The following is a 287,367-nucleotide window of genomic DNA, read 5'->3' on the forward strand; positions in this document are numbered from 1 at the left end:
TAGGTGAGGCGGGACATAAAGAACATGTTTACATCTGGAGACCATAAATAAAACAGTTGAAATCGTTCATTTGTAATGAAATGCAATACATTCGAGACCTTGGCAAAGGCTATTAAAACGTGGGTGGCTGGATGATGTTTAGAAAATAGATGCAATATTGAGTCAAGACCCCAAGATTGTAAATCTGATTTAGAAATTCATATTCGTAAATTTTCTCAAATAAAGCAGCCATGCTGATACATACCACAATCCATAATTTATGTTTTCTTGAAATATTAGGTGATGAGTAAAATAAGTAATAAAACTAAAACATTAAAATACACTAAAGTGTTAAAAACTATTTGAATTTTTTTTTTTTTAAGTCTAGGATTGTTTGTTTTATCACAAGGGAAGGACATCAAAGTACATTTTGAAAAATATTTTGTTCCTGACTTAACACTTATTCTGGAGACCTTAAAGTTGTTCTGAATATGTATTCAGTGGTTAAAAAAAATATGTAAAAGGTAATAAAGCTGTGTGCTTTCGCTTCTTGTGTAGTTGTGGAATGGATCCCCACTCGCATACGGACTGTAACAGGTACAGCTACGGGCTACTGTTACACCACTGGGCAGCTGATTCTGGCAGGGGTTGCTTACGGTATTCGGGATTGGCGATGGATCACTCTGGCTGTCTCTCTACCTTTCTATGTTTTTTTCCTTTACTCTTGGTAAGTGGTAAATGTCCATATATTGCTCCTTAATGTGACATTTTAAGATATCAGAAATAACACTTGTGGTGTAGGAACATCTTTACACCTTTACTCCAAAAAAAACCCTCTCAAAAACCTCTCGAGGTTTTACATTATTAATTTTTTTCCCCCACTTTGTTTTATACCTGTATGTCTATTATTTCTTACACAGGTGGTTCTTGGAATCTGCAAGATGGCTAGTTCTTACCAATAAGCCCGAGAAGGCAGTAAAAAACCTCAAATATGTAGCTCGGATTAATGGCCGGCGGGCTGAGGGTGACAAAATTAACTTGGAGGTAATAGGAGACAAAGCAGCCATGCTAGGCGAACATTTCTTTGTTTAAATATTTCTGATTGGTACTTTGGTAATTATTATGGAGATTCTCACCTGTGTTTTTATTTAGGTATGATCTTTGTCAAAAATGTAAGTCGACGCAGACATAACAGAGACATTTTGAGATTAATTAATTAAAAACAGTGAGACGGCAACAGCAAGATTTGAACACAATCATCTATTCACAAGGAAAATACTTTACAAAGAAAATGTTACTAAAAAGTGCATTCTTATCATTGTATAATATATATATATATATATATATATATATATATATATATATATATATATATATATATATATATATATATATATATATATATATATACAGTTTAAATAATAGTTGAAATATAGAACACTTAGCCCCTAGCGTACTTTCCTTAAGTGCTACCATGTACAGTGTACTTTATACGTGTATTAGCATATTAAAAGTACACAATATAATTAAATATTATTATAGTATCAAAAATATACTCTACAAATATACATTTAGTATAGTATAGTATAGTATAGTATAGTATAGTATAGTAATAAATACATGGTCTACAGTATATGTGACTTGACACTTACTTATATAGTATATACTTGAATATACATATTTTATTAACTTGGCAGATCTGAAAACAGTCTATGACTTTGTTGAGACCTTTGCTACATGTCTACAGGAGACATATAAGAAATTACTAGGGGTCTTTTTGTTTCAGCAGAATAATCAGAGACAGCAGACCAAAGTAGGCTGCTGTAACCTTTCTTTTTCATTCTCACTAAGCGATAGAGAAGTGATTTTATTTAAGATTTTTTCTAAATCTTTGCTTTATATTAATGTAGATGCTACAGGAATCCATGAAGAAGGAGATGTCTTGCTCAAAGGTCAATCACAGTGCTGTGGATCTTGTGCGGACACGCACCATGAGAATCATTACTGTGTGTCTCAGTGCAGTGTGGTCAGTCGCTGGATGTTATTTAGATACCATTACCATTATAGATATGCAATTTGTAAAAATTAGAACATAAATAATAATTCTTGCTTACATTTCATGTCATGTTCCTCTAGGTTCTCGACAAGCTTTTCCTACTATGGCCTGTCGATGGATTTACAGAAATTTGGCGTGGACATATATTTGATTCAGGTGATCTTTGGTGCAGTAGACATTCCAGCTAAAATAATCGTCACAGTATCAATGAGTTTTATTGGACGTAGGCTGTCCCAGTGCGCATCACTTATACTGGCTGGTACTACCATTCTCGTTAATCTGCTTGTACCTTATGGTAAGCATATACCATTGTCAGTTTAATGTTATTGCTATTCTGGGATGTATAAAAGTGCTATGGCTTAAAAAGGGATGTTGCACTTTGGGCTATAATGCTTTTCTCTGCTCTTCTTGTACCTGTACAGAGCTGCAGACATTGCGTACCTCCTTGGCAGTATTGGGGAAAGGTTGTCTAGCTGCTGCCTTCAACTGCTGTTACCTCTACTCAGGAGAACTTTATCCCACAGTAATCCGGTAATCCCACAGTTCATTCTAAGCATCTTTCTTTTACACAAAAACCACTTCTTATATACAGTAGGGTATCAAAAAGAAGTTGGAAGTGGGCAGTGTGGAGTGCAGTGATCAACAACATTCAATAAGAATAAAAAATAATAATAATAATAATGATAATAGTATTAATAATAATACATATATTTTTACATATACTTTTCTACTATACTTTATCTTACTAATGTAAATCAATTTATCATCTGGTGGCAGAACAATACATAAAATCATGCAGATACAATTTAAGAACTGAGTTTCATGTTTACATCAAAAATGTGATCTGAGAGAATGAACCATGGCTTGATTTGTGCCAGATGGTCGTGTTTTAGGTATTTTACAAGCCGCAGAAGCAGAATGTATTAATTTTATACTTTACAACTTCAGTGAGCATAATTTATTTAACAGAAGAAATGGGAGACATCAAAAGTACCTGGCCAGACGAGTGGCTTAACTTGAATAACTACTAGTTACAGCCATGTCAAGCAGAAAATCAATACAGAAGGCACAATACACCAAGCCTTGAAGCAGATATACTACAACAATGGAAGGCCACACTGGGTTCCAGTTCTTTTATCTAAGTACAGGAGTCGCCAAATGTCTTTCCAACTTCCAACGTTTTCCCGGAATGTAACCTGATGTGGTCTTTTGTTGTTATAGCCCATCTGCCTTAATATATAATGTGTTCTAAGAATCTGCCAGTTGGTTATTTCAATCACCATGGCCATTCTGTCGCTTAAAGCACTCTTCCTATTTCTCTATGATCTCTGTCATCAACATGACATTATTGCCCATGGAACTTACACTCAATGGACCTTCTGGTGGTTTTCCACGCCATTCTGCATTAACTGTGCAGACTGTTGTGTGTAAAAATTCCAGGAAATTAGCAGTCAATCTTGCATGAACAACCATGCCCTGCCAAAGTCATATTTTCCTAATTAAAAAACACAAGTTTTCTACAATTTGAATTTGGTCATCATAGCTTCTCATATTAAAAAAAATATTTTCCACAGGCAGAACGGCATGGGATGGGTGACCATGACAGCTCGTTTTGGGGCAATGGTGGCTCCTTTGATCCTTCTACTTTCTGATGCATATGCCTGGCTGCCTGGTTTAATTTATGGAACAGCTCCTATCGTGAGTGGAGTTTTTGCATACTTCCTTCCGGAGACGCTAAATACATCACTTCCTGATACTATACAAGATGCTGAGGATAGGTAAGTCTGGGGAGCCTGGTTTGTCTTTAAAATTAGATTTTTACAGTTTGATTTTAAATTTGATTTCACTTTAATGGAAAAATGGTGGAATTTAAGTTTTTTAATTATAAAGTTTCTTTTTTTATCATTACTTATTGCTGACAGAATGTAGTACCAGCTGATAGAAAGAAAAAGTTGTTTTATTACTCCAAAAAAATAAAATGATATTTCAAAATATATAAATATACCCAAAAATAAAGAGTATAACACATTATATCAAATGTATACTTAATTTTTAATTATAGACAATATAATATTTATTTTTTAGCCTGTCTATTAGGTTAACCAAAAAAAGAATTTCAGGTAAAAAGAAAATTTCCTCTTCTTTTTTCATAACTACAGAGGTTTCAAGTGGAGAAAGCCTAAAAACTCCACCAAGAGCGAGGAAGTAACCCTGAATGACCAGAGCAGTATACCACTAAAGGAGTGTGCAGCAGAATACACCAAAGTGAACATATAGACTGGGTTTACAGAGTAGAAAGTTACTTTTTTAATGAAGGTTGTTTTTGTAAGTAGAATGTAACCCAGGTGAAATATTTTTTTTTAGTTTATTCACAGTAAATGTATTGCAATCCATTGAATCCTCTAATGTCAAGGAATTGATTAAAATAGATTACTTTGAGTGCAAGTGCTTTATATATGGAACTATTCTTGTTTGTGGATGTACAATACAGGAAATACCACACTTTATAGATTAAACAATATTAGTCTTTATACTGGAGTTCGGAATCTGACTTGTCACACAGTGTTCATTCATTTTTAATAATATCATTGACTACAGGTTTATATTCATGCACACATTTAATGCTTGTTTCAGAGGTAATATATTTGTTAGAGCATTTACATTTACAATCTATTGTAAATGACAATAAAAGAAATCTCATATAAATAAACTCACACTCATTTAAAATTTTAAAACTCATTTTTAAACTCATTTGACAATATTTATGGAAGGAGTCTCCAATGTGAGAGCACTTTAATAAACCGGATGTTTTCCAAAAGTGTCAAGTGTAAGTACTCTTAATTTGCTTAGTTTACTATCCAGTAAGTCAGTCAGTGCTTTGTAACAATCAGGGAGAAAACAGTGGCAAATACTTTGTAGCTTCTCTGCAATGTGACAAGAGAATAACTCCTTTCACAGATGTTCTGCAACATTGACCATAATAATAAATGCATTAAATTACACTAAATTCCTAATAAAGACATGTAAACACCAAACTATGACATTCATGTGAACCTTCCACAAATTGTTGCTACAAAACTATACAATTGTACAGGATGTTTTTGTGTGCTAAATCCTGTTGTTATGCCAGGCTCCAGGTATTTCCAGCTAGTGTGGTAGATGCTAGTAGATGCCTACAGATGGCAGGGTGAAGCTAGCTGACTAGCTCACATGTGAGGCAAAAAAGGGGTTGAAAATGATATAAATGTAGTAAGTATATTAGGAATCAGCCACAAACACAGGCCAAAAGGTTGTATTTTATGTATATTTCTGCAGTATGGAAATTACTTTAAAACATTTACAAGAATATTTTGTCTTCATGCTCTATGTTGAGTTTGGATTCACGAATAATAAGCATACATTTGTGTAAAGTATCAATATTTGTTCATGCCCATTTTAATTGGAGTATTAATTTAAGGTACATTTAAAACAGATAAGAATGTACGATTACGTTGCGATTAATTGTGAGTTAACACTCGACTTGACAGCCCTAATATTAATATGATGTGGGTTAGGGTTAGGTAATAAGTAATGGCTACTTTTTACTTAAGTACATGTCAGAGCTAAAACTTCTATACCTTAACTTGAGTAAAAAGTGTAGTCAGTACTTCAACTTTTACACGAGTATTTTAAAACATGAGTATCTGTACTACTACTTAAATAAAGGATGTGTATTTTTGCCACCGCTGGTGTTCAGATTCAAAACACTGATGCTTGCCTATAAGGCCAAAAATGGACGAGCACCCTTATACCTCAGAGATCTTATAACATCTCACACTGTACCACCTTCTCTCAGGGTAAGAGGTAAGTATACTTTAAGGCTCTTCTCTGTTCTGGCACTGAGGTGGTGGAATGAACTTCACCTAGATGTCCAAACAGCGGAGTCTCTGTCTATCTCCCAGTGATGGGTGAAGACCTACCTTTTCCTTGAACACTTAAAATAACATCTCAACAGAGTTGTAGGCGGATTTATCTTAAGTTTGTAATCTAGCGTAACAGTGTACTTTATTCATTGACGGAGACTCAATGCATTTTTGTACGTTGCTCTGGACAAGGATGTCTGCTAAATGCCGCAAATGTGAATGTGACAAAATGTGATCACATGGGCCAGAAGATATGAGAGGTGAAGCTACTCTGCTATTGTTCATCATTATTTGTCCTTAGCTGCATTGTCATATATCCAATATTGGAACCATAGTCAAAGTTTGTGTATGTAGATGTGTTGGGGGAATCTGATTACTGAAAATGTAACATCTAGTTTTATTTCTGACCTAAGGAACGTAGTGAGTAAAAAAAACAAAAACAAACTAAAAAAAGAATAATTTTGATGAATCAGATTCAAATATCCAAGTCACTAAAATGATTCGCTCTTCCGCCACTAGTGTCTGTGACCTGGTCATACATCCCCCATAAACCCGTGCGCTCGAGGAAAACTCCCAGAAGCCATTGCTCCTTTCACTTCCTCCAAATCTCCTCGGCTGAAGCTTTAGCATTAGCACTCGACCTGCACCATGTCCGCTCTGCTCAAAGGACTCGCTCGAATCCGCTCGGCCCCGGTTCTGCGGGGAACAGCCATCACCCAGCGGGCTAACATTTCAGCCAAACCCGCAAAGGACGTACACGGACCGGCTGTAAGTCTTCTGTAGGGTGGTGTTGTACCAGGCTCCGGGCCTTCATCCTAGCGCGGTAGATGCTAGCTTAACCTTCAGATGGCAGGGTGAAGCTAGCTGACTAGCTCGCATGTGAGGCGAAAAAAGGGGTCGAACATATGTAAAAGTATTCATTATATTAGGAATTTGTCACATCTACAGGCCAGAATATTGTATTTGATATATATTTCCGTGGTATGGAAATAGGTTTGTTAGACTGCTCACTAACTCCGATACCGAGTTACACTGAAGAGGTCACTCAGCCACTGCAGGAGGTTCTGTCGAAACTTATATCTTTATTAAAGTCTACATATAAAAGTGTTCGTTCCAGGTGACGCTTTTATTACTTGGCTGTGTATCTGAAAAAATACCCTTAATGAAGGAAGTTAATTATCAGTTTGTAATAAAAAAATATCGCACTTTCCTATCCATTTATTCAACTTCAGTTAACGTTTATCTTAGTTTCTGGGGTCTGTTAGCGAAAAGTTTGTTCTAGAAACATTAATTTACTGAAATAAGAAGCCTAGATTAAATGAAAGTTTGGAATGATTAAAAAAAAATCTTATAATAATTTAGATCTAAGCAAGAAAGGCTTGTTAACTATATTGACAAGCATTTGTTTCATGTTATAATAATATTTATGTAATATTAATATAATTATATATAATACAAAATTTAAGCAAAATAATACTAGTTGACATGGTGTATATAAATAATTTATATAAAATATTTCGGTACAAGGCTTTCGGTTCGGTCTTTTCTTTGTACGTGTGGAACATATTTACGGTCTGAGTTCCCTGAGGAGGGTATTAAGTGGCGGACCGCAAGTTTGTCTCCCTTTTGCACTTTCTTTTATATCTAAAAGAAACTAGAGTTAGCACAGTGTCACTGTGGCTGCACACTGTACCAGAAATACACTATTTTGCACTGTGTGTATGTGTGTGTGTGATTATATATATATATATATATATAGATATAGATATAGATATATATATATTATATAAATAATCCTGCATACCTCGATAGTTAGTTCCTGTTATTACTTGTGTCTAACAGCTATGAAGTCTTTTACATCAGTTGTATCTTTGGTAAAGCAAAATTGAACAAGGTTTACTGATGTAACAATTGCTGACTTCTGAGACTCACCATTTAAAGTTAGGTAAATGTTTCCATGCAGGAACCTCCCGTCATCGTCATAGACTTTACTCATGGTTAGAATCCGCTCGTTCCTGTGTTTGTAATTGCAATTGATTATTGCAGATCATCTGCCATGAATTGTTCCATTAAATTTTTTTTGGTAAATTTTAATTTAGGATGCTGAATCAATATTTCTTTGTTTAATATGAAGGTGAATATCATAACTGTAGCATTGGTAACAGTTTATAGATGTCGACCAAATAATCGGGTTGATTTGTCATTTTTAGTTAATTAGCATGGGCTGATTGTGCTGCAAATGAGGCCGATTATTAGGCGGGTGCATCTGAGACACCAAACTGTCCATTTGCTATTGGATTCTCTTTCTTGCCAAAAAAACAGCTGATGGCGTCCAACCAGAGCCAACGTCAAAAAAACTAAAACCCACCTACACTTAACTAGAGAGAATGCGTGTAAATCATTGGAACTCTATTGTTGTCTTTAACCAGCTGTAGTTTAGGCTACAGGTATGGATGGTGCAAGAAATTGTGGTAAACAGTGCACTGATTGGAGAGGCTTGTGGTTAATACATTTTATTTGATTTAAACAATTTTCTCCCACTTCACTTTTTTTTAACCCTGTGCACAGGGCTGAAGTTGAGAAACTATGATCTAGGTTTTTTCTTTTAAAGAGAACGTAACACTGCCTGCACATTTTTTGTACATTACTGACCTAAGAGGGTGATTTTTATATTTTTAGTTTATTTTAGTAATCAGAAAGGAAACACATGTATGTCAGTGTAACGCTGAGGAAAATTTACAGAATACAATTTTATCAAAAACTTTGTCTGATGAATGGTTTGTACAGTTAAGATGACAGAGTTGAAAGGCTTTAAAACCAGACAGACTAGCACTTTCTCTTCACAAAGCTTTTCTCGAAGCTTTTCAGAGTCGAACCTGATCTGTGCTGTGATTGCAAAGCGATTTCTGCTGTATGTTGCTATAAGCAATATTAACTTGTTTTGGGCTGAGATGCCATCTTACTGTCCACAGACTGATTGTGCATTTGTCCTTTTTGCAGGAGACAACAATTGGTCTAACCCTGTTTGCTCTGGCTATCCTGGTTCCATCCGGTTGGGTCTTGGCTAACCTTGAGAGCTACAAGAAGAAGGATGCCTGAAAAAGAAGTCTGCTGGGATCATGCCCTTTAAACCTGTATTGGGACCACAGGAACCACCGTCTGACCACCTTCAATGTTCCCTTCTTTACGGGGCAGTCTGCCTTCTCTCATTCACACCAGTCTCTAAAATATCGAATCAATGAATGACTGCTGCCCAGTGACTTGTAATAATTGGTGATCTTCTGGATGTTGTTACTTAAAAATAAACATGTTATTTAAATTCTGAGGTGGTTGCTTTTTCTTGAATTGGTGCAGAAATGCAAGTTCATTATTTCATTATTTATTTTCATTTTTCGGACACTGTGTATATATTTAAATAAATCCAGCTATCTTCTGGATTTGATTTTTGTTCTGGTGACTGGTTTTCACTCCTTAACTCAGTAGTAAATGGGCGGAACACACGCTGCGATCCGGAAGCGTAGGTTCTGATCACGTGACAGGAAGCAATTCCAAGAAACATGGCGGACGACGAACAACAAGAAGGGATGTCTCAAAAGGAACTCGATGGTGAGAGATTTCACAAGGCATGAACAACTTGCCGGTTTGAAATAAGCTTTTATAAGAAGCAATGCACATCTTCGTGGCATTATTTATGCAGAATTAATCTCAGCTTTGAGCTGCTGAGGAGAACTCGATGCTAACAGGCTAAAACGATAGCAACCTAGCTGCCAAATTGAGATCTTTAATCAGAATGTAAATATCCGTCATAGTTAGAAAATACGAGTCCTGTCTGTACATGTGTCTGTTTCTGCTGTTTAACCGAGAACCAAATACTGAAATGTTCCTCGCTGACTGAGATTTTCACCTCAGTTCCTTTGCGGAGTATAAGCGCTTCTTTGTCTAGGGCTCAGGTCCTGATGAACTCTGACCTGCACATCTGAGTGGTTTGCACTGCTATTACACACTCATCTCATACATTAGTGAATAGCTCTTCTCCGTGTGTGTGTTCGTGCAGGGGAAACACTGAGATGCACAGATAAAGAAGCAAAATGGTGTTGTAACCACCTGTACTTTAACTGTGAAAGTGCGACTATTACAGCTTTTGTTTTTATGATGTCCAGGTTGTCTGGAGCCAAAAATATAATGCAGTGCTTGAGGAAAAAGACAGTGTTAAATGTTCTTTATATAATGTACTATATGTCAAAAGTATGGGGTCACCTGGTCATAAGTGATTTTTGAGCATTGCATTTCACATTTAGTCCCAATGTGCTCTTATTCCCTCCACTCTTCTGGGAAGATGTTCCACCAGATTTTGGAGTGTGCTTATGGATATCAGCCACAAGGGTATTAAGAAAGGCAGGTACTGATGAAGGTGAGGAGGCCTGGGATGCAATCAGTGTTTTAATTCACCCCAAAGGTGTTCAGTAGGGATGAGATCAGAGCTCTATATCAGGCCATTTAAGATCTTTCCTCTCCAAAGCATGTGAACCATATCTTCAAGGAGATCACTTTGTGCACAGGGGCATTGCCATGCTGGAACAGGTTTGGGTTTCCAAGTTCAAGTGAATGCAAAATTTAATTATAGCACAAAAAAAGACATCCTATTCAGTTGAGTGGCTTCAGCTTTGTGGTAACAGTTTGGAGAAAAAAAACACATGGAGCAGGAAAATTCAGGTGACCCAATACTTTTGGCAATACAGTGTATACATTAATCCCTCGCTTTACCGTGGAATTACATTTGCCACATAGACACACTACTTGTTTAAATCTATAATTAAGAAGCCAAAAGTATTTGAACACCTCACTATATAACACATAAAAGGAAATGGTAACTCTGTGGTTAGAATGTTGGACTTCTAATTGGAAGACCAGCACCACCAAGATGCCACTATTGTAAGTCGATCTGGATAAAGACATCTTCCAAATGCCATGAATCTGAATTATAAATAAAACATACAAATCTGCTATTCGACTCTCCTATTCCATATTTAGTTTGCTGTTATGACCTTCATTCCTCTAGGAATGTGTTCCACTGGATTAAAGGAATTGAAGCTCTTTGCAGGACACTTAAGTTCTTCCACTCCAGCCTTGCCCATATGTCTTAATGGAGCTTTCCTTATGTACAGGACATTGTCATGCTGAAACAGGTTCAGGTCTTTTAGTTCCAGTGAAGTGAAACTGTAATGCTATAGCATAGAGACATTCTTTACAACTGTCTTATTACAATTTTGTAGTTTAGAGAAGAGCTTATATAACGATGTACATTATAACCTTGTGATCGTTAATATTAGCTGGTTCACATTTTTTTTTTACTAACAAACACTCATCAATGTAGGCATGCATATTATCTCTGTATTCACACCAAGCTCGATAAAAGTCATACTTCTTTCTACATAGCCGTGTATCTATTGGGGTAAGGAATGGCAAAGAAGAATAATAAACCTGTGTTTAGCACTAGTTTTTCTTCTCAGAGTCCATCATTCGAATATCTCTGGTCCCTATACGTTGACAGACAGGTATAAAAGAAGTTGTGTATTTCTGTCCATGACTGTATATGTGCCAAGTGATCTATAGTCAGTTTAACTTTTCTTTTCGGACAGGTTTGAATTGTCTTGCATACGACGAAGCTATTATTGCACAACAAGACAGGATTCAGCAAGAGGTAATACCTGTTCTCTGGTCTTAAAATCATTTTTTTTTATCATAAAATTGTGTAACATTTTTGATAACAATCCGACACCGAGTTTTATTTCAAGCAAAAGTCAAATGAACATTATGATTATATTTTCTTTCAATTTTGTGCAAATTTATCGTGCTGAAGACAGAACTCCAACAATCGAATATAATCATGTGGAGTGTCTGATGTCCTCAGTCTTCTTTTTATACTATTAGAACCAATACGACCAATCGTGTTCAATTCCCATTTCTTAAACCGGATTTAAGGCCACATTAGTACATGAACTATCTTATTTTTGGAACAGCAACACTGTAGTAGAATTACAATATGTGCGGCATCCCGGGGAAACCCTTCATACGTTCGGATTTTCTTTCTTCTATTCAATACAATTTTGAAAACTGATAAAACTATCAATCTTTCAAACATGTTTCTTTTTGCATGTCTCTAAAGCTGTAAAGAAACTGTAGCATTTTAAATTCCGATAATGTCCAAAGGTGGAAAAAAAAAAAGAAATGCATTTAAAGCTTCATTCTGTCTGTGGCACAGGGACCTCACAGACATTGTCTTATTTATTTTGGATTATTTGCGATTTTTTAGTAGCTAATGAATGACAAGGATATAGACATCTTCAGGTGGGTGTCTTTTCACCCGAATCATCATTATAAAGCAAATAACTTCCATGAGCTTTTGGTCAAATATTTATTTGGTTGGTAAATTACAGTATATTTAAAAACCCAATCCTGCCCAATACTTCCTGTTTCACCAAGTTTGTCTGTTTGCCAGAATTTCTTCACAGCAGTGTCTGACAGGTTTCCCCAGGCCACCCTATATAGGTCTATTTACAATTCAACTACCACAATAATGTCAATAATATGTTAATTGTTGTGCAACATCCACATTAAACATTTTATATTTTCTAATGTGAACACATGGTGACAGTCTACCTGATATGGCTCTCACTTGATGATGCTTAATTCCAGATTGCCACCAGCATTTCACTCGTCTCAGATCGTCAGGATTTAGCTATACTTAAAAAAGAGTACGCTGAGGATGACTCGATTTACCAGCAAAAAATAAGGGTAAGATATTATAGCCCTGCATGTATTGCTTTCTTTTTTAAACACCAGTTCTTTTACAGTGAATTATACTGTGTATGAAGTAGGCTCTTTTGAAAAATTCGATTCCCCCCGCTGTACGATATTGGGCTGTCCCAGAAAAAAGACCAGTAAGACACAGTCATAGTGATTTCTTTGGTCATGACTAGAGGTCGAACGATTCATCGTTTTTGCCAATGAATCGACACCCATAGTTGATAGCTGTAACTTTCGGCTATCAGCAAAACATCCATAACGATAGTTTTTCCGGATTGCTTTTTCTCTTGCTGCAGAGACCGAGGAGGTCTGCTGTGATTACGAGAGCGGCCTCTGGAGGCGATTCACTGAATCCACGTGCTGTTTGTTTTTACACGTGAGACTGCACGCCGCACAGAGAGCGCTATTATATTTGTTTATTATCATTTATTATTAATATAATTATAATTGTTAATATAATTAATATATTCATATTTATTTAATTGAACACATTTTCCTGATTTTTGTATTTTTGATCCACCCTAGCTATCGGTAAAATCGGTCTAACTAGTCGTGACTCTTAAATGGTGGTTCTAAGTCATACTGTAAAGAGGTTCAAAGACCATTGTCACAGTCTTGCGACCAAAGATAATCTGCAAAAATGTTCTGTCCGTGTCTGTTAACGTCTACATACATGCCATTAGCAATTTTATTAGCTCCATGTCACACAGTGTGTTTTAAAATGATTATTATATTGCTGAAATTGCAGTCTTTAACTCTATAAGTTCTTATAACAAAATTACACACTGTCTTTTAATATCTCCCTGTTCCAAATGTGAAGCTGTGACCAGATTTCATATGATGAAATCAATGGTCTTGTGTTGTATGAATGATGACAATTGTACCCTGTGTGATATTACTTACAGGATTTACAGAAGAAGTACTCATTTATACGGAAGACGCGGCCAGACGGAAACTGCTTCTACAGAGCCTTCGGTTTTGCTTACTTAGAATCAGTGCTGGATGATAGTAAAGAACTTCACAGGTAATTCTTTAGAGAGTACGTTATAAGCAAATGTAGGAGTTTAGATACACCTACTGAACTGGAAAATGTTTGTACTTGCAGGTTCAAAGCCATTGCTGCCAAGAGTAAACTGGACCTTGTGAGCCAAGGCTTCACCGAATTCACCATCGAAGATTTTCACAACACGGTACGCAAACACATAAGTGCATCGAAGTCATTTCAAATATTTAGATTATATAAATATGAACTAAAGCATGGACCATTTAACTTGTGCACTGCCCTGGGTTTTCAGGCATTTCAGGCTTTTCTGGTACAGATAATTGCATCTATTGTCAACATTGTCAGATTTTTTAAAATTATTAAATCGTAGTATTATTCGGGTAAATTGTGTAAATATTTTTTTAACTTTTTTTTTGTTTTGTTAGGGCTAAACCATGAGTAATTTAGCATTAGCTTATTTGTGTGCACATGGTGCGACGTCACCCAGATCCATGTCCATATTGTAGGTGCACGTGTTTGACCACTAGAGGGTGTAAAGTGAAAACTTGAATGAAAGTCTCACATAGATAGATTTCCTTATTGTCATTGCACAGGGTACAACGAATTGACGTTTCAGTCCTTATGAATCATATAAATAAAATATCAAATATAATGCAAAACAGTTAAGAGAAGAAACAATGTACAGGACCAGCTCTAAATAGTAGATATCTTGTTTTTGTGTATTTATTCTAATCTCTTTAACATAAATGAATTAGATAGAAAAACCCATGGGTAGACCCTTCTCTCTCTTATTTCTGCACAAACGTATTTCTATTAAACAGCAACTTATTATACTCGTGAACTGTGTGTACATAATTGGTGTATGGAACCACGAGTGTTACTGTGTTATTCATCTGGTTTTGAGTTTTGATGTTATCTGACTGTGTGCTTCTGTGTAAGTGTGGTTTGTGAATCATAACCAGGAATTCATGATTTAAAACCTAATTATTTGCCATATCATGTTCCTACCGGCTCTTTAGCATGTCATGTGAAAGAGGTTTAATTAAAACTCAGAAACTTCTCTATATATGTAAACTGGACCAGGTGTAATATGAATGGACAGTACTATTAGAAAAAAACTTGCTAAGAAAGTTTAGGGATCAACACACCTGTCTGTGTGTCATGATTACCCACAAGCCTCCTCTCTCAGATACATAAACAGATCTTATATAAACACAGCCTATAAATGTCACAGACTTGATTCTGGATGATGTTAACATAGTCAGGGTTTATTTAATACACTGGCCTCAGGCTATACAGTGGCCTAAAAAACAGATCTGTGTCATGTTTCCTGTTATCAAGTAAGCACTTGCTTAAAATTTGGATTTTATGATTCCCGGTCAGGGAACCATCCCCAGCCACTCTTAGTGCCGGTCCCAAGCCCGGATAAATTGGGGAGGGTTGCGTTAGGAAGGGCATCCAGCGTAAAACATGTGCCAAATCAAACGTGCGGAGGATCCGCTGTGGCGACCCCTAACGGGAGAAGCCGAAAAGAAACTTTAATATATATATATATTGTGTGTTATATGTATCATGAACCTTTGAGTACTAGTGTGCCCAGGGCCCCTGTAACCTAAGATATCTCCTGGCAGTGAAACCAGATGTGGTCTTCTGCTCTTATCTGCATCAAGATCTAGCATTTCGAGCTCGACTTAATGTTTCATTTAATTTTGCACCTCGGAACTCGATTGGTGTATTTTGTTATTTTTTGTTGTGATGCTCTCAGGGCATGTTCATACCCGGTCTGTTGAGACCACACATGGCAGGTTGTTTTTGATTCTGGATCATTTCCCTGATACTCTGAGGGAATCACTTGGAATGTGATACTGTCTTCATGCAAAAAGTGTTTTATTCCCCACCTCCCTTGCTGCTTCTAGTTCATGGACCTGATCGAGGTGTGTGATAAGCAGCCGTCCGTGGCAGAGCTGCTCAACTCCTTCAACGAGCAGAGCGTGTCCGACTACCTGGTGGTGTATCTGCGCCTCGTGACTTCGGGCTACCTGCAGAGAGAGGACGAGTTCTACCAGTACTTTATAGAGGGCGGACGCACCGTGCGAGAATTCTGCCAGCAGGTGAGTGTGTTAATGTCTCGTCATCTCCCTGCGGATTTCTCGATTACAAAAATGGCCTATTTCTGGGAAATAGCTGAGCTACATTTGGAAATGTGACAGGCAAGTGTTATTGCGTTTTGATCGATTCCTAATGTTCAGAATTTGTTCATTAATTTTTCTATACCAACGGCTGTCTGCAAGAGTTATATTAATGCGTCGGGGTTAGAGAGGTAGATGCACCTGATCATGCCTAGTGTCTACTGTACATGCCTTTGCCTGTGGGGGCAGTGTTATGATCTGGGGTTACTTCAGTTGGTCTTCAGCAAAATAATTAGCTCAGCTGGCTTCCCAAATATACTGAATGAATGAACGAATTTATGAATAACCATGTTTTTATTTTATCAATTACATTTTTTTTAAGCCATGGGCATAGTTCAAAATGTTATGATTCATCTGGCTTTAATTAAAGAGTGGTTCAGAAGGCATCATTTTCACACATGAATTGGCCACCACACCGTAACCCCCCTTAAGGAGTCCACATCTAAACCCCATTGAGAATTTTGGGATGTGCCAGAGAAGACTTTACACAGTGGTCTGGCTCTCTCCCATCATTATTAGCATCAAATCACCCCATGGTTTATAAATTTCCTAAAACACCACCATTTTACTAGAAGAAGGGTAACAGTGTGTAACGTGTTGCTTTGGAAGCATTTGCAGTTGTATTGAGGTAAAAGCGTATATATGATTCTGGACAATTTTGTCTTATAGAAGCACAGCATCAAGATTGATGGTTTAAAAGCATATAAATAGATTTATTTAGCTTTTTCCATAAATATTGGTAAAAATTATATTGTGTTGCGTCAACTGCGACATCTATCTAGAAAAAGCTACACCGGTATTCCAATTCAACATGTTTTCCTTTCTGTTAACCAGGAGGTGGAGCCCATGTCCAAAGAGAGCGACCACATCCACATCATCGCTCTAGCGCAGGCCCTGAGCGTGTGCATCCTGGTGGAGTACATGGACCGAGGGGAGGGAGGCACAGTCAACCACCACATCTTCCCCGAGGATGGAGAACCCAAAATCTTCCTCCTGTACAGACCGGGCCACTACGACATATTGTACAAATAGCTGCACAGGAGCAGCTCCCAACATCGGTGCACTGTATCTTTCGAGTCGACTTCAAAGCTGTGAAATGAATATTAGGAGTCCAGTACTCAATCTCATCGTCTCTTTCTCAGCACCCCCCCAAAGGCAGATTTCTGTGACTTCAGACACTGGACTTTTGTACAGCTCCTGTTTTATTTAATTTTTTTTGTATAACTCTAAACGCTACTCTTCCCCAAATATCCCGTGCTTACCGCTGGAATTTTCTCTGTGTTTTACTATACAGCTCGTGTTCTTCGTTTCTGAGTGTGTGCGAATAAACAGTTTGCAATAGACATGATGATTTGAGCATCATTTTATTTGAACGAGAATTTTAAACAGCAGCGGATGCAGCGAGGTAAGGAAAGAAGGAAAGGAGGAAATCACGTGTATAATGCACCACATCGTTTACAGTAAAGCAGCGAAGAAGTTTGTTGCTTTGCCTTCTTTCTGCTTCACCAGGTTTTTAGAGAAACAAAAATCTGGAGGAAAGAAGACTGAGGGATCCTCCATGCCGGTGACGATATCGAAGAAGCTGAAAAGAGTAAAGGGGTTATGTTTATACATACAAAAATATTAGTGCAAGAGTTTGATATAAATATTTTATGACTACAATCACATATTTATCACAATGTCCCATTAGTCTGTGTTTTATATAGACAAAATAAGTGCTTTATACTATACCTTTATTATATTAAAAGTACATTAGTCAAGATTGGACCTCTAGCGGATGAATGGGTGAAGTACAACAACATTAAATCCCTAATCCAACCACGCAGTCCCTTCTAAGCGTATAAAGAATGTCTCAGAATCCATGCTGGATAATGGAATTAGCATTACTAAGGACTGTCTATTTCTCTTAAGATCATTCAACTATTTGAACGCTGTAGCAGAGTATACACCTGCCATTTGTGATTATGGTGAGGATGTTGTAGAATGTCTTTTCTGTGGTGTTATTCTTTGTAATGAACTCTCATGAGTTGCAATAGAGATAGTTCTCCAGAACCAGAGTTGGAAACTATAAAAATACAGATCGCTTTTGCATGTATGTCCAGGATGTGTTGTCCAAGTTCATCCTATTCACTAGTTTAAAAAAATAAAAAAACTCCATCATGGAAAAAAACATGTATATTTTAGTTTCACTACTGTTGTTTGTCTGGTTTGAAAGCACATGATGTATTTTGCTGACAGTAAAATGATAGTGTTGCACGTAGCAGTTCTCAGATTCCTGGTATGATTTTCATCACAAACAGGACATGGAGCAGCATGATAAGACAAATGAGTGTAAATATTCATTTGAAATGTATTCTGATATTATTACTAATATTATGTAATATACCAAACTTTTAATGAAATTGAATTTGGATTTTGGATTTGGACTAAAGGCTTCTGTATTAACAGCCTTCCGAATACTAATAATATTGCAGTAAAGATTCAGAACTGATATTAGTTTATATGCCTTTTAATTAGATTTAAATGAACCATTGCACCTCTCATTTCCATTAATATGTAATCAACTCCTAATATAACATTAGAATAAATAGAAAGTAAAAAGATGCAGAATTAGGAAACTTTTTAACCCTAATCCTCACATCTTGTTTGAATTACTCAGTCCGACATCAAAGGCAGTGAATAAGCACACTCTTGTCCTCAGGGCAACAAGGCTCATGATTTTGACCTAATTCCATTAAGCAATCATCAATTTTCTTTCTTTTTTTTTCATTAGTACATCTAGATCTGATTTACAAAAGGCACATCTCATAAATGTTTAATGGCTCTTTTGAAGAATAATGAAATACCTATTTATGGCATTCTGAGTACAAAATGTCTCAGCTTAGCAGTAATAGATGCCAAAACATGCACATGTACACGCGTCCTCTTAACCCCAAATAGTGATCAACCACGACAGTTTTATGTATATAGATTTGCACATGGCTCAAAACTTACAAAACTCTTTAAAGCTTTGTTGGAATTCTCTTTGATCTTGCATACTTTATAGCTGTCTGGTGGAATACCACTATCAAACTTTTGCCAGCGAAGCTGAGAGGGAACGTTATCAAATATCAGCATGATTCCAAATTGCAAAAAAGAAATAATAATACTTGGGTTGTCTGAGATGTCACTACACAATTCAGCTAGCATTCAGTTAATCACGTTTGCATTCATTATTCTATCTATCTATCTATCTATCTATCTATCTATCTATCTATCTATCTATCTATCTATCTATCTATCTATCTATCTATCTATCTATCAGAAATGATCTACTTTAGTACATTACATTTATTGTTTTCACTCCTTTAATCTGTAAGAAAGGTTGTGTGTAAATTTGCTCATGCTCATATATATATATATATATATATATATATATATATATATATATATATATATATATATATATATATATATATATATATATATGAGCATTTTTACTTTTACTCATGAAAGTTAATCTCAGAGGGTTAAAAAAAAATTCCCCCACCAAATCTGTTAGCATTTGCAGAACATGGCTAGCATGGATACACATTAACTCTTCCTCCTTTAATGGTGTGCCATTAATTCCATCCAAATTGAAAGGTTTTTGTTATTTGTGTTCATTTATGGAATTAGTGGGGTTTTTTTGGACAGCTTTTTTTTCCACATGAATTTTTCTTTGTGGAATAGCAATGCAGTAAATCATCACCAATTACATGACTGGAAGCGATTGAATCAAGTTTAAACATGAATGAACGCCAACTAAAGAACACATTTCTGAATTTTTTGAGTGCTTCTTTTGTAAATAGAACAATTCATTCTTAGGAATGAAAAAATACAAACATATTAACCTTGATGGATCGGACTCGTATTGTGGATTATTTACATCAAGCTTTTAGTTTCATGCTGGAAACCAGTTACATTTTGTGCATCTGTACATTCCCCATGTTTTACAGCTTGGCTCTTTATCCCAGTAAACCAGCTGGTAAATCTGTGTGTACTTATATGTGCAACAATGACAGTGACAGTGTTTTGTGCACAAAATTTATAAAATCCTTTTTCTAAAAATCCTAACCTTGACAGAAAGTGGCCCTGGCCATCGATCTTATAGATGGTGACGACAGGAATGCAGCCGAACTCTGTAAAGGTCATGGAGTAGTTTGCTGAAAAAGAGGTATGAAAAACCAGTAAATCTAATGCTGATCAATGACGGTTATGTTCAGTATAAGGTTTTTTGAGTTCACCTTTTATCTCAGCGTTTGATCCCACCCAGTTGTTGACCAGCAGGCCCTGCCCAGGAGCAGACAAGCTTCCTAGGACAACTTGGGCCCTGTGCTGGGCATCGAAGGGAATCGCGATGGGAATAAAGGGCACGTCGAGAGATCCCTTAACACAGCTTTTGTTGCGGTAACTGATGTCGAAGTAAACTTTCTGAAATGAGTACAACATGAGAGTAGGATTTTTAGAGTTGCTATTTTTATAATAGTTTTGAAATAGCTGACAGAAGCCTGAGGACCACAAAAACAGGAACATATGATGCAGCTGATACTATCAAGGGCACAGATTCGCCAAAGGTGGACAGCTAAAGACTAGAAAAAGACCAGATTCATTTTTTACTAATCTTCACCTGTCCAGTTTGAGTCCCTGCCCAGATTCTACGTTTTTTTTGTTTGACAGAAATAGAGCCTGATGTGGTCTTCTGCTGTTTCACCACAAGGTTCGATTTTTTTTATGCATGCTAAGAGAATCTTTCATCAACAAATATTTTCTGTCCAATCAGTCAGTCAATATATATTTTTTAACCGTTCTGTAGAAAGGACATTACTCATAATCACACACGTTGGTGCTCATGAGGATTTTTTCATAAGAATTTCTCATGTCATCTAAAGGAGTTTTTCCTTGCCACAGTCACCCCCAGTTTGCTCAATGGGGATTAATACAAATACATTTCAATATAAGTGAATTTTGTGAATGTTAAATAATTCTTACATTCTGTAAAGCTGCTTTGAGACAATGTCCATTGTTAAAAGCACTATAGAAGAAAGATTTTATTGAATTGAATTCTGTGTAAACTGTGTAAAGGGCATTTTCTGAAATACTTAAACCAGCCAGTCACAGAGATCACACATTTTTCATTTTTTGTTGTTTGTTGTTTCCTTTTGAAAAATATGGCATTGGCATGAATTTACACATTGTACTGCTGCATCGTCATTGGTTGAAGGGATAATGGCAATAATTAAGTTTTTATTGCAGTGGACTGTAAGTGAATGCTACAGGCATTTATAGAGTATCACTCAGCATAATGGGTTGCTCTTTTTAAGTAGTTTTTGTCCAATTGTGATACATCAGGTGTATTTTAAATTTTAAATTAATATCTATAATAAAAGTATGACTAGTAGCTTTGATAAATTTTATATCCCAAGCTTTCTTTTTACCTCTCTGAAAAGCAGAAGTCGATCCATAAACACATCATGTTCGCCTTCCTTCCCAGCTGCGACAACACGAATCCTCTCCTCCAACGCGTCATAGTAGAACTGCTCATACACTACTGTCTTTCCCTCAGGAAAGTTCTGTAAAAGAGACATGATGTTCAGTATGGAGCTTCTTACAAAAAAGACGACAGAGTATTAACATGTAAAGCTGCCCATACACAACTGATACACATAAGACATACTTACTACATATAACTTTCCCTGGAGGTACGGTGGGGATTCTGTGGGAAGGTGAAACAATAAACAGTGTTAGACATCTCTCTCTTTGGTAAAGCTCAGGACATGAAAATTGCGTAATATACATTAAAAAGGGAATACATGGTAATTAAACCGTTATAACCTTTATACCATGTGTTTAGGTAAATCATTAAGCTGAAGATTGCTCATCAGGAAAGAGTGATTTTACTTTTTATTTAAATAGATATTATAATTTTTTTTTAAACCCGTCTTCTGTTATTTGCAAATTCGAAGAATAAAAATAAAATGTTTACAGATTAAAAGAAGTTAAAAAAAAAAGAAAAAAAAAAAGGTCAGTCTCTAAACTGTAGCAATTTTATGTCATGTATATGTAACAGATTTTAGTTCTCCAACAACTGTTCTTGAACTTATATATCAAGATTACAGATTTTTCATTATTATTATTTAAACATGGACTAGTTTTAAAAATGTATTGGTGGAAATCTTAACCTCAGAATGACATTGACTTTCACAGTGTTACTATTTAAGATTAAATCTCAATCTGGAATGCAGTGATTCGGAGATAACATCACTCTGCTGGACTTACTACAGTGGTGTGGTTTCTGAGCGAGGGCACCGAGCAGCACACTCAGGACGATCGTAAGCACTAAAGCAGCCTGCATGATTCCAAGACGATTCGGGACACACAGCAGCACAAATACGCAATGGTCACAGGTTTTATACTGCAATGGTATACAGGTTTTATACTGATCCAGTTTCAGTAAACTCCACATTTTCATTCTCACCAAGCCTGGATTACATTTGCTGATCTGGTTCAGTGTAGCTGATGATTAACTTATTCAGACTCTTATTGTGCTTAGGCAGAGGTGCTAAAAGTACCAAAATGTAACTAATCAATTACACATAAATAATTTAATAAAAGTGAACCCTTGTAAAACATTCTAGTGTTTTTCACTTGTGATTATATTGTCCACACATGATCACATATTACTCACATAAAGGTGCATTTCACCATGGTGTACCCTAATAATGAACATGTAAATTATGTGGGAATTACATGTAAAAAAAAAAAAAAAAAAAAAGAAAGAAAAGAAAAAAAGAGAAAAATCTGAAAAATTTAAATGAAATAATCACAAATCACACCTGGGAACGAAAATCTAACATTGATTAAAAAAAAAAAAAAAAAAAAAAATCCTGTTATGTCAAATTTAAATAAATCGTGTGAGAAATCACCTCAGAAAGTAAACTATGATGCCCTACATGTGAAGAGGAATAGTATGGGTAATTACATGTGAAAAATAAAACCTATAAAGGTCATGTGACTTTTGTTTTTTATCTCTTTCAATTCTATTTTTAAACGGAAGAAGAAAAGTTTAAACTTTTCGATTTTCTGACAATGTAAGTTGCCTCAGATCGCACAGTGGTTTTAGCTACTGGTGGCAAATTAGTGCTTTCTTTCAACAAGAAACCAGGGATTATAACAATCTTTAGGTAGTTTAAGCGAAATAAATATACCTTTATTTCCAATCTCTGAAACATAAAATAGCATTATAATCTTTTTGACAATACAAACTAGCTGAATGTTAAGAGCTAGCTATCAATAAAAACTGCTGTTTTAAATACAAAGTGGATTGATCACAATGATGGGTTTGTAAGCTTCATTCTTGGTGTCACATGATAAAATGTAGTGTATTTTAGCCACTGTAGACTTCTTAAGTTGACTAATAGGATTTTACAAATATTTGATTCTAGAGAAATGTAATGACGTAGTTTTGGAGTGGAGAGTGATGAGTAGGGTACTTCACTGTCATTGTATACAATACAACGAATTTTAGTTTGGAAACACTTAGACAGCAAAAAAGGATGTTGAAACATAAAACAAAAAAAAAAGTAGAATTTAGAATAAAAAAAAACAGAGTACACTGTAAAATAGATATAGATTGACTTGATTAATGTGTTCTAAAATGTATTGCACATAATATAAAACCTTTAGAGATATTGCACATTGTATACAGAGACAAATGCACTGTAGTACATGCAGAGGCAAAGGGTGGGCTAAAAATGGTCCTGGTGGATTTACTGAGGAGATTGTGGGGGGTGTGATGGCAGCTACAGATTTGGGAAAATAGCTGCATTTCAGTTTGTTTGTGTGTGATCTTTCCAAATGAAAAGAAATTTCATATACAGATATTTAAAAAAACTAGTCTTAAACACAGTAGCACTGCATTGTGTTACTTCCCACCTCTCAGCCTATATGAACAAGGATGACTAGTGAAATACAAACAGCTCCCGAGACATAAAAAGATACAAAAAATAACTTCAAAATCATTTCTGTCCGAATGAAACCTTATTGTTGACTTCGTGTCGAAGCACGCCGCATCTTTTTATAGCTGTTTTATTTTCATGTTTTATTTTGTATTTGTTTGTTGTCTCATATCTCTGTGCCCCCTCATGGTGCATCTCACTGGCAATTGCATGCAAGGAATTACAGATGGCACCAGATAAAGTCTGAAATGGAATGACCCATCCAGTCTCACATGACTGTGAGCAATGTTGGTTTATTCTTTTTTTTTTTTTTTTTTTTTATCTCAGGGTCAATGTTCAACTGGAAATGCTGGTCATATGACTGTTTACAACTGTGTACTTTTGTCATATAATTAGTTTCTGGTTGTTATTCGTACTCCTGATTTTGTTGGTGATACAAAAACAAATGCATAATTGTAGCTTTTGAGACTTTTACCACTGTTATCAGCCACAAACCCTATCCATGATCAAGTCAGAGTCAGAAAAAAACACAGTCGAGTTACATACAAGGGGTGTAAAGCCGTGTCTGTATCAGTGTAGAGCTTGAAATATTGTTTTGACTTAAGAAGTGTGCGGTCAATTTGTCATTTTCGACCACATATCCATATTCATTGGATATCATATCCATCTGTATCCATCCGTCGTCCAAAGGTATGTTGACACCTAAACATTACTCCCGTTTTTTTTTTTTTCCTCAAACTGTTGCCATAACTTTTGAAGCACACCATTATTTAGAACGTATTTGTATTCTATAACAGTAAGATTTTCTTTCATTGGAACTAAAAGGCCAGAAACATGTTCCAGCTTCATGTACAAATGGTCTGGTTGAAGTAAAAAAGAAACTCAAGTGTCCAACAAAGAGCCCTGATCTCAACCCCACTGAATTCCTTTGGGATGAAATGGAGCACTGATTCCATCCCAGAGCTCCTCACCCTACATCAGTACCTGACCTTGGTAATGTTCTAATGGCTGAATGACACAAAAATTCCCACATCTGCAAGATCTAATGGAAAGCCTTCCCTGAGGAGTGGGGATTATTATAACAGCAAAAAATGAATAAATCTGGAATAGGATTTCACTATAGTAACTTAATCACTCATAGTAGTTACAAAATAATAATATGCTTTAGGATGAATAACTGAGTGCTAAGCTGACAGTTTAATAGGTTGGAGGATTTAAATACATTTACAGTGACAAAGGGATCAGGATCTGCGTGAAAGCTGGTGCATGTGGATTTTATTTAGGTAGTGCAGACAAAGCGGAGGAAAAGTTATACCTCCCTCTGAGGAGCACAGCAGGAAGAACTGAGCTTCAACATGTGCAAAACATTCTTACAGTATTAGAGAGGTATATGTAGGTAAAGTTCCTCTCCCGATGCCACCAATATGCACCTCTCTCACTCAGGTTTATAAGTGAACCTTTGTTATAAAACTTGTTACTATTATACTGGTTATATGACTCCTCATCATGTTGTTAAGTCGTAATTAGATTTCAGCTTCAGCAGCCATTTTGTCGTATTGTTCATTTAGACACCTGTGTTTTATTATGTGCACACAGCACTATACTGTATCATACACACACACAACTACTTACAGGTCTAATCACAAAAATCCATCTAGTACAAACATTTTCTCACATAAGTCTGTTTCCAGTTACCACCCCTCTGCTAATGCCCTGGCACCTGTGTCCTATTAGCACCTGCAAACATGAACTGTTTAAATAAACCTTAGAATCAGTGGTTTGCTCCCACTTTGTGCTCAGAGACTGGGGAGAAATCTGGGTGGCCTGGCTTGTTTTGTGACAAATTTTGGCCTGTATGTGTATTTATTTACTTATTTATTTATTTTAAGAAAGTTAGTATTAGTTATCATTTAGCCAATTCTGACCAAATGTATGCCTAAACTTTATCAGCGGTGGAAAGTAACAAAGTATAAATTCGTTACTGTACTTTAGTAGATTTTTCTGGTATCAGTTCTTTACTTCACTATATATTTTTTAGATTCATATTAAATTTTTTGCAATTCTTAAATTTTTAAAACAGGCTCGTTACATTAGTTTTAATCTATTTGGTGACATGATCAATATTTTTTTTTCTAGCACTGTGCACCGTTTTTTAGCTCATCAACTTATTTCTTTGTCATTGCATTGCTTTTTCAACCTACCACTGGTGTATCAATTCCTGGCACCAAAGACGTATGCTCAGCCAAGGGCACAGAGTGAAATTATGGATACAGGGCAGACAGAGTGGAAAAATTTGGATTTCATCTGAATGTAATATTTTATTTATTTATTTATTAATATTATTATTATGATTATGATTATGGTTCTGTCACATGATTGGCTGATTAGATCAACACCGTTTCTAAACACAGGCAAACTAGGGGGTCGCCTCAGGCGCAAACAGCTGGGGGTGCGGTTGGGGTTGCCAGTGAGCACCCCTTGTCCTCCACACCACTCTAGCCCTTTTGCCTCTTTTTCTGCTGTTTTTTTTTTTTTTTTTTTTTTTTTTTTTTTTTTTTACAGTATATGCTTACATACTTTAATTTCGCAATGATTAATACATGTATTTAACCTTTTTATGGAAGGGTGCGAATGATATGTATGGTGCGAGTGGAGCCATGGGGGGGGGGCTGACAATAGGAATCTGGTTCAGGTAATTACATAGTAAATAATTAAAGTGATCAGAGAGTACAGATGAAAAAATATTATTTATACTCGTGAAAGAATTTGCAAAAAGCTATTATTTAAGGGAAAATCTGTTGTATTTTTAAAAATGCTCTTTTAATTGTATATTTTTAACCACTGGCTAATTTGTAGATGGGAAACATCAAAGGCACACCTAAGTACAACCTCCACCAAATGACTGTGCACAGTGTGTAAAATTGGTCAACATTTAGCATGGAGAAAACCAAAAAAAACATACAGAAAAGACTTGGTTGATGATTGTTCTCCAGACCCAATCTTTTAAAATCCCAATTCTTAATGGAATTCTGAGTGTTCATAACTGGTTCAGTAAACACAGCTGGTTCTAAAATTATATTATAATCTAAATATAATGTAAATATAAATTATCAGTATAAAGCAGACTAAAGTACTATTAATAATGACTGAATGCACTCTTGACATCCACTAAGTTCCCATGTTATTCATCGTAGCCTTATTTAATCTCGCAAGCCTTATTTATGCTCTTGTGACATTTTTATTTTCTTTCATCATTTCCCAGTTGTAATGTATACTGATATTCAGGATATTCTAGCCCAAAGTCTGGTCGCCTCTGGCAGGAGGTTAAAGTAGGTTGGTTAAACATTCAAAACATGCATTCATACAAACCTGTTTGTAATGATGACTCCTGAAAGGATTATTTTCTATCTTTAACTCCCTTCATTGGTGCTTGCTGCCGTTATACAGCTTTACCCTCTGAGTACCACTTCAGTGAATGCATGGAATGCAATAGTGCTTCATAATGTTCCAAAATCAATACCAGTTTAATCATGGTTTTACAAACAGGCCCACATGGACCAATGCCTGACTCTGTTATTACTTTTTTACAGACCCTCATAAATATTATTGTGCATGTTGATTAGAGGGAAATAGCCTGACTGTCAATGATTTTGTGAACGCGCTTGTTTTTTCTGTCAGCTGTGTTTGTAAAATGACATCAACTGCTGGTTATTTTCGTCTTGTTGGTATTGAACATGGCAAATGTGTCAGGCTGAGACAGTTTGGGAGCAGACCGTGGATCTTTCGGTGGGGGTATATGGCAAGTTTCAAAAAATTTATTTTTCACAGCAGAGTTTGGGAGTGGTACTACAACGTCGCCATTGTTAGCCTTTCTGAAATGCAATCTCAGTCCCTCCAGTGCAGTATCCAATGATTTATTCTACATTTAGGAATTTCACATGCTAACAAGACATAATAGATAGGGTTTGGCCAGCAGGAGCGAGCCAGGTTGAGATTATGACGACCTCTGGTTAAGGCGTGATTGATGGACATGCAAGCTTGTTGGGGATGCATGAGGCTGTTGGACCTGCTCACTGCATTTCGCACGCCCTCAATGCAGTGCTCCTGCAGAGCTTCTGACACATTCCTGTGATGAAGCAGACATAAATAACTCGGGGATATATTTCTGAAGTACACTATGTAAAGCAAGACTGTGCAAGCATGTCCAGAGATGGATGCTGAAGACTGTGAGGTAGTGATTATGCCAGCTATCTTGACCATACACCACGCATGAGGAGCTTGTACTTAGGTGTGCCTTTGATGTTTCCCATCCATGTAGTCTCCATCTTGTCATAAAACATCTGGAGTAGAATGACCCTGCAGCAAGTATCTTTTTTTTTCCATTCGTTTGGATGTTTAATAGACTTGGGTTTACTTTATCTGCTGGTCATATATCAAGGTATTTGCAACTGCCAGGAGAGCAGGCCTACCTTTCAATCAAGGACTTAAGATGAGTGTGTGTGTGTGTGTACAGGACGAGAGTGTTGGGCGTGTAATTAGTGGGCTTGCTAGTGCCAGGTGGTAGAGGAGTGTTTCCAAAAGCCTTGAAGTGTCCAACTGTGTTAGCAGAGATTTGCTCAGGGTGACACCTGGCTTAAAGTCTTTTTGGGATCTATGGAAAATAGAGACCTGCTGCACAAGGGCAATTTCTTCAGAATACATTTCTGCAAAAAAAAAAGAGAGATAGAGAGAGAAAGAGAGCGTCGATCAAGTGTCAGGGTGTTTGTTACAGTTACATTATCCAATGTCGGTATGGCTTGTTGTAAAGTCCAGTTATTTTGTAATGTTTGCAGAGAAACGTTCTGACTCCCGCATTTCTGGGATCCGTGATTCTTTATTTGGCACAGCAGTACAACAAGCACGGTCATGTTATGCAAAAGCCTCGCATCCCTGTGTTTTCCCACTCGTGATTTTGTTCCTTCTAAATTTTTATTTCCTGCTATGATCCCAATGTTTTTCATTTAACCTTCATAGGTAGGCAAATGGAATCTAGTTATCCGGTTATTTATAATTTATGCATCTCACTCATGGAAATATTGTCTCACCTGGCTGTGTGCTGTAACTGTCATATAGTTCAGGAAGTCTTTGGAATTACTGTATAGAAGGTTTAGAAAAATACCATCTCTGTCAAGCATTGACTGGATTCTTTTAGTAACTTTTTTCTGATTTCCTCAATTCCCTTGGTTTACCAGTTCATATAATTGAGGTTCACTCTCGTGTTTGGAACCAGTCATCCCCGGGGAAAGTACTGATCATAGCTGCATTCTATGGTAACAGAGGTGACTGGTAACTAAGCACACATTGGAAATTGATCATTTAGAGTGCCATGAAGAGTTTTAGTGTACACAGCTCATGGCAGAAAATAGGACCAGTCACTCTGATTGTTAACAAAGAGGAAATGGTTGATTTCCTGATTGCTCCTAACCACCTAGTCATTAGTTTGTGGGTGGTATTTTGACATTAAGTTCACCAAATTTCCCAAATCCTCTATAATGGAGCTCCTCACATGGTATAGGAACTGAGTGGAACCTCTGAGTGGAAAAACATTTCGACTGGGATAAATGAAATATGTGATTGAAGAAGTCAGTAGGCTTGAAAGTGGTTGGCAGGGCTCACAACAGAAGCTTTCTGCCTGACAAGAGCATTCCATCTGGCAGGGTTTTTACATTTCACATAGATTGAGTATAACTTGGATAAGTCTATTAATCAATTCTGTATAATTAAAGTAGAATGTTGAAGAATTTATCAGCTGTTGATCGTTACAACGCATCCTTTGGTAAAGTGCAAGCCACAACTGTCTGAGGCCTACCAGCACTACCAACACTGAATCCCCCCCCCCATCTATTTCACATCAAAATATTTAGTTCTGTGCTCAATATAATCTTGTGTAGAGATAAACCAGATGTTCACCTAACACTTTTCTCTTTCTCTGATGCCTAGCATAGCATTGCAAATGAGCTGTACTCTGTAAAGTGACATGTTTCTGAAAAGGCTTACTAACACTGGCAAGTATCAGATTTAAAGTTTTTGGCATCACCCACCCTGGAATAATAACATGAGTCAAACATTGGGATGGCTTGTTTTTTTTTTTTTTTTTTTTTGCTTTTTTTCGCATTGTATTTGATGCTACCCAGAATGTAATGTAGAGTTTTGCAAGTTGTAACACAGGTCTGAACCATGAGAACAGAAGATGGCGGATTGATTCAGTTGCTGCTTAGCTGATCCACAGCCGATACTTAAACTAAAGTCCCAAGAAATCCAGCAGTCATACCTCAGTTTGTGGAAAGCTGCTGTTCGCTCGCAATCCATCCAGCTGAAAACCATCCTTGTAAAATCAGTTGTTCCAGCAGCTATTCATTAATCTAAGAGAAGTGTCAAGTTAACTCAGATTGAAAGGCAGCTTACACCAATAAATCTCACAAAGCTCTGCTTGGTGTTTAATGCCAAGGTTTCCATCAGGATAATTATTTCTTGTTCATTTTAAAGCTGGAGCCTTGATTTCTTCATCATCTCTCATGGACTCATGACAAACTTACATAGCATTCGTTTTATCTTTAGTAACTGCTTTATCCTTGTTGAGGTCGCACTGGATGTATGCGGAGGGAGAATACACTCTGGTTGGGACACCAATCCGTCGTTTATATATACACACACATTCACACCTAAGGGAAATTTAGAATCATTAATCTACCTACCAACATCTTTGTTGGAGATGGGAGGAAACCCAATTGAATTCAGGATTGAATCGGGAACCCTGAAGGAGGCAACCACTGTGCTGCACAAAGCTTATAGAACATAAGGTTCAATATACTTTTACAAACTAGAACCAGATACTGCACTATCAGTGAGTCTAGACTGCTTGTCCTAACAACAGCAGAGATTAAATTACATTTAATCAGCCAATTATAAACATGATCATATCACATCACCACTAATCATTTGTTTCACTTGTTTGGTGCAGCATACTGTTTTTAATTAGATAAAATTATTTTTTTCCACTGCCACAATCAATATAATGGGGAAAGTTTAAATATTGAATATTATCCTAAATCAAATCTTGAAAATAATCACTTGCTATTTAATCTTTTAGTAAAAAAATAGTATTTTTTTTTTTATCGAACATTAGCTTGAAATAGCATGTAGCCCTGATCATGTTAAAGTGCCTGTCAAAAGTTTGGAAACACCTACTTTTTTTATTGTTTTTAAGATGCATGCATGTCCAACAAACTGGCAAAAACACACAAGAATTGGACAATGAATGAGTGGAAGAAAGTTCTGTGGACAGATGAGTCCATATTTGACATTTTTTGGTTCTAACAGAAGAACTTATGTGATATGGTTAACAGAAGAGAAGACGTTAGCAGCATCACCCCCAATGGTAAACATGGAAATGGAAGCTTAATGGTTTTGGGTTGTTTTGGAGCAAAGAGGGTTGGAGATGTATTTTTAGATGAAAGTAATACTGAACCAAAATGGCTACCATTCCATATTTCAACACCATGCAATTCTGTCTGGACTGCGGCTCATTGCAACTTTACCATAAGAGACAATGACCCGAAACATATGTCCAAGCTCTGTAAGCGTTATTTAGATAGCAAACATGTTATCTATATGTTATAAGGTTATCCCAGTCACTGCACCTAAATCATATTGAACTGCTCTGTGATGAACTGGGTCACAAGGTCAGAAAGAAATATTTAACTAATGAAGAACTCTTTTTGCAATTTTACAAGAGGATTGGCAAAGTAATTCAGCTAAATGTTTGGAGAAATGAACTGTGCAGGTGCCATGTGTAAAGTTCTTATTCATGCTTAGGATTTTTTAAATGAAAAAATTAAATTGAACATCTGTATATTTATATATTTGTTTGGTCAAAGTAAGTCTTCATACCATTAAATTACCTAGTTTGTTGTATATGAACAAAACAAACGTGACAACATGAACGTGCCTCTAAGACTAGCGATTTCCAAAAATTTTCCAGGCACTGTATTTCATGTATTGTTTGCTTGCCTTTAACAGAACTGAAACAGGGGGTGAACACAGAAGTCCAGAAAGGCCATGCATTCTATTTTTGTGATCTCAAGTTGTTTTCCTGAGATAAGGAAAGTTGTTTTTTGAAGATCGTGGCTTTTTGTTTACTTGTGATTTTATGATAAAGTTGTTCTGTTGAAATCACAACTTGTTTTTCTCATAGGTCGAAATTTTATTCATTATTTTATTATTGTGCAAACATACTGTACACCAGGTTTTTATCTATCTATCTATCTATCTATCTATCTATCTATCTATCTATCTATCTATCTATCTATCTATCTATCTATCTATCTATCTATCTATCTATCTATCTATCTATCTATCCATCCATCCATCCATCCATCCATCCATCCATCCATCCATCCTTCCACCCTTCCATCCTTCCACCCTTCCATCCAACCACCTTTTCTCCATTAATCCTTGTCCCATAATATGAAGCGAATAATAAAAAGCATAATGAGGAATAAAATTGTCTTTTTCTTTCAAACATATGAAGAATCAGCAATGGTTATTCAATATACTAAGAAAAACAAAGTAATGCATGCACTTTCTGAATTTTTGTAGGCATTGCTGATTATAAATTATAGATAAATTCATTATGAAATATAAATTAATTTAAATAAATATTAATTATTCCACTAAAGGTGCCCCACAGGTGCTCAAAAGGGTTCAGGTCTGGAGACATACTTGGCCACTCCATCATCTTCACCTTCAGCAAGGTAGTGTTTGGGGTTGTTATGTTGAAAAACTGCTGTGTTTCTGAGGGAAGGGCATCATGTTCTGCTTTAGAATGTTACATGTTGGAATTTATGTTTTCCTCAATGAACTGCAGCTCCCCAGTATCAGCAGCACTCATGCAGCCCCAGACCATAATGCTACCACCACCATGCTTGACTGTAGACAATACACAATTTTCTTGCTACTCCTCACCACGGCCATCTTTGTGAGGAGCAACAATTCTAATTCTCAAATCCTCGAAGAGTTCTTTGCCATGAGGTGCCATGCTGAACATCCAGTTTTCAGTCTGAGAGAATTGTACTCAAGCACCAAATTTTAACTGCTTTAATACGAAATGTGTATGGTCCTGTCAAGCAGACACAATCACTGAACATGATGAATAGCACATGTGGCCTTACATGGCTAAACGACAAACAGCTGTTATTACTTAGGGTGTACTACATTTTTTTGCCAGCTATATTAACAATAACGGCTGTATGTTGAATTATTTTCAGAGGACAGTAAATCTGTACTGCTATACAAGCTGCACACTGTATACAAATCACATATGTGAGTCATTGTATCACGCATATTTTGCAAATGTTGACTGTATAAACTGAACTCAATTTCAGTCTAAACTACAAACCATTGCTAGTTTGTTGTTGCATAGGAGAATGTCGGTTCCACCATTAAATTGTTGAACATATTTACGATAAAACATGTGATGAGACCAGTCAGAAATGTCTAATCACATAGCCTTGTGTTACATCTTCTTCCTCTCACTGCTACATAACAGTTTGTTTAAACTCTTGGTTTGGCAGCTGAGAACATTAGGCATCTGTTTCATGTTTAGGCTCGTCAGGATTGCCCAAAGAGGATGAGAAAACAAAAAAAAACCTGAAGGCTGATCAGGTTAATCACCGAGGAAAACGGAAAGTGTTACCAATGATAGGAGCCAGATGAATGACTTGGCAAGTGTCTCCAAAGACAGGAAGAATTGTCTCTTTGACACAACAGCTCAGATGTGCACAGCTGGAGCTACATACCCTCCCTCGTTCACACTTTCTGACCTCCAGTGTCTGTTTCCACCTCAATTCGTCTGGATCTCCCACACACCATCATACGACCATTAAAATGTTGATAAGCACAATTTAAATCTCTTTCACGTGCTAAGGATTTGTGTGAATCTACATTCAAGGGTTAAATTTTTTACCTGGTTTCTACCCCATTTTTTCCAAGGGAAACAAAACTTGTTCATGTCCATATTCATGTCCATGTGACCACTGAACTGGAGGTATAAATTGTATTTTTTTAATGAAAATTATAATCCAACCACACACTCAATTTTCCACCACAGTACACTGCTGAACTGTAAACCCACAAACAGTCCGCACGGACAAATCACACACGGAAAGGCTTGCACATATATGCGCACAAGTTGAAATGATACGAAGGATTTATTATTTTTTTTTTCAATGTGAAGACGTGGATTCAATTTTTTTTTTTTTTTTTTTTTTTTACAATCTAAGACAACCTGGCATGTATTTCTCTTTTTTTTCTAGCATATTCCAAGAATTGACATGGGGGGATTGGTGTGGGGTGGGGAAGATTCTTTTTTTCTTTTATTGCTGAATAAATGAAATACACTTTCACTGACTTGGAGGAAAATAAAATTATCTGCTGCTTTTTTTTTTTTTAACCATGCACCCATTTAACCTTGACCACAAGGACATGCAGAGGAGAGGTGTTCATACTTCTCAAGCGAAGAGGAAACGCAAAAGAAAGAAACGCTAGGAACGGAACTGTCAGAGTCTAGTGGGGCTTTTCGTAGGAGGGATATCAGAAGAGGACAGGGATATCACATTTAAAACTAACTAGAGAAGTACTGTCTGGTTTTGCATTTCTCAAACATACAAACAGGATCCATAACGCCAGGGCAGGGATTAAACAGAAGACAAACTCGGGTCATCGATGTGCAAGAAAACATTGGATTTTATATATAAATATATATGTTCAGTGATATCTCTATTTCTTTGTGCAACCACAATAGAGCAAGAGAAACATTGAAGGATCTAGTTTTTTCTCCTTTTGCTTATCTAATCACAACTCCTTAGTCATCATGAAATTCCTCCCTTTTCTGGATTTCCTGAATTAACTATTGCAATGATGTGTTCCTTCACATTTGACATCGGACCCTTCGTATTTACTTTCCGTAGACATCGTGGCCAATTGTAGCACGGGTAGGTGTTTAGGGACTTCTATAAGATGATCGAAGGTTTGAATGTCCTTGAAGACGGACTCACAGAGATTGTCCGGTTTGGTCTCGTCTGGACTCGGAGATGGCCGTCATGTGTCATGTGTTATGGTTTTTGGTGGTCTGATTTGATTTCGAATTTACGGGGAGCTCAACTCAAGCACACCAAACTCAAATCAAGCGTCACAGTTTTCACACAATGCACTATGGTTTTCGTTTTAGAAAACAAACGTTAAAATATAAAGCTTGCATATTTTGGCATATTTTTATGGCCCCAAGGAAGTTTCACAGCTATTTGTCTTGTCGAGTGTGTGTGTGTGTGTGTGTGTGTGTGTGTGTGTGTGTGTGTGTGTGTGTGTGTGTGTGTGTGTGTGTGTGTGTGTGTGTGTGTGTGTGTGTGTGTGTGTGTGTGTGTGTCTGCATGTGTTGTCCATTGTGATAAGATTCCCAGCATGTATGGGGATGGAAGAGGGAGCTTATACATTCATAAACCTGTGAGGGCTCTCCTTCTACTTCAGTCCTGTGATGGAAGAAAAGAAGGGTGAGGGGGGTTTGTCCTGAGACACTACGTGGCTGTTCACCTCTCTCTCTTTCATTTTTGGAAAAAGAAAGAAAGAAAGACCTTATGAATAATATTTTCCTATTTTTCATGTTTCTCCTAATGGAAGAAATGTGTGATGTTCTGTTTTAGCAATTACATCTGAAATTCGTCAATGGATTCGTTAAATGTCTCTGTATCAGCCTGACTAGAAGGACAGGATGGACAGAACGAGAGAGAGTGGAACAGGACTGTTTGGGAAGAGAGGATTGGAGTGTGGAGGCTCTCCAATTACTAAGCCATCAACAAAACCCCCACATCTGCTACAGATAGACAAGTTTCTGCCTCTTGGATCATAACAAGCTTGTGGCCCTTGATTTAGTAGTGAGAACTCTGATAAATGGACACTAGTCTGGAAAATTAGACATCTCCCTCCTTCTGCTCGCACACTTCACATCGTTGTGGAGCACTTATACACACACTCAGTCGGACATCTGAATGCACACCTCATACTTTCCTTCCATTTCATTGGAGAAAAAAAAAAATAAGCCCCCTGTCCCAGTTGCATTTGTCATTAAGTTCCTGTTAGGAAAGCAACATAATCATTAAACATGTGAATTATATTCTTGTAAACATACACCTTAAGAGCGGTTTATATTGCATGATGTAAAAGGGGGAAGGAAATGTCACTGCTCAAATGGTTGGGGCGGCCCCTGAATGAACACAAGGATAAGGAAAACAAAAGGGCAAAAAAGAGACAACGAAAGAGTGCGTATAAAAAATGAGGCGTCCTTATAAGAAAGGCTACAAAAACTCCACTGGCCCTCTGGCATCGGCATACAGCAAAAGGCACCACAATATTATTTCTATTTCTTTAAGTTGTGAAAAAATCGGCACGTCTCTTTTATGCTGTAAATCAAAATGTACATATAAATAGAGTTTTCCCTATAAAAAAAAGTCTTTGCTGTTAACTAGTAGACAACTTTTTTTGCTAAAATGAAAATAAATATTTGTTTAGAATATCTGTTAGTTATATAAAATAAAAAATATTTTTTTATAGGTGCAGGTCTATTGGTATACAGATTTTGCGGAGTGGGTAGGTGGACTGTGTCATTAGTGAGCAGCGCTGTCCGGTTTGGAGCGTGCGTGCTGCTGCTGCTGCTGCTGCTGCTGCTGCTGCGTGTGTCTGCTTTGTGTGCGGGAAGTCCGTACGTGTGTGGGAGGCACAGGCCTGTAGATGGCTGAGGGCTCGGGTGTGTTAATGTTCTGCATGCTGAGGAAGGGCGTGCTCTCACCCTCCTCGCCCTCCTCCGATTCACTGCCTGACAGGCAGCTGCGCGAGCCCAAGTCCCGGGTCGGCCTGTAGCCCTGCGGTGCCACGTGCCCATTCAGTCTGGACCTGTGCCAGCGTCCGCTGCTTTTCTTTGGTTGCTCCAGTGAAAGCGGGTACTCCTGCGTGCTTTCATACTCATCGTCATCCTGGGCCAGCCGGTACAGACTGGAGGGCAGGCTGCCTGCGCTGTCCTGCAGGTAGGAGCGTGCCCGCTGCTGTTGTATTCGCTGCTTGTAGGTCTCGTGCAGAGGCAGCTGGTAGCAGCGAAGCAGCGGCTGGTCCTCCTCGGGTGGGCAGGGAGAGCGGGCGGCTGGCGGCAGAGACATGGCGTGGTTGGCGTTGGGAGACGTGATCTGGAAGGTAGGCACCTGTGGAGGCAGTGAATAATGGAAGTCCACTGGAGACAAGCGCGCTGGCGTGGTCAAGGCTGACACGTACCTGAAAGAATAGTGAGAATAGAGTTTAGACACGCTAGGATTCTGAAAAAAAAAGGCCCTGTGTAACAACTTGTAATCCAGCTAGCCGAACCTAGTCAGTTAGTAATTCATTTAATAACTGTGATTATATAGGTGGTTTTTTTTTTCGGTGTATCCGATTGTGCACGTGTGCATCTTTAAAGTCATAATAAAATAATTCAAACCTCAGGATCATGAGCTCAAAGTAACTGCTTCATTGAAAAAAGTGTATTTCTTAGTAAACACGTTTTGGTCTGCGTTTGAAAACTGATAGACAATTAATTTCACAACTAATCAAGCAAATACATATTTATGGCATTTTGGCACACGCCCTTAGATTTATCTCATTTATACATCTAAGCAGCTATGGGGTTGAGGGCCATACTTAGGGTCCCAGGAGTGTCAGCTTGGTGCTGGATTTGAACTCACGACTTTCAGATCCAAAGTCCCTGTACACTTCCCTGTAACCACTAAGCTACCCATAAGAACCCACTTTTCCTATCAAAGCATAAACACTGACAAATTTACCAGCTCAAACTGAGCACCGGTTTAATCCAGAGTGAGTCAACTGTTTTGATGAAAAGAAAATAAGAGAAGTACCCTCGCCAAAACACAAACATTATTAACAAATGAGCCTCTGGCTTCTAGTGTGTTGTGTGTTTACATGGCACGCTAGAAACTCTGCGACCTTTGCAGTGTTTAAATCTGTGTGATGTTTGTTACGTTGTGGTGTAAACAGGTCCTCCAGTCGTCGTTTAACTCTAGGAAAACGACTTTGTGAACATTAAGATCCAGCAGCTGAGAGCCTCGAAAGCAGATGTAAACGCTTCCATAAATAACGAGTGCCATGGCTACGGGCCATGGTGCGGTTTTACACCCGACCCCCAGCACATGTGAGAACTACACTTCCCAATTAAACCCTTTCCTCTGTTCGCACCAAACCTGCTAATTTAGATTGGCTTCGGTTAATTTCTGTCACATACACAGAGTAGGTCCCCTGGTGGTCTAGTGGTTAAGATGCAGCGCTCCCACCGCTGCGACCCGGGTTCGATTCCCGGTCAGGGAACCATCCCCAGCCACTCTTAGTGCCGGTCCCAAGCCCGGATAAATTGGGGAGGGTTGCGTTAGGAAGGGCATCCAGTGTAAAACATGTGCCAAATCAAATATGCGGAGGATCCGCTGTGGCGACCCCTAACGGGAGAAGCCGAAAAGAAAGACAGACACAGAGTAGTAGGAGCTAGCTTATTTTTCTTGAATGGCCTTAGCATTCAAGATTTGAAAAGAGGGAAAGATGAGATAAAGTCGGTTGATACACCGGAGGTTTCGCAAAAAAATCCCCATGAGATGATGTGTTGTTCAGCTCGTGTTGACTTAATGAACCCCTTACGGTATAAATCCTCATGCTTTGGCTGTTGCTCGACGGCGGGGGTGGCTAGCAGGCAAGAGATAACTGTAAATACAGCTGGCCGGGTGCTAACTTCGCTCCCTAATGTGTATATGGTGCATCTGGGTTTAGCTTGACCTGTATCACCTCAGGCTTCGGAGTCACATACCTCTCAGCATACGCTAATACCATTGCTATGTGCTATATTGTGTGAATGATGGCAGCGAGGTTTTCTGGTACTGCTTAGTATCTTAATGTGAAGTCACACCTGTCGCTGTGTGGTGAGTCGAGCGAGTCAAAGGAGTCTCCGTAGCGCACTGGTGGCCGGCGAGACTCGGGGAAGCTGCAGTGACCGGCTCGTCGTGCTCGTGCCTCCATACATGCTGGACTGCTGCACTTACTGGTGCCCACAGAGGAAGAAAGCATGCCTGAGGGACAGTCCGACAGTACGCTGTCCGTCCGCTCCAAGCTCCACGTCTTCTCGTCATGTCTAACATACAGCAAGCCAGTGAAAGATTGAAAGAAAAAGATGAACAAAAAGTATTTTTTGGGTTAATGGTTAATGTCCATGCTGCATGCCAAAAGGACAGGGCATGCTTATATAACAACAGACAATGTTATGCAGCCTGGTCAACTCAAAGTGATTTATTTGATACATTTTATATTATACACTATATTGCCAAAAGTTTGCGGACACCTGGTCAAAAGTGTGGTATGTGCTTTTTGAGCATCAAGCATTCTCCGTTTTTAGGTAAATTAAACATGGATCAGCATGCCATGCTGCAGAGAACCTGGAACGATCCTGATCAATCTGTGGCATTGGATAACAAAGCGTTGACACTATGCAGTAATTCCAGTGAACGAGCCGCCACGATAACGAGAATATTATTAGGGCAAGCGCATTAATATAAATCTGTGATTTGCTGTTCGAAAAATTTATCAACAACTTCAGAGCAGTCTAATTTAAAAGAATGCAGTGTAGCTGTTATTATGATATTACAATATCTAATATTATAATAATGATTTTTCATCTGCATCATCCCCTGTATTATTTTAAATCAACACAAAACATCAGCATTAGAGTGAATGAAATCTGTTGTCATGCTGATTGAGCTGATTATGCTAAGATATGCGTAATTATCTGAGGAATCCCAAAAAAAAAAAAAAAAGAAACGCCGTCGCAATTAAAGGATGATTAATTACGCAGCCCCAGGAAAGACCACGAAACAGTAACGCAACAGAGGAAAGCACGGACAACTACTGTGAGTGTAAAGGAAGACAGGCTATAATTCCATCCCAGACCCCTCAATGGGAGAAAAGAAAAGAATGCTGGGAAGATGTAAAACAAACCTATTGCTCAAACAGACCTTTATGTAGCACACGGTGTATGGTGAACAGACCGACGAGTCTGGACATATTAAATAGATTATAGAATGCTTTTTACTCAGTATGATTATTACAATATGATTTGGAATATAATAAAACAAATTAGTGAGGCCATATATCCGCTGTCACGGATTTTTTGGCTCAAGTCAATGATTTAAGAAAAATAAAAACAAACAAAAAAAGGCTCTGGAACCTGTGACTGTTCAGATAATAAAAACAGTGTGTTTGTTAGATTATATAATACAAGAAATGCGCGGATAAATTTTGCGCTAATGTGTAAACAATGTTAAAAAACACTAATGTGATGAGTGTACCTGTTTGTGGAGGAGTGCGCTCGAGTGGAGGAATTTTGGGATCTGGAAGAATGATGGCTGCCGGCAAACGACTCCTCCGCTCCACTTCTCATTACTCTCTCGGTGGCTGGGACATTCTTTGAGATATACTAGAAAAAACACATACTTTCAGCGATCGCAAAACAGGCTCCAGTGTGTTCTAGAAAAGTGTCGGACATCGTGACAAAGTGTGTTTGTAAAAATAAGACCTACATCCACCATGGGAATCTCCTCAGGGCCGGGGCCTGGGTGGTTGGGCCCGTTGGCCAGGCTGCGATTAGGGTGATCCAGACACATGTTCTGCCTCAGGTGATTGTGCATCTTCTTCCTCTGTTTCCTAGGGGGGAGGCTATAGTGAGGCAGCGTCACTTTTTTTAGAAACTGACTCAGAGTCACATTCAGCACATCACACACTCAATAGAGCAGAGCAGTAGGCACTTCAGCACGAAGGGCGCTGGACCGAATTATATTTACGGTAATGAATGACAATGGTACTTACTTGGTTTTGCAGTAGGCCACCACGCACACGATGCCCACCACCAACAGAGCCACGCAAATGCCTGTGATTGTCAGGACTCTCTTCTGATAGAGCTCCTCTGCCTCTGTAGCACACCCACACACAAACATATAACCGTCAGTGTCTCAGCATCAGCATGTCAGCCTCAACCTCATAAATCTATTTTGCACTGCTGCTCTGGGGAATTATGCCTCAATGAGGGTTGGGGAAATTTGCCAGAAATACCATATTATGAAACTTTTATTATTTATAATAGAAAAATGATGTAGAAGCATTTTCCAGGTTGTTCTTTCCTCTGTTCGACCTCACACTTTACGTACGGCTATTGAGTTGGCTCTAATTTGGATTAAAATCCCAATCCAAAATCATCTATAGAATATTCTGAAATGGGTCCATTTGCACTGATGCACCGTATGGTTTAGACTTTAAAACGCATCAGCGATTTCCTCATAAACGTGTTTGTTTTGTCATATTAGCCAAATCTTTACACACCTCCTGCTTTCCCACTACTACAGCAAGGTCCTCGTTGTATGTACAATGGCAACAGAGCATGACTCTGCAGTATAGTCGAGATCCACACACTCATTTAGCCATATGAGAATAAGAGTTAATTTCAGCTATGGGACATGCCTAAGCCTTCCTCGCATCTCTCTAATGGGCCAGCTCAGCAGTGGAAAATGCTTGGGTGAGCCATATGCGCATCATTACCATGGATGTGAGGATGGATCACATTGCGCTAAAAGGGAATCCCTGCAGGCACTGACGAACCTGCCTCTCTGATTCCATTGATGTTTTTCGTCCACTCGAGGGTATTGCATTTCAGATTAATTTATAGCACAGCCTGCTTCATGCTGGGGTGCATCAGTGGAGATCCACCAGCACAAATACAGATTCAACTATGCAATGCTGGCTGTGCTACCTGAGATTACATAATGGAACATATGCAATCAGAGGTGCAGGTTGGGACTCTCGGTGGTGTGGTTAATTACACACTTCTTTTTTTTTTTTTTACTATGGCAGCAAATAAAGTCAACTGTAGTTCAAAATTAGGCGAACCGACTGGACATAAATCATGCGGAATGATCAAAAAAGAAAAAGAGAAAAAAAAGAAAAGAAAAAAAAATTGCCTTTTGTGTTTCTCTTGGAAGTGCTCCTTTGAACAGCCACATGGAGTTTATCAGAAGAGGATTTCCACAGCTGAGGAAAACTTGTAATAATTAATAATGATATGATCCAGCTGTGATGTGCTTCAAAGACTAATAGGCTCATAGAGTCTTAAAGACTTAACGGCTAATATTTCTTGCCATATGATAGTAAATAGTATTTTGCTGATAGTTAATTTGGTCAGATGGCAGTCTAGGCTGATTTTTAACCCATCAGGCAACCTTGATTGCAGCGTATATATATATATATATATATATATATATATATATATATATATATATATATATATATATATATATATATATATATATATATATATATATATATATATATATATAATTTTTATTTTTTTTGGACATGTAAATTGATTCACCACTTAAGGAGGAGTTTGTATACATCTTAGAACAGGTCATTTCCAAGAGAAACAAGCAGCTTTGGTAAAAGAAAACAGGCATATCTATAAAAGAACATATAAACAACAACATAACCAGTGCACAAATGGAGTCTGGCATGCTATTTACAACAAAAAGAGTAAATTTTTATTCTTTAAAAACACAACCAGGAACAGCAAAACAAAAACAGAGATGGTGTCCAATTTTTAGAATGAAACAACACATGGAGTATGAGTTGTGGGACAGAGCATTGGGAAAAAAGTTAGAAGGGTTTTTTCTCAGAGACAGAAAAACGCGAAGACACAGAAAGTTATAGAAGATAAAAAAACAAGGATGATGAAAGAGGGGAAAGTGCATATATTGTCAGAAATCTAACAGTTATGCCTGAAGAAATGAGACCAGGCTATTATCTGCAGCACTCGTTCACATTTTTATGAGAGCTGGGGAAAAACTTTCCATTACTTGGACCACTTGTTCTCCTGCATCCCCCCTGCCATGACCCAGCATCCAGTTCCACATCAAAACAACAGAGGATGCAGGCATAATCCAGCCAGCAGGATTTCATCTGGTGTTTGGTAAACAAGGCGGTCGTTTAAAAAAGGGATGACGTCTGATAGCATGATCGCGCACGGACTGGAGAGGCTTTGATGAGCGAAACGTGCGTGAGCGAGGATGACTAGCAGGTGACACAGCTAGGGTTTAAACCAGACAGGTGGGATTGTAATTATGCTCTTAGCACTGCTACACAAACAAATTCACTTGAAGATCTTCTCTTGTTTACTAAGGGGTAAATAACAGGCTGTGCGAGGTTTACTCAAAATCCCCTGTGTCATACGCAGGACGATCAAAAGATCACAGGTGGTCAATTTACTTATATTTCTCCAAATAGAGGAGAAACAAACTTGGATTACAAGTTCTAAAAAAAAATAACAGTTTGTATTTTATGGCATGTTTTATTAAATAGAATACACTTTTTTTTCAGCTACATTTTGAGGAATTAAAGGAAACATTTCTAAATGTTTACCTTTACTGGGAAAAGAACAGATTTTTTGTTTGTTTGTTCATTTATTAATCACTTTAAATAGAAGTCTGAGGCCACTTGTGGCATATTTTTGTTATATATTTTTTTAATCGCTGAGTTAGAGTTGTTTGTAATTTTGTCCTTACATAGAGCGGAGGCTGTGTGTTTACTAGAATGTAACTAGAATGAAGAGGTAAGAAGTGTACCAAACAGACACGAATATCAATCTCTCACTATTATAGGCATCTGGTGGAGACACTCTATGGACAAAAGTTTGAGGACATCTAACCATAAGATTTGTGTGTGCTTTTTGAACATTTTGTTACACATTTAGTCCAGATTTGCTGTTATAACAACCTTCACTCTTCTGGGAAGATGTTTCACTAAATTTTAGAGTATGCATGTGGAGATTTGTGCTTGTTTAGCCACAAGGGCAGGTTAGTTACTGATGTAGGGTAAAGAGGCCAGGCTACAGTCATTCATCCCAAAGGTGTTCAAGAGGGTTGAGGTCAAAGCTCTATAGCAGGCCATTGAGCTGGCTTTGTGAATTGTCATTTAATGGAAAATTTAATTTTTCTTATTTATACAACTGAGCAGTTGACTGTTAAGGGCCTTGCTCGAGGGCCCAGCAGTGGAAGCTTAGTGGTGGTGTTGAAGGTGAATTGAACTACTAAATTGAGTTATAATTTTTTTAATGCATTGTTAAAAAAGAAAAAAACTGTCCAAAGTTGATATATTTCTTGGGCAGGTACAAACAAACCCAACACCTGTCTAAATTTGATTAAAAAGTATTCAGGCAGACATCTAACCAATTTCCTGACTAATGCCCTCTTGTCAAGACTTATAAAAGCTTTTGCCAATTTGGGTTTGGCCGGTATTTCTTGCCCCTGTACTGTAGTCCAACCAATATTGAGAATAATACTGACTTTGAGAGATGTAGTAATGAAGTTGAGGAACTGTCAGCGCCAGAATCTCTGGGTTTTCCCCAGTGTGTCGGTTTTACAAATAGCATTACTGTTTAACACCCTGAATGGATACCAAAAACTGTAAGGAAAACACAAGCACCCAGAACGAACCCCAGTAATAAAAAAGCTTCTTAAAACATTTACATTTCTGGTTTGTTACATTTGAGTTTGTATTAAAACAGGTTTTCTGTTCTTTTCCCAGTACAATCAAATGTGTCAAAATGAATAACAATCATATGCACATTATAGTATCAGTAACTAATTAAATGATGAAACATTTTTTTGGAGTATCTTCAATCTGCTGATGCAAAAAATTCAGCAATTTTTTTATATGCATGAAAAAAATTGTTTTCGATTTCTTAAAAAAAAGTCAGGTCGCCACTACAATCCCCATCATGTGTTTCCCTAACATAACGAGGGCTGCAGATAGCAATTCTCATGCTAACACCAGGAAAAAGGGGTTATATTACTACACAGCGAGTGTTGACAGACAAGTCGATCATGTTAATCGAACAAGTTCAATCGCTTCTAAAAAAAATAAATAAAAGGAAAGCGACTGAGGTCTGGCGAACACAGCTGGATCTACACAGATCTACTTAAGAAGTGAAACGGTGAAAGAGGAATCAGTCCATACCCATAAATTCAATTCCAAGAGACTCTGCCGTGACAGGAAGGTGACAGGTAGAGGGAAAGAAACACAACAGAACAAAGTTTAAGAGGCGGATATTTCCAACATGTGTGCATTGCGTGAGTGGCGTGAGAAGGGCGAGTCAGGCAGTAAAAGAGGAACAATGTTTGTAGCCGAGTGCACCGGAATATTATGTTAACAGCAAGCTGTTAGAGCATGCTCGAGCATGCAGGCATGCTATACACTTCCCTATAGGATAGACAGCACTTCTAGATTAAAAGGGAGGAAATGGTCATAATCACCTTATAGTCAGGGTGCATATTTGTGTTTGGTATATTACCCATTCGAGTGCATTATTGTTAGTTTATTTCTTTCTTTCTATATATTTTTTCTTATTTTATTATAAGGTTTATTATGTTATTATAGGAGGAACTCTAAGATTAGTTATTTTAAGGGTTAATGTCATATTAAAGACAGAAATTAAACTGTATTTATAGAAAAAGAGTTCAGGAATGCATGTTACAAATGATTAACATCAGTTTTATCTTAACAACCTTACCTTTTGGTGCACAAATACAAATATTACATACATTTAAAAACATTAACACATAATGCTTTTTTTTATAGGGTTAATCATTAATTGCTGTGCAAATTTGGAACACTTTGTGATCACTGAACAAGAACATGCTGTTACAGGTGAACATAGTTAACTGCATAACCACTGTCTCAGAAATACTTGGGCCTCAGTTTGTTTCTTAGTGGCTTAATTAATGTTGTCCCCGATCAAAACAGGGTATGATTTATGCTATGTTTACCACAATCAGACAAGCACCATAACCTCATGAGGTTAAGATTGTGGAGATATATACAGCGATGCTATACAGCTCTTTATAAATGCGAGCTACACAATATTATTCCCTGTGCTCTGTTTACAAATTCCATAACATGCTTAGAAAGACTGCCTTTTAAACTTGCTGCTGTTACAATTTAGTTACTGTGGTCTTTATTTTTAATGTCACATCGCATGCAAGTATTATTACTAAATCAAACATAATATTGATTCATGGGTAATATTGGAAAGCTTTCTGTGAACTTATAGAAATCCACCTGACTGGAATCCAAGTCTTATTTCCAACATATTGTGTGAAATCCAAATGATTCTCTAAATATTATTTGAATTTCAAATGTACCAATGTTACAAATTATCATCTAAAATCCTTGAATGTGGATGTTTTATTAAATATACTGTAAATATTGCAAAGTATTGCACTGCATTGTTACGGCAAGCGTGACAAATTTTGGATAGTTCCACGATGATGTCATGTTTTTCTATTTCGGGATCTGAGAAATTGATTGGACAATGACAGTTGTATCAGAGCAACATGCATCCGCCTCTAACGTCCCATCCCACTGGGTGGCTGTGGGAGGAGTTCATCTGTCCGCTTTCTCGGGATGGCTGAACGTAAATAGGCTGCTGCAAATTTCCACAGCTGTTAGAACAACTGGACCAATGCATGGACCAATACTGTCCTGCCTAGATGTTTCTGTCCATTTGATTGAAGCCAATTAAGTTTCCACAAGGCGTTATCCAGACAGACATACAGTCTTGATTTTTCTACTTGGCAGGCGGGAATAATGAATCATGTCTGTTATGGTGACGCAGATGTTTCTGGAGGAGGATGTTAGTGCTTGGGTTCTTCATATAGAATCATCTGCATGGTCAATGACAGTAAATATAAGATGATGAATTTTCAAGCTAGTCCATGTCATTCACCTGTTAGAAGAGAAAGGACTCCCATTTTCCACAACTCCAATGCTTCTGAATGCCGCACATACACATTACCCTGAAATTTCGATCTGATTGCATCAACAGCACTGGTGATATTTCTAACCCCACTGACAGCCTGTACTGGAGGTGTTTTATATGCAGAGTGTGACACTGTAGCAGTGAAGATGTCTCACTGTTTCAACATAACTCCAGACCTCCCAAACTCTGCACAGAAAAGAAAGACCTGGCATTTGAGCATGAAGTAACAAAAACTAACGTGCAAAGACTTGATAGGTGACCTGAACAAAGGTAACCATTCTACTGTTATAAATCCAGCGTCAAGACAAAACATGACACGTTAATAGGCCCTATGTCAAATTATACTATTCGCTTCTGTGCCTCCTCGACGTCATTTCATAAATTATACCTCCTTTATTCTTTTATTTGGAGAGGAAATCTGTTTTTCCATAAACTCCTCATCCTCGCAGGTTTGTTTGCATCCATCCTGACGTGATTTATCTGCTGTCCTCTTGCAAATAAACATGTGTTAACATCAGGGTCATGTTGAAAGGTAAACAGTGCCAGCATAGCAACGCTGATGAGAGCACAAAGCCATGGTTCTGTGTGAACAACGGCCTCATGTAAGAGCCAACAGCCTACGGCCACGAACTGTCAAAGCCAAGTTCTCTTTCTGCTCCTCCTTCTTCTGGGACTAATTCCGCAGTTGATGGACATGTGAGGAAGGAATAGTTGTGTGTAGTGGGGTTAAAGCAAGTTAGCCCAGGGAAGAGATGCTATTAACTGTCTATATAATTAGGGGGATGGTCAAGGAACTAGACGTGGAAGGGGAAGGGAGGATGGGAAAAGAGGGTATAGAGAGTTTTTGTAAGATTTCCCCCTGGAGGGGAGCTTATATGAATAAAAGAATCTCCAATGGTGTATTCCACACAAATGAGTTTGCCTTGTGCAAGGGAATGGTATGAAAGCTTGGTTGTTTTGCGCATTTAAATCCACAATACCTGAGCTTCCTCTAAAGATTTCAAAAAGTCTTTCAACTGATGACGAGTGCACGTCATCAAGCCGCCAATTCCAGACGTTTCTACGAAAAGCTTTGCATATGGACGCCAAGGCCAACAACACTGGCATGTTTGCTTAAAAGATATAGACCATTTTGGCCTGGTATTAAAGTCTGAACAAAATAAAGGATGAACTGTAGGACATGATTATACTTGGGTTCCAGTCATGTGCATTTGACAAGTATTTTTTTTCAACTACAGTATGATAATTTTTACATTTTGTTTAGCATTTGCACAGTTTTCTGCAACAATTTTTTTTAAGCTATTAATGAGCTACTGTTAATTCTGTCACAATGTCTTTTTTACAGCTTAGGCAAACAATTCAGGGGGAATCTGTAGCTACCTGCTTACATAAGACTCACATAAGGGGTCTTCGATGACAAATTCCATGAATAACTTCTCTGTAGAGCACATCCCTAAAACATTAATTTATAGCTGTTTTTCAAATAAGATTTCTGAATTCTTAAATCTGATTGGTCAGAAGGTGTTCATAAATTTGATATCTTGTAAGGCAGTATAACGGGACTGCATAGATTTAAAACATGTTTGTACTACCGATGTAGTGAATCTGTGAGGAAATATTTATTTTGCATTTATAGAAGGAGTCTTCAGTGTCAGCACTTTGTAATAGTCAGAAGTAAAGCTGTTCCTACATAGGAGAGATTTACAGACTGAGAAAATTCTATTTAGTATGTTTGATAACATATCAAGCTGCAATTTTGGGTCATATTACCCTCAAAAAGGGAGATAATAAAATACAAGGTTGCTGAGAGGTGTAAGTGACACCACCCTATTTGATTATTTTTTTATTAACAGCATACACAGTCATATTTTATTGCTTTAGTAATTCTGTTCGCAGATGAGACCTTTTTGTTCAAAAATCCTAATCAAAGTAAACATGTGTCTCAGTCTCCACTTCATTGTACTTGCATAACACTTTTGGGAAACTTTTCTGGAAAGCAACCATAATAACTTTTTTCCGTACTGTTTTGGTCTAGTGTTGGAACGTTAAGTAGAATTACATAAGGACAGTTCTGCTAACACTTTCTCTTTCGTCTGTCTCATCCCAAGCACCTTATTCTGAATTTAAAATCAGATCATCCCTTCCATAAATTTAATAAAAGCAAAAGCATTGAAATTGTTCAAAAAATTTAAAAGTTCTATATATATATATATATATATATATATATATATATATATATATATTTTTTTTTTTTTTTTTTTTTTTTTTTTTTTCTTAAGCATAAGTTGTCCAGTCACTTATATATTTAATCTAATATTTTTCGCAGTTTGATCCCACACAGGTATATTATACAGGTATTTATAGATAGTTAGTACTTGTTATTTGCTTTCATATATTTTAAGATGCAACGGTGCAATTTCTATGTTATATATAAATACACTTTTTTCAGAACTGCATACACAATACCAATTAGTAATCTAATAATGGTTTAGCATGAAAGTATTTGATTTTCCTGTAATGAAACTCATGCACTCAAACTAGGTACCATGCATATGATTTATTCTGTTAACTAATAGGTTTTTTGGATTATTATATAAAAATGTAATATTGATCAGTAAAATGTGATGCATGGAGGGTCAATTGTTCATTGAATGGGATAACATAACTGAGTCGGTCGGTTAGAAAAAAGTAGCAGAGCATCCACATTTAGAAAGTAACAAGGAGCTCATAACACAGCAGCTCCTGCATGCAGCACTGACAGACAGGAAAAAGAAATGGACATACGGTAGAAACTGGCCATAACGTAGGTTTGACAGCGATCGCCAGTAAAGTCATTTGGACACCTGATGGAAGGAAACAAAACCACAGAAAGGGAGAGAGAAAGGGGCAAGAAGAAGGAATAAAACATAAAGAGAGGAGAAAAAGCAACAGAAAGAGAGGCAAAAAAAAGGGGGGGGGAAAGAGAGAAGAAAGCAGAAAAAACATGAAATTAGAACAAGAGCAGCATCATGAATCGCAGAGGCCAAAGAGTCCCACTGTCAGCACCTCTGGGACACAGGACAGTAGAGACACAGAAGTGGTGACAGCAGGACACCGGTCCTCTGTGTGAAGCTCTGCTTCTCAAGTCAACATACTTTCAGTAGGTTTGGGCATGCGCAGCCGTAGGGGCTCCGGCTGTAAGCACCGCGGCCCGAAGTATCCACTTGGACATCTGGGGGAGGAGAGGGGGACAAGGTGACATAATAACACATATACATTATGCATTCTGGATTTCATCTGGTTGAACTCGATGCGTTAGCGCTAATTTGGTCATAATGCGTGGTAATCAGGGCTTGAAATAAACACCTGTTATCTGTGAACTAAATAAACCTTTGACTGGGCACTTTTATAGGAACATTCATGACAATTTCTTATCGGCCAATCACAAGGCAGCAATGCAGTGCATAAACCCGTGCAGATGCTGCTAAAGAGCTTAATTTTCACATCAAACATCAGGACAAGTGTGTTCTTATTGACTTTAACTGTAGAATTGTTGTTAGTATCAAATGGGCTGGTTTAAATATTTTCAATTTCAATATCTCCTGGGATGTTTTCGTCTTACACTAGAGAGTTCACAGAGAATTGTCCAAAAAACAAAAACCATTAGATGAGTGGTGGTCAGCAGTTCCTGAATGAAGTCAAAGGAGAAATGATGGGCCAATTAGATCTGAAAGGAAGGATAAATAACCTTACAACCTCTTTACAACAATGGAGAGCTTTTCAAAGCATTTCAGTTGCTCAAACATTCAGGTCAATGAGTAACACAAGCAGATGACCATATTTAGTTTCACTCTTTACAGCCAGGAGCTGGAAGTGCACTGGGCACCAAAACACATCTGACTATTGGGAAAAAGTATCACCTGTTCTAGCACAAATAACCAATCAAATGTAATGAAATCCTATTTTTTTTTTAAATAGAAGAAGAAACATTCATTTCAAGCTTTGATTATAATGTAGAGAATGTCAAATTTGGAACTATGCAGCATGTCAACATTTGTTGGCCGGAGTTCTAAGTTCAGGAGCCAATGTGTGTTTGTCTCAAACACAGAGCAGTTCTGTCATGATTTCCATTCATGCATTTGATTGGCCAATTATTTCTATTGGTGTTGTTCTGGTAAACAAATTAAAGCTCATCAGTGCATAATGAGCATTACTCCTGTTTGGCTAATGTTTCCACACCGCTAATTTCTGATTCACTGATGAACGTGGCTTCGATGTGTGTGACAAAGACAAAGGGCAAGCATGTTCTCTTCAACCATCACTTGATCTGCAGAGCCTCCTTCTCTCAACTTGCTCGGCAGAGAGGAGGCTGCAGATCCACTTACTGTGTTTTTCTCTCTCTCTTTCAGGGCCTTTTTATTAATTGTCTCAGTGCTCTCTGAGGTGAGCACTGAGACACTGCACATGTATCCTACAGTACATGCATGGCTTTTAAGGCAAAGTTTATAGTGTATGTAAAAAGTCTGAAGATGGGACCTTAAGTTTTTCTTTTCGCTCTTCTAGAGCCATGTCACAAACTGGTATGCTAAAAGCTTCGGCTGTTAATATTTAACAGCGAACTGTCTGGCATCCACAAGAGCCTTGACGAATCACCTATGGTTTCTAAAAGTCACCATACACACAGATTATACACACTCCCCTATTTTCAACTTCTTCCTCTACAAAAGCGAACAAGATGTTCACGTTACACTCTAATCTCGCCGAGATGGTCCATATTGGATCTGTGTAAACATTCTGTATGCCCAAGTTCTTGTAAAACTGCTTGCCCAGCAACTTTTTAGGATCCTGGTATTTACACCAAAAGTGCCTATCCACTTCATCAAAAAAACCTACATGCAGCGCTGACACCAAATGTCGTTCCTTTTGTCTTTCATCAAATACAAGCAGAGCTTCTCTGTCTCACTCCACCATTAACCCAGGACTCACAATTCATGCAGATTAATCAAGTATACAGATATGTCTCTGTACTGTGAACCACATTGCCAATGGTGGAAACAGTGAGCTAGATCAGACTTTATTCGGTAATGTATGGGATTCATCCAAAAGCTAAAAAAGAGAAACAAGGTCTGGCACAGTTTGCAGGCTGACTCTGGGTCACTTTAACACTGTGGAGAGTTGGGACCAGCGTCCTGACCCAGAAAAAAGGAGTAGTCCGTCCTAACTCAGAGAGCACTGCAACATCTGTGTCCTGTGATTTTCTTGCTCTGATTCAGTCATATCCTTAAATCATTCGGCCACCACACATTAAATAAAAAAAACAAAACATAAATTTGGTGCTAGGTGTGAACCAAACAAGCCTCCAATAATCTTCCAGCTTCTGTCCAAACGATCCACTAGCATGGGATAACTTTATAATGCCAGAGGTAGACATTAACACATTAGATTTACTTGCATTACTGTAATTGAGTGGTCTTTTTTTTTGTGTACTTCTACTTTTAAAAGTAGTTTTTTTAACGATGATTTTACTTTTACTCAAGTATGTATTGTTTGAAATATTGTACTAAACTTTAAATCATATCTATTAAAAATTTAATAAATAAATAAAAATAATGCAAGGAGAGGAAAAAAAAGCTACCGGGAAACTACTGCACTGATTGATTAATGGGCAGGAGAACAAACGTCCTAAACTCACAAGAAAGAAAGATGGCAGAAGGCAGACCCGGCTGAAAGCAAAATGCCGTCGAATTGAAAGTTGTTCAATGCGTGCATTTACTGTTTGAGTTTCAAATCTGCATTTGCAATTTCTCTCATTATCATAAACTGTACTAGGATACCCCACCCACACGGTTAAAAAAGTAACTTTGTAAATTTTACTCTGAGTAAATTTAAATTACTACTTTTTAAGCAAATTTTTACTTTTACTTGAGTAGATTTTTACATGTACTTAAATAAAATTTCATAGAAGTAACAGTACTTTTACTTGAGTTAAATATTTTATTACTCTTTTCACCTCTGGTAATTGTATAGTAGTGACGTCTTTGATTAGCAAACATGGATCATGCTTTTCCATAGTGTGTAAACACCTAATTTTGGCTAGTTTTACCACAAACATGCTGATTACCTGATTTAAAAAGTGCTTCACCTGAGCAGAGATGTCAATTTGGAGTTGATGCGACTCTCTTACATAACCCAATGATTACAATTGATACTGGCCACTGATGCTTTATATATAACTTTACAACAAGGACCTTAAACAGCAGAATGACATTGAATAAATACATCAAGGTAAAAAATAATCAGCAACAAAATTAAAGCAGCCAAATGTTTTTTGTCTAACGAAATTACACAGCAGCACAAATCTAATATGTTTATAATATATTTATAATCACTGCACGATGTTTGATGCACTGCACACAACCTACATTTCTATATTATATTATTTAAAAACATTACGTATATCATCTGCAATCCTTTTTTTTAATATTGTCCTAATGCATAACATGTGATATATTGGCCAATTCACTTCACTGTTTGCTTGGGAACTGACAGACGTTGTGCCTGCTATCGGATTTATTACAGAAGACCCAGAAAAAGTGCTTCATTCAGATCAGACAGGTTGTGTAATAGATCTCTGTGCGCCGGCCCATAAATCTCCTTGCTTGCTGGCTTGTGTCCTCTCCTTATCTCCACGCCATGTGACAACACTGTCCATGTGTGGCAGGCTCCACACACGCCACACCATGAAATACACCTCTGCACCTTCACAGCAGGCAAATAATTATGGCCGAGATCATCCGTTATCCCCTGCTTCCCTCTGCAGATGTGTGTGTTTTTGTGTTTATGTGTATATGTGTGTGTTTGTTTGTGTGTGTGTGTGTGTGTGTGTGTGTGTGTGTGTGTGTGTGTGTGTGTGTGTGTGTGTGTGTGTGTGTGTAACTTTATATTTCAAAGTGAAAGAGCCAGGGCATAAATATGAGGCAGGCTGTCCGCTGGACTTGTTCAGCTAGTGAGTAATACCCACACATGCCTGGCCTATATTGAACGAGATGGCTTTGGGCAACAATTCCCTGCAGGCCTTGACTGCATTATCTGACTTTTCTGGACCTGTAACTCCCCCATGAGTGAATTAGCTGCAGCAATTGAGTTATTGCTCCCTCCAATTTGTACACAGCGTATTGAATGGCCGTTGCAGTCGTGTCTCTGATGCTTGCTTGCTGAGCAGTATTCCAGCCAGCACATGCGTATACACACACACACACACACACACACACACACACACACACACACACACACACACACACACACACACACACACACACATACAGTCAGATGTATCAAAACATTATATGGAGTATTGCGACACCTGACCTATGTTGTTCCTCCCCACACTTTTACCAAAAGTTGGAGATACACAGTTGTATAGGATGTCTTTGTGTCCCGAGGCATTACATTTTCCCTTTACTTGAACTAGGAGACCTAAACCTGTTCCAGCAAGAAAATTCCCCTGTCCACAAAGCCAGCTTCCTGAAGATCTGCTAAACATAGGTTAGAGTGAAAGTTCTTGAGTGGCCTGCTATAGAGCTCTGATTTTAACCCTACTGAACACCTCTAGGAAGAACTAAAACACTGACTGCACCCCAGGTCTCTTCAGTGTACATTAGTATCAAACTTTACTAACACCCTTGTGGCCAAATAATCACAAATCTCCACAGGTACACTCCAAAATCTAGTGAAACATCTCCCCCAAATAGTGCAGTTTAATATAACACCAAATATAGACTAAATGTGGAATGGAGTGTTCAAAAAGCATATATGAATCTTATGGTCAGGTGTCCACAAACGTTTGCCCATATATTGTATATACATATAAACTGTATGCACTAGAAGGCTGGAGCTGTAAATACTGTGAGGAAGTCTTAGGAAACCAAAGCCCATTCATTACGGCATTCTAAGACTAGAATCTTACATGTATGCCACAGAAAGTGCAAACATGTACCTTGTTGTAGCAAATTTTTGTCCAGGATTCTGTGGTCTTTAATTTATTTCCTTTTAAATGTATGACAGTTTCTTACAAGTGACATTTAAGTCACTTTATTTTTTACATCAAGTAATAAAGGATATTTTATCAAAAGAAAAAGTGAAATTTGTTTCATAGCAACAGTCACAATAATGCAGACTACTGTAAATGATGCTTCTAAAACAGCACTGAAAGCACTTCAGTAAAACATTTTTGCCTGGTTTAATTTTTGTACCATTAGTGTACAAAATAAAGTATAGCATGTATAGTAACTGTATAGTTTTTACGTTTTTGTTCTGTTTCCACATATAAATATACAGTATATTAACAGCATTTATATACATGTATGTTTAGATATGCACACTTGCAAAAACAAGAGTCCTGGACCTGGTCCAAAGTACCCAATAAACAGCTACTCAATGCCCTTAGTCAGCGGTAGATTGTTTTTATAATGGGGTCCAAATTATTGTTTCGGCTCAAAGCAAGTCATCCTCAGATAACCAAAAAGCATCTGTGCAAAAGCCGTCTGTGATTTTTTATTTTTTTTTTTACCACTGAAATCAAAATGTAAGCAATGACCCTATTTACCTTTTGAGAGGCCTCAGCCTGTTGTAAATATTTGCACCAGCTTTAAACCAGTGTGACATGGCATTTTGGGGAAGTCTGATACAAATTTTCTACCGCACGCTAAACGAGTAGTTTAAGAGGCCCATCTTCACTTTGCATCACAGAGAGAGAGAGAGAGAGAGAGAGAGAGAGAGAGAGAGAGGGAGAGGGAGAGAGGCTAGAGAGAGAGAGAGAGAGAGAGAGAGAGAGGGAGAGAGAAAGAGAGAGAGGGAGAGAGAGAGAGAGAGAGAGAGAGAGAGGGAGAGAGGGAGAGAGAGAGAGGGAGAGAGAAAGAGAGAGAGAGAGAGAGAGAGAGAGAGAGAGAGAGAGAGAGAGAGAGGGAGAGAGGGAGAGAGAGAGAGGGAGAGAGGGAGAGAGGCTAGAGAGAGAGAGAGACTTCTGAACATCTTCACCAGTGAGTCAACCGGTTGACTCTCAGACAAGCAAGAGGGGATAAGGGTGAACTTCTGATGAACCACGATGAAGATGAAGGGAAAAAGGGGTGAAGGGGTTGGTTTGTGACAAAAGGGCAAGATGTATGTGATAGATCCCATTTACCTTTTTTTCAGGTGCTCAAACAAAGCAATATATTTAATGAGCACACTCTTAATCTGTAATACTCTTAAAAAAACAACATTTGTATCTGCATGTTTGTTTGTACATGCAGTTACTGTGTTATTCATTACATAGTTGTGTTTGAAAATGTTTTACTATTAGTGTACATTTACAGGATGAGAATGATAGTAAATAAATGCAAAATGATGTACACAGAGCCATGGAAAACGAATGCTGTGGTTCACCCTTATCTATACAGAAACCTGTCAGGCTTCATAAATTCAATAGTGGGAAAGTAGAAGGGTGAGCGACTCACTTGCAGGAGAGCTGATTTATACCGTGGATGAAGTAACACTCGCCGTTGTTCACACAGTATCCCTTCTCTGTCTCGTTGCATCTTCTTTCGTGGCCCGAGCCCGGAGGTAACGCTGTGGTTACTGAGGAAAAAGACAAACAATTATCGCGTTAGCATCGCGATGCAGATGCGACCGCACGGGCAGGTCTCAGCAAATCTCTCCGATGAAAGTCTCCACTGAGAGCATCTCCATTTTCGAGGGAAAGAAAAAGGAGAAGGTTTTGACACAGCGGGCTATCCGACGAGATAACATTCATTAGCTCATGCGGGGCGCGTTGGCCACGCATAATGGCCATCTTATCCCTTCGAGCAGCCTATCTAAACAGCATAATAAAAACAGCCATTCACTTCACAACAATGACCTCTTAGTCGCCGTCGCAAATCTCCTCTCCATCTCAACAGCCCTGATGGCGTCTCAAGATGTTCGGAGTGAAAAGATAAACATTTCCGTAAGAGAGACTACAGAAACACTCCATGCGCCTCAGTTGATTTAGTATTCATAAAGGACTTAATGTCTTGCTGTATTCAAGCATGCTCGGGTATAATATGTACACTCAGTTCTGTCTATTTAAAATAATGCTTAACTTTACACAAAATATTTATTTTTAATTAGCTCGATATACACCTAAAAGGGTTCTACTTGGAACCCTCTTTATTGGGGAACCCTCTTTTGTATGGTTAGATGGTATGTCACCCTGACTTGGCCATTTTTTTTTTCAATGGATATAGTTATACTTTAAAAACAGCAAAAGCATGCCAGCAGTATGGATATACAGTAGTTTAGTATTTGTATCTTTAATGTGTATCTCAATTTTTTAGAGGCTTCTCTAGCTCATAAAGTGATTGCCAATAGCTGTATATGCAAGAGGTCGACCGAATCATCGGTTTTGCGGATTAATTAGCACCAATAGTTGTAACTATCGACTTAAGGCAAAAATACATATCAATAATTTTTGCGGGTAGCGTACAGTGCTGGATTGGCTGAGAAAATCCACTGTCATTAGAGCCGCCTCTAGAGGTGAATATCTGATGTCATGTGCTGTTTGTTTTTACATGTGAGACTGCATGCTGCAGAAAGAGTGTTATATTATATTAATTATTTATAATTTATAATGTACTTATTATATGTATTATTATAATTAATATATTTAGATTTATTTTATTTAGCACAATTTTAAGAATCTGTACTGGTTTTTTTTGGTTTTTTTGCAATAAAGTTTAGTACATGGATTGTTATGTTTGTTTGTTTTTTTATCCAGTATACATTTTAAAAACACGGTTATTTAATCGTTTATTGGCAAGTCCAAACCAACCTTGATATCGTCTTCGGCAAAAACCACAGTCAACCCCTAGTAAAGCCCCCCCTCCCCTATGAACTCCTCTCCCATGTATAAAGCAATGAATTGGAAAAAAATGCAAACAAAAACCCATAATAATAGTGCAGATATTAAAAGTAGTCTGAGCTTAATATAATAGATGATGGTTAAGAGTCTATTTTTAAGCCAACAGCAACGATCCTGGAAAGTCGTAATGTACAAACTTAAAAAGGAAAAAATTTTTAATAACCTTAAGAAGTTTGTGTTTCGTTTCATAAGTAGCTGAAGCAGCTGCTGCATAAATAAGCAGTACAACAGAGAAGTGCTGTAACAGCTGGAGTAGTATGAGTAGTGTATAAAAGACTAATACCGAACCTAGAACACATATTCCACCTCGCTGTGAACCTGCTAGATCGGAAAATAAACAGTGTAATCCAGTAAGCATGAGTATGAGAGACCTACATGCGACTGAGTAGGAAATAAAATTTAGCATTTTTGTAGAGATTTTTTCTTACATGGTTGAAGTTTATACACAGTCTGTGTCTATGGTTTTGATCAAAACACTGCTCTCTTGGGGCGCATGTGCGCATGTTTATTGGCTGTGGAATCGAAACAAGAAGCTGACAGGGAAAGTCATTTCCCGTTGGTACGTACTAGTTCAATTTATCAACTCTTGTGTTGAGGCAGGTTCAGAATGGCACAAATCTATTACTCAGTTTACCAAATGTCTGATTGCTGAAGGATAAACTGTAAGGAGAACATGTTCTTCAATGATCAACAGGCCCAGCAGTCATGCAGCTGCATAGTCTCCCGAATGAGTGTAAAGTGGGTGTGAAATGATATTGTAATAATTACTGAAAGTGTCATGACCACTAGCCAGGGTGATACAGACTTGCAAAACGAATGGGACAAGTACACACATGCAAACCCACACACACTCAGACACATATACACTCACACAATTTATCAAGATCAAAGTTTGCTATTTTCTATCCAGAAAGCAACAACAAATCCCAAACTTTCCCAGTAACTGACACTCTTTGCTTGTGCTTGAGAAAGGTGATGTGTCCTAATGAATAATGTCAGACATGCACATACGTGCCAAACGCAGGTCTCTAATTTCATTTGTCATTTATGGCGCTTAAGGGAAACGTTCCAAGAAAGAAAAGCCAATAAAATTCTGCTCCTTTATCTGAAACTTCAGAATGTTTTTCTTTTTATTATCTGCTGTGAAAACTATCACATATTAAGTCTACATAAAACCCTTTTTCGGCTCCAGAAATGAATCCACTTGAATTTTTCTTCTCTTGTTGCAAATGGATGTGTGAAAATGCGCAACAGCCGAGAATGTGACGGGAATTCGTGCTCAACACAATGTTGCCTGGGGCAAAGCAGACAGACGTCAAAGCAAAGTCACTCTGAAATCCAGTGAAGAACAAAATGCGCTCGTATTCTCTCGACTGCTACTTCTTTCTCTAAGCGAACAAAGCATTGATAGGGGTGTACTCGCAATGGAGAAATGACTAACCTCCCGCCAAATGGAGCTCATCATGGTCTTACAACAACCAGCACACATCTGGCTCACATGGTGCATGTGACTGGATATGAAGGAGAGAACTCAGCATGTTTGCTAGTGCTAATCCACCACTCCTTATCCTCATGGTGGGACAACTGTTTCCTGTTTTTCTGACTTATTTATATGCACCTGAAAATATGTTGGTTGGTTTTCCCCAGTACATAACCATAATATTCATACAGTGATGACCTCCAAGCGGTACTTGCAATATGAACACCGTGTTAACTAAGTAGTTTCTTCTTATCATTCAGATTAATTTAATATACAAGAGGAGTTGCTATTGTGTCACAAAACAAAACAGCCAATTATGTACTAGTATGCAATTATCTAATCAGTCAATCATATGACCGCAGCACAATAAATAAAACTAATGGTGATACAGGGCATGTTTGTCAAAAATTTAAAATGTGACCAGGTGATGTTTTTCCAATACACAAACTCAGTATGTGTTTCATTAGTTTCTTTTTTTCGTGTTATGTAATGGTTTTACATTTATTATGCGCCTGTGGTTTACTGGTATATCAACATGTGTGTGCTTAACACATACATTTCTAATTACTTGGATGAATGCAGTAAAAATTTCAGTTTATTGAAACACAAGCAACTTATAATTATGTCTATGAACATTCTGGCTGGACCTCAAACATAAAAAAAATACTAAGTGATTAAATCACTAAAAATGCAAACAACTTAATGAGTGATGTACAGGTGTGTGGCAGTTTACAAAACAATTGCAGCGAGACATGCAAACTTCACCTCAAATGTCAAAACAGAAAGACTTGATTACAGTCTGTATAAAATAGCTTGACGGCTTTATGATATTAAAAAAGTCAAGTATCAAATATCATGTTATTAATTAACATGTTATTAATTATTATTTACACTGATTTTCACTCACTAAGCTTTTTCTCTCAAAAATTGCAACAATTCAGAGAAAAACTTTGAGGCCCAACATTATCTCATGGTTTTAATTCCCTAACAGTTGCCCTTATATTTGCATGCTTGCTAGCTATTTTTGGCTAATGTTGTGGTTGTAATGAATTATTCTGTTGTAGTGAGGTTCTTGTCTACAAAACAGAACAGCTAAATTTGAGCTTTTCTTGCTAGCCCTTAATATTTCAACCTTAGTTAGCTTACTAACAAACTGATTAGCTAGCGTCTGAAGACAATTAGCTGCTTCTGGTGAGGTAAAATAAAAAAACTGTGCTTAATTTTATGCGGTGATAAACTAGTTCATACTTAAAGACCGTATTTAGTATTAGTAAATTAGTAGATTAAAATGTGCTAATCCTGTTACATATTTTTAATTTTAGTTTAGTTTTTTTTTTCTTCACCCAGGAGAAATCAACAGAACGAGTTGAGGTTATTATAATAGCAAATGGGGAATAAATGTATAATGGGATATTGTATATGCACACACAATCATTATGGTTCGGTGTTCACAAACCTTTGTCTGTTGTATGTTAACATTCTACAAACTGCTCGCTCTTCTTGCAGTTCAGCTTAAAACCTTTTTTTTATTTTATTTACTATGTAAAACATGTTAATGAATGTTTTTTATTATGCATAGTAAATAGAGGTTCCAGAAAACACTGTGGACAGAATTGCTTCTGATGCAGTATAAATGTTTAAAATGTGTAACACAATTTATGTTTGTGTATTATGCTACACAAAATTCAGATTCATTTTATTTTAGGATAACTGTGTTTCCTACTGCATCAGCAGCCACAGGGGCTCATTGCCATTCGACTACATTTGGATAAGCTCCTAAAAATGTGTAAATCATATTTCTTGCATATTTGAGTTATGTTCAGACATGCTGATGAGCTGAATGTTCAGAGAACAAAGCATATTTCAGAGCCAAAAAAAACCGGATTGAATCTAACACATAACATAGCTAAAGTTTTGACATAACCAGTCACCATCTGTCTGTTTTCCCTTGGCCGTTTCCTCATCACCTTATTATCTATTTATTGCACGATGTGCCATGAAATTCCAAGCAGAGAACCAGCAGAGGCACACCGCTGTACTCTGCTGCCTTGCTCAATACCCACACACAGGCAACAAAGCAGACCTGACCAGAAGCCAATAGAAGCAGCTGAGTGGTATGTTCTCATTCATCCTTCCTGTATTGAGTGAAGGCTCTCTGAGGTCCGCTGTGGTCATACTGGACCCATATTGGTCTCTAGTGAGACACATCATTATAGTAATCTTTTAAGAGTAGTATTACTTAGCCTGGTAGGTTCCTCTACCAGAGCTCTAGAGAAAAGACTTTAGTTGCTTTTTTTTCTTTACTATCTCTAATTGCTAGCAGTCTCATCACTCATACAGGCCTGCATAGGGAAATAGAACACTCTCAATGGATAGGCCAAAAAAAATAGTAACACATCTTAAAAGATTAATAGACTGCATTTGTACGCTAACTGATGACTCTGTGTGTTCAACTAGCTACTATACATCGTTAAACATGCTAGCATTTTGAGTTACCCTAGTCCTCAAGTGAGGTTAAATGTGCAATGCTAATATGACTTAGGCTGGTTGCTTTTCTCCTGCTTTTTTCTTTCCCGATTTTAGCGTTTAAAAATCCCTTGAGAGACATGTTTCGAAATAAAATAGGTTGGAATGAAACTCCAATCAGGAAGCGACAGCCACATTTTTGGGCCTGCGGAAACAGGGCCTTGGGAACACAAAATTATCTGACAACAACACCCATCGTTCAATATGTCTTCTAAAGACCTTCTACCTGCAGAAGTTCAACTCTTCCTGATTTCATGTTTTACTTGTACTAAACAATAGAGCATGCATTATTTTCTTCACAAAGACAGCTTTTAATGCTTAATTATAGTGTTGTTTGACATGCTCATACCTGAGGACCCTGTGGACAAATTTCCCCTTTTTTCATTTATGGAGCTATGTCAAATACATAACTACAGTATTTCTCAATGTATCTGGTATTTTCATCATCTCGCTGTTGGATGTCTGGGAGCATGCTGTAAATACCCGCTGAGACAGCATGTGCCACAGGAAAAACTAGAGTGTGACTGACTGGAGGTTGCGAGGACACGCCAATACAGGCAGGTAAAACTCACTGTACAATGTTAATGAACTGGGGAAATCCATCCAATCAGTGCTGGAATTTTAAAAACAAATTAACTAGATCCTTCCACTGTGCTCTATATGAATACTTAGTAGCTGCATGACGTTCCGTGTGTTAGTTCCTGTCTTAATACGGATGATGAAGGGTGTGAAAATGGCATTTGTTGTCGCTAATCAGCATTTCTTTAAGCTGAGAGTCGAGTCTGCTTTCTAAGTGCCTCGGCCTGAAGCATAGTCAGCTCTCCTGGACTTATAACTGACAGAATTCACTGATTTGCTCTCCTGCAGTTTCTTCCTTGTTGTACTTTCAGCTTTGCTGTATTACCACGATTCACAGCAGCAGTACATTCCACTCCAGCAAGGTCACTCTCAACCTGCCACCATTAATAATTTGCTTCTTACCATGTAGAGCTCAAAAATTCTATCCATTAATTCACTAGATAGGTTACATTTAATTTTATTAGGATTACCTCTTACACAAGCATGGTTGAGTTTGCCTAATAGTATAAAGATTGACTCACACTAGTAGTTAACAGTTAATCATTTCTTAAATTGGTTTCACTTGAAACGCTTTCTGAATGGGAAACACTACACAGAACCTTAACAGTTTCCCTCAGAGAGATAGTCCACAATCTGGTAAGGGTTCTTGGGCCCCTAAACAGGTTCCCTGCCACCATCACCCTTTTAGCTCCTGAGTTTCAAAATTCCTCAATGGCCCAGGAACTAGAAGAGGAATCTGGATGTAGGGTGGGGAGACAAAACTAGGCCATCTGGAATGCTTCATAAACATGTCTATCCTTCCATGCTCGCCAAAGGGTTCTAGGAAAGTCGTAAAATTGAAAAGAGAGGCCCCTAATGCTCAGAATGTTTTATTTCTTCTTTTGGAGACATGTGCACCATGCACATGCTCATTAGAGGTCTTCACCAAAATTGCAGTCTTTAATTAAATTTCAATTTAATTGGTATTTAAATATGTTTAGCATGAAAAATAATGTGTTAAACAAGGTTTGCCAGTCAAGAAATTGTACCAGTAGCTTTTCTCCCATAAAGTCTTGAAATTTCTGGGGGGTTCTTGTATTACAGTTAAAACACCGACATCTAATCACCGAAACCAAAAAAGGTCAGTTATGCAGTCTTTATGCATTCTTCCAGATTTAGTGTGGTTTTCATTATCCAAAACATCCCAATCTTCTAAAGGGCTTCCCAAATCCCTCAGAGAGGTCTTCTCCATGACATATCCTGCAACATACACCACTACACCATGATCCCTAAACCAACACATGTGGCCTACCACAGAGGAAAGCTAATCTAATTCATGAGATCAGTCTTAGAGCAATTGTTTTCATAGACCAAAGGGCTCCATCTGATTAGACACCAGGCTGCTGCAGTCCACATGGATGAGTGTATATGGCGATGAATAGGCTTGGATTGTTTGCTTTTCAAGAGTAAAATGACTGTATTCGTTGAAATAGATAAACAAAACAAAGTGTTTACTAAATCATGAAACATCATTTCAACATCATAGATATGTAAAATATACTGTTATGAAAGCATTCGATGGTGTCTAAGAGATGAGTATACATTTAAGTTGTAAAGATTGTTCATTCCACAGTGATGTAAAAACCACGTTTGTCTTATTATCTGTAGAAGATCTATGGTTTGACTACTGTCTTTTATGTGTTCAAATAAGACAGTAACTCACACAATCCTAAAAATGATTTACTAAGATTGATGAATAGAAGCCTCTTTTCTGAATCCAAGGATTACAAGTTCATCGGAGAAAAACAGATGATCTGTGATAGCAGCAGCCTTTCACTCTGTTTTCAGTATCTTGCCGTTACCTCTGTTTGTTACAGTTCTACAAGTTTAAAGGGAATCCAAAACGCAAACACAAGAGCAACATCCCCCAGAATGGTGTAAGTACGCCACATAAGACATGCTGCAATTTTTTCCCTTTTACACAAATTGTTTGCAGAACACACTCCTCAAATAAAATATCTAAAAATGACACATGGTTCTAATCAATATCGGTAATTTAAAATAATTGTTTATACAGGCAAGATAACAACGTGGAGCCAAGGCTTTTTTTTTCCCAAGGGGGGAGGCCCTGTCACATAAAACTACGCAACAGCATGTAAAACAGATTTTTCAAATGCATCTCCAAAAACACTCTAATGCTTTGACACTTGTTAGGGGGGGGGGGGGGGGGGGGAGAAGCTCAATTTAGCAGTTAATTCCAAATAAAAGGTGCATTAACAGTACTAGGAACACAAACTCACTTTGAATCATACACAAAGTCTCTTTAATCTTTAAAGCTCCAATTGCTAAAACAGAGAGAATCTCTCTCTCTCTCTCTCTCTCTCTCTCTCTCTCTCTCTCTCTCTCTCTGTCTCTCTCTCTCTCTCTCTCTCTCTCTCTCACACACACACACACACACACACACACACACACACACACACACACACACACACACACACACACACACACACACACACACACACACACACACACAGAGCTAGCACTGTACATTTTGCTGTGTTTAAGATAGACTAGCTTGCCAGAAGAATGTTTGAATTGGGTCATTGATGTATGAAGTGATTTGTAAAGAATTCAACAACTCTCTGATTAAAATTACTAGGACAATTGTTAAGCTTAAACATTTTAGACTATCTTCAATGTTTAATTAAATGGTAATTATGGTTACGTCACTTTTGAACCAATTTCAGGCATATGATGCATCTTCAATGTGACTCTCTTCTACTGATTCTTAAACAGTTTCGGACACGTTTCACACACCTGATAAAGAAAAACAAATTAATAAATGTTCGTGACAGATTGACCTCTGACCTTTATGTCATCCCAGAAGCTGATTGCTCATTGTTTACATGTTCACACTGCGTATATAATCCTCCACGAAAGAGTTCAAAGGAAGCAAATGACGCATGGAGACATCATGTGACAAACAGAAGAAGGTCGAATACCTTTCTGAAGAATTTGTTGTAAACAAAACATCAGCGTTGTTAATAGTCTAAAAAGCCGCTTTCAGGAGCCATAAACCTCGACAATAAACCACCAATGTTAACAGAGAATTGAACAATAGGGACCATTTAATCCCCCCAAAAAGGACTTTGGGTGGACCTCGTCCTGTCTTTTTCTCTTTTGATTAGCATGCTTTCATTTTTCTCTCCCTTTGCTATTTTTCCTGCAGCATAGCTGATTTGCCCGGTCTTGTCCTCCCACAATCATTTCAAAAACGTCGCAAAGAGAAATCAAAGAATGCTATTGCATGTGATTGCACAATAGGGCCAATGTAAAAGCAAGCAGAGGAGTTGGGCACTTACCCAGAGGGGGTGGGGTGCTGCTGGGTGTGGGGCTGGAGGATGCCAGGGACAAGGTTGTTCTAGGTGCCAGCACAGACACGGCTCCGCTCTCTCGAATGGAGAATGTGGTGGGAGGAGTAGCAGTCGGGCCAGTAGGCACGATAAGCATCCATGAAGGAACTGTGTTTCTTGTGACTGCTACCTCCACTTTAAAATCTTTCTCCTCACTTCTGAGGAGGTCTGGCAAGTCAAGCTTTCCACCAGGGATCAGAACATGATTCAGAACAAGCAGGTAGGTTCCCAGACCCAGCAACAAAAGCAACACAGTGGGTATCAGAAACACAAGTGCCCCTTTGCATGGTCTTCTGCAGCCACACTTTTGCCAGTGCTGATGAGTAGTATGAGATAGAGGGTAACCCTGGAGCTCCAGACTGCTTTGAGCCTCAGCCTCAGAGCTTGCCCCAATCCCAGGCAAAACAGCCACTCTTTGCCCCTCACAAAGTGACAGCAGCAACACAGGCAAAGGATATAAAGCCACATCTGGGTCCATTGGGGACCTCCAAATCCTTCAGCTTGCCAGCCTGCCAGTGTTTTTGTCCAAAGGATCTTACAGAAGTAGCTTCATGTTAGGTAAGCCATCCAAAAAAGTCCCAATGCGGTGTCCTGGTCTGTTGTTCTCTACACTGCTCCACCAACATGGACTCACTAGTGTGGAGTAATGGCATGCCTCTGGTGTCAGAGCTATATCCCCCAGATGGACTCGTTTGAGCTGGCGGCCACCCTGGATCAGTGATGGGCGTGAAATTGTGGCGTCGGGGCGCTGGATAGAGCAGACTGCCTTGGAGAAAGCCAAATCTGACCCCACCCATCAACTAAGGCACCAGCCTACAGCCCCTTTACAGCTGCTCTGCTTTTCACGGCTACTATGGCAGTCAGCCTGATTGGGGGAAACAGAGCTCACCCCCACCAAATTCTTAATCAAATAATGTATTTGGACTGGGCAAGAACACCAGCACCAGCATGCACCAGTGAATACAGAGTACAAGAGAAAGAGAAAATAGGGGGAGGGGAACATGAGCGACATTTGCAAAGCAGCATGAGACATATATGCACTCCATAAACGCAAAGTGGTGCGCACCTTACCCTTCCAGACAATGAGCTTAACGACTCTGACCCCTGGGTTAAAGGCCAAATAAACCTCACAGCGCCCAGCGGTCCAAGTATGTAGGAACTCTGGGACCATAATCCAAAACACTTACTGACACACTGCAACATGCACACATTCTTGTGCCTCTCTACATCCAAGCCAATCTTAACTAGGAGAGTCTGTATGGGGTGGGTAAAATGGCATATCTGGGTACTTGTTTTCAGATAAATTTTTAATTCCGAAATAAATTTTGATTGTCTGTATGTTCAAATGAAATAGATCTGAAGTCACAGAACTTACCAGAACATTTTCTCCCAGTAAAAGACCATAGCCCACCAAGGTATCCCGTCCAAGGTTCATAAATTAAAGGTTAAAGTTATATAATTTTTACTGTAAAGGAAATTAACCACTACAAAAAGTGAATAAAAATTTTTCAGTCCAATGTTAATTTCCCAGTCAAACAACTTGGCTTTCTGCCAGGCAATTTTTTTCTTCACATTTGGATAACCGCTGCTTTAGGGCCTTACTTCATGCCTCCTAGGCACAGCCAATGGCCAAAAAAACATTTCTTGTTTATGCTATCAAAGGACATGATATATGGGTGAAAAGGAGGAAAAGGAAAGATGAGAAGAGAGGAGAGAAATCATGAGTGAACATGGGGGCGTGGAAGACATTTCAACAGAAATAAGGTGTAATTGTTGTGCAAGATGAAGGACAAGGGCCTGAGAAAAAGACTTGGAAAAACAAAAAATATGACTGACATGGAGCAAGTAGCCTAAACGTTTGCCATTTGTTTTGTGATCCTAAGGTTAAAACCTGCATTAAAGCCAAGTAATGGATTGGGCTTGAGAACTTAGGCAGAAATGGATTACCTTTCATCAGACCGCCAGGTTTTGTGTGCAGAGAAGCATTTGTAAGCTGCTTCACAGGAGTGCAAGTGTCGGTACAAGTGTAGGTGAGGGAAAGAGTGAGAGTAAGTGATATAGCGAGTGAGAGTAGGAGAGAGAGAGAGAGAGAGAGAGAGAGAGAAAGAGAGAGAGAGAGAGAGAGAGAGAGAGAGAGAGAGAGAGAGAGCTGCTGGTGGGCCCCAGCATGACTGATGAGGTTGGAACAATCAGCCGCCCAGCTGCATTTTCCATCAACACATTCCTCTCATGTCACGCTCTTACTCTCTCTCTCGCTCTCTCTCTCAGAGTGGAACAGCGCCCCCTAGGGACAAGACTTTTGACCAAAACTAATTTCCAATAAGTACTGTGCAGCAGAGGCAGCCATGTGCTGCTCTTTATTAACTACACATGACCTATCCTGCTGCAAAATTAAAAGTACGTCACATGTACATAATGCCATTCCCCTGACACTAAGCGTTATTTAAATGATGCACTACGATGCAGCAATCTACACATTATTCCCCTGGATGTTTGAGGTTTCTCCTTTAGTGGTACGAGAACACCAAGACAGTAAGGGAATCTCCAGCTTAATATTATGCAAAAAGTCCAGCTTGCAGCAGTAAGGGAAATTCCAGCTTAACCTTATGCAGTATGAATAAAAAAATAATGACACTGAATAGACTGTTCTATATCATTAAAGAATAAATCCCTGCTGCACCATGTCATACTCAAAGTTATGCATTAACATACAAACCCGATTATACAAAACTAGTTCCGGACAGATGCTACATCTATTTTTAGCTTTGACACATGGTTTTATGAATTTTTATTGGTAGCCGTGTCAATCTCACATAAGCCACCCAATCTGGTTTGAGGCATCTGGTCTAATTTAGGCACGGGTTTGCTTCAAGGCCAGGAACGTCCCTTACAGTGTTAAGCATAGCTCCAGTACAAAAACAACAACCAAACACCTTTGCTGCTCATTATTTTTTGGGATTCTAATGTACATGTTCATCTGTTCTTTTACAGGCAGCATCATGTGTAAAACAGGTGTCATTTATCAGACTTTTTTAAAACCTCATGGTTGCATGCCCTAAAATATAATAGCACTGAAGACCAAGTTTGATCAGGGTCAGTAACAAAAGGTTCATAGAGGATGCTTTCACTTCTTGAATGTAAAAATATCTTTAAGTTTAATCTATACCTCATTAAATATACTTAATTTATTAAACATGCACTGTTGAGGCTCAAGCTAAGTACGAGGGCATACCTACAAATGTTTTTTTTACAGGCTATTGAATGACAAATGTTTGCTCTCTATTGGCATCCACATTCCCCCGAGACCTCACTCTTTGTCAGGTTTCACCTTTTTTAGTGACCTATGCCCCGAACACATCTTGAGATCACCTCAACACACACATGCACACGTGTAGGACCACCATGCAAGTGGTTGCGATACTGGGTCATAATTCCTCTACACCTACTGGTATTCAGAGGAAGCCATGCCAGACTGCCTGTGGCTGAAGCAAGATGATGGCGTCTGCTTGTCTTCATTAACCGTAGCCCTAAGATCTCGCTCTGTCTTTTGTTCCCTGGATAGCTTTAGCTAACCTTTTTTCAGACTTTCACACGTTTAGCATTGACCTTTGTTATTAATGGGTGCAATCAACTTTATCTTTGGAAAAACCAGTGCTTTGTATAAGTGTGTGTCTGTGTGTGCATGTACAATCCTAAAAATCAGTTGGGGCGACCCACGATCCACAAGATGAGGCCCCTTCTGTGGAAACCTCTATGAGCAAAGGGTGTGACACAAGAATGAACATGCCTTTAGACTGCACAAATACATCCAGTATACACTGAGTGCATACTTATACCAGTCGAGTAAGTAATACATCGACAAGCTTCTGGGGTTGTGGAGAGACGTTCAATAATTCGAATGAAATGACTCAGACACACCTGTTTAATAAATGACTGTGAAGACACACTCATGCTGGCATTTATCAGCCTACTACCTCCATAATGTAAATAATTACCAATATCTACTTTGTACTATTTTATTTAATATAATTTTAAACCTGAGTCTTTGCAGCAATTGTATTTATGAAACCGACCCACTTCTTTACTACATCGAGACGACCTGCTACAACATGGGCAGTTACATTACAAGTAGCTACTTACATATTCTGTAAAAATCAAATTAGTATTTAATCAAAGAGAAATTTATTTACAGCTGGATGATGCATTCATGCACCTACAATACATACCTAAAAATCCAACATGGTGTCTCTAGGTTTTATGATTAGCACTAGCCAAGTCTCAAAGATTGCACTACAAAATGAGTTGGAGGCAAGTTACTCTGCAAAGCAGCTGGGTCTCATCCTCTGTATTTCCCTCTCATTCTTTGTTGTTTCGCCTACCCCTACTCTCTCCTCCACCCCACATTGGGCAAGCGTGCACACATACACAGAAAGCACTGCGGCTCCATGCTGCTGCATCAGCCTCGCAGCACTGCAGCCTTTCACAGCAGTAGCCATTTCACTGATGACCTTAGGATGGAAATCAACCGAGTCAGCGTGCCGAATAAATTAAGGTCCCCCCTCCTAACGAAAGCACCCTGCTGTGTGGCAGATCAGTATAGTGATGAAAATGTTAAGAGTTTTCTTCATCTTCAGGGCCCCCCGTCATGCTCAACCAGGCTGGGAAAAACATTTTATCAATTTTATGAAACATTGTCAAGTTCAAGGTATTTTCTGGACTGTTATATTAATCTAATGCCACCTAAGGCTGGGGTGCGCTTGGCTGCCTCTGTATTGAATCTCTTGCTCTCGCTCTGTGTTTCTTAGTAAGGTTGCTATATGTTGAAAAGGCTGATGTGGGTGTATCCCAGCCTGGAGGCATCCCGCTCCTTCAACTACATACCACAACCATTCTAGAAATCCTGGGCTTGTTTCAAATTACTTAAGCACACCTACACAGATATATATGCCTGCTTTGCTCGCACGCACATGCATGCAGTGAATGCTGCAGCACCCCTGCTCTGCATGTGACTTTTAAGAGAAACTGGAATGGTACTGCTTACACACCATCAACTTAATCAGCCTTATACAGTATATTAAAGATGCCTGGGATAACCTCACTGTGGAAAGGCAGCCAACTATGCACTTACAAATGTGAGAGAAGCCTTATATAAATAACATGAACACACACAAACACTTATATGTACATGTACATGTATGTATATATATATATATATATATATATATATATATATATATATATATATATATATATATATATATATATAATATATATAAAAAAGTCAATCAATTAAAATATTAATTAATAGCAAATTATTCTCACATTTTTATTTGTTCTGAATGTACCTTAAATTAATACTTTTCAAGTTTTTAATCAACTACTCTAAATTTACTCTAATCACCATGGGCATGGATAAATAAAATTTATGCAAAAGCATATTAAATATTAGTGAAACCAAACAACAAAAAGCATGAAGAGAAAATATTCTTGTAAATGTTTTATGTTTAATGGTGTTTTTAAATTACATAAATCATTTCATTGTTTAATTTAATGTGTGCTTTATGGCAGATTTTGGTGCTTGATTTGACCCAATAAAACAAATGTTTAGTGATAAAAAATAATTTTTGGTGGAGTTAATAAAAAAAAAAATATCTGAGTAAAGAAAGGACATCATGAATAAATGTGTGTTGAGTTGAAGGTTTTAATTTTGCCCCTTTCATATTTATTTATGAATATTTTAATTAAAAATAGGAATGCACGCTGCATTAAGTTAACACGTTACTTAAATTTGTGCCGTTAAAAGGAATTTGCGTAGCTCGTTATTAACGTGTTGAATTTGACAGCCTGTATATAAACACATACACAACATCAGGAATTTCTTTTGGAATTGAATTTGGAATTTCTGCCTATAGTATGTTATGTTAAGAAGCATGGCCTTCAACCCTCCCCAGCCTATTAAGTCTCAATGCAAGGGCAGCCATCCAGTCTTCTGCTATAAGACATAATAACATAATAAACACCACATGTGCTTTGTTATACAAAATCAACCCATCATGTATATTTGAAATATAAATTCGAATCTGAAAACAACTTTACTACACCATCAGTCCTAACTGTTTTCTATAGTTTCTTAATATGAATTAAGCAAAACTTTTGAGCTTTTTTGAAACAGGTATCAATATTTGAAGCTATACATTTGAAATTGCCTGGAGTGACATTTCTTAACATTTGCAACCATGACAGAGGTACAGCTTTAAGTGAAGTATCACCTTAGTGATTCCTAATGTATCATGATTTTCAGCTTTGGATTGGCCACTAATATCCTGATAATATGCTTTCTGTCAATGCAAGTGTGCATAAAGTGTGGCCTTGAGCAGGTTTTACATTCATGTGGAAATTGCACATGCCATACCAGAGATGGCAACATGGAGCAATGAATGGTTACAGAGGTGGGAAGAGAAGGCAACAGCTGTATATGTTTTTTTGACACCTCAATTATTATACTATCCTACTACATGGTGGCAAAAAGACTGTTTAATCAGGGTATGACCTCTTTTTTTGTGGTAAGATCAAAATAAATTGAACAGAGTATGTAGAAAAGTAGTGTATTCTCAGTATAGAATATTCTTTATAATATCACAATTCTTTGTATCAAGATAACAACTGGGTAGTTTTGCTAAAACTGCTCGAGCATTGCACTTACTTACTTACTATTTAACTGTTTTAAAAACTGAATTTGGTTGCCATTTAATTATCTGCAAACAATATCACCTTATAGCAAGCACATTCATAATTCACAATTCATAGATAGCAAAAAAATATGACAGCATGTTTCTCTGAACCTGTCTCCAAAAGAAAAGCATGCACAATATGTGTCAGATGTCATTGGCAGCCCCAGAGGAACCAGGTCTCATAACTTGGCAAAAGCTTAATAAAAAACTAATACAAGACTAATACACCCCTGAGGAAATAATTTGTCAGTGGGTGTGCCCAATGGACGACTCCATCAAAATCAATGTGGCAGCTAAGCTGTTTTTCAAACGGAATAAGCTCTGTCTTGTTCAAACAGCTTCTGCGCAAAAAGGCAGTAAAAAAGCAACAGAGGAAACCTTGTGGGTCCCAATAAATTATCGTTTTAATTAATGTAACATCTTTACCACAGTGAAGACCACTTTACATTATAAAATAACAAAGGCAAAGAAAATAAGGTAAAAAAAAATGTCGTTTGGGAGAAAAGGGAGATCTGTCAGCTCACTCTTTAACAAATAACCCATTCTAAGAGTATTGATATTGAATCACCTGCTTTCCACAGAAACCAGGCTTTAAAGCATTTCCAAGGAAATGTTATTAAGATTTTATTCCTTATTCCTGATTACTAAAGAATAACGTATTTCAGACCCTTTTGATCAATTCCACGTTATCTGTGTAAAGCTGCTTTGAGACAAAGCCATTGTTAAAAGTGCTATACAAATAAAAATGAATTCAATTCAATTCTATTATATCTGCTCATACAGTTAATGCAGTGTGTGCAAACATAATTGATTCTCTTTGTAAAAATATAAACACATTTTGACCAATACAATGACCAGGATAAATCCATTACTGACGTAAGAAGGTCACAGAAAATGCATCACGTCCTATATGCTCCAATTTTAATCAATATATAATTTCTCAACCTACAAAACTTCATATCCAACTGCCCACCTCTGGCAGTAATAAACAACCAACCCCTAAGACTTTCTGTTGCACTTGGGCCTTGCACTTGCTCCAATTGTAAACCATCAATAAACCAAAGAATATAATAATACATCATAAGTGGCAACACATAAGATGAATACAAAAATGGACTAATAACTAAGGTACAAATAGCATATGTAGATAGATCTGAATGAACAAACCATAGACTCTATTTTAGAGACACAGCAGAAGAATGTCATGACTCATTATAGTCTAGCAAAATAAAAATATTGAGGACAATAGATCAAGGAAGACAAGTAGATTAGTCACTCCTTCAAGCGCTGCCACAATAATATGACAGGAAGTTCAGGACTTTCAGGTTCAAGATACCAGATCCAATGGACTTAGAAGACAGCTTAGGTATGACATAACATATGATTAGAGTTTTCTGGATCAGTGTTCAGACTGAATAACTGGATACAAAGTGGGTCAACGAATGCTCAGAAGAGTAAGGTTAAAAAATTCAGAGTTTTAGTCCTCTTGACAAGCATTGCAGGTTATGAAATAGCAATTTAACAATGTAAATGTTGTCCTACACTGATTTATCATTTCTGATGTGACTATGAATGTTCACCTTCCAAAAGGGGTGGATAAATCAATAACTTGGGTTATAGCCATTGATTTTGGACTCGCTTGCTTGACCAGATTGTAGGGGTCGCACTGCTAGCAAAGCAATAAACACTCCGGCAGCATTCGGTAGAATAAGATGTATACCGAGGACAAAGAGAATCACAGAACAACTGAAACCAGCCAATAGTAGGCAAAACCAAGCATGTGGGTTGTAACTGTGAAGTCGGAAAGGAGAATAGTTTAATAGCTTTTGATGAAAAATGTGGCTAAAATTGAGTTTCTGACCTACAGTGAGATCACAGACAAACGAACGAGATCACTCTACAAACAAGATCACTCTACAAACAAGATCACTCTACAAACGAGATCACTCTACAAACAAGATCACTTTACAAACGAGAGCACACAAAAAAACAAATAGACAGCAAGCTTAGTAGGAGATGAGGACATCAAACCTACACTGTACAAATGTGTTAGCCAACACCAGTAGCTCAACCACCAAAATCAGGGGCAGGATGAAAGGCTTAGCAATACTGAGAGTGAGTAACTAATGAGAGGGTACACAATTACTCACCAGCACATAGCGACATGGCGCCAGGTTCACTGGAAGAGGGCTCATAGCCGGCAGGTAGAACTGTTAGTGTCAGGACACACCAGTCAGAGCATTTACGATGAAACTCAGCAAAGAAAATCTAGTCCAGACGGATGAGGTAACAACAAGCCGAGAGGAAAAAATAATCCAGAAGAAAAGTATAGTAAAAAAATAACCACCAAAAAATCGGAAAAGTAATCCAGAAAGAGTATTCAATTGTAAATATGTCCAATACGACAAGCAGTCCCAGGTGAATAATGTAGTCCAGTGAATATAAAAAGAACTTGCACTAGAATAAAGGTAAAAAGTGGTATACTGTTGACCAAAAACCAGGTCTGTAAAATAAACAATTTCTGTTTATACATGTCTTTTTAAAAGGTGACACCCGTTCATCCATCTAACCACCGAAAAAGGGAAAGTCAGAGCACTCTGTTACTAATCACATGGAAACCTCCATAAATCAATCAATGCATTCTGCTTCAGGCAATGTTCCAGGGTTTGCACACCTTGTGTTCAACAGTAGAAGGCAAAGGAAATAGAGCAAGGGCTACACTGACCACATAATTAAGTCCAAAGACAGAAGGTGAGAAGTGGATCATTTATAGCCATTTTGGATTGTAGGTTACTTCTAAGATTTTAGCTTAGCCTGTTTTTTTAGGAAATATTGTCTCCATGTGAAAGTCTTTGAAATATGTGTGTTTAATCAGAACCCTGATGATAGCAGAATGAATGCAAAGTGCCTAGTGTCTATGCAAATGTTCAATGCCTTGCCTTTTAAATGATTGTTCAGCAGTCAGCTGAATGGTACTTTAAGACCAGGGTGTTGGCATGTTATGATTATATAATTTCTGGCCATGATTTGAGCAAAGCTCTGGTGATGTGGCGTTTGTAAAAGCAAAACTCCTGGGAGAAAGTTACATTTAAAATATACATTTAAACTTAGCTGAAAAAATACATTTAAAATCCCTTAAACTCCTATTGTTACAGGCGAAGTCTGTCAGTACAAAGTATTAAAACACATAACTGGTGATATCAGCAGATAGGTTGGGAATCTATTAGCAATGTTTTTGTATGAGCCGTGGAGTACAAACGCCCTTAGGAACTCTGAAGCACTTGAACAACTGACAGAAAATGACAGAATTGGCTCGTTTAATTATAAGCAAGTTATGAATTAGCTTGTTACTTACTGCTTTGGACGTGAATGGTGCTTGTGCTGTTGCTACTCCCACTGTCATTCTCCACTACACACATGTAATTCCCAGAGTCCTGCAGCCGAGCACTAGAAATCTGGACCTTGGAGTTTTTCCTGCAACAGAGAGATACAAGAGTCATGGGACTTTACTGTGCCTCTGGATTGCCTGAACCCAACAACATGGACGTCAGTCTCAAAGATAGCAACAGCAGATTAGCGTTCCAAACAGTGCTGTTAAGCAAAGATTCAAAAGGATTATAGTGTGAAGCTTTATATTACAGATGACTCTTAAATGGCTGCAATCCAGTCTGCAGTAAATTTAACGGCAAACATGAACAATAATGTGTTATGATGTGAATCACTTTATAAGGCAGCACCCGGGCTCTGCATGTAATATGATCCATTTTATATTTCCTTACCAATAAAAGGGGCTTTCTTGTACCGTGCCCCAAAACAATTGGTGTATTTTCGCTCTAAGATTCTTGTGTAACCTTTGGAATCAAAAAACATCACATGCACACATGATTGCTAATTGCACACTTACTTCCTGTCTTTGATCCTGACTTGTTTGCTCTTTTTCAGAATGGTGCCATCTTTGTACCACTTATAGGACAGCGGCGGTTTACCCGCGGCCTCACACTTCACTGTTATGCGAGCACCTTCCGTTACCACCACTGGGCTCCGCAAAGGCTTTATTGTAGGAGCTCCTAGAAAAAGGATGAGAACAAGTCTGTGAGATTAAGACACATGCTTGCTTCGTGTTAGTGCTAACATGCTGTTTCATGGATCATTTATTACACATGGCAATACGGAGACGTTTGTGTGCCTTAATTGAAGCAAGTCAGACAATTCTGGTCATCTGACCAGCGGGTTTCACCAGACAAACTGGCAGCATGCAGCTGTTTGTTTTTGGGTTTTTTTCCTAGTACCAATTTTTATATTTGAGATTTTGATTAAATTTGATTCTGTAAAAAATACAAAATATGGGGCATATGGAAAGCTTAGCCCATGCATGTGAACATTCATACCTATAGTACACAAACACAGAAAAACAGTGTAAAATTTCCTAGATATTATTTCTGTTTCAAGAAAGTAGCAATCAATGTTAAAATATTATGTCATATTAAATATTATGATATTTTTTCTTGAATAAATAAATTAGATGATTAGAGCTAGCAAATACCCACAGTGAAATGGAACACTTAAAAGACTCTGTGATAAGAAGCACACTGCCCAGCGTTCTCACTGCGTGTAGGGGAGAACAAAATCCTGATTGATTATACTAATGCTTCTCGCATTAATTGTAAACAGGGAGTAGATTTTGGCCTTCAACATGTCTGCAGCTATTACATGAAAGAGAAACAGTGAGCCAGCTGGGAGAACTCAAACTAACATCAAACATTAGAGCTTAGATAACACATACAGTCATACGCACGCTAGAAAAAGACGAGGCTAAGCAGTGGTCAGACACAAAGATCGGCCAGTAAGACGCTAAAATAGGGCAAGGATGTTTCATCAGTCAGCCCTGCATTCGCATGGGACATTCGTACAGGGACGTGTTAAGTCAATGAGTGACTGTGTAGAAGGATGGGTAGAGAGTAGGTTAAGCAGATGAAGACCAGCAGTATTGACAGTGCTAAGAGCAGAGAATGCTAATAACTCCCTAAGGATTAAGAAGCAATGAAGTGGCCATGATTTCAGGGTGAAATTGTCAAAAGGAGAATCTTCAGTTAAATCTTTACAATAACAGTACATAAATGAGCATGTAATAATATGTAAATTAAATGTTACTTTATTATGAACTAATGATTAGTTAAAGCATATACTAATGAAGAACTAACCTTAACTACACCATGAGTCACATGTACAGAACGGCTACCCTAATTACATGTTATTACATGTTTCTTAATTATTCATTGTATTAATTAACAATATAGGTTAAGCTAAATGTGATTTAAAAGTGCACTATTTTAAATACATTACAAACACCAATGTATGGTGCTGAATTATCCTCTTAATGGAACGCACAAAGGCACAATAATAAACACCTCTTTTTACCTGATTATTTATACCTTTCTCATCAAATCTACATACCACGAGTGTTTACAGTGGCCTGCGCCCCTCTCCTGCTGTACTGTGGCTATTCTGCAGACTGGTTTTTGTGTCAGTACAAGTCTCCTGTCTTTATATCATAATGAACAGTGTATACATAAGCACAGCAGCTCTTGAATTCTTGACAAAGTATATGACTTAACTCATCATTAGTTTATAATAAAGTAACATTTAGTTTACATATTAGTACATGCTTATTTATGTACTGTTATTGTAAAGTGTAACTGAATTTTATTTCTTCTTCTTTTTTATGATTAACATATGAGGCTACTTTCTAATAACCAGCTTTCCCCTCTGCCTTTGGATATATGTTGTTTAGATCTACAAAAGTTTAATATCACTTTTGCTGTTTAATATTATAAGATTAAGAAAAGAAAAAGCAATCTGTTGACTGTATTTAAAGCTATTTTATGACTTAGCTAGCTAGCTAATTTGAAGGGAAGAAACTTTTCCTTTAGCTATTCAAAAGTGAAATCCTCCACCATTCGAAACTCTTGAATACATATAAAATGTGTCTAGTGTTATAGGCTTGGAAGCACAAGCACAATCACATAAAATAGGACGGATACAATTAGTGGTTATTTTAGTCATTCAAAGGATGTTGCTGAGGTAGACAAAGTCTGGCATACTATTGTACAACGTGGTGTCAGATTCTTTACTGCCAGTGTTGTAAATGTAGCAGTGATATTTTTCCTTCTCAGATTCCCAGTGACATTTTCAAGTGACAAAACCTACGCCTCTCTTGAAAAAAAAGTCAAAAGCCAAGCTAGCAGCTCAATTTTATTTCTTTTTTTTCACATTGTTAACACTTCCGAGAATCCAGTAGACGCACAAAGGCTTGCAGTTTGCTTGTGCACAATGAAAGCTGAGGCTGGCTTTAGTTGTAATAGATAAATCTGCAGTGTTCTTGAAAGGAATAAACTGGTGTTTTTGTAGCACTAATACACAAATGCAATTTTTCCAACATGTCTACCTGAATGAAAATAAGAGCTATAAACTCGTTGGATTCAAATTTGTATTATTGTAGAGTTTGAAGGGTAATTGTCAAATTTGGTGACTATACAATGTAAATTCTAGAAGGGGAACTTCAGACAAAACTATTACATTGGAACATTTTTTTGTCTTTAAACCACTCATGAGAAAATGTCTTACTTAAATTGTTTTGTATGTACTACTGTGTAATCAACAGTAAGAAACAAAATCTGTGTTTATTTTAATATTTTTGATTAAATACTTGATTCAATATTTCTTCGATTATTTGCCACTACCTTTAAAATGTTGTTTAGCAGAGTTTAATACTACACACAACCAGTGTAAAAAACAGTTGAATGGCAAATGTGTCATTTATCAGATGTTTTTATTCTAAACTTCAAATTTAGTTCATATGTAAAGGTACAACCCCAGAATGCAGCTGAGCAGTTGAGGGTTAAAGGACATGCACAAAGGTCCATCACTGGGATTTGAACTGACAACCTTGTAGGCACTTTACAAATTACTCACCCGGAGAACCAAAGATAAAGACGGAGAGCCTTAATTTAACTTGTAATATTTTTTGTTTAATTTTAATTGTTCTGCAGTAAGGGTTAAAAAAAATCTGAAATCGGTTCAATTTACTGCTTACAGAACTCGTGTTCCTGATTTGCCCATGGGAGTTTTTAAATAAAAAACTTCTACAAATAATAGAAATATTAATTAAAAGAAATGATAAAACATCTAATTATGACTGAAATGTTTCTATATAGCTTTCACTCCTGAGCCTGTTTCCCTTTTTCAGTACCGAGGCGTGACGCTGGTGCATGTGTGCACTACCAGTGTGCGTGTGTGTTGTAGATCAACGGGCCGAAGCAGCTCACAGTTCACATATTTCACCAGCCCTTTTACACAACCATCACACTTTATGAGACACATGACATGATCTCTCTGTGGCCCTGCCCATAATTTAAAAATGACTCTGAAATGCATAGCCTCAGGGGCAGTGCCAAGATTCAGTCTTAACTCTTTAAATCACCTTGGAAAATGGTGGGAAAAAGAGAAAAATTCCAAAGCCACTCCGTGTTACAGCACTTCATGCTCAGATGCATCATTAAGTGCTGCCAATTTCTGCTGTTCGCCAGCACTCTCCTGCTGTTCGCAAGAACTCTTCGACAACGAGCTTGCTGTTGCATTCTGAGAATGTGCACTGATGCAATTTTTGCTCAAGTGCGCACAGCGAAGGAAGTTGTTCGGAGGGAAAACGGGAAAAAAAAATTGGTTTTGACAGCAATTGAATGCTCCGAACAATACTGTTCTAGCGTTTTAAATTTGGTAGCACAGAAGAGCCATTTTTTTTCCACACAAACAAGGCAAAACAATAGATGGAAGCTAAAAGATCTGCAGAAAGTAATGATACATCTCTTCTACTGCTATTTACCAGTGAATGTTTGGAGAATGATGACGCTCTGCCATTTTGCCATGTGGCCAGTCCTCAGGGTCGATCTGTGCTTCTTTAAAAATGCGAACCAAATCGCTAATGACATGTCTGCTTAAACACTTTCAAAAACCCTTTATTATCGTCAATGATTCAAAGGTATAAATCTTCTTAATGATTTGTATTATATGCATATATGGTGTGGGGAACATATTAGTACATTATGAACAATAGTCATTAAAAATATGCTGTTTCCTTTTTAGAGTGCATATGTTCATTTAACTAAAGTGTGCATATGCATAAAGCAATAATAGGCAGTGTCACTTGGTCAGCATACATCAAACAATGGGAGAAAAGCGCTGCATTTAATATTTTCTAGTTTGTGTTTTACACAAGATTTCATAATTTCACTTTAGCTTTGAATCATGTTCAATGATTATGGACTATGATTCTACTCAGGCTTCAGGTTGAATGTTTAAAAGGCACCGTTGTACTGATTCATCGGTAAAGTCATTCATTTCGCTGCATTGTTTTTCTTACACAAAAGAGTAAATACAGGAGAAAAACTAATATCCGATGTACTGTAGAACAGTACATGAAAGTGATCTGTGTGTTTTGGCATGCAGCACAGATTCGTTTAGCGATGTGGGCTAGCCTGGATTGTTTCACGTACCGCACGTCAACGTCAATCACCTTCTACTACAAAACCACTATAGGATAAAGTTTAAGAACAATGATGGATTAAGACCGTCAAAAACATGTTGCCTTTACCATCTTGCGTCTTTTGACGTTGGCATTACAAAGCTATAAGTTAGGGGAAAATCACCCCACACCACATTACTCAAATATGTTAGTGTTAAATTCAATTTATGCCCTCAGGCTTTCCAGTACCTTGGAGACCTCTAACCAGTTGTGAGTCCTTTGCACGTTCTTACACACATTGCTAAATTAGGGCCAGATGGGTTCAACAAAGACAAAAACACAATGTTGGAAAAGCCGCAATAAATGAAATATTACCAGAATATTATAAAAATTTTATAAATTAAGTAACAAATACTTTCCATGATGCAAATATCAGAGTAGAAACACCCAATAAAACAAACCAAGAACATGAGATTGGCGAACTGCTAATCAAAATCATCATGATCAAAGTCTTTTCTTCTTGTGCCCATTGCAAGCGTTTCACATCAAGACATTTTATGACGTCTCAAATTCACAGTCTTGTCTTAGTGGCCTTTACAGGCCCTTAACAATTACAGACCATCTACTATTCAGACCATTATTTGACAGTTACTGGCATAAGCATTTATATAAAAAAACAAAGAAATGGCAGGTCGTGGAATCTTCCACAGGTAAGCTGTAAATGCAAAGGATGATGAATAACAGAAGCGCAGCTACGCATCCAAACCATTTAGAATGAAGACTCAGGGCTTGAAAAAAGGAAGGACCATAACAGATATCCCAAAAACATCACAACCTTTAAATCTGCAGCAGATCCTTATCACACATACAACATTTTATTTAGGCCATAGCTGTCACATATTTCTCCAACATTTCTTTTTTACTCTCGCCGTCTCTAGGTTTGAGGGCCAATGAGTGAATCATCAAGATTTCCTACTCTCTGAGTTTGACATCAAGCAAGTTAAATTTAGTGCGATATAAAAGAATTTGATGCTAAGAAGCAATGCATGTGACAGGGTTAACCTTAGCCTCCAAAGAGAAAAAATGCTGAGTCTCCTAGCCATTCTTTTCTTCCTGACTTTGCTTTTGTTTCCAGTAGACAAAGCAGAGGAGATTAGCATTGCATGAAGACGGATCCAGGCGTGAAAGCTGCACGAGTTACTAAATGTGGCTCCTTGCACACCCCTGTGTTAGATTACAGTTGCGTGTAAAGACAATACAGTGCACAACATATAAGAAGGAAATAACAAGTAACAGAAATAACAAGTGCGGTGAATAATAAAAGCACTTTATCAGGGAGGTCACGCGAAGCAGGGCCTCGGGGCTACAGAGCAAAAAGAAAACCTCCCACAAGGGGAGATGAGCTCGGAAATGAATGGGGAGTGGTGGGGGGAAGAGGGGGGACAGGCAAGAGACAATACTATACCATGCCTTTACGATTCACTTAGCTAATGCGGGTATCTTGGATCAAAGTAAGTGTTCAGAGGACTAATGATGCTTTCTCGAGGGGCCTGTGTTTCTACACTTCAGTAGTTGTACACAAGTATGGGGTTACACAATAGATTATTTTTTGGTTAATTGTTATTGCAATACAGGTATTTGTAATACTGATATTACAAAAGGCTTTAATGTACATGATGTCTTTTGAACTAAATGTTGTTGTGCAACTATTTTGACTAATCGCAGAAAAGTCCTAGAGGGTGTGTTATTAGATTATGGCAATTTCACGATTTAAATTTTTTCAAATCAAAATAATGCAATTTGATGATTAAATTTTTTTTTTTTTTTTTTATCAAAATAAAACTTGATCTCTAACCATGTAGCAACTGGTCCAAAAATTTCATCTTACACAGAAGAGCCTTTAGTGTGTGTCACAGAGTATGTGAGAGTTCTGAGTAGAAATTATGGCCGAGAATTTTTTTTTCCTGCATGACCCCGAGGTCAGACTGCAGTGACAAGCTGAGGCTTGCAGAACCCTAGACAGCCGTTGAGAGCGACTGCACAAGCACGTTGCACTCCATTAGCTGTTAAAGAGCTTCTCAGAGAAAAGCATCCATTCAAACACTAATCACAGTGACAATGTAAAAGTAGGTCTACAGTTTACAGCTGAACTGCTGCAAGGGCTGCAGATGCCCAGCACCGCATCCTCCTTCAGATAGATGAACCAGTATTAGCTCTTGGCAAGTGGCAAAGAAGAAATTCTTACAGGCTCAGCAACACAAGTACTAATTAAGACACCAAACACAGGAATCAACTGTAAAAGTCATAAAAGCAACTTGGCAAAGCCGCTTGAAGAGGGAGCGTTCAGACTGAGGCTCGCACGTCAAACGCACACTTGTGCACAGTTACAAACACAGGCCAAAGAGGCCAGATGTGCCGCTACACGTTGCCGCTTAGGAAGTCCTCCGGTGTGACAAAAGCAAGCAGCAAGCTTTGACAAGATGAGGTGTGAGATTTCTTCCCCTTGAGTCTTACACACCCCTCCCTTGTTGGCAGCACACGCACAAACATGAATACATACATACACACACACACACACACACACACACACACACACACACACACACACACACACTCACACCTTTCTTTACCTTGGACAAGATCACCGTTTTTTTCCTTGCGCTCCTTTTTACCTCTTCTCCTTCCATTCCTCTCCTTCTTCCCTTCTTCGCCTTCTTCCCTTCTTCCCTCTGACATGATTCGTAAAAAGTGTAAATCCACTTAGGGACAGGGACAGACTTGGGCAGCAGTGAGACCCAGAGATAGTCCTAAGGGGGGAGCGTGTGGCAGGCGTGCTTAAGACTCTGAACTTGTCTGAGCACTCGTGCCCTATATACACTCGGTCCCATCAGGCAGGGAAACACCTACTTGTGACAGAGAGAGAATACAGGAAAGAGAAGGCAGTAAGAGAGAGAGAGAGAGAGAGAGAGAGAGAGAGAGAGAGAGAGAGAGAGAAAGAGAGAGAGAGAGAGAGAGAGAGAGAGAGAGAGAGAGAGAGAGGGAGAGAGAGAGAGAGAGAGGGGGAGCCTGAGTAAAGAGAAGAGAAGGAGAAGGGGAGGGATAGAAGGAGAAGGAGGGAGCAATGGGAGGTATTTCCCATTGCTGTCAGACAATTAACTGTTCCCTGACTGAAAGCTTCACGTAAGCATGATGAGTCCTGAGGCTGGTGCTCATAAGCCAAAGAACCCTCAGGGGCTCAGCTCAGTGCTGCTTACCTGCCCTTCTGGGCCTTCCCCCTGATCTCAGGTCAGAGGTCAGAAGTCACATTTCTGGTGCCCTCAGTGTTCAATGTATGATTCTGTCCTATGTTCAGATACCTAAAGCATTCTTATTTAAAAAAAATTAGAACCTCTTGCAAACTCCTGACCAAACCAATATAAAAAAAAAAATCTCCTCAAGGAAATTTACTTTATGACGGTGCATAAAATGTCAGAATAAGCATAAAGAAGGTCTATTTAGATCTTATGATAAGCTGTGACAAAATAAAAGCCTCTGTGATCGGTCAGGGCCACATCCCATTCTTTGACCTCTTCTTCTCATGCTTGTTCACTTGATTTCCCCTTCCTCCTTCCCCCACACTTCGCTTTGTGTTCATCTCCCACCCTTTACTGTAAACGAGTCCCAGCGTGTCCCTGCTAGTAGTGTTGTGAGCAGACTTTGGAGCAAAATCATACACATGCACAGAGTTTACTGTTTCCCTTCACATACACTATCAAGGCCAGTATTTGCATAAAGTACAGACAAGCCAACCTGGTATAAAAGAATGAGAAAGATAGCATTTTAGGAAATGCTTTGGCTACAAGTAATCAAGTAAAAAACAATATATTTGCTTTTAAAAAGATGCCATCAATATTGTTCATTTGAAAAAATACATAAAATCTCATTGTAACTATGAAATCTATTTTAAAACGTTGTGAAAATTACTAGCTGACACATTACTATCGTGATCTATCGAGTGTCTGTAAATGTTTGTAACTCATAAAGTATATATGATCTAATAAATGAAGCAATGTGTGTCTTTGTGTATTGGTTGTTTGTATTACTGATGATTTAATGTTCCAGGAAATAAGAGCAGTGGCCAAGGAACTGTATTTGGTGCAGCCGCTTGCTTGTAAAGATCTAGTGGAGTGCTGTTAGTGTAACATTTTTGTCATGTTTGCATTAATAGACCAAATGACAAATGAGCAGGAACGTGTTCTTAATAAACTGTCAACACTTTATTATAGGTCTTTATGTGCTATTAGGACAAAGTCAAAATCTTTCCAACACTTGAACATGGAAACCCAACACTGTTCCAGTATGCCAATGCCTCTGTGCACACAGCTAAGGTTCAAATAGGTTGGATTAGAAGACCTTGAGTGGCCTGCTATCAAACTATAAACCCAATCTGACACCTTTGGGATGAATTAAATTGTTGACTGCACCCCAGGCCACTTTACCTCACCCTGTATAAGTACCTAACTTTACTAACACCCTTGTGGCTGAATGAGTACAAATCTCCACAAGCAGACTCCAAAATCTGGTGGAACATTTTCTGAGAAGAATGGAGGTTATTATAATGGCAAATGGGGATTAAATGTTGGATGGGATGTGAAAAAAATGACATACCGATCTTCTGGTCAGGTGTCCACAAACGTTTGTTTATATAGTAAAATATTTATAATGGCATAATAATTACTAGCAGGAAAGGAAAGGAAAGGAAAGGAAAGGAAAGGAAAGGAAAGGAAAGGAAAGGAAAGGAAAGTAAAGGAAAGAAAAATTACTTACTGTGTCTACAATATTGCACACAACCAATGTGACTAAAACCTCTAACAAAGTCTAGTTGTGTTTGGAGTACATTTATGCTTCACAAACCAATGTTTTATGGTAATTAAAATAATGACTCACAGATCAGTCCTTTAAGCAAAGCCTTGTATCTACTACACAATGGGTTGTATCTATTAAAGACTACATCTTATTCACACACCTGCAACCTATGAGGCAAGTGCTTGATCCAGATAAGCACAAAATGGCTGTTGGCCCAAGGGCCACAGGGCTTAAATCCCTCTGATGGGCCCCAGTACTGTTGTGCCCTTAAGCATAGCATCTCCGTTCAGATAAGAACACAAGATAGTGGACCATAACAGTCTTTGCATAAGGGCTTCCTTTAACGAACCTCTATCAAGATGTGCCTATGTGCTGAAGATTTGCCCGATTACAGTGTCTCTACTAACGCCATGATGTCATTCCGTAAACTCACGCTATCACAGCAGAGCAAAGACATGTACCGCTGTCATTTGGTAGAAATGTGTTGCTGAAGACTTTTCATTAATTCCTTTGAGGCAAAAAATTCCTAATTGCGACAAGGATGGTCTGGTTTCGTTCGAACACCTACACGGAGACAGAAACTACAAAACAAATATACAAAAAAAGGGAGGGACAGCTAAAGAGGAAAAGTATCATAATGTTACTTATGAGTCATGATTATGAGGTATCGGGAGCCTGTATTGGGCCAGCTCTGCCCTCTGCCATCACTTGGAACTTGTGAGTGTGTGTGGAGGAAGGTCATGTCCCAGCAGGTCAGGCCACTTAGCGGAATACCCTACTCTGACAACTTCAAAGGCCACCTTGCAGCTAAACAGTGTGTGGCGGTTGTGTTTTGTAAAAATGTATATTTCTGTGCATGAGTAAATGTGTCCAACAGCTTCCTCACACCGAGCAAATCTGTCTGGGGTAATGACAGATCTGCAGCAACTCCGGGTGTGGGTAATAGAACACCCTTCCCACACTGCCAAGCAAGACGTGGCTTGTTATCTGCTCACACTCGTAGCTTTGGCACCATTGAGTGTGAGCGTGCGTGTGTGTGTGTGTGTGTGTGTGTGTGGATGAATGCGTGCGTGCATGTGTAGTCGGTGAGATAAAAAAAAGGTAAGTCACTGGAGTTCATTCATGTAAATTGAGGAGACCCAGTTATAGAACTGCACAGACATATGTGGACACGTTGGCATATGTTGAAGGAAATTGGCAGAGGCAAGGGCACAGAGAGGGAAAAAAGATAGAGGGAGAAATGTTGTGATAAACAGAGACGTGTTGCAATAGGCTGGCATGCTTAATTGCAGAATCACAACATGGGAGCAACAACAGGGTGTGCCTGTTTCATTTTCCATGCTGAACTGCACTCTAGCTCCGAGGGCCATGACAGAACAAGCTGAAAACGTTTGCCAGAAAGGGGATCACCTTTCATTCTGTAAAGGAAAAAGACTGGAAAAATAACGTAAAAAACGATGGGACATACAGTTGTGTTTGGTATAATACTATTTTGTACAAACGATAGATGGGCGGTACAGTATTATGTAATACAGATTAAAGATGAGCGGTATAATACTATATAGAGCAGATTAAGGATAAATTGAATCGTACTATGAAGTTCAGAGAAAAGATGAGTGGTACAAAACTATGTACAACAGAGGAAATATGAACGGTACAGTACTGTGTAGTACAGAAGATAGATGAGTGGTACAGTACTATGTAGTACAGAAGATAGATGAGTGGTACAGTACTGTGGTACAGAAGATAGATGAGTGGTACAATACCGTGTAGTACAGTGTATGGATGAGTGGAACCATACTATCTGGTACAGAAGATAGATGAGTGATACAGTATTATGTAGTACAGAAGAAAGATCAGTGGTACAGTACCATGTAGAACAGAGGATAGATGATTGATGCAGAACTATGTAGTACGGAAGATAGATGAGCGGTACAGTACTATGTGGTACAGAGGCAAGATGAGTGGAACAATACTATGTAGTACAGTAGACAGATGAGTGGTACAGTACTATGTAGAACAGAGGATAGATGAGTAATACAGTACTGTGTAGTACAGAGAATAGATTAGTGGTACATTTCTATGTGGTACAAAAAAAGATGAGTAGTACAGTACTATGTGGTACAGAAAAAAGATAAGTGGCACAGTACAGTATTATGTAGAACAGAAGATAGATGAGTGATACAGTACTATATAGTACAGAGGATCGATGAGGGGTACAGTACTATGTGGTACAGAAAATAGATAAGTGGTACATGGATAAACGAGTGGTACAGTACTATGTAGTACAGTAAATAGATGAGTGGTACAGTACTATGTAGTACAGAGGATAGATGAGTGATACAGTACTACATAGTACAGAGGATAGATTAATGGCACAGTACTATGTGGTACAGAAAAAAGATGAGTGGTACAGTTTAATTTAGAACAGAAGATAGATGAGTGATACAGTACTATGTAGTACAGAGGATAGATGAGGGGTACAGTACTATGTAGTACCAAAGAGAGATGAATGGAACCGTACAGCAGAAAGAAAAGGGTATGTGGAGCTCTACAATAGATTACAGAATATAAATGAGTGGTATAGTACTCTGCTGTACAAAGGAAATGTTTAGGACAGAGCTAACTATTAAAAAAGAAAGATGAATAAAACTGTACTGCAGAGTAACAAAAAAAGATGAGTCCTTTATATACAAGGTAGATGGGTAGAGCAGTACTATAAAGTACAGAATAAAAAAAGAGTGGTACATTGAACAATACAATGTAGAACAGGAAAGATGGGTGGGGTAGTACTTTGTAGTATAGAATAAAGATAAGAGGTATAGTACTATGTAGTAAAGAAGAAACTTGGGTAGTATAATACTATGAAGGACAGATGAAATTGAGGGGGGCCGTACTAAACAGTGCAGAAAAAAATGAATAGAGAAGTAAATAACAACACTAAAGAGTAAAGAAATAAATAATGAAAAATAAATATATATACTAAAACATCTGAACACATCAGCCTTGGCCATTTCAGTCATCTTTTGCTTGGAGCTCTTTCTCTCAAACAAACCTCTGCTGCTAAATTCAACGTCATTGACTCGGACATGCAAGGACATGGGTTGACTAAGCCAAAATTGCGGGACACAGAACCTACAGATGACACTTAGTTTGGTATGTCGCACCTCTGAAAACAGACAAGTTGAGTGTGAAGGACACGTGTGATGAATCAAACACAGTGAAGACCCATTAGAAACATTTCAGTGATGCTGGAGACAAACTGCAAGACAGATGCATCCCACATGAACCTCTGATCCAACCTGATCTCCGCCCCAAGCCCTCCAACACATATATGTACAAATATATACATACACTTTCTCTATTGGGACTTAACCAAAACAATATTTGGCAGTTTGTCTTTTCCTTCATTAAAAAACATCTGTTGTATCTCAGCAGAAGATACCACAAGCACTCATTGCTGCTATGGGTAGGGTGGGATGCTTGACATTGAGTAAAAAAAAAAAAAATAAATTTGAGCCCACCTCCTAAGAAGCCAGACGTGTATACCTTGAAACAGTGCCTCTCTACCAGGCTTTTTTTCTAGCGCTGAGAACCGTGGAACCCCCACCTTCCCTTACCCAAGACTTCCCCTCAGATGGAAGAAGATAAGTGCCTTGTCCTCTCCCGCCGTCCCCCTCCTCCTCCTTCCTCTCAGCTTTTCCCAAACCTGCACATCATCACACGGGTGCCCCAAACACACTGCTGCCATTTCACAAGGATGGGAGTTTATCTTGAGAGATATAATGGTTTTAAACACCCATCTGGTTGTTTAGATGTAAGTGCAGTTCTCAGAGCATGGTGCATCTCAGAGCTGGAGAGAAAGCAGCAAGATCACAGGTCTCTTTGCAGCGAGAATAGATTTGTTTAATTTGCTGAAAATCTATGTGTAAACATTGCTTTTGATCAATTGACTATGTGGAGGGGTCATGTTTAAAGAAATTTATGAATAAAGCTGCCAAACACCACCAGATCTCTCTATACATGGCACCCAAATACACTAACTAAATAAACATTTTGATTTGAGACCTGTGGGACACATAAAACAACAAAAACAACTGGAATATCAGGGACTTTTTAAAGGGAGGGCCAGGCAGGGGCCAGCACTTATTCTGGGGTGGCACAGAAATTATCTTTATGCAAACAAAAATGGCACTACTTCAACCTAAAAATAGGTTTTTAAAAGTATTGTAGGCGCTCAGAATTTACAATGTATTATAATTATAATGTGCAATTTCTACAATATTTTTATTTAAATTAAAATTAATATAAAAGTGACATAAAATGTATAGTCACTATTTGATGAAATGAAACAACACATTTTGTATCTCCCATTGCTGAAAAATCTATTTAAAGACGAGAAAATCATGGCAATTATGTAGGCTAATGAACAGATTTCAATTCCAAACCATAAAACTTCAGCAAACTTACAAACCGCTTCCAAAATCCATGACTCTGCAGTTATTAGTAATGGTTCATTCATGAACGGTTTGTTCATTTTGAATGAGACTTTAATGTGACTCAGAAGAACGCATCATCTCAAAGAGTGATTCGTTCATGAGCAAAGCATCTCAAAATCTCCGTAGGTCAGTGGCGGGCGGTCAGGGCCAGCAAAGCCTTCTCTGCTGGCCTAAACACTATCAGAAGCACTGACCTACATTTACAACATAAATTCTAATGTTTGTTCCATGAAATTGTATTAATTTATTCCCAACAGTTTATTATCCTCAATTTGTAGCGTTTCTTGGCTGCACTGCTTCCAGTACGTTTATGTGGATGTTACATTTTTTGTCCAATCAGATTTCAGCCTCTGTGAGCTGTCTTGTCAAGCTAATCTGCCCAGGGCCTTCAAAGTCAGTTCTGCTGGCTCGTTTACCTTAGTGTCTATTAGCAACTGGTCTGTTTTTTTAACCAATCAGATTTCATATTCTCCTCACAGGGACACAGCGTCAGCATTTTTCCGTCCTCTGATTGGTTGGTCAGAGGGAAACTGTTACAGCCAAGTACGACTGGCAAAACGAGTCTGTAGTGCTCTGCACAGATGAATACATGTGTATAGTATTGATGGTTTCTATAATTGCATGATAGTGGTGGTATTAAGAGGTGGATTAAGTTGGGGAAGTCCCCACTGAAGGCCCAGGTACTAAATGCACGGCCTGCCACTGCTGTAGGTTATGTACCGGAAACAGAATTTAATAGTTTACCTCTCGTAAAGTCGTTCATTCTTTTACCACGTGACTTTCATAAATACTATGCAGTGCATTAGACAAGAAACAAAATGTAATTAATCTCACAAGATAATCATCTAAATTGTTCGTTCATTTTGTGAAGTGACTCCCATATATAACCAAGTCACTAAAATGATCAGATCTTTGCATCACTAGCGGTTATTGTGGGTTTAAAGCAAAATAATTCACAAATTCATCAAGGTTCAGAGACTTGGCATGCCTAGAATCTACACTTAAGACCCCCAGATTGCTCAGTCTATCATCATTTATATTTTTCAGAACGTTTATTTTTATTTTTTTCGAATGCTGGAAAACCACAGAATTTCTGGAAATGCTTGCGATGTTTATTAGTGATAAGCGGTGAGTCGTGGTTGTGGTCCAAAAATAATCGTATAGACATGATCAAAGTTCTCCTGGATCAATTTTTGAGAAATTATTTTCGTCTTTTAAAAATGCAATTACGAACAGGGTGGCCAACCACTAGCTCCACCCCTGCATGAGCAAACAGTTGTCTGATGTTGGGAAAGACATCGCTGCTTTAAAGATTTGTAGAGTTCACAAGAAAAATCCACATGGTATGTGTTCGACTCATGTAAAATCCCTGAGGAGATGTACTATGTGCGCACACTGTAATATCAAATTCCAAAGCCTAATGTTATCTTCTGCGCTTGTTGTCTATCTCTGTGACCATTCAATAAAGATGCTTTTCTGTTTACCACATTTGTAAAGAGTGGTTATTTAATTTTTTTTTCCTGCATGTATTTATTCTCTTTAAAAATACACGAACCAACTTCTATATGAATGATTTCACATGATTGGCTGATTATTGCGTGAAAGTGCAGGCGTACAAGTGTTCCTATTAAAATGGCTGGCGAGTGTATATGTGGTACTCTGGGTATATATGGTATGCTATTCTGCTCAGATTTTTACAGACTCGCTTTTTTTTGGCACTATAGCACAAGTGTCTGTGTGTGTGTGTGTATATTGATTGTAGCTGCAAAGTATATTTCCAGCACATTTTTAAATCTGAATGCTAGCAGTTGAGGCTGACACAGCTGTCCTTTCAGATGTGACTAACGTCTTGAAGCTTTGATGAAAGCTTCCTTTCTCAAGGTCAGGAGACTCTCTTACTTTCACACACACACACACACACACACACACACACACACACACACACACACACACACACACACACACACACACACACACACACACACACACACTACCACCACAGGGATAAAATCTCCACTGTGTGATAGTGGGAAGAAGAGACAGCCCACACACACTGCACGAAGCTGCAGAGGGGGGTAAGAGTGGAGCCAGATCTCTGCTTCCCTCTACAATGCAGATGAGGGCTCGTTCGAAAGAACACAAGCATCGTTTTCCGCTGAACTGCTACAGAAAGCATGCAAATGTTGCATTTGCATATTTTATGAATGCACAAATGACAATACAAAAAAAGTGATGTTGTTTGTAGATAGTTCCCGTTGCATAGCTACGTGTAAGCGACTTGGGGCGTTCATGTGTGTAAGTGCTAAGAGAGAGCTGCTCTAGTGTGGACCGAGCTCTGGGCCATTTCTGCAGACCACAGCTGTCTCCATGGAAACGGCTCAGGACAAGAAAAGGGAGGGAGTGCGGGAGAGTATGGGCGAACGCGAGAGAAAAAGAGAAGGAGTTATGAAGGAGAGAGACGTCGCACCCACGTGAAAGTGCAGATGTCCATGAGGTAGCCCTTGCTAAGTCTGCAGGGAAACATTGCAGATCGTAGAGAAATTGTGACACATTCCCACTCTAGCAAAACGAGATTGTGATTCTCGTTCACTTTCTCATCTCGTCCTTGTTCCACCGCTCAGCTGGAAGTCAGGGCTATTACTTTCGAAAAGCCCAGCTGCATCACCCTCCCTCCTGCAACACATACTAAACTTTTCATGCATTCAGCTCATTGTAATCTAATTAACAGAATGAGACCCAATAGCCAATAGCCACTCGAACACTGATTTGCACTTCTTGACATCGAATGACAGAGGACAACCTCGCCACATGCTAGCTTTAACCATCCACCTTAGCATTGTTCACCCAGAGATGATGATCACGACAAAGCCAGATGGTGTGGCAGTGTTGCCAGATGGAAGCCAATAACTATATCCTCTCAGGGCCATACGAGTTCCAAGCTGCTCAAAAAAATTAATAATAATAAAAAAAACACACCCAGCCCAGCATGTGAGAAGCAGACCTTAATAAAAATTCACCTATGAGGGGTCTAATTAGCACCCCATTGTCCTGCAGAGTGGCGTTGAGGTGAAAAATAGAGACAAGTGTACGGTGTGTCAGGGGAGAGATGTCAGAAGTGCAAAACCACTGGGAAAGCCTGGATAACCTGGTTGCCTACTTTGCGGTGGAGGTGTCAATGATGAGGAAACGTGATTACGTAAATGGACGTGCAGTGAAAAACAGGGTTGTTCAGCAGCAAGCTTTCTTAATGACATCCAAGAGGATGCAGTTGTAATTGCAATAGTAATGCTGTTTCATTTACACCCTCTAGATTCCTGCATCCTATATGTATGGCAAGATCAAACCTGGTTACCTGTGACGTGATGGCAATTATTCCATCAAAATGAAAGAGGCTATGATTTGTAAAGCTGTCTGACATTCTTGCTTTGTTTCGCCTGTTGTGGTTGGTGAGTCAAACCCCCCCCCCCTCTCACCCTCTCTCTCTCTCTCTCTCTCTCGCTCTCTCTCTCTCAGATCTGCTGCAGTCTACCTGGCTGAGCTTATCCGATGGCACTGCAGATATCAGCAGGCAAACATTTCTGCCTTTGGCTCGCTCACTCGCTCTTCAGATGAACAGACAAACACACTCCCACGCACTCTCATACAGTTTAACAAACACGCGCCCACATGCTTCTTGGCACTTTAAGGCAAACACATGCACGTGGAGCTAAACACTTAAACACGGGCCGATGTGTGGCCTATCAACATGCTAGCCACCTGACACTGATGTATACACGGCCTTTCGGTTTAGTGCAAACACAAAAACGCCCACCTGACGCTGATGTATACATGGCCTTTTGGCTTTGAAATAAACAAAAATATGCCACCTACTTTCCTCTAAATGAAAGTACAAAGTATTGACAAGCACACAAATACTGTTTGTGGAACATGTCCCGAAACGGTCCCCGTTGCCGTCATAGATTTTGCTGAGGTCTGAGGTGAAGAAAAAAAAAACAACTGAAACATGGGAGCGATTTCAGCTCTTATCGTCTCTGCTCCACGCACACGTCCGCTCTGCGCTCCTGAAATCAAATAAAATTCCAAGCGTGCTCTCGGCTTGTCCTTTATCTGGAGAATGTACTTGGAGCCCGGCACAAACATGTCACAGTGAGAAAGACTCCCCACTTATCCATAACAGTCATTTGCATTTCATTTATTTTGCCTCAACTCGATGAGGCTGCATCTTATCGAGGGCCCTGCTTATCAGCCAATGCTAGCATTGTTTTTCAGTGATGCAGAGCCTTCCCGAAAAACAGTACGGTGAAGTACGGATGCCTGGCTCATCTCTGCGGCGTCAAGGACCTGCTTGCACAGAGAACAAGGGGGCTGTTGCTTTTTAAAAAGATAAACTGGGGTGAAGATTGGGGGAATCGGACTGAGTGGGCCCCCCCATGTGTGGGTTACAACAGCGACTGTAATTTGCTGCACAGTGACATGGCGGTCAAAGGAAGTGGCTGGGTGCGACTGGGCTGTTTCAGTATGACAGGCAGACAGTTCTGACCAGCAGTACAATTTACACTCTTCCAACAACAGCAAGACAATTCTCCAAAGATATCAACTCACTCTGGCTGGAACGACATAACTTTCAGAAAGACGTGTCACTTTTTTCTTAATCATTCGTCAAAAGACTGAGTAATCTGTATAGGAATTCTGAAGCTCATCAAAGCCAACTGACCAACAATCACATCCTCTTAAGTGACATCAAATGATATCACTGAGCGTGAAGACTGAGTAGGAACAGGAAAATGCAGAGGAGGCCACAGTGATTCCTGCCAGCTTGGAGTCTTGCCTTGCCTTTTTCCCTAGAGCGAGGCCCTGACCTTGACTTACTTGCTCTCAGCGACAGCGTATTTGCATTCCAGAGTGTCCAGAGAGAAACTATAATAGCAATATTAAGACACACAAAATGCTACTTCACTCTTTTACCAAAAGTAGAGTAACTAAAAGCTCGCGAGCTTCTTTTAAAATAAAAAATAAGCTCACTTTTCCTCTCGTTTTTAGTGTGCAATAAATAATAAATTACTTTTCAAGTAAAATGGGTCTTTCTTGAAGACTCATTGAAGAAAGATTTCTCTGGCACAAGAAATCCAAGCATTGGCAAAATGTGTGTGTGTGTGTGTGTGTGTGTGTGTGTGTGTGTGTGTGTGTGTGTGTGTGTGTGGGGGGGGGGGGGTATTGGGGTACACATGATTTCTAATCATTTATTTACATCTATATTGTTTTATAAATTGTAAATTAAAAGCCGGTTGGGTTTAAACAAAAAAATAAAAGTGTGACTTTTTAAAGCACAAAGGAATACCACATTACCAAATTACACTTATTTCGGAACGCCTGTATTTCTGATCAATGAGGCTATTAAACAATCAGCTAATCGTATGGCAACAGTGCAATTCATGAAATCATGTAGATACTGGTCAAGAACTGCAAATAATGTTTACAGCATACATCAGAATGGTTGAGAAATGTGGCATGTTTTGACTAAACTGCATTTTCACACACAACAGTATCCATAGTTGAGTGGCGTTTTTGCATGAGTAGAAACACTTTGTTGATGAGAGAGGTCTGAGAAGATTGATAAGAATGGATTGAGCTGACAAGAACTATATGGTCATACTATAAGTCACTGCTTTTTACAACTGTGGTAAACTGAAAAGCATCTCAGAAAATCAAACCTTGAAGCAAACTGGAAAGGAACAAAAACAGCTCTCAACAGGGAGCTACATTACCGTATATACAGTACATATGACGCTTTTAAAGCAGTCAAAATCCATGAAAGCATTTTTGATACCGTTCCATTACCTAACCAGTACAGAATAACTAAAGACCACAGAAGAAGCTTTGGACACACAGGTTGTCTCAAAGGTTTTGATTAAAAGTGCTCTAGTATGCTTCATCTACCACTCTAAAGGGTCTTGGACAGGGGTTCTCAAACATGTTTGCAGCCAGGGAAGCCATTAACTTTAAAATAAGTTACATGGACCACCCCAGCACAGGGTGCAATATATATATATATATATTTATTTATTTTATTTTTATGAACTGTATCTAACCATTAAAATATTAGATACATTACTTAAATATAAACAGTCAATTTCTAGGTATTTATTAGTGCTATAAAATTTTTATTCTTTAAAGTTTTCACTGGCAGAACAGACTAGGACCAGGTTGACATTATTTATAGCTTAATAACTATGAGCTCAATACATTGAAAAGTCTTGTGATTTCCACTGCTGTAACAATAAAAAAAATAGAAAAAGGAGCACAGATCTCACAGATCCCACTTTTGAAAATCAAAATAAAACACGACCAAAAAGAACTCTTTGTTATGTGCATTGACCATTATAATTGATATAATAAAGACTGGTCAGAACAAGTTAGCTTCAAGCCCCAAATTTCACTCTACAAACTTGAAAGAACTAAAACTCTTAGAAGCTGTAAAAACTCTGAGCATATGAAGGCATGTGTTCATCTACAGTAATATAAACAAACATGTTTTCTGATGTATATTGATTCCTTAACTGTGATTTAATCATTCATTCATTCATTCATTCCTTTTCTCCCGCTTATCCGTAAATCGGGTCGCGGGGGCAGCAGTCTAAGCAGGCCCACGCTTTCGACTGCTGCCCAATCCTCACAGCACCGTCCCTTACGGTCCCTCCTGCAGGTGGTGAGCCAACGGGAAGGCGGCTCCACGTCACTCTGACGTCACGGACCTTGATATTTCCCTTGTAAGGGACCCCCGGAGCATAGAGGGTTAAGGGCCTTGCTCAAGGGCCCAAGAGTGGCAGCTTGGCGATACCGGGGCTCGAACCCCAGACCTTCCGATCGGCAACCCAGCGCCTTAACCACTGGAGCCACCACTCCCCCATGATTTAATCAGTCTTTATGAATTAATATTTCTGCCATTTTTCTCATGTGACGACTCATTTAAGGTCAAGTACCATATCTGACATTTATTACATGCAAAACAAAATGAAATACGATGGAATATGTCAAACCATAGAAGCGTTTTTTTTTACTGCCAAAATGAGAGATGCCACACTAGTAGACAGTGCAAGACCAGTTATAGCCAGAGGAAGTACATTCTTTATTAAGATCAGCAACAATTATGTGGTAGCAGTGCAGTGGATTAACTTATACAAATATACGTAGATCTAGAGGTATATTTGAAGCCTCAGAATCATCTCAGTAACACTGACCATGGAAATGCTGTTGGTGCCTGGCAAACTGGTTTATACCTGTCAACTCTAATTGATTTTTTTACATGAGGATGCATGGCTCATTACGCAATCAAAGCATAACAACAACAAAAAAGTAGGTTTCATAAAGTTCCAGCTTGTTGCAGAGTCTCATCACATATTTAGCTCTTTCAAGCATAACTGTCCAATTTTGCCAAATGATTTAAAGCTTAAACAAACAGTATAACTTTATCAATGTGTTCTAACGAGCAACCAAGGAAAGTTTGTTGTCTGGACTGATGGATCTTGATTTGCGATCCAGTTGATTGAATTGTGATCCAGTAACCCAAACTGTCTTGTATAAAAAGTTCAGGCTGCTGGTGGTCGTGATGGTGATGGTGTTGGTGTTGGGGTGGGGGTGGGGGGTGTACTGTGTGAGGAATGTTTTCTATGTACACTCTGGGCCATTTAATACCAATCATGCATAATTTGATACACTATGGTCTTTTACTTTTACAGCCACAATTTACTCATAATTTACTTATACTGTATATCTTGTGTACTTTACCTTCCCCTGTAACTATATCTAAATCCAATGGAATGCAGAATGTAAAATGGGAGATCCAGAGTAATTATGTGAAGCATTCATATTGCCATGAACTAGAATCTCAAAGTGCAATGTTTTTCCCAACACCTTTTGGAATCCAAAACTTATCAAAGCTGTTTTGGAGTAAATGGGCTTCGTGCCCAGTATTAATACTGTGTTCCTAATAAAGTGGTTGATGAATGTGTGCATCAGTTCCTCAAGTCACTGCTGTCTATCTATCAACAACAATATGAGAGAGAACAGAGCGGAAGCGGTCTGTTTGCACTAGCAGATAGACACCCCCTTGCAGTTAGTTCGCCCCAGCTTCAAATTACCCCACATGAATACCCACATCCTTGAAGCATTGGGGCACAGTGCAGCTTCAGACACATTCACAGGCCCGCATGACTGACCTGCCAAACCAAAACCAGGCAGCATTATACTAGACTTTGATCGACTTACTGTATACTTTTGTGTCAAAGGTGCATAAATGAGATGTAAAATAAAAGGATTTTCAACACGGACATGTCCAAACCACATTCCAATATGAGAAGTGAATTGAATTAGCATCAATGTGTAGCTTGGCAACTTTTCCCATCTGTCTTTTATTTTCTCGTCAGCACTGTTCTGGGAACAGCTCCAGCAATGCTCTGCTCCGGCTCCTCACCACCTGACGCACAGGTGATGCTCTCGCTTACTTCTACTGCAAGCAAGTAGATGGAAAGAGAGGGAGAGAATTTAAAAAAGTGGCGGAGGAACAAGAAAAAAAAAACAGATGTGAAAGAAAAGGCAAATAGGAAACATGAGAGAAGAGGAGAGAGCAAGAAATTGAAGAATACTTCCAGAACAACACATGATAAAGGCCACTAGGGACTGTATACTTGTGTGGCTAAGCTGTGCCTGGAAAATAGAATGCATTAATGCTGCTATTTAGACTCAAGGGCTGAAAGAGGACATCCAAATAATTATCATCAAAAAACATACCGATGCGATTTGTAATAATTACGCTATTTAAAGTAATTATAAGTAATGATTAACAGCCATACGTTCTACAGGCACTTGTTGTATGTTTATAATACTGTAGAATTTTGTGTTTGTCCCTGCTTTAACACACCTAATTTAACTGATGAGATAGTCATCAGATTTTTTGACGTAGGTGTGTTTGAGCAGGGAAAATGCAAAACCAAGGGGATTCCTGGTCCAGGGTTGGAAAAAAATTATGGCTATGTTTACAAGCAACGTATAAACTTATTAATAGACCAACTGCTCTTTGATTATTATTAATTATTAATAATTTTTTTTTTGTTATAAATGTTGTATATATATACTTTGTCAATTATACAAAATGTGTAACATAGTCTTTTATGTTGTTATGATGCTTTGACAGAGCCATATACTGGAATCTTCTTCTTCTACTTCTTTTTTTGGCTGCTCCCATTAGGAGTCGCCACAGCGGATCATCCGTCTCCATACCACCCTGTCCTCTACATCTGCCTCTTTAAAAGCAACTACCTGCATGTCTTCCCTCACCACATCCATGAACCTCCTCCTTGGTCTTCCTCTTTTCCTCCTTCCTGGCGGCTCCATCCTCAGCATTCTCCTGCCGATATACCCCATGTCCCTCCTCTGCACATGTCCAAACCATTTCAATCTCGCTTGCCTTACCTTGTCTCCAAAACGTCCTACATGCGCGGTCCCTCTTATAAACTCATTTCTAATTTTGTTCATCGTCGTCACTCCCAACGAAAACCTCAACATCTTCAGCTCTGCTACCTCCAGCTCCACCTCCTGTCTTTTACTCAATGCCACTGTCTCTAATCCATACAACATTGCAGCTCTCACCACAGTCCTATAAACAGCCATATACTGGAATATATATATATATATATATATATATATATATATATATATATATATATATATATATATATATATATATATATATATATATATATATATATATATATATATATATAGTTATATACATTTCCTGACAAAAGTATAGTCAAGTCATTGTTTTTGAGGCAAGTTCCTTTCATTTATATGTAACAAGCTAAGTAAAATGCAAAAACACAAGAATTGAACATTGAATGAGTGGATGAAGGTTCTGTGGACAGATGAGACCAAATCTGACATGTTTGGCTTATGTACAGTAAGACAGATTACAGAAATTGTTAGCAGACTGCATCACACCCACAGTCCAACATGGAGGTGAAAGCGTAATGGCTTGGAGTTGTTTCCAAGCATGGAAGTGGAGACTTCTTCCGGGTTAAAGGAACCAACATGGCTACCATTCCATACTTTAACACCATGCAATTCCATCTGGACTGCGGCTCATTTGAAGCAACTTTACCATACAACGAGACAATAACCTGAAGCATACATGCAAGCCTAATCATTGCACCTAAATCTATTGAACTGCTCTGGCGTTAACTGGATTGCAAGGTCCAAAATAAATATCCAACTAGTAAAGAACACATTTGGCAATTTTTATAAGCGGTATGGCAAAGTATTTCAGCTAAATATCTGGAGAAACAAACTGTCAGGATGCCAAGAGTGTGTAAAGTCGTTTTTTAATGCTAAGGAAGGAATCTTCAATGAAAATAAAGTGTAACAAAAAAGTTTATTCTTCATAATGTTAAACTGAATTGCATATAAAGAAAAGGATTAAGCATGTGTCTCTCAAAAAGACTAGGAGTTTCCGAACTTTTGACAGGCACTTTATTGTTACAACAAACATTGGGCAACTCTAATCCACTGCAATCCACTGATTTATTTTAAAATAAAAATATACCTCCACTCCTGTAATTTTTTAGCTTTGCAACAGTTTTCGTTAATAATTATAGGGAAAAAATCAAACTCAAGATTATGCAACTTCATGTCGGTGAGCAAAGAATTAAAAAACCCTTAAAAATATAAAATAGCCTGAAAACAATAAAACGTACAAAATCACAGAAAAATAGAGATTGAAATATATTCATAAAAATATATTTATATATATTTATATAAAACGTGTAATGTAATGTAAATAAATGTGTTTTATTTACATAAGACATACATAAACATACTGGAAGTGCTAGTGCTGCTGATTAAGCATCATGCTACAGTATATAATTGGAAAATATGGTGGATATGTGGAACGATATGTGATTAGTTTGCATTCATAGATTGTGCATTCAACTTGAGTCAAACAATGGTCATTTCCACCTCTGGCTCATCAAGCACATCTATGTCACCCATTAGGTACATATAATTTTTTGTTGGTATTTCTTTACATTAGCATCAAATAAAATGCATAAGTCTTAAGCAAAAATGTATCAAACAGTAAAATATCAAAAGACTTATTGTATTAGCAACATTACGAGCATGCTTTTAGAAGTTTAGTGTGTGTCTAGGTGTATTTTTTCAGTTTTGCAAAAAAATCAATGAAATGTATAAGGGATATTTAACATTTTAGGCAGAAGTGAGAATGGGTCCTTTTGTCTTACATGTGAAAATTAATGAATTGTTTTGTGTTCTTTGTTTTAGGGAGTCTTTTGCATAAAAACAAAGCATTTATGAGATTTTGGCAGATGACCTTATTCAAAATGAGAATCATCTCATTTGTATAGTTGCATAATTAAGGGCCTCGCTCAAGGGCCTAGCAATGATAGCTTGGTAGTGCTGGAATTTGAGTTTACAATCTTGCAAGCAGTAGATTAGCGTTTTAACCACTGAAACACTCATTTTTTGTTAGAAGAAAAACCCTCTTCGGTATGGCTTATATGCCAGTAAAATTTAACTGTATAGTTAAGCACTGAAATTCAGCTTAAAGTACATGTAATTCAGTTGTACAGCTGGTTAAATTAGGAGATGTTATTTGAAGAAAGCAATGGTTCACTGGTTAAGTGTTTTTAATGATAAATATCAGTTGAATGGAAATTCAAATCTTAGTACAGCCAAACTGCCTCGAGCAGTACGTCGCCTGTTCGACTGTTCAGTTGTACCCCACCTTGATTGTGTGTCCTTTTGCACAAAAGTGTCAGTTGGCTGACTGAAAGTTGTAGATTACTGTAATCATGTTTACAATTATTTACTCCAGTAAATTTTTGGGTATATATGTTTATATAGTCCAAATAGAATATAGGTTGCTATGTCGCACAACTAACCAAAAAGCTCAGAAAAGCAAATCACAAAATGTTTGTTTTGGTAAAAAAAACTAAAAACAAAAAAAACCTTAATGGTTTCTTAGACAATTGAAAGTATACTACTGTCAAGACAAATTTTTTATTTATTTATTTTTTGGGCTGTTTTCCAGAATTTTGCTTTAGCAACATTCGCTGCATTTTCCATGCCACCACATCACAAAAAAAAAAAAAAAAAGGAGCATTGACAAAAGCTTCCTGCAGTGACTCAGAGAAAACGTCACTCTTTGGTGAAAAAAAAAATTGGTTGAAAAAATAACAGTCATTTACCTAAGGTCAAAGACAACAAACTATTGTGTGAGAATGCTGAGCTTTACACGAAACCAGAAACAAATTCCCGGGATGCTGTGTTTTTCTTTTCTTTGCAAATCTCCCTACCAATGTCCCAGCATGCAACATTCAGCGCTGCAAAGCTTCTTTAACGCCAATCAATCCCATATTGTGGAGGCCACTTGTTGCACTGCAACATTTAAAGACTTCTTAAAAAGCCACACAATATCATTCTTAGAGTGCAAAACCTTTTTTATTTACTCTCAATGATCTATTCTTCTATATGACAAACATCCAGTTTTGCTGTTATGGGTTAGAACATGAATAAGGCTGTGTAAACAGCTCTGTTACATGTATTTTTTAGTGTTTATCAAGGCTCCCTCTTCCTGTGAACGGACACTGTTCCAATCCCACACATGGAAATTCTTCACCTTGCGAGCACAAGAACAACCATTCATTCTGCTTTAAGCTTTTTCATATTGAGACACACATCAATCCACACCTACAGCATACCTGAGGAAGCAAACACTGGTCGGGGATGTGGATGGTGCGTGTGGGGAACATGGCTGGACACGTCGGTTAAACAGAGCAGCAGACTCTCAGTGGGAGTGCCGGCAGCCCCTCTTTCAGCACTTTGGCACTTCACATACTCATCCAAAAAAAAAAAAAAAAGACACAGGCGCCTTGCCATGGTGCCTTTTGTTCTTCTGGCCTTTTGTTTGGCAGGCATCTGTCAGAGGTGCTACTGGGGTTTACTGGACACTGATCGCATGCACATGCATTCAAACATGCATTCAACACCACATGTATGTAATGCTGCCTAAACCACCTTTTGCTTACATCCTTGCTTGCACAACCATTCCCCCGAGACATCCTGTTTCAGATGGCCAGTGATGACAGAACCTAATTTAACAACACAGATGCATGCTCATCTATACACAAGCATACCCACAACCACATTATTGCAATAAGTAATGGTTTTGTGTGTGTGTGTGTGTGTGTGTGTGTGTGTGTGTGTGTGTGTGTGTGTGTGTGAGTGTGTGTGTGTGTGTGAGGTTGAGTAATAAGTTAGGTTTGCATACCACAATTTTCGTCCAGAAAACTGCAGCAAAAATGTTGTAAAATGTTCACTGAATACTATATATGTTTATTTTTTTCTCCTTGGTGAAGATTTACACAATAAGTGCCATGCTGCTATAGATTTCTTTATCATCTTCAATTTGTCCGAAAGGTTTTTACCTTTTTGCATCAATTCTTCACCAATCAGCCATTACATTATATAACAGGATAATATTACGTGTGTCTTTCTGTGCTGCCAAAACAGCTCTGACCAGCTCAGGCATGAGCTCCACAAGAACTTTAAAGGTGTGCAGTGGTAACTGGTACCAAGGTACATGTAAGCAGTAGATTCTTTAAGTCCTGTAAGTTGTGGGGTGGGGCATCCATGGATCAGACTTGTTTGTCCAGCACATTCCAGAGATGCATTGTTAAATTGAGACCTGGGGAATTTAAATGCCAACATGAACTCTTTGTCATGTTCTTTAAACCATTCCTGAACAAATTTCTTCAGTGTGTCAGAGCACATTATCCTGCTGAAAGAGGCCACTGCCATTAAGGAATTATGTTGCCATGAAGAGTGTACTTGGTTTGCAACAAATTTTAATTCATATGAATGCCATGAACCAAGATTTCCCAGCAGAACATTTTCCAGAGCATCACAGTTCCCTCACTGGTTTGCCTTCTTTCCATAATGCATCCCAGTGCATCCAATTAACATACATGCACTTGGCTGCCACATGATGTAAAAGAAAATATGATTAATCACACCAGTTGACTTCTTTTATCCTTTTATCTGTCTATTACGGATCCAGATCTGATGCTTATGTGTCAACTGTAGGTCTTTTCAAAGGTAGACAGTGGTCAGCATTAGGGACTCTGCCCAGTCTGCAGCTACATACATCCAAATACAGCAATCCGTGATGGACTACATGTTCTGACTCCATTTTATCAAAGCCAGCTTTAACAGTTTTAGCAATTTGTCCTATAATAACCCTTCTGTGAGATTGCACCAGACAGGCTAGCCTTTAGTGAGTCATGACCCTGTCACTGGTTCACTGGTTGTCCTTCCTTGGACCATTTTTAGTAAGTAATAACCACTGCATACTAGGAAAACCCCGCAAGACCTGCTGTTTTGGGAGTGCTGTGACCCGTTCACCTAGACATCACAAGTTGTCTCATGTCTGTCATAGTCAATCAGATCCTTACCCTTGTCCATTTTTTTCCTACTTCCAACATCGGCAACTGTTAGCTTGCTGCCTAATATATCCCACCCCATGAGAGGTGCCACTGCAATGAGAAAATCAAGGTTAATTACCTCACCTGTCACTGGTTTTAATACTATGGCTAATTGGTTTATATAACATTTTTCTTACCATTGTTAACTATAGTAACAAGCTATCTAGAATCTATTGAGCCAATTTGGCATACTGTTTTTTGCAAAATAAAATATTTTATTATATTTAAATATAATAATGTTGTAATACAAAGTTCAGTAAAGGAGACATGCTGCATCATTCTACTCGGAATAACTTTACAGCTGTGAATGCAAAGTAATATACACCTTCACATTTACAGAATTGTGTCTGACTGCTCTTATTCAGAGCAACTTACATTGGTCTTTTTTTTTGTTTTATACAACTGAGTAGTTGAAAGTTAAGGATAGATTGAACAGTAACAGCTGGGATTTGAACTCATGACCCAAAGTCTAAAACCTTAACCACTGATCTGCCACTTCTTAAAGAGTACAAGCCAGAATCCTAAACTTCATAATGCTAATTTAGTGGCATAGTAATGATGACAGTGACAGTACTTTTAAACTATTAAGTGGTAGTACTTCTCAAATATCGCATTGGATGTGACCCAAATATTTGCAAACTTTGAAGGTATAATTACCTGTGTATGTTTTCACAATATTACTAAAGGATTATGAGTGCAAAACAAATGTATTGGTTAGCAGGTTAAGAATATACACCATCCAGGCATACCATTATGGCCACCGATCAGGTAAAACATTATTACCACAAACCTAATATTGTTTTGGTCCCCATTCTGCTGCCAAAACAGTACTAATCCATCGAGCATTACCAACATTAACTTCTTCAGCAATTTGAGCCACAAGAGCTCGCCTGTTGGATCGGACCACACAGACTATATTTTGTGTTGTGTGTGTGTGTACATTTTACATTTACACTTAATTCTATCTCTCCCAGAGGCAGTGAGATATTTATGACGATTAACAATCTTTCAGTTAACCATCTCCTAACCATACTGACACAATCATTCAAAATCATTTTGCACTGGCTAAACCATTATATTTCTGTGTGGTTGGGAGTAGTTTAACTTTGTAGTTTACGCCTTGCAGCTATAATTAAAGTTTAATCGAACTCAGGTGCGATTTCTTTTGGCGTTTACCTTTCAAAGCGTAGCCACTGAGACAAGCTGCTGCATTACGTGATAAGAAGCAATTCAGGTTGTACAGAGATGAGGGCATAAAGTAAAAACATTTACTTATTAGCAACGATATATACCCAGGGTAGATCTCTGAATTTCTTTTATACATGTAGAGATATTTTTGCCTTTTAAAAAATAAGAGAAAAACTGTTGAACAGTTTTCAGCTTATTCACAGCTCATACCCTATAGCAGACAGACAACTCCTTGATAATGTTTTTTTTTTTAATTGGCAAATTTGTTAAACAGCTTTTGCAATTAAATAATACTGAAAAATGCTTGATAAATATTTTAGATTTTTTAAGATGCTCTTAAAAATAGAATACTTGACATGATGGATTTACCTCTAAATGGGCTAATTCTTTTGGTTAAAACTCAACAGTCCTCAAACACACATTTGTTACACACATGACTTAAAATAAGTAGATGTTAAATTACTAGTAGGCACATTATATAATTTTATTAATTGTTTTATTACATATATAATGAAAATGTAACTCAACTCACCAAAATGCAGAATCAAAGGGAGCTTAATTTATCGATGCAAAGAAAAAAACTGTGACTGAAATAAGTGCAGGTAATTGGCATAGGCGGAAAACTGCAAAAGTTAATAAAATAGAAATTAAATAAAAAAAATTACAAAGTTTTTATACTTTCTGTGAAGGCCGGTTCCACATGATCCACAGCCTTGTACCTGCTTGTTGGGGTCCGCTGCTCTACATCACATTACTCTATACATATTTTACTTTCCAGTGAAACATATCCAAAGTTGCACCCAAAAAAAATTCTAGCTAATTAATTATATAACATAGAGAACAAAATGATCACCTCTGCTTGTAATAGGGGTATTTTTATTGCTGAATCTCTTATTTATTATCTGTTATACAGTAGTGAGATTTGTGTATGTCCTAAAAACTTCTTGTTATTTTTGCCATATAAGATTTTCAGGTACTCAAAACTCCTGGATTGTCCAAAAAGTATGCAATTTCCTTTCATGTGCAACATATTATACACTACATGGACAAAATTATTACCTAACTTTTCAGCCATGTGTGGTTTTTCCCTAAACTGTTATCACAAAGTTGGAGGCAAACAATTGTGGTCGCATTAAATTTTTCCTTCACTTGAACTAGGAGACCCGAACCTGTTCCAGTATGACAATGCCCCTGTGCACAAAGCCAGCTCCATAGAAATATGGTTTACTTTGGTTGGAACGTAAGATCTTTAGAGGCCTACTATAAAGCTCTGACCTCAACTCTATTGAACACCTTTAGGATGAATTAAAACGCTGACTGCACTCCAGGCCTCCTCGCCTCACCATGTATAGGTACCTAACTTTACTAACACCCTTGTGACTGAATGAGCACAAATCTCACACGCCAATATCTACTGGAACACCTTCCCAGGAGAGCAGAGGTTATTAAAAAAGCAAATGGTAAATAAATGTAGAATCAGATGTTAAAAAATGCACATAGGAATCTTAAGGTCAGGTGTTCACAGTCTTTGTCTATATAATGTATGTTATAGGTATGTGTGTTATTGTATGTGTATATGTTTTTCAGCTTTAACCTACAGAGGAAAGCTGAAAAACATATACACATACAATATATGTGTTCTGCAAAAAAAATAATTTCTCAGATAGTTTTAGTGTTTGAGTGCGAAAAATAAAAATAGATACGGTTCCACAGAAAAGTGCATGAAAAGCCCAACAAAGCTGGTATTTCTGACAGATTACCTGGGTAACATTTACAAAATATAGACTGGATCACTTTAAGATTTGCTGTCAACTTGCACTTTACTTTTTACATCTGGATGGATTTAAAAAAAAAAAAAAAAAAAATGAATCCACATGAGCGGTTTGTAATGTTAAAATTGATAGGGGCAGTTTTCTTAGAACTGTCCAATGGCTCGTAAATTATTAAAAATATGTACAGCAATATTCTTAGAAAGACTGTCGTTCTTCAAGAAAATAAAGGCATCTCAGGTACAGATTATTTCCCAAATCCTCACATATTGCACTGCATTTTTTTGCTATTATATGGTTTACTCTTTGTAGGTAATTCCAAGCCTTAATCGCTGAGCCACTCAAAAAAGAACGGGGCATATAGGACTCTACACGAACTATGATTGAACCATTACTAAGATATGCACAAATATGAATCATGCCAGAAGTATTGAACTATAAAACATGTTTGCCACAACATCTACATTGTTCATATTGTGCTAATATTTCACTGCTATTTGATGTATAATTACAAAGTGATGATTAGTGTTACTAGTGCCAGAGCTATGACAATTTTTGTTGTGAAATACCCTAAATGTAGAGTAAATAAAAAACTTTTTGGTAAAGAGGACAGCCACTGTTTTGGTGTAATTATCAAAAATTATATTTATATATACATAAAAAAAGGTACAAGGTTTGGAAAATCGGGTTTTAATTTATGCCTCAGTAAATTACAAGTTGGACATGTGCTATGCTCCCTACATGCAATGCAGAGAGGGTGAGGGAGTGAAGGAGAGAGGGGACAGAAAGCAAAACAACAAAGATAGAGAGATAGCAGAGTTTGAGTGTGAGATATAGAAAAAGAGAAACTGCAGAATGCTATGGTGTATGGAAAGTGGTGATAGTGATGTTGATAGTGTTGTGGGTCAGTGTTGATGATAATGGTGTTGCTGGAGGTGATGGTGTTGCTGGTTTAGTTACTTGGGTGAAAATTCTTTTTTTTATGATTTATGATGATGGTGATGGTGTTAGACTAAGTCAATACAGTTAGTGGGGATAGTGTGGGTGATTACACAGACCAGGCATAATATTATGACATTATAACATTATAACCAGTAAATGAATAGCACTGATATATCTTCATCATGGCACCTGCTAGTGGGTGGGATATATAAGGCAGCAAGTAAACATTTTCTCCTAAAATCTGAGTTGTTAGAAGCAGGAAAAATGGTCAAGCATAAGGTTTGAGTGAGTTTCACAAATGCCGAATTGTAATGGCTAGATGACCATCTCCATAGGCATCTCCAAAACTGCAGCTCTTGTGGGATGTTCTTTGTCTGCAGTGGTCAATATCAATCAAAAATAGTCCAAAGAAGGAACACTGGTGAACTGGCGACAGGGTTATTGGGTGGTCCAATCAAAAAGACGAGCTTCTGTAGCTTAAATTTCTGAAAAAGTTAATGCTGTTAATGCTTGGCAGGTCAGGACTGTTTTAGGAGAAAAAGAGGGACTAAAACAATATAGGCAGATGATCACAATGCTATGCCTGGTTCTTGGCCATAAAATTATGCCTGGTCGGTATATGTTGAGGGATCTTTGGTACTTTTATAATGGGGTGATTGTGTTAGTGATTACATTAATAGTTGTGGTATTGGCAATAGTGATCTACGATGGCCATTATATTGTATTCTTGGTGTGGGTGGGCAGGGTGCCCTGTAGTGGTTATAGTATTAATTGCCTATAATGGGGTGATTTCCATGATATTAATATACTATGCTGTGGTGTCTTAGTGGCATGTTGTAATTATAATCACCGAAGTAATATGGAGTTCATAGAGGTGGTAATGGTGTTTCTGGTGATGGTGTTCATAGTCTACAGTGTGGGTCATGATGATGAGGAGGTATGTACTATTAAATAGTGTGCTTTTGGTGTTGATGGTAATAGTGTTGGTGATGATTTGGTGACCTGAGGTCTATCTGGAGATGATGCAGATAATAATACTGGAGGAAATGTAGTGTGCTAATAACAGTGTTGGAGATAATGTTGTTTGAAAGTGGTGGTTGTAATTATGTTGGTCATGCATGCCATTGGTTGTCTGTGGTGGTACTGAAAGTGTTTAATATTTGAGGTCTGTGGCCTAGTAATGATGTTATCAATCTGTAATACTGGTACTGCAGTTAACTGAGGGGTCTGTGGAGCTTGTTTTTGGAGTTGTAGCAATGGTGCTAATGGGGTCTGAGGTGAGCATAGTGTTGCAAATGCTTGTGTTTTAAGCAATATCAGTGGTTTGCCATGACATGGTTGTGATGGCAATGGAATTAGTGTTTTGTGGTGATACTAATGATGTTACCAATCTGTCTTGACATTGCCGATGGTGTTGGGAGGATCGATGGAAAAAATATCAAGAAGTCTTTGCATTTCTTTAGCCTTACAATCCTTACCAATCTGGCTGCTTCCTGAACATCAGCTTCAGTGCACATACTGTACCGCAGTGGATAAGTGCAGTGCCTTCTTGATGAATAGTTGATAAGGTGCTTCCAGGCAAAAAGCAATGCATCTACTCACTCACCCACCATCCAACTCCCACTAATCCCTGTTCTCTCCTAATTTCACCAATACTTCCATATTACAATTTATTTCCTTTCAGTTTTTTTTTCAAGTTGTAAAAACACCAACTCTAATGAGAAGCCTAAGCACCCGTAATAATGGATGTAATGGATAAGGAGATTGGGCTGAGAGAGCTGTAACTCAAAGAATTGACTTATATTAGACTCAGCCAGAACGAACATCCATGGACAGTACAACAACCTTGAGTGAACAGGATCCATGTCAAGGAACTTCTGCACCCTGCACTAGCATGTGAACTTACTATGGTCATTATTTTCTGAGAAATTAGATGAGACTTAAATTCTGAGGTGGGAGCAAAGGAATATTAAAGATGATAGTCCAAGCAGTGTCTAAGACTGGACTCAGATCCAAGAGAACACAGCTGGATATGACCCAAGAACACTGAGACCACAATAATTACTATTCTAAGATGAAATCGATTCTATTTGTTGACATGACGCTCTCAGGAAGACAGATAAAACAAGATATTACCAGGATGCAAAAAAGAACACTAAGAATAATAAGGCACAACACCAAGTAGACACAATGGTCACAGAAAACAGTTAAGAATCTTTCTATAACAAGTCTGTTGCAGCAGGATTAAAGTGCGGTGGGTTGTACTGGAGTGATTTGCATAGTACTTTTTTATAGGGGTGAATTAAAATTCTCTATCCACTCAATTTCCTTTGGAGCTTGTTCAGTCAGCTAGAAGGAAATAGGAAACATGGATAGCACGAGTAAACAGGAAAGACTAACTTTAAATTCTGCTTCTGAAAACCACCTCCTCAGCCTCTCAGCAAAACATTTGCATGGTGTGTCGGCTTACTTCAATTTCCTGGCTCTGTCATAACTAATATCGAACATATTTGTTATTCCAATGTTACGTAAGACATTCATGCTAACAGGGCTTAAGTACAATATGCAACGGATTATTATTGTTCAAGCAAGAAAGTCTGCTGTATTACAATACAGATGTATTGAGGAACCCTTGAACTGACCCTTGCTGTTTATTTCTTTGCTATCACTCAGTAAGGTAGTTAAAGTAGCCTCAAGAAACATGCGGTTTGATCAAAGCGATGTCATCACAGATTGAAACGTGAATCCTTCGTTGCAATCTGCTCCGTATCAGATCTCTAATCATATTCCATCTGGGGAGGAGAATGGCTTAAAACTCCGGCAAATGTGCTTTATTACATGTGGTTTGAATGGATTAAACTGAAAGTAAATCCATTTTGAAGAAAGTAACACTGTCACTCGATTCCAACAGGGCTCACACGCACTTTCTGTTTTTGGAATGTTTTGGGGCTGGTCAAAATCCTGTACATATACTGCCTCTATGTGGTCAAAGTGATTCATTCCTCTGTTGTTTTATAGAGCCAGAATAAAATGTACCATTAACAATAAAATAGAGTACAAATACATTAGCACACAATCTTTTTTCATGCATATACTGTATATGTAGCACTAAAAGGAACGTTATTCGTGAGTTTCGATTAAACACTGTGACTAGATTTAAAAACATACTATAAATAATGTCGTAAAAAAATTCGAAATTTAATTTAATTTTAATTTAATAAAAACATGACTTAATTTTTAATCTCAAGTCAAAAAACATTCCAGTTCACACAAATGTACTGTGTACAGTTCGCACAAAAATACTGTATTAGTAGCTCGATTGACTTGACTGATTTATATAAAATAATTTAATGAGTGGAAATAAGTCTATTCCTCAAGTAGAAAATACCGTGTTCACGCTTGTATGCGAACACTCCACCTGAATGATAGTTACTGCTGAAAAATTTACAGCTTGTCAATTACAGGGCATTATACAGGCTTGCCTGAGTGTAGCCTCTAATCCCTTATAACCCCTTTATAGCTGCTCCACTCCACACAGACCTTGCCACTCAAAAAATCAACCCAAAAACCACATCTTCAGATTTATTACGCAACTGACAGAAAAGAGCTTTGCTGCTATTGTAATTCAACGAGGTCACTTCCAGGAGATGCTTTAAAATGGCTCCTTTCTGAGCCTGTGTTAAACCAATGGACAATGTTTAAACCTATTGAAAGAAATAGATTTTTAAGTTCTAACTGTCCAGGAAGGCCATCATGTAACTTTTAAATGAGTGATTATAGACTGAAAATCGGTGCACCATTATAAAGCTAATTTGGATAGTACACATGTTTGGATATGACCATTTAGTTGTACTATGCTACTATACTATATAAATGTTAGTTTGCAATGTTTCTGTGTTATTTCCGTGTTATTGTCATTGAATAATTGAAAAATTCCCCCCCAAAAAAAACCTTTTTACATTTTACTCTATACATTTATGTTTAGATCTTCAAAGTACTTGTTAAAGAAAATCAGACCAATGATTATCTGATGTAAATAAATCAAATAAACTAAGATTAGCACCTAAAAGTTTCACTTTGGCATTTATTTGAGTGGTAGCTCAATGGTAAAAATGTTGGATTTATGACTGCAAGGTCATGAGATCAAACTCCAGCACCACCTAACTGCAATTTATGGGCCTTTAAACAATGCCCTTAACCCTCAATTGCTTAATTGTATAAGTAAAATGTAATAGTTGCTATGAAAATGCCAATCTATGGTCATCTACAGTGACCATACACATTTTAGTTAGTGTTATAGTTATAGGCATACAGGATTGAAGTCTTAAAAGTTAAGGATGAGCAGAATCTCCCTTGCCTGCTTACAAAGCGTGGCCAGTTTTGCAAATTTGCTAGTTGCAAGATAGTTTGTTTTCTTTGCTGATGCCAAGTTTGGCTAGCATTGATTCCAGGAGCTAACATAATTGGCTGGCAGCAAATGGTATATGTGTGTGTGTATATATATATATATATATATATATATATATATATATATATATATATATATATATATATATATATATATATATATATATATATATATATAACATCCCGTGAACACAATGTCACACAAAACTTTTCCTTTTTAAATACAGGTAGTCCCCGAATTAGATTGGAGATGTATTTCAATGACACCATTGTAACTTGAAAATATCATTAGTTGAGGCATGGCCTAGCCTACCCAGGAGTCTTAAAGAATGGTTAACAGTTTGAGGTAGTATTCTAATTAGTTAATAATTTAATCAACTACAGTACATATTTTAGCAAAACAGAGCAATTTACAGTACCGTAATGTATAAACTTACTATTAAACTATTAAATGTATTAAACTTACTTAATGTATAATGTACAGTATACAGTAATCCCCCGCTTTACCGCGGTTCGAATCTCGCACCCCTAGTTTATTGCTGAATTGCATTTGCCACATAACTAATTTGATTTGCTGATTTTCCCGGCCTCTCGCGGATAACACTATAGACCAAAAAACTTATTGAGAATTGTTTTTATGGAGTTTTATGTTAAAATAATCATTATTAATTCTACAATATAGTAAAATGTTAATACAGTACAGTACTGTATAAATAAAATAGCATTTATGGGGTGGCGTCTGTTTATCCCGTTTTTTGTTTATCGCGGGCCGTTTTTTGGAACGTAACCACCACGATAAACGAGAGATTACTGTATATGTATGAGGCAATGGCCGCATAAACGAGCACCGGTTTGCAGTGGAAGGCGGAGCGGACGCGCTCTGTTTCAAAGTCCGCCAATGTGGATAAAAAGTAGAAATACAATAGCTAAAATCGGGCATTGAAACACCAAAAACCCAGAAAAATATGCGTTTTAACACAGCGACAACTTAACGCTGGCGAGAGTAAGGCATCTCACAAGGTGGGAGATGTGCACATCTTGGCAAGGTCCCAACGTATCGTACAAAAATTTTTATTGCCGTACGACAATTGAAATATTTTAAAAAAAGGATTTCTTATCGCTATCGTCATCGTAATATCGAAAAATGGTAAAAATTGTTCATCATAACTTGGGGACTACCTGTACTTGATTACAATTAAAAATAGCAAACATTTGACTATTCATAACATTGTCCACCACTGCCTGTAAAATCAAATCAGTTTAATGGTGCAGATCACTGCCAGCCATATTTCAGTTTTTAAAATCTCCAAGCTAATTCAATCAAATCTTTTCATAACATCGATTCTTAATCCAGATCCACTCTCAGCCATGTCTCTTAAAAGATCCCTACCATGTTTAAACGCTATCACTATGTATGTATCATCCCCAATCTGCAGAGTAAAGATCATCACCCTTGTTGCCAATAAATTACAAATCATGAGCTTGAGACTTCCAGGGCCTGCTGCATCATAGGCTCCAATGATATTTCCAGTTTGCATAATTTAATGCTATTTTTTTAGAAAGGTTATTATATTCAGGAAACCCCTTAGACCAGTTAGTCATCAGTTCACCAGTCGGCTGCTTTCTACTTCAAAAAGCCTTCTCATTGTGTAGCTTCATTTCGGAGGTGAAAAATGATCCTGACTGTTGTCGTAGTCACCATGATTCATCAATCTAAAGTAGCATTAGATTGTGTGCTATTATGCCCTGCCACTTGCTTAAACGGAAACATTACTGTCTTTAAAAGGTGCAATAACACAACGCGTTAGGCGGAATGCTGTTTGGAAAATAAAACATGCAATTAATAATGGTGCCTATTATCTGTGTGTGGTGTAAAAGATATTGTAAGATGGCTCCATTTCAGCTCAGTGGGAGTTAACCGAGAGGTCAATGTTGACCACTGAGGTCTTTCGGAGCGTGCTCCAGGAATGGATCTGTTAAAGCAGCACTCAGCCGGATCACACGTGAGAAATGCTGACTGAAAAATCAATGGTCACAATTCAAACATGACACAGTGTTTAAAGCTAAAAATAATAGCGACCGTGCAACCTCGTTTCCAGCAGAAGTACTACTCATTTAGCTCGGGTGATAAAAGACCTTCCACATCATCAACCTAATTTACTGCCACTGCTACAAAGTAAACCTGTAAAAGCTGGATTAAAACCATCCACTGTTTTTTAATCCAAGTAAAACCTTTGGTGCATCCAACATCAAAGACACGTCTCGCAGTGTTACCGCTTTCTCTTTCATTAGCTAATGCTTTGTCATAAAAGAGTACTTTTTTGGAATAAAAGAAGGTCGGGGATAGTAAGGTCGTTAAAGCCATTGTTGGACTTGAGGACTGAGTCAGCAACATCCAATCAGGGAGGAGGATTTTTCTTCCAAAAAAGATTTTTATGCTACCAGACAACATCTCACAAAATGAAATATCATGTACTGATTTACAATATAATATAATGATATGGTGATGTTGCAATATGAAAGTAAATATAAATAATTAATAAAAGAAATAAAAAAAAAACTGCAGAAAAAATTATTGGTGCTCTCCAGGACCTGTACCATACAAGAACCAGAAACCGGGCAGGAAAAATCACTACTGACCCTTCGCACCCTGGACACAACATCTTTTAGCTCCTCCCTTCTGACAGGCGCTACAGAAGTTTGCCAGACACAGGAACAGTTTCTTCCCCCAGGCAATCAGCCTCATTAACAACTTACCATAAATATATTCCCTGCTTCATATCATATCTATAAGTACTGCAATATCAGAACTGTCAGTCATCACATTTTCCGTATATGTAACACACATTATGGCTGCTATATATTGTATAAAGTCCAAAATAGTGTCATTTGCACTACCATGCACTCTCACACTTTATGTACATCACTGTTCTGTCATATAATCTGTATCCCTATTTAATCATACTGTCTATATTGTCTCACATGGTCTTTATTGTCTTGTATAGTCTGTTTTTGTCTTGTCTTGTCTTGTCTGTTTTGTCTTGTATAGTCTAAGCTGAATGTATAGTTTTATTTATGTCTGTTAGTGAGTCACTAACAGCTGAAACCAAATTCCTTGTGTGTGTCAACACACTTGGCCAATTAACCTGATTCTGATTCCAATTCTGATATAACCAGGATATCAAAGATACGTATGTCTTAAAATTTAAAATTCAATAATGTAACAGCATTTTTTGGTGATTCATTTGGAATATCAGCAAGTAATAATGCAAAAGCCTTGCTTTTGGATGTAACATAAGTAAACATGGTTGATTACGCATTAGCATTCTCAGACTAAGGTTTCACTGAGGTCACTTACAAGGGGGAAGTAACTTGCATGAAAAAGATTTTGCTGTTAGTAGTGCTAAAGCAACACTATTCTCTGAGGCTCAAGAATCCCAAATTGTAAATCGTTTCTAAACTTCTGAATGATGGTGTGGTTGCTTTACATTTACATTTATGGCATTCATGCCCTTATCCAGAGCGACTTACAGTCATCTCAGTTATACAGCTCAGACTTTCTGATCAGAAGTCAAACGTCTTATCCACTGAGAAACAGTGTAAGTGTATATAGTAGCAACTATATACACTTGAATCAGGCATGAATTGGGGGGGGGGGGTGTCTTTGGTGTACACAATCTTTGGTGTACAAGGCCAACGCCTTTCCACTTGCCACCTAGCTACTTGTCCAACTCAATCCTTTAGCTCTTATTGAATCAGGTAGGAATGATTGCCTGAATGCAGCAGAGAGTTATACGTGTGTGTGTAAACGTGCACATGTGTACGCATTTTTTTTTAGTTTTTGTGGAGTTCTACTGACTGTCCACATGGCAACATTCTAAGAAGCTAAAATGCTCCCTTACAGCAAACCTTTGGGGAATTTTCCAGGTTTTGTTGCTGCTGATCAAAGCCCTTGCTTCTTTTTCTTAACATGCTAGCATGCTAGTGTACTGGCTTGGAAAAACAGAGAAATGTGTTATTTTAATCCTCTGTAGCTTCTCCCAGTTTGAGGCACAGAGGAAGATACTTCTTCCGAGGAGGAAACGTGGGCTGAATTAGGTTTGATTGTTAATTAAACTCCACATAATATTGTATAGTGAATAGCTACTTTATTATACAGCCTGATTTATGCATTATTCAGAAATGACATACCAGAAATGATGTGATACTGTACTATATGCCCTAATGTTTCACCGAAAGTCAAGTTGGAAACAATATTAAAGCAATGTTTCAATTCATGGCTTGAAGTGACTTGAAAACAGATGTTTCTTTAACATTTTACATTTGCATTTACATTTGGAGCATTTATAGTAAGTCTGCTACAATACTGTGTGCAAAGTGAACATAAATGTTATTGTGTATTTAATATACACAATAAAATGTATTTAAACCTTTTAACTTTTAAAAATTTAGTTATGTTGCAGCCTGGTGCTCTTCTTCTTCTTTCGGCTTCTCCCATTAGGGGTCGCCACGGCAGATCATCTGCTACCTGCATGTCTTCCCTCACAACATCTATAAACCTCCTCCTTGATCTTCTTCTTTTTCTCCTTCCTGTAGGCTCCATCCTCAGGATTCTCCTATCGATATACGCCTCCCTCGCCTTGTCTTCAAAACGTCCTACATGCATGGTCCCTCTAATAAACTCCTTTCAATCATTTACTTTTTTTTTTTTATTAATAATCTATACTCAGTACCCCATAATGACAATGTGAAAACAGGATTCTAGAAATGTCTATAATTTAAAAAAAAACTATCACATGTACATAAGTATTCAGACCCTTTAATCAGCACTTAGTTGAAGCACCTTTGGCAGCAATTACAGCCTCGAGTCTTTTTGGGTATGATAACAAGCTTTGCACACCTGGATTGGTGGATTTTCTCACATTCTTCATTGCAAATCCTCTCAAGCTGGTGCAGGTTGGATGGTCTATTTTCAGGCCTCCCCAGAAATGTTCAACAGGGTTCAAGTCAGTGCTCTGCTTGGGCCACTCTAGGACATTAGATTGTCCCTAAGCTAATCCTGTGTTGTCTTGTCTTCTAATTCATGTCCAATCAAGCTTTTCCACAGGTAGACTCCAGTCAAGGTGTAAAAATATATCAGCATTGATCAAGAGAAATGGGAGGCACCTGAGGCTCATTTTCAAGTGTTGTTGCAAAGGCTTCGATAACTTATGTACATGTGATATTTTGTATATTATAATGTACAGACATTCCAAGAATTGTGTATTCACTTTGTCATTATGGGATACTGAGTATAGATTAATAAAAAAAAAATTTCAGGTCACAGATGTAGAGGTATTTAGAGCGTCAACCATGACCACTATAAATTTTATGTTAATCATTAGATTTGGCCACAGAGCCTGACTGCTGCTCAGTGCTGATGTCAGATACTCAGCATGAGGAGCTTTGTGAAGACAGCAGGTGAAATCCTCATGGCTGGGGCTCTGCGAAGAAGAGAGAGAATGTGTGTGTGTGTGTGTGTGTGTGTGTGTGTGTGTGTGTGTGTGAGAGAGAGAGAGAGAGAGAGAGAGAGAGAGAGAGAGAGAGAGAGAGAGAGAGAGAGAGAGAGAGAGAAACAGGTCTAAGCCTACCGGATTGTGGAAAAGTGATCCGGCAGACAATAGGCAGACAACAACTGGAGTAAAGCAGATGGTTGTGCAAAATGGCCACTGTAATTAAATATGCCCAGAGACAATACCAAAAATGGACATAGTTTCACATAAACTCAATAATTTTCTCCATAGAATAAAACAAAATATGTCAAGAGGCAGCAAAGGCTCATCCTTAGGGACCGGTGGGCAGATCCCGCTATTGATGTCAGCTTTATATAGTCCTTATTCACAATCATGTACATATTTGAGTGACCAATGATTCATAAATTTGCTATTTGGCAGATATAATCCAAAGTTCTGCCGATTTGACCCTGGATGTTCCTGGATGTTAACAAATCTTAAGACAGACTGCTGAATAGATTTCTTTCTTTATTTTATCTAGTGGTCAAAAATGGGAACTGGGAGCAACAATCACTTATAGAGACAAGTCAGCAGACAGAACAGTCAGGAAGATTTAAAACCTAATTTTAAAAGCCACCAAGGCAAATGATAATAAATATTAATCTAATGTAGCCCAGACAGTACCTGGGATATGCACAACCACTTCTTTTGTAATATATACGTATATTACATATAAGGTCCAATACAAAATTCCAATACAAATGACCGAAGGAATGGATAAAAAAAAAAGTTGCATGGTTATTTTCACAAATAGACTCAAAACATTTAATTTCGAATCTTTTCAGCTAATTTGAAATAGAGTTGGGATGGACATTTGCTAATACAAAAACATGAATCCTGGTTAATAATATTAGCTTTTCAGCATTCACCTTGCATTCAATGTTAATATTGTATGTACAGTATTGAAGTTTGAAATCTAAAATACAGCTCTAAAGTAAGCTGTTACAGTTTACAGTGGATTACGACACATAAAATGTTAGCCTTTAAGATACTTTAAGTGTGATAGGCTCTCTAAATGTAGTCAAAAATTAATTTAAAGCTATGTAGTTATTAATGTCATCCTGCCACAAAATAACACGTCATAATTATGTATACAGAATAATATGCTTATGTTACTAAAGCTTAATTTGCCTGTTTATCATCATGCTAAATGTAGGTATAAATCCTCAAATTTGCATTCTTAACAGAAATATATTTTTAATGCTGTAATAAATAATGATTTGATGCTGTAATAAATAATGTCACTCAATCAAGCAACCCGTTTAGGAAGTGTGGTCCAAAAGCATTGCACACAGTTCAATCGCTTTATTTTTGGAAAAAAAAGGGGAAAATAATTGCTAAAGGGATCTGTAAATTAAGTATGGCTTAATGTAGAATTTAAGAGACCTGTATTATGTATGTTGAGGCATGATGAATTATGCATGCAGATCGTACACTGGCTTTTTTTGCAGAAAAGAACAAACTTTGGACCATGTCTTGACTTTTAAGAAAAGCCTAAAGTGGTGCATGCTCACTTTTTTGACATAATTCCCAAAATAATCTTTTTGCCAAGATTTTTTTTTTGTATTGACGATACATATAAATGATACATATACATGATACATGTATCATATATAATGGGCTCTCATGTCCAGGAAAATCTTTTTTCAGAGGTTTGCACCCTTGAGTTTTTGACACTTGAGTATTTTTTAGTCATACATCTTATATCAGCATGCCGATGCATCGAACAACACAAACAGAACGGATGTGGTGTATGAATCCATCTCCAGAGAAGGATAGTGAACAATTTCCACAAACATTCATCATCATGCATGAGCAGGATCAATATGTAGCTTCTCGAGTATTCCACAGTCGATCCACAGTCACCTCACTCATGCAGGACTTACAGGAACATCATTCTGTAAGTCCATCATCCTGTAAGCCCCATTTCAATGAGAACCATGGCAGACTGAGCATGAGCACATCCAAGATAGCCCATGGGATAAAAGCTAGTTTTAGCTTTTTTTTAGACTTATGGTAGATGCAAAAGTCAAGGCATATAGAATCATCATAAAGTGCACTTCATATCATGAATTTCTCATCCATCATATAATTGTCATTACATCTGTGAATTGCACTTTAAATTATACTTTGGATGGCTTTGTAGTTATAACCCTAGGGTACGGGTCAGAAAGCCGAGAGTTTAAATCCATTCACTGACAAGCTGCCACTGGTGGGCTCTTAGGCTTAACCTTTACCCTGACCGACACTTTTCCTAATACTTTTATAACACAATATAATTCAATTCAATTTCATTTGTAAAGCACGTTTAAACTTGGACAAAGCAGCTTTTCTAAAGTAAATTAATTATATATATATATATATGTATATATATATATATATATATATATATATATATATATATATATATATATATATATATATATATATATATACATATATATATATATATACACACACATTTTTAAATATATAAATCAGTCCATATACTGTAAATCTATCCCCTATAAGTTTATTTCTATTATAAGTTAATTCCTAATAAGCAAACCAGTGATGACAGTGGCAAGGAAAAACTCCTTGAGATTGTATAAGGAAGAAACCTAGAGAACTGCACTGTTGTGGTATTTGCAAGGAATACAGCACAACAGAGTGTAAAGTGTTTCCAGGTGCAATTTGTCCGAGGTGGAAAGAGTTATAAAATATTCTACTCAAGTAAATCTACTGTTACTTCAATAAAATCAGACTTAAGTAAAACAAAGTGAATCCACTTAAGTAAAAGTAAAACGTATCTCTATTAAAACTTAATAAGAGTCAAATTTGGGTGGGAGATTTTTGTGTAGTTCAAAAAGGACAAGGAGATATAAATCCCAAACTAGTTGTTTTTAATTAAAGGAACACCTTTACAAATTAAAGCACAATAACAAAAAAAGAAAAAAAAACCCACTGCAATCAAATGTGAGATTAATTTTTCTAAGCAAAAAAAAATAATCTCCTGTTATAATGTCATTTATGATAATGAGAGAGATCGCAAATACTAATTTAGAATTCAGACAATAAGTGAACGCATTCAACAACATTAATTTTGATGGCATTTCGCTTTCAGCTGGGTAAGTTTAACACATTTGTTCTTCGCCCATCAATCAATTATTGCAGTAGTTTCTGGGGCGTTATTAAAAAAAACACACATTTTTATTCAGTACCGGATATCGTTTCAAATGTACTTAAGTACAAAACTTCAAACAAAACTTTCTTAAGAAGAATTTGAAGATTTTAAAAAGTACTTTAAAAAGTAGAAGTAACCAAAAAAACTACTCAATTATATTAAAGCAAGTAAATGTAATTCGTTACTTTCCACCACTGCAATTTGTTATTTAGAAAAACACATCACATTATGGTTCTTTTTGGTAACATTTAATTCTGTGAAACATCTGTAAAACGTGTTAGTTCTTGTAATCACTTACAGTTATAAAATTATACATATTCAATCAATCAGCTTTTTTCCCTCTCTTGAAAGTCAATGAGTTTTTTTATGCAGTTCATGCAAATTTCTGTCCTGGAGACTTTCCTGTGGCTGAACACAAACTGGACACTGGAGACTCCTTTTATCATTTTTTATTATTATTATTTTAAGCCTTGGAATGCGTATAGTGTCTGCCAAAACTTCAATAAGCATTTTGTTGTAAAAAAAAAAAGAAAACTTAAGCTATATTTTTGTCACAATCTTGAATCAGTTTCATTACGTTGTTGCATTCTGTCTCATTTTACACTCACCTGCAACTTTAATCAATTAAAATAAAAATAAATTAGTCAATCCTATTAGCAAATCCTGTGGCCAATTCTGAGCTACTACAGTCCCCTGGTTAAGAAAATGGATTTGGCATTATAAGTTCAAATCCCAGCACCACCAAACCAAGCTGCCCCTGCTAGGCCATTAAGCAAGGCCCTTAACCCTCAACTGCTCATTTGTAATTGTAGTCTGGAAAAGGGTGTCTGTTAAATGTAAATGGCAGCAGTGCAAATGCATGACATTTTGCAGATAATGCAAGTATCATGAATATGGAGGGGAAAAAAATATATTACTAACTTTGACCATGGCATGATTGTCAGATGGGCCGGCTTAAGAATTTCAGAAACTATTGATCACACACAACAATTAATAGAGTTTACATAGAAAAGTGCAAAACACAAACTAAAAGATTGACCTGACAAGAAGAATACGGTAACTCTAATAACCACTATTTACAATGATAGTAAGCAGAAAAGCATCTCACAAAGCACAATATGTCTACCCTTGAGGCAGATCCGATCAACAAAAAAAGACCGCAGAAGGTTCCATTCCTGTTAAGAAGACTCTGTAGCTACAGATTCATCAACACTGGATGTTGAAGATAACTGGAACCTTTTCTACAACCCTACTTTTAAATCTGACTACATTTTGTTTGTGCGATAAAATAAAACAAATTACACAAATGTCTCTTAAAATTAAACCTATACATGTTACACTATCTTGCTTTCGCATAAAATCGAACATGTATAGAAATCAGTTTTAGTCCCATTTAACAAGAGCATGCCCTTAAACTGACAGAGCTCAATTACGTCCTGATTAAGTGCCAGCTGCATCATGCCATCCCTTAGTTCTTTCTATATTTCAATCTCTTACTGTAGGCAATGCAATATTGACTTTCCATGGAGTCTTTCTCAAAAAATCTTCCTTCAGCCGCATTCCCAAGACAAATTAATGGCATATATTAGCAATTCCCCCAGGGACCTGTCATTGCAATCTCAAGAGAATATACAGTAATTAGTGCCTCATACACATCGCTCTCTCATAATACCCACCAAAAAAAAAAGTGGCTCAAGCTCCTGGTCCTGTAGCTTCCTAAAATGATAAAAATAATTAAAACCAAGTAACCCAGATGCAATGGAAATATGTCCTTCCCTAAGTGCATGTCAATCAACAGTTATTCTTGTCTTTGTGTCATGCAGTTATGCCAGAAAGATCTTGCTGCTGGGGAATTCACGAAATGTGTTACTTCAAAACAGCTGCGATCTTCGTTTTTATAGATAATGGTTTGGAGAAAAACATGGACGAAAGTCTGCTATATAGTATCATTTTTGACTTTTTGTATACTTTCAATTCTTACGTATTAGCCTAAACCTAATTTTGACCATTAGAATAAATAGAAAAGGAGAAAAAGATGGGTTTTTTTTCTCTAATATCTGTTGTATTATGTGCCAAAACCCAGCAGTTGTTAACTAAATGACTTAAACAAATAAACTATTAGGTTTGTCTGTGAGCTAGCTGCGTTTCCGGAAATCTCATCTCACTCATTCTTTTTCAGTTTTCTCCAATACGGTTCCAGGAATATCAGTTACATAGACACCAGAACATGTAGATATCCAAAGTTTAATAATAGAGAGATGCATATACAGTGGTCCCCCGGAAGACCCACGCGAGTTCCGAAAATCCGCAAATCAGCGCATTTTGGACGCACCCCCGCAGCCCCTATGGTGCCTTAGTGAATTCATCTAAACATTGTCACTTTAATACAGTAGTGTTTTTTAAAAAATGTATGAAATTTCTTAGTGAAAACATAGTTTAAAATGTTATTCCTAACTTTCCTAAACATTCAGTCCCGCTGTTGATTCCTGCAAATTTTACGATAATCTGAAACTTGCTGTTAGTTAATTTCCAAAGGAGAACCTCCGAATTTTCCGAGCTGCGAGTTCCGAACCGCGAATTATTGACTGTTGACTGTATAAACCTCCGTGACGACTATGGGACTATTGCATTGCATATCAGTGCATGATAAACAAAAACTTTGTTGAAGGTCTTACTGTTCTTGTTACAAATCTAAGCATCTATCAAAAAGATATGACAGTCGCAGCATGACAAAATGCAGGAAAAGGTAACAGGAAGAAGTTACACAAACTAGGGAAATTATTCTGGTTGAATAACTAAATAAGTGAGTTGGAATATTAAATAACATAAACCATCCAAAAAACTAAAAAACAACCAGTATACAAAACCCAGTATACCATTTATGAATTAAAAATTAAGGAAAATTGTAAAATTACAGGTCTCTATTTTAGAATTTACTACCTTTTTTATAAGATTCACTATACTATTAAATAATATAGCAAACAGAAATTATTTGCAAATAACATGTGTTAAATGAAGTATGAAATGACTTTGTTAAGGCAAAAAACATCGGTCACAAAAAGGATGTTTGGTCACACAATTTTGTTTTCCTTTATTCAGTATCATTAAAATGTTCCCTTCACTTGAGCTAGAAGACCTAAACCTGTTCCAGCATCACAATGCCCTGGGCACAAAGTAAGCTCAATCAACATATGATTTACATAGAATGGATTGGAAGATCTGGATGGCCTGCTATAGAGCTCTGACTTCAACCCTATTGATCACCTTTCGAATGAATTGGAACGCTGAGTGCACCCCAGTTCTCCTAACCTCACCTATATCAGCACCTGACTTTAACAAAGCCCTTGTTGCTAGATAAGTACAAATCTCCACAAGCACACCCTAAAATAAAGTGGAAGATCTTCCAAGTAGACGGCAGTTTATTAAAAGAGCAAAAGAGGAATAAATGTGGAACACAAATTTTTTCCATATTGAACATATATATATACTCTCTATACTGTATATTGTCAGGGAACATGTGTCAATATTCCGAAGTTGTAATTACTATTTGAGTAAGAATTTTGTTCTTTATTCATTTATTTATCTACAATAACTGATCAGGATCACAGGAACACTCAGTTTGGGTAATACACATTGACAGAATACCATGATACAAACACTTACAATTAACAGAGCGAGTCCACTCACCTGCATGTTTCTAGAAGGAAACTAGAGAATCCACAGGTAACTCTCATGGACACAGAGAAAATGCAAAAACTTCATGTTGACAAAAACCTGAACTCGAAATCAATCCAGGGACCTAGAAGTTAAACTGAATTGAGTCATGGTGCTGCCACACTCCCTGTTGCACCACCATGAGTGTTGCATTACTTAAAAGAAGCATAGACAAACTGTAAGTGAGATTTTTTCCAAACCCCAAGCCACCAAACTACCTTTTGCTGATGATGACAATGAAGCATAACAAATATTACAACTGCATAAGAGAAAATGTAAATGTCTCTGTGAAAACCTTCAAAAGATCTGCATAAACCTTCAAATGTATCAGGGTTATAAGCAGCTAAGAAGCTAAAAAAAACTTTTTCTATAAATAAAGTGTGTAGCTTTTTATTTTGTACACTTTAAGTCTGTCCACTTCCCGTAAGCTCACCACCTGCAGGAGGGACCGTAAGGGACGGTGCTGTGAGGACTGGGCAGCAGTCGAAGGCGGGGGCCTGCTTAGACTGCTGCCCCCGCGACCCGAATTACGGATAAGCGGGAGAAAATGAATGAATGAATGAAGTCTGTCCAAACCTCTGAATTTTCCTGATGATCCAGATGTCACTGATCCTTCATACTGTATTATTTTGCTGTGTGCAACCTGAATCCCAATTAAATATGCTTTTTGGTGATGTGTTAATAAAGCACAAGCTTAAATGTAATACTTTCTAATGTATGCTTTTCCTTTTTAATTGGCACCATGTAAAATGCTCAGTGATGTGACACTTGATTATGTGCAATTTGGTGAATGAGTAAGAAAACTTTTGTCTCTTGGGTAACTTTATTATCATTGTGGAGTTTTCTCATGTTGTCCCTATGTTTATGTGGGTTTTCTCCAGGCTCTTTCTTCCACCCAGGAACACACTGGGTGATGAATTGGTTGTGATAAATTTCTCTTCAGCATGAACAAGCGTGTGAAAGTGTGTGCGTGCATGGTGATGACTTCCAGTGTTCCTGGAAAAGACTCCGGATTCACCTCAACCCTGACCAGGATGAAGCAGTTATTGATGACAAGTGAATGATTGAATGTTATATTAAGTTTACAGAACTTTAATTAAGCTGACTAAAAGATAGATGCAACAAGTCGACAGGAATTTATGAGCAGGCTGGAAAGTGCAAAGTCATTTACAGCAAGCTTTTATATGCAGTAAATGTAGCACTTTTTTTTCCCTCCATAACCTTTGTGTGCCTTGTAAACTGGGCACACACAGTAAGCTTGGTAATATTTCCAAAATGACCTAAGATTTTAATACACCAATTTTGCCTCTTTAATTAAGAATCATTACAATTCTATGCTTGTGTCAATCAGCGTTTAAGAGAAATGTTGAAAGAAGTAAAGAGGGGTTTTATGTAGCACCCCGGACAGCAAAAACCGAGAAGTCCACTCTAATTGTCCAGCCTGTATATACATAGGGAGGAGAGCGCATGGCCCAGAAATCCTTTCTGCAGAGGACCCGGCCCACCATCTGGGCAGATGAGACCACTGCAATGAAGAAAAATGCAGCTGTTTCCTCCCCCCTCGGTATTGCAAGCAACACTAGAACCGAGCGAAATCTTAAAGTTGAAATGTGACAAGGAAGCCCACACCTGCTAAGCATAATCATTAGTATATTAGTATATAAATGAGCATGATGGTCCTTTCAGATAACTGACCAGATAACAGCCAGGCTATCTTAATATCTAAGAAATCCATTTCATTTACATTTATTTCCACACGTCTAATTCATCTGCAGAGCTGTGAGCTTCTAGCCATGCCAGTGATGCCTGAGATTTTCTTTACCAACTGCAACTTGAGCTTTACTTGCTACTAACTGTGAGAGATATGTGATAACTTTACTGACAGACTGGAGGATTTCAATCTGATTTGTTGTCTAATATTAAGATATTTACACACAGATGCAGTGCGCAAGTGTGAGGGAATATGTAGAACTGTGTATATGTGCATGGACACTGCATGTATCTGTGTGTAATGATGGTCCAGCAATGCAGCAAATGTACTTCAGCATTCAGTTCCAGTTAAGCCAGATATTTTGGAGAGCCTTGACTATACTCAGGCAGAGGCACATGGACAAAGGTGGTCGCAGAGCTTTATATATATATATATATATATATATATATATATATATATATATATATATATATATATATATATATATATATATATATATATATATATTTGTGAAATGAATGAATTGACCAGCTCGAGCTAAGCTTACCGCAGTCCTCGCACAAGATCTTCCCGACGTCTTTTTTCAGATCCTTGCCGCTGGCTTCGAGGGGCGCGTACGACGCCCTGAACACCAGGGGCTCGTCGGTGGGGTCCATAAAGAAGATATAGCGGTGGTCGTTGAGCACGCGCGCGCACGGCCCGCTCGTCGGGCCCAGCTCGCGCACGGTGACGAGCTGCTCGCGCTCCAGGCCGCCGCTGTGCCGCGGCCACACGTCGAGCACCTTGACGTCCACCCGGTAGGGCTCGGCGCCCGAAGCGTTGTGCGGCGCCGACTGCACGCGGCCCTCGATCACCACGGCGGAGTGGCGCGCGCGCTCCCGCAGCGAGCTTGGGCTCGGGGAGTGGCACGCGAACGCGACCCCGATGACCAGCATGGAGAAGGGCACCGGCTCGAGCCTCATGCCGCCTGCTTTGGCTCGGCGCGGGCTCGGGCGGGCTGCGAACGGGCTCCGGTAGCACGGCGGCGCGGCAGACCCTGCGGAAGTGTCCATGCCATCGGGTATGCGCTGCTGGGTTTTTTTCCCCTCTTGAGAATCTTGCAATTGGAGAGGAGACGGCGGATAGCGGAACGGCCAAATTATTCTGGGCTAAAAATCTCCCCAGTGCATCAGTCGGATGAAGCGCATTGTGAGAGAAATGCAACGAAATTAGTGGATTGGCCCTCGTCCATGGAAGCTACACAGCCATATATAGCAAGTATCCGCAGTCTATCTTTGCCCCAAAAAATGCAGTGGTGTAGTAGTGAGCGCGCTTATCGGCAGCGATGCTCCGTATCGCTCAACGCAGGAAGAAACGAACGCGACACGCTGCGATGCACGATCGATGTCCGCTCAAAGTAAAACCATTAAAATCCACTTCCTGAGTGACAAAGCTCGGGGTTTATTAATGCATCCGGTGGCAAACTGTCCCCCTGTCGTGTCCCTCGTGGCCCGTCTCTGTCCGCTTACCTGGTGTCGCGCGGACGAAACGGGTGGAAACGTGCAATAATTCTCGCCGCGCCAACGACACATTCACCGCACACCGAGTAACGACTCACCTCCGTGTGTGTGTGTGTGTGTGTGTGTGTGCGCGCGCGTGTGTGTGTGTGTGTCTATAGTCTCCCAATGCCGCGGAAAAAAAGAGCATCAATCCATGATCTCTGCCATCACAAATCCATACGGAATAGGAACGCAAAAGCAAAATGTCTGAGGATGTGTCGGAGGATGCGACCGTCCCTCCACTAATATCCCGCTCCTTTATTGATGCGCGGCGACATAATCGTTTACAGCGGCTTGCGGCTGATCAGGCGATGAAACGCGTCACCGATTCTTCAGCAGTTCTGAATGAGTTTTAGTCTCGTTCTATCGCTAAATCATGTGCTGCATTCAGGTCACATTCGCTGCTCGGCCTCAGAGAGAGAGAGAGAGATGGGGAGAGAGAGAGAGAGAGAGAGAGAGAGAGAGAGAGAGAGAGAGAGAGAGAGAGAGAGAAATGATCGTGAGGCGTTGCATCAAATCCATACATCTGACATCCGCTGCATTGCTACAAGAAGGCAAGACATGCATTATCCCAATGTTTCCAAGAGGATTTTTGAGCTTGCATGTACAGTCTGCGTTACAGGAGAGAAATACCCAGTGGAGATGATTAAACAAATGAGGCTTGTGAAACCAGGCGCTGGAGTTTATACAGTAACAATGAGAAGAAAGGCTATGAATGCACGAAACGATTCCTACAGACGCTCACTTCTAAGAAAGGAAATGAAGATCGAGTACGAGGCAGCTGAACCTGTGGAGCCGCATCAAAAGATGTTGCTAAATATTCACGAAGAGCGACCTCTGCTGTTCCTTATTCGTTTACCATCAGAGCAAAACTTGCTCTTGAGTTGGTAATTAGGTTGAGTCAAGAGAGGGAAAGCAATTAGTGCTTCCAAAAAGCATGTGGACATGCAACATGAGATACTTACTACTATTACTTCTACTACTAATCAGCATCATGTATGGCATTTGGTAGATTCCATTATCCAGAGTGACTTACAACTGAGCAGTGAAAGGTTAAGGGCCTTGTGGCCTTCCGATCCAAAGTCCAATGTCTTAACCACTGATCTACCTCCTCCCTCATCATGTGTGCATCATGAAGCAACTAAAACAGTTCATTTCTTTTCATTCAAACTCATAATATCGAAACAAAAGTATTTAATTGTTTAATTTTTTTTTTTTTTTTTACATTCTAAAAAACTATCCAGAGTCTGCTGCAGCAGTGACGTTACTGTAAAGTTTTTTTTTTTTTTTTTTACACAATCTTTAACATCTTTTAGGTTCAAACAAGAACATGTATTGTATGTATTTTAACAGAACATTCCTGACATCACAATTTAGCAAGTACTGTCCATGGTTCTGAAACGTTTCAAACGAAGGCAATTATTTAGTATTAATTTGAGTTCTTCTGATGATTTAATAGATGCACAACAGTGCGCAGAGTGTCCCAAACTATGTCTGGTGACAAAATTCAGGAAAGCAGAGAAATGTGGACAAAATATGCCTGAGTTAAGGAACATATACGACCAGATATGGCAATGGTAAGTGTGCTGTTGGCCAAATGTAGTCCGATGATGAGCAGTTCGAGCAGTTTGGGGATCAGTACCAGCTTATTTGTCGTAATATGTCAAATGCATATGCTTTGTATATGATGAATCTTGATTTATTAATTCGTGTATTATACTAGCTTTACTGATATTACATGGTCGCTTTTGACGTCAGTCTAATAGCACTGGGGTCGTGTTCCGGAAGACCTGAGTGCTTTAATGGAGGTGGGTGATTAGTGTCTGAATTAGTGTGTCCTCATTGGCTTTATTTATTCCTGTATTATGATCGCACACGCACACGCACACACACACACACTCCATTTCCCTTTTTTCGGTAGTTTTATTTACTCAAATTCACTCGAAGCATAACACTGACAGTGACGATGATGCAGTAAGTCGGTAGCGCCATGCGCAGAAACCATTCCTAACAGTGGCTGTAGTATCACAAATAAGACGGCAGGGGGCGCCTTTTTGCTCTGTCTTTCTATTTCTCTTTCTCTGGCTCTCTCGCTGTTTGTCTCCACCGGCAAGCGTGCTGACATCAGACGTCAAGACTCGCGTGCGTCCGTCTCCGTGGCACGACTCGCTCTTTCGTTCCATCTTGTGGAGCGGCGAAAAGGGAGACGCGCTAGTGTTCACGGTAGGCCTTCGCAGCTTGCTTTTTTGGCGTCTTTTTTTCACCCTCCTTGCTGCAATGGCGCTTAAACGCACTTGCTGCATGCAGACTAAGAGATGTGGGGTAAAAAAAAAAAAAAAAACACAGAAAGATAGAAAAAAGGACCGCGTAGCTGCTTATGAGCTTCGCACATATTTAAACGCAATGTAATCGCTTCTAAATTACCAGAATCGAGTTTATTTGCACAAACTCGGTATGTAGTTTCAAAACGGTGCAGACTGTTGCGCTTAAAAACTAAGTGCATGCTGAATGACTGTACGCAAACTTTTTTTTTTTTTTTTTTTTTTAATTGTATGTCAAAATGTTTGGAAAACCCCACGATACACAATGTCTTGTCATTCTCTTGTGTACCAGTTTTTTTTTTGTTTGTTTTTTTTACACTTTTTTGCTTGAACAAAGTTATTTTCGGGTCGAGCAGGTTTGCCACTGGCAAAATTTCACGGTTTCCTGTGATCAATTTTCGATGGCAAGACCCCATTCAGCAGGACTGTAGAATGAAGTTGAAATATTCGTTGAGTTCTGTTGAAGTTCACAAGTGAATGCTAATTACATGGAATTTACAAACCGACTCTAACACACACGGAAAAAAACACCGACAGTGGGCAATTAACTCTCATTTGGGTCCAGCTGTTGTTTTGTTGTTTACCGATATATAAATATGTATAGCTATAAAAAAAAATGACAGTCTTCATTTAATAATTGCTGAACATAGTAATATTCATTTTGCTATATTTTCGTTTTTTACGTCTTCAGTCTGTTTCATAATAATTTAATGACAGGCAAAGTTAAGGCATAAAAAAACAAACAAACAAACAAAAAAAACTCCAATATTGCATTTAAATGTCCATCTTTCTGTAACTGATATTACTATTAAAATAATCCAGGGCATGTTTTATTCTTTGATAATGAATATTTGTGTCGGAAATTTTATTTATGTATTTTATTTATTTATACATTTTATTTGCACTATAATTTATAATGCATTGTAGGTTTCATGAAAACTTAAGAGCTTATTTTTAAATTACCAAATAAAACCTGACATTGTACGAGTATTTCGACACTAACGACACTATTACATTATCAGTTTTAACCTTTCTGCCTCGCCCAAATTATGAATCATCAAGAAAACGGAGTTGTTGTTTTTTTTGTTTTGTTTTTGGGTGGAGATCCCACAAAACCACAAACTTTTCAACAATTTCTGCGGTCGGTTTTGGTAGCGTTCATCAAAAGTCTGAACACCGCTTCTTTTATTTTTGAGCGTTATCAGAATTAATAACAGGGTTGGCAATAGATTAATGAAGGCCAATCTTTTTAAGAATACAAGTATATGCTTGAAATATATTATATAATAATATCTTAAGCTACATTTGGTAAATAAATTGTTTTAACAGCACCGTTTTTAAATCCTTTTAATTATTATTTATTTGCCTCATGTTGTGTTCCTAATTATCATTCAGCGAATAGCTCAGTACAATTTACAGAGAAAAATACTATACTTTCTATTATTACAGAATTATAGGAGAACTGTTACGAGTTATGCCTCTTGTTTTGCGTATTGAGTATTGCATATAATGCGTACTCTTATTTTAACTGACTTGAATGAAAGGTGAGTTCAGAAATGAGCTAACAAATATCTGGAAAAGAATAAATTGTGTGTGTATATATATATATATATATATATATATATATATATATATATATATATATATATATATATATATATATATATATATATATATATATATAATGTTTAATATATATATATATATATATATATATATATATATATATATATATATATATATATATATATATATATATATATAATGTTTAAGAATACAAGATGCAGTAAATGTCGGGTTGCATTAAATGCATTGAATGTGAGGTTCTCTGCGACTCTAGAATATAAATACATATTCATACATTAGATATACATTTGCCACTTTTTTAAATGAATATTTTTTTTTGAATGCAGCGTTATTCTGCATCTTCTTGAATGCTAATAATGGGAGCATCTGATACTAATAATGGGAGCATCTGATACAAAACAAAAATTATTTTATTTGTATTAATATTATTACTAATATCTTTTGCACTTTTCGAAACCTGGCACACTTAAAGTCTACGTGGCAGCTTCTATTAATATTGAAATTCATGTTGATTTATGTATTGCTTATCTATAATTTAATACAATACAACACAAATTTCATTGCATTTATTTGATTCACGTATAAAAAATGATTTCATTTGCATGCATTAGTGCTTCCTAGAAATTGATTGATAGTTTTAATAAATGGATTTTAAAAGGCAGACTTTTCCAGAGACAGAAAAAAGTCAAACTTCTCTACATGTTCGACGTGGCATATATCACTATAAGATATACTTAGGTTTATATAGATAGATAGATAGATAGATAGATAGATAGATAGATAGATAGATAGATAGATAGATAGATAGATAGATTTATGTATATAAAACATTACTAAATATATTTATGTAATATATCCTAAATTGATTCCTAGGGAAACATTTTTTATTATTATTTAATTTTCCATTGTCTTTAATTTTATTCCAAGTTATCTTTATTTAACGCTTAACAAAAATAAACCACAGAGCATGTTTGCGCGTGCTTAATTCATTAAAAATATGTTCGTTTGTATCCGTATCATGAATATCATCAAAATACATTTCTGCACAACCCAAATTCATTTGCAAATATATCAAACTCAACTGTGCGGCATGGCGCTGCGGCCAGTGTGCAGATGCGCATGTCCTCTCTGTGTCTCCGGGGGATTCATCTGATTTTCTTCCACCTCTCAAAACACATCTCTTTGGGAACTGTGTACTTGATGGGAACGTGTGCGCGTGGCGTTGCGTGGAGCGAGTATTCCTGACTCGCGCCCAGAATTCCAAGTATGTGCTCCGGATCCAGCGCGACCACCAACCAGACTGGAATCAAGCGGTTACTGAAGATGAAAATGATGAAGTACTTAACAAATTGATAATGGATAGCAGAATCTAATAATAATAATAATAATAATAATAATAATAATAATAATAATAATAATAATAATAATAATGAAAGCTTATGTTTGACATATTATTTATTATCATATATATGTTTGTCTAAGTTTGTTTGTCTACGCAAAAGGAGTTAAATTGTTTTGTGGCGTTGTAATAATAACAAAATATATATCTCGGTTTGAATTATGGTGTCATATTTAAAAGATATTGTGTCATAGTCCAACAGATATGACCCATGTAAAGTATATAAAGGGTTGCATGTATATGAGAATTCCGAAATAAAGTAAAGTTGGATGTCGGATGTGGAAAAACAACTTAATAAAATACAGAATGAGATTAAAAGCGTTTAGTGGCTTCATAATGATTTAAAGATATGAGTTAACAGAGAGTCTGCATTTGCACAGACAACAAATTGTATGGATTTTGGGAGGAGATGGTGCTCTTACTGACCCTTAGGATAGTGTCTGGGGATATTGATATATATATGCGTGTGTGTGTGTTTAACTAGTCATAAAGTCATTATATACAGGACTTTATGATTAAAGGTCATAAAATAAAAAAAAAGGAAGAAAGGAAAGGAAAGGGGGAAAATAGGCTTAACATGCATTTATTGATGACTAGTTAAAGAGGGACTGTTTAACTAGACTAGTTTAACTAAACAGTCACTATTTAACTAGTCATAAATAAATGCATGTTAAGACGATTTTCCCCCTTTCCTTTCCTTTCTTCCTTTTGTAACCTGTAGTTGAGGATTGTTAGTAAGAGACCGCAGAAGGTGAAGTGAGGACAGTATCTGGTAAATAATTGTAGTTAATATGGAGTGATGATTTAAGTGAAGTTGGTGTAAATTATTTTATGAGCTCTGAGTAAATAAAGCACGTAAAAATGTGCAGTATCTGTCATTTGTTTAATGCGTGTAGGTTTTGTGATCGTGGATTAGGTGTAACGGCGGGACTAGGGGCTTTAAATCCAACCTGTCTGTCTGCTTGCAGAGATCTCGCGAGAGCGGCCGCGTGGCTGGCTGGCTGGCTGTGAGGTTGCAGCAGACGGAGGGAGAAGGCAGGCAGGCATCATGGCGGACAGAGACAGTGGAAGTGAGCAGGGAGGAGCGGCTACGGGCCCGGCTCTGAGCTCCATGCACGCGGTCGCAGGAGGGGCGGGCACGGCTTCCGGCCTGCAGCACGACACACAGGAGCTAGCGTCCAAGCGCGTCGACATTCAGAACAAGCGCTTCTACCTGGACGTAAAGCAGAACGCGAAAGGCCGCTTCCTAAAGATCGCTGAAGTGGGGGCCGGTGGCAACAAGAGCCGCCTGACGCTCTCCATGTCGGTGGCCGTCGAGTTCCGAGACTACCTCGGGGACTTCATCGAGCACTACGCGCAGCTGGGCCCCAGCAACCCGGACGCGTTGCAGGACGAGCCGAGACGGGCGCTCAAGAGCGAGTTCCTGGTGCGCGAGAATCGGAAGTATTACATGGATCTGAAGGAGAACCAGCGCGGCCGCTTCCTGCGGATCCGACAGACGGTCAACCGGGGGCCTGGCTTGGGCTCGGCGCAGGGCCAGACCATCGCGCTGCCGGCGCAGGGGCTCATCGAGTTCCGCGACGCGCTCGCCAAACTTATCGACGACTACGGCGTGGAGGATGAGCCTGCCGAGCTGCCCGAAGGCACGTCGCTCACTGTGGACAACAAGCGCTTCTTCTTCGACGTGGGCTCCAACAAGTACGGCGTTTTCATGCGTGTGAGCGAGGTGAAGCCCACGTACCGCAACTCGATCACGGTGCCCTACAAAGTGTGGGCCAAGTTCGGCAGCACGTTCTGTAAATACGCCGAGGAGATGAAAAAGATCCAAGACAAGCAGCGGGAGAGGAGGGCGTGCGAGCAGCAGCAACAGCCGGCAGAGATGCACCCGGACGACGGGGATGAGGATTGATAATGAGCGGAGGATTGGGAGGGAGGATAACATGCAAAAAAAAAAAGTCTATATAAATATATATATTATATATAATATATATATATAAAATACGATCAAAACAAAGCAAAACGATGCGTAAAACGAAAAAAGAAAACTTTTTAGTGTACAAATGAAAGAAACGTAAAAGATGTAACGGTTTTAACTCCAAGGGGCAGTAAGTATCCACAAACATACAACAAACCTCCACAAGATGACAGGTGCAACTCGTACCCCATCACTGGATGTGATCCACTTACCCACCATTAATACAGTAAGCGGCTGCTAAACAGAGTAATAACATTATGTATGAACTGTGTTTCCTACTTGACTACAGATAAAAGAACTGAGTGTTTATTTCCCTTATTAACCGAGAACTTTTATACACGTCGGATATTATAAAAACAAACAGGAAAAAAAGGTGTTGGCAATGTTCAAATGGAAATATTGCAGAAAAAAAGTCCTTTACGTGTAAGCTAATAACTTCAGCACAAATCAGATGGTTTTATTTTATGTTCTCTCCTTTTTTTTAGAAAAAGAAAAAAACAAAAACTCAATTTTAAAATGATTATGATGAGGCTGTCATGGTAACCATGCCACTCCTATGTTCAAAAGCATCACCTGAAGGCTAATCGGGACCGCAAAGGTGACAAAATATCAGTAAGTGTGGTGACAGGGTTTATCTCTGGCAAAGGTCGCGAGTGCTCGCTGTACGACAGAATGCACTCGGGTTATTAGAAGATCCGGTCGAACAGTCACCGGTCCTCGTCATAGAGACCTATACACAAGAGGCAGCCTATAAAGTATGATCCCAGTGTATTTTTCTCTGTGTCATGCAGATGAGTATACTATGTACTTGTGTCTTGTTGTCACACAAAGTGTTCAGACGAGTTATTAAAGGTACTATAAACAACAAAGAGCAGTGACAGCAGAAAGAGTAAAAAAGATGGCCCCTGGATGAAGGTGCAACGAAACATGAAAATGTTAACGTAAAAAAAAATATCTATATATATAGAGAGCGCGAGAGTATAATTTTGTGAGTCAACTGTATATCAGTGCTTACAGAGAAGATAATACCCCACGTTTTTAGTGGGGGAATTAAATAACAATCTCTAGAAGGATTTAAATATTATATCAGTCTACCAATGAGAGTACGAGTGGCGCCAAGGAATGCTGTTGTTGCATGTTAACCTCTACACAGCTACATTGAGGTGGATTTTCTCGATGTGTGTCCTCAAGGACCTTCTCTTTAGTGATTTCATAGACAGTGTCCTGTCAGTGATGTTTGGTCACTTAGTTGACGACTGATTTCCGTTCTACCTGTAAATACAGTATTGAATCCTTGACTGTTTGATCATACATGAACGACAGGTCCGGTGCAATGAAATCTCACTCTGTCTCTCTCAGGGGTCCTTTAGGACCTGTGTTGGGGAGAGCCCTAGTCCGGACACACGAAGGTCTGCGGTGAAGCTCGATACCGTTGTCTGCGTTAGCGTTTTGAGAAATGCAGCTGGACAAACTCGGAATGGAGTCTGGTTTATCGACAGACCTCTCTGAATCGGTGCGCTCATTCAAAAGAGGCACATCAGAAAAGTTTACAATATAAAGTTATTCGCCCCCCAAGGAAATTACGCACCATCGGCATTTTGCATTTCAATCTATCTGTCCCAGTTGTCTTTTAATCGAAGGTTGAGTCTTAGGTCATTTCGAGTGCCCATTCTGCATGTTGACATACTTCCTTCTGAAACAGGAACAGGAAGTCAGTCATACGATACGCCACTCTGCTGCCCCGAAAGTTGAACAACAATTGGTGGAGGGTGTCTAATTGCTGCCATAACCCACTCTATTTTACCTTTAAAAATAACTAAGATGATCTGACTTGTTTATGAAGGTGTGCCCTACATGTTTAAGCTAAGGTTGAGCTGTTGCAGGGCCTTGATGAGCAGCAGGATTGTGGCTAAAAAACTATCAATGTTTGTATCAAATTTTGACGATTGGGTAGTGCAAGACGTGCCTCCTTAGGTGGGACCTGTATGGCTCTCAAGTGTGTGTGTAAGTGCGTTTAAAGTCGAGGTATACATCGTAACATGAACATTTATTTAAAACATTTCCCAAAACGATTTGTGGGTTATTTTCAGATACAGTATCATATTTAGTGTCTGGTATTAAAGGACCGACCCAACAAGCTCTGAAAGGGCAGTTTTGATTCCACGACTTCCAGACGACTTCCGAAAGAATTGCGAGAAAAATACAAGACCACCTAAACAAGCAACAAGCTTAGAAGCTTACCCTAGTTCAAGTCACACGCTTTGTTACATGGCGTATTCGTGGATGGAATATGCCCATTTATGGTTGGCATCAAGGACAAGCAACGTTTTAGCACAAAGTCTTTTCGTTTCTAAATTGCATTGCGATGTTTGTGGAAGCCGGTCGAACATTAATCTTTTAAGGGCATAAAGTATTTAAATTCATAGCAGTAAAACAATGCAAAACATTTCAACCAAGACTGCTGAAATGTCCTGTGAGCCACTCTGCCCGATTGGAAAAGAATAGCCCAAATATGGTAAGACGTAGCCCTGTAGATTGGTCCTACACACAAACTCAGAGACGTCTATTTCAGCAAGCTGCACAGCTCAAAACGACAAGGACGTGCAACGGTTGAAATGCTTGACCGTCAACCATTGTGCGCCCGATTAGGAGCGCCGACTTTAATGTTACTTGTTGGGGAGCATACTCTTCAGCATTGGTGCCTTATACTCCACATGCTTACACGCTGGCTGGTGCTTTGGATCAAAGTTTGGGTTCTTGTCTTTCCTTTACCTCTTATCCCCCACACCCAAGGCTTTGCTGGCCATACTTTCTTCACACACAGTCACTTGGTGTACTTAAGATAATATGGGCGTTTTTGCACATTCTAAAGCTCCTGACCCTCAGGCTTTCACTAAATAATGACTCAGTTTCTCCCTTCCCCTGCTGTCATTGAATTGCATCGAAGCATCAGCCCACATGTAAACTCGGACATGGGTTGGTAGCCTTGAAAATGCAGTACAGTCTTTTCACTGCTCTGCACATGCCAGGCTTCAGGAAGGGGCAGTCAGGAGAAGGGTTGGTGGGCTCGGGTTTGGCTTTGGGTGCCCAAATTTGACGTATTGTAAGACCGACTCGTGGCTCTAGATCTTGGCAACAATTTGTCATTGGCTGAATTCTTTATTTACAGGGTATGTCCAACATGTCCTGTCAAACCCCCACCCCCCCATTCTTTGAATTTCCACAGCACTTGTCAAGGCTTTTTGTTTTCTTTCCATTATTTCATTACCGTGTGCAATATAAAATGTGCCAATGGTGGCATTATTATGTATATCAATTAAAAGACAAGGGTTAATATTTGAAAGCATGTGGCTCAATTCCACATTTATTTTCCTGAGGTTTGAAAAGCCTTTATCTGCACTTATTTAAAAATAAATAAATATATATAAACTATCTGGGTCTAGAAAAGAAGCCAAAACTATATATAGCAAACTCCACCCAACCTGGCCAAACCAACACAGAGCAGTTAACTAGCACTTTTAGAGATCATCCAGATGCTCCATGTAACGTTTCCATGTTTCTATTTCTGTACGTGAGAAGGGAGGCGGGAACGACGATGCTTGAGTTCAGGCCTCGGGGGCTGAGGAATTACACATGATTTGGCTTTCCTCAATTGGTTACTATTCTATGTGAAAGCTTGGATGAAGGTGTCTGGTAGACTCTTCTGTCGTCAGTGGTTGATGTCAGTAGCACATTGCTTTTCCAGCTGGAAAAAAAAAATTGTCTGACCAATCTTTGTTTAAAAATTCTCTGAACAAGGAATGTCTATAGTGCAATTGTTTTTTTGTTTTTTTTTATTTTATCTTCTGTTCCTTCCCTTTGCAAGAATGAATATTAAATAACACATTTGGTGCTGATGCGTCAAATATAATTTATGTACATTTTACAAATTTTAAAATAAAAGAAATGTTAATTTGCCCACATCACTAAAAAAAAAAAAAAAAAAGAGTTTAATTTTCAACAATTTTGTGTCCTGTTTCTTTTTTTCCTCCACATACATGTTCCTGCCAGAAGTCATGTGTGTTTTAAATAATAACATTTTAGTCAGTCAGTTTTGATTGTTAGCGTTCAATTCAAAATGTTCAAATGATTGGGTTTATGTTGAACTGCTTGAGTGGTGCATTAGAAACACATCATAAAATGTTTTTCCAAACTTCTTGGGGAAGAAAAAATTACAAATGCTGAATTTTGTCAACGAATGTGAGGGGAGGAACTTTAAACTGTCCATGCCAAAGTTTCCTAAGCAAAATTTAGTTTTAGAGTAAAAGACAAGGCATGAAACAGTCATTTCTTGTTTTAAAAAATTATATATATATATTATATATATATAATAAAAAATTTGATAACTCAATTTAAAGATTATATAATATATTTAATATTTTGATTGTAAAAATAATTTACAGTATAATTTTTATTTCATGTAAATTGAAAAATGTAAAAAAAAAACCAGCTTATTAAATATATCTTTAAAAAAAATATATTAACAAGAAATGACTTGTCTTTAAAACAAAATTTTGTTTAGGAAACTTTGTATGAGCATGGTTTAAAGTTCCTCCTGTCTCAGCATATTACAATTATAATAACAATAATAAAAAGGATGGTCCATTGTTACAATATCCTGAAATTAGATGGCACAATATAACTTTTTGATAGTATTTTAAATTACTATACATTTTTTATGTTGTTTTCCTATAGTAAAATATGTAATATAATACGCTTAATCAGTGGGAAAAAAAACCTTACTAAAATAACTAGCTTCAAAACTAATATGCCATATGTTCTAGGAGCTCATATATTTATTCTCTTTAATTGAACTTTTTTTTAGCTGTTGCCAATGATGATGATTACAAATATATAGCATTGTATTGTAAAATCTGTTAGGCCAATTACCTAAAATCTGACATAGAACCAAGTTTATTTACCAGTAAATGCAAACAATCCATATACAAATGTTTCAAAATATTTACGATAAAGTGCTGTTCACTGATTATCTTTTGTGCTCACATCTTTGTTTTCTGTTTCCTTTAAAAAATATATCTATCAGGTTTTTAATGATGTTTCAAAACTTGAGTGCAGTTTCTACACATAATATCCATAGGTTTTTAACAAATGATCTGTGGATAATTAATAAACCATTAATGAATTTATTTGTATTTAGAATGACAAAAGTCTAAAGTTGCACAATATATGCTTTTTATTATGGAAAAAAAAACTGTGTCGTAATTGAACTAACTGGATAAATAGCATTCCCTGCTATATAACCATTCAGATGTCAGGCATTTTTACCCTTGAATAGGTTCTAATCATGTTTAGAACATGTTTATAACGTTAGTTGGTTCTACGCAAAGTTCATACCCAAGCTGTGAGTTTCATCACAGTAAATAGCCTTTCGCTGTCTCATTGTTTAGTGATTTATTTAACAGGGTGCACGGTGGTGCCAGTACCAGTGCCAGGGCGTTGCCACTCCAGAATGAGAATAAACTAAAAGCTGAAACTGAAGCAGTGTGCCATTTCTGCACATCAATGCACCAATAACACACACACACACACACACACACACACACACACACACACACACACACACACACGCATTCTCTCTTTTCTTGTGTTGAAGGGGACCACCTAGTGGGCATCACGTGTAACTGCAATTTGTTTTTACATCTTTTTATTTTTTTATTTTATTAATTTAAAGGGAAGCGTAATTGCAAATAAATGAAACGTTCTTCCAGATCATCAGCTTTATTTCAAGAATTAACATTTCTAGCCCGAAAGGGAGGGTTTTTTTATTTAACAGAAAAACAAATTGATGTCAATCATACACTCTCCTCACCAGATCAGATTTCACCCGAACGGAAGCTCTAAAGGAGATGTATGACATCGTCCACACCTACATTGTCAAAGCAGCAATATACACTTACCGGCCATTTTATTAGGAAAATCGAACTGGACCCTCATTTTGCTCCACAAATGCATCAATGCTTTAGGACATGGATTTCACAATGTGTTGGACATATTCCTTTTGAATTCTGCTGAACAATTTCATCACACAACTGCTGCAGATTTCTACCAAAACCCATCATCGGTTTAGATGGAAGAGCTGGTGAGTGTGGACGCCAGGACACAGAACTTATTGTCCCATTGTTTATGGAAAGAGTTTCTTCTGAAATAATGCTTTGTAAGATGCTGCACCATCATGCTGGAAGTAGCCATTATAAAAGGGGGTAGGTGATGGTGTAAGGGGGTGTGCATGGTCTGACGATGCTGGATTAATGTTAAGGTGTGCAGTGTGTGCTACGAAAAAAAAAAAACATCCCCACACTATAACACTACTTCTACCAGCCCAAACTGCTGACACAAAGAAAACAGAGCAGATTAAGTATATAGATTCCTATTTTTAAGACCTAATTCAGATCCTACTCATATGTGTTATAAATCCACTTTTATCACACAAGGCGAAGTTTTTCCAATCTGTCAAGTAATTCCTTTTTTTGTTGACAGGAGTGGAACTTCTGCTGTGGTATCCTATTGGTCTCAAGGTTTGAGGTTGAGGTTCTGAGATGCTTTTCTGCTCACCACGTTGGTATTTTAGTTATATATATATCCAGCCTTCCTGGTTTGAATTGCTGGCCATATCTGGCCATATTTGTGTTTGCATCTTTTTACAGAGAAGATGCTGCGTTATTTATTCTTTTTCTGTAGCCATAAACTGGACCAGAGAAAGGGAAAAGAGACCCTGTGATGAATTATTCGCTATTCTTTATCATGTATTTACACAGGTGGTCTAGTGGTTAGTATGCGGCTCTCTCAAGCCAGTGCACCCTTAGTGCCGGTCCCAAGCCCGGATAAATGGGGAGGGTTGCGTTAGGAAGGGCATCCAGCGTAAAAACATGTGCCAAATTGAACATGCGGATCATGAATACGGATGATGATCCGCTGTGGCGACCCCTAATGGGAGAAGCCGAAAGGAAGTTTTTATTAAACGAATGTGTTCATGCTAGTCTAAAAAAATGCGTAAATGTACCAGCAGATGGAGCTGTTGTCTAAAAATTCTACATGTTATCATGGCAAAATGCTACCGAGCTGTAGAGTTCCCTGTTATTAGGATAGGACTTCGCTTTGTACTTTTAATATGTAGCTTCCTCCTGAAGTGGATATGCTGCGCCTGTTTATCTACCACTCAGAATAAATTGCAAGGAATTGTTCAGTCCATGGATCTATTAACTACTATTACCATTTTAGACAGCATTAAACAGCTTTTGTTGACCAGAGTTTACAGGTTAATAAAATAACTCTTTTAACTAAGATAATCTATCTATCTATCTATCTATCTATCTATCTATCTATCTATCTATCTATCTATCTATCTATCTATCTATCTATCTATCTATCTATGTTTACTTTAGTTTAGTTACTATTTAGAAAGTTTGTCATCTGTAGCGCCCCCTGGTGTTTGGTTTATAAAAACACCGATCAGTCTAATTCGACAACTCTTTTCATCCCATAGTTTTAAAAATCTTTCATTGTCTAGATTAAACCATTAAATAATGTATCTGTCTCGTGTAAAAAGATGTTCAAAAAGAAAAGAAAATGGACATTACCTAAATAAAATGCTTGTAGAAAAAAAAGCAATTTATTACTTTTTTTTTAGTTGACTGTCATTGGGTCTTGCTGCTTACAGCTGTTGTGTCACTTTCTTACTCTGTCACCCATCCGGCTTTGTTCAGCAGGCTGCTGCTACATTGTTTAAAGCACCAACCGCCTGCCCCAGCTTCCTGAGCTCCTGTTCTCTAGTGAACAGCACAAGGGATAGAGAGGAAATATGTGTGTTTATGCTCTTTTTGGGGAAAAAAAAAAATTCAGCAGCGTGGGTGGAAGAGAAAGAGAGAGAGAGAGTATGGAATGTTGTGATGTCACTAACTAAGTCATACACAAAGGCAAAGGAGGACAGCAGCACTCATTCTCCCAATCTGTAACGCCTGCTGTACACCGTCCGCACCCAACTGTGAGTATGAATATAGTCTTTATTCCTCCACTCGTCTTTCCTGCATTGACTTTTTGCCTTTTATCTTGTCTTCCATCACTCTTCCAGCTGCTGCAAACTTCTACTGTGGTTGACTGACAGCCCTCACCCTGGCTTTGTCTCGCTCATGCCATCTGTTTCTTGTAAATGTTTCCGTTCTTAAGGGACGCCTGAACTAACATGCATGCTCCTCTCTTTAGTCACTGCTCTTGAAGTTGAGTTAGAGCTACAAAAAGACAAGGCTAAAATAGAACTCAAGTGCTTCGTTGGGGTTTGTAAGAGGGTGGGGGATTTTTTTTTTTTTTTTTTTTTTAGAGGAATCTCCTCCCATTTAAGCAAGAGAAACTGCATGTTTAACAGCACTCTGGTGCCTCACACTGTTTTTGAGAAAAGGAGTCTGGCAGAGCAGTTGAACAAGGATGACAAGAAAATGAGAGAAGAAGGCAAACAGGAAAAGTTAGTAGAGGCACAAAGAAATCCTAACTTGACCCATAAAACGACAATGCAAGCAAGCGAACCTAAGCTACAAAAAAAACAGGCAGATTGTTTCCAGATGTTGTAACTTGTCATTTTTGTTTTAACCCCCACAGCCTGTCCAGCTGCCGGCTGCTGCTCAGTGATGAAAGAGTGTTGTGAGTGAGCAAGCAGCAGGGCTCAGGAGCAGGGCCGGCACCCAGGCACACACTCCATATAATTCCAACACATACTTTTTCTCCATCTGGAGCTAAAGGATTAAACACACGCACAAAAAAAGTAGCCATGTTGCAGCAGATCCTAAAGGAAATGTACATCGACCCGGATGTATTGGACGCTCTGAATGAGGAGCAGAAGAAGACGTTGTTCCTGAAGATGAGACAGGAGCAAGTCCGGCGCTGGAAAGAGCATGAGGAGAAACTGGAGAAAGAGGAACCACGCAAACCCAGGCCAGGTACGGCATCACCATGTTACACGTCTTTACATTTACAATGCAAATCATCAGTCAACTGTAATTAAAGTAGATGTGGACAATGTGGACATTGGTCACAGTTTGGTTAAGATGTTGTCCTAACTGGAAGAAATCCAAGCTGCCCCTTCTGGGCCTATCAACCCTGAACTGTTCAACTCTTCAGCAATATTCAAATGAAAGAAATGTAAGCCACTTTAGATAAGAGCGCCGAACAAATGCGATTAATGTTCATAAATCCTACATTGTAACTGATTCATCCTGTTCTCAACCACTTTGTTTCCAATCAGAAGCTCTATAACACTTTTGTCTCACTCCATAATCTACCATCAACAATAAAAAGCAATCAGACATGGGCAGTTCATGTAGATGTATGTGGCTATTTTAACTTCCTGATTGTTATTTTCCTTCCTGTGGAGAATCTGTGTTGTCTCATGAAATTCTGTGTTGTTCTATGTAGCACCTCAGTCCTCGAGGAACTTTGTTTTGTTTCACTGTGTACTGTACCAACTCAATATGTTTAACATGACAATACAGGTAGTCCCCGACTTATGATGGAGATGCGTTACAATGACACCATTGTAAATAAAAAAAAAAAAAAAAAAAACGGAAGTCGAGACAAGGCCTAGCAGAACAAGGAAAATTAATGAATGGTGATCACTATGGGGTAGTATACTGTAATTTGTTAATAATTAAACAAATGGCAGTACACAATTTAGCAAAACAGAGCAATGTACAGTACGGTAATGTATAAACTTTACAGTATATGTGTATGTGGCAATGGGTGCGTGCACGAGCGCCAATTCACGAGTGAAGGACAGAGCCAGACGCGCTTTGTTTCATTGGTGATTAAAAGGAGTGAGACAAGATCTAAAATTGGGCTCTGAAACACTAGAAACGTAGAAAAGAATATGCTGTCTACCAATAAGACAATCTGTCAATTGCTGCCGAGAGTAAGTCATCTCACAAGCTGAGATACGTCCTACTGTATCGTACCAAATTTTAAATGCCGCACGAAAATGTGAATATTTAAAAAAATAAATTGTATCGCTATAATCATTGTAAGATAGAAAAATTGTAGGTCAAACCATCGTAACTCGGCTTCCAAACAAACCCTTGTGTGTTGGAGAAAAGATGTTTGGACTTGAACTTCAATCCGTTTCTGTTTCACAGCTAGTGTCAGTATGAAACAGTGAGTGAGCATTTGGACCCAAAATCTAAGTCTACGTCTTTAAGACTTTAGGATACCAAACATGATAGGAACACAATGTGTAAGCTTAGCATAGGGTGTGTTTGTTTAAATTTTATAAAAGAGGTGGAGTCCAGCAATTGCTATTGGCTGTTATGGACATAGTCAAGGTTTTTGATATTTTCAGACTTTTTTCCCCAAAAGAAAACACCAGCATTTAATACAATTAGGAATAAATCAAATCAATACAATTTTATGGCTGCCTTAAGCTAATATCTGTAACAACTTGATCTGCAAGCCATGTGCCAATGTTGACCATACAAACAAACTAAATATTTAATACCGCATGAGTTAATAACTAATGTATCATAAAGAAGACTGCATAAAATCCAGTTAAAAATGTGGAAAGGATTTGGATGAAGTGGGAGCTAAATGGATACAATAGTGGATATCTGATTGGAAGGTCATGGGTTAATGGTGTCTGCCAAATGCTATAAATGTAAACGGGGACAAAGTGGGTTTTTTTTTTTTTTTTTGAGTCAATATGGTAAACCTGGAAGAATAATCATGAGGAGAGTAATTTTGATCATCTTATATACATCACCACATATATATCATATTGAAAACTCCAAGCAAAAATGTTCTAATTACACTGAGAATGTTTTGTTAAGATGTTACACACCCAAACCTTCTCATCAATACACACCTTGCAAACGTCATACTGATATAACCTTTACTATACCGGTCTGCTCATGCTTTCTTTAAAAGCCTGTCAGGGCCAAATATGGTATGACTGTATATATGATTTAGTAGTGAGAACATTCAGCTGATAGTGTGTGGTTTGAGTATGGTAGGCACATCCTGTGTTATGCGACGAGTGAAACGATGAACGCTCACAGAAACTCAGCACTGAAACCACAGAGAGCAGCGAAATGTGCTTTAGAGACAGTTTATACAGCCATGATTTCCGGGTGAGACGGCATTAGAAAGAATGTCAGGTTTTAGGGCATTTATATTGGAATTGACATCGACTAACTAAATAGATCTTTTTCCCTTGACTGAGATTTTTAAAGAAGAATTAGGTAACAAATCATTTTATAGTTTGTCCAATGTCATGTGGGTCAGACAACAACTGTTTAGTAGTTTACATATTAACAACTCATAAATGCACAAATGTGTTCACTGACCTGCATTTAGCTGTTTACCTTCTAAATACACAAATACAACATCAAATCTTACTTGTCTCTCACACAATCCTGACTGGTTATAAGAAATTATAGTGTGGAATTTAACTTACAATGGAATAAGTAGAATCTTAATTAACATGAAATAAAATTTCAATACAATAAAATTTTAATGGAATTTGTATATGTAAGCATATACATAAATGAGCATACTGTATATACGCCATACACCGATCAGGCATAACATTATAACTACCTGCATAATATTGTGTCAGTCCCTCTTTTGCTCCCAAATAGTCCCGTCGAGCATTAACAGTATTACCTTCAGCAATTTGAGCTACAGAACCTCATCTGTTGGATTGGACCACATGGACCAGCCTTCGATCCCCACTTGCATCAATAAGTCGTGCATCAATAAGTCATGACCCTGTCGCCACTTCACCACTGTTCATTCCTTGGAATATATACTGACCACTGCTATCATAATTTGGCCCATATCAAATTCTTACACTTGTGCATTTTTCCTGCTTCTAACACATAAACCTGAGATAAAAAAGTTTACTTGCTGCCTAATATATCCCACCCACTAAGACTAACCTGATATACACATATGTAGAACATTGAACATTGCCTAAAAATGGTAATTATGGTCTTATATTAAGTGTTCACCACTAAACCACATTTTGTAATGTTACAACCTACAATGGAAATGGATTGAATTGGTATTATGTATGGGAAATGGATTTAAGTTTTTATGTCAGATTTTTTAAGATCTGAGTGATGTGATAGAAACACAATTGTTCTATCATTGAGAGATTGTCGAGTTCGAATCGTGATAAGTCCATAGCCATATATGTGAGCTCATGTATGTGTAAAAGTATCGATAGTTCTTTGTGCTAAGTGTGTGATACCAAACAAGCCAATTAAAAAAAGAAAAACACAGTCAGCTAGCTTTATGTGATTTGGATTAAGTGTTTATTCTTATATTCACATATCTGGCATTTCACACTTCCCCATTGAAAAAGACTTACAGAAGTCTCCATGAATAAATATTTAATTTGTTACTGGTTCATTAGGACACAGACTGAGAATACCATCCCTCAAAAAACTCTGTTGGAAGGAAATATGGTTAGAATAGCATGTTTTTTCCGTTCATCATTTCATGTTAGGTAGTTGTCATATTAGAAGAACTGTCTGGGACTTGAAAACTGGCAGGTGACCAAATTAGGAGAGAAAATGGATTGCTAATGAAGATTAACACTTTTTTTTTTTGCTCAGGAGGTGAGTTTATTTGTTTCCTACCAAAAATAGTAAGAAAACAATACTAGCTATATATACAGTGGGTACGGAAAGTATTCAGACCCCCTTACATTTTTCACTCTTTGTTATATTGCAGCCATTTGCTAAAATCATTTAGGTTCATTCTTCTTCCTCATGAATGTACACATAGCACCCCATACTGACAGAAAAACACAGAATTGTTGACATTGTTGCAGATTTATTAAAAAAGAAAAAATGAAATATCACATGGTCCTAAGTATTCAGACCCTTTGCTCAGTATTTAGTAGAAGCCCCCTTTTGATCTAATACAGCCAGGAGTCTTTTTGGGAAAGATGCAACAAGTCTTTCACACCTGGATTTGGGGATCCTCTGCCATTCCTCCTTGCAGGTCCTCTCCAGTTCTGTCAGGTTGGATGGTAAAAGTTCGGTGGACAGCCATTTTTAAGTCTCTCCAGAGATGCTCAATTGGGTTTAATTCAGGGCTCTGGCTGGGCCATTCAAGAACAGTCACGGAGTTGTTGTGAAGCCACTCCTTCGTTATTTTAGCTGTGTGCTTAGGGTCATTGTCTTGTTGGAAGGTAAACCTTCGGCCCAGTCTGAGGTCCAGAGCACTCTGGAGAAGGTTTTTGTCCAGGATATCCCTGTACTTGGCCGCATTCATCTTTCCCTCGATTGCAACCAGTCGTCCTGTCCCTGCAGCTGAAAAACACCCCCACAGCATGATGCTGCCACCACCATGCTTCACTGTTGGGACTGTATTGGACAGGTGACGAGCAGTGCCTGGTTTTCTCCACACATACCGCTTAGAATTAAGGCCAAAAAGTTCTATTTTGGTCTCATCAGACCAGAGAATCTTATTTCTCACCATCTTGGAGTCCTTCAGGTGTTTTGTAGCAAACTCCATGCGGGCTTTCATGTGTCTTACACTGAGGAGAGGCTTCCGTCGGGCCACTCTGCCATAAAGCCCCGACTGGTGGAGGGCTGCAGTGATGGTTGCCTTTCTACAACTTTCTCCCATCTCCTGACTGCATCTCTGGAGCTCAGCCACAGTGATCTTTGGGTTCTTCTTTACCTCTCTCACCAAGGCTCTTCTCCCCCGATAGCTCAGTTTGGCCGGACGGCCAGCTCTAGGAAGGGTTCTGGTCGTCCCAAACGTCTTCCATTTGAGGAATTATGGAGGCCACTGTGCTCTTAGGAACCTTAAGTGCAGCAGAAATCTTTTTGTAACCTTGGCCAGATCTGTGCCTTGCCACAATTCTGTCTCTGAGCTCTTCAGGCAGTTCCTTTGACCTCATGATTCTCATTTGCTCTGACATGCATTGTGATCTGGAAGGTCTTATATAGACAGGTGTGTGGCTTTCCTAATCAAGTCCAATCAGTATAATCAAACACAGCTGGACTCAAATAAAGGTGTAGAACCATCTCAAGGATGATCAGAAGAAATGGAAAGCACCCGAGTTAAATATATGAGTGTCACAGCAAAGGGTCTGAATACTTAGGGCCATGTGATATTTCAGTTTTTCTTTTTTAATAAATCTGCAAAAAGGTGAACAATTCTGTTTTTTTCTGTCAATATGGGGAGCTGTGTGTACATTCATGAGGAAGAAGAATGAACTTAAATGATTTTAGCAAATGGCTGCAATATAACAAAGAGTGAAAAATGTAAGGGGGTCTGAATACTTTCCGTACCCACTGTATATATATATGTATATATATATATATATATATATATATATATATATATATATATATATATATATATATATATATATATATATATATACAGTGAGGAAAATAAGTATTTGAACACTCTGCTATTTTGCAAGTTCTCCCACTTAGAAATCATGGAGAGGTCTGAAATTGTCATCGTAGGTGCATGTCCACTGTGAGAGACATAATCTAAAAGAAAAATCCAGAAATCACAATATATGATTTTTAAACTATTTATTTGTATAATACAGCTGCAAATAAGTATTTGAACACCTGTCTATCAGCTAGAATTCTGACCCTAAAAAGACCTGTTAGTCTGCCTTAAAAATGTCCACCTTCATTTATTATCCTAAATTAGATGCACCTGTTTGAGGTGGTTAGCTGCATAAAGACACCTGTCTACCCCGTACAATCAGTAAGAATCCAACTACTAACATGGCCAAGACCAAAGAGCTGTCCAAAGATACTAGAGACAATATTGTACACCTCCACAAGGCTGGAAAGGGCTACAATAAAATTGCCAAGCAGCTTGGTGAAAAAAGGTCCACTGTTGGAGCAATCATTAGAAAATGGAAGAAGCTAAACATGAATGTCAATCTCCCTCGGACTGGGGCTCCATGCAAGATCTCACCTCGTGGCGTCTCAATGATCCTAAGGAAGGTGAGAAATTAGCCCAGAACTACACGGGAGGAGCTGGTCAATTACCTGAAAAGAGTTGGGACCACCGTTTCCAAGGTTACTGTTGGTAATACACTAAGACGTCATGGTTTGAAATCATGCATGGCACGGCTTGTTCCCCTGCTTAAACCAGCACATGTCCAGGCACGTCTTAAGTTTGCCAATGACCATTTGGATGATCCAGAGGAGTCATGGAAGAAAGTCATGTAGTCAGATGAGACCAAAATAGAACTTTTGGGTCATAATTCCACTAAACGTGTTTGGAGGAAGAAGAATGATGAGTACCATCCCAAGAACACCATCCCTACTGTGAAGCATGGGGGTGGTAGCATCATGCTTTGGGGGTGTTTTTCTGCACATGGGACAGGGCGACTGCACTGTATTAAGGAGAGGATGACCGGGGCCATGTATTGCGAGATTTTAGGGAACAACCTCCTTCCCTCTGTTAGAGCATTGAAGATGGGTCGAGGCTGGGTCTTCCAACATGACAGCGTCCCGAAGCACACAGCCAGGATAACCAAGGAGTGGCTCTGTAAGAAGCATATCAAGGTTCTAGCTTGGCCTTGGCAGTCTCCAGACCTAAACCCAATAGAGAATCTTTGGAGGAAGCTCAAACTCCGTGTTTCTCAGCGACAGGCCAGAAACCCTACTGATCTAGAGAAGATCTGTGTGGAGGAGTGGGCCAAAATCCCTCCTGCAGTGTGTGCAAACCTGGTGAAACTCTACAGGAAATGTTTGACCTCTGTAATTGCAAACAAAGGCTACTGTACCAAATATTAACATTGACTTTCTCAGGTGTTCAAATACTTATTTGCAGCTGTATCATACAAATAAATAGTTAAAAAATCATACATTGTGATTTCTGGATTTTTTCTTTTAGATTATGTCTCTCACAGTGGACATGCACGTACAATGACAATTTCAGACCCCTCCATGATTTCTAAGTGGGAGAACTTGCAAAATAGCAGGGTGTTCCAATACTTATTTTCCTCACTGTATATATATATATTTATTTTTACTGCTATTATTTTCAGCTACAAAACTTGTTTATTTAAACCTCTTCCTTAATCTACAACCAAGAAGACAATTTTGATTCAGAAAATGGATCATGAAATAAATTATAACCTTTTAGGATTACAATATTTCAATTAGGTAAAAATTTATCAACTTTTATCAGTAGACTCTATGTATATGAGGCCCCTGTATAAGCCATATTTAAGGCACAGCTGAAAGGGAACAGAAATGCTGTATGTATAACATGAAGAACAAGGCCCAAGTATGCTGTTAAGATCTTGGTGTTATGAAACTGACCTACAGTAGATTAAAGCAGTTAATTAAAAACTTTAAGTATTTTAAGCTTTAAGTGTACAAGTTCTCAGGACTGCTGTGACATTAAAACAATCTTACTAGTCAGCATTTTCATGAAACACGTAGTGGGCTTTTGTGAGAAAACTTGCAATAAAATAGATGACTCAGGAGACTGCAGGCTATCTCAGCAGCAGCAGCTGAGCAAGTCATGAGGAGAAGTTCAAACAGGAGTGTTCTGATAACTATAAGTCACATGTAGGCTGGCGGTGCATTAACTCGCCTTGACATGTGCGTCGTTTCGACCTTTTCATGGCTACGTCAAAGACAAAGCTGTTATTATCATGTGCTTTTCAAGGCTTGCTGGAGAAAACAGAGAGGCCTCTTTTTTCCTTGAGACGTATGCAGCTGTTCCTCAGCTGGTCAGTGGTTTCTCTAAACCACAGAGATACAATATCCTCAAACACAGTGGACAATAACCCAACAGACTGTCAGACTAGATTCTCTTCTCTGACTGAATCTTTTCATGCTATGTAATTTGGCAAATAAAATATAATAGTTCAATTTGTGTCTGCTCTAGAGCACAAAGATTTTAAGCGTGAACCAGTGATCGCTTTCATTTTAAAAGCAGGACAGGAAATATCTGCCAGGCCATGTTCCATGCCACAAAAAAATTAACTGCCAGCAAAGCAGGAAGTCTACAGGAAGCGCTTGTGCTCCAAACAAACAGCAGAGAAAGCAGGCTGAAGGCACAAAGCAAGAGAGAGCACGAGTGAAGCCAGATTTGAATGTCATCCGTGGTGAATCTTGCATAATCTGTATAACTGGATGAAGTTCTAGCTGTCAAGGGGCTGTGTGTATATTTCAGGAAATGCCTGGTTGCCTGGGAAAGTTCAAATATTTAGTTTTACAAGGATGTAGTGTGACAGGAGTATTGGGGAATTCATGTTACTGGCAACCAGGAAGTCTATAAACCAAAGTGGATTAGAGACAGTACGGCATTGAACATATGCAATAATCTGACATGATGTGATACAATGTTGTGAAAAAAAGTGTATACTGTCACCTAATTAAATCAAGTACACTTTTTAATTTTCTTATAATTGGAACTATATATGTTTTATAGTGTAGGTCATAAATATGTCCTTTATGACTCTTTATTGCATAGAATAAATAACAACAAGGGCTTGTTTGTAGAAAAATAATCATGCAGTAAGGTTGATGCGATCCCAATGTGTTCTAATGTTTTTTATTATGTCAACCTGCATCAGTTGATCCAAAATTACAACATATTATACATTAAATTTGATTTTAGTTAGGTCTAATGTTCAGGAACTGGCACAATTCCTGTTAACACCTTCACTATAGCTGCTATAAACATTCGAAACACCCATCGTCCTCTCTTTTTTCTCCATCATAAAAAAGTAAACAAAATAAATGACCATGCCAAGAAAGCGCAAACCCCTCAATCCTGACTGTTACAGAGCTTTTGAACTGGAGACTGCTTTCAAAATACTTTGTTTTCTCACCAGATAATGTCACTAAATAGGTTTCTTACTAAAGAATGATACTATAAAATGGTAATGTATCAATGTGTTCTTGTAGAAAAACTGTCAGAGCTGCTGTAATAAAAAAAATTAAAAAAAAAGGTATCCAAAATGAAACAATCAATAAATCAATCTAAACCGAATGTTAAACAGTGCTGTGGCAAATAAATGCATTAATAAATAAAAACAATGTGTTTAATTTACACTGCAAATAATTTGGATTGTAATTAAATTTGTTGATAAAAAAAAAGAAAACGAAAAAGGCTTTTCTACTATAGGCCATTTTATTATTTTATTCAGAATTATTCTGGCTTTTATGAATTCTGTCCAAGAAAAACATCTAAACCTGTGTGTTAAACCATCAAGGTTAATGTCTGGTAAACTGGTTTCTGTTACTAAGCCCTAAATGTTTGCAAGTCCTCACTTTCAGAAATATTATTCACCACTTTTATAATCAGGCATTATTACTTCTGACACAACCTATTCTAAATCTCTCTGCTGTGACACTTTCCTTACTTAGCATAATAAGCATAATCTACATTCGCTTATTATGCTGAATGTAAATTATGGACATAGGGCTTAGTCATTAAAAGAGCTAGTTCAGAGAAAAAGTGAAAATTCAAATCACTATGCAACATATAATTGAGAAGTAATAATGAATTGGCAACACTGACACATCAGTGGCTAGTCACTGCTAGCAAACACTTAGCATTTAGTGGTATAAAAATCAGAAAGATGTCAAACTATATCCCAAACTAATACTATATTAAAGAAATAATTTTGTAATTATTGCATTTTTCCTTCACTTGGAAGACTGAAACCTATTCCAGCATGACATAGCCACTTTGCACAAAGACTGTTCGATAGCGATGTTCGTACATGGTTTGGAGTGAAAGATTTGAAGTGGCCTATTTTAGAGATTAACCTCAAAACCTATTGAACACTTTTTTGATTAATTGGAATGCTGACTGCACCCCAGGCCTCCTCACCTCACTTACATCAGTACCTGACCTTACTAACACTCTTGTGGCTGAATAAACACAAATCTCTACAAGCACACTCCAAAATCTATTGGAACATCTTATTAAAGCTTATTAAAACTGCAAATATGGGCTCCATGTGGATTGGGTTGTCAGGTGTCCACAAACCTTTGTCCATATAGTGCATCTTTTCTGAAGTGATGTTATTTTTGTGCTGGGACTACAGTAAAATTGCTGCACTCATTTGCTACCTGTTGATTGATTGGCTGACAGGATTTTCAGTTAATGGCATAAGAAAGTATCAAATGCGTGTAATATAAGTGGCTTCATACAACAGTATACCAGGTACTATCAAGAAGGCAATTTTTACAGTGTGTTTGTGATTTGTCCATCTCTTAATTAAAAGATATCCCACAGTTGATTTTTGTTTATCTAGTAATTACACAGTTGCACACTTTCTTTAATCTAGCAATTGAGATTTTATTTTCATCAGTTTTTTTATATAATTCCATAATGCACAATGATTTTATTAACCTCATAACTGAAAGAGAATATTTCACAATTGCTACCTGACTGCTTGTTAATTTTGCACAATTATGACTTGCTGTTGTTGTTTCCAATCAAACCACAGGGCTTCTTGAAACAGAAAGCATGCAGTGCAGGGTAACTGCTTTGTTTTTTTAAATCAATACCCTAATAATCCGTCTCAATAACACACAATTGTGAAATAAAAACTTACAATGAACTTTAAGTGAACTTACACTACATTTGCATGATATATTTTTTATACATGATGTAATCAGGCTCTCATACCATACGATTTTGCCATCATGTTATTTAATAATGTAAAAAAATTTTTTTATTTATAGCATGTCTTGCATTGATCTTGAGAACATGTGCTGACCATTTTTAAGTCCTTTGGAGGCTATGTGTTTTCTTCCTCTCTTTGAAATAGAAGCACTGTACATTATGTTGTCATATCATATATTGAACAATTTTCTATTCTGAGATTTTGTATTATTGCAGCTCAAATTCAGTTGTGTCAGCAACGTTCTTTTTTATTTTATTTCTTTGTTTATTTGATTCCCACATTCATTTGTTAAAACATAATTTTTGCTAGTAAATTTATGAATTTCAGTGTTGTTATTATTAGTGTTATTATTATATCATTATTATTATGAATTAGTGGTGGGCACTGTGGACACCCAGTAGCATACAAAACATGTCAGATTTTAAGTTTGCGCTTCCGGCGCCATCTAGGAGGTGTCTAATCATGTTGGAATGTTGCGTTCTGTGATTGGATGGTCAGAGAGCACATTAGTCAGCTTGCAAACCACATCTGTAGCAAACTGCACAAGTTCAAATATATTTCTGTGGATTTTATAGCTGTTTTTTTATGACAAAGGAGAATAAATTGATTTGGTTGCAGATATACTTACAAGTACATTAACAATATGAACATTATTAAGAGAAGCTGGACATAGAGAGGAAAGATCGGGAAAACAATTCAAAACTGTTCTTAAGGTTTTTCATTAACCATTAAAAATTGGCAAACAAAAACACACCATTTTGCCTTTGGTAATGGCATTCATTCTCACTGTATAAGATACCTGTCTGTGATGCAGTGATCTGTTATACTGCGTTTCTCTATAATAATAATTTTTATAGCTATTTACATTCTATAGCTATTTACATGCACTTGGAAGACAACCTTATCGAGAGCAACTTACAACAGAGCAGTTGGGGGTTAAGGGCCTTGTTTGAGGGCCCAGCAGTGGATGGTGCTGGGATTGGAACTCCGACACCTTCTGAGTTCAAAGAACAATGCCTTAACCATTAAGCTACCACCTGCATAATGAGGGTATTATTAATTATTATTATTTTATTAGTAGTATTAGTAGTAGTGGTAGTAGTAGAAGTAGCAGTGCTATTAGTGATACCATTATTATTATTATTATTATTATTATTATTATTATTATTATTATTATTATTATTATTATTATTAGAACTGCCCCACTGTCATGCTTTATTAAAAATAACCTACTTTGATGTAGCAAATAGAAGAGTATTATTATATATATTAAACATGACAGTGAGGCAGTTTGAAAAATCTCAAACATTTGTTGAACTAATTAAGAAGCTGGAAAAGAACTAATCAGTTGGCAAACATGGTCTACCAGTCTGGCAGCTTGCTATGTGTTTTTGCAGCTGGTTGCTGGTCAGCTGGTCAGACTAAGCAAGAAATCCCAGCACAATCTGTCAATAGACCTTACAGCTAATGATTTTGAATGCAGACTAAACCACTACCAAGTGGTTTGGTTTTCCTGTTTGAGGGAATTCATAACAAACTAGCTACTCTCTTGTTTTGATAGCTAGACTATTTGTTATGACAACCGAGGGCATGTCTGCCTGTCGAGCTGGAATGCCGTGCCTTTGCCACGAGGTGTTCAAGAAGAACCAGTTTATTCTGACATCCTTCCCTTGTTTGCAGCCAAATCTCTTCTTTATGTGCTTGTCACCCCCCCCCCATACCAAAGCAATTACAAATGAAAATCCGTTGATGCGTAATGAATGATGAATGCTCTTACACCTTTTGTTTTATTGTGTTATTCCTCTTTTTTGAAGCAATAACATATGCATACATACATGTGATGAAAGAATATAATGAGTATCCCTGTGTCTTTTTCTGTCTCTTATTGTGTAGCTCACAGTAAGAGTGTCAGCTGGCTGTTGGGATGCGACGGTGACGTGAAAGTCATCGTCATCGGAGAAATGGACGAGTTCAAGTCCTCCAAGATCCTCCGCTCAGGGTTTGGAGAGAGGAAAGCTGCTAGTCTTTGCAACAGTTACCAGTATGGACACATTCTTTTCCTTGTACTGCAGTGCAGTCAGAATTCATGTTTGAAATGTTATGTTTTAAACAATTAGTTAATTTTGGAATGAATGAGTTGTATTTTGTCGTATCCAAATTTGGAGTTGGAGCATTTCGGTGTGTGAAAAGCGATCCTTTGGAAACTACTTAATTGGGCATGAAGGGCTAGGGCTAAAGAAAACATCATATAATAAAAAGATTTGACATGAATGGCATAACAACATATTTAGGGTATTACTCACAACGGCTGAATATTTTTAATTTTCTGTGTACTAATTTACTCATTTTCTTAAGCCGATAATAAAAATGCATATGACACACTAACCGGAGCCATTCATGGGTGTCTAGACGAAGAGGGTAGATAGCACTTTCCTAAAGTACACTCTATGAACATAAATTTCTGGACAGCTGACCATAAGATTTGTATGTGCTTTTTTAAACATCTCATTCCAGATTTAGTCTTAATTTACAGTTATAATAACCTCTACAGTTCTGAGAAGATGTTTCACTAGATTTGTAAGATTTGTGCTCTTTGAGCCACAAGGACGTTAGTCAGGCACTGATGTAGGTTAGGTGAGAAGGCCTGGGTGCAATCAGCATTCAAACTCATCCAAAAAGTGTTCAAAACAATTAAAGTCAGAGTTTTATAGCAGGCCACTCAAGATCTTGCATTCCAACCCATGTAAAGCACATGTTCATGGAGCATACTTTGTGCAAGGTGGCATTGTCATGCTGGTACAAGCTTGGCTCTACTAGTTGAACTTAAACTCCTATTTTGGGGGAACTGTTTGAAAAAGATCCACATAGTCAGTCATAGCTCAGTCAGGTGTCCCAATACTTCTGTCTTCATAGTGACCATTTTAGACTTTGGCATTAGCAGAAGTTCTGAAAATATTCTACTTCCCAGTTGAAGCAGGCGTTTGCTTTATGTTATTACGTGTTAAAGTAATAAGCAACAGATAGCTTGTGGTTTGAAAGTGACAAGATCAAATGCCAGAAAAAATGAATAATCCTAATATTCTGTGTTAAATATCTTCTATTTGTAGGTGTCAAAAAACAAAAAAACAGCGAAGTATATTTCCATAGTCATGTAATATATTTTCTAATATTAATTAGCCTTATTGCCCTTAGTATATGTTTTATATTGCTTACTGTTAATTTCTGTTCTGTTATTATATTCTGTATGTCCTATTGCAGCATCCAGGAACCAAGTTTCAAGAGTAACCTTGTAAGCCGAACTTCCACAGAACCTGTGGGATCAGGCAGAGAAAATCTCCCACCCAAAACATTGTCTGGAGTACAGCTTGATTTAAAGGTGAGTGAAAGAGAAACCCGTGCTTCGACACTTCATTAGCACGAACATTCCTCAGCAAAAGAAACAATGCTGTAGTTTTTCTGAGAAAACATTATTAAAATAGATATTTCAAATGTTTGTAAAATCTCATAAAAACTTGTTTACCATCTCCCACAATCGTTCTTTTGTTCTCCTGAAACGTTGTGAGAGCTTAGTAATCTTGTAAATGAGGAGAAGAATGAAGGTGGATGTGTGTTTGCTGTGACTGCATCAGTTTGTGAGCATTTTTTTTTTTTGTGGATGTGTATGTGTCAGTGTTTGGGCCTGGTGTGAGTGTGTGCTTGTGCTTGCATTTAGGTGATACTGGATTACGTATTAGTGTGCGGGTGTGTGTGTGTGTGTGCGTGTGTAGGTGACCTTCCTGTTGCTGTCATTAATCTGGGACAGAGCCGTGGGGCAGTGAGACGGACTTTCTCCGCAGGGAGAGCCATCACTGCTCAAGAGCCAAATAAATCACAACCTCTGTCTCTCTGTCTTTCCACTCGGTTCTCTTGTCTTTCTTTTTCCACTATTCCCTTCATTACATTTAACACAAGCTTCCCTTCCTCGTCACCTGCATCTCTACCTTTTCCTCTCTCGGCTCACCTCTGTTCTGCTTTGGAGTTTGCATGCTGTTTTTGCAGCTTAGTGTGTGTGTGTGTGTGTGTGTGTGTGTGTGTGTGTGTGTGTGTGTGTGTGTGTGTGTGTGTGTGTGTGTGTGTGCAGGCGGTCTCATACGCATAGTCTGAGTCAAATTCGGCTCTGTGCTACCGGTTTTAGTTCCACCCTAGAGAACAACTGAGGGAGGTCAAAGCCCTGCGACACTATGATCTGTGCTAGAGGCTGGATGTGAGTGTGTGTGGGTGTGTGTATATGGTGAAAAAAAGTGAGAATGAGAAAGTGGAGAGCGCAAGCGAGTGTGGTAAAATCTGCAGTCCAGTAAGGCGCGGGTGAATTCTCATGCTCGTGCCCTTCTCTTTCACGCTATACTAATGCGAGAGAGGGTGGTGGGGAGTGGTGGGCTGTGGGGGGAGAAGAAGAAGAAGAAGGCACATCGCACATCGTCGTGGGGTTGCCATGGCAACGCCGTGTGCAGCCCAGCGCTCGATAAGATGGACGTAGGCTGGTCGCTTTGGCCACAGTGTAAGCCTTCAGAACCTCACATTCTCCGAATGCATTAAGTCTGTGCAAAAACATGCGATTCTGGAAGTGTCCGTGGCTTATTATAAACACAGTCATGTTACACACTTTTTATTGCACTACTTTCAAGTTATGCTTGATTTGCATGTTTAAATACGTTCAGTGTTTACAGGTCGTCTAATTCAGCAGGCTCAAAGTGATACTCTGTGTGATCTGAGGTCTTGTGTTTTTTTGACAGGAAAACAGTAAAGAAGTGAGGACGCTGCCCCCTCCACAGGTAGGCTTTGGTATTGCAATGTGATTATGTTTATTTATTTATTTATTTATTTATTTATTTGTTTGTTTGTTTGTTTGTTTGCTTATTTATTTATAGCAGAAACTTTTTGAAATCCAAGGTTGTTATTTAAAGAATCGCAAATCTTTATTACGCCCCCTCCCAATAATTCTATACAATCAATTATATTCATACTTCCTATTTAAACTATTCACAGTACATGGTCATAGCTGTATAGCTTTATTATTATTATTAGATTAAATAAGTGCTAGCAAATAGTTTGGTTTGTTCGTTGAATTGAAAACATTTTGTATTTTATGTAATATTGCCATAAGACTAAAGCCGATTTTACACTAAATGCACTGCTGGCCCTATACAACTTGCCCTAATGCTTTTGTTTTTGCACTTTATCTTGATCTAATATGTGTAAATATTGCACATATTGCAAACATATCACTGTTTATATAGGACACTTAATCTGACAGTTTTTATTTTCATTTTATCATCATATAATTATCATTGTAATATATTTTATACATCAGATTTATGTGCATAAAACAGAACAACCCTAACCCTAGAGTTTAGTAACAAAACCTCCTGTGACCTCATGCACATGTCATAACCCCAAGGTTGAAAACCTTTGCTTTGATGTAAATAATGTTATTTAATGAAACATGTCTTCTCTGGACTTTCTTTATAGATATCATCATGTGAACAAAAGCCTGCAACTCCTGTTGAGAATGTAAGTACGATGGCTGGGTGTGTTATGACATATGACTTATAAGAAAAGTATATTGAACGCTTGTAGTAATTACATTGAAAAAAATATGCAGAATAATGTATTTTTAATATTTATATTAAATATGATGCAAATATAATAAATACATTCAATCAATATTTTTTATTATATTCAGTTATTATTTATTATATTATTATATTATATTCATATTATATTATAGTAACTTTAATTAATAGTAATATCATTAAAATTCATTATTATATTATTAGATATTTCTTTTTGTAATGAAGTTGTAACAATTTTTATTTTTATTTTTTTAAAAAACCCAGGAACAATATTTTATATGTTTATACAATATAATATATTATACAAAATAATATATTAATTAATGCCTAAAATTATATATTAATATTTAGTATATAAAAATGCTAACAGTTACCCCTTATTACCACTAACACTGTTCAAGTCATAACTGAATATGCCTGCCTGAGTAGCAGTACAGTTTAATACACAATCTAATACACAGTGTAATATACAATCTAATGCACAGTCATTCGCACACTAATATACAACCTACAGTCTAATACCAATGTAATACCCAGTCTAATACACATCCCTATACCAGCCTATTATACAGTCCAATACACAGTCTAATACACAGGCTAATATACAGTTTAATACAGCGTCTAATACACAGCCGAATATACAGTCCATCACACAGTCTAATACATAGCCTAATATACAGTTTAATACACAGCATAATACACAGCCTAATATACAGTCCAATACGCAGTCTAATACAGAGTCTAATCTAGAACGTAATGCACAGTCATACACACAGTATAATATACAGTCTAATATACATTTGGATACACAGTCTATTACAAAATCTTTTTACACATTTTAATATATAGTCAAACATATAGTCTAATACACAATCTGATAATCATCTATACTCATCTAACTCAAGTCTAATACATCTTACAATGTCATGCTTAATATAATACACAATCTAATATGCAATGTACTGCATAGTCTAATACACAATACTAATACAGAGGTTTGGATTCATGCATCTCTTCTCAGAATACTATAATACCAGTACTGGGTATGATAAGATTTTTAAAAGGGCACCATGGTGAAAATAAGAATGTTTTTGGACTGTGCAACATATGGACACATCTTTAAAAAACACTAATAAGGGAAATGCTGTATGATATCATTACTTTTTCTTCCTACACTCTTTATTTCTTATGTGCACAAGTCAAAAATTCTTCTTTGTGTCTGGTATGCTGGTGTATTTTTATATATACACACACCTTTTTTTATGTAATTTTTTTGTAACTCTGTGTCTGTAAATGGAAAAAGATAAATACAGCCGCTGATTAATTACAGACTGTCCGCTCCCGAGAGCTGGCCTTACATCAACTCTCTTGGTGTTTCCTGTGTGGAAAGTCCCTAAACGTCATAGTGAAACCACTGGCAATGCTTTCTGCCTCCATTTCTCTGTCTCTGCCTGTCTCTGTTAGACTCTGTAGATATATATCCTTCTGTCTCTTCCAGGTTCTATAGTTATGTCTTTGTCTCTCTTACACACTGTAAGATAGGTCTCTCTTTCCCTCTCTCTTAGTCTCTCTGTGTTTATCAGTCTTCTAGCCACCTCAATTCTTTTTCTGTTTCAGTCTCTGTAATTTTGTATCTCTTTGTCTTTGTCTGTCTTTCTGTCTAATTATTTGCAGGTACGTACCTTCCAGTCTCTGTCTTTCTCTTTCTCTCCCCCTCTCTCCCTCACTTGCTCTCTCTCCCTCCTACTGTGAAGGTATTTCTCTCTCTCATCTCTGTCTCTAGCTCTGTGGTTATGTCTCTCTCTCTCTCTCTCTCTCTCTCTCTCTCTCTCTCTCTCTCTCTCTCTCTCTCTCTCTCTCTCTCTCTCTCTTTCTCTCTCTCTCTCCCTCTCTCTCTCTCTCTCTCTCCCCTTCTACACACACACACACACACACACACACACACACACACACACACACACACACACACACACACACACACACACACACACACTCGCTTTCTCTCTCTGTTCCTTTATCTCATTCTGTAGGTATGGCACTATTGAGTATGTCTCATACTCAGTCTCATTCTTTTTAGGTCTCTCACTGTCTGTCTTGCTCATATTCTTTTTGTATTCCCCTGTCTCAGTCTCTTTTTCTCATAAGTTTGTAAGTATGTCCTTCTGTCTATCTCTGTTTCAGGCTGTGTAGAGTGCTCTGCGTGTCTGTGGTCTTTCCTGGCTCTTCTCTCTAAAGCCTGAGAGGGCTAAGGAGGTCACAACACCAGCTGTCCTCTGGCACTTCTCCTCAGATCCGTCCTCTCACACCTGTCTCTGTCCTTACTCTGGCACTGCGTCCTAAATTTCCCTTAGCAGTTTGTGTTTGTGCACCAGAACAGGACTTTCCTCCATTCCGGGTTCCTGTCCTTTTAAAGAGTCGTTGTGGAGGCATTAGCCTGTGTAATTTCGAAGCGCTTTTGTGTAAAGTATAAGTTGAAATGTGTGTGAAGGGGATCAGTACAATAACAATCACATGGGTGCAGAATGAGGAGGGAAAGGGAAAGGGAAAAAGCCGGGCCCACGGGTTTTACCCGGAGCAGATGGTTGATAAAGTTGATGCGGGAATTAAAGTGTCAGAGACGGAGGACGTGTCAGTTGCAGATGGATGGAATTGTGCGATCGTCTCCGGAGGCGAAGGGCAGGGGCAGCGGGCTTTTTCCTCAGTGCCATGCACACACACACACACGTGCGTGCACGTGCACAAGCGTACACTCACACTCACACACACTGACATGCACACACACACACACACACACACACACACACACACACACACACACACACACACACACACACACACACACACACTCACAGCTCCATCCTCACGTAGCTCTGAGCAGAGCTATATCTTCTCCCCCATTATGTCACCGAATATCTGTTCACACATTAGACTCGATCATGAGCCACATGTTTTATGCTTGTGTGTTTTTTTTCTGTATTCATTGTGACTGGTTTAACTGTTAATAAGCAAGAATGGCTGTGAGAAAGAGTAGGGAGTAAATTACACACTTTGCTGTATATTCTTTAAATTGTTTTCTTAAGCATCCTTCGAATAGTTAGCTGTTCTTTGCCTGCTTGTTTCCGTTTGCCTAAATTTGGTCTACCTCCTCTAATTATTGAATAGACTACTTCCACATCTGAAACATATAAGGACATTCCACTTACCTACTGTATAACAGATCTTCTACTAAGAGAGAAAAAACTAAAATTACTTTAAAAGCTATCTGAACAGAACAGAAGTTCTAGCAGCAATAAATACTTATAAAAAAATAACCACTTATTTTTATATAGATAGATAGATAGATAGATAGATAGATAGATAGATAGATAGATAGATAGATAGATAGATAGATAGATAGATAGATAGATAGATAGATAGATAGATAGATAGATAGATAGATAGATAGATAGATATAGACAGACAGACAATTCTACTTATGACCACTGGTGGTGCTGTTGCACTTGATTCCACAAAAAAAACAGTAATCCATTAGATAGACATTTATTAACAACAATAAATTCTTGAAACAAATTCAGTTTTTTTTTTAGCTTTGAAAGACAGTAAGGGTTTAACCCTTCTAATACAATTACACCAACTCAATCCCTGCTTTCTACAAACTTTTTTTTTTTTCATTTTTGCTTCAATTCTTCATTTTGTACTGTAGCTGACAGGCTAAACTCATTGCTGGCTCTTCTCTCCCCTTTTAGGTTGAAGAGACCAAAGAGGAAGATGACGCAGATGGCCCTTTGGACGATGCACTTTCTCTGCCCTCCATTTGCTACAGACCCCACCTGATGTCTGCCAGCGTCCTGCACAGCCTTGCACCCAAGGACACACAGCAGAAAACCACACCGCTGTCGATTACAAGCAGGCTCGGCTCGGTTGAAGCCAGTGAGTCTCGTTGTAACAAAGGTGAGGACAAATATTTGTTGTTCGAACTTAATTAAATAACTTTGAGGAACAGAGGACATTTCCCCTTCATGGGACTGGAGTAAAACTGTGAAAGTGTATGAGAGAAAGAAAGAAAGAGAAAGACACACGCAATGTGAAATTCACTTGATACTAGATAACACCACAATGGATGGAGGGATCAGACATCTCTATGCGTATACATTTTATAAATCGCCCCCTCATTTTTACCAATAAAGCTAGATAGTGACTAAAATGAATACCTTTGCTACAGTAACATTATCCAGCTAGTATCACCTAGCATCACTTCATAACAGCTTTCCCAAAGATTGACTATTTCAATAATGTGACTGTAATGGCATAAAGCTACCTCATGAAAACAAAATGGCCACCATGACTACTTTCAGTTTGCTTTTGCAATCTGTAGTCATATTATTTTGGGTTTTTGAATGACTCAATCTGAACAAAATGGTTCCCATTAGGTCAATTTCCATTAGACAGTATTACTAATGTTTAATGGTTGGAAAATACTCTGTGCTAGCTAGGAGCTAGCTACAGAGCTAACATTTAGTAATATGTAGTGGTGATGTCAAAACATCTGCCATGAAACACCTTAAATGCCAGGCACACACTGTATGATTTGTAATTGTCCTTTGTGATTGTTGCTAGTCATACTGTACGTACATGATCCCTGTACCACACTGTAGGATCTCAGTTTTCATAATGTCAGACTGTACGACAGTCAAAAACTGACTCACTCAAGAAAAATAAGTTTTACGTCATCAATCTTTTACACATTGAGACCCGCATTCTTTAATTAATGGTAGCTAGCAGCGAACAAAAACAATCTGTAGCATTTTGTTCCTGACATGCCTTTATAATATAAATTATACAAACACTCCTTTTCCCTCTAATTTATACTGTCCACCTAAATCGTTTCAACATTTTCCCTGAGGTAGTTTGAAGTAGTCATGCTAATCGCTTATCAATTCTCTTATTGGTTCTTGAATCAATTCTCTTATTGGTTCTTGGTTTGGCATCATCGTAGTAGAAGTTACGCTGCAGGAAAGTGTTTTAAATCACTGCCAGAATTTTACAAAGGCTATTAATCGGCTGTCAGTGAAAGTGTCAAAACTAGTGATAAGAGACTACAGATTTTAGCCTCAGATTATATTAATCTTTAAGGAATATTTTCAATTTGTCTCAGACAAACTAATCGTGTCATAGTGTGCACCTAACTTAACTCAGGATGCACCAGTCGAGTCAATGCAGTCGTATTGCGAATATAGCCTTTTTCCCAGTATAGTTTGCTAGCATACATTAGTTTGGGCAGTTTGTCTATTGCTTTTCAACTTATTTGACATTTATCTCTGCACTACAGTCTTTCTCTTTGGGCTAACCTCGTCTCATTTTACACAGACCATCCCAGACTTTATGACCTTGCCCAGACCACGGCTGTAAAAGCAAGACTGTAGGTTTTTTTTTTTTCTGCTTCTGAAAGCCTGGTTTCTTTTCACAAGTCTAACATTGTTGAAGAGAATCTGTCTGCATTTTCTTTCTTGGTTAGTTACTTGCTAGTTTTTAGTATTTCTCTTTTTGTATCTTAGTTTCCTACATTGCCTCGCTACACTCTTTCTTTCTTTCTTTCTTTCTTTCTTTCTTTCTTTCTTTCTTTCTTTCTTTCTTTCTTTCTTTCTTTCTTTCTTTTTTTTTGTTTTTTTTTTACCCAAAAAAATAAAAATAAATCGGCAGGTGAATTTTTGACCTCTCCAAAAGCTGAACCAGCACCATCCAGTGTGTGTTATTATACATTACAATTAATTTTTCTATGTTTATATAAACGCCCCCTCCTGGACATATTAGTAAATTGCAGCTTCAACGGATTTACCTGCACCTGGCCCAGGTAGAGCAGACAAGCCCCTTGTACTTCATCAGTCGACATTTTGGAATCACATACTTATGGGTTATGATTGTGTTTCATAAGTTGTGTAGCAGTTCAACAGCAGCCTTTTAGCTTTGGAGTTAGAAAAACAAAGCAGAAGCACTATTCACCAGTAATAAGTATAGAAGAGTGTTAAAAATCTTTGTATATATGGGAATATTCAGTATGCATGAGATCTGTGAAGCCGACTTACTGAGAGTTTGGCTGAGAGTGAGAGAGAGTGTGTGTGTGTGTGTGTATGTGTGTGTGTGTGTGTGTGTGTGTGTGTGTGTATGTGTTTCCGCGCGTTCGTTCCTGTGGGTGCACGTGTGCGTGCGAGCGTAACAGCCTCCCGCAGCTGCTGCCTCCATCTCTATGAGAGCATGCATGCGTATGTGAAAGCGCATGTGTGTGTGTGTGCGAGAGAGTGAGTGCGTGCGAGTTGCGTCTCCTCTCTTCACCTTCAGAGGGAAGGACACACATTCCTGTACTGCTTCCCGACTCTGGCCCTGGGCGACGCTCGGCCGTAGCTGATAAGTGACAGGGCCCCCAGCCTCGGCTCTGCTTAAAGCCCCTCACACACACACACACACTCACACACACACACACACACACACACACACACACACACACACACACACACACACACACACACACACACACTCTCACTCTCTCTCTCTTTCTCTCTCTCTTTCCTCCTGGCAGCCGTGACCCCCCCGCGGCCTGGCTCAGCGCAAAGACGTGCCGCTCCGGAATTCTGCCCTCTGCCCCATTTCTACCCCCCCCCCCCCTCCCTCTGGGGTGGGGGTATTTAAAGAGATAGCGCTCTCTTTTTTTGTCTTTTTACACAGGCTCTTTGCAACCCAGCCATTAGGGTTGCACAAACCAGTGCACTCTTAGTGCCGGTCCCAAGCTCGGATAAATGGGGAGGGTTGTGTTAGGAAGGGCATCCAGCATAAAACATGTGCCAAATCAATTATGCGGATAATGAATCAGAAGTTCATACCGGATCGGCCCGGGTTACCAACGACCGCCACAGGTATCGTTAGCCTACAGGGTACCGGTGGAACTTGGGCTACTGTTGGCCAAAGGAGGAGAAGGAGAGGAGGAAGACGTCTGCAGAGACGTCAGGGACAGGAGAAGTGGAGGAGAGTGGAGGTTTAGATGGGCACTTCAAATGTTGGTACTATGACTGGTAAAGGGAGAGAGGTAGCTGATATGATGGAGAGGAGAAAGGTAGATATGCTGTGTGTTTAGGAGACCAAGTGGAAAGAGAATAAGACCAGGAGCATTGGAGGTGGATTTAAACTGTGTGGATGGAAAGAGAAATGGTGTGGGGGTGATCCTGAAGGAACAGTACTGTAAGAGTGTAGTGGAGGTGAAGAGAGTTTCTAATATGGTGAGTTGAATCTGGAGGTTGAAGGGGTGATGATAAATGTCATCAGTGCTTATGCTCCACAAGTGGGTTGTAAGATGGTGGAGAAGGAAAAATTCTGGAGTGAGTTAGATGAAGTGGTAGAAGGTGTACCTAGAAAAGGTTGGATGGTGTGGAGATGGGGAAGCAGGATGTGGATAGGATTAGTAAGGAGGAAGTGAGAGCAGCGAATAAGAGGATGAAGAGTGGAAAGTCGGTTGGACCAGATGACATACCTGTAGAAGCATGGGGTTGTTAAGGAAGGATTGCAGTGGAGTTTTTATCCGGGTTCAACAAGAATTTGGAAGATGAGAGGATGCCTGAGGAATGGAAAAGGAGTGTGCTGGTACCAACCTTTAAAAATAAGGGAAATGTGCAGACCTGCAGTAACTACAGGGGAATAAAGTTGATCAGTCACACCATGAAGGTATGGGAAAGAGTAGTGAAAGCCAGGCTGAGAGAAGAGGTTATTTGCTCTGAGAATGTTGATAGAGAAGTATAGAGGAGGAACATAGGTTATATCAGTGGGAAAATGCTGAGGATGGAGCCACCAGGAAGGATGAAAAGAGAAAGGCCAAGGAGGAGGTTTATGTATGTGGTGAGGGAAGACATGCACGTAGTTGGTTTGAATGAGGCAGATGTAGAGGACTGGGGGTATGGAGACAGATGATCTGCTGTGGCGACCCCTAATGGGAGAAGCCGAATGAAGAAGAAGAAGACACAGACTCTTTGCATTTTTTGAAGAGCACATTTATACATTCAAGGGTGTATTCTTCATCATATTTGCCAGCATTAAACAGTATCTAAATTCTGGCTATTTTGGAAGTTTCCTTCACGACTTTATTCATTCATCTTCAGTTAGCACTTCCTGTTTAGGTGTACCCGGGTTTATGGTGTATACCCTGGATTAGTCCATACATACCTTGCACCCTCATCGGGGCAATTATTGTAGCCAATCCAACAACTAGGAGCTGGGAGGACTATTAACAACTACGAGGAAACCCATTAGGATTCGAGAACAAGATGAATAGTGTGAGGCAACAACTGTACTTGCTGTACCATTTTTATATGCTAGTGGGTGAAGCAGTAACTCAGGGATACTGATCAAAAGGTCGGGGGTTAAAGGGTATTAGTGGTTAACACAGGGTATGCAGCCATGATACAAAGCACCCCTGGAGGGATAAGGGTCTTGCTCAAGGGCCTAAGAGTTGCAGCTTGGCGATACTGGGCTTGAACCCTTCCGACGCTATTTATTGATAAAAATTAATTTATATTTCATTCAAACACATTTACTATCTTATTAACCTATTATTTTGCAGTGGTGGACATAAGGAGAATTACATTTACTTCATTAAGTTGCATTTTCATGTATCTGTACTGGAAGTATTTTCATTTGGGGAGCCATTTACTTTAACTTCACTACATTTCAAAATGAAATATCTTACTTTTTACACATTTTGCAAAAATTCACTACATTTTGCAAAATCAGTCGTTCCTTTTTATTTATGAGTGGATAAAAACTTGACTGGTCAAGCATGCAGCAATCCACCAATCAGTGTATAGCTTGTGCTTTGTTTTGAATTTTATTTATTTATTTTTTTGCTTTTTTAATGATTGGTGTATCTACTTATCCCCAATATACAGTTCAGTGTCAGTTCAACAGCAAGCAGAACATTTGAAGAGGAATAAATGATGAATGAAACTCCTGACTCGCCACTAACTTGCCACAACACCCGTGGCCTTAATTACACAATTCTTTTTAAGTAGTTGAGAAGAAGGTTTTGGGCTCATGATAATTTTAATAGATATCAATTAGTATTTGACTCATTAATATCATTCTATTATTAGATTGTTGTGCTGAGAGTAACATTAGAGTCTTTTCAGTTGATTAAGCAAAAGTCTTGTGACAAAAATATAATAGGAACTTTATAGCCATAATAAATCATAGTACTTTGGATTCTTAAGTACATTTAAGGGAAAATATTTTTGTACATTTACTTGTGTGAAATGTTTAAATGGAGCACTTTCACTGGAGTAATATTTCACCTTCTGTATCTTTACTTTAACTCAAGTACATGATTTGTGTTCTTTGTCTATCACTGTTTATTTTTTTCTTTGTCAGTGTTTTTCCATAGCAAATATTCTAATTTCAGATTGTTTAAAAAAACAAAACAAAACAAAACAAAAAAAAAAAAACACAAATTCAGGAACATGCATTAACAGGGATCAGAAATTAAATGGATGTGTCTTCCACAATCTTTAAAAAATTAGCTGATGCCACAATGCCATTTCAAATGTTTTTATGCTATCTAGATGAGTGGTAATAAATCAACAAATAAAAAATGAAATGCTGATTAAAGGTGGAATAAGAATATAATTCAGACAGACAAAAAAAAATTTCTACTTGTTTTTGCTTAATTAAATTGCAAACACTATTTTGTATGTTTTTTTTTTTTTTTTTGTGGAAAAAAGTAAGAAAACAGAAAATAATTCCAAATATTAGCAATTAAAATGTTAGTAAGTGTGTAGCAGACATGATAAGGGGGACAGTTTAGTAGCCTCCAAACACTGGGATAGACAGGTGACAATTGCTAAATCAATAGCACACACACAATGATTATTAAACATGCCATGTAGTGATTAGGTGTGTGTGAGCTTTGATTGAATGCTTTAGACAGTAGACTTATGTTTTTGTGTGTGTGTGTGTGTGTGTGTGTGTGTGTGTGTGTGTGTGTGTGTGTGTGTGTGTGTGTGTGTGCACGTGCATATGTGTGTGTGTGTGTGTGTGTGAAGCCTCCCAGATCTCAGGCTCAGGTTTCACAGCTTCTCTCATATCAGGTTGTGCCGGGTGGGAGGAAGCGCAGTGGTTATGGGAGGATGGAGAACGCCACGCCAGGGCAAGTAGCGTGCCGCTCTTTATGCTGGTGTCAGCTAACAGGAGGGAGTGGCACACAGGACGCTAACGTGTTTGAACACACAAACGCATGCACACATATGGGATGTGTTTGCGAAGCTCAGCACAGGCTATTAGTGGGGCGTGGAGAACGTGGTGGATCAGCCAGCTTCAGCTTTGGATGCCGTGAGATTGTGTGTGTGTGTGTGTGTCTGTGTGTGTGTGTGTGTGTGTGTGTGTGTGTGTGGTTCGTCCGCCGAGGTCGTTGGAGCCTGTCCAGGGTTTCCGTGGAGACCACACAACACACAGAGACAATCAGAGCAGGCCCACGCAGTGCGGCGAGAGGACATTAACACAGGAACCACGGGTCAGAAACTAGGGGGAGGAGGGAGAGGAAGGCGACAGGGGGAAAAAAAATGAGAGGAGAGGAAGAGAACGAGGGAACAACAAACACGCCAGGACCGTCAAAGCGCATTCTTTCAGGGTCGTTCCATGCGCCTAAAGGGGTATTATGTTCATGAAAATGAAATTGCTAAGCAAAAAAACTGAAAAAAAAAACATCGATAGACTCAGGGTGTAGAGGAAATAATAAATGTCAGTCTTAAAATTGAGCTATAGCATGTTTAGTGCATAATACTTGAATGTATACATGTTGCTCATAAACCATAATCTTAAAAAAAAAAAAACATTTGGACTTGGACTATATGGACAAAAGTTTGTGGACATTTGACCGTAAAACTGGTATGTGCTTGTTGAACCGCCGATTCCACATTAAGTCCCTATTTGCTATTAAAATAACCTCCACTCTTCTGGGAAGATGTTTCACTACATTTTGGAGTGTTTAGGCTTTTTGCTCATTCAGTCACAAGGGTGAAGTCAGGTACGAATGTTGGTGAAGTAAGGAGGCCTGGAGTCCAGTCGATGTCCACTGTCATGCTAAAATAGGTTTGTGACTCTAGTTCAAGTGAAGGGAATCCAAAGACATCCTATACAAATTTGTGCCTCTAACTTTGTGGTAAAGAATTAGAAATGGCTGGAAATTTGAACATTTTTATTATTTTTATTTTTTTAGTGCAGCACCAAATCTTGAACATGGATGAAATGTTGCAGTCTAACCCTTTTGGAACCTATTGTATACTTAATAAACATTCATCTTCTGTAAATGCGTTAACTTGGCTATAATTGTAGTGGAACCAGAGCGGATATCCTGGGAATACTGAGGGCATGGTAGGAATATGGGAAATGGTAGCTCAGTGGTTAAAGTTTTGGACATCTGATTGGAAATTCAAAATCCCAGTACCACCAACCTGCCACTGATGGGCCCTTGGGCATGGCCCTTAGCCCTCATCTGCTCAAGTTATATAAATGAAATAATTGTAAATTGCTCTGGATAAGGGAGTCATAAATGTAATGTAGGAATACACTCTGCATTAGACACGAGTCCATCACAACACCTCTTACACACTGAGTCACACCAGAGTCCAATTTCTGATCATCAATCCACCTACTGGTATGTACTTGTAGTTTCTTGTAAGCTTTCAGGTCAAGATCTAGCAGCTGTGAGAGAGGATAGATATTAATTATTAAAAAAATAAACTGAAGTCCTGTTTATAAAATCCTGATGAACTTTTACCCCACGCTTTAAGCACTGCTATTTTATCAACATGGGAACAACTGGAGTAAAGAAGCACATGAAAAAAGCCCCTGTACCCTATCAGGGCCAACCTAGTGTAGTCCTCCAACAGCTTAATAGATGAGGCGTCCCGGCATCCCCTGCACTCGTGCCTCATGACTCACGAAGAGGAATATTGGGACACTTCTCTCGGCAGGGTGTGCCTGAGACAGTGCTTGGCTGTGTTTGGAAGAGACAGAGTTCGCATGGAAAAAAAAATAAGCGTGTCAGAGTTTGTGCGTGAACGCGAGAAGGGGTAAGTGTGTGTTGTGTGTGTGTTGTGTGTGTGTGTTTGTGCGTGTGTGTGTGAGAGAGAGAGAGAGAGAGAGAGAGAGAGAGAGAGAGAGAGAGCAGGCTTACACATCTGTGTCCCCCGGGGATGTGGCTAAAAATATGTGGTTCCTCAAGCCTTCTGGTGTCTGAGCAGCGTCTGTCTGCTCTGCACCGCCATCCCTGCGGCCCTCCTTTCCTCATCTCCCGTCCCTCCGTCCCTCAATTACACACACGCACACGCATACACACACACACACATCCACACCAACTATACCCAGCTGCGTCCCTGCTCTACTTCCTCTGCCAACGACCTCCGGTCTGGCAGTCTGCAGCCCTGGAAGAGAGAGCCAGGGACAGGGAGGGAGGGGAAAAAAAAAAACGAGAGAGATGTGAACGGAGGGCGGAAGAAGACCAAGGATAGACAGGAAATGTGCGAGAATAGATTCACAGCCTTTGTTACTGAACTATAATGAGAAATGTCATGACGGCATCAGTGGAAATGTCCCACTTTTGCTAATGGCCCTGCGAATTTGTAGCTCATGTGTCGTCCTTTTATTTCTCTCTCCCTCTCTCTCTCTCTCTTTCCCTTTTTCTCTCTCTCTCCCTCTCTGTCTCTGTCTGTGTCTCATAGGAAAGGATTTCCATGTGATGTCCGCCTCCAAGCGCACCGAATCTGGAGTAGGTGGGGATAACCGTGTGGGGCGTGGCCGTGTGGCCGAACTGATGAAGACCTTTAGTGTTTCCATTGACTCCACCTCCTCACAACCTTTACCCAGATCCAACAAACCCCTCATCCCGAATAAACCCAGCCATTTGCAGCATCTTCCCTCAAACTCGTTCAGGTAATCAGCGGAGATCGCAGGATGCTCAGACTGCCTCTCTCAGGAACACTGCTCTAATTGCACATGCGACGGTGGCAGGACGAGGAATTCTAGCAATTTTTGAATTGCAATGTTTTGTATAATTGTGCTCTCGGGATGCACAAAAAGCAAAAAAAAAAAAAAGGGGGGAAAAGAGTGTATAGTTTTTACACTTTTGTTACAGACTGATTTATATTCCTAGGGACCTTTCAATGACAAATCTATATTCCATTCTTTTCCAGAAATCTGTACTGGTGTATTTTTTTTTATATTATATTTTTTTAAATTGTGCAACTTTGAAGGGGAATTCCACCAGTAAGATCATTTCCCCACAGTTGAAGCAATTGGCAATCTGTGTTATGATGAAAGAAAACGCAGCCTCTCTGCATGAGCTGGTTTGTGATTTTCCACGTTTTCTGAAACGGAACAGCTAGCGGGACTAATGAGATGATGCGTGTTGACGGGTTTATTGAGCAAAAAGCGGCAACGTTTCCTGTCTCTGAGCGCGTTACGTTACCAAATGCTTTTTTCTCCCGTCATTACTGACAAATTACTTCAATTACTTCAGGTTTTTTGGACAGAACGCCACAGCAAAAGCTGTGTCATTTACGTCAGCTTTGTAGTGTATAAAAGTTTTTTTTTTTTCCAAGTTGTTTCTAGAGTTCTTCTATACCAACATGCTTACCAGCTGTAAACCTACATGACAAGGAAATATTGATTACATTATCTAACAATAAACCAAGTAGGGATTAGACACTTTTTCCGGCTTATTAGTTATTAATCTCCTGAACTTGAACCTGGAGAGAGGATGGCATGTCCCCTCAGCTCTATGGAAAATGAAGTGGGAACACACAGCATCACTGTTCCTCAGTTACACAGTGTACCTTCAAGATGCCGTGCATGTGCTGATTCACCAGAACCGAGAGCTATTTTTTTTTCAGTTTAGGCTCCATCACATCGGCAAAATAAGTCATTTTTGCAACAGTCAGCGCTGCTCATTTGACACGTGTGTCTGTGTGTGCATGTGTGTGCCTGTGTGTGTGTGTGTGTGTGTGTGTGTGTGTGCATAGACTCCCTCAGACAGATCATGAAGAGCCGAGCCTCAGTAGCAGTTGAGCACGGCCTCCATGTTCATTAACGTTGACGAGACTCTACCATACAGTGCTCTATGGCACAGCTAAGAGGGTTGATCAAGCACTTCTGGGAGCTTTGGCCTCAGATTGCACTTTTAAATAAAGGTTCTTAAAAGGTTCTTGAGGCTGTTCTGGGATTTCTGAATGAAATGGGCACTTATCAGGATGGGCCATGTCATGATGGTACCTTAAATAAAGCTCAAACATCGCAGATTGAAATTCCTGGCATGGTGCACCAAAAATCCATGAAATCCAAGAAATATATATTTTAGCATTTTATTTCAAAAAGGAAATAACAAAGAGCTGGCAGAAACTGTTTTGAGTTAAATTATTTAATTATGCTTTCATTTAGAGACTTTATACTTCACACATTATGTCAAGCACATGATATCTTCTATCACATGTACTAAACAATTTTCCTGAAATTATAAATTGCACAATTGTAACAATGCAAATGATCAATGTCAAATTATTATCAAAACAAAGTAAAATCAGCATACAGTCAGTATATTACAGTATGAACAGGATTAAGTTCATTATTAGCGGAGAAGTCCATTACTCTCAGAATCTTTTTTTGGTTTATTCTGTTTGTTTTTTATTTTTATTTCATTATTCCATTTTTGTTCAATGATAGTAACCATGATTTCTGTAGTGCGGTATATGGTAACAAGTGCTTTACCCACAACTTGACATCTTAATTCCATTTGCATCAATTGACATATGTACTGTATGCCTTTTGAGTCAATTGCAATTAATTTTATCATATCACTGTGTACATCGTTCCGGGCTCAGTGCTGCCAGCTTTGAAAAACCAGATCGGAAGCAAGATACTGTATTGTTAAAACTGATGATTTAATTGTACTCCATGTCACACCAGTGATTTCTCACCATCCTTGCAAAATAAAAAAAATTATCATGTACAGAATCAGAAAACTATGCTAGCAATTAGTGCACACTCTTGCAGTTTTACTCCCATTTTAACGTTTAATTTATCAGGGTTTCCTGAAATATCTTCAGCAAAACTGGATGATACATTGTGCTGTGGTACAATGATCCCAGGCTTCCACTGTATATGCAGTGTAATTACAGTATATCAGCATAGCAGGTCACTAGTAGGACCACTGGAACTTTGCAACTTTGCAACTGGCTGCAAAGTTGCAACTTGGCAACCAGCATTTTGGTAGTCCATGGGTTTACAGCATGAATGGTAAATGCTAGTAAATGAAAACTTACAATCACTGGGTGTGCTAGCTGATGCCCAATTTGAACCACTATAGTGGTGTTAATTGTTTTTAATATTATTATTATTATCATTATTATTATTATTATTATTATTATTATTATTATTATTATTATTATTATTATTATTCACACTGTGGTACTGTATACCATGAAGGATCTTCAGATGTTTTGAAAATCCTTTCATTATATTATACCAATGACATCCATTTTTCCCCTATAGTTTAACATAAAGAGCTGTAATGTTTTAAGCCTGATTTTCTTTTGTTTGATGCCATTCCTGTATTTGTATACAAACCTATCTTCAACCTACATACGGCAAGCCAAGCTCCTTTTTCTTTTAGCTTTTATAATCAAATTATTCGCCATTCAGATGTCAGCCATCTTTGAAATGTTCCCCCACCATTACTAGTTTACTGTGGGAGTATAATATTCGATTGCACTTGTGTTTGTTTCTTCTGTGTTACATTTTGCACCATTGAGAGGGTTGTTGTTTATTGTTTCTTCTGTATGGATTGATGACTTGAGTGATTTTATGTGAGGATGAGTGTTAGATATTGTCTCTGTGAGCAATGTTCACAGTTCAGCAATAAAAATGATCAGAATCCTCAAAGGCATCTGAGGTGTTTATTTTTTTTCTTTTAATACTGGACTGGTAAATTTTTGGTGAGTGTGTGGGCATGTTTTTATATCATAGAGGGGTGCAAACATCCCAGGTAGTAACATCTGACAGTTTTGACAGTGTGGGCCTGGTCTTTAAAGAGAAAAATTAGAAAAATAAAAAAAAGATAGACAGAAAAACAAACAAGACTAAAAAGATTTTCTTTTGTTTGCTGAGGTTGAGGTTATGGTTGGAATTAATTTTAGGCATAGCATTAATTATTTCCGTTAACAATTATAGGAAGGTTCTTACAAGGATAGTATGACAAGTGTGTGTGTGTGTGTGTGTGTGTGTGTGTGTGTGTGTGTGTGTGTGTGTGTGTGTGTGTGTGTGTGTGTGTGTGTGTAAGAAGTGAGTGTATGTGTGATTTTGCTCAGGGGTGTGTGGAAGTAATTTGTTATTCACTTTTATATCCATATTAATGAAAAACTCTGCATTTGTGTGCATTGTTTGTCCCACCAAATTTGCTTAGTGTAATTTTTTCTCTTTTAAATATTTCCTAAATATTGTGTTAGGGGTTACTAAACCTATTAACAAATATTTACCTGTCCAAAGTTATCCATCCTCTTGGTTGCCCCCTGCTTGCTGTACTCAAAAATGCATGAATAGAAAAAAAAAAAAAAAAAAGAAAAAAAAAAGGGAGATATTGTAGTCAAGATAATCAGTTACATTGGCAGCCTTAACAATACTTCGGAGGTACTGATGATCATATGTAAATGTTTGCTTATAACACACTTCACAAGAACATTACAATCAAAGTAAAAAAAATCTAATTCAAGTAAAATAACATTGATCTACTATCTCAACTTGCCACCTACCACAGTGCCAACCATGTAAAGCGACTCAGCCATTCAACACTAATTCAACACTAAATCAACTCTAAAGTCATCATTCACAATAAATACTAATTAGCTCTTTTGCATGAAGTAAAAATAAATAAATAATTTTTATTTACTTTTTACCTGTGCAAGTAACTTTTCCATTCAAACCTTTTTTCAAGTCACTCCTTTTTTTTGTGGCCTGAAATGGGGACTACAAAAATGCATCCATTAGGGCAGATATTAGATTGCCCCATATTTTCTCTATGAAAGTTTTGCTTATGAGTGGGAGTGGGAAAGGGCAGGACACTTAATGATATCACCTCTTCTTTGAGACAACAAAAATTAAACCACAAGTAATTAAAAGTCCTATTATTTAAGTCCAAAGGTTTTAGTCTTTTCCCTGCTTAGAAAAGCATGTGATTAGCATCAATTAACTGGTTACATAACTTCTTGGGTTGTTAATGTGTCTTTAAGGTGCCATTATCATTTACAGGAAATGATCATAACCAATAAAATGATTATAATTCATTTCAGTAGTCAACATTAATAGACTGACAAGTAAAATTTTTTTTTTTTTTGACAAATAAGACAGTGAGGTTGCATTGGAATGTCAGACATTTTCAGTTTGATAAAACTTGTATTAAGTTTTGGTTTGTAATGGCAGTGCTGGCTATTTCTCTACATCTTTATGTTCTCTTGTTGAAAATTGGTGTACTTTGTTCAAGTTTATTCAATTCGATGAACATCCTATTTCCTAAACAACAAACATAGCTACTTAAACTTGTTTTTTTATTTATTTACAATTGAATAGCAGTATAGAGGACATACATGCTTGAGCCTACGTTTCAGCATACTTCCACGAAAGAGAAGAGCAATTAGACACTAAAAGAACTGAAATAAAATGCGTTCTATGATTGTTGAGGTCATTAATATGTGGCATTTTAAACATTTTTGCTAAGTCGAAAGGCAAAAACCCCTTTAGCTTTTGTCTCTTTATGTTTTACAATTTGGGACACATTCTTCAAATCTTTACGTCTTTAATAAAGACAAAAGGTATCTTGTCGGACCACTGAAGTGACTTATTACACTATACATTGTTTTGCTCTCAGTCAAGGCTGAATGATTGCAAAAGGATTTTCAAAGGTTCCACGACATATTTTTTTTAATTCTGTTAAATAGCTTCTGATTAACAGATACAACCTATACAGATATACAAATTATAGACTATATACTGCTATATATCCTGGCTTTTGGTGGTGTGGAAAAAACAATCGGATGTCACTATTTCTGATTCTGACTGACTGACAAAAAAATACCTTTCTCACCAAAGAATATAGTTTAAGGTTTAAATTTTGAAAATATATATAACATATTTTAAACCAAAATAAGTGAAACATTTATTGACTATTTAGCCTTATATGGGTTTTTTCTGTAATGTTGATAAGGAGCCATTTTAAAAATGTGGTAGTAAAACTGGCTAATGTCTTAAATCATGCTAGCTGAGAGTGATTTGCTCACCATGTAAATGCTGTGGCATTGATCAAGTTGTTGGATAGTTACCTGAAGTAATACAATAAAATACGTATATTGCTTATCAATTCTGTTTATAACCAGATATTGGCTGTCAAAATGTCTATGATTCTCCTGTACTATAACTACGATAAAATCTTCAAGCGCAGTGTTCTTCCTTTTTTAATTTTGGTCATAGCCAGACTGAAATAGTATTTCTATTATGTATAAATATATCAATACTCCCACTTGAAGGGTCTTCCTAAGCACACATATTTAGTGCTAGTCTTATTAAAAATGTGAACATATGATGTAAGATGTTTATAGTGCGATTATTTTCAATGTTTAGATTAGTAATGCTAATTGGAACTGATCTCAACATCATTAGCATTACCTCTTGTTGTCCATGATTAAGCTTGTTTATCTGATTATTCCTCTGTAATTAGTCATCTGTGTATTGTTTATGCAAAAGGACTGATTGATACCGGGTATGAACCAGCTTGTACTAGTGTACGTACACTGCTGTGAAATTCATAAGGTTTAGCAGACTAAAGTAAAATGAGACAACTGAACCATCCTTCAGTTTACCGTCATTCCACACTCACAAGTATTCACACACACACACACACACACACACACACACACACACACACACACACACACACACACACACACACACACACACACTCGCACACATACACACATGCACGCTTGAATGAGAGTTGGATTTGAGTCCCGTGCTTGGGAGAGCAACAATGACAGCGGCTGTTCTCTGACGCACGGAGACGTTGGCGAGCTGTTTCCAGAAGAGTACGGGAGGCCGTTGGCAGCCCCCTTTATCCCCCCCACTCCTCCTCCTCCTCTCAGCCTGGCCATCACCGACCGTGCCGTCCGTTGAGAGATAAAAGGGGGCTGTTGTTGTTTTCGGCACGCAAGGGAGACGGACGCCTCTGTTTTTCTGCGCCTGCCTCTATCTCCTGACGCCCACAGAAGGAGGAAAAAAAGAACAGGAGAAATAGGGGAAGAGAGGAAAGAAAGAAATGCCTGGCGTACTGGGGGCTGCTGCTCTTATTCTCCTCCCTGGATAGAGGAAAGAGAAAAAGAGAAGGCCTGGGCCATGTGATAGGGGAAGCTTGCGGGCCCGGCTCGGCCCCCAGGCGGAGAGAACGAGGCCTGCTGCGTCTCTCCTGCATGATTAATCTGGCTGAGGGGCAGGATTGCTGCCATAGACCTGCCGCATTAACTCCCTGTTCGCCAGCCAAATACACACAGACACGCACACACAAGTGCGTCTTCACGGATCCACACACCAAAAATCTGGGTTGACGGCTGCTATGCGTGCCAGAGTGTCCACCTGCAGCAGGAGTGTTGTGGTTAGGTTGGGAAAGTAGAGCAAGCCATTGTGCCTTTGTTCTCGCCACAGGCTCCATCTCGGCCGAGTCACATGAGAGGCAAAACATAAGTGGTCACGCTGCTTGGACATGGTCAATGGACACTGACTTTCTGCTTGATCTTTGGAAGAAAGACTCACATGATTGGTGCACGGTCAAGACAAGTAGTTCAAAAGCCCTAAACAAACCATTAATCATGTTTCGACTAGACTTGCCCAGACGAGACCAGTTGCCATAGTATAAAGTTCACTTTTTACTTTTTTATTTTTTATTTTTTTATTACTACTAATAGTAAATAAGTACAAACAGACACCTAATCCAATGTAACCTTGAAACCATTAGATTTATTCATTCAAACATCTGCTTCATACTATAATTTTAAAGACCTGCAGAGGTGTCCACAGTAACAAACTTCTTGTCTAGGCCTGTGTGTTTCTCAGTCTCTTCACTAAGTCTTTGTATATCACAGAAGTGCAAAAGTTACCTGGTCCCCTAAAAAGGCTGGGCAAAAATACCAAGCCCTGACTCTCAGGCTCCCAGGAAGGTGGAGGGTTAACTGCCCTCAGTCCGCGCCGCATTAACTGGAAAGGAATGAAGTGTCAAGCGTGTTCTCACCGCCGTGAGACGCCTGAAACCCTGCCTCCTCCACCAACCCCCCCCCCCCCCCACCACCACCACCACCACCCCAGCAACCTCCCACAGCCGTGACCAAATTATTTTCTAGCCTCCAGAGATTCGCCTCGCCAGACAAAAATCTGCAGCACAGCCCTGATTCAGTGCACAAACACGCAGCCTCCCTCCTCTCTCAACGCCTCTCCGCCGCCACTTTGAAGAAAATGGGCCTGCCGTTTTTTTTTCCTCCTTTCTTTAACGGGCCTCGGTTAGGACAGCTCCGTCTGTTTACACTCGACAGATTTAAACGCTCCCGAAAACAGCGTCCACAAAACAACTTGGCTTCCTCTGTGAGCGAGGGCCAATCAAAAAAACCTGCTCTTTGTTCGCGGCCCCTTTTTTCACTTTTCCTCCTTATACTTTCAATAATTACTGGTCAAGATTTTTTTTGGTCAATTACAAAAAGCAAAATTCTTTAGCCCAGAAACAGCTAATAGACTAAAGGGAATTTAACATTATATATATATATATATATATATATATATATATATATATATATATATATATATATATATATATATATATATATAGAGAGAGAGAGAGAGAGAGAGAGAGAGAGAGAGAGAGAGAAAGAGAGAAAGACAGAGAGAGAGAGAGAGAGAGAGAGAGAGGGAGAGAGAGACTCACTCACAGAGAGAGAGAGAGAGAGAGAGAGAGAGAGAGAGAGAGAGAGAGAGAGAGAGAGAAATAGAAAGGGGGGAGTTGGGTGGGAGAAAATAAACCCCACCAGTGAGCAGGCCGCCGAGCCCTGCCAAACTGCTTAAAAAAAGCCCTCTGTTTTATTTATAGTGTGCTGTATCCATGGTAACCAGAGGGGTCAGGCAAGCCGGGCCTGCGCTTCACCCTGCTCAAGGGATTAGGATTTCACCGAGCTTCTCACATGTGCCCAAGGTGGGCTCGAGCTTCTCACTGACGCTGTTACACAGCTCGGAAAAGAGTGGAGGAGCAGGGAGGGCTGGGGGGACTTTCACACTCACCAAAATGGAGCGAAGTGCCATATGAGCCTTAATGAGCTAGCCAACACTCCAGAGGCAGCAGCAGTTTGGGTTTGTTTACACTAATTGTCAAAGTTCTCCAACTGAGTTTAAGCCCATTAAAGTGATAAGAGCAGCAGATATTCCAGTGCTCAGTAAGGTCAGACTGGGTCAGTGGGAAGCACAGCAATTCCGTACATGACAATCTCACCTTTGGAGGAAGGTAAAACTATGACACTGAGGCCGAGTTTGTGAGAAGTACTGTTAGCTTTAGAGCTGAAGGGTGAAAGGGAGGAAAACGAACTTGCGATTCTTGCGGTATTTAAAAGCAAAGAAAGTGGACAACATTTTTAAGACAATCTTGGATTAGAGTACGGTCCAGAGCACATGGATTTATGGATTTTCACTGGACAAGGCCAAATGGTAGGAGGTCATTAGGCTGCCCTTCATAACGTAGTGAGCGAGAGAGAGAGAGAGAGAGAGAGAGAGAGAGAGAGAGAGAGAGAGAGAGAGAGAGAGACCTGCTCAACCACGCAAGAAGGACGACTCTGCTAAAGTGGAAGATTTTTGTGGCCTTGTTATTTTCCGCTCAGGCTCTGCGTGTGAGAGCTCTTCCAAATCCTTGCGTGGGAGACTGTTGAAGGAAACCGGAAAGTGAGAGATCAAGTGGAGAGAGATAGAGAGAGAGAGAGAGAGAGAGAGAGAGAGAGAGAGAGAGAGAGAGAGAGAGAGAGAGGGAGGAAAGGAGGGGTAGGGGAGAAGGAGGCATTGACATGCACTCCAAGAACACCGCCATGTGAGAATGTGGACTTCCGGATCTCTCCCGGGGAGAACGCAGTCAACGTTGCTAGGAAACAGATTGCTATGGGGGTTAGTGGAGCCATGCGTGGAAGATGACGTCTGACATGGTTGGAGGTGGAGAGATTCTGGCCTCCAGAGGTGGGGGTGGAGTGGCACCGGGCTTCTCGAGGTGGTGTTGGAGATCAAGAATGACTGGACTCAAGATGTAGGTCTAGGACGTATGTAGGAAGAGTGGGACAGTCAGAATAGAGGTGGAGAGAAACCAATGTTGGTAGGTGGCTAGAGAAATGCTTATTCAAGTTTGTGGATAAAACCCAGAAAACATGGAGCAGATTTTAGGAAGAAGATAGATTCTTTAGATATATATACACACACAGGTGTGCCTTCCATGATAAAAGTGTATGCTGAGATTGTTGGGCCTCTAGATGTGTAAATGCATGTGAAAAAAAGCCTGACCTCTTGAGGTCTCCAGGGATGATACTGGAGACGCAAGACTCAAGAGATGTAAATGCAGGTGAAATGAGATTGGACTTCTCTTTTTTACTGGGTCTTGCTTAGAATTGTGAGAGAATCCATTTCTTGAATAAAAAAGGAGCATTTCTCTGATGGCTGGGTGGAGTTACTACCTGCAGCCACACCACCTTCCACAGCAGCATGCACTGTGGGCTACGATTACCACAGTATACGTAGTTGCCAAGCGACAAGAGGCCTCTGGTGTATGAGGCTCAGTCCTGTTGCCAAGTGATGGGGCTCAGTGGGAGCTGGTGGTGGCACTCAGGGACTGGCGTCGCCACTGGGACCAAGGGCACCGTTGCTAAGAGATGCCACCAGCAAGTCAGAGTTGTGGGTAGGAGACATGGAGCAAGGGAGGGAAGAGGCGCTTATCAAGGAGAGCCAAGGACAAAGGGCTTTCTGAGTCAATGGGCTCACACAGGGAACAAGTGTGTGTCATGCCTAGCTGACACAACCATCCTCGGCTTTACAATCTGTAAAAACAGAAGGAGAGACATCGCCCCACGATATGCTCCATTATTGTGTGGCGGGTCAAATTGTGGTCCACGATACAGCGTTTAAATATATGCCACGCATCACAACAGCACTGACCACAACAGAAGGTGAATATTTAGTGTTTTAAACAGTGTTAATGTTCGAGCTTCATTGTATGTTTTAATAGTGAAAGGAGAAAACACAAATGACAAATTTGGCAAAAGTATGGCAGGTGAGAGTGACGAAATCAGGAAGTCTTCATTTGGATCATTTGCTATATCCAGAGCAGGCGCTTGAACACAAGAACACAAGTGAATTAAACACTGGATTGTCGCCATGCTTATTAACATAGAAATGTTGATGAGCTAAAATAAAACAAACTTACAGCTATAAAGAAAATACATGTAGTTGTTTTTGGGAAGCTTTATGGTTGTAGTGTCCACATTTCAAAATGCTTATATTTTTATTAGATATGAAAATGTTTTTGATTTTCAACAACTGTCAACAACTGCGAAAATGGTGGCAGAGTAGTACAGAGGGTTGTTCTAGTTTTTGATCTTGAGCTCAGGTTACTATCTGTGTGGAGTTTTGCATTTTCTCTGTGGTTCTCCAGTTTCTTCCGACCTCTGAAAAAACTGGATTGGCAACTCTAAATTGCCCCAGGTGTGAAAGATTGTTTGAATAGGCATGTTTGATGCTATCCAAGGTGTATTCCCACCTTGTGCCAGTGTTCCTGGGATAGGCTCCGGATCTATAGCCAGATAGATTGTCCAAGATAAAGCAGTACTGATGGCTACATATTAATTACTGCCATAATTGTGTCACATGGAGGCATCCCCTCTTTTCACTTCAGTGAGGAATATAATTTTCACACAGCCGGAAAATCACAGAAACCCGTAAACAAACCATTTGGATTGGTAAATCAGAGGCACTTACGTCGGCCCTTAATGCATCAGTCCACATGCTGTGCTTTTTTTTTTTAAATTAGTAAGCAAGTTATGCTTGGATAGAGGCCTCAGTTTCTAGGCCGACATCCTCTGAGGTACCTCCTTAGAAAGTTCTCCTAAAAATCACTCTTCACTCGGCGTGCACCCCAGAGTGCTACATCTAGATAGTGTTGTGCCGTATATTATAGTGCTATAGGGGGCTGTGCAGCAGGGATGGTATAGAGCACGACTCGTTCTGGCCAGAGACCTGACTCACGGCTCCATTTATCAGCGAGGACGCACGCACAAAGGCCTCAGTGTGGGGGCCGGTAATTGGATCTGCGACACGCCGGTGCCCCTAAGACCTGACTTCCCCCTCCTTCCCCAAAATTCCCCCTTCTTTCTTTTCCCTTTCTCTCTTCCTTTGCCGTTACTCACTCGCTCCTTCTTTCATCTCACCATTATCTCCGCTGGCTCAGTGCGTCAGGAAGCACGCTGCATGAGCACATGCAGACATGCCCTGACTCACACACACAACCACGGGGACATGAGCGGATTTGTTGCCCACAGTCAGGCACTGACTTTTTTCACTTGGTAATATTAACATTTAGCAACATTGAGGTATATTAAGCTTCATACAGGCTATCCAATATTGTGGACTTTTTAGTGTTTCTATCTTTTATCTCAAAGATTTAAAAATCTGAAAATGTACAAATATGCTGCATTACATTTTCGAATAAACTGTGCAGATGTTTGATCATACACAATGTATGCACAAGTAAAAAATCTACTCTGTGTGGCAATACAAAGTAAAGAAAATTTAGCTGATAATTAACCTAAAAATAGGACTATACTCCTTTTAGCCATTTTACCTAATATATAAGGAATAAAATATTGTTACAAGAAATTAATCAATGCTGCCTTGTGTTTGGATACAGTCTGATCTGAAATGGAGGACTGATACCAAACAGAAGTGGATTCTATGCTGTGAAGCTGGTGATGGTTCTACATGAACAGTTTAAAGATCCATGAACTTACTGAGCCACTCAAAAACTTTGAGGATGAATTTGGACTGTTATAATATTAACCGCCTACTACAGCTATGAACAGCTCTGCATTTAAGCGCCTGAACAGAACACCTCAACAATTATGAAACTGTATTAAATTGACATTCTGTGCCACTCAGAGGAGGACAGGTTCTCTTTTGAGTCTGGTACCTCTCAAGGTTTCTTCCTCATATCATCTAAGAAAGTTTTTCCTCGCCACAGTTGCCACTCTCTTGTTCATTAGGGATAAACTATATAATTATACATTATAAAGAGCAAACTTATAGGCACTAAACTTGTACATTCTGTAAAGCTGCTTTGAGACAAAGTACATTGTTAAAATCGCTATACGAGTAAAATTAATGGGAATAAAATGAAATTGAATGCATTTCCAAATAACAGCATATCCTGAGGTGGTTTTCCTTTTTCTGCTTTTATACCACAACAACTTGGCAGTATTTATTTTTTTTACTAAAGAAAATATTGTCAAACATTTAAATATTTATAGTTAATAATGTTAAAAGTAATTAAACAAAAAATTACCCATAACGAGTAACACAGAAACACAGAAAAGCAAACCATAAGATTAATTTCTGAACACACAGATTGGAGAATAAATAAACATTATGGCTTTATAATAGCTAATTAATAAATAACTAAAATAAACAATTCATGCTTGTAAACTCTTTGGTTTTTGTTAGCAGTCAGAAACTTCCTGGGATGTTGTTTTTAATCAACAAACAAGGATGAGCACCATAATGAATATAACATACTGATTGTGTAAAAATAATTGTATATAGTATTTTTCATGACATGAATGTTTATGTATGTAATTGTTAATTGAAACTATATGTATATATATATATATATATATATATATATATATATATATATATATATATATATATATATATATATATATATATATATATATATATACAGTGAGGAAAATAAGTATTTGAACACCCTGCTATTTTGCAAGTTCTCCCACTTAGAAATCATGGAGGGGTCTGAAATTCATCGTAGGTGCATGTCCACTGTGAGAGACATATAATAAAAAAAAAAAATCCAGAAATCACAATGATTTTTTGCCACAATGAATTTCCTTGTGGAGGTGTACAATTTTGTCTCTAGTGTCTTTGGACAGCTCTTTGGTCTTGGCCATGTTAGTAGTTGGATTCTTACTGATTGTATAGGGTGGACAGGTGTCTTTATGCAGCTAACGACCTCAAACAGGTGCATTTAATTTAGGATAATAAATGTAGTGGAGGTGGACATTTTAAAGGCAGACTAACAGGTCTTTGAGGGTCAGAATTCTAGCTGATAGACAGGCGTTCAAATACTTATTTGCAGCTGTATCATACAAATAAATAGTTTAAAAATCATATATTGTGATTTCTGGATTTTTTTTTTGATTATGTCTCTTACAGTGGACATGCACCTACGATGACAATTTCAGACCCCTCCATGATTTCTAAGTGGGAGAACTTGCAAAATAGCAGGGTGTTCAAATACTTATTTTCCTCACTGTATATATATATATATATATATATATATATATATATATATATATATATATATATATATATATATATATATATATATATATATACTCTTGGGCCCTTGAGCAAGGCCCTTAACCCTCTATGCTCCGGGGGTCCCTTACGAGGGAAATATCAAGGTCCGTGACGTCGGAGTGACGTGGGGCCGCCTTCCCGTGGGCTCACCACCTGCAGGAGGGAACGTAAGGGACGGTGCTGTGAGGATTGGGCAGCAGTGGAAGGCGGGGGCCTGCTTAGACTGCTGCCCCCGCGACCCGGATTACGGATAAGCGGGAGAAAATGAATGGATGATGAAAAAAAAATTATATATATATATATATATATATATATATATATATATATATATATATATATATATATATATATATATAATTATAAGCTAGTTTCAGCAAAACAACACTGACAACAGAACCAAACACTGAGGTACAATTAACTCTCTACAATGTCAAAGTTTGACATCATTTTATCTGTTCATGCAAATATAATTTACTGTGGTAATTAAATCAATAACATGCACTCTATGGTGCTGTAAACTTTTTTCCAGCAAAGACCAGGAGACTTGAATATCTTTCAGTAGTAGTCTTTATTGCAGACGAGCCAACACATCAAAGCATACTGCTTCAGCACTGCAGTCATCAAGTCCAACTTTAAGCATTAGTTTTATATACATTTTGGGGGCAGTCCCTCCGAAGGAGAACAAAGCACTCAGGTGATAAGTAAAAACAAAACATGCAAGGGAAGTAGCTGTCCTGGCTCAGATAACTATCTCTCTCTCAGACCACTTTATTATCATAAAAATACCGAAAGGTTCATACAGCTATGGCATTCTCTCCGATCATTGATTAAATCATGAGCAAATGGTCACCAACACAGCAGGAGATGGAGACAAGGCGATACAGTGCCTCTTAGTTTTATACAAAGGAGCATTTGGAGTTAGCAAACCTCCATCCAGCACTTTGTTTTTACATCATCATGTTGTTTATGCTGTTACTTCATTTGTCTTCTAAATATGTATAATGTGTATATATGCATGTATAGTTCACAATACAGAAAAATTAAATAAAACAACTAATTAAAAAATTACACCCCTACAATGGACAAAAGAATTGGGACACTTGACTTTTCCAGCCATATATAGTTAGCAAACTATTAGCATTAAGTTGGATGCAAAAAATGTGTGTAGGATGTCCTTGGATGTGGTAGCATTACAGTTTTCCTTCACTTGAACAAGGAGACCCAAACCTGTTCCATCATGACAATGTCCATGTGCATAATAAAAAAAATATATTTTTTACATGGGTTGAAATGGAAGATCTTAAGTGGCCTACTGAAACAATCCTACTGAACACCTTTGGAATGAATTGGAACTCTGACTGCACCCCAGGTCGCCTCACCCTACGACAGAACCTGACTTTACTAATGCCATTGTGGATCAATTAGAGGACAAATCTCCAAGAGCACCCACCAAAATCTAGCGGAACATCTTTCCAGAAGAGTGGAGATTATTATAACAGTGAGTGGAAACTTAATTTCTAATAAGATGTTATGGTCAGGTGTCCACAAACTTTTGTCCATATTGTATGTTATATTGTATACAATTTTCCAAAGCTATATATAAAGTCAAATACAATTCATATTTACAGCTGAGTTGAAGTGAAAGATACAGGATCATCTAATTATCACAAAAAATGTGATCTGCATTGACATATCCTAGAAAAAACAAAGCAGATCTTAACAAAAACCCATGTGATTTTTTCTATCTCTTTTTAAACCCAGCTTAACATTTTTTTTTTGTGTTCCCGCCGTACTTACACCGCTCCCACCGCTTAATCTCAACAATCTATCCCATCATGTCAATAAATCTCTGGGGACAGCAATCACATAGGACCTCAAGTCTGTCATTAATAAAGAAAGCTCAGTAAAGAACAGCTGGCAATGTTCTATCTTCTCCAGGCCATACTGGTGCATTTCTACACTGCCGCCATTGAACGTCTCCTTATTTTAGCCATTACCATCTGGTTCGGCATGGAGTTCTCCCAGGAAATAAGAAAATGACGGCGCGCTGTCAAGATGGCTAAGAACATCATTGGCTGTGATCTGCCTTCACTGCGTGACCTGTATGACTCCAGAATGCAAAATCGAGCAGCAAAAAAACTCTATTGCACCTCTCAGCCTGCAAAAAGTGGGATTCTGGGAGACTGGTCCAATGTCAGACGCTCACTTAACTACCATACAGCTGTTACACTTAAAAGCCATCAACTACGAATTATCAAACTGCTGTTTCTGCAACTTAAAACTTTAACAACTGGCCAGCAGTGTTCAAATCAACAGGGAAAAGTATAATTGCATTGCTCCTACCCAGAGACCAGGATCATATACACATTCTTGATCTCCTGGATATTCACGACTCAATGGATTTTGAACCTACAACATTTTAACAATAATATGAACACAATAGTATTGCACTTGGGATTCATAACGGGATTCATAATTCATTAAGTGTGACTGTAGACTCTCATCAACAACTGAATAAATATGTCAAGTTTTATTTCTACTACTACCTGCATAAAGATCTACAGACGAATTGGACTACACTTACTTATCAGAGCCTATCCTGGGAAGAATGAGGAAGGGTCACATCCTGGAAGTTAAATTCGATTTAATGTGTATAAAATTTATATTCCACAGTAGATATGCTTTACATGTACCATGGACTTCTAATATTGTTTGAAAGGCCACTATTAACTTTATTATGCACAACAGTTTAAAGCAAATGTTTACCCAAAGCTTTTTTTTTTAACCTCAAAAGTGTTGATTATCCAGATCAGGCTTGGTGTGCTAATGCTAAAGGTGCACATCAAGCAATCTGCACATCTAAATCATCATACATTCAGCAAAACATAGCAGAATAAATTCTATACAAAAAATTTTGTTAAAAAATTAATTAATAAAAAACATACACTAAACACAAGTTTGCATTCAAAATGTTCAACAGCTCATCATGGACTTCCTACCTACTCCATGTACTCAGGAAAAACAATTTGGAGTCAAGATGGCTAATACAACATTCTTACTAAAATTCCAGTTTGAGACGTTTCAAAGTTTTTATCTGCCCCAGGTTTAGCAAATATGTTGTCAAATCAAGATACCTGCTCACACTGTAAAGGTTATTACAGTTTATTATTACATGTTAGGATAATACGAGATGTTATTTAGAGACTAATGGTGTAACTAGTGCTATTCTGACCACGTTCGTTACCACGTCTGCGATTTCATCATGGACAGCAAGTTAGAACAAAGAGCAAACATGAAATTTTATGTAAAACTGGGCAAATCTGCAACAGAGACATTTGACATATGGCAATGCTGCAATGAGTCATTCGAGTTGTTTTGACTAGCACGTGCTTCAATAGTGAAAGAATATCACTGGAAGGCATCAAAAGTTCAAGACGACCTTCAAAAAGCTCAACCCCCAAAAATGCAGAAACCATTTAGCAACATGATGGTTGTCGAAGAACAATCCATATGATCTCACTTCCACTCCCACCCTACTCACCAGATTTGGCTCATCCGGATTTTCCCCACTCCTCAAAGATAAAGATCCAGCTCAAAGGTCACTGTTTTGACACCAGTGCGAGCCGCCACCCTGTATAAAATGCATATATAATAATCTCTAATAACAACCATCCAGTTTGCTGGTTTGGGGCGATAACTGCATTCATTCTACTGACTTAGCTTGCTAACTTGTGTGTGTATATGTATATATATATATATATATATATATATATATATATATATATATATATATATATATATATATATATATATATATATATATAGTAAAAATTCTTAGTTACATTATTGTAGTTTCCATGTTCCCAATTCCCAGTGATTTATATTGTTTTATTGTTATATTTATACCTTATACATACCTTATGCACACATTTCACTGTGTTATACATCTCATTGTATACATAATACATTTCATTTTGGTTTAAACTTTACATAACAAAAATAATGCAACAAATCACTCTGTACAATGAACCCTATTTGACAAACCCATTCGATTATTAACCAATCTTTCTCTTAGAACTACATATAATCATTGTACACTTCAAAATCGAACAAGGTTTAAAATTGTATTCTTAATTAATAATGATAAAACGAACACTGTAATACGTTTTATTGAGGAAATTGTGTGCAGCTGTGTAAACTCAAGCTTAGGTACCCCCAAACCACAATGGCGCAAAGCTAATGGCTCCTAGCATGCTTATTTATAGCATCTCCTCCATGACTAATGCTTTCAACATCCACCTTCGTCCTTGCCTGCGCTGCCTAATCCTTCTTCTGCCATGTCGGCTCCTGCTTCTTGTTTGTTTCTGGTGCTGCCGCAGTGGCATCGGTGCCGGCTTTAGGTTTGGTCTGGGTTTGGGCCGCTGCTGCCGGCTCTGATGCACTCAGCCAGGCCCCCGCGGCCTGGGCCTTCATCCAGCATGGGTGGCAGCAGAGCGGACAAAGGAGCTCAGTCTGTGTGTGTGTGTGTGTGTGTGTGTGTGTGTGTGTGTGTGTGTGTGTGTGTGTGTATATGTGTGAGAGAGAGCGTGGGCTTGGAGAGAGACCCTGGCGAGCCCAGCTCGACGGTCTTATCCTCACGGCTCAAGCACACGCCACCAGCTGCTGCCCTCTTCCTGTGCTTTCATTAAAGCAGTCTCCGTCCTGCTCCATGGGGTATAACACACACATTACCGCACCACGGTTATATCACACCTCTGCCTCACACTCCTTTCTCTAAGTCTGCCTGGTTTGCTCTTCCCTTTCCTTTGTCTCCCAGTCTTTATGTACCTACACGACTGACTTTGTTGGCTTCGACTTTTCTTGCTTTCTCCCATTATCATCTCTCTCTCTCTCTCTCTCTCTCTCTCTCTCTCTCTCTCTCTCTCTCTCTCTCTCTCTCTCTCTCTCTCCTCTCTCTCTCTTTCTGTCCAGGCCAAAGCAGCCAGCTCCGGCACACAGCCACTGCAGCAATTCACGGCACCATGAAATATCGTTGTGTCCCGAGCCTGGTGTCTGCAGGCCTGCTTTTGCGTTTTTCAATATTCCAGTTTGCTTCAATTCATGCATGTGATCCCGTGTGCCTTTGTAGGGAATGTGTGTCTGTATTCACGTGGCTTTGTGTGAGTGTAGGTGCACGTGCAAGCGTGTGGAGAGGCTGCGTCAAGATCGGCGAGCCCAGAGCCAAGCCAAGCATTGCCAGAGGGAGCGCCTGCTATGTAGGGCGCCTGGCGAGCCGGACGCCAGTAGAATATCAACGCAGAGTGCACGGCACTCCTTCCCACAGCCCACCTGCCCTAAGAGAGAGTGAGAGAAAAGAGAGGGGGAGGGCTGCAGGAAATTGCCAGGTAGTGTCCAGACCCACTTCCCTGCGTCGCGCCCAATTAATCAGTATCACAATCCATGCTGGACTCTCCCTCGTCATTAACAGGAGGTGTGCGTTTTAAGGAATACTAAGAATTTCTACTCCAAGCGCACTGTTTAAAGGCCGACAAGCCGTACTAGAGGGCTTAATGAAACCAAACAGCACTGTGAAATGTCACATTAACGTACCAATACAGCATGTCATGTAGTGCGTTTTTTCTTTTTACCTATACATTGAAAAGTACTTTCGTAGATATGCATACAGAAATATAGACAAAAAGCATATTTGTTACATACCACAGGGCATGCATTACCTGAAGACTAAAAAAAAAAAAAAAAAACGCATCCATAAATCTTATCATTAAACCTTTTTCTTATCCTAAAAACCTTCCTTATATATAAGGAAATATCACCGTGTAATCAGTATTGATGTAGAGATCGACACATTTTACCGACTTGGTTCTTTAAAACTCGTTCATCAAAATTAACAAATCTTTTTTAATGAGTCATTTGGTTCATTTCATTCCTTTAATTAGAAATATTATAAAACATTACACTTTCAATAATCGGATCTCTTAACACGTGTACATGCACATACTGGGACGATGACAAAGCAGCTAAGGACAATTTATGATAAACAAATGAATAGCTCAACACTTATCTTCTGGTCCGTCTCATTAGTTATTTTGTCATGTGACTCCCATAATTACTGTAACAATGTTGTCAAGATTTAGACCAAAAGAAATCTGATCTATTGCATTCTATAGCATCTTGTAACAATAATGGCAAGTTTTGGAAAAAAAAACCCAAAAAATTAATCTATTCCATCTATTGTAGCATCTAAAGAACAAATGACTCAGACTAGAGGTCTCATGAGATGAATTCTGTTTTCTGTACAAAACCTATGGAGATTTTGCGATGCATTGTTAAAGCGTGTTCTTTAGAAAATTAACGAATAACTCTTCAAGACAAAGAGTCATTCTACAAGTTACATTAAAGACTCGTTCAAAATGAACAAATCTTTCATCAACGAAATAAATGCGATCTATGCGCTCGTTGATGAACATAGAATTTACTTAGCATGTGTATTAGTGTTCTAGTTTAGATTTTGGCCCATTAATGTTGTAATGGTTCAGTCAGTGTTGTAATGGTTTATATGGAAATACATCCTCAACATAAACTGAACGCTTCATATACACTATTATATTCAGTACAAAGTGGCACAGGGAAAGGGGTAATTTTAGGACTGGGATTTGGTGATTGTGGGGTTTTGCCATTGGTTATAATGTAGCAGTGGAGCGATGTGCAATGAGCACTGGAAAAGCCTTTTATAAGAATGGTAATAGTGTTGCGAAAAGGGAATGCTTACCAGTTAGGACACCATGATCGTGTCCCGTCTGCTCATGCAATTACAACATGGGTGCATAATTTTTTTAAGAAACAGCTCAACACAGAGATGATGTATGTTGTCCAACCGACCAGTGAGGCCTCCTCACGATGGCAGCTCAAACAACCTCACCACCTGGGCACAGAATAAACCCATTTTTTCTAACTTAGCAGACAGGCTTTTATGATGAATGCTCATTGCGCACCACTCCACTGCACCATTCTAACTAATGGCAAGCTCCAAACAATTGCCATCGTCCCAGGGTGGCCAAATCCTAGTTTCAAAATTTCATGTTTTCCTGTGTCATCCTGTACCTTATACATCGATCGGCATAACATTATCACATTATAACATTATGACTGTTAAAGTGAATAACACTGATTATATCTGTTAGTGGGTGGGATATATTAGGCAGCAAGTAAACATTTTGTTCTCAAAGTTAATATGTTAGAAGCAGGAAAAATGGGCAAGCGGAAGATTTGAGCATGCTTGACAAGGGGCCAAGTTGTGATGGCTAGACGATTGGGTCAGAGCATCTCCAAAACTGCAGCTCTTGCGGGATGTTCCTGGTCTGCAGTGGTCAGTATCTATCAAAGGTGGTCCAAGAAAGGAACAGTGGTGAACCGGTGAGAGGCGGCCAAGGCTCATTGATAACCGTGGGGAGTGAAGGCTGGCCTGTGTGGTCTGATCCAACAGATGAGCTCAAATTGCTGAAGAAGTTAATGCTGGTAATGCTCGATGGGTCAGGACTGTTTTGGCAGCAAAATACACAATATTAGGCTGGTGGTGATAATTGTATGATCAGTGGTCTAATGCTCTTTATGAGTATCTTTGGTTTATCTTGTCATTGCTGTTCTGATAATAAACAGACTATACTATTATAATAAATAATTTTTTTTTTATTTCTGAAGAAGGTTAGGTAGCAGGCCTAAAACAGCATAAAAACACTAACAAACAGATCAATTACTTGAACCATTGAAAGGATAAAAGTTTCAGGAATGACAGGAATTTTTTGTATCTACCTCATACATTTTAAGAAAAATTACTGCTTGAAACTGTCTTTTTTCCCAAATTAAATGTGCCCACTGATTCTTGTTTTGGGTTGACAGAAGTCTTGGCATAGTCTTTTGCTGTTGTAGCTCATCTGTCTCAAACTTAGCATGTGGCTGATGCATATTGAGATGCTTTTCTGCTTTGATGGTTTTCTGCATACCTTTTCTGTCAGCTTTAACTAGTTTGGCCATTCACTTCTGATCTCTCTCGCCTCTCTCTGTTTTTCATACTATTCTATTTAAAAATCCCCAAAGTATCTTTAATAATCAATCCAGCTAATCCAGCACCATCAACCATTACAGTAAAAATCTGAAATCACATTTATTTCGTACAATAAATTAAATAAATTCATACAAGTGAATAGTTAAGACTTAAGGGCCTTGTTCGAGGGCCCAACAGTAGCAGCTTGGTGGAGATAGGATGTGAACTCAAACCTTCTGATCTGAAGTGCCCCACCTTAAACACCAGTGGTGGATGAAGTACACAAACCATTAAGTTGAGTTAAAGTTGTGATAAACTATGTAAAACACACATTTTTATTTAAATATTTTTGTTTTTAATTCTTATGCTCTGTAAAGCTGCTTTGAGACAATCTCCATTGTGAAACTTGCTTTAGAAATAAACTTGAAACTTAAAATATTACTCCAGTAACAGTAAAATGCTTTCTTTAAACGTACACTTAGTTTTTGACTTTAAGTGTACTTATGATGAATTGTAGCTATAATGTCCTACTATTACACTTGCTTAATCAACTCAGTTCATGTAAAAAGACTCTAATGTTACACACCAATCTACTGATAGAATGAATCTAATGAGTCAAACACTGATTGATATGTATTAAAATTATCATGAGCCCAAAACCTTCTTTTTAACTATTTAAAAGAAATTGCACAATTAAGGCCATGGGTGTTGCGGCGAGTTCAAGTCAGGAGTTTCTTCCATCATTTCTTCCTCTCAAAAAGTTCTGCTTGCTGATGAACTGATGCTGAATTGTATGTTGGTTCTAAGTAGATACCACCATGGGCCAATCAAAACAGGTTCAAAACAGAGTGTGCTGAGTGTGCTGTGTGCCTGACCAAGTTTTTATCCACTCATAATTAAAAAGAAACGATTGATTTCATAAAAAGATATTATAAGTAAGATATTCAACTTTGAAATGAAAAAGCTATGTAAGTACAGTAACAAATTACATTTACTTTATTACTGTCCACTACTGCTGATTGTATAATTGCATAAATTTCCAGGCAAACAGGTGTTCGTATTTTGGTGTTTGGAAAATTGAGCAAATTTTAACTAATTATCTGAATTGAGCAGATAGAATGAACATTTGGGATTAATTTTCATAGTATTTGACGGTAGCTCATGCTCGTACTGTTGTTTCAGTTATTTAATTAGATGCCTGTTTTTACAACAAGCCTAAAAGTGAAAGGTTAAAAAATTAGTGCTTTACAAATAGTACATTAAGTCACAGTACTTGCTACAACGTCAAATAGAGCGGGAAATATGATTCGAGTTTGGATTGCAATGTTCACTTATAGCCTTTTCTGCTATTTTTCTAGTGGACTGCCTTTTGATTGAAGCTAAGGGAAAGAGATGTTTTTAGTGTGTGTGTGTGTGTGTGTGTGTGTGTGTGTGTGTGTGTGTGTGTGTGTGTGTGTGTGTGTGTGTGTGTGTGTGTGTGTGTGTGTGTGTGTGTGTGAACTGAGAACATCAGTATTCGGAAGCACCTGTGAGGCTCGTGTTCCTTTGTGAGCTCGTACACACCTGAACCGACATACACACACACACACACACACACACACACACACACACACACACACACACACACACACACACACACACACACACACACACACACTCTCTCTCTCTCTCTCTCTCTCTCTCTCTCTCTCTCTCTCTCTCTCTCTCTTTCTCACATGCCTGAGCTGTACCACCTCTCTTAGGGCTGCAGCTCTGACTAAAAATGTCTTGTTGAGATAACATTAGGCAGACAGCAGTGAACTAACCAGCAGTGGTGTGTTGGAACTGTTTAGCCAATCAGTAGTGTCATGTACCGGTTGTTTTAAGGATCATCATAGTTTAAAGTATACACGGTTATTATCTATGATTATGTGCTGTTGGGCCAGTCACCATGTTGGGTATATTTACACCTCTGTTTTTAAGTGTGTGTGTGTGTGTGTGTGTGTGTGTGTGTGTGTGTGTGTATATATGTTTGTGTGGCGTGCAGTGCTGCGTAGAGGACGTGCTCAGTGTGGGTAGAAAGACAGCTGCCCTGACAGATGCCAGGAGGCAGGACCCCACCAGGGAGCAGGGGGGATGGAGCTGGCACTCTCTCACCCCAACGGAAACACCATGGGCTGCAGAGGAAGTGGCAACAGGGAGAAACTCAGTGTGTTTGTGTGTATTTGTGTGTGAGTGTGTGTACACCTGAATCCCCATTAATCCAAGCTATGTTTTTTTTTACTTATAAACATAATATTAAAGTTCAAAAATTGATATTAATAAATAGCCACGATCATGCTGCATTAACCTTCAACTTTTTTTTTCCGGGAAGCGATTACCTTTGTAATGAATGCATGTTAAATAATATAAATAGAAATTGAAACTTTACAAACAAGGTAATCATCATCCAATTGCAAGCAATAAAAGTAATAATTTAATAAAAAAACATTCTTTGCATAATTATATATTTTATGGCTTATAATAATAATATGGTTTAAAAGTCTCTCTGTCTCTCTCTCTCTCTTTCTATATATATATATATATATATATATATATATATATATATATATATATATATATATATATATATATATATACAGTGAGGAAAATAAGTATTTGAACACCCTGCTATTTTGCAAGTTCTCCCACTTAGAAATCATGGAGGGGTCTGAAATTGTCATCGTAGGTGCATGTCCACTGTGAGAGACATAATCTAAAAAAAAATATCCAGAAATCACAATGTATGATTTTTTAACTATTTATTTGTATGATACAGCTGCAAATAAGTATTTGAACACCTGAGAAAGTTAATGTTAATATTTGGTACAGTAGCCTTTGTTTGCAATTACAGAGGTCAAACGTTTCCTGTAGTTTTTCACCAGGTTTGCACACACTGCAGGAGGGATTTTGGCCCACTCCTCCACACAGATCTTCTCTAGATCAGTCAGGTTTCTGGCCTGTCGCTGAGAAACACAGAGTTTGACTATTGGGTTTAGGTCTGGAGACTGGCTAGGCCACGCCAGAACCTTGATATGCTTCTTACAGAGCCACTCCTTGGTTATCCTGGCTGTGTGCTTCGGGTCATTGTCATGTTGGAAGACCCAGCCTCGACCCATCTTCAATGCTCTAACTGAGGGAAGGAGGTTGTTCCCCAAAATCTCGCAATACATGGCCCCGGTCATCCTCTCCTTAATACAGTGCAGTCGCCCTGTCCCATGTGCAGAAAAACACCCCCAAAGCATGATGCTACCAGCCCCATGCTTCACAGTAGGGATGGTGTTCTTGGGATGGTACTCATCATTCTTCTTCCTCCAAACACATTTAGTGGAATTATGACCCAAAAGTTCTATTTTGGTCTCATCTGACCACATGACTTTCTCCCATGACTCCTCTGGATCATCCAAATGGTCATTGGCAAACTTAAGATGTGCCTGGACATGTGCTGGTTTAAGCAGGGGAACCTTCCGTGCCATGCATGATTTTAAACCATGACGTCTTAGTGTATTACCAACAGTAACCTTGGAAACGGTGGTCCCAGCTCTTTTCAGGTCATTGACCATCTCCTCCCGTGTAGTTCTGGGCTGATTTCTCACCTTTTTTTGGGATCATTGAGACCCCACGAGGTGAGATCTTGCATGGAGCCCCAGTCTGAGGGAGATTGACAGTCATGTTTAGCTTCTTCCATTTTCTAATGATTGCTCCAACAGTGGACCTTTTTTCACCAAGCTGCTTGGCAATTTCCCCGTAGCCCTTTCCAGCCTTGTGGAGGTGTACAATTTTGTCTCTAGTGTCTTTGGACAGCTCTTTGGTCTTGGCCATGTTAGTAGTTGGATTCTTACTGATTGTATGGGGTGGGCAGGTGTCTTTATGCAGCTAACGACCTCAAACAGGTGCATCTAATTTAGGATAATAAATGTAGTGGAGGTGGACATTTTAAAGGCAGACTAACAGGTCTTTGAGGGTCAGAATTCTAGCTGATAGACAGGCGTTCAAATACTTATTTGCAGCTGTATCATACAAATAAATAGTTTAAAAATCATATATTGTGATTTCCTTCCCGTGGGCTCACCACCTGCAGGAGGGACCGTAAGGGACGGTGCTGTGAGGATTGGGCAGCAGTCGAAGGCGGGGGCCTGCTTAGACTGCTGCCCCCGCGACCCGAATTACGGATAAGCGGGAGAAAATGAATGAATGAATGAATATTGTGATTTCTGGATTTTTGTTTTTTAGATTATGTCTCTCACAGTGGACATGCACCTACGATGACAATTTCAGACCCCTCCATAATTTCTAAGTGGGAGAACTTGCAAAATAGCAGGGTGTTCAAATACTTATTTTCCTCACTGTATATATATATATATATATATATATATATATATATATATATATATAAATTACAAGACATATTCATGTAAGATAGATAGATAGATAGATAGATAGATAGATAGATAGATAGATAGATAGATAGATAGATAGATAGATAGATAGATAGATAGATAGATAGATTTTTTTATTTCCAGTATATCATGTGTCTCTATGGTGTGGATCTGCTGATCTCAGAGAGCAAGATTTGTCTTTGTTGTGTGTGTGTGTGTGTGTGTGTGTGTGTGTGTGTGTGTGTGTGTGTGTGTGTGTGTGTGTGTGTGTGTGTGTGTGTGTGTGTGGGTTCAGCAGTGACAGATGAGGAAGAGGGTGAGGTAGGGAAAGCTGCTGAGGAGCAGAAGGCTGATGGATGTGAAGGAAATAGAGGGAAAAAGCCATATGAGGGGGTGGAGGATTGGAGAGGACAGGAAGCTAGTGTACAGGTGAGAAACCTGCTCTGTGCAACAGATGACCCACTTACATTCATGCACACACACCCACACACACACACACACACACACACACACACACTATGTTTACTCTCTCTTACATCTCTATGAGCTCCTAACTCAGTAACTTTTACAGAAAAATGTATTATGGCCTCGATTTATAAGCTCCCAAGTAATGAGGCTAATCTGTGTGTGCACACTTCAATTTGTTAATAGCCTTGTAGCAGATAATTTTCCAAAAAAATGAACTGCATGAATGGTGTCATGTGCAAAGCAGAGGGAGGTAACCTACACTATATTGTCAAAAGTTTGCAGACACCTGGTCATGAGTATAGTATTTGTTTTTTTAGCATAGCATTTAACATTTACTCCCAACTTGCTCTTATAATTCCTTCCACTCTATTGGGAAGATTTTCCAATAGATTTTGGTATGTGTGTTCATCAGGCATTTTGAGCATTTACTCATTGGGCATTTGTGTTCATCATCCAGAAGGGTGTTAGTAAAGTCAGGTACTAATGTAGAATGAGGAGACTTGGGGTGCAGTCAGTGTTCCAATTCATTCCAAAGGTGTTCACTAAGGTTGAGGTCAGACCTCTATAGCAGGCTATATAGCAGATCTTCCTCTCCAAACCAAATAAAACATATCTTTATGGAGCTCGCTTTGTGCACAGGGGCATTGCCATGCTGGAACAGGTTTGGGTTTTCAAGTTCAAGTGAACGCAAAATTTTATTATACCGCATCCAAAGACATCCTATAAAATTGTGTGCCTCCAGCTTTTCACTAACAGTTTGGAGAAGAACCACATGTGGCAGGAAAGGTCAGGTGTCCCAATACTTTTGTCCAGTCTATTTGTTGTTGTTCTTGATAGCCGTGGTAATTTCAGAACATAGAGACTCCCGGGAGAGTAAAAATATGTATAAATTATAACAGGTATGTGCTGTGTGTCATGCTTAAAGCTGGGTCATGCTTAAAAATGTGATTTACATTTACAGCATTTGGCAGATACCCTTACCCAGTCCGACATTTATGTCATTCATACAGCTAAGCAGCAATGGACTTAAGGGCCTTACTGAGGGGCCCCAGAAGTGGCAGCTTGGTGTGGCTGGAATTTGAACTCATGACCTTTAGATCAAGTTTAATGCCTTAATGTGGGGAGGCTACCACCTGTGTCTTCTGTTTTTACAGATTTTTAGGTATAAATGTATATATAAAAATATATATATTCTATTTAATGTACTTCAATAATAACTATTAACAATATTAACTATATTAACTAACAATATTAACTTTTAATTTATGAGTAAATAAAAACTTAACTGGTCAAGCACTCAGCAATCCACCAATCAGTGTAGAGCACGTGCTCTGTTTTGAACTTGATTGGCGCTTGGTGGTATCTACTTAGCAGCAACATAATAAATGATCGGATAAACTCCTGACTCTAAATTGTCACAACACCTGTGGCCTTATTTACATGATTTTCTTTTTTAAGTAGTTAAAAAAGAAGGTTTTGGGCTCATGATCATTTTAATAGATATCAATCAGTGTTTGACTCATTAATATCATGTATCTTTTCAGATTAACTGAGTTGATTAGGTAAGAGTCTTGTGACACAAATAATAAAAGAACATTATAGCCATAATAAATCATAATACTTTAGATACGTAAGTACATTTAAAGACAAATACTTTTGTATTTTTTCTCAAGTAAAAGTTTAAAGGGATCATTTGTACTTTTACTGGAGTAATATTTTCCCCAATGTATCTCTACTTTAACTCAAGCACATGGTTTGTGTACTTCATCCACCACTCTTAAAGTGTTCGTTCTGTGTCTGAGTGGTTCAATAAAAAAAGGAATACCACAGGAAATCTTAAGTTTAAATTCCAACATGAATCCAAGAGGGCTAAACTGACTGTGCGTTTTAAGAAGCAAGGATGTTGTACTTTCTTATCATTGATGACTGTAAACTCATGTATGAAAAGGAAAGAGGATAACACTGACCTCTGATTTTTTTATGCTCTGAAAGATGACAGCAGTGATTGGTCAGAGTTCCACTGGATCCAGCTCATATCCACCAGCTTGTATTCACCAGCAACAAGTCTGCATCACTATAGACTCACATGAAAGGACATTGGTTGAAGCAGATAGTTGGAACAATATTATATACATTTTCAATCATTTCTACTTTTAAAGTTTAAGTGACAAGTGCTAAACTAGGAATGTCTTTGCTGCTCGCCGACATTTTTGTTCATTGTGGCCAGAGCAAGGCGTTTCTTTTTTGTAAACCGTGCATAACTGACTGTTGAGTTGGAGAATAAAACTGCACAATATGTTTAGCAAAGCATCCTGGAGTGTGTATGTGTGCGTTTGTGTGTGTGTGTTCAGGACTTGTTTGCATGTAGCGTGCAGACGGCTGATTTTGCTGCAGGGCCTGCGCAGTAGAAAGTGTTGCCATGGTGAGTAAAGACAGACAGACAGGGCCAGTGTCCTCCACGACACGCACTCTCCTTCCAATCAGTGATTAGGATGTGAGTCGCTGTTTCCCTGCATGTGTGTGTGTGTGTATGTACAAATGTGTGTGCTGGACAGGATAGAGTTTTACACCTGTGTGGAACAAATAGCTTAAGGTATCTTCGCATCGCCAGAATCCCCTCAGGTAATGGTTGGAACCGTGCTTTCGCACCAGCAAAAGAACTCCGGTCCAATCACACACACACACACACACACACACACACACACACACACACACACACACACACACTCACATATATATATATATATATATATATATATATATATATATATATATATATATATATATATATATATATATATATATATATATACACACACACACACACACACCAGGACACAGTGATCTTAAAGCGTGTGTCTCTGTCCTATCCTTCAGCTCAGTGTTGTCTGATCAATCTTCACTCAGTGGGAATAGAGCGATGACCTGATCACTGCAATCTCTGGACTTCCTGTTCCAAAGCCAGGTCCTTCCCTCCATGTGTCCTCTATTTAGGTGGCGTGCTCTCTGCCTGAATAAAAACAGCCCACTCAAAGGGCATGTAGACGGCACTAGGACGTAGCTGGAGGCTATATACACACTGAGTGTGTAGAGCCTCCTGTCGTCTGCAAACTTACTCACACACACACACACACACACACACACACACACACACACACACACACACCTATACAGATCTATATACACACACAGCAGTGGGATTTTTGTCCATAGAGACCATGCCCATGGAGACTGTGTCCATGGAGACAACATTCACGACTGGGACCAAGTAAAGCAAGGCCAAGAAGGTTAGAGTGGTAGAAAGTCTTTGAGACTGTTTTGCATTTGGTATCTGTCCAAATACACCTTAAAAAAAAAAATACTGAATAATTTTGTTTTGTAATTCTTATTTAAAGTGCTTTATTCTTTCCATGTTGGTTCTTTTCACACAACAGTCTCCTCACAGTTCACCTGACTGGTTTTAGATGTGTTTGATGGTTTTCTAATGAGAATCAAGTGTACCACAGGAAGTGTGGTGGTCAAATAACAATAAAGCTTCGTACAGAAGGGTGAGTCACATCGAATGTATAATAGGTTTTTATCACATTCACATTTGTAAAGTCACATCTGCATTGCACACTCTCCAGGAGGAAACTAGAGAGGAAATATTCCACGGAAGTAACCTTTACTTCAGAAACACATGGTGAATTGACTGAGTAAGGAATACAGCAGTTTGGGGGCATGATGATATCCAAACATTTAAACATATAAAGACATATAAACAATAGGGCGGTGTAATGTACGCTCTAACAACACACAATTGTTTTATTCCTTTTACACAACAGCAATTTGCCTAATAATGCATTTATATACTAATTACAAAACATGTGACACGTTTTTGTGTATATACTTGTATTTAACATTGAGGAAATGCCCACAAAAACAAGTTCGATCACTTGTGTTTTAGCAATTATAAACTGTCTTACTTACTGTTGACCACTGTTTTCTCCCTCTTTCTGAAAAATAAAAGATAAATCAGAAAGTGTTCAGTCACAGACATTCATCAGATCAACATTTAAGTGGTACCTTAGGCTACGTCTAAAATAATCAGGAAAAATGTGAAAATGTTTTAATCTAAACATGTTGTGTCCACACTTTTGTTTTTAATTATTTCCCAAAATTTTCTTATCCACAATGAAATGTTCGAAAACGCTTACGTCCCTGTACAGTGCATGAGCAAAAAGTAAAAAGCTTCTACCTGACTCATTCCCACCTGCAGTTTATTTACTTTCCAGGTCTTTGAAACGTTGCGGCAATGATTAAAAATGCATTGTCGTTTTTTCCAAAAGCCTCAATTTTCACAGACTACACGGCGATGGGAAAACTGCATTTTCAAATTTATCTACTTTGAAAAGCGTTTTCAAAAAGCTACATATTCGCTGACTTAAAACTCCATCTCAGAAAAATATATTTTCAAACGAAAATGTATTAGTGTAATCATGGCCATAGTCCATGTCATAGACATTGGATTTCTGATCAGAAGGTCATGCGTTCAAATCCAAGCCCAACCAAGCTGCAACTGCTGGGCCCTTGAGCAAGCCCCTTAACCCTTAACTGCTCAGTTAAAGAAATGAGAAAATGGGAAGTTGCACTGGTTAAGGGCATCTACCAAAATGCCATTAATGTCAAAGGAAATGGTATCTCAGTGGTACAGAAATTGAACTTTTGATGAGAAGGTCATGAATTCTAATCCAAGCTGCACCAAGCTGGGCCGTTATTAGTAGGGCCCCTCAATTCTGGCTACTTAACGATATAAATAGGATAGCTGTTAATAAAAAGTTACACTGGATAAGGGCATTTGATGAAACGGCAAAAATATAAATAAAGGTTGTAGCTCAATTTGGATGCTAGCGGTCAAATTAGACGGTCAGTGGTTAAAATCACAGCACGACCAACTGTCACTGCAAGTTCCTTGAGCAAGGCCATTACCCCTGAACTGCTAAGATACTTGTAAGTCACTCTGAATAAGGTTAGCCAAAATACTGTAGAAGTAAATATTTTATGCATTTTAATGGTTACCAGATATTTTTAAATCAGTCTATTATAAGCCTTACATTATGCAGATCATCCGCCATTAACACTATGAATTTCTCAGCCACTAGAAAAAGGATGACACAGCAAAACTTAAAAATAAACCTGTGATATGAATTATAGTCACTACTATTGTTAGCGTTATTAAAATTTAGCTTATAATAATGACAAATCGAAATCATACCTATATATGTATATGTGTATAATCACAGAATAAGATCTACAGCTTTGTGACATGTAACCCACGGTATTTTATAAGCATGACATTTGAGCTGGAACATTCGTTTTTTGTTAGTGATGTATAGAAATAAGACATTTGATTGTTGTATGTTTTGACAGCCTTGGCTTCAATCAGTGATGGACAAAATACACAAACCATGTACTTGAGTTAAAGTAGAGATACACTAGGTTAAATATTACTACAGTAAAAAGAGAAGGTGCTCCCTTTAAATTTTCACTTGAGTAAAAGTACTAACGTCTTTGTCTTAAATGTACTGAAGAATCCAAAGTACTATCCAGTGTACTATGATTTATCTTTATTTATTTATTTATTTTGCCACAAGACTCTTGCTTTAATCAGTTCAGTTTAGGTAAAAAGACACTAATGTCACCATGTCTTAGTACACCAATATATTAATAGAATGATAGTAATTAGTCATCACTGATTGATATCGAATAAAATGATCATGAACCCGAAACCTACTTCAAAAAAATTGCGCAAGTAAGGGCACAGGTGTTGTAGCAAGTTAGTCAGGAGTTTCTTTCATCATTTATTACTCTAATAAAATGTTCTGCTTGAGTGTGCGCTCTATTGGTGGATTACTACATGCAAGTTTTTCTTCACTCATAAATAAAAAGGAATGGCTGATTGCTCAAAATGTAGCTGAGTAAAATGTAAGATATTTGATTTTGAAATTAAGTAAATTTAAAGTTAAAGTCTCGCCAAATGGAAATGCTTCAGTAAAGTACAGATACGCGAAAAGTTATTTAAGTACAGTAACGAATTACGTTTACTGCGGTAATGTCCACCGCTGGCTTTAGGTCAATAAATCTGGGACTATGACATTCCCACTTGTCTTAAAATGTCACTTGTGTCTGTAGCTGTGACCAAATGCCTGCTAGTTAGCAGGGAATAAGCAGGCTAGCATTTAGCTTTTAGGGATTTCCAAATGGCATGTTCATGTTCATGTACTTTACATATTTAATTTATTTAAACCATCTTCCAAGTTCAGTGATCAGGACACTGATCAGAAAACTGGCCATTTATAAGAGGTGTCACAACTTCCAAGAAAAAAACTTTAAAGAATGTCCACAATGGAACACAAAAACCATGGAGTTTTTCTCAGACAAACTCACCAGCTAATGTAAAGAGCTTTTTATTCTTGTTGTAGCTAATACATTAATGGGATGATCTGTATATGCAAGAATGAAAACAGAAAGAAAAATCTTGCTATCTAAAACCAAATCCTGACTGTTATCACTTGCATTATATCAACAAAAGTATTGGGACATACTGCCTAAGGTGGTTTCTTCCCCAAACTGTTACCACAAAGTTGGAGGCACACAATTGTATACATTCCTTGGATTCGGTAGCTTTATATTTTGCTTTCATTTGAACTATGAGAACCTAACCTGTTCTAACAAAAAAAGCCTCTGTGGATAGAGTGAAATCTTTGAAAATATGTTTTACATGGGCTGGAGTGAAAGAATGGCCTGCTATAAAACTCTAACTCTATTGAATTCCTTTGTGATAAATTAGAATGCTGACTGCACTTCATGCTTCCTCACCTCACCTCCCTCAGCACCTAACTTTACTAACAACCCTGGGTCTGAATGAGCACAAATCTCATCCACAATCACACTCCAAAATCTAGTGGAACATCCCAGAAGAGTGTAAATTATGATAACAGCAAATTGTGACTAAATCTTACAGTAAGGTGTCCACAAACTTTTGCAAACATATAGTTTATGTTTAAGATTAAGTTTTTTCCTCATAAACAACACTATGATTGTGCTAGCAGTAACAATGCTTTCCTGTGATGCCATATCAGTGCACACTCTTAGTGCAAACTTCTCACAGGGAATGCCAATAAAAAATAGCACCAGATCTGCACCAAATGTTTTAATGTGAACCTATGATGTTTCGCAATGGATTTTCATTTAGGCTACACCAATTTCATGTCTGAAATCATTAACATATTGTAGACATATACCTAAGAGCAGGCAGGCTCTCAAAGCCCTTATAATCCTGACAGGACAAATGTTTAATGGTAACCATTAGACTAATTCCCATTAGGAAGCGGAGTCAAATTTCTTGCATGACGTTGTTTTTCGCATGCAAACAAACACCATTGAGCCTCGCAATCAGCACGTATTGCTAATGATTTATCTCGGTGCCTTTTCCAGACTGCTGCAGTGATTTGTGTCCACTGAGGTGTACTAAAGGATCCAGCAAATGCTGATTTGCAGTCAGTGTGGCCATCTCTCTCTCTCTCTCTCTCTCTCTCTCTCTCTCTCTCTCTCTCTCTCTCTCTCTCTCTCTCTCCCTCTTTTTCTCTCTCTCATAAGTTTTCTCTCCAGAGATTCAACACCTGAACCCCTTGACTGTCACCAAGTTTCTTCCTCCTTCTCTCCATCTCTGTCTCTCACCATGCCTCTGGGAATGGACTCCACACCACCAGGTGCATACACTTGCACCCCCCTACCACTTCTCTTACTCTCTCTCTCTCTCTCTCTCTCTCTCTCTCTCTCTCTCTCTCTCTCTCTCTCTCTCTCTCTCTCTCTTACTCTCTCTCTCTCTCTCTTACACACTCTCTCTCTCTTTTTTTCTTTCTTTCTTTGTCTCTCACTCTCGGGGCCTGGTGCCTGACATTGTTGTCACCCAATTCCCCCAAGCCCCCCACCCTTTTCCCGATATGCTCCACTTCATTTTACGAGCACCTCACTGAGAGGGGGGAAAAAGAAGCAGTAAGGAAAACTCCGAAAAGTGTGTGTGTGTGTGTGTGTGTGTGTGTGTGTGTGTGTGTGTGTGTGTGTGTGTGTGTGTGAGTGAGTGACTACGCATGCATGCGTATGAGGGAGCCAGAACGACAGAGAGAGAGCGAGAAAGAGAGAGAGAGAGAGAGAGACAGCGAAAGAGGTTGAAGTGTTTGAGAAGGAGGGACATTGGCAGAAATGGGTGAAGGGGAGTGTAGAGGAGCGTGTATAAGGGAAAGAGCGAGAGAGATGAGAGTAAAGGAGAGGGCATGGAAGAGTTTGTGCGTTTACTCAGAGTTTGTTAATAATTAATGTGTCACCGGCTTGAAGGGGGGTTGCATCTCGCCTCGTCTTTCTCTTTCACTCCCTCACTCCCTCTCTCTCTCTCTCTCTCTCTCTCCGTGTAGCTCAGACACATGGTTGTGACTCCCAGGTGTGCGCTAGTATGAGTGGAAACATCTGAGCCAATGATATGAAGCAAGGGATGGACAACACACTATCTCATTCAAAATGGCCTCCCCAAAACAGGACAAGAAGAAGCACGACAACACAATTTTAGTACACCTGCAACCAAAAAGTGCTGTTTTCACTTCATCTTTAGCAGAGCCTTATTGTAAGGAACACCAGTATAAAAACACAAGATATATGTAGTTTTGTAGATATGCATCATTATGTATAGTTTATTACTTTTAGGAAAACGTTTTTTTTTTTTTTTTTTTTTTTTTTTTAATATGTATCTTGGTCCCCTGGTGGTCTAGTGGTTAAGATGCAGCGCTCCCACCGCTGCGACCCGGGTTCGATTCCCGGTCAGGGAACCATCCCCAGCCACTCTTAGTGCCGGTCCCAAGCCCGGATAAATTGGGGAGGGTTGCGTTAGGAAGGGCATCCAGCGTAAAACATGTGCTAAATCAAACGTGCGGAGGATCCGCTGTGGCGACCCCTAACGGGAGAAGCCGAAAAGAAAGTTTTTTATACGTATCTTCCGGTACTGGTCTTCCAATCATCTAATTAAATGCTTTATAGAATGTACATATATGTATATGAACATATACTGTACAAGAACATATACTGTATAATGTACATCTGCACAAGCTTCTATTTTTCATCTTCCTTTGGATGGGTGGATTTACTTGCTTTAAAATGGTACAAAAAAGAGAAAGCAAGCACATCAATATATCGCAGAGGAGTGTTTTAAGAACTTGGGGCTGTTCAATGCCAGGAAGATCTTGCTATCTCAGAACAAACCTAAAGAACACAATTCTGTATATACACACCTTTGGTTCTTCCACAAACTGTTACCACAAAGTTGGAGGCACACAACTGTATACAATATCTTTGGATGTGATAGCATTACATTCTCTCTTTAATTAAACCACGAGACCTGTTTCAGCATGACAAGATCTCGAGTGGCCTGCTATGAGCTCTGATCTCAACACTACTGAACACATTTGAGAAAAATTGGAACACTGAATGCACCCCATCCCCACCTAACATCAGTACCTGATCTGACCAGTTGTGGACAGTAACAAAGTAAATATAATTCATTACTTTGCTTAAGTAGCTTTTTCTCATAACTGTACGACCACAATCGCTAGCCGCGGCGTTTGACAGTAACAAAGAAAAATCGTGTAGCGATGATACAAATGGCATAATATGAACAAAGAAAATAATGATATATACAGTATAATAATAATGAAAGAAAATACTACTTAAAGATTTTTATAACATCATTTCACAGTACTGTACATATAGCCTACTCTACTTATGACCAAATCGTGTTACGACTGGTCTGTTGGAACCAATCGAAGTCGACGACTACCTGTATGTATATGTGTATATATATTTAAACTCATTTGGGGTGACTTTAAAGGCAAATGCTTTTGTACTTTTACTAAAGTGAAAGTTTAAATGGAGCACTTTTTACTGAGGTAATATTTTACATTAATTATTAATTAATTATTATTTTAACTCAAGTACATGCTTTGTGTACTTTGTCCACCATGTAACTTTACTTACACCCTTGTGGCTGAATGAGCACAAATCTTTAAAACCACACTCTAAAATCTAGTGGAGCATCTTTCCAGAAGAGTAGAGATGATTATAACTGTACTTTTATTATAACGTTTGCAAACAAATATTTTATTGTATATTTTTATATTATATTATTATTATATATTATATTATATTATATTATAGTGTATATAAAGTAACTAAGCGGGCCAGAAAGCATGGTGATGAAGGCCAAAAACACCTGGTGGTGCTGACACAAAAACTCCCTCCATAAATGTTAAATATCTCCTTAGACAAAAATTTACCATATTATTGTTTGTATATGCTTGTTAAAAGAACTTTGTAAATGTATTATAAAACATGTAAAGGAATGTTGCATTTGGATGTATGAATGGATATGATGCATTTCTGAGCCATGACAATACAATCAGTTTATCTCCTGCAAAATGTTTCCTGTAATGTCAGATTAATCATCTCTTCTAATGTCAAAGATATTGAGTCAGAGTTCAACATTTATTCGATTATTTTGTATACGAGTGATCAGCATGATATGTATTCTGGATTCACCACTCGACATTTGTGCATCTCTCTGTATGTCTGTAGGTTTCGTCACCAGTCTGGCCATGTGCATGTGTATGTCTGGCTGAGTGTTTTTCAGTTGCAGAACTGGCCACTGGTCTGCCAGCCAGCTAACACGCTAGCATGTGATATGGATTTTGATAAGAGGGATTATGGAGGTGGCTGCTGCAGATATGTGGCAAACACACACACACACACACACACACACACACACACACACACACACACACACACACACACACACACACACACACACACCCACACTACCCAGTTCATAATTATGCCACTGCAATTCCAGCATTTATTTTTTCTTTTTTGCAATCTCAAATGCAACCAAAGTCTTGCAAAGTTATCTTACACTGTGTGCATTACATTTTTTTGCAAACATTAATCAATGTTTACTTTCTAATTAGGTATATTTTGGTTGAGTTTAGGTTAATGAGGTTGTCTTAATGACGTTACATCAGATTTATTACAGCATAGTGGATTAAAAATGCCTGTAGTTTACCTTGGGGTTTCTTCAAACGTAATCCAATCATTGCTGAAAAAGCTTTAATTCCAATCATATTTACTTTAAATATTTAAAAAACATTTTTTTAAGTAAGATGCTTTGGCTTGCATAATTTCGTTTAGCTGTTCATTTCATTTCTATTACTTCGAATTGATGCAAATGTGAATTAGCATTCTGTCCCCAATATGTACAAAGTGGCATTGATATATAACTTGGGTCATGTGACTGTCATGACAGTCACTAAAAACCATCACTGTTTTGGCACTACATTTTCAGTCGATACTACAGTGTGAAATGAGGATATAAAATTATGTCTCAGTGTGGACAAAAGGTAAAAAGTGTAGTGAAATGGGAATTACTGTATATGTGTGTATATGGATTATGTGAACATAAAAAGAATGAGGTGGTATCAAAAAGTTTAGAGTCTAAATTTGTAACATGGCAACAAATGCCAGCACAAGGCTGCATGCACAGTCACAGGGAGCACTGATCTTCAAAAGTCATTGTGCCAAAAGATATCGTCCTGTGTGCACCAGGAGCTGTGCAACTGGTGCTATTCTGACCACTTGCGTTACCACGTCTGCTATTCTGACCACATGCGCACTCTGTCACCGAGGTCTGCTAACATGTGTGTTTCTCAATGGAAACAACATGATGTCACTTCCACACCCATTCAGATTTGGCTACTGTAGACTTTGCCCTCTTCCTGTAGATGAAGTTCCAGCTAAAAGGTCACCGTTTTGACATCACTGTGGAGATCCAGCACGAATCGCAGAAAGTTCTTGACACGCTTTGAAAAGAAGACCTCCAGGGTCCACATTCCAAATGGCAGGAACACTGGGAGCAATGTATTGCTGTGCTAAGGGACTATTTTGAAGGTGATGGTGTGTAAATGATAAATAAAGTACTTTTATGTAAAAAGAGCTTGTCTCAAAACTTTTTGATCCCACCTTGTACTTACTAATCAAAAGGATGTTAGGAAGTTATATTTTTTGTCTAGAAATGAACACTGTCAGAATGCAATTTTACACAAAAAAAAATAGATTGAGAATATAATACACTTATTCCTATTGAGCAAACCAGTGGCGAAGAAATACCCCCTAAAACGAAAAAAGGAAGAATCCTTGCACACTTCATATGGAACCCATGCTTATCTGGGTAACACTGGATAGTGCCATTAAGTATAAAAAAGAATAAGCAAGCTAGAATGTAGAATCTAGCAAACCTAGCCTAACTGGGATTAGTAGACTGGTATAGTTGAACAATCTCTCTAACATTTCTGTCTCGCTACCATTTGGTTTAATTTTGCCTGGGATGTGTGTTCTACATAAAAAAAATTATGCCAAATTAAGACATTTCTCATAGCATTCTGACCAGCACATTTAGCTTTTCCCTTGTATTTCTATCTATTTTATTTTTGGTTTTGTTTGTCTAAAGGTTTTTTTTTTATTTTTTTTATTCTCCTTACATTCTAGCAGCTTCAATAAAATATCTGCTTAAAGGTAAAACTCCAGTTTCTGTGGCACCCCATGGTCTTTAAATAGGCAAAAAAATCAAATTTGGACTTTTAACTTGCATCCACTTCCCGTGGGCTCACCACCTGCAGGAGGGACCATAAGGGACGGTGCTGTGAGAATTGGGCAGCAGTCGAAGGCGGGGGCCTGCTTAGACTGCTGCCCCCGCGACCCGAATTACGGATAAGCGGGAGAAAATGAATGAATGAATGAACTTGCATCCAATAAAGAAAAAAGAGAGTCTTTATATCCCTGTTAATCAGTTTCTTTGTGATTTCCTGGTGCTTCTCCTGCTGAAATTAATGAGCCACATTCACAGAGCATCTTTAAAATTATCTTTAAATAAAAGAAATTTAAATTATAAACATAACAAATGAAGGGGCAATACAGTGGACTCCTGAAGCATTACAGTGTACTAAAGTTTAAATATGTATACTGGGGTATTCCTGTTATGATGTATTGTAGGCACTGATTAAGCACATCTAATGCAATACCACTGGAGAAGTGTACACCACTCTCCACTTCCAGGCCACATTAACACTGCAATTACTCTGCAAATACTATCCATGAAGATCCGTCGAACAAAAAAAGCTCTCGCTGTAGTGCTATTAATAATTCAGTTGTTGCTAATGATGGTATTTTCATAAATTAATATGGACAGTTGATTGATTGGTCTGGAGATCTTCATGATGAACATGTAAATAAAAATGTCATTATTAGTGTTGCTGTTAATGATAATAATAAAGCAATAGAAATAATAATTATTATAAACATTAATTATGCTTAGTCAGTTTGAGGTCATAGCTTTGGAGTAGGGTTTAAAATCTAACCTAACCAAAATCATCTTGAAGTATTCTCTCATACATATATGCACACACACACACACACACACACACACACACACACACACACACACAATTATTACTATATTGTGCTTTTTCAATCAGTGGCCTTATTCTTTCCAGGGAGCACTGGCATACCTTCATGTGTTTGTGCTGTGTCCTGATCATGTGCTGTTACTGTAACATAGCATCACTGGTCAAGAAAATTGGCAAATCATGAGCTTTTACTTTAAAAAGTTCACTGCAAAACTCTGGCCCAATTACCTGCTCTGCTACAGCAGCCCTGTCACAGACTGTACATACAGTTCGCTATAATTGGAGCAGGAGGGGAGGGGGGGGGGGTGTATGCAAAGCCAATAAGAGATTGTTGTTCACAAACTAACTTCACTAACTAACATCACAGCGTACAGGCCCGGACACACACACACACACACACACACACACACACACACACAAACACACACAGACACACTGATATATAGCTGTGTAGGAAATGGATTAGTATGTACATTTTCTGAAAAGTACTGCATGGAAATGGGCAGATCAGCATCCTGTCTGGGGTGTCCAATTCCGAATAATTGTTTGCATTGTCCTTCACCCCAGTGTGGAGACACCTGATGTGCGTGTACGCGTATGCTCTTGTGTGTGTGTGTGTGTGTGTGTGTGTGTGTGTGTGTGTGTGTGTGTGTGTGTGTGTGTGTGTGTAGGTGGACAGAAGGCCATGGCGTGACCTGCCACAGCCTCTGAGAAAGCAGCCTGACATAATGAGGCCGGTAAACAAGTGGCCGTCACCTCGGCCGTGTGGCATGCACGCACACACACACTCACACACATCGTTCCTCACCACCCTTATCCACTCTCTCACTAGGGGAGATGTACAAGACAAGCCATGCAGGTCTGGAATTTAAAACCGTTAAGAGCAACAACATGCACAGCTGCCAGTTTAGGGCGGTGCTGCCTCTCCCCTCCCCTTTTCCAGGTGTTACACTGGTGAATGATGTGTGTGTGTGAGTGTGTGTGTGTGTGTGTGTGTGTGTGTGTGTGTGTGTGTGTGTGTGTGTGTGTGTGTGTGTGTGTGTGTGTGTGTAAGTATGAGAGACAGCTCTTGAGCTCTGTGAGTAGTTGCTTGGTCTTTCTGTCTCGAAGGGAATGCCGTCTTGTGCTGAGAGAGGGTGCAGAAGAAACAAGAGAGCCCAGCTTGAGGTCACTTCCCATGGCTTCTCTGTCAAATACAACACACCACTGCATACTAATGCGAGAAAACATACACACACTTACAGAATATATTTCCACACAAACCAAATATTATTTCGATAATATCCACCAACAATCTCTTAATAATGTCTTGCTCTAAAAATAAAGAAATAAATGGCCTTTCTTTCAATAACTAACAGGTTAAATACAGGTCAAATACAAAAATAGAAATATCTACATTAAAGGTGCAGTTAGTGATTCGAGTAAGAAAAATGTTATATTTGGGAAACCAACAATTTCTTGCTGTAAAAAGAATTTTATTTTTGCTGGTCACTATTAAGTTAAATACAGGCCAAATTGAAAAAACAGGAACATTAATGTACAGTCAGTCAGACCAATTTTATGTTTAGCCAACCAACCAACAACTTTGTGTCATGATTTCTATTAACCAAGGAATATCTCTGCTGATCACTAATAGGTTGAATATAGGCAAGATCCAAAAAAACCACAAAAATCCACATATTTCCTGTGTTTTTGGTGTTTCAAAATCCAGTTTTAGCTCCTGTCTTTTTTTTTTATCATCACCGGACACTGAAATAGAGCAGGCCTGGCTTCGACCTCTACTGAAGCTCTATCTGGCGATAACTTCTTTGTGAACTGATTTTGTTGACAGAGAGAAAATACACAGATTATACACCTAATACTGTATATTCCACCCACTAACAGGCAGAGAAATCATGTTATTCACTTCACGGGTCATAATGTTATAATGTTGTACCTGGTCGGAGTATATACACAGTCAAATTGCTTGTGAAAAGTCAGCTACTTGACAGATAGTAGTTGTACATCATGTAATGACGCAAGAAGTGGAGTCAAAAGCAACTGTTTTAATTAAAGTGTGAAGATATAAAACAAATACCAAATCAAAACCTCAAACCTGAGCTTGCACTACACCATTATCAATATAGAAGTCAAACATGAACCAATTAACACGTGAAGGCTGAAGATATACTGTATGCACAATTGCTAATTGAGGTGAGAAGAAACAGGTGTAAGTGAACAGTTACATGACAAACAAAAAAGTGCAGTGGCTGTTGGGTAATGTAGTTTCTAGGCTTAATGCTTACATTGTACAAAGTTGTGTAAAAGTAATAACACAGTCACAATATAAAGCAGCTGATATTCAGGACAACACTTGATTAAAATGCAAAGATTTTTGAGTCATTATCTTAACCGTACTGTATGCAATTAGTAGTTCAAAAATAAATAAATAATATAAGAAATAAAGGTTTTTTTATGTACAAAGAATAATTGAAGGGTACTCGAATACAGTATTTGCTTTCTATGCTGAAGTAAAATCACCTTGAAAAAATAAATAGTAGTGTACTTTAGAATGAAAAGGTATGAAAAGGAATTCTGCTAAAATGAACTGAACGATTGAACCTATATATTTGAGGTTTCACCCGTTGAAAAGTATTTATATTATTTATGTATTATCAATCTTATAAATATTGCCTTATGATACTGTGCTATGCACAATCAAAACACTCTAACTAACACGTCACCTGTAGAGTTTTGTCCACAGTGATTTGTCTAAAGATGAAGCTTGTAAACTTTATATCAGTACCTCAGAGTTGAATAGATGAAACCACAGAAGTGAGAGAGAGGAGCAGAGAGATACCGTGACCCTGATGATCTGCACCTGAACCTTCAGAATGTCCTAAAGCACTTACGTAGAAGCCTGCATATGTTAATATGTTTTGTTGATTTACTTATTTAGCCAAGGTTCATACAAAACCTACAGTTTGCCAATGAGCATTACAGACAAAAAGTGGCAAAAAAAGGTGCAACTAAAAATATTAACTTTTCATTGTTTTCATCAGCAGACTAGTTCTATGTTTATAATGTGTTACCATCACACATTTGTGGCAAATTTAAGGGTTCCAATTCATCTCCTGGTACGCCTTGCGGCAGTACGAGGAAACCAGAGATCTCTGAGGAAACCTACGCAAACAGTGAGAAAATGCAAAACTCCACGCACCCTGCAGCTGCGAGGCATCAGAATTATCCACTGCACTACCATGGTGCATGGGATGTTCATTTAATGGTATGTATAAAAATATCACTGGCATGTTGGTAAATAATATAGGGTCTGTCACCCTATATCATATATATGTCATCATATATATATATATATATATATATATATATATATATATATATATATATATATATATATATATATATATATATATATATATATATATTTTTTTTTTTTTTTTTTTTTTTTTTTTTTTTTTTTGACTTAAGAAGTTCCTCGGCCTCAACTAGATCACCCAATTTAAAAATGTATTTTAACTACAGATATGCAGGATGGCTTATATTTGTTTCTACCTCCCTAAAACATTTTCTTATAAAATTACATGGTTCTATTTTGCAAAATTGAAACAATATAGTAGCCTAACATGTGACATTTTGTCTTGTACGCTTCAAAACTGAACCCTTGTTGTCGAATGGTTTTGACATTTTCAGTGTTTGAGCTTGTTGAAGGTCTTCCTGATCTCTCGTAATTTTCCAGTGATGTTCTTCCACTCTTGAAGTGCAAGTGCCATTCAAATCACCTCGAATGACTCGTTGCAGCATCATCGGCAAATGTACGTCATATTAAATGTCTCTGTAATGTATTTGCCCAGTTTCACACAGAATTTCATGTTTGCTCTATTTTCTCATGATGAAATTGCAGACTTGGTAACACATGTGGTCAGAATAGTGCCAGTTACATCATTAGTCTCTAAACTTTTTGATACAAAACTTAACCATCACTAGTTAGCCTACCTAGTGTTAGCTACAGTAAACTTACCAAGATTGCATTTGATTCCTAATAATTCTTTCAGAAAGCTACAAAAAAGGTCACAACTGAAATGTTTTCTAGCAACTTTTGAAACTGGTAGTAAGTTCCTTCTATATACTGTTATGGAAAATAATGTTTATCTACAGCTCATCAGTTTAATCCACTACAATGCAGTAGAAATCTGGTAGTTACTTAATGTGAAATTCTAATACGGGTTTTTGGCTAGCTAGACATGTTATACCTTCATGTTAAAGTCCTGGCTGTGGGCAAGCGTTGTCCTGTAGCTAGCTTTGTTTAGCTTAGGTTTAATTTGATTCCACGTTTATCAGGGCCTCACCAGAATCAGAGAGGATGGTGGGCCTAGAGGTGAGATCAGGCTTTCCTGAATGGTCACTTACCCGAGAGAAAGAAAGAAAAAAAGAAGAGAGAGAGAGAGAGAGAGAGAGAGAGAGAGAGAGAGAGAGAGAGAGAGAGAGAGAGGTAGAAAGGCGGCTCGGTCAGGCATAATTGGCAGTGTTTGTAGAGAGGGGCCCTTGATTTAATAGGCACGGCTGGTGACTGAGGCAGTGGAGTGCGAACAGTGCGGAAATGTGCTGGAGCCTGGAGCCCTCTGGCCTGGTTCCCCTCCCCCTCCCTTCCTCCATCCATCCCTCCGTCCCCCTCTTCCTCACTAATTCTCTCTGTTTCTCTCTCCTCCTCTCAACCCTCCCTACTAGTCTTAGAGGACAACGGACACGAAAGCTGCTTTCACACACAGTGTACAGCAACAGGAAGTGTGCACTGCGTTATAAAAACATATTTCTAGGTAATTCCTGCAGAGTCTCTAACACATAAAAACTTTTTCATGTCTCAATCGTCTAACATATCTAAGCATCTGTCAGTAACCTGGCAACGTGGTGACGTACGCTACCTTCAGAGCTTGACTCACATCGCTTCTTTATCTTTGTAAGTATCAAAGTGTTGACATATGAGACATCTTACGTAAACAGCGAGGCAAAAAAAAAAATTAAAACAACACTTGGTGATTCGTACTCTGTCCCTGTGTATCATCTTGTTTTATACCACACTTTAATCCCTACTAATGACAGCATGTATGTATCTGGAAGACGGTAGACTGCACTTTTCTCTAAGTGTCTTATGCTGTCTTGGGACATAGCATTAGTAATAGCTTGAAAAGTCTCAGACGAAGCATGTGTTTTTATATTCTATGGTTGGCAGCTGCCTTGTGATACAACAGTCATCACAGTGACCCTGGATCTTTTCAACAAAATCATAGTTTGGTAATGTTAACTTTCAAGCCTAGTTACTGTTACTAGTGACGGATCCTTCATGAATGATTAGTTCATTTTTAACGAGTCTTTAATGTGACTCAGAGGAACGATTCGTCTCAAAGGGTGATTCGTTAATTTTCTACTGGACCCTCATGAGCAAAGCATCGCAAATTCCGTGGGTTATGTACAGTAAATAGAATTGAGTAGTTTACCTCTCGACTCTTCTAGTCCAAGTCGTTCGTGTTTTGTTACGCTATGCTGTGCATTACACAGGAAACAGAATTAATTAGTTCTTCTCATGAGTCCTCTGGTCAGAGTTGTTCGCCCTTTTGTTTTGTGACTCCCATAGACGCTATGAAGGTGATTAAAGGGTTAGAGATTTAAATAACAAAGTCACTAAAATAATCCAATCTTCCCATCACTAACTGATACATCTAAGCTATATGGCGGACTAGCAAGTTGCTGCATCTTGGCATCACATAAATCCCAAAACCTGCCTGATTAATGCCATTAAGAGGTTTAAATCTCACAGTGCTGCTGTACTGATTATAGAACAATCCAGCTACAAAATAAACTGAACAAATTTGATGTAAAATTTCATCAGAAATAGGCCAAACTTTTACCATGAATTAAAAGCAAAGAAAATGGAAATCTTATAAAACACTTGAAGATACTCAGCTGCTTCTGTGCATACTTGTTTATGTGAATGAGTAAGAGCATCTGTACATGTGTGTGTGTGTGTGTGTGTGTGTGTGTGTGTGTGTATGTGTGTGTGTGTGTGTGTGTGTGTGTGTGTGTGTGTGTGTGTGTGAGGGTGTGTATGTGTGGGTTCACATCAGCAGCATTTGTCGGGTCCTGACGAGGCTCTAAAAAGGGTGGGCCTTCAGCAGCTGGGCTGTGATTAGACCAGGCCAGGGGGGATGTGGGTATTGATTGGCATGGTGGAGACACTGGGCTGTCTTCCACGGCACTCTAATGAGAAGCCCTGACCTCCTCCAGTCAGCAAGGTCGCCAAACCCTACTGTAATTGCACTCTCTCTAATGGCGTCAGTCACGCACTCGCCCCAGCCCTAGTAATGACAATTACCATAATGTTCCTCCGCTTCGTGGGAGCCTCTCAATCACGCAGCGTTTCAGCCAGGGATCTGGACCGCTGACGTGCGAGACCAGAATACACACCGCTCTGTGTGTCGGAGATCAAATCAGCCCTGTGTGGATGTGTTTATGTCGAAATTAAACTCCTTGTTCTCGGACCCAACCTGGCTGCACACCGATAAATCGATACCGCTTGAATCCTTCCAATTAATCAATAAGCCTATCGATTTTCAGAGCACTATCTCTGTCCTTCACAGATGGCAAAACTAAACCATTGATCTGGCACCTAGGACATTTTAGTCCAAGTCTGTTCTGTTTAAAACATCGGTTAGACCAAACCTCCTATCCTGTCTACTCTAGGTACGCTAATGTGCTTATTCATCTTCCAGTCACCATGTTTCAGGCGTTCCAGTTCTGTAACACAAGCTCCACATTTAAACCATTGATCCATGGTGTCCACACCAAGCGAGTTGTGAAATCTAAGCATGTAGACGAAACCAACTCACGACGGCATGCCAGAGAAAAGTGGACTTTGTCTTCATTCGTTTATCAGGAGACAGATACTGAGCAAAACCAATGCCTTAACACTATTGAACAAAAATCTAATAAGGTCAAAGTTAGCTCGAGTTCTGTGGATCGAAAAAGCTTGTACAAAAGCCACACAATGCGATTTCTGCTTTCTTTTTCCTCTGTCTCTCTTTCACATACACACACACACACACACATGCACTTGAAGTGTGTGTAGCTGCACAGGTGAGGGGGTTTATGGCTGTGTGCCGTGCAAGCTTTATTGTGTTTGGTGAGAGAGAGGCAGAGCAGGAGAGCTGAGAGAGTGTGCTCAGCGCTACGCGTCACAGATTTACTGCTGCGTCTCTAATTTCAGCCGACCGACGTATTTAAGAGGGCTGCTCGTAAAAGACAGCAGAGGGAAGGGTAAAAAAAAAAAAAAAAACGCAGAGAGCGGGCGAGAGCGGGGGCCCGGCCGGACGCTAGCTAAATCAGAGCAGGCACAAAGAGGCAGGCGTCTGAGAGGTATTGACCCCACATCGATCTGCAGCCTGCACGCTGCTATTGACCACACAGGGGAGAGACAGAGGGAGCCAACACATACTGTGCCTAGCCTTAGTGGAAAAAATCAACCACATACACAGCAAGCACCCATTCACACACTCGCTGACCTTGTGTATGATCTGACCTCCTTGATTACAATACCACCAAGAAAAGTAAAAGATATATGCTCGAAGCCAGGGACCATCCTGCTTCAGTGTATGACTTCATGTGCATTAATTCATTGTAAAAATCAACAATTAGTATGTAGACTAAAAAAATATAGTCTCGCTTTAAACACAATGAATTTAGACTGTTTAGTTTGTCTAAAGGTTGCTTGTGGACATGGTGTTAGCTGCTTGCAAGTATTTGCCAGTGCTATTAATTAGCATGGAGTAGTTGCTAACTGGCTAACTCTTAAATGGCTAGCAGTGTTCTCATGCCTATTTGTGCACATTTTTTTTACATTCCGACTTAAACTGTGACTACATTTAAACTTTAGAAAAAAAAAAAAAGAACCATATTTTCGCTAGTTTGTAAGCTAACACCTTCAAATGTCATTGTGCAAGGGTTATTTCCATAACTAGCATTGAAAAAATATAGCAGTTTAGATTTCTTTTTGTTGAATAAAGACTAGTGTTTACGAATATGGTTGTCGAATAGAGTCGAATGGTCTAAGGAATGAAATAGCAATTTAATGAAGAATTGCCACAAACTAAACAGCAGGTTTGTAGCTAAAATCAACAACGATGTGGGTCATCTTGGGTGTGGTGATCTTTGATGATGTTTTTGTTTTGTTTTAAACATGGAAAACTACTTTAAAGAAAGCTGTTTTCCCCAAAGCTGAATGTTTGTTTTATACTGTTTAGCATTATTGAAATCTTACATCTGATTATGTTATAGTGTACAAACATGGGACAATTAAAAAAATGTTTATTAGTTCCCTGGTCTGTGTAAGCTTTACACCGGTGCCAGTGCCATGTTTGTGGAAAAAGGGTTCTCTCTCACTATCTCTTTCACTCTTGAGTGATTGGGAGCACTTCCTTCCTGCTCATCCTCCACTGATGCAGGTGACAGGAGCCCAGAGACCTGGCAGGGCACACAACACATATACACACCCCTAGTACACACACACAGGCCAGATGGTCCCAGACCCCAGTGACAGTTAAGGTGGGATGAAACCCAAGCGCCACTACCTCATCGTTTCTAGCTTTTATCTCCTTCGTTATCTCTTTTCGCCTGTCTCTTTTTTCCCCCCTGCTCTCTCTTCCCCGCTACGCTAGACCTTCTAATCACAAATGAGTCATGCAGTTACCAGTCTCTGCGTAAATGCCAGTGAAGGCCAAACCTTAGCAGAAAAAGTCCACTCAGACGAGGCCCGTTCCAACAAGACAACCAAGTGTCATGACAAAAAAGTCTAATAGGCACATTGCTTCCTAAAACTGGTGCTGCTTCCACGTTTTTTTGGTTTGTGCCGGCGAGGTTGTGATATTAGCTTTCACTTGGTGCTGGTGACAACAGGTGTAGCAGCTCCCAGGGGCAGCGGCATGGATTGTGGATGTGCGGCTGGTAATTGGAGAGCAGAGCGTTGCGCGGATCTGCGGCAGCATGAGGTTTGGGGTGTGTGTGTATGTGTGTGTATGTGTGTGTGTTCGCCAACGATGGAAGGGTGGTGGTGGTGGGGTAGGCGTTCTCTGAAGACGCTTGAAAGAAGGAACGAAGGGACAAGGAAAGCGAGAGCTCGGAGAGTAGGGAAGACAGTGGGGAGGGTGGCGGAGGAGAGAAGGAGGGGGGTCATTAAACTGGAAACCAGGAACCACACGGGAGGTAGAATTTTAAATGATTCCCCCACAGCTACACCGGCCCAGCAACTCTCTCTCTCTCTCGCTCGCTCTCTCTCTCGCTCTCTCTCGCACTTTCTCCTGCTCTCTCGGAGATGCAATTAATTCGGATGGATTCTGCCAAGAGCGGAGAGATAGAGGGATGAGGGGTGCTCTGTTGCAAGCGAGCACTCTCTTCCTCCATTACGGCAGTCTGCAGTCCATGTGTTTGTGGCCTTATGTCTCCTTTTAGTAATCACCACCAGAACCCTAAATTAGCCCGACTACAGATTGGCCAGGAGACAAATAATGAAAGAAACCTTCGATCAAGAAAGAAAGCGATCAATACGACAAAGTTAGCATGTTTCACTCAATATCTTCTCGCCAGTTGTTCCATGATTACCATCACACCTTTTTAAAGCTACGCCTAGAAAAAAACCCTGACATAGTCAACAAAACATTATCAGCCGGCATCAGACCCAGGGCTGAGTTCACTGCCAATGCACCAGTGCTGGGTTACGGCCAATCCTGACTAGCTGGGCTAGTTTTCTCATGCAGGAGACAGACCAGATGTAGTGTGGGATGACTCATAGACCCTTTCACTCCAGGGGCCATGGGCAAACAATCCCACCAGAGTTCTGACTAGGGTTAGTTCACAGATAAAGCAAAAAAAAGAGAGAGAGAGAGAGAGAGAGAGAGAGAGAGAGAGAGAGAGAGAGAGAGAGAGAGAGGAAGAGGGAGGGAGTGTCATGGTACACAAAGCACGTAGCATGTAAAGTGCAGGAGGGAGTGTTGCTCAGGGCCAGAGAGAGCGTCGATATGGGGGAAATTGATCGTAATCAACAGTGCCTGCAGAGTGAGCGGCCATGTTTGTCAAAGCTCCTTCCTCTCCTGTTCTCCTCTCCTCATCTCGTCTCATCTCTCCTCGTCTCGTCTTCTTCTTCTTTTTCTTCTTCTTCCCTGCACCTTGAATCTATCTCTCAAAACAGCCTCACCGAGCCCCTGGTGGAGCTTTCAAGCCTATGTAAACAAGCTGAGAAGAAGCAGTAGATACGATAGCTCAGTGTGTGTATGTGTGGGTCTGTGTGCATCCTTTGAACTGGTTCATCTTGTGCTAGTTTTCTACACATTACACATAAAATCTGACTAAACTGGTAATTATCATTATGAGCATATGCTGCAATGAGCACATGACACCTATTCTGGGTATGTAGTTAAATTAATCCCAGTCTTCTTTGACCCCAATGCACTGTGGGTAAAACTGCAGCATTTCGTATATCGCTCGATATATAAGTGGACGCACTGAGGAAAACAGTCTACAGCCTTCTCGTCCTCTCTTTCCCCCTCTCTCCCTCTCTCTCTCGTTCTCATGCGTGCGTTTTGCACGCCGTGGTATAATTTCTCATTTGAAGACGCCGGCGTACCTGGCTGTGTGGCTGTGCTGTTAAAAGCGCCGGCCCAATTATAGCATAACACCTAGCCTTACGGTTACCATGGCTGCACGATGCATCTGTCCCACGGGACGCAGCGTGGAGGAACGAGCGTCTTATCAACCATCACCCCGGTAATAACACTCCCCCGAGCCTGAGCGCCTCAGCCAGGCCTTAACGAGAAGCAAGGGTGAAATCTCCCCTGCCTCAGCCGCAGCCATTGATTTGTGCTTAATCTGTTTCTGCGTGTGCACACGCATGTGTGCGCGTGTGTATGTGTGTGCGTCGTGGCAGATTCTGAGGGGGGGTTGAAGGGCGTTGTGAGCGTGAGCAAGCGTGAGAGGTGGCGTTTATTTAACCGTGATTTGAAGGAAGCATTTTTTCTATTCTTTTCTTTTTTTCGCTTTTCCCAAGCCGAATTTTCTTGATGCAAATTGTTAGCAAGTTGTTTTTCCTATCGTCCTACAAAAGGCTTAATTGCAACAGTGAAATTATATTTCTATGACCTTCAAAAGCTTAATCCTCAATCGTGCCGGTAAATCTGCAACTTTCGAAGCAATCCTCGCCCCATGAGTCAAGACATTGTCAGTTAAAAATCTAATTCCATGCTAACACTTTCAACTCTACAATTATGAATCATTGATTCTACATGGATAGTTTTGACTGAAGCTACATGATATGGACAAAATAAAATTTGACATTTCCAGCCATATGTTTTTTAACAAAGTTGAAGGCACACAAGTGTATAACATTTCTTTGGATGTGGTAGCATTAAATTTTCTCTTAACTTGAATAGAAGACCAAAACCTGTTCCATCATGACAAGGACCATCTGCACAAAGCCAAGTCCATAAGCATATGCTTTACATGGTGTAAACTGGAAGGTCTTGAGTGGCCTGATATAGAGCTCTAACCTCAACCTTACTGAACACCTTTGGGATGATTTGAAACACTGAATGCATTCCACACCTCCTCACCTCACCTACATCAGTAGCTGACTTGTAGTAACACCCTTGTGGCTGAATGAGCACAAATCTCCACAAGCACACTCCAAAATCTAGAAGAACATCTTCTCTGAAAAGTGGAGATCCAACAAATGGGGGGACTAAATGTTAATAAACCACATACCAATCTTATGGTCAGGTGTCTACAAACTATTCTCCATAGTGCCTGTTCACGCTCTAAGGTTTGAATAATCCAAATCTTTTTTTTTTTTTGTTTAAAATGTTTCTGTAAAAAAAGAAAAAATCATATTTTGTGTATCCAAAAGCCACATCCATGTTCATAAACCTGCTACTGTAATTGTAACCTAAATAATATCTAAAATACAATCATCATATTACAACCAAGCATAATAAATTATCACATTTTTTTTGTCTTTGTAAAACATAATTATACAATACAACTTTCTTTGCTGAATGTAAAAAACAGTATATTAAGCACTATTTGAATCAAGTTTTTCTCAATTTTATGCGAATTATGCATGACACAGTAACATGACATTCCGAAGTACCGGCTCTGATGGAGCCATCCCATGGTGCCTGTGAACCGCCGTTAATTGAATCGCTCACTCACAACTTTCTTCCTACCTGCAATTACTTTTGATGTACTGTCTTATGTGCACAAAAACCTAGAATTATCTTATATACTTGTATCAAGACATCATGAGGAAAAAGAAAACTTGGAAGGAATGTCAGAATTATGCAGAGAGACAAGACTACACATCCTATCAGCCACTGCACCTCACTGGTCACATCACATGGTTGTTTGGGCATGTGTTTTGTGTTTTCTATTGAATAGTATTTGTATTTAAACCTCACCTTGAGCTGCACTAATGGTCTCTCAGTGTAGTTCTTATTTCACAGTTCTTGTTTCTTTTTAGGGTTATTTTGCGTTTTGCTTCTTTGTATGAGTGTTTTATGTTTGCAGGCATACGTTTGCAGGTTTCATGAAATTACATAGAGATTGTCAGGTTGTACAACCTTGTTTAGGATACATGTAACCTGTAAATTAAACACCAGATTATTAACCTGCTTTACTCAATTTATGTATTATTATCACCTCATGTTTGATGGTATATAGATTTCCCTAAGAACACTGGGCATTGCAAGTTCACAAGTGACAATAGTATTAATTAACAAAACATCAGCGTTAACATCAAGCTACAAGCAACGCAACTGACTTATTTGTACGATAACCGTTTACGCAGCCAAAATATCTACTGTTTTTATGTGAAGTACAGGTAAATGCTTTCAGAGACTGATGTGCAAAACAAAATGAACATGTGAACACCAGTGCATGAAGCTAATAAGCATAGAAATTGAATAAATCACTGTGTATTTACATTTGACAAGAAATTAATTTCAAATTCAGATTAGACACTACTTTTATATTTGTTCCTGATTAAATAAAAACATTTTCATAAGGTATATGCAAATATGTATCACATACATATCTCAGCACAGCATTGTAGCTGAAACAAACAAACAAAGAAAATTTTGGTGGTACTACAATGGTGGGTTTGTCTCTGAAACACTGCATTGTTTGTTGATCCTTTTACGTTCCATGAAAAATGTGGGCATGTGGGTCGTTTGAGGGCAGAGTTTTGTTCACAAAAAAGATTTGTTAATAAAGCTGTTAATTTGAGTGTAGCTTGAAATACACTATATATAGTATTGGGACGCATGACTTTTCCAGCCAAATGTAGTTCTTCACCAAACTGTTACCACAAAGTTGAAGGCACAATTGTTAAAAAAATGTCTTTGGATGCAAGTGAATAAAAAAATGTCTTCACTTGAACTAGGAGACACAAACCTGTTCCATGTCAATGCCCTCGTGCACAAAGCGAGCTTCATGATGATATGGTTTGCATGGGTTGGATTGAAAGCATTTGGCCTGCCAAAGAGCGCTGAACTAAGCCCTATTGAGCAACTTTGTGATGAATTATAACGCTGACTGAACCCCAGGCTTCCTCACCTCACCTACATCATTGCCTGGCTTTACTAACACCCTTGTGGCTAAATGAGAACAAATCTCCCCAAGCGCACTCCAAAATGTAGTGAAACATCTTTCCAGAAGAGTGGAGGTTAATATAACAGCAAAATGGGAATAAATGTGAAATGGGTTGTTCAAAAAGCACATACCAATCTATTGTTCAGGTGTCCACTATTTATTTTTTTTTTTACAGTGTCATTATTGTCATTAATGTCATTATTGTAACAGTGGCTCCAGAGTGCTAAGGGGTATGGCCAAATCAGTGACCAAGAAGGCATGGCTGAAAATAAAGACTCTATGCAAATTCTATGTGAGTTCTGCACAAACAATCTGCAAAGCACTTGCTAAACTATGTAACCTGTAAGCTCATAAATAGAGATATGAAGAAAAATGTTGGTTTCCACCAGAAAGGAGTGCTGAGAAAGCTCAAATAATCACTATATTTACCTATAGTAAGCAGAAAAGCATTGCATCAAACTTTAAGGCAGATAGGTTACAATGGCAGAAGATCACATCATTCATGAAAAAGATACTAAGGATATATGGGCACAGGCTCACTAGGTAAAAAGCATCTTTTAACATTTTTCCAATCCATAACTGTCAAGTTTGGGTGAACTTGTATTCACTGTAGCCTCACATTACACTTTTTGGCCAGCATGACTGGAACCTGTTGTTTTATGCTGTCTGCCTCAAGGTTCTACGTGTTTTACATTCTGAGATGCTTTTCTGCCCACCATAGTTGTAAAAGTGTGCTAATTTGAGTTCCCTGTCAGCTAAAACCAGTCTGGCCATTATCTTTTTATAGGTGAGAATTTGGACGCACAGTATTTTTTTTGTTTGTTTTTTGTTTTTTGTACCATTCAGTGTCAATTCTAGAGACAGTTCTCAGAGTCCTCAGCAGATCAGCATTTTTTTTAACCTGACTTTTTGCACTTTTTGCATCAGCATTTCATTCATATACAAATAAATTAAAGCCATAAAAAATGATTGGGAAAGAATAGCAAGAATGTTTCTAATGTCACAAAATTTGGCAGGTTGGCAGTTCCCAAAATAAGATGCCACAGACAAGGCAGCCTTTCCAACGTATCCTGAAATTCTGGACAGCACCATGATAGTAGAAAAAAAAATGGTTGATTAGATGATGAATAATAAAACAAACAAAAAAAACCCAAAATGGCTGATAAAGACAATGCATAATGCCTCACATTTGTACCAAAATCCAAAAGAAACAGTGGAAAGGCCATGTGACATGTAACGAGGAATAAAAAATTATTGAGCAGACCAAAAGCAAGTTAAAATGAAAATTAATGTTATAAGATTAATAATTTAAACATCCATTTTTACACTTTAAAAATAAAGCTAAAGTTAAGTACACCATATGGACAAAAGCATTTGGACAACTGGCTTTTTTCCCCACAAAGTTGTTAGGATCATATCCCACACTGTATCCCAATTCCCACAACTGTATAGGATGTCATTGGATGTGGTAGAATATTATGTTGTCCCTTCATTTGAACTATGAGATGCAAACCTGTTCTCCACAAAGATGTGATTTATATGAGTTGGAATGGAAGATCATGTGGCCTGCTATAGAACTCTTACCTCAACCCTATTAAACATCTTTAAGATGATTTGAAAGGGTACCTGCACCCCAGGCCTCACCTTACATCATTACCTGATTTTACTAAAGCCCTTGTGTCCAAAAGAGCACAAAATAATACCCCAAATAAAAATCATTGGACATCTTCCCAGAAGAGTGGAGGTTATTATAACAGCAAATAAGAACTAAATGAAGAATTGGGCGTTTAATAAGCACATAAGAATCTTATCTTCAGGTGTCCACAAACTTTTGTCCACATAGTGTACCTTGTTGCTGTAGTTATGTTTTCAAAAGTACATCATTTGTACTTTAGTATGAAAGCAGAAAGTTTTTATTTTTTATTAAATATCGCAGTGTAGACTATGTTTCAAACATCATGACTGTTTGGTGTCTCATTCACACAGAGCTTCAAAATGACTTAATGGTTTGCTAAAACTGCTTACACATACGCTAGCATGCCAAAATTAGAGGAGTACTGGCCCTTATTTTTTCCACTTTAAACCCTGAATTCCAGTCCAGTAATATTTGAAGGTAACGCAGTTTAAAATCATCATATCTCATATTTCATACTTTATTCACTTGATGAGTCAGTGACCCTAGTAGCAAATTAGCGCCTGGTTGGTGATTTTAGCTACTGAACGAGCCAGCTGGCAAATCATAGGCTAACACAAGCAAGTGAAATTCTTAACACAAAAACAGTGACAAAAATATAATGTTGTTTCCTATTGTAACATTGAAAGGTTGTGATATCAAAAATTCTGAATGTACTGTAGCTATGTGAAATCTCCAACCCCAGTCAATATATAAAGGCTTTCTTTAACCAGATTGGATGAGAGTATGTGTGCTGTGAGTTTGTATTTTTTTTACAAAGCTTTTCCTCAGGTTTGTTTGGATACATGGTAGACATCTTCAAGAGAGGAAATGCCCATTCTCTTTTGCAGAATTGCTTGAGTTCAGTCAAACCACGCAGTGTGTGTTGAAGGACATCCCCCTTCAAGTCATTCCAAAAAGTTTTAAATTGGGTTTTTTGGGGGCTTTAATCAGGTAACTAAAGGACATTCTTCTCCGGTCCTTCAGCACTGTATGGTATGGTTGCAGAGACTCTCATGTCATTCTGAAAGGTGAATCATCTTCCCATTTTCGGTTTCCTGGCTGAGAGTTGCAGGGTCTTCACACAAAAGCACCCTGGTTTTGCACCATCCATCTTGCAGTCTATTCTGGCAAATGGGCCTTGTCCCAGGTGAAGAGAAAGAAAGCTGCACATGTGATGCTGTTAGCAACACTCTTTATTATAGAAATGATGATCTTTGGATGATTAGATGCACTGGGATTTTGACAAACAATCCACTGTTTTTTTTGTCACTTTCCTGTACAGGCCATATTTGTGAAGAAATTCTAAATACATAAATATTTTAAAAAGGGCTAACTGATTTAAATTTAATCTTGATTGGCTTTAGTAATGTCATACATGGTATTCTGAGCTGCAATCAGGCTGTATAATCAAATAGTGAAACATTGTATTTGTATTTAAACCTCTTAAGACTTAAGACTAATTAATACTAAACTATTTAATTGATTGAGTGTTTACATCAACTAATAAAGCAAATTTAAATTATTTTTTCCATTTCAATTCCTAAAATTCATAATACAACTAAAACAATTAGTACACCATTTAGTAGCTAGCTAACTATTTTGCAAAATGTTTTACTTACAAATATGCCATTGTTTACTATAATAGATAACTTGCTCTCTGTTGTGAGGTTAAATAGCTAATTAACAACATGCAAGCTATCCTTACCAAACCATATCTGATTAAATGCTATCTGTTTATCTGGCTAGCAAAGTAAAATAAGAAGCTAACAAAACATTATGCTTCTATTTTCTGCAATGATGCCAAGCCAGAAATAGCTTGTTTTTTTTCTTTTTTTCTTTATTTTTTAATTTTTTGAGACAAGTATAAGCGACATTTTCGGTCTCAGCTTCCTATTAAGTTATTTCCCTGGCAAACCTTTTCACAGAATTCAGTCATATCAAATCGCAACAGGTGCTAAGCAGTGATTGGCCAGCTAGGAAAATAAGGGAGGTTTTAGAATAACAATATTGTATGCTTTGAAAGTTATGATTCATTATCATTCATCATATGTCATGAACATTTTTAGTGCCGGACCCATCCTTTAACAATTACTGTTTAACAATCTATGTGAAATACTACAGCAGTACATCTGTTTATCTAGCTAGCAAATTAACAAGCTAACAAAACATTATGCTTTCACTTTCTGCACTTATATTAAAGTACATCTTAGACAGGTATATATTTTTTTGTTTGTTTCAGCCTCCTATTTGGTTATTGCTTTTATTTACAGATACAATTCTGTATGTATCTGTCTAATGCTTGTTCTGTATGCAGGATAGGACTGTTAGCACATTCAGATGAGAGCAGTCCAAATTGTGGTTCATAAGGAGTTATGCTATTTTCTGACTAATCAGATTCATCCTGGATATAACATAACCAGATTAAATTGCTAGGAATATGTTAGTGGCTAATCATGACCTTGAGAAATACAGTTTGAATTGAGATACTCCTGTCATTTTTATGGCTAAATGTCCCAGGTGAAACTTAAAATGCTAAATATACTAATGATTAGTTGAACATTTTATTTCATGTCACGAAACTGTATCTGTGTTTATCTTACTACAGTGGACAGCAGACTTTTGTGTTTTCCATTACAAGGAGTTGCATGGGTAAGAGCCCCATAGTGACAGTGACACATCAGGCTCTTCCCGCCTGCAGCAGCTCATTGCGTTTGCCCCCTCACGCCTCAGATTTAGCCCTGTACCCTCAGGCACTGTGCCTTCTGCTACTGCTGCCCATATCACTGGAGACTCACCATTCCCTACGCCATTCTACTCCTTCCTCTATGGCCTGAGGAGAGGAGCAAGGTCCTAGCCCAGTGCTGCTGGAGGTCAGGCTAGAGCTCTGTCCTTTCTACTTCTGTATGGCTCTAAAACCAGTAGTGAACATCTACCGTTGCCTATCCTTTGGAAACACCACCTTGATTGCGGGCCAAAAAGGTACGGAAGCGAGAGATCAATGGAAAGGCCCGATTGCATGTTGGGTGATGGTGTTGGGTCCTCCTCTTGATTTGCCCTGCAAGTGCCTTGTTTATTTCTGTCAGGTACCACCTTGCCTGTAACCTTTTCTCCACTTCTCTAACACACTCTCCATTACTTTGCACTCTTGAACCCAGGTACTTTAACTCATCCAACTTTAGCACCTCTTCTTCCTGCAAACGCACCACTCCACTGCCCTTTCTCTCATTCACACACACACACATACTCTATCTTACTCCTACTGACTTTCATTCCCCTTCTCTCCAGCGCGTACCTCCACCTCTCCAGGCTCTTATTAACCTGCTCTCTACTCCCGCCACAAATCACAACATCATAGTCCGTTGAACTGTCCATCACCACTGCAAAAAGGAAAGGGCTCAGTGCCGATCCTTGATGCAGTCCCACCTCCACCTTGAACCAGTCTGTCTTTCCTACTGCACACTTCACTGCTGCCACACTGTCCTCATACATGTCCTGCACCACCCTCACATACTTCTCTGACACACCAGACTTTCTCATACAATATCACAAGTCATCTCTCCACCCTGTCATACACTTTCTCAAAATCCACAGGCACACAATGCAACTCCTTCTGACCTTCTTTATACTAATCAACATTCTTCGTGGTGCTCTTTCTCGGCATGAAACCATACTGTTGCTCACAGACGGTCACCTCTTCTCTCAGCCTGGCTTCCCCTACTCATCCCATAACTTCATGGTGTGACTGATCAACTTTATTCCCCTGTAGTTACTGCAGGTCGGTACATTTCCCCTATTTTTAAGAATTGGTACTAGCACACTCCTTCTCCATTCCTCAGGCATCCTCCCACCTTCTCAAAAGTTTTGTATAACAATCTAGTTAAAAACTCCACTGCCATTTCTCCTAAACATCTCCACGCTTCTACCGGCATGTCAACTGGTCCAACAGAATTTTCACTCTTCATTCTCTTAATAGCTGTTCTCACTTCCTTCTTACTAATACTATCCACTTCCTGCTTCACTATCTTTACATCATCCAACCTTCCATTTCTCTCATTTCTTTCATTCATCAGCTGCTTAAAATGCTTCCTCCACCTTCACAAAATGTTCTCTTCACTAGTAAACACATTTCCATTTATATCCTTTATTGCCCTAACTTGCAGGACATCCTTTCCTGCTCGGTCCCTCTGCCGAACCAATTGGTACAAATCCTTTTCTCTGTCCTTAGTGTTAAACTTCACATACAGCTCCTCATATGCCTTTTTCTTTGCTTTTGCCACATCCCTCTTTACCTGCTGCTGCATCTCCTTGTACTGCTGCCTACTTTTTTGATCTCTCTTCCGATCCCATTTCTGTTTCGCCAACCTCTTTCTCCTTATGTTTTTCTGTACTTCCTCATTCCACGACCATGTCTCTTTGTCTTCCTTTCTCTTTCCAGATGTCACACCAAGTACCTTCCTATCATTCTCCCTTACCACTTCTGCAGTAGTTGCCCAATCATTCAACAACTCTTCACCACCACTGAGCCCCACTCTGACCTCTTCCCTGAATCCCACAGTACAGTCTTCCTCCTTCAATTTCCACCACTGTATTCTTTTTTTAGTCCTCACTCTCTTTCTCATCTTCTTCACCTCCAAAACCATCCTACAGACCACCATCCGATGATGTCTAGCTACACTGTCCCCTGCCAACATCTTATAGTCTTCAACCCTTCTCAGGTTGTATCTCCTGCATAGAATATAATCCACCCCGGTGCACTTTCTTCCGCTCTTATACGTCACCCTATGCTCCTTCTTCTTTAAATATGTATTTACCACTTCCATTTCCACCGTTTTAGAAAATCTACCACCATCTGCCCTTTCACATTCTTCTTCTTAAAGCCATACCTATCCCTTTACCTGCTCATCACCTCTGTTCCCTTCACCAACATACCCATTAACGTCTGCCCCAATCATCAATCTTTCATTTTTAGGTACACTCTCCTATCACATCACCAAATTCACTCCAGAATCTTTCCTTCTCCTCCAACTTACAACCCAATTGTGGAGCATATTTGCCACCTCCAATGTTCTTGGCCCTACTACCTCTCCACTTGGTCTCTTGAACACACAACATATCTACCTTTCATCGCATCAGCAAACTCTCTCCCTTTACCAGTCATAGTGCCAACATTTAAAGTGCCAACCCTAACATCCACTCTCCTACACTTATCCTTTCTTTGCTGTCTCTGTAGACATCTTCCCCCTTTCCTTCTCTTCCAACAGTAGCCCAATTTCCACCGGTACCCTGTTGGCCTACAATACCTGTGGCAGTCGTTGGTAACGCGGGACTCGACTGATCTGGTATGAATTTCTGATTTATTATTCGCATATTTGATTTGGCACATGTTTTACGCTGAATGCCCCCTTCCTAACGTAACCCTCTCAATTTATCCGGGCTTGAGACCAGCACTAAGAGTGCACTGGCTTGTGCAACCCTAATGGCTGGGTTAAACTTTTACCTTGCATATAAATTCTAATCTTTTTTTGTATGTATCTGTCAAATTCTTGTTTTGTATGCAGGATAGGACTGTTAGCACATTTGGATATGAGAAGTCATGGTTCACAGGGAGTTATGCTATTTTCTGGCTAATCAGATTTCTCCTGGATATAACCTAACCAGATTAAATTGCTAGGAATATGTTAGTGGCTAATCATGACCTTGGGAAATACAGTTTGAATTGAGATACTTCTGTCATTGTCATTTTTCATGTCCCAGTTTGAAACTTAAAATGCTAAATATACTAATGATTAGTTGCACATTTCTTTTGTATCTCACAAAACTGTATCTGTGTTTAACTTACTACAGTGGACAGCAGACTTTTGTGTTTTCCATTACAAGGAGTTGCATGGGTAAGAGCCCCATAGCCCCATTTAGTATTTTTAATGCTGGACTGAATCAGTTTAACAATCTATGTGAAATCCTACAACCGAAGGATTTGCTAGCAGAGAGAATTTGAAGTAGAACCTCTTCTGGTAGCACTGAACCATTAACTGTTGATTTTCATCGGGCACCTTTCACAACAATTAGATCACAAAGATTTAGAAATGTTTCCTTCATTTATTGTAAGTTGTTCATTCCAGTTATGGTCAAATCATCGTTGGCTGCATGTTACAGTGAATGCTTTTTCTTGGCCTGGTTAAGCAGCAGCATTGGGCTGTGCTGGCTGTGGCCATGGTACTGGCTAGGGTTGGAAAAAGGAGGCGAGCGCGGGGGTGGGGGCAGGGTGCGAGTGTTGGCCGAGAGGACGAGCAGATCAGCACCGCTCCATGTCTGCGAGGTGCTGATAAGATTGCAGGATTCTCTCGCCGTGACAGTCCGCTCAGCGACTCTGACCTTCCTCTTCACTGCTAACCCCGCTAACCCTGCTTCAGCATCCAGCACAGACTCACATTTCCTTCCTGTTCACCATCACACCTATTCTCTCTTTCTATCTCTTTCCGAACCGAAGCTACTTCCTCTTCATGGAATCTACACCATGTCTAACCTTACATCTAAAGAATGGATAATTAGGACATTGAGAAATGTTAGTGAGAATTATTACCTTAATCTAAATATTTAGTAGATCATTCTAACTTATCCACACATGCACACAAGAAACACAGCTATTTCTTCTTATTAAACATTTTATTTTAAGCTTTTGAATGTCATTAATCGAGATTCAGCTCAACACACAACACACAACACACTAAGTGCAACACACTTAGAGAAGAAACCAGAATTTTCTTTTAACAGTATGTGTGAAATTTGTTTAGAAGGCCAACTGAAATCCAAAACTACTATAAATTTTGATCTCCAACCTAAATTCATTAGTGCCGGCTCTGCTTTCTCAATAAGCACTGATTCCTACATAACAAACCATAACAAACACTTTTCCTCTTTTTTTATTATTTACCTTATTTACATTGTCAAACTATATTTTATGTTAGCTGGATTTCATCTAATCTATAATAGCACCCCAATGATTACTCTTTCCTATCGCTTCAATTATTTCTCTCATTTGTTTACAATTATGCATATCATGCAATACATGTCTGTTCATGTTCAGATCAAACTTTGGAATGAAGAAAAAAGTCATCAGTGAACCATTGACGATTGTTGTGTTTGGTGCCAGTTGGGCCAGTATCAGTATTTCAGAAAAAGTTTATTTCTGAAATTTTCATATGCAGCATTTATTGAGTTTGGTGCAAAAAACAGTAAGTGAACAGCAGTTCTTCTGGTGGAAATAGACAGCTGACAGTTGGAGCAGATAGTAATGCTATAATAGGCTACCAAGAAAACGGTGCTGGGGGAAGTAGTAGCTCAGTGGTTAAAATGGATCTTTTAATTGGAAGGTTGTGAGTTCAAATCCCAGCACCACCAAGCTGCCACTGCTGAGTCCTTGAGCAAAGCCCTTAACCACATAACTGCTTAACTGGTGACAGTGGCAAGGAAAAGCTCCCTGAGATAACATGAGGAAGGAATCTTGAGAGGTGGCAGGGAATCCATCCTCATCTGGGAGGCACTAAATGTCCATTTATTGTATTTCTGTTAAGTGTATTATTGTTGAGATGTGTAGTAATAGGTGTTTAAATGCAGAACTGTTCATGTGGTCCTGAGCCATTTTAGAAGAATGGTGAAATTAAATACAGTCCAAATCCATCCACGAAGTTCTTGAGTGGTCTCCACTTGAAGAGAACTTCATCCAGCGGTAGTGCATCAGGATATACCGGGCAGATCAAGTTGTGAGTTTACACTTAAAATTATGCATAAAAGGAGATATAAAGTACAAATTTCAGGTTTCTAGTTAACAGAAACTGCAAAAAAACCAGAAACTAGCTGTGTTGTGCGATGTAGCTCTATGCTGTTTTATGTAGCACCAGGGTTATGGAAAAACCGTCTCATTTTATTCTTTACTGCATCAATATGGTTGAAATGACAATAAAAGATTCTTGACTTTTCTTGACTCTTGAAGGAAGGTGTTGTTAACACAAAATCAACACTCTTTATGACCGTGGTGAGCAGAAAAGCATGTCACAATGCAAAACATAGTGATTTCAATTGGTGGATGGGCAACAACAACAGAAGGTCACATCGCGTTCCAGCCTTTTCATCCAAGAACAGGAATCTAAGGCCACAGCAGGCACAGGCCCACCAAAACTGGACAAATGGTGATATATGTCATTCTGGACACATCCTGGCCATCTCCTGTATGTCTAACTAATATAAAAATATTTTTTTCAGAGTATTTACAATAAACTAAAGAGACAAAAAAAAACGAATGTTCACTCTCTTTTATGCCAGCACGTGTGCTCACAAAGACGCACTGATAGAAAACACTAATGAGCATCACTACACTCTTCCTTTTTTAATTCTTTCTTTATCTTGCCCTGCTCTCCCTCTCTCTTTCTCTCTCTCCCTCTCTCTCTCTTCCTCTTTCTCTCCCTGTGTGAAGGCAGACTGGGCAGTAGGCAGTGTGGTTGGGAGGAGCGAGGACGCCGCGGTGCACATTAATAATGCAGAGCCTCAGCTTCCTCCCAGCACCGTGGCCATGGCACCGGCCCATCGCTGTCACCAGGGGGGAGCTGGGAACGCTCCCTTACTCACTCTTGCTTTATCTTTCTCTCTCTCTCTCTCTCTCTCTCTCTCTCTCTCTCGCTCTCTCTCTCTCTCTCTCTCTCTCTCTCTCACAGTCACACACACACTCACATTCTCTCACACATGCGAACCCCAACAAACTGGGCCCCCACCAGAGATTTCACTTCATTACCAATCCCCCTGCGTTGGTTGCACCACAAACCTGTACTCATTACAGTATGAGGACTCAATCCAGGACAGAGCAGCACAGGCCTACACTGTCACTCTCACTATACTCACGCATGACCCCCTTTATCCCATGTTCTCCCCGCACAACCCTGTTCCTTAGCTTTTCCTTTTGGAAAAAAGTCTCATACATCTCACATGACCAAGGTTTTTTTAATGTAATGAGTAATGTGTAGGTAGCACATGGCCTTTGCAACAAGACATGTGCAAACTTAAGTAAGCATGTGACATCTTGAGAATGTTTAAATGGGGGAAAAAACATCCTACATGTGAAAAAACTAATCATGTAAACAAATCACATCACAGTAAACCATGTGGGGAAGAAATCATGTGATAAAATAACTGGGAGTGGTTGGAGTACATGTTAAACAAATCCTGAAAAGGAATCACATTACAATAAATTATTCATGGGGGGGATTACATGTTAAATGAATCCTGATTATAGTAAATGCATCATGTGAGGGTAATTGCTGTATGTTAAATAAATCCTGTGAAGTGTTTGCAATTACTTCTGCTAACTTTTCTTACTTATTGCTGACTGTCAGGATTGCATGCTGGCTTGACCCTTTGGCCTTACTATTCTTCTTCTTTGAACATTATCCCACTTGACATGTCATCATTCATAAACACCATGTCTTGCACCCTACAGGGATTGCAAGTAATGCTTGTGTTCATTCATAATACATAATACATATTAAAACATAATTGAAGCTGTTACTGGAATTTCCAGGCAATTACATGTTATTGCCTGAAAACCTTATTTCAACTCTGTAAGTCTGCTTGTCTTATGCAGGACTTATGCATTATCAGAAATTAAGTGTTTTATACATAACCAATATTTTCCATTACCTAGAATTTGGTTTTCTGTCTTGCTAGCTCCTAAAACTTAAGCTTGTCTAAGCAACTATTAGCAAAGAAATCAGACTAACTAAGATAAATATAGCCAGACAATGTTAGCAAATGTAGCCAAACTTACCTCGGCGTGCTTTTCCTAATTAGTTAGTGTTTGGGCGTTCAAAGGAGGTTAAGAAGTTGATCCTTGTTTTATAACAGGCTTTGCTTACTCCAGCATGTTAAAAAAGTATTGCCAGGGTCAATCAAGCTCAACACTGTAGTCCGGTGGTCCAGTGGCATCAGTAGCATAAAAAGATCACAGAATATTACACATTTGTACATTCTATTCAATACAATTTTATTTGTGTAGCGCTTTTAACAATGGACATTGTCCCAAAGCAGCTTCACAGTGCCTATAGGTTTATCCCTAATGCGAAAATCTGTGGTGACAGTGGCAAAGAAAAACTCCCTGAGATGGTACGAGGAAGAAACCTTGAAAGAAAGCAAACCCAAAATGAAACCCATTCTCATCTGGGTAACACTGAATATCTATTTATTGTAGTTTTATAATAATTGAGGTGTGTTCTCGAGTTGTTCAGTAACTTCATGGACTGTTCGTGTGGCTGTTCATCTGTACATTTCTTGGTGAACTTGATTCAGTGCTAAACTGAAATGGATGAAGATTTGTACTTTAAACATCTAAATAAAAAAAAGTCTACATGCATGGCAAATATCCAAGTTTAAAAGGTGAAGCTTTATGCAAGGACCCAAATTGGGGTTTTACCTGCTTATGTACTTTTATTTCTACCACCTTATTTGTGCAAATCAACAGCCAGCTAGGTGTTTAAAATTCTTTGTTTTTGTATTAATGGATAATAAAGATCTCTTACGTTTAATCACTATATGTATACTCCAGGGAAACAGGACAGTAGGAAAAAACAACAGTTGCTGGTGTATGAGAGCACAATATATATATATCCCATTCTCAAGAATTTAAATTGTTTCACATTTACATTAACATATACGAGGAATCAATATGACCATATGTAAAACTATAAAATGTGAATAATTCTCTGTTAAAGTTTCTGATAGTTTGAGCAGAATTTCTTTAATAATTACTTGTTCAAATTAGGTTTTCCGATGGTACTTGGAGTAAGAAGATGAACAGAAAAGTGGCTCTCCTTACGTTCTACTGAAGATCTCAAACCCTTCCAGCATGCTCTCCTAAAATCCCCTTCACAGTCCTGCTCAGAAAACCCCGGCTGTGGATCGGAGATACTGGCTCAGTATCAATTATTCATCCGTTTCTAATTGTGTTTTTTACCTGTAAATGTCAGACTGTGTCACAGAAAGAGATTTATTCGGTAATGCAGGAGCATCTCTTTGGGTCTGCTCTGCATATCTGTCCTCGGTTAACAGCACTCTGCTTTATTTAATGCGATATACGCTTTATTTTATACGTCTAGGTCAATATGCTCTAAGCAACTATAACCTCCCGTTCCCGAAATAACATCACAGGCCTTGGTTGCATTTCAAAATGACAGTTCTTGTCGAATCGTTTTTTTATTATAATTTTTTTTATACCTTTTTGAAAACTGAACAACCTATAAGATTTGTAAACATTTCCATACTCTTGGGGTATGTTTTTTTAAGCATTTGTGATTGTTTCTTTAAAAAAAAAAAAAGAAAAGAAAAGAAAAAAAAAAAAAAAAAGGAAAAAAAACCATGCAAGTAGACAGAGCTGTAAATTCTTGACACAAATACATGCATTTGTTTTTATTCACAAAAAAAACAGCCCATACTTCTAATTCCAATACAAACATCGCTGTTCATTTTAAAAGATGTAGCTACTGGCAATGTCATGAAAAAAGTAACCAAGAAACAAAATAAACCAAAAAAAAAAATAATAATAATAATTTTCAGTGCGTTTAATTGGGCAGAGAAAGAAGTGCTGTCTCCAAGTGCTTAGGAGGATGAATTCACACCTGCACACTGGCGACGTTGTAACAAAAAGTATGGCCACGGTCGTACAGCAAAACAGTGCAGACTTCAATGTTAGGACAGATGGATGGTTTGGCGGTCAAGGAGCTTGCAGTAGTAGCAACCCCACATGTACAACAGTCATCTATCCTGACTATACACTACTGCGGGGTCTCAACATATATTTGTTCTTTCTTTCCATTTAGAAAAATGGGATATTTTTACATCTTGAAATAGTTTCTTTCTTTTTTTTTTTTTCATAAATGACAAACATTGATCAGTTTTTCCAAACAATAAATTTCAAATCAACTTAAAAAAAAAAATCAATAAAATACAGAGGCTGAAGTAAGAACAACGGTGCTAAAATTACAATAGTGCTTGCCATGAGCCACTAGTTTTAAAATATAGCTGTAAAATTTACATTCTCTACACAAGTACTGTATCTTTCCACACGTGAACGACATTAACACCAAACACAGAAATTTTTGTTGATTGTCCACACTCAAGTCTGTCATTTCTGTTTGGCAATGAACTGTTCCAATGTTTTAAGCGAGAGAAAAAACCTGCTGGAAAAAGGACAAAAAGGTACCAAAATGGAAACATAGAAAAGGGAATGAAAGTTGCCATAATTATTTTTTTCATTATGTTTAATTTTTGGTTCAAGGAATAAGTAGGTGCATCCATTATTCGATTGATTACGTTTTTGTAGTGTTTCTGCTTGTTTGTACTGTGTGTGTGTGTGTGTGTGTGTGTGTGTGTGTGTGTGTTCATGTTTGTGTGTTTATATGAAGTTTCTGGTGGTTGTTTCCTCTTTTTTTGATGTAGTTTGTATGCTTGTTAGCCAGTGTTGGTGTTGGAATCGGTCCAAGCAAGAGTTAGCATTGCACTTGATGGCAGAGCTTTGGGTGAAGGTCAGAGTTCGCAGCCCTACTGGAACCACCGGAACGCCGCGCCTGTCGGCAGCATCACCTTCTTAGAGAAAGAAAAGACCAGAAGGGAAGAAAAAAAGACAGGAAATTACAATTAAGACATCATACTTTAAGAAGGTGCTATAGCATTTAGTCTTTTATGCGAGCAGAAAGTTGGCTTTATTTCCTGTCTGCCTGTGTTCCACTTTCCAGTTCTTTTTTTTCCTGCTAAAAACCTCTGCATCTCATATGTGCTGTCCCTCCTGTCCTTCCTCCCTTCCCCCAGCCACAGGCCATGGCCTTGGCTCCACGTGAAACCTGATATGGCACATTTATTATTTAGTCACCACGCAGTCACGTCAAGCTCTCACCCCACTACTCACACTCATGACACTCCCTCACGTTATCTGTGTCTCTTTGTCTCGCTTCTACTTTCCCCTCCGTACCCGCCTTGTTTACCAGAGCCTGCTTCTGAATCCCAGACAGACTGGGACAAGGCTGTGGTCAGCTAAATGAGTGCAGCCGCACTGTGTGTAGGTGTGTATTGAGTATAGAGGCTTTGTGAACACTAGGTGCTGTATAGTTTTTTTGTAGCCGTAGGTACGTGTTGTATTGAGCCTAGCACAGCGCATTTTGGACATTCTGTTAGCTTAAAAATTTAACAGGCAAATATCAGGAAGTACTTCAATTCCCATTTAGTCCAATATCTAGTTGAATATTTTGGTGTTCAAAAATGTATAGTATCTGTATTGACTAATCAGATATAAGGGCTTTTCATTTTCTGGACGTTTCCTTCTGGTATTAATCATGTATTCTGTGCTATCAATACTGACAAGGTCTTTAAAAACTGCCAATATTACTTCTTGTGCAAAAAAAAATACTGTATTTTCAAATCAAGATTAATTATTGTCCAATTATTAATTACAAATAATACTGAAAAACATTTGGTCAACATATCCTTTACAAAGTTATATATTATTATTAATTAATGCACTTTCAGCCCTCAGTTTCTTTTCAGGTCACGTGTGTGACAGAGATGGGAGTAAGGAAAATGTACGGCTCACAGTTTCTAAATGTATTCAATGAAAAAATGTAGTTGTACTCTTAAGGCAAACAGAAAAAGTGTGTGTAGATGTAGACTGACTATTGTGCCTGCAGGCAAGTGCAGCATTGAATACTGGGGTTGTATGTAGGTGTAGTATTGAGTATTTTGCCTGTGCAAAATTGCAGTATTGTAGTAACGCTGCATAAAGGCGTAATGGGGATCTATGTGGGTGTAGTATTAAGTATTTAGGTGTAGCCTGGTGCAAAGATTTAGTATGGAGTATAAAGGCTGTGTATGCCTGCAGCACTGAGTATTAAGGCTTTCTGTAAGTGCAATATTAAGTATTTATGCGGTGTGTAGGTGAGGTAATGAGTATTAAGGCTGAAAGAAGGTGAAGTGTGGTGTATTAAAGTTTTTGTAGCTGTAGTAAGCTGTATTAAGGCTGTGTGTAGATGTAGTAAGCTGTATTGAGGCTGTGTGTACATGTATTGGAATGTATGGATTCTGTGAGAAAGTGAAATGCGGTGTATTAAAGTTGTGTGCAGCTGTAGTAGGCTGTTTTGAGGTGCTGTATAGATTTACTGGGTGTAATGGAAGCTGTGAGGAGTTAAAGTGTGGTGTATTACAGTTGTGTGCAGCTGTAGTAAGCTGTATTGTGGATGTGTGTAGATGAATTGGGATGTATGGAAGTTGTGAGAAAGTGAAGTCTGGTGTATTAAAGCTGTGTCTAAGTGTAGAAGGTTGTCCTGAAGCTGAGTAAAGGTGTATTAGGCTGTGTTAAAGTGTGTTATTATTAGAGCATGTTGCAGTAAAGATGTAGTATTGAGTGTTTAAGCAGAAAAAGGTGTAGAAGGCTGTACTAGGGCAGTGTAAAGTTGTAGTACTGAGTATAGAGAAAGACTGCTTGTGGGTGTACCAAGGTACATTGAGGCTGTTAATGGATGCAGTATGGAGAACTGAGGGTCTGTAATCATGTAGTACTGAGTACTAATGAGTACTCAAGTAGTGAGTATTAATGCTGTGTGGAGGTGCAGTATTTGTGTGCTGAGACTGGCTATAACTGTAGTATTGAGTATTTATGCTGTGTATAGGTTTACTGTTGATTATTGATGCTGTGTGTATGTGTGCAGTATTTGTGTGCTGAGACTGGCTATAACTGTAGTATTGAGTATTTATGCTGTGTATAGGTGTAATATTGATTATTAATGCTGTGTGTGTGCAGTATTTGTGTGCTGAGACTGGCTTTAACTGTAGTATTGAGTATTTATGCTGTGTATAGGTGTAATATTGACTATTGGTGCTGTGTTGGTGCAGTATTTGAGTACTAAGACTGGCAGTAACTGTAGCAATGAGGCTGTGTGTAGGTGCCATATTAAGTATTTGTGCTGTCTGTTTACTCCAGTGTTGGGTATTTATGCTTTGTGTAGACACAGTATTGAGAAATTATGCTGTGTGTGCGTGCAGTGTTGAGTACAGATGTTGTATTTAGGTGTATCCGTTTGGAATGTGGCTGTGTGAAGGTATACTATAGAGTATTGATGCTGTGCAAAGTTGCAGTAAGTTCTATATACTAGTAATGGTAGGCTGTATTGAGATTGTGTGTAGGGTGCAGTAGGCTGAATTGAAGTTGGCACAGTTGCAGTATTGAGTTTTGATGATGTATTCTTATGCTGTTTTGAGTGTTAAAGCTGTTTCAATGTAGAGTATAATGTACTAAGGGTGTGTGTAGGTATACTGCGTAACGGGGCTATGCAAAGATGTTGTAAGGTGCACTGAAGCTGGTAAAAGGTGTAGTAGGGAGTATTGAGGATGTGTTTGTGTACTAGTACATACTGAGACTGTGTGGTGCATGTAGTAGACTGTATTGAGGCTACGTCTGGATGTAGTAGGCTATATCGAGGGTTTATGTAGGTGCGGTAGTTGGTATTGAGACTAGGGCAGGGCTTGTGTGTACTGAGGCATGGCTGTGGAGATGAGCTGTCGCCTCCCTCCCAAAGGCAACACTACTGCGGCAGAGAATCTCACACATTCACTAACACTGCCCCAAGCCAAGAGTAGCTCACATGTCTCCTCTTGCACACACACACACACACACACACACACACACACACACAGAGTCAAACACACACTAGCCCACACAATCTCACTCAGTCAGAGTAACCCACATTCACAAATAAATACACAAACAGACACAAGCACTATAAACTTTACTCATGTTAAATCTGACTACACTTTCCAAAATAATCAACAGGCAACAGAAATTTTTACACTGTTCTGATTTGACACTTTCAGAATAAAAGGAATACTTCTTATTTTCAAAACAAAACAAGAACAACCTCCATGATTTATAGGAAACAATTACAAGGAACAACAGGAAATCCGAAAACACATTTATATCGATAGCTTACTTTGCCAAGTATGAACTTCAAAATTGTTATGTTGTGAATTATGAATTTGATATCTAAATTTGTCCATCACTATAAAGTTTTTGTCAGTTCGTTTTAATCCAGAGTTACCATTTGTTTACTCACTTCACAACTTTTTTCCTTTTTACTATAATTCAGCATGTGATCGAAGATTCAAATTCCTCATCTCAAACCATTTTTGGAGGTGACAAATAAAGAAAAAGAAACAAGAAACATTAGAAATCATTACTAGAATGACTGGAAAACAAGTGTCCTCGTGTAGTTCTGATCTCATTCTGATTTCATAAAACTAAATTAATGTGGAGAAAAATGTCCATCTCATGTTATAATGTCATGATGTCACTTCTGAGACATCTTAAACTGCTTGTCATCAGCATGTTACACATCAACTACTGGCGCTATGTCAATAGTGACCTACGAACCAGCGGCCGCTTAAGAAGTCAGCATAAAAATGCCTTACCCTCTCACAAGACTCACTCACTAGTGAAGACCCATGACCCATGATCTTTGACCCATGCTTTGTGTAAATAGTGGAGGCTGTCACGTGGTCTTGGAGAGGAGCAGTTGGATACTCCTAGCCCAGTGACCCTTCCACGTTTGTCCATTTTTACCCTATTGAAATCAGATTTTGATCTCAGCTCATTGATTTTTACAATAAAAGTAGCAGCGCTCCACCTGCTGTGGGTGGTCTCCTACTCTTCATCTCGCTAGCACCTCACTATAGAAACTCTATAGAGCATAAAATAAACGGTGAATCCTCTTCATTCATACACAGACAAGAGCATGTCAGACGGTCTAAACACACTTTGGGTTGTTTTATACATGTGGCTAAGAGATTCCTTACCCTGTGGTCTTAATACAGCCTAATATTACATCAATCACCCTTTCAAATGACGCAAAGACACAAAGCAAGTTGTGTAAACAGAGCACCCGTTCCTTATTATCTACACTTGGAATGAAGTCGGGAAAGTGAGCACCCATCGTGACGTTAATGTACAGTAAATGTAAACAAACAACCCATTAAGAACACAATACGCTTAAACACACTTAAACACACAGAGGAAGTGTCTGTATAACCAAGGACTAGAAGAAATTCTGAGATCTGATCTAAGCATTAGGGTCAGCATTGGAATAAATGTAGGTGTGAATATTGGGTCAAGCATTTGGGTAAATTTGGAACCAGTGCTTTGGATAGGCATTGAATTACTTGCTGTAATATACGCACTGGGTCAAGCATTAGGTCGGGAGTTAGTAAATGTAAAAAAAGCATTGGTGGTGTAAATGGTGGCGTCAATAAAGCGGAATGTGTTGGGAGTGAAGGAGTCATGGGGTAGGTGTCACATTGAGTTTTGAATCGAAGCACCAGGATAAATGGTGAAGCAAGCGTTTGATTAAGCATTAGGATAAACACTGTTACACATACTGAAGTAAGCAATGAGATAAAAGTGTTATGATATATATTCAGAGGAACTAAGTATTGTGGTCGGTCTTGAGATAAGTGTTGGGGTAAGCTAATATTAGAATAATATGTAAGGGCACAAGCATGACAAGTGTTGTAATTAGTTTTGATATTAGCAGTGTGATAAGTTTTAGGATAAGTGCTGGTGTAATAATCAAGATAAGCGTCGGCGTTAGCACTGGGTCAGGTGTCAGAATACATTTTGGGGTGTTTTAAAGTAGGTCCCAGAAAAGGTGTTGGGGTAAGTATGCAAGTCAGGATTTTGAGTATTGATGGAAGTTTTGGTTTAAGGGTGTGTCAAGCCATTCTGGCCAGTTCTTATTCTCCTGTGCTTCTCCTATTGCTGTTTAAACTGAGTGATCCCAAAATAAATTCAGACACATCAGAGAGGTGTGAGGTGGCGCACTGCACACCACCCCCTCCTCTCTCTATAACTATCTCTCACTCACATGCTCTCTCTCTCTCTCTCTCTCTCTCTCTCTCTCTCTCTCTCTCTCTCTCTCTCTCTCTCTCTCTCTCTCTCTCTCTCCCTCTCTCTCTCTCTCTCTCTCTACTGGTTTTATACGGCCTTCACTCAGGCAACGATACAGACGATGAAACCTGGAGATCCACCAACCCCTCAAAGATTGCAGCAATACCCACATACTCCCTCTGTCTATCCTGTCTGTTTCTCTCCTAACCCCACCAACACCTTTACAAACACACACTCACACCCATACCTACACCTATATACGTTGCTATACACAGGCCACAAATGTCACTAGCCCACACTCTTAGATGGTTTCACAAACACAAGAATCCATATGGATCCATGCAGGTGAGGAACTATAGTGTGATTTACAAACAGGCTCCATGGTCTAACTAGAGCGCTTTCATATGCAGCATCATATGCAGCATTTACACTGTCTGAGTCAAACCCTTGTGCAGTCCAACCCTTGGTGCGGTTCGTTTGGACAGGTGACAACACAGCAATCACACTCAGGTGGGGACTAAAACAACCGGTCCGAGACCATCTGAGCAAAGTGGTCTCAGGCCACTGTGTTTGATTGCAGTGAGAAAGCGATTTGACCCTGAATTGACCCAACTGCAGGATGTGAGCAAACAAGTTCTGTATTATGGGTTGCAGGACATACTTTTTTTTTTTTTTTACTAAAATAAGAAATGAGGCACAAACAACAGAACTGCAAAACTGGAAAGATTTTTGTAAAAGTAAATGAAATGCTGGATTTATTTCACAAAATTATTTAAGAAAATAAAATAAAAAAAATTTTCATATTATTATTGTATTTATTTAGCACTGACTCCGTATTGAGGGCCTTTGAAATATTTTGCTATTTCTATCTCTTTGCTTATTATAACACAGTGATTATATTTCTGACCCATAAATCCTGTTTTTTATTTACTTTTTTTTTTTTGGTTCCCTTAACTATCTTTAGAAAACCCTTAGCAAACCAGACTCAAAACAAAACAAGGCATCAACCGATAAAGTGCCAATTTCGCTCTGATCCACCATTATACTCAAAAATGTAAACATCCATTCTGTCACATTCAAATATTTGCAACATTCACATCTATACAACGTGCTATGTTTATGTGCTTACTAATTTCAGCTTCAAATGATCTTAATTAGAGTCGGCATGTATGCCAACTGTATCACTCTGGGCTTGTGCCAGGAATTAGTATTTGTTTAGAAAGAAATGGCCGTTTTGCAAGCCAACCAATTGTGCATCTTGTCAAAACACATGCTCAGTCTGTACAGTTTAATAATGGAATTACTCTAACAGGTAACACGTCTGATGAGCTGTGGGGAAAAAAAACTGGAGTCACGAGAGCGATAGAACAGACACAAAACCTTCGTAGAGACGTTGAGGAAGGCGACTGAATTGCTTCCGCCACCTGTTTTACAAAAGGCTCGTTGCGCGTTTAATTACTGTAATGTAAGATGGCACTTTGATCCCATTGCACACCATGACCTTGTTTGACTCCACACACACAGACAAAGTGGCCCCTAAAGCAGTGCTTTAGCTTCACGCTGTACCCAATTTTCCAGCTATTATAGCAGCTTAGGAAATGAAAGCGATATTACACTGGTAAGTCTGTATGTCTTTGGTACGTCCAGGCACTATCCTATTCACTGTCATGTCTGAAGACTGGCGAACAACTCAAGTGCATCTAAAGTTTCTAACTTGCTTAATGGATGTCATCAACAGCAAATAAATCAAAGTTAATGAAGCTCATGCACCAAAAGTTAAAAGTAAAAAAAAAAAAAAAAAAAAAAAAAAAAATTGGCAGGGTGTGATAAAAAAAAAAAAAAAAAAAAAAAGTCTTGCACGCACAAAGCATTTTAAATTCCAAACCTTTTGTTATTCACAAGGCTTTGTATCAGTGTATCAGAACATCTCCAGAGACACATTATTTTATCAGGATCCTGCAGAGCAATCCTCTCTTGACACAAGATCACGAAAGTGATGCATATTTAGAAGTTTGGTGGCAGGCAGAATTACAATGTAAAGTGCTGAGACAGCCTTATCGCCCCACGTTTGGACATCAGACGAGTCATGCATCACTGACATAACAAAAAAGTATGTAAAGTTAAAAGACATTTTGAACATTTTTAGCTAGTGTCCTTCACAACAAACGGTGTTTGCATGGTTCAGGTAAATAACCTGCAACGCTAATAACACCTCCCAAATCTACTTTCGCTTAAAAACCAAACAAATATTTTTTCCTGTACAGATCACAATTTACCTTGGAATGCAATCGTTAAAATTTTTTGAAAATCATGAATAAATGTGCAAAGCACATCCAAGAGATATCCTTTTTAATGATTCGTCCTTTATAGCCTATAAAAAATATGAAATAATATTCAATAAAAGGTTCGAGGTAGACATTTACCCCCATAGAAATATTCAGAATATTTCACGTGACATTTTCAACAGTTGCATCATCCAAGTATGCTGAACGCCACAGAGAGAAAAACAAGTCATTTTTCTCATACTTTCCTATGATATTGTGGTTGATTTTTACTCTTTGAAAATGTAAAACCTGTTACACAAATTATATGTTAAGTGTAAGTTAGTCATTTACACTTAATTTGAAGTAAATTATGTCAGCATGTCCTTATGCCATACAGTGGATGATACCATTGTGTGCTAATTCTAGGCAAAAAAAACAAACGTTTAATTATTCTAGAACGCAATTTTGCAGCACCTTGGGGGAAAATCTGATGTTGTTGTCTGAGACAGGTTAGGGCAGAAATGTTCAAATGGCTCAATGCATGCTTTATTATCTTCAATGTTGAAAGGATGATTAAATAATTAGTAAGTAATAAGTAGTTCATTGTGTTTCAAAATCCTCAATACCAAAGCTGAGTGAGAGAGGAAAGAGATAAAGGCAGAGAGAAAGAAAGAGGGGAAAAGAGACAGAAAGAGATATTATAATGCTGGAAACAATGAGAATAAAGTACTTCAAAATCATAAAGAGTAATAAAGAGTCCATATGAAAATACATAAAACTCAAAGTGGACTTACTAAACTGTTCCCTAAAACAATGAAAATGACATTTGGGATATTTTACCTCTATTGATCTAAACTAATCCATTTCTCAACATATGAACTCCAGAACCAAAGGCATTATTAGTTTTCAACCAAAGATGCAAGCCTTTCCTAGACAGACGGACGGACGGACGGACGGACGGACGGACGGACGGACGGACTAATTGTGCTAATTGTACAAACCAGTCAAATGTAAATTATACTCTATAAACACACTGTATTTTACACAGACTACAAACGTCTAATGCACTTGTAATAATGTCATTAAAAAAACGATTTTAAGTCACTCTCTGACTGACACAGGGCCTTTTAATACATTTTGAAGGAGGATAATCCCAGAAGGCAAGTTAATACACCGGCATCCCATATGTATCGGCACGTAATTTTTGAAAACCATTAATTAGTGCCAAAATGATGACGCATTACATAGCTCATGTTCTGGATGAGAAGGTACGCTCGCTTTAGTGCCTTCGCGTATTCATCACCTATTTAATACTACCTCAACTTGAGTTAATTCACAGAGAGGAGGTAATGCATAATCTGCATATTAACACTCTTGAACCGATTCCATTTGGATATCATTCATTTACACATTCAATACATTGTTATCCATTTACATGTAATTACAAAAATCTGAATTTATTGCTTTCCAAAAATGGCAAAAGAAATATAATAATACTACAACACAAGTAATACTATATTAAGCATGAGATAAGAGCTATAATGTAGAAAGCCAGCATGCTAATTTAATCATTCAGCCTTTTTCCCAGTATAATTGTTTTGTTAGCTCTACAATTTAATTCTACTTTTAAATACAAATGGTTACTTATACTCCACTAAATGGCTCCATGTACTTTCATTATTACTGCAGAAGAGGACAAATCACTAAGCTCATTCTGTATCCGGGCTATAAATTTTTTATTCATACCTGCCAAATGGATAAGCATTTTCATCATATGTCGTTTCTAAAGTCCATGAAACGGTTCTTTTTGTATCTTTGTATTTGCACGCTTCACCTCGATAGTGTAATAAAATTGTATCGACTGCACCACACACATAATGTAATGCGTGATGTGGCTGACTACATTGGACTAAGTTATAACGACAGCAATTAAATTTCAGTCATGATTACATAACTGCACATACTTTTGTTTTCTTTTTGAGAACTACTATTTTATAGGCAGTTTTCAGGCAACAAAAACATGAGACTTAGCAGCATGTGTGAATATGAACTGTGGGCTAGCTAATAAATATAATTATATTTGTCCACCCTGGCTCTGAAATGCTTATCATCACACTTAACTGATGTCACTTAACATCATTCAGCGGTATTAAGTAATTGCCAGAAGGAATGAGAAAGATAGCAGTTAGCATATACAGAAGCTAGTTGGAATAATGATATATTTTTTTTTATTCATACTGATGTATCTTCTCTTCAAAATGTCTTCAGAAATTGTGTTTACCGTTATGTTATTTGTGTAATGTGTGCTGCCTTAAAGGCCAGGTGCATGCTATTCAGCCTTTGAAACAGATCCTCAGATGAACAAGCTGTAAGGCATTTATTACTCATTACACACGTTCTATATGGAAAACATCTGGCCACCTGATCAGCCTGAAATAATTATGGTATTTTCTATCACCCTTAAAAGCGTTAGTGACATTAATCTTACCTGTCTATTAGGATCTCTTTCAAATGTTATTTAGCCTTTTAACCTGCCTTAGAAGGCTAAATGCATTCATTTTTAAATAAACACAAGCAGTAAAGCATGTATTATGCGAAATGGCAAATGAATCCCTGATCAGCCTAATATTGATCCCAGTTATATTTAATAAGCTTTTGGATGATGTTAATATATACATTAGGCAGAAAGCCATTCAACATTCTTCTTTTTGCTATCTTACATGTTAGCCTAAATTACCATGAACTATGAACATACAAACAAACAAAAAGGACAGACCTTTTTTTAAATACTCATCCAATGTTAAGTGGTTCACTACTAAAAGAAAAAGAAACCATGCCAAGATACATGCTATTCACAGCAAGCTAATGTTTAAATGTCTATTTTAGACATAGTGGCCTATAGAATACACATTATTAGCAGCTAGTAATTGTTCAAATGGCTACGTTTTGCTCTTTTGAGTACCATTTTTTCTGGACAAGCATATCATATAAGATCCTAGTATTCCATTTAACCCATGACTAGCCACAAAACCAAATGGACTATCTAGCTAATAACTGTATTATTTTTAAGTTTCCAGCATGTACGAAATGTCAGTCTGTCGATCTCTATGACATTTACACTTCACTTTTATGTAGCTGAATAGAAAAAAAGACAAGAAGCACAGGTAACAAAGTCTCACAGCATGGAAAGATACATTTGTGAAATTGACACTAATCGTCACAAATGCTTTATAAAAAATGTGGGGTGTGAATTTACCTGAAAGGAGCAAAAACGTACATAAGATCACAATAAGAGTGAGTATAATTCTCAAAGATACACACAAATCACAGAGTTAGCTAACTTTCTAAAAAATGTTTGTACAGATTTTTAAAACATTTGTAGTTAAGTGTTTTGTTCACTGCTTCAAAATAAGGTTACCTAGTAGCTTGCTAAAACCAATAACACATACTATAAATGTGTGCCTTACGACTGGCTGTGCCTTTATCCAGAAATATTCTATTGTTCTTTATTTAAAGTGTTAACAGAGAATCAAACTTTATACTGATTTGTTATAATTAAAGCAAGTTTCACTTAATCAAATGAATAACTAAATGACACATGTCATAGTCTGAGAGAAAAAAAAAACATATCAACTTTAGGTGACCTTAGCAAAAGTTTGGAGGGCAAAAGAGACTGGAGACTTAGAAACAGAGGGCATCTGTAGCACCTGGTGCTCCAGATGACAGTTTTTTGGCCAGATGGACCATGTCAAACACAACTTACAAATGTGCAATTTACTCTTCCTACTTCAAACATACATCCTTACTATATATTATTATACTCATGCATAAGCACATGCTTTCCAGGAGTCCATCTCATATGCACCAGCCTTTTTTTTTATGACTTTTCACACAAACACCTTCCAAACTTATCATTTCCATAGTCTTGAAATTGCGCTGGGCTTAATTGTATACTCAAGAAGTCTACCAAAAAGCTCTCCAGCAAGCATTGTCAGTGAGGCAGGCTGTGTGGAGAGAGACGTGAGGCACAGTGGGTGGACAGATTAGAGCAGTCCCCATGGTGCATGTCTGTCCTTCCACCCACTCCCCCAATCCTGCCACTGCCACCTGCCACCCCAAAGCCTCATCACCTGCCTCTTTAACCCCACCAATCTGGACCTCCAGGAAGGGAATAGGCTCTCTGCAAAGTTCAGTTACCTTTACCGTGTAAAGCCCTTCCTCTGAAAAAGTGGATGAGCTGTCTATTAGAACTCATTGCACCAAAAAATATCAGTATCATGCACAAGATAAAGCATTCACAAAAAAGATACACTAGCAGGATTACTTTGGCATATAGTAAATTGTTTGAAGATTTTACAGAATAGTCATTCTGTATCTGTCTTATAACAAAAATACCACTAAATTTCTACTAAGAATACATTTGCCCTACTGCCCTCCAGAACAAAGCAGTGTTTTTCGTCTTACCTCCAGTGCAGCAGATGGTTTCTTCTTTAGCTCCTCACACTTGCGAAATTTGCAGATCTGGTGACCCGTCTTGCGGTTGCGGCAGCTGCTGCATTGCTCACAGTTGATCCTGCGCCGACAGGGCGCACACATGCCGCAGCGTTTACGCTTCTTTTTGCCGGCATTTATGGCCGAGGCCAGCTCGCTATGTGCTGGATACTCAGCCAGGCTAGCCATGTGCAGGGCACTGTCAGCAAGGAACACACCGGCCGGCGTCATGATGAAAAGCCCGGCCGGGTTGAAAGGAAAGCCGCCACTTATGCCGTACGGGAAGTCCGTAAGGCTCCCCACAGTGTCGCCTGCTGATGCACCCTCCAGGTCACCTGAGCCTGCTTCATTGCCCACTCCACCCACTCCTGCCCCTGCACCCATGCCCCCAGGGAGCAGCATGTGCTCCATGCCTGCACGCTTAAGCAGCGCTGCTGCCTGGGCAAAGTGTAGTAGGCCGTTGTGTCCTTCAAGTGCCTGTTCCAGGCTCCGGTCCGCTTTGGCAGGGACCAGAGCTGAAGCCGTGGACGATGGATGCTGCTGCTGTTGCTGTTGCTGCTGATTTTGCTGGCCAGGCTGGACCTTGGGTTTGGCTTGGCCATTATGACTCAGTCCGTTGGTGTTTTGTGGGCAAGCGGCGGTGTACTGGGAAAGAGTGCGAGACCGTTTCAGACTTTTGCTGAGCGGCTCGCTAATGATGCCGCTGCGATTGCGGCGCTCAATGACAGGGCTGTTCTCTCTGCAGCTGTGCTGCTCCCGTTCCTTGTCCTTATCTTTATCCTTGTCCTGGGCCTCGGGTGTCCGGCTGCCCTCCGGCCGTCCGCCAGACATGGTCCAGCCCCAGGGTGTGAGTGTATGTGTGTTTGTGGGTGGGTAGGGGTAGGGTTGGGGAGGGGACAGAAGATTAGCAAAGGTGGAGCCAGATAGTACACTCAGTCCACTAGATACCCAGATGAGGGAGAAGCCTCTTCTTCGACAAAATGGCCAGCCAATGGCAGCCAGGCCCTGGCACCACTTTACAACCAGCTTTAGACCTCAGCCGTCATCTTCTTACTGGCAACTGGTAAACTACCACGAAGAAGTGAGAAAGGAGGAAAAATAAAACATATATTAGTTTATCTACATTAAACCTCCTGAAACAAAGACAAATGTTTCCCATTGGAAACATTTGGAGAATCTTTTTTGCATATAAAATATTTAGCAGTTAACCAAAGGCTTTGTTAAAAAGTTTGAGAGTCCTTTAGAATCATTTGTCAGCATTTACATTAGTTTAGCCTAATAGATAGAACCTATTTGTAAGGCAATATTGAATAGGAAGATTCATAGCAATACAGCTCTTCAGTCAGATCTATTTTGCCACCTCTGAGATGAGGTATACCTTCATCATTCGAAGTTAAGATAAACAAAGGTATTGAGTACAACTGATAGAGTCAGACTTTAACAGACATGATTCAGGACCTGGGTTTTTAAAAGCAGTGTAGATCAATGCAATGTAGTGAAGAAGGTATAATTTTTTATACTTTGGCAGTGCTTTTGGGAAAGCAGACACAAAGTTTTAAGAACAAATAAGCCTTTGCTAACTACCAATGCTAACATTAGAAACAAGTTGACATAAATTTGAAGGTAACAGTAAGAGAATTTCATAATTTAGCTCAGATTTAGTCACACAGTGTATTTTAACTGACAACAATGTCAAAATTAATATTTCATACTAATTATTAAATAAGTGACAGTTATTATTTAATGCAGTTTGTAACTTAAATAAAATGAAAGTTTGTCCACATTCATATTTAATATACAGTACATTTGAAAAAAATGGGTGCCGTAATTTGTTCAGGTTCTCATAAATGCACGTTCACACACATTAGAGCACACAGTCTATAAACTCTTTCCTGATAATATGCCATGATTTCATCTCTGTAGTCACGTACTAGGACTCAGTTTCATGACTTCTCCAGAGTGAAACGTCACGTCTTGCTTGTCACATTCCTCCGTCGTGTTAGAATCTGCACCTCTAATGAGGTCTATCAGGCAGTGGATCGGTCATTCACATTGCTGGCTAAAATACTTAACAGCTGAGCTAAGAGTTATAATATAAAACATACACAAATCTGTGCAACAAGTTATCTGCAGACATTAGCAACGCCTGTGAAGTGAATGACACTGGAGATATCTTTTGCGAATTGTTTGCGAATTTAAATGCGAATTGTTTGATCGCAAACATTTTAATTAAAAAAAGACTTTTATTGTTTTTCATCAGTTTTACTGCCATAAACAATGACCACGGACACGCATACACGTACAATCCCGCTGAGGAAATGGCTAGCCCTGGCCTTATAAGGGAAACAAAAGGGAAGGGGAGGAAGGGCTAAGCGGGTGGATGGGGGGGGCTGTGTCTACGCAGTGTGTGGAAATTGGAAGGCCAGAATTAGTGGGAGGTAAAGCTTCAAAGGCAGGAGCGCAGCCCCCGCATTCTCCACAGCTCAGGGGTCTGTGGCGCCAGTGGACCACAGCCAGTCCATCTTTTGCTCGCTCTCTCTCTTTCGTTCTGTTCCTGACCAGTGGCCACGCTGAGCCAGGCAGCTTCGCCTCCCGCCTGCCAAGCCAACCCCATCACACACAGATCTCACGGGTCCATAGCACAACCCCACCGCCACATTTCTTATCCGTTCAACTCGCTCTGTGCGCCAACACTTTCATTTGGATGCTCGAAACTTCAGAAAAATCACGTCTTACCAAGACCTTGCTAGCTCATCGCTGGCAGCCTTTGAGTTCTTTTGCATTCTGGCGGAGAACAACAACATGGCACGTTTAAAATCCTTTCCACTCGCATAGATGTTGCATGGAGCCAACAATTGGCCACACACCATCAGTGACCAACCATCCCCCCCAAACACCATTCTTACCATCTAGAATAGGGCTCTTATCTGGGTCAGTCTTGCTATAAATTTGAAAACCTTGGTTTGTTTATAACTTCGTTAGAAAGCACATTAATCTGTTAATAGGCTATGTTTCACCTCTCCAGGCTTCGAACAACATGACAAACATATGCTCTTCTCTTTTTGGATTGATTGGTCATCAACTGTACTTATAGTTCAATCTTTTAACATCACAGGTATAATGTAAGGTAAAGGCCAAACATGATGCTGTGCAATGTGCAATGCTGTCATTTGAAGTATTTACAGTAATGGCATTTGGCAGATGCCCTTAATCCAAACCTCATCTGACTGAGCAGTTGAGGGCCTTGCTAAAGGGCCGAGGAGTGGCAGCTTGGTGGTGATGGGATTTGATCTCACAACTTTTCTTATCAAAAGTCCAAGAGCTTCTTCTTCCCTAATTAACTTCCCTAACTAACTTCCCAAGTACACTTAATTTTGAGGTGAAAACAAAAAACCATTAGAAGACAATGAAAATGGACTAGAATGATTAGATCGATTTAAATAAAGTAATTGTTTTAAAATGTACACAATAGTATATAAAGTGTCTGGTTGTAAAAGTTTTTTTTATTTTTATTGATTATTTCTCAAACCCTGATAGCATTTAAGAGTAAAAAATCAGTCAGACTAAAAAAACCCTCTTTTTATATTTTAATGACTACTAAGAAATATTAATCTTAAAACTAATATGAAAGTCTTCTTATTTTAATAACAAATAGTTAAAACTAATAAATAATTCCACAGCAGTTGCTGGCACTGTTAAAAAAATAGACTATCTATAAACACTAGCTGTTTACTGAACCATCAGTTATAAAGAGCCACACTCAGCAGCAAGTAATTTTTGATTTCCCTCTGTCCATTAACACATCTTTTAGAACCAATTCACACATTGAAAGAGAATATGAGACAGCAAAGTATCTCTCCGATCTTCTTTCAGTATTACTTCTTTCAGTATAAATTTGTAGTATTTGAACTACAAATTTATCAGACACTTTATTAATTACACCCAATAGACCTGTTGATTTTTCCAATTACTTGACAGCCACACAAAGCATACACTGATGCTGATACAGTTCAATATCTCCAGCTAATGTTTAAACCTCTTTGGGGAAATTGGGGAAAATATGGTCTCAGTCACTTTAACCATGGTATGGTTGTTGGTTCCAGACAGACTAGTTTAAAAAAGTGTTGATCTTCCAAAAAGTGTCTACACAAAAGATGCCCGGCAGAAATGTTATGTTAACTCAAAGAACCACTCTTTACCAGTCTGGTGAACAGAAAAACATCTCAGAATGCACATTTGCTTTGAATCTTAAGTAGGATGGGTTTCAACATTAGCAGGCCACATCGGGTTCCACTATTCTCAGTCACCATAAGGAAATTTGATGCTACAGTAGGCACAAAGATTTAGCCAATGAATTAAGCAATGTTTTCCCAATCTTCAACTGTCCAAAAAAAATAAATAAACCCTTCCATCTCATACACTGTTGCCCCAAATCTGTGAACCAGGCTACATCCTACACAATATCGGAGTAAGAGTAAAGTACGTGTGATAGTGTTAGTGCCTTTCAGAGCCTCGAGTTCCTCAGCCCACCTGTGTTCAGAAATTCAGCGTGAGCTGAATAAATGCCTTTTAGCAGTTATTAACTGTGCAGTCATGTGGACAACCATGTGACTCATAGCAAGAGGTCGAAGAAAGGTCAAAGACAAAGACAAGACTTTTGCACAGAAAAAGAATATATCAGTTTGACCTGGGAGAATATTCAGCCATACATGACCATACCAGCATATGGATTTGAGGATGAATGTATCGCTGAATAAATGAGCACAAAAGACAAAATTGTAAATAAAAATAAACTGACAAACAGGATGCCTGGATAGTGACATAGTTTCATGTGGTGTGAGTTCATTAAAGCAATAGATCTGCATATGGTGCTGTCAGAAACTAATTGAATCATTAGTATTGAAGCAGTCAGACACGAACATGATTCATTTAAATCCAAAAATTTGAATAAAATTGGTTTGTTGTTGCCATTGCGTCGCCATTGAGTATCCAGTTTCCGATAGAAAAGGGTTTTAAAAGAGATGTAATTAGCAAAAAATACATCCAAAAAAATCAATCTGAGGGTGAGTTGAATGACAAAGGATAAGTATATCCTGTTATCAGAAGCAACATAATAAGCTAATTGCACCTCAGTTTTGTCATCATATGTTGAGGCAAAACACAATAAAAGAAAGTCTGGTTTAGTGTTGTGTTACCTCCAGCGGTGAGTTTGGGGAACTGTCCTAGCCTTGCTTCCTGTTTACAGTCTAAATTAAATCAGTCTTATGAGGATATACTGAGGTTTCAGTTGCTGAGTAAACATGCTGTTAAATTTCTTTCTTCTTCAGACAGCTGTAATTCTACGATGAATAACAGCTTTGTAACAATATGATTCACCACACCATTTGTACAGCTCCAATGATGACAGATGACAAAGCACTATGTTTTTTTTCTAACCTTTGCGTTACACCTTTTCCTTAATGTGTTAAACGTTTTACTTTTAAACAGCTGCTTATTGGCGTTTCTCAATTTGTTAATGTTTATACAGATATAAGATAAGCTAGTTCCTGGGCACTGGACTACAAACTCTATTATAGATTATGTGAACGTGTAAAACAGTTAATACAATACTATCATCACAAAGCAATTTATAATTACACGGGTGTTTCCTTGAATGTGCACTAGTTAAATCACGTCTCTTCAAATCACTATGGTTAATGCTTCTACAATACATATAAACAATCATGTGTCTTGTTGGTTAGTTCAAGGATATATGGTTCCCTTAAACAACATTAATTAATAGCAATTAAACATGAGGTTAATTGCATCAACTGAGGTCACAGCTACAAAGGAAGTATATTTACCAATTGGGACTACTGTACTAGCACCTAAACAGCACTGTACATTTATATAAAGTAAATGAACTGAAACTGAATCATTACTAGGAAAGCCCTCAGACTTAGCATCCATTGTAATGGCCATGAAATTATCAATTTAAATGCAAAAGAATTCAGAGAAAATCCACCGATTCCTTGTTAAAGGCCATCGGGAAGCCATTGGGAATCCGGTTTTGCCATACTTTTGCTGTAAGTTTTAAAAAGAAGAAGGAAAGATTATTTTTGTGAGGTTTACATTACATTATTTGTGTCGAAAGGGAGCTGGGTGTAAAAGGGTTAATTAAAACCAGAAAGCTGTTATAGTCTTATGTTTTACCATATAAAGTAATCTAAGCAGGCTGGGCACATCATTACCAATATTATTTGGCTATATAAGAGTCTGGCAAAACCAGGTGAAGCGGGCTGAGGTTCTCAGGTAACAGGTCATTATGCCACAAGCCCTTCAGGCCAAAACCCAATTAAGCAGTGTCCAAGAAACCTTCAAGCATAAACTGTGAAACAGACTGAAGTTTTCTAGAACTGTCTTGGGAGGAACTCTGGTAAAAGTGCTAGAGACAAAAATGATGACAAGGCAAAAATAAATAAATAAATAAATAAATAAATAAATAAATAAATAAATAAATAAATAAAGTGCTCAATTGCAAATCAATCAAAGTTAGTTCGGTATTGATTCCATTCCAAATAAATCCTAAAGATTTTAAATACTTTCATGAAATAATGTTTGTATAGAAAGTCTTTCAAAGGTACTGGCTATGGTTTACATGGTCTTTATCGTATCTTCACTGGTAGCCTGTTAAAGGGAAAAGCTAACAAAATGTTTAGGGCTAAGCTGATTTTTAGAAGGAGTTGGATAATTAAGCTAAGGCATAAAAATATTTTTTGCCTTTTTTTTTTAGAAATAAAAACTGAGCATATCAAAAAGATCTGCAGACATGTCACCAACATCCCTGGTGTAAGCCATACTTAAAAAGTTATATGGAAGCTTCGGGAACTGTCACTGCTCTCAGTTCAATTCTTAAATAGACGTTTTGTCTTCATTAAATACTTCATTTACCTGATTAATATTTAACTAGAATGGAAATCCTCATACTACATATATACTTGCTGTATATATTTCTTCTAAAACATGAGCACACACACGTTGTACACATGTTGTACACATGTAATAAGCATGTAATAACACAGGTTCTAGTCTTCCACCTACGGTGTCGAGTTATTACATACTTACAAAGTGTGTACAAGACTATAAAAAGCAGCCAGCACCCTTGCGCAGAAACATTCCCCTTGTTTACTGTAGCAGTTTTTCAGCACTACACCGATCCCGTCAGAAGAAGCTGTTCGTAACCACAGCTCGCGCTTCCTCCCTGGAGGTGTGTGTGTGTGTGTGTGTGTGTCAGTAATTGGTCTTCCTCTGCAGGAGAGCCAACCCATCAGAACCGGCTCCTCTGCACGCCCCATGCCGTCCACGTACACGCGCCACATTAATCCCAACATCTCCAGCTTTGAGACGGAAATCAATAACAGGATGATTTGGATTTGAGTGTGTTTTTTGTTGTTGTTGTTTGTTGTTTGTGTGCTGTTTATCAATTTCTCAATTTGTAGCCTATTTATAATTAGACAGAGTGTGTTTCCAATAGTGTAAGTATTTTTAAGGAGAAAATTCAGTTCACTTGCACAATAAAATGACCCAAAACAAAAACAAAAAAAGAAGAGTGTTGAGACGCCCTCTTGCCTGCGAGCCTGACAGCACAAGCAGGAGGAAAAATCTACTTGAGGTTGCCTCGAGACGTCACGCAGGCAGATGCTTATTAGTCCAGGTAATGCGGAATCTAACGCATCACTCCCCTAAAGACGAGCGGTCACACACTCTCTCTCTTTCTCTCTCTCTCTCTCACACACACACACACACACACACACACACACACTCCTGCCCCCCTTCTCTCACTCCCTCACGCTCTCAATTTCACACACGCACACACACACACACACACACGCACCTCCCCAGCCACCACCACCACCACCCTCCACTCCCTCACACTCTCAATTTAACACACGCACGCACACACACACACACACACACACACACACACGCTGATGTGAAGGAGCAATTGACGCGCGTTCAGGCGTCAGCAACATCGGCACTTTCAGCATCGAGTTGAAATGAAATGAAAACTTGTCCAGTTAATGACCAAAGTTGAATGAGTGATGGCGAGATGAGCGGAGACCAAGGCACACACACACACACGCGCGCGCGCGCACTCATCATATATCCTCAACTCGCTCAGCAACACGTTTCCTGTGCGCTTTAAGGCTTAGTTTAACGGCTTTCTGCGTTATTTGAGATTGATCTGGAGAAGGTCTCCATGCTGCACAGGTGCGCTGCTCTTAGAAAGTTCCGCTGCCGTACAGCGGCGCATCATCGCACACCCCGGAGCCCACCTGTCCTCCTAAACACGCAGGGTTCCTCCGCGCGCTTCCGGTGCCAAATATTTCCCCCCCTGGCACGGTGAGACGGCAATAACGCCCAGTGTCCTCTGGAAAAAACAATAATCCAACCAGGCAATTAAAACCTCGTGATAATCTTTTAGGGAGGGAGGGGGGAAAACACCCCCACGCACAGACACACAACAACCCGGTAAATATCAAACGCAGGGTTTTAAAGCGTTCGGTACAGATCTCATACTTGAAACAGCCAAAAAAACAGGAAGGAAACGGGTGTTTTACGCGCAGCCAGGAATGCATCAGGTACAAAAAAAAGCCAGGTAGCGAAATCCGAGTGACATTCGAATATAAATATATACCTTTTGTCTGGTCTCGGCGGCGTAAAAGCGCAGTGCCGGCGGTCGGGGTACGGCGGCGTGAGCGCACGGCGGAACCATTCCTCTCTCCCTCTCTGTCTTTTTCTTACTCTCTGTCCCTCTCTCCCTCTCTCCTTTACCCCAGACCAGTTGATCATCAGTAAAGATGACACGCCAACTTTTGAGACTTCACCAAACTATGATCCCCTCTACTCCCTGTCCACCCGCCCCTTCTATAAATCTGCATATTCGCATAAACGCGTTCCCTGTTTCCTTTCCTTCTTCTTCTTTTTTTTTTTTATTATTCGCACCTACCGAGACGGCTTCGAGCTAATGGGGGGGAGGGCTCCGAGTGTCCGTCCGAGCGAGCGGTGCGTCTCCGATCCGATCCGATCCACCGCCGCGCCGATCCACGTCACGCACGATCCGTGCGCTCCCAGGGAAAAAAGCGCCGAGCTCCTGAGCCAGGCGAGAGCGCGCCGAAGCAGGTCGGCGAATCACGTCCAAACGCACTTTTTTCCCCCCTTTCCTGGACGCCTGAACGCGTGGGCTCTCGAACCCTCTCCGCTCTCGCAATCCCACCTCTACATCCCCGCTCACGGAGACGAGCATGCAAACACATTTCATAGATTTTTGGAGCTTCACGTAAAAACCGAACTGGAGTTTTTCCCACGCGATGCGCGAGGGCGGAAAACGGGGGGGGGGGGGGCAAACACACACACACACACACACACACACACGGAGAGAACACGAACAAACCGTGACAAAGACCCCACTATTTCTTACACGGTATTTTTTTTTTTTTTATTTGCGTGGGGGAAAAACGTAACACTTTTCGCTGTGATGTTTATTTTTCTGTCGCCAGGTGCACGTAAACGCGTTGGCACGCTATTGTTCCGGCTGCGCGTGATCAGGAGCCGTTCCTCGCGCCTGGCGTTGCAGTTGCGCACAGCCTATGGACTCGAGCTGCACGGCGAGCAAAAAGTTGATATGGTCCTCATACCTCTTTAAGACCGAACTTTCTTTGAACACATTCATGTTTACAGTCAAACAATGTCAAACACACACGCACGTGGTTCCCCGGTGGCGCTATTAAAGCGCCCGGCTTTGCGGATTGCTCCGATTTTGCGGGAAAATAAATCACCGAGCAACGTGCAGTTAGAATGACGCATTTTATTATAATTATTATTAATTATTCTACAGTGGTTTTATTTTTTTTATTGAAAATATAAATTACCAATATACGCAACGTATTTGCATAATACGATCATTATGACGTAACAACATTATGCTGATTTTAAAATATACATTTGAAATATTTAAAATTAATTCTTTTTTTTAAGGTTTAATATTGGCGCCACTTGCAATAGATGATTTTTAAGAAGGTGCCCAAAAAGTTGGATAGTGTGTGTGTGTGTGTGTGTGTGAGGTGTTGCGTGATTGCACGAACGTGTCCACGCACACACACGGGGTTTGGTTGATGATGTGACGTTGTCCGTGCTCTCTTTTTCTCTCTCTCTCTCTCTCTCTCTCTCTCTCTCTCTCTCTCTCTCTCTCTCTCTCTCTCTCTCTCTCTAGTCTGTCTCCTCGGGTTGTCCTCTCCGCGCTGAGCTGGAGTCCACTCCGTCTCTTTGGAGTGGCCGCTCGGCTGGCAGGCGGCCAAGTCGAGTGTGTGGAAATGACACCGCCAGGGCGGCAGAGATTTTCCTTCATTTCTCTCCTTCCCGATCGCAGACGGGCTGACATTGGCTAGAAAGTGGAGCAGCTCGTCAGGGACAATCGATGCGAATCGATCGAGCCGCGCGGCTCGAGGCTTTCCGAGCTGGAAAATTACGAGAGAGAGAGAGAAAGAGAGAGAAGGAGAGAGAGAGAGAGAGAGAGAGAGAGAGAGAGAGAGAGAGAGAGAGAGGATGTTCTACCGAAAGCGGTGCATGCAACCTTTTTTTGCGCACAAACACCCGCCGCTCACAGCGCGTTTAAAGCCTGCGTTAATCTTCCATTGAATGCCTTCCGTTTCGTCTCACTGAACCGACACACACACATACACACACACACACACACTCTCGCACGCACACGCACAAACTTAAACGCGTCGGGATTTTTTTCTTTTTTGAAGAAAACATTTTGTTTCAGAAAAAAGGTTTTAGGATGCTTTAGTACTTCATATATTTCTAATCATATTTGTTCAGCTCATCAGTCACTCTTCCAACCTTCTATAGAAAAAGTTTTGTATCCTTGCTGTTTTACACACAGGTGCATTAGTAAACACAGGTGAGGTGTAGTTTAATGTCATATGTCATAATCTCATATACATACAGTTTTGGGACACCTGCCCTTTCCTGCCATATGTGGTTCTTTAAACTGTTACCACAAAGCTGGAGGCACACAATTGTATAGGATGTTGTATAATAAAATTGTGTTCACTTTGGACCCCCAAACCTGTTCCATCATGGTAATGCCCCTGTGCACAAAGTGAGCTCCATGATGATATGTTTTACATGGTTTGTAGAAGAGGATCTTGAGTGGCCTGCTATGGGGCTCTGATCTAAAACCAACTGAAAACCTGAAAAAAGAAAACATGAAAACACAAATGTCCACAAGCACACACTAAAATCTAGTGAAAGCATCTTCCTAGAAGAGTGGGGGGGATTAGAAGAACAAATTGGTAGTAAACGTGGAATGTGATGCTCAAAAAACACTTACTGTACTCATGACCAGGTGTCTGCAAACTTTTGGCAGTATAGTGTGTGTCTCAGGTAGGCTACAGTAAGGGTTTTACAGTATCAGGTACGCTCAATCACTCAGGTGCTCTTGTATAGCACTTTGGCTTCCAGCAATGTGTTTTACATAAAAGATTAGATTTTAGATTAGGATTAAAGAAAAATATAGACAGGATGTATAACATTAACCCTTAAAGTGTCCTTGACCTTTAATGAATAAGTTCTTTTATAATATCAAAAAAAAAAATATGCTTTGTAGAACCATTTCTTTATTGAAAAATAAACTTTCAATTCAGTTTATTTTTATTTGTAGAGTGTTTGCAACAATAGACATAGTATCAAAGCAGCTTTACAGAGATCAAGTGGTAATAAAATAAATTTGTCCTGATGAGTGAGCCAGTTACGACTGTGGCAAGGAAAAAGTCCCTGAGATGCATGAGAAAGGAACCTTCAGAGGCACCGGACTCAACAGGGAACACATCCTCATCTGAGTGGCACCGAATGTAAATTCAGTACAGTTCCATCATTGTTAAAGTGTGCAGTGATAGACGATTCAATGCAACCTGTGTTCCTGAGTCATTGTACATTATATATAAGAGCATAATGTAGTCTATAAAAGATTCCGTTTGGAGCTACTGGGATACTAAAAGAAAAGTTTTCTTACTTTTTTCTAGTTCTAAATGAATTTCCTTTTTGATATATTATACCATCATGATATTATGATATAATTTTAGTTTTAAGGGATGATTATGTCTCATCAGTGGAATTATATTAATTATGTAAGTCTCTCTCTCTCTCTCTCTCTCTCTCTCTCTCTCTCTCTCTCTCTCTCTCTCTTGCTCTCTCGCTCTCTCTTTCACACATGCACACACATGATTAAAGACAGAAACACAGCAGCATTTATGATTTCTAATTTTTTTAATTAACTGTTTTAAGCCCCTAAAGCCTAACTGGGTTCATGCTGTGTTTATTACACCCACAACTGTATTTCACATGTGCTGATGATGTTATAACGTGTCAGCCAAGTGGGCTCAAATACAGAGCCAGATCTACGGGGTGTTTAACTCTGTGCGAAAAACTGACTTTGACCGAATCTACAGCTTGAGCTAGAAATAAATCAACCTCAGCTTCTCACATTCAAACCGTGTCTGAGGCCTACACGTTCTCACTCCCAACTCGTCACATATGGACGCGTTCATCAGGATCGCTTGGCGTCACTTATTGACGCTTTGGGTACCCTTTTGGCATCGTTTTCCAACGTTCAGGGATAGGGTTAGAGTCAGTGAGAACGAAAATCAGTGGGAGAGCTCGATAAATATGACCTCTGGGCAGTCTGCTTACCTAACCTCTGTGAAGATCCCTGCACGGGAAAGAATGACGTCGATGGGGTACCCAGTGCATCAAAAAGTGACGCCAAGGGATCCTGACAAACGCATCCATGTGACGAGTTGCGAGTGAGAACGTGTTTCATTCCACTTCCCAGGGCGGCTGATCTTGATTGAACTGGGAATAAGCATATTATATGCTTTTTCTTTTTAACAACAAACGGGGGGCGCTTAAATCTGTTAACACATTTACATCAGCCTCTCTAGAAACATATTTACATAAAAGAATAAAACTTTTTTTTTTTTTTTTTAATGTTTGGTTTAAAACAGGTTTTAAAAAAGCTCAGTGTCAGCAACTCCTGTTATGTCATTGCATGTAAGAAGGATTATTTACTCGGAACCATTAATAATAAAATAACATTTCTTTTAAGAATCTTTCTACTTTTTCCCATTACCACCTAACCTAAACCAAACCTTTTTTTTATCTCATTTAACTAAAAGCAATACAGGTAGACCACACAGAGGCATCATTTTATATATGTTTTATGTTTTAAAAAAAATAAAGTAAAAATAAAAAGAATAATAAAAAGAATAAGGTTGCATTGAGCTATGAATAATTTACATATATGGCAGACGACCCTTGTCCAGACCAACTTAGAATTATTTTATTTATACAAACTGAGCAATTGCGGGTTAAGTGCCTTAAGGGCTCACTAGTGGCAGCTTGGTGGTGCTGGGATTTGAACTTACAACCTTCCAACACATTAACCACAGAGCTACCACTTCCCGCAACCTATCTTCAAATAAATCAATCATAATGTAAGTCAAACTAAATTAAATGAAGGCATTAGGACAAGTGTGTGTGTGTGTGTGTGTGTGTGTGTGTGTGTGTGTGTGTGTGTGTGTGTGTGTGTGTGGTGGGGGTTAGGTCATGGGAACAGAGAGTGTTTTCCAGTCATAAAAAGAAGCTGAGAAGCCTTAATCACAAATCTTGACAAAAATCAGTTTAAATGATATCTAGCCATCCATGGTCCTTTGGAAGTCCTATTTGTTTTTTTGGGGGGGTTTTGTGCCTGCATTCTTGATTGAATTGGGCTTTCAATTCCAATTTGTCTAAAAGTGTGGATTCCCAACTTTTTTTTATTTACTTGTTTGTATAGTACAAACCTGTATCATGGACGCTTAACATAATCAAATGACAAATGGATTACAAACTTTTACTATTTAACAAAGACCAATATTCTTTTCACATAAGCTTTATTTAACAGAAGGTGTTCTGGCTGTCAGTGATTTGTTAAAGTACTCAGGACGGATGATTTTGCGTGTTTTCTTTCTCCTTAATAAAATGACTGGCTGCATTTTTTTCCAAGAAAGAAAAAAAAAATTGGTGGCTGGAGAAGAACTAAATCGTCTGGTGGATGTTTCCTATTATGCAACTGTAAATTGTAAACTATAATACTTTGTTCTTTAATTAAATTTGTTTTCTTTTAACTTAATAATGGTAATTGTACCATTACATGTATATTAATAAAAGGAAGTTTATACTGGAAAATGTTTAGGTTTGGGCTAGTAACCATCCAGTTATCGATTATTTTCCTGTAACATTGTGTGTCATGTTTTATTCATTAAGTAAAATATACTGAAACTAAAAAAACACTGTAACCTTCCATAATTCCCAGTAGCTTTAAATTGGTTTCACTAAGGATACTTTTGGAAAGAATGATTTTAACAATAAATCTTTTATAATATGTATGTCATCCGAGCAAAACATGGCAGGATGCTAAATCCACTAAATCTCCATACAGAGAAGGTTTCTATTTACATGCGATTTCTGTATATTGTCCAATTACAATGTATGGAGAATAGGTTTCAGAAATATTGTGAAGTGATCACAGCAGATAACTTTCACATAAGATGCTTGGAAGGGAAAGAGAAAAAGGAAGGGAAGAGAATCAATGAAAAACTGGGTGCCCAAGGTTACACAAATCTATCAACGGTGAGATTTGATTATTCCCAGCAAATGAAAGGCCACACAAATAGATACTAAAACTCTACATCATTAAGTTGATAGAGTTTGTTTCACAGCTGACGCATTTGGCGTTTTTTTTTTTTTTTGTGCTTTCTCACCAATGGAAGCTAGATGCAGCCTTTCATGAGGGGAAAACATTGGACACGCATTGCTTGCTAAAATCCCCCGAGCGTCTCCATTTCCCGGCCAGGCCTCACCGTGTCTTACATTAAGCAGACGTCCGTCTGCGCGTCCTCTTTTAGCTTTTCAAAATCACTTCCATGCCTAAGTGGCCGGCCGCTCTCTGTGCTCTCCGGGAGGGGGGGAGGGAGGCAGAAAAACAGTTGGCGTGGACTGCTGCACTGTTGACGCCATTTTTAGTCACTGTTTACCGTAGACCTGAACGGCCTGAATGGTTACCACGGCCTGCTTCAATAGAACACATCAAGTGACTCTATAAATGGTCACACTGATTGTGGATACTCACCCTGTTTCATGACCTCAGTTGCTTCTCTCTGTCTTTCTCTTTTTTGCTCTCTCACTTATCTATCTATCTATCTATCTATCTATCTATCTATCTATCTATCTATCTATCTATCTATCTATCTATCTATCTATCTATCTATCTATCTATCTATCTATCTATCTATGTCTGTCTGTCTGTCTGTCTGTCTGTTATACTTTTCACTCCAACAAAATACTGATGGCCCAAAGCCAAGAACCGCTGACGTCAGCAGCTCAGAGAAGGAAATTACCACTTCGTAGGCAATTACGACTGAGCTCTATCGCTAATGCTAATGGGTTTAGCCTGTAAACCCCCAGGACTCACTGGTGTGTTGACACGTTATTCTCACTTTCATATCTAAACCTACCTTCTAACTTCCTTTCCTGTAGTTAGAGGATTATTCATGGTAGCAAATAAGAATATGTTCTTCTTGTACATAATCAATGTCTATGACTGGGCCTTTATCCTGTGTACAGATGCAAACTGATTTAAAAGCAGGACTATTTAGTCAGGGGAGAAAAAGTACTGAATAATACGATGAGCTGCAGTGAATCATCCTGACAATCCTGTAATAGTAATTCACAGCCAGGGGTGTCGGGTCGGAATTGGCGGGTAATCAAAAGTCATCATGGTCTAAGTTTATACATGAAAGAAGTCCATTGCTTCGTGACTGGTAGAAGCCAGCAGCCAATTAGATGTGAGAGAGGGTATGAAAGTGCAAAGAAAGCAAACTGAAGTGTGAAAGGTCAATAGTATGCTGTTAGAGCAGAAAAAAAGGTTCAGAATTGATAGAGTCTAAGCATTTTTTTATCCTCAATTTAGTGGGAAGCTAAAACTTATTAATCAATAATAAATATAAAAAATTATTGATGCTAATTACTATTTACACTGTATTTAAGCTGCCTAGCTATAGTTAGCTTTGCTAAGATGCACCGAGCCTCAAAGAATGACCCTACATTCAAATTCCTGTCCAATGTGTTCAATATAGAGACATTAATTTAGCGTTTTTGGTAAAGTATTCAGAATCCATGCTTACAGAGGAAAGGCTGTAGCTTTTTGGTTATTTTTTAATTTTCAGAAACCCAAAAAGCTTTTTTTTTTTTTTTTTTTTTTTTTTTTTTTTTTTTTTTATGACGACGTTTTTTTGTTTATGAGGGAAAGACTGCTAATGGTATAAGTGAAACTGTTTCATGGAAATTCAGTTCTTTAGGAAATAAAAAATGCTTGCATTAGCAGGGGGAATAAAAATACTGTTAGGACTTTTGTTTGCCTCTGATTCACATCACTCTGTCACTCACTGTTGATTGTTTTCCTATACCCTCATAATTTCATAATTCCACTTTATAATACTAAACCTGTCTAAAATCTTTTATTTGAGGTAAATTTATCTGTAGAATTTTATGCCAGCTGTGACATGTGTCTTGTTCATAATAACAAAAAAATCCACTAATAAAGCAGCAATAAAGAACGTATGAGTCCGAGACCTTCAGGTTTAAACAACCCTTTAAATTATCTTTGACTTTACTCAGCCGCAAGTGTTCAAGTTATAGTGGAAACATCTTATATTATATATAAGGTCTCATTAATGATCTCTGTTTAGATGAGGGAATCGTTTAGAATGATTTGCTGAAAATGATTCCACCTGAAGCATAAGTCTGATCATATCTAATTGTGACTCCCTCCAAAAACGTATTAGTTTTTTTTTTTTTGCTGGTTCAAATGCTGATGACTAATCTTGAACCATTACACAATTTACCCCTATAAAAAAACATGACAAAATACTCCTGGCCTAGAGCCAAAACTGATGACATCAGCAGTTTGGAGAAGGAAATTACCACTTTCCTGGCAATTACAACTAAGCTATATCTATAATGCTAATGGAATTACTTTTTAAACTCACAGGATTAGTGGCACAGTTACAATTTATTCTCACCTTTGTAACTCGTTTTTCTTTAGTTGTTGAAGATTACAAAGTAGTAAATAAATAATGTGCTTTAGTAATAACAATGATAATAATGTTATTTTATAACGGATATTAAATAGCATAAATAAATAAAATCTCTTAATGGACAAAAGTTTTGGGACACATGACATTCCAGCCATATGTGATTCTTCCCTAAACTGTTACCATGAAGTAAAATACATACATTTCTCTAAGACATTTTTGGATGCGGTAGCATTACATTTCCCCTTAACACAAAACTGGGAGAGCAAACCTGTTCCAGCATGACAATGCCCCTGTGCAAAAATCCAGCTCAATGTATATGTTTTACATATCTTTTAGAGTGAAATTTTTTGAGTGGCCTGCTTTAGAGCTCTAACCTAAACTCTATTAAACACCTTTGGGATGAATTAGAGTGCTGACTGCACCCCAGGCCCCCTCACCTCACCTACATCAGTACCTGACTTTACTAACACCCATGTGGATGAATGAGCACAAATCTCCACGCGCACACTCCAAAATCCAGTGAAACATCTTCCCAGAAGAGTGGAGGTTTTTAATAACAGCAAATGGGGACTAAATATGAAATGAGAATCTTTTTTTTTTTACAGTTATTAATGAACATCTTGATGCAAATTGCATCAGACCCCAGAGCAGAAAAGGTTCACTGCTTTCCCAAACAGGCAAATGAAACAGAATCCTAACAGAATGTCACTTTTTTACCACTAATGCATTTCATAACAAAAAATTACTTTTTATTTGCACTGGTGAAATAGGAGAGTCAATATCTTTTATGAATTGGGTATAAAATCAACACACAGCCAGAAAACATTAAATCTTCCCTTTAGTAGTTGCTTTATGTCACCCATAACCTATGCATTTGAGTTATCATAAAACATGCAATGCAAAATGCTATCTTACAGCGCACTTAAGAGATCCGATAATCAGTTATCTGATCGTAAAGAGCAAGCATGCATCGGTTTCACAATCAATATACTTATTCATCATTTTCACATTTGGCATATCTGAAGGATCAAACTCACGCCAGTGTAGGTTTCAATTTGCTTTAAAGAAATGCTTCATTTGCAGTTAAAAACAATGTTAATCAATATCCATAACATCAATAACTACAGCAAGTAAAACAATCTTAAGTATTAAATATAAAGTAAATAATCTTAATTTAAAATTTTTACATTTTAGAATGGCAAACCAAATAATAGGTTATGATGATGTTTAGTGTGATATTCAAATTTCTTCCTAGGGAGACAATAAAGATTAATTGAATGTAATGTTTTATTGTGAGAATTAGCCCTATTGGGATTGGTGATTGGATATCATGACATTTTTTTGGTTACATCATGTTAGTTAGTTACTTTTATTTTTTACAAAAACAACACATACATAAATAAAAACAAAAGAAAAATCTACATTCACAAAATCCATTTTGTTTAGAATTCATAAGTGGAGTGTTATCTGTCAACCAGGATGGCTGAGTGGTTAAGGCGTTGGACTTAAGATCCAATGGACATGTGGGTTCGAGCCCCACTCCTGGTAAAAGCTTTAGCTGAAGGTTATAGAAAGGTTTTTAGCAGACACCTTCAGAAATTATATAGGAGTCATTAAGATGTCTCTTTTCTAAAGTTGATCAGTCACACCATGACGTTATGGGAAAGAGTAGTAGAAGCCAGGCTGAGAGAAGAGGTGACCATTTGTGAGCAGCAGTATGGTTTCATGCCAAGGAAGAGCACCACAGACGCATTATTCGCTTTGAGAATGTTGATGGAGTATAGAGAAGGTCAGAAGAAGTTGCATTGTGTGTTTGTGGATTTAGAGAAAGAGTACAACAGGGTGCCGAGAGAGAGTTGTGGTATTGCATGAGGAAGTCAGGTATGTCAGAGAAGTATGTGAGGGTGATGCAGGACATGTATGAGGACAGTGTGACAGCAGTGAAGTGTGCAGTAGGAACGACAGACTGGTTCAAGGTAGAGGTTGGACTGCATCAAGGATTGGCTCTGAGCCCTTTCCTGTTTGCATTGGTGATGGACAGGTTGACGGACGAGGTCAGACAGGAGTCTCAGTGGACTATGATGTTTGAGGATGATATAGTGATTTGTGGTGAGAGTAGTGAGCAGGTTAATAAGAGCCTGGAGAGGTGGAGGTATGTGCTGGAGAAAAGGGGAATGAAAGTCAGTAGGAGTACATGTGTATGAATGAGAGGTACAGAGAGTATGAGAGTATTGACTAAAAGACAGGAGGTGGAGCTGGAGGTAGCAGAGCTGAAGATGTTGAGGTTTTTGCTGGGATTGATGAGGATGAACAGGATTAGAAACAAGTTTATTAGAGGAACAGCACATGTAGACAGTGAGGAAGGCGCAATTTAGATGGTTTGGACATGTGCAGAGGAGGGACATGGCGTATATCAGTAGGAGAATGCTGAGGATGGAGCCACCAGGAAGGAGGAAAAGAGAAAGGCCAAAGAAGAGGTTTATGGATGTGGTGAGGGAGGACATGCAGGTGGTTGGAGTGAAAGAGACAGATGTAGAGGACAGGGGGTTATGGAGATGGATGACATTTGGACCGCTGTGGCGACCCCAAATGGGAGAAGCCGAAAGAAGAACAAGAAGAAGATTAAGATGCCTTCTTCTATCAAGTTAAATGTGCTCCTTAACTAGCAGCAATCCTGTCCCCTTCTTCTTTCTGGACTTGTCCTACCTCTGAGTGGAGCTATTTTAAATTGTAGACCACTCCCTGCTTCTGAAGATGGTTTCACATGAAAAGTATAAAGATCCATAATTTTTACTGAGAAGGGTTCAAATTAAGAACCACAAACATGAATTTGGACTGCAATTAATATAAAGTCTGTTACAATGGTTTAGGACTAGAATTGCCATGGACAGTTTTTGCTTTGAATTATCAGTTAATTAACATCAACAATGATGGAATTATAACAAATAGACATTATGTGTCACCCAGATTAGATTCTAAGGCTGGTTCCTCTAAGCTCTTCCTCTTACCATTTTAGGGAGTTTTTCTTTGCCACAGTTACCCCTGGCTTGCTCATTGGGATAAAACTATAAGACGTTTTATATATAAACTGACATATACAGTATACAGACCTATATAGATTGATTCATATATTTAAAATTTATATTTGTGATCTATTTATTTCTGTAAAACTGCTTTGGGACAAGGTCCATTGTTAAATGCATTATACAATTATATGAATTATATTGAATTGAATTGAATTGAATTGAATTGAATTGAATTGAATTGAATTGAATTGAATTGAATTGAATTGAATTGAATTTAATCAAATCAAACTGAACTGAATGAATGAATTTCAATTTAATTCCATTTAATTCAATTCAGTTTAATCAAATCAAATCAAATCAGATCGAATTAAATTAAACTGAATGAAATGTATTTAAACTAATTCAAGCAAACCTTCAGGGAACTTATACTTAGTGAATTCAGTGCTACTGATTATGACCAGGATTCAGTACTTACTGATGAAGAATACTTATACTGTACAGTAAAATCTGCATGAATAAAGACATTGCAGGTGTGAATTTGGATGGCTTTTTGGTTAAGGTGTTGGGCTTGTCGTATAGTATGTAAAGTAAAGTTTGTTCATAATAAAAGTACATCAAACTTGTTTTTAAACTGACAGCCTCAAAAGTTTGTCTTTGCACCTTGGGACAGAATCTTGGCTTTAGATTAACATTATATATGATATATATTTAGAATAGGGGTCACTATTAGATTATCATACAGATTGTTTGTATGTCAAAAAACACAAATTAACATTATAGTCTTTTTTATGTCAATGAATCAGGGACATCAATATAACAACCAAAAAATTACACAAAAATAAATAAAAACAATATACAAATCTATAAACATTTACATATTGTAATATATAATTCTGTAATTATATCTTATTTTAAAGTGAACTAGCAACCCATTGCTTTATTTTTACTTACTGAGGAACAAGTATAGAACCAATATTCATTAGTACTTAATAATAGTGATGTAAAGTAAAACCACTCACTCACTCCTGCTTAGTGTTCTTACAGTTACTTATGAGTTATTGAACACCCAAAAAATTGCCACCTTAAGCTTTCTTAATCTATATGTTATAGGTTAATCCTAGGCTTATCTCATCCTCCATCATTCCGGTGCTCTGCTGCATGTTTCTTTACAGCTAATCCTTACACTGACTATCTATATATACATTAAATAAGTTAGGAGGAGGACCACCGATCACTGATACACAATCATTCTTTTTTTATTTTTTAATTAGTTAATCATATCTAATGTCTTTATTTCTACTTACACCACCTTGAAAAAAAACTCAGTTTTGATTGTTTTTGTATATTGTTATATTCACCTCCTTAGTTTGGATATATTTCCCACTTGTCTGACACATACACCATTTTCTTTTAGTTTTACTTTTCTCCAATGCCCAAGCTATAGTAGACGCGTGAACGCAGCGGAGTGTCATTTCTGACACCTTGGGCCTGGGATGTGTGAAATTCCACAGGTACACAACGCTACGCACATGGCGCTCAGCTGCAGGTGAAAAGTGTAAAGGTGGCAATGGATTTGACAAGCGTACTTGCAAGAAGCTACGTGGGAGACATTTAATGGAGAAGCACAAGTTTGGTTCCATAGTCAGGTGAGTTCATGCAGGCTTACAGTAGGTGCAGTGAACTCGACCATTATTATGCGGTCAAAAGGAAAATTTAGATTTTTAGGTTGTACATCTGTATAAAATCTATAGTAAAGGTAAAGGTTGTTGCTTAGAACAACTCAGCACATCTCAAGTCTCCTCACAGATAAAGACTGACAAAAAAAAAAAAAAAAAATATATATATATATATATATATATATATATATATATATATATATATATATATATATATATATATATATATATATAGTTTTAGGTTATTTCAGCTTTTTTCAATTGAATTACCATTTTATTAGGGATGTACCAAGTTGATCCTCAGTATCAATATAATTGGTCTGAAACATATTCTTAGATCGGAAACTTATAATTATCAGGTTACATGTCGGTCCACCAACAGAGTTCTCTTCATGCTGTGAATAAAAATGAAGCAACACCAAAAAAACAAATTATCCTAAAGTACTTGCCACCACACCTGTGATGTTTTGCATTACTTTGCAACAGAAGCTTGTGAAGTTGCTAAAAGCTTGCGTGTTTTTGTAAAGGCATGTAGCTTTGTTAGGATCATTCTGCGTTAAGTATTTATATAGCTGAAAGAAACATGTGCATCTTTCAAAAATTTTAAGGTTTGATATTAGAATTATAACATGTGCCACAACATCATTATGAACTTTATTATACAAGCTGACAAAATGGAACATTGTGCTCATCTGTGTGACTTGAATACATCTGAGAAAAAGAAAGAATTACAATCATAGCCACCTGAGAGCAAATAGTTGTCTTGATAGCCTGCATTGTTTTATCCATTAAATGACAGGAAATACATAAGATGATGGATTCTTTAATTAAAAGAACATTTAAGGTACATGATTTAGTGCTTTAAAGGTTTCCACACCCAGTCCAAAGACATTTATTTAAAGCTAATTGGCATTTCCAAATTATTTGTAGAACATGTTTGTAAATGCAATAGGCTGGCATTCTGTCTAGGGTATCCCATTCATTGTAACCCCAAGGATTCGAGACCCTGTGTAGGATATAGTCAAGTCAAGTCAAGTCAAGTAGCCTTTATTGTCATTCCAAGCATATGCAGCACAATACACAGTTTAATGAAACACCGTTTTCCCAGGACCAAGGTGCTACATCAGACAACATAAATGAACAAAACGAACAAAGAACTACACAGAACTACAACTAATAACAATAGGTGCACATTCGCAAAATTTCCTGCAACAAAACAAAATCCAACATGAGGCAAGGAGACAGTAGACCCAGTAACTGTCTAAACAGTAACAGAGGGACACTGGCGGACCGACCAGTATGCTACAAAAGGTTGTGCACATGGATTGCCCGTATTAAGAAGTAAAAAAATATATATATAAAGAAGTAGAAAAAAAAGACAATGTATTAAAATGGTGATGCTCCACCTTGCTTTTGGAGATAAAATGATCTGAAGTGCATATCAATGATTCCCCAAATCATGTACATATAAATGTACTTACTGTGAATACAGTTGGTTTATAAACTAACATTTTCTTCAGTGTACCATCCATGATTTAACAACAGAAATATTGATCGTCAGTGCTGCCAGCTTTACTATTATCTGCAGGAAATTGGTGCAGTAGATAGAGTTCATGACCCACTTGATTCTTGGGAGCTGAGACTTTTCTCATATAGATACAGACACAGTCATTGGTAGCATTTATGTTATTTCTTTCAGAGCTTGGGCATGAATCAACACTTTGCACTAATAAAAAAGGCAAACATGACTGTTTTCTTGTGTAACTGTATTATTAAAAAACAACATTGGTATTTTTTTCCCCATCCTTAGAGTCTTGTATTGAAAATATTATTTGCATCCTTAGTGTATACTTTCATGTTCTTTGCTTAATAAAGAATTTCTGGAACTCTTTCTGAAAGCCAACTTCTTTGTTGCAGGACTCTTACAATCAGGACTTTGAATCTGGAAAACACAAAACTGTACATGATGAAGGATTCCCAGGAAGATGTCATAGAGGCTACAGCAGAAAAGAAACATTAACTTAAATGATCACTATACAAGGTCATGGCTATTTCTAAACCAGAATGAATTTAGAATTCTGAATATGAGGTGGTATAAAAACATTTTGGAGATTAATGCTGTTAACTGGTGCCTTGCTGACCCTATCACGTCTGCGATGTCCTCATAAACAGCAAGTTAGAACAAGGAGTGAACATGAAATTCTGCGTGAAATTGGGCAGATCTGCCACAGAGATGTTTGACATGACATCAATTTGACATACAGAGATGCTGCAATGAGTCGTTCGAGATGTTTTGAGGCACGTGCGCTTCAAGAGCTGAACAACTGGAATCACTGGAAGACGATGAGAGATCAGGAATGTGTAGGCAGGCTTGGATAACTCAAAAAAGCTATTTATTTCCCCATTAGTACTTACTTCACTGTCCTGTTTTTTATTTTGTGAAACAAACCCACATGGTTCCCTATTTGAATTATCCTCCAGAAACACACAGAACATGCGTTAGCCCAAGTTAAGGGCCCCAAGAGTGGCAGCTTGGCAATTCTGGTGCTTGAACCCCTCACCTTCTTACCAGCAGTGGTGGACAGTAACAAAGTAAATATAATTTTTTGCATATCTGTACTTTACTGAATTATTTCCATTTGGGGAGACTTTTACTTTAACTTTATATTTAACTTTAACTGCATTGTGCAAAATCAGTCATTCCTTTTTATTTATGAGTGGATAAAAACTTAACTGCTCAATCACACAGCAAGGCACCAATCAGGGTTAATATAGTTTTAATAATAGATAGGTGTGCTAACAGTAAAATTAGAGTCTTTTCATAATACTTTGAATACTTAAGCACATTTAAAGGCAAATACTTTTGTACTTTTACTGTAATGAATGTTTAAAGGGAGCAATTTTACTTTTACTTGAGTAATATTTAACCTACTGTGTATCTTAACTTTAACTCAAGTACATGGTTTGTGTACTTCATCCACCACTAATAATTATATAATTAATAATAATATAAAAATAAAAGAAAATAATAATACCCAACATATTTTGTGTCCACCTACAGCTCATACTAGAAACACTAAAGGAAAATCTGTTGTTAAACTGTTGTTATATAGCAGGATGTATTTAACTAGCATTTGGCTGGTGACCTGGAAAAACCCTCATTTTCTACCATACAGATATTTTCAACAGACATTCCTGATCTCAAATACATTTTTCTGTTATTTGAATTTCATCCAGAAATAAAGTTGTGCTATTTGTAAAAAATCTGATTACCTCAAAGAATTGAAGTAGAAAATTGTATTTAAGGATTTCATTTTGATCATGGACATTTTGATTTGATTAGCCTTATGCCTGTTTCACTGTGGCATGTTGCCATTCAACTTGATCAAATCCTGACATTCACTGGGTCAGGAAAGCACACTCAGCAAGCTTTTAAACATCTTTAAGCAGACTGACTGTATTTACCTCACCTTTATTTGGTATATTCTTCTTCACTGAGAGCCAAGAAATCGAAACAATAAATACAATACGTTCCTAAATTTAAGGTGTAAGTTATGACCAGAAAAAACGTTTGTCATATATGAAGGAAGCGACAAAGAAAAAACGACAGAGAACTAAAATATTAAATGACATGAAACATAGACCTAACTTTAAACATGAACATGAACAAAACCAACATGAAACAACAACTACCTTGGACAGACAAATGAAAAACAAAGAGTGCAATGAGCCATGAGTACACACACACACACACACACACACACACACACACACACACACACACACACACACACACACACACACACATGCACACACAGAAACGCAAAGGCTAATTACCATTCATGTGGAGCGTCATTTGACTTGACATTTGACAGTGCACTGGGTTGTGGGAAACATAGTATCTGTTTATAATCCTGACAGAAATACTAATTCTACTACTACTAGCCACAGCAACATCCAACAGGTTTTCCCTGACCGTCGAACTTGTTGAACTCAGTCCTAGCTGTCCTAGCAGAATCCTTTCCTAACTGTCTGTCTACACAGACAATTAAATTGTATTACAAATCTTTTCACTTTATCACTTTCCGAGATCTAATAAGAGCATTTCTAACCCACTTCACAAGCTAAAATACTGCAGCAGGTTGTTCAAGTTCAAGTTTATTTCTATAGTGATTTTCACAATGGACACTGTCTCAAAGCAGCTTTAAAGAACTTAAGAATTAAAGTGAATTATGCGTATTTATCCCTAATGAGCAAGCCTTAAAATGAGCAAGCCTAAAAAACAAAGTTACCAAATAAGATTACAAATATTTTTGTACTGTCCTGCTTTTTCCCAAAATAACCTTTTCTTATTGACTATAAGACTATCCTTACTACTGACCTCTGATGATGAGTTTGAATTGAATACTAGCTGTGCATAAAACATTTAATATGTGAGCTTCCTGTCCACCAGGATGGACAACTGGCTAAGCTGTTGGACCCAATGGATTCATGCCTGTGTTGGTTTGAACGAATGGCTGTAGTTAAGGCATTGGACTTAAGATCCAAGTGTGCTAAATTGTGCTAAATTGTGCTAATGTCATAAAGTGCATATATACATTCATTCTAAAAGTGTAGCAAACTTATTATGAAAGTGCACAGTCTCAAAAGCTTGTCTATGTATCTTTTGACAGAATCATGTCTTTAGATTATTATATACGATATATGATAAATAATTAAAACTGTGCTTGTGTTTAAGTCTCCATTAGTGTCCATAAATTATTTTTTAAATAGGATTAATGAAAAGATTTTTTAAAACTCTAATAATGTCCAATAAAGCTCTAATAATGCTCTGGAAATAACTACTTTTATTGTCATTAAAATATTATACATTGTAATATTACTGTAACACTGTAAAGCCACCCTGGGTACAGTCCATTGAGCAAATGTAATGAATTATGTGTATTTTATATCACAGAGTTTTAAGATAGTAATACATAAAAATATGTTTTACAGTACTGTAAAATCTAGAGCACATTTATTCTACTGCATGTGCTGTAGTGCACAAACTTATAATGAAATGTGCATAATGTGTGTGTGTGTGTGTGTGTGTGTGTGTGTGTGTGTGTGTGTGTGTGTGTGTGTGTGTGTGTGTGTGTGTAAACATGTATTTACACTATAAGAAAAATAAATCATATGAATCATATTTTTTAATTTTATTACTGATTTTTTTTTTTTTTTTTTCTAACAGAAATATGGGGAAATATTTGTTTCTCAGTTTATATATATAAAAAAAATAAAAATACAAAGAAGTACAAAAAAATTAATAAATACTACTACTAGTAGTACAAGTACCACCACTAAGAAGAAAAAGAAGAAGAGAAAGCTAGGTGCTACATGTGTGCTGTTGCATTTCCAATGTTTATATGTGTTAACAAATATGACATTGGTTTTTTTTTAGTTATTTATTCATTTATTCATTATTAGGCATAAAGCATGTGGAGACATGTCACATGTCACAATGTATAGTGACTCTTTATAGAGATGTTATAATATGTTTACAAAGGACTTATTAATAGCATATTATTAGAGTTTAATGAGTTATTGCAGCAAAATGCTTACAAGAAATCATTACCAACATATAAAGTTTATAACTATATGCATATAGGAGTGGACATGTAATTTTCTGACGGAAAGGAAAAATAGAAAATCAGACCAAGTGTGGCAAAGGGAACGTTTTGTCTTCAGGGGGGAGAAACCGAAAGAGAGACAGAGAGAGACAGAGAGAGAGAGAGAGAGAAAGAGAGAGAGAGAGAGAGAGAGAGAGGGAGAGAGAGAGAGAGAGAGAGAGAGAGAGAGAGAGAGAGAGAGAGGAGAGAGAGAGAGAGAGAGAGAGAGAGAGAGAGAGAGAGAGAGAGAGAGAGAGAGAGAGAGCAGCAAGCCGTGACAAAGGAGAGGTTCGGGCGGGTGCGCTGAGCCTCAAGGCTGCGGCCACACTCAGATCTTTGTTGTTTTCTCCGTGTGCGAGACGAGGCAGAGCGCTTTCCTGACAGGGGAGGGGAGGGGGATTAGTGTTCCATGCCTCTTTCTCCAGCTGCACACAAGACCAGCACCACAGGAGAGCTCCTAAACACTGTCCGAAAAAGCGAGAGACACAGAAAGAAAGGGAGTGGTGGGAGATGTACGGCTTCTCAGACACTGAGGAATGTTGTGAGCTGTGTAAGCTTTCCAAACAAACACCGCTATGCTTCCCTCCCCTCCTTCCCCTTCTCTTTTCCACAGCACACATGGTTTTGCTTCTGTCCTCATCAAACGTCCTCGTGACGTACAGCACTACAGCAGGACAGGATGGGCTCTCCTCGTTAATAATAGGCCCTGTGTACCTCTGGTGTCAGTTTATCACATAGATATTGGGTCTTTCTTTCTCTCTCTCTCTCTCTCTCTCTCTCTCTCTCTCTCTCTCTCTCTCTCACACACACACACACACACACACACACACACTCTGCTCCAAGCACATGGCAGTCTGCAATGAAGAGAGAGGAAGAGGTGGCGTGTGAGTGTGTGTGGTGGTGAGGGGGGGAGTAGTGACTCGTATTTGAACTTTGAGAGCTATGAGCGCCATCATTCCTCAACAGTGAAGACAAGGACGCGGTGTCTTAACCTGACTGATTTGAACTATCAGCACAGGAACAGGTGCAGCTATGACAAACGTCCCCACATGAGGTACTGATAGGACTTCTCTAACCCTGGACATTCGGCACTAAAGCTATTCTAAATTTATTTCGCAAAAGAATAAACTAGAACTATTGCCCAGAAGTATGTCTTCAAACTATCTTCCAAATACTTGAAGTATCTTCTTTACAGCAGTAAGTAGAGTTCAAAATAACTGAGTAAAAAAATTGTGAGGAGAAATTGATCTCTCGATAATCGATCGCCATCTGGTGGTGTGTTGACGGCATTACAGAGGAATATCCAAATGAAAGATGTATTTTAACATTCAAATCTTACAAGGTACAATAATGCAAGTCTACTTCTGTCTTCTTAAGAAAGGAGATGCAGAGTGCATAGAGATACAAGTGCATATATGAAATTAATTTATAATACATTCCAAACATAAACACAATAAATTAAAAACAAAACACTAAATGGTTTAACAATAAAATATATATTTTAAAGCAGAGCAAGGATACATGGACATGCAATGATGACAACCATGAAAAACATAGTCTTCTGGCAAAATTCTCTCAACTACTTATTAAAGTACCTCTAAACATATGCATCTCATTGAAAAGTCCTATTAGAATTGACATCAACATGTAATGTATGAATTTTGGGCAATAAAACATAGGAGTCATGTCTCAGCTTGCTAACCAGAGGTGTAAAAGTGCATAAAAAATCATAATTGAGTAAAAGTATAGAGACATTACTGAAAATCTTACTACATTACAAGTTAAATGTCACCAATTCCAATATGACCTGAGTAAGTGTCTTGGAGTATCTAATTTTAACGGTGCAAAAAATACAAATTAGTAATGCAATCTTTTAAAAAGGGATCTTCAGTTAACAAATAAAATGACAGTATCATGTCACAAAGTAGAAGAAACGTTAGTATTCGTTAGACAAATCAAATTTAAACAAAATATTCAGAGATGACTTTGATTTGATGCATCTTTTAGTCTCAAAGAGGGGCAAAAGCTGGTTCTTAAAGTTTTTGGAAATGATTTGAGACTAGAAAGTAGAAACTAGAAAGTAGCCCAAAATTACTTAAGTGTGTCCAATGTGCATATATTTGTCATATATAATTTTTACCAGCATTACCTTGTCAAAATGTTCCATACAAAGCAAATTTTGATTAGCTATGACATTAAAACCAGTGACTGGTGAGGTAAATATTTTGGAATATCTTGGAATATTTTGGTATTAGGCAGCAAGCGACTAATCAGGTCTCAAAGTTGGTGTGTGAAGCAGGAAAAATGGGAAATTGTGATGGCTTCACACTTGATTAAGAGCATCTCCCATATGGGAGGTCTTGTGTGGTGTTCCATGTACAAAGTGGTTCGTACCTAACAAAAGCATTCTGTGGAAGGATAACCAGTGAACCAGTGAAGTCTCACGAGCACCCAAGGTTCACTGATGAGTGTGTACCATTGTACAAGTGTAATCCCAATACGTATTTAAGATACAGAACAGTGTTCTTTAAGGTCTAAATTGGTTCAATTAAAGTTTAGACTAAATTAGTATACACATAAGCAACACACAGTATATAAAGGATATTATATTATTTGATCTGTCTGCACACTAGCCTTTGGATGGCCTTCTTAAGCTTTTAAGACAGCAGTAATATGGTACGATGTTCAGCTTGCTGAAAAAAACCAATTGAGTAGATTTTAAAGCAGGACGCCAGTCTTGCTATCTGGAAAAAATCTGAGGAGAACCACTTCAGAGCACACCTCATTTGCGCAGTAATGTGCAATTTGGAAAGTACTATTCAGACTAAAGCGGATGTTTTATGCAAAACAGGTTAGCGCCATTTAGGACATAAAATATGATCTTGCTCTTTATATTTATAGACTATGCTGTGTAGGCATGATTCTTGATGCACTGTGATGTAACTAAGTCAGTCACTGCGGAAAAATCGCATCAATGCGCATCAATCTATTTGATGTTTAGGGTTAGATTGAGTCTTTTTGGAAGTGATGATGCCTTCAGAAGTAATGAAGTGTGACTGTTTATATCTCGTTGTGCACTCAAGTAGGTGTTGCAGTGACAGTATGCAGGAAGGCTGAAATGAGGTATCATTAGTCCCTGCATTGTGGAAAGAGAAAGCGCAGCTCTGGCTTCATGTGTCTCAGAGGAAGCTCATGCTCTCCTTCACCTTTTTTGTTTGGAAGAGAACAACCTAGTAGGTGGGAACTGATTAAACTTTGAAAGAAAATGAAGCAAATCAAATCTCATTGAGATCACAGGTGGAAAAGCTTTCTAAAATAGCACTATCTGAGCCACAAAAGCTTGAAAGAACATCTTTTTCCCACACCTATAAATGTGATATGTACTAATTGGCAGACAAACAGTGGATGGATTGGAGGCAAAGTGCAACGATGCAGATGGAGCAGCTTTAATAACGCACTCCAGTGCAAACTGTTTTTCACAGTTCTCCGTGTCACGTCTCCAAATGTACAAAGGACACTTCATAGGCATCACCTTTACATTCATACTTCTGCATTAATTCTGTCATGAAGAAAAGAATTAGTTGCATTTACTAGTAGAAAATGTAAACAAATATATTCGATCAAATGGAAGATGAGAAAATCGGAAAGATTTCTGACACTGAGTTTGGAAACAACATTCGAGAATGTAGTTGAGGGGAAAGAAGTGAAAAGGCTTATCTGTTCATGCATGCCTACACAAGCCTCATGTTAACCTTTGACTGGTGACAAGCAATGGCATTTCTAGATTCTTAGATATGGACACACAGGAGCTGAATGGTGTTTCAGTTTGAAAAACAGGAAGCATCTGAGTTGAGATTATTAAAATCTTAAAAGAAAACTGTCAAAGAATTGATATATTGTGATTTAGCTGATTATGTTCATGTTATTCTAAAACTTTTCATTATAACTGCTACTTTGGTTTACTTCCAACATGTCATAATTCATTTTCATGCACTAAGGAGCATATAGAAATGTGGAAGTGTTGCCATATTCTTTAAATATACAACATAATTTAATGCCCTTTGTTCCTTTTTTTTACAGTAAAACAAGATGTAAACTGTGCGATCACTTGAATAATGATCAGGCTTTCTTGTCATGGCAAATAGAAGTCACAAAATGAAACCAAGGCACCAACTGAAACCATCAGAATCGAAATGTACTTGACATGACAGCTACAGACAGGTGAGACATTTAATTAATAACCATGTCCCCATGTTAAAAATAGGCTCTGACTGATCACCTTTATCCTTTATTAAACATTTCTACCTTGAAACTTGATTAGAGTGGTTTTGCTCAGCATGATTGTTATGACAATGAAAACTATGCAAATAAAAATTTAGATACTATGGCTTTCACAGTCTGGAGATTTCAACCTGATTCAACATCTATTTATCTAGATGTACAGAAACAGTCTAAAATTTGGACACACCCTCTCCTTCAGTGTTTTACACATATGGAATGATATAGTAAAAAAAAAAAGTGTTAAACAATATAAAACAGAATATGTTTTTCATTTTGGATTGTCAAAAGTAGGTACATTTCGCTTTGAAGGTACTTATGGTATTCTCACATGAAATTCACAAGGTGGAATTTACAAAATTGGAAGGAAGGAAGGAAGGAAGGAAGGAAGGAAGGAAGGAAGGAAGGAAGGAAGGAAGGAAGGAAGGAAGGAAGGAAGGAAGGAAGGAAAGAATCAAGACCAAGAGCTACCTCTGCTACATCAGTATATTAGAATTAACAGCCTCAGAAACCACAGATTTACATAAATTCTTTTCAGAGTTCAAGTGGCAGATGTATTTTAACATCCACTGTTTAGAAAAGTCTGGGTTAGCCAGGTCTTTGTGGTAAAATTGGGGCAAAGAATCAATGATTTTAGAAGAACAACAAGCAGAAGAGACTTGCTTGGGCCAAAAAAACATTTGAATTTGTCAGATGTACCGAGGGTGAACAGACGCGTCCTGAATGTATGGCTTCCCACTGTGATGCATGGAGGAGGAGGTGTGATGGTGTGGGGTATCATTTACTCAAACTTGAGGGCACACTTAACCAGCACAGCATTTTGCAGTGACATGACATCC

At 38.4% G+C, this 287,367-nt stretch overlaps 7 protein-coding genes and 3 long non-coding RNA genes across 27 annotated transcripts in view; 5 read left to right on the forward strand and 5 right to left on the reverse strand.

Moving 5' to 3' along the window:
• slc22a6l (solute carrier family 22 member 6, like) overlaps positions 1–4,853 on the forward strand; it is a 7,142-nt gene extending 2,289 nt beyond the window's left edge. The window contains exons 6-12 of the mRNA XM_083563835.1: positions 538–706; positions 900–1,023; positions 1,890–2,005; positions 2,116–2,330; positions 2,458–2,566; positions 3,610–3,813; positions 4,195–4,853. Of these exons, the coding sequence (XP_083419961.1) occupies positions 538–706; positions 900–1,023; positions 1,890–2,005; positions 2,116–2,330; positions 2,458–2,566; positions 3,610–3,813; positions 4,195–4,312 (1,055 nt within the window). The 3' untranslated portion in view covers positions 4,313–4,853. The remainder of the gene's footprint in view (positions 1–537; positions 707–899; positions 1,024–1,889; positions 2,006–2,115; positions 2,331–2,457; positions 2,567–3,609; positions 3,814–4,194) is intronic.
• Positions 4,854–9,408: 4,555 nt separating this feature from the next.
• otub1a (OTU deubiquitinase, ubiquitin aldehyde binding 1a) lies at positions 9,409–17,279 on the forward strand. Its single transcript, XM_083565477.1, has 7 exons — positions 9,409–9,543; positions 11,577–11,638; positions 12,634–12,732; positions 13,650–13,768; positions 13,850–13,934; positions 15,664–15,858; positions 16,771–17,279. The coding sequence occupies exons 1-7, from the start codon at positions 9,495–9,497 to the stop codon at positions 16,966–16,968; spliced, it is 807 nt and encodes a 268-aa protein (XP_083421603.1). The 5' UTR covers positions 9,409–9,494; the 3' UTR covers positions 16,969–17,279.
• epdl2 (ependymin-like 2) lies at positions 17,137–22,457 on the reverse strand. The gene is made up of 6 exons (XM_083565481.1): positions 22,234–22,457; positions 21,636–21,670; positions 21,393–21,527; positions 20,202–20,388; positions 20,033–20,120; positions 17,137–17,518 (listed from the first exon to the last, which is right to left on the reverse strand). Exons 1-6 carry the CDS (start codon positions 22,424–22,426, stop codon positions 17,392–17,394), a joined length of 765 nt encoding a protein of 254 aa, XP_083421607.1. The 5' UTR covers positions 22,427–22,457; the 3' UTR covers positions 17,137–17,391.
• An 11,534-nt stretch (positions 22,458–33,991) lies between these two features.
• On the reverse strand, positions 33,992–129,301 carry nrg2a (neuregulin 2a). 8 transcript variants are annotated; one of them, XM_083565450.1, is made up of 11 exons: positions 127,912–129,301; positions 76,406–76,568; positions 75,857–75,975; positions 56,352–56,472; positions 49,663–49,721; positions 45,078–45,101; positions 40,884–40,986; positions 40,598–40,721; positions 40,367–40,494; positions 38,935–39,156; positions 33,992–37,265 (listed from the first exon to the last, which is right to left on the reverse strand). In XM_083565450.1, exons 1-11 carry the CDS (start codon positions 128,414–128,416, stop codon positions 36,608–36,610), a joined length of 2,226 nt encoding a protein of 741 aa, XP_083421576.1. In that variant the 5' UTR covers positions 128,417–129,301; the 3' UTR covers positions 33,992–36,607. The 8 variants fall into 8 exon arrangements, with proteins under 8 accessions (XP_083421576.1, XP_083421574.1, XP_083421573.1 ...); XM_083565448.1 differs by having other exon boundaries at positions 40,598–40,733; positions 127,912–129,261; XM_083565447.1 differs by lacking the exon at positions 49,663–49,721 and adding an exon at positions 50,013–50,089 and having other exon boundaries at positions 40,598–40,733; positions 127,912–129,261.
• LOC310739523 lies at positions 45,457–49,086 on the reverse strand. Its single transcript, XR_014537408.1, has 2 exons — positions 48,267–49,086; positions 45,457–48,223 (listed from the first exon to the last, which is right to left on the reverse strand). It is a non-coding gene; the product is annotated as an uncharacterized lncRNA (long non-coding RNA).
• Positions 129,302–130,961: 1,660 nt separating the features above from the next.
• Positions 130,962–140,187, forward strand: puraa (purine-rich element binding protein Aa). The gene is made up of 2 exons (XM_083565483.1): positions 130,962–131,125; positions 135,178–140,187. Exon 2 carries the CDS (start codon positions 135,258–135,260, stop codon positions 136,116–136,118), a length of 861 nt encoding a protein of 286 aa, XP_083421609.1. The 5' UTR covers positions 130,962–131,125; positions 135,178–135,257; the 3' UTR covers positions 136,119–140,187.
• Positions 140,188–141,926: 1,739 nt separating this feature from the next.
• On the forward strand, positions 141,927–175,223 carry LOC310739568 (SH2 domain-containing protein 4A). 2 transcript variants are annotated; one of them, XM_083565560.1, is made up of 9 exons: positions 141,927–142,323; positions 143,951–144,225; positions 144,834–145,171; positions 157,765–157,912; positions 159,130–159,247; positions 160,644–160,682; positions 161,380–161,421; positions 165,230–165,434; positions 174,236–175,223. In XM_083565560.1, exons 3-9 carry the CDS (start codon positions 145,003–145,005, stop codon positions 174,448–174,450), a joined length of 936 nt encoding a protein of 311 aa, XP_083421686.1. In that variant the 5' UTR covers positions 141,927–142,323; positions 143,951–144,225; positions 144,834–145,002; the 3' UTR covers positions 174,451–175,223. The 2 variants fall into 2 exon arrangements, with proteins under 2 accessions (XP_083421686.1, XP_083421687.1); XM_083565561.1 differs by lacking the exon at positions 141,927–142,323 and having other exon boundaries at positions 143,971–144,699.
• Positions 165,442–167,101, forward strand: LOC310739569. Its single transcript, XR_014537423.1, has 2 exons — positions 165,442–165,913; positions 166,013–167,101. It is a non-coding gene; the product is annotated as an uncharacterized lncRNA (long non-coding RNA).
• A 16,840-nt stretch (positions 175,224–192,063) lies between the features above and the next one.
• Positions 192,064–203,833, reverse strand: LOC310738851. Of its 5 annotated transcripts, none has more exons than XR_014537171.1 (3): positions 203,678–203,833; positions 203,075–203,181; positions 192,064–192,902 (listed from the first exon to the last, which is right to left on the reverse strand). It is a non-coding gene; the product is annotated as an uncharacterized lncRNA (long non-coding RNA). The 5 variants fall into 5 exon arrangements; XR_014537172.1 differs by lacking the exon at positions 192,064–192,902 and adding an exon at positions 193,158–193,529; XR_014537173.1 differs by lacking the exon at positions 192,064–192,902 and adding an exon at positions 193,158–193,534.
• A 37,367-nt stretch (positions 203,834–241,200) lies between these two features.
• Positions 241,201–264,048, reverse strand: cxxc5a (CXXC finger protein 5a). Of its 6 annotated transcripts, none has more exons than XM_083565475.1 (3): positions 263,398–264,048; positions 254,694–255,788; positions 241,201–242,624 (listed from the first exon to the last, which is right to left on the reverse strand). In XM_083565475.1, exons 2-3 carry the CDS (start codon positions 255,549–255,551, stop codon positions 242,583–242,585), a joined length of 900 nt encoding a protein of 299 aa, XP_083421601.1. In that variant the 5' UTR covers positions 255,552–255,788; positions 263,398–264,048; the 3' UTR covers positions 241,201–242,582. The 6 variants fall into 6 exon arrangements, with proteins under 6 accessions (XP_083421601.1, XP_083421600.1, XP_083421596.1 ...); XM_083565474.1 differs by having other exon boundaries at positions 263,710–264,045; XM_083565470.1 differs by having other exon boundaries at positions 241,201–242,627; positions 263,710–264,044.
• Between the last annotated feature and the right edge of the window lie 23,319 nt (positions 264,049–287,367).

The sequence above is a fragment of the Silurus aristotelis genome (assembly GCF_946808225.1).
Source record: "Silurus aristotelis genome assembly, chromosome: 16".
NCBI lineage: Eukaryota > Metazoa > Chordata > Actinopteri > Siluriformes > Siluridae > Silurus > Silurus aristotelis.

Excerpts from the sequence above, each read along its gene's own strand:
- otub1a (XM_083565477.1), top strand. The coding sequence starts at position 9,495 with ATGGCGGACGACGAACAACAAGAAGGGATGTCTCAAAAGGAACTCGAT. Across the intron at positions 11,639-12,633 it reads AAGACAGGATTCAGCAAGAG|ATTGCCACCAGCATTTCACT; the intron begins GTAATACCTGTT and ends GCTTAATTCCAG. Across the intron at positions 15,859-16,770 it reads TGCGAGAATTCTGCCAGCAG|GAGGTGGAGCCCATGTCCAA; the intron begins GTGAGTGTGTTA and ends TCTGTTAACCAG.
- epdl2 (XM_083565481.1), bottom strand. The coding sequence starts at position 22,426 with ATGAAAATGTGGAGTTTACTGAAACTGGATCAGTATAAAACCTGTATA. Across the intron at positions 21,671-22,233 it reads TCAGAAACCACACCACTGTA|AATCCCCACCGTACCTCCAG; the intron begins GTAAGTCCAGCA and ends ACCTTCCCACAG. Across the intron at positions 20,389-21,392 it reads GACTTCTGCTTTTCAGAGAG|AAAGTTTACTTCGACATCAG; the intron begins GTAAAAAGAAAG and ends TACTCATTTCAG.
- nrg2a (XM_083565447.1), bottom strand. The coding sequence starts at position 128,416 with ATGGACACTTCCGCAGGGTCTGCCGCGCCGCCGTGCTACCGGAGCCCG. Across the intron at positions 40,987-45,077 it reads TCTTGGAATTGAATTTATGG|AGGCAGAGGAGCTCTATCAG; the intron begins GTATGGACTGAT and ends GGTGTGCTACAG. Across the intron at positions 37,266-38,934 it reads GACTCACCACACAGCGACAG|GTACGTGTCAGCCTTGACCA; the intron begins GTGTGACTTCAC and ends CTATTCTTTCAG.
- puraa (XM_083565483.1), top strand. The coding sequence starts at position 135,258 with ATGGCGGACAGAGACAGTGGAAGTGAGCAGGGAGGAGCGGCTACGGGC.
- LOC310739568 (XM_083565560.1), top strand. The coding sequence starts at position 145,003 with ATGTTGCAGCAGATCCTAAAGGAAATGTACATCGACCCGGATGTATTG. Across the intron at positions 157,913-159,129 it reads AGTCTTTGCAACAGTTACCA|CATCCAGGAACCAAGTTTCA; the intron begins GTATGGACACAT and ends GTCCTATTGCAG. Across the intron at positions 160,683-161,379 it reads GGACGCTGCCCCCTCCACAG|ATATCATCATGTGAACAAAA; the intron begins GTAGGCTTTGGT and ends CTTTCTTTATAG.
- cxxc5a (XM_083565470.1), bottom strand. The coding sequence starts at position 255,551 with ATGTCTGGCGGACGGCCGGAGGGCAGCCGGACACCCGAGGCCCAGGAC. Across the intron at positions 242,628-254,693 it reads AACCATCTGCTGCACTGGAG|AAGGTGATGCTGCCGACAGG; the intron begins GTAAGACGAAAA and ends TCTTTCTCTAAG.